This window comes from Antechinus flavipes, chromosome 2 (genome assembly GCF_016432865.1).
Source record: "Antechinus flavipes isolate AdamAnt ecotype Samford, QLD, Australia chromosome 2, AdamAnt_v2, whole genome shotgun sequence".
Classification (NCBI taxonomy): Eukaryota; Metazoa; Chordata; class Mammalia; order Dasyuromorphia; family Dasyuridae; genus Antechinus; species Antechinus flavipes.
The window spans coordinates 618,054,136-618,342,493 of NC_067399.1; the positions used below are offsets into that span (position 1 = coordinate 618,054,136).

The window sequence follows — 288,358 nt, forward strand, 5'->3', positions numbered from 1 at the left end:
TTAATCTGTATTAAATTTAATCTGTATAGTCTGATAAGTAGTATGTTTGTATAGTCTGATAAGTAATATGCTCTATGTTCTTAAAAGTATTTTTTAAATAAAATCTCTTTATACCTAAATCATGTGGAAGAAGCTATTTACATTTAGAGAAAGAACTGGTAAATAGAAGTATGTACAGAATGATTTACATGCATATACATACATATATATTTATATATACATTTACACACATACATATTTGTATGTATTAGTAACCATATCTGGGATAGGGGAGAGAAGGGAATTAAAAGGCAAAAAAATAAAATTACATGATAATTTTAATATATATTTAAGAGGAATTTAAAAGGAATTGTAGTTTCATGTGTAATCATTTTCCTCCCTAAATTCTACTATGTTATGGAAATGCTTGTTTTATTTCTTAATTTAAGAATAAATTTAAAAATATGAATAATCATAGATCCACATGAGTATTATCTGTAATTTTTTCAATTAAAGATTTTTATTTTAAAAATATATTCATGGATAATTTTCAACATTCACACTTACAAAATCTTGTGTTCTGGATTTTTCACTCCCTTCCCCCAACTCCCTCCCTTAGGTGGTGAGTAATCAATATATGTTAAACATGTAAAATTCCTCTATATATATTTCCACAAATATCATGCTGCACAAGAAAAATCATTATCTGTAATTTTTAATGAGTTTTGAATCTTTGCCCCCATACTAGAAGAAATAATGCTGTGAAATTAGACAGTGTTTCTATTGTGACTCCAGGGAGCAAAAATATCAGCTTAGAGTCTTTGGTGAGAAGACACTGGAGCATAAAGTGACTTCTTTAGATTGGGATCTCCTTAAGTGAAGAAACCTGGCTTTCCTCATTGACACATAGTAAATACTTAGCAAGTGTTTCATGTGGATGGTATGTTTAATTTATATTTATATCTTTAAAAATTGTGGTGTGTGTGTGTATAATAGCATAATACAGTATAGGCAGTGTTAGCCTTGAAGTCAAGAATACCTGGACCCTTTTCTCTTGAGTAGTTTGCCATAACAAAACTATCAAGCTGTGCATACCCTTTGATCCAGCAGTGTTTCTCCTGGGTTTATATCCCAAAGAGATACTAAAGGAGGGAAAGGGACCCACATGTGCAAAAATGTTTGTGGCAGCCCTGTTTGTGGTGGCCAGAAACTGGAAACTGAGTGGATGCCCATCAGCTGGGGAATGGTTGAATAAATGATGGCATATAAATATTATGGAATATTATTGTTCTGTAAGAAACGATCAGCAGGATGGATTCAGAGAGGCTTGGAGAGATTTACACGAAGTGGTGCTGAGTGAAATGAGCAGAACCAGGAGAACATTGTAGACAGCAACAAGACTATTTGATGATCAGTTCTGATGGATGTAGTTCTTTTCAACAATGAGATGATTGAGGCCAGTTCCTATGATCTTGTGATGAAGAGAGCCATCTGCATTCAGAGAGAGAACTGTGGGAACTGAGTGTGGATCATAACATTTTCACTCTTTTTGTTGTTATTTATTTGCATTTTGTTTTCTTTCTGATTTTTTTTCCCTTTTTGATCTATTTCTTGTGCAGCATGATAATTGTGGAAATATGTATAGAAGAATTGCGCATGGTTACCATATATTGGATTACTTGCCATCTGGAGGGGTTGGGGAAAAGGAAGGAGAAAAAAAATTTGGAACACAAGATTTTGCAAGGGTGAATGTTGAAAACTATCTATGCATATGTTTTGAAAATTAAAAGCTTTATATTAAAAGAGAATAGTATGGCTGTGACTATAGGTATGTCACTTAATCTTTCCATCTCCCCCAATGACTTGACAATAATTTATAATCAATATAGTTAATAAATTATAGTCAATATAGGTTGTTGATTTGATTCTGCAGAGGAAATTCTCATATGGGGAATTTTTCATGTTGAAGCAATCATGGGTCTGGAATCTTCTGCCTCCAAAATACTCTCATGGTATTTGATGGGAATGAGATTTTGTAAACATATATTGGAATTCCAATATCACGATGATGGTTCCGTCCTTGAATTTCTGTCACTTTATAAAAGCTCTAAAAAGAGTGATCTTAAAATGCTTAATATGATACAAAATACCCTAGAAATCTTATAAATTTTTAAATGATTAAAGGGGTACAAAGTGACTTTTTTTTTCTAAAATGGCTCACAATTAAGAATTTTAGCAATATTCACTTTTCTGATCAAATGTACCAAATGCTTTATTTTCCTGGGTAAAAATACAACAAAAGTTTCTTTGGTCCTAGTGTTTGAATATTGTCATTGGATATGTACAGATGTATATATATATATATATATACACACACACATATACATACATTAGTTCTATATATGTACATATAAAAGTTTTATATGTGTACATGTATGTATAGATGTATATACGTATGTATTGCTATATAAACCCAATTTAGAATTATTAATTTGAAGTTTTTGCACCAAACTATGAAAGTCATTTGAAGCAACTTAGCTGATATCTATTGACCTTGAGTGAAGAGACTTTAGTTCCATTCTTAACTCTTTTATTGAGTTGTAACTTAGTGAATTGTTTGGGTCATTTAGAGAAGAGCTGCCTTTTCTCTATCTTATTGAGATGTAAGGAAGGATAACATTTTGTCTTATAACCACTTAGGCCTCCAAAAAGGAAAGGAAACTATAAGAACAAGTTATCTTTGGTTAAATACCACAACTATTTCTATGTCTGCATGGGTAAAATGAAAGTTATAGTTTAGCATTTATTTGGTAAAACTGATAATCATATCTTCTGAATAATTCATGCTTTGAGCTTTTCCAACTCCTGACCACTGTGTCCCCCTCAAAATAAAATTTATTAAGGTGATTTCTCTATGTCTTTTAGTCTATATAGATATTGATGAAATATAAACTAAATCAAGAAATCATAAAATCTCAGAATCCTATAATTAGAGGTCTCAGAGGCCATCTTGTCTAACTTGGACCCAAACATCTCTTCTACTGCAGAGGTGACAAACAGTCATCCAGCATTTACTTGAAAATATCTCATAAAGGGACAACTAGGTGATGCAGTAGATAGAGCACTTGCCCTAGAATCAAGAGAACCTGAGTTCAGATTTAATCTCAGACAATTACAAGTTGTATTTTCCTGGGCAAGCCATTTAATCCCAATTGATTTAAAAAAGAAAAGAAAAAAAAAGAAATATTTAATAATGGGAAACCCAATATTTTTGAACTCATTCAATATGGAGATGACTCTATTATTTTGTTCTAGACAGAGTACTGTACACTTTATTGGGAGGGGACAGTCATTCCTTCTGAAAATTTATTTTATTGGGAGGCAGTTCAAATTCTGGCTAATTGCAGATAAGACAGAAAAATCACTTTGAACTTCAGTTTCCTCATCTATCAAATGAAGGACACTGGACTATATGATATTTAAGTTTCTTTCTATCTCTAAATCTATGGTTCTTTAAGTATTTCATAAACATGCAAGGCCTATTAGAAGTCAATTTGGAAGATTATAATAAAAATTTGTAACATGATGCTAAGTTAAATGAGATCACAGGCTTTTAGGACTGGAGGAGAAATTCTATGATGTTCAGCCTAATCCTTCCATTTTGTAGAGAAGAAACAGATGCACCAAGAGATGAAATAAATTATTCAAGACTGCAACTAACAAGTGACAGATAATTGGATTTAGATGTTGGTCTTCTATACCCAAACCAAGTGCATTTCCTACCATTCTGTGCTGCCTCCTAATGGAAGTCAACTCAGTAGCAATGGCCTGTTTTACTGATTTGCTACAAATTGTTGCGTTGTGATCCTTTAGGAATGGTCATCCACTAATTTATGAATTAAGGAAGCAACAATATTATGACTTGGCACTGGGAGAGCCAGCTTTGTTGGGCTGGTAGACTTTCTGTATGTACCTTATAGAGATTCCTGCCAAATACAATTTGTAAGCAAGGATAAAAAAATTGGGTTTTGGCTTATTCCTATAATCAGTGTCTCTGGGGGAGATTGAGGCCCTTTAGCTCAAGAGAAAACTGTATTTAAGTCCTTCAGTGGTTTTTCAAGCATCTTAGGTATGAATGAATGCACATATACCCATATTTCAAGGATATAATTACATTAGCATAGAAGGTTCTTCCACAATATAGATTACTGTTCCATATTGTAGTAGACGGGGGCCAATGTGGTGGGTCTCTGAGAGCGGGAAGAGAGGAACTAGGCTATTTAAGGTGAGGTAAACTAGTCTAGAACAAAAGCAGAGGAGAGCAAAACTTTCCTGGCAATCAAAAGTGGGATTAGGTCAATTTGTATTTCTACCTCAGGCCAGATAGCAATAGCCTCAAAAAGATTAAAATAAAAAGTGAGTTTAGTTCAAATAGTGTCTTTAGATCTGGATACTATTCTCAATTGTAGAATAAAATCTGCCAAATCATCTCAATGCCATTTCTAATTTAATGTGGCTTTTTGTGTACTTTTATATGTTTAGGGAAAAACAATTCAACCAACCAAAATTTTACTTTACAGAAGACTTAAGTGCGAACTGAGAGTAAGGGAGATAATTTCAATGAAAGAATTTATTTGTAGTAAGCTTATTGTAATGTGATTATGTATGTGTACATAATTTTTTAAAAAAAATCTATATTTAGACCTAACTTTTAGAAACATATCTGTTGCTTGGGATTGCTGTGGAAGATTCTGAGTCATTTAGAATACTTGGGAAAAGATTCTGGTAAGATCTATGAGATCTTAAGGATTATTGCTATAAATTTTTATTAGTATACTTTTATTTGCATCTCTTTTTATTTCCCATTTCCATGTAGACAGATGATGACTTTACCAAATAGCTAGAAATATCTTTTCCTTGTTTCAGAATCTTAGTTCCATAAAGGACAGGAAAGCATCTTCTGGGAGAATGCTGCCTGCCTGAGTCACTTTAAATTAAATAAATAGTATGGTCTTGATATTATTTGTTCATTTGTTCCACACTACATGGAATTCAACCTGAGATGCTTGGGACTGGAAATAATCTGAGAAACTGTGGATGAGTTCTTTGTCTGTACGAAATTAGAGCTGCTGGGTTGCAAACAAAATATAGAATTTATTTACTATTTTTTGTATTATAAACCACAGCAGAGTAATCACAAAAGTTTCATTTTTGTTTTTGTTTTTGTCTTTTTTTGGGGGGTGGGAAGGTGGGGAGAGAGTTCTGTGCTTGAAAGAAAGAAAAGGAAGACTATTCTTCATATCCATAGAATTTTCTATGCATATATATTTTTACTCACAAATCCTAACTGCCTTTAAAGATACAGGTGTTTGAACCACGATCTCTTTCCAATTTCTTTCTCTCTCTCTCTCTCTCTCTCTCTCTCTCTCTCATTCTCTTTCATCTTTCCTTTCTTTCTCTCATTCTCTTTCTTCTTTTCTCTCTCTCTCTCTCTCATTCTCTTTTCTCTCTCTGTCTTTCATTCTTTCTCTTTCTTTCCTGTCTCTTCCTAAATCTCAGGGACCCAGTTTTACTCAAGCAAAATAGGGAGTTTGTTGGGAAATCACTGTACAATCAACAGCAGGTATCTGAGCAAGCAGTTCTGCCTTGCTAAGCAGTCCAGTGGTTCTGACCTCAATCAAAGCTTGGGAAATAAGTGAACAGACCTGTGGTAAGAGGTGGACCTGAGATGTTTCAAAGCTGAACCGCTCAAGGATCATTGTACCATGCACAGCATGGAATTCTATTTGTATGGCCACATGGAATTTTCATGGGGCCATATTTATGTAGCAGACTCATCTCATGAGCCAAAGGACAATGAGAATTATTATCAAGTGATTATGAGTATCAGAAGAACAGGATATCCATGGCCCTAAAACAGCAGTAGCAGCCACAGATAGTTGCTTTATTTCATCACTGTTCTCAATAAATGACACCAGGCCAAAGATAAGAGTAGCATCTATCAACTTTTTTTGTCCCATTAAAAAAAAGCTATTTTTTTAAAACTTAGAGGATGAACTATAGAAGAATGCTTCATTATAAACAATACCTTTTTTTTTAACCCATATAAATGATTAAACTGTCCTTAATTTCAAGCCTTTAGTCGATAGTTTGCCAGCTACATGGAATTCAACCTGAGATATTTGAGACTGGAAATAATCTGAGAAACTGTGGATGATTTCTTTGTCTGCATGAAATTGGGGCTGCTGGGTTGCAAACAAAATATAGAATTTATTTACTAATTTTTTTTGTATTATAAACCACAGCAGAGTAATCACAAAGTTTCGATTTTGTTTTTGTTTTTGTCTTTTTTGGGAGGTGGGGGGTGGGGAAAGAGTGTGATACATATATGATTGATTGAAATTTAAGGAATACTCTCAACCAAACCCACTTGGGAGTGTCCATGTGACATCCCTGGGCAGAGTTGGAAATCTCCTCATTTTTACAAAGGGAGAGAATAGGGGAGGGTATCTAAACAGACATTCTCCAAATGGAGTATCAGATCTCCCTCTTGGTGACTTCAATCCTGAATGAGAGGATTTCTTGTTGATGAATCCTCTGTTGGCATTAGCAGCAGTAGCAGCAGTGGGGATGGCAGCAGGATGGCAGATGGGAGAGGACGAGGGAAGGAGAGAAAAAGTGGTGGGGGTTGTTTCATGCAATTACTACCCTTCTCATAGATTGAACATTTGGCGTTCATCTAAACAGTAGTAGACTTTTTGAACATTGGGAGGGTAACCCAACTTGGGGAGGACAGAATCATTCAATTTGGGTTGTTCTTAAGAAATCCAGGGTAAAATTTTGCAATAAATGTCATTTTCAAATAAGTATATTCAAGGAAATACCTGAATATTTGTAAAATTATTCTGGGAGAGGGATGTGTTTTATTTTTGGGGGTGGAGGGTGAGAGAAGTGGAGAGGGTTGCTAATAACTTTAATTTTCAAGAGATCCCTTCTGAAGCAAAGTCCTCTAAGTCATCCATGGAAATAATGTCCAAATTTTGAGCTTCACTCATGTCCTTTTCTAAATTCTGTGGAGCTTCTTCTGGGCGACGATTTGGAGAATTATGTACAAGCTCGGAATATGACTGAGGACGTGGGTGTTGAGTATCTCTGAAACTCTGGAGCCAGTGGTCAGCTGATTCCCTGGCTTGAGGTTCTTGCCTTAGAAAAGTGGGTGCTGAGAGCTGTGAGGAGGACCTCAGAGGTGTTAAGGAAGTCACTGGTAGAGGGTGGAGGCCAGGATACACTAAATAAGGAGAATTTAAAATTTCCGAAGAGGGCATTTCTGGGGAGCCCCTTTCAGAAGAAGGGATTGATACTTTGACATACTTGCCTGTCTCTGGGTCATAGAATGTCTTGATTCGTACCTGGAGTGGTAGATCAAACACAAAGTACTCTCCAGAGTGAGGATCCTGGAGGACTTTTTTCTGAGTGGCAGGGTGGGAGGACATAGGGATTACTGACTGAGCACCACTGGGCCTCCTCCTAATAGACTCAGAGAGGGTAGCCACTGAGTGCCGGTGGACAGGAGGTGGAAGGGAACGGACTCGGGGGAAGTTGGATCGTGCAATCTCTGCAGCAGATAAAGGTCTTTTCCAAATCACATCGGCACCCTCCATCTGTGGGTTTTCCTCCTGGATTTCAGACAATTTCTCTTGCTGCAAGTCCATCTTTTTCCTTTTGCTTGCCAATTTCTTTGCTCGTCTTAGAGCTTTTTCGGTTTTTGGCGGGACAGCTGGTGGTTTGTTCATTGGCTTTTCCATGGACTGTGGTAGCTCATAGGGAGCTGTCCAGCTGCTAGTCTCCTCCAACAATGCATCTCGTCTAGACAAAGCCATGGTTTCTTCAGCAGATGAATCAAATTGGGGGTTATCTCCTGTATTTGGTACCAGAGCATGTGTGATGTCTTCCCTTGCTATTTTGGTGCTGGTTCTTTTCTCTGATCCTAAGCTAGTTATGCTGGAACATGTGCTGGGTAAGGGGCTTATTATGGCTGAATTTGACAAATCCCCCTGTGATGTACCTGAATCTGGAGTACCTTGTAGTGCATCATCCAATATGGTGCTGGCTGCAGGGGAATAAACACTGCCGTCTATTATGGAGCTGGCTATCGGTGAGTTCATCATCTCACTAGGAACTATATTTTTCACTAAAGACCCTTCCCTGGGCGTGGACAGTAAGCGGTTTCTAGAGCAATGAATTTTCTCTTCTGAATGGGTGCCACTTAATTGGTTTGCTGGTGGATGATCTCCAGAATCTTCATTTGGCAAAATGATGGTAGGTTTGACTCTGAAGGAAATAGGTTTCTGTTTATTCTTGTAATCATTTTCAAGGTCATTTCCCACAATTTTATTTGATAAATTTTGAGTAGGCCTGACACTATCACTATTTTTTATACATGGGAAGAATGAGGAGTTGCTGTCATGTTCCAAAAGAGTAGCTTCTGACATTGGCTGGACATTTTCCATCTTTACTGATCCAAAAACCTGTCCACTATCACTTATGCTCCTGTAGGGTTTTTTGTAGGCACTAGATTGACTGCTTGATGTTGGGGGATGACTAGTTTTTTGAGCATTTGGTATATCTTGCGATTCCAGCTGGTAAAGGTGAGTGTTCTCACCATGTTCTGTCAATCTGCTCTCTACTTCTTTCTGGCTATTGCTAAGAGCATTTTCTGAGGATGGAGTCCTCAGTAGGGGTAATATGATAGGCTTAATCACTGGAGATGATTTAAAGGTATTGTCTTTGATTGTAAACATAATATGCTTATTTGAATTTGGGGAAGGGGATAATGGAGGATCCTTGCTATCAGGAAGAGAAATATTCTCATTTTCTTCTAAACAAGTATCTCTGCAATCAGCTTCTTCCTTTGACTCCATCATTACTCTATCTCTAGACATGCTTTCACCTTCTCTCTGAGACATTTCCTCTTTGGTACTGTCTTCAACACTAACAAAGCCATTACTTAAAGCATAGTATTGTAAATCATCCTTTCTTAGATCCTTTTCTTTCTTTTCAATTTTCTGACTTTCCTCTAGGCTCCCACTACTTTTTCTGTCTTCCCTTTGGCTTTCTGTAAACCATATTTTCTGCTGATCTTCAAATGAGGCAAAAGATTGGTCTGAAGAACTAGTGCTTATTTTGGACTTGCTTTTGAGGTTTGGCATGAAATCAGATTGGGTATCACTATAGAACACGTCTTCTTCCTCTGGGGAAAGTGGACCTGGTGAGATTTTCTGGTTGAAATTTGCATTATGTGATCCTGCATCTCTCTCATGGTCGGTCTCTTGGGAAATGGATCTTGGTAATCCATTTTCAAGGTGATGAATACTCAGTTTCTCTTCAACTTTTCCTTCTGTTAGATCTCTACTGCAAAGTTTCAAGGAGAGGCGAGGCTTACTTTTTCTTAAATTATGTTCATTTATTTGGTGATGATACTGCTGAGAGTCTATATCGTTGTTCTTAGGATTTTTGATGACTAAGTCATCATTCTTTAAACCATTCTGTTCTGAAGATTCCCCATTGACATAGAAGGAAGGTTCTTCTATAGTCTGAGGTGAGCTAAGAGTTAGGTAATTATCTGTGAAGTCTCCATTAATATCTCCTTTATGGTCCTTCTCCTTGGTATTGACATAGAGTTGGTGGTTCAGTTTATCCTTGGTTGACATGTGGGGGAGAATTTCTTCAGATCCATTGGACATAAAAGTGCCATTGCTTATATTTTCTTGCTTTCCATGATCCCTAGCTTTTGTTTTTTCATCATGGCTTTTTAGGAGAGGGGAGGAACTATAAGTACTCTTGACTCGTTTTCGGACATCTTTGAGATTGAATAACAAACTGGGCACTTTTGATTTATAACTCTCTCGAGACTGATATTCATTAAGTCCCTCTTGTTCATTTGATCCCATTGACTTTTCTGGGGGAGGAAGTGTTGCCAACTCTGACTGATTTTCTATTGAGTCTAGAACATGCTTTGTTGGTATGACAGGTGTCAAAAGCTTACTGATGTTAAAAGGAGGATCGTAGCATTCATTTGAGTTTACTTGTTCTTCTATGATATCACTTTCAGGAAACTCTCCTGTAGGATCTGATTTTTTATACAAAGGTGAGCCTTTCCCATTGGTTTTCTTTTTATCTGAAGGCTCATGTGTTCTCTCTTTTCCTCCTTTGTTGATTTTTGATCTTCTCCATGGAGCTCGTGAAGTTTCCAACTGAACTTTGGTCTCTGAACTGGGAGCCTTCTCCTCCATAGTAAAGCTTTGGGATTCAGGAGCTGATCGAACATTAGACACTTGAGATAGAGAAGTGGATGGAGTCCCTGCCACCAGAGATTTCTCTTCTGGCTTCACATGTACTCTGGTGTGGCTGGGTGATGTTTCATGTCTGCTTGGGTAGATCTCTTTTGGTAGTATGTTTTTCTCATAGTTTGAAGGTGCTTTGGTTTCTGGAATCAGTTCATCAGCTTCCTTCCTTTCAAACAATTTCTTGTGATGTGCATTCCATGACTCAAAGGCACTGTTTTCACTATGAAGAAAATTCCCTTTGCTTGCCCTTTCATTCGCTTTTCCAGTCTTACTCTTTGCTGCCTTTGTTGGTGGAAGATTAGAAGCATCCACAGGGGCTGTTTGAAAATCATCAGTACTACATGTTAGGTCATTCGTACTTGGTGAATTCGGTGTCCCCTGTCTGCCACCAGACCAACTGGTATTTTGATATGTGTTGGAAATTTCAGCAGGTACCTTCCTGACGGTTAAAAAAGCTGAATCCATGCAGAAATTCACACCAACTCCTGGGAGAGGTACACATTTCAGAGGATTTTTTAAAGCAGGCTGTTTGCTGGTGGGAGGCAGACTGTCAGAACTTGGATTTTCTGTCCTATCAAAAGATTTAATTAATGAAGATACTTTGGAGACAGGTTTACTACTCCTCATACCAGAAACTGGGATCTCCAGTTTTCTCCGTGTGGTAACTGGTGGTGGTGAATTGCTTTTGGGGTATCTTTCCTCTCCTTGGACATACTTGGGCAGTTGTTGGAATGTAGATGCCCAACCTGCATTGTTCATTCCCATGTGCTTGTATCCTGTTGCAGAGATTACTTTTCTTTATGGTGTGGCTGCCTGTTCCCTGTTGAAAGCTACCAAAAAACTGCTGGGCAAAATCTGGTGAAATGACAAGATTGGAGTCATTGAAGGATGTGTCCTCTGAAATGCACAAACTTCTAAAAGCCCGGTCAGTGAGATTGCTGACTTCTCTATCTGCATCATCCAAGACACTCCCGATGCTTGAAGAGTCACTGAGTCCATCTGTGTATTTTTTACTCCCTTGCATTGTCTGGACAGGCATGAAGAGGATCCACAAAATTAAATTTTTTTCTATAAATTTCTGCTCAATGATTTTTTTTCACCCGATCTTCTTCCAAAATGTGTTCATTCAGTTCAACCAATGCAACCATAAAATGGGACTTTTTTCCTGTAAAAAAGAATTAGCAGGGATATGAATATAATAATATATAAATAAATCAGTAAGAAAATCACAAGCCAGGTCAGATGGTGACAACTAACATTTATACAAATACTTTAAGTTTTTTTAATTAAAGCTTTTTATTTTCAAAACATATACATTGATAATTTTTTGACACTAATCCTTGAAAATCCTTGTGTTCCCCAAATTTCCCCCTTCCCCTCACACCCTTCCCCAAATGGCAAATAATTCAATATATGTATACATATTTATACAATTATCATGCTGAGCAAGAAAAATCAGATCAAAAAGAAAAAATGAGAAAGAAAACAAAATGCAAGCAAACAACAAAAAGAGTGAAAATGCTAAAACACTTTAAGTTTTGCAAAGAGCTTTGCAATCTTTAGCTCATTTCATCCCAACAATTCTCTTTGCCCCCTGTTCCCCATCTGTCTCAAGACACTTGATTAGAGGAGCTATGAGATAATATCTAACCCCATTTAGGCTCCATTCTGGGTCTCTCTCTCTCCATATGAGAGTAAAGGGTAGAGATAAATAAATCAGACCATCCTTGACCAAACAAGGGATGTCTTCTCAGAAGAATCCTTTGGTCACATAAAATAGTTGTTCATATCTTAGACAACATAAGTGAATTGAGTGAAATGAGAGCTATCTTTAAAACCAGGAAGATCTAGATTCAAGAATCATCTCTAATACACACAGGAGGTAGAATGCTGGTTCTGGAGTCAGGAAGACCTGTGTTCAAATCCAGTCTTAAATACTCAGTAATTATGTGGTCCTGGACAAGGCACTTAAACTTCTGTCTGCCTCGATTTACACAAATACAAAATGAGACTGATAAGAACACCCACCTCAAAGGATTGTTGTGAGGATTAAACATTTGTAAATCACTAAGAACACTAATGGCCTGGTACGTAGTAGGAGTTTAATAAATGCTTGTTTCCTTTTCTTTTTCTGTCTCAGCACACTGGACAACTCTCTAAGACTTTCAGTTTCAGAGAGGGAATTTATTTAAAAGTTGAATGAATCACAGGTATAGTCCTATTCCCTGTTTTAGACAAACTGTACTGAAACAGCCGCAAGAAAATACAAAAAAAAATCTATTGGAAATAAATCTCATAGTACTTTTACTTGAGAATAACTTTATTCTTATATATCTAAAGAAACAAATGGACTCTATCTTTGCATCACAGGCTCATAATCTGTCTACAGAAATACATGATTAACTGGTCTAAATGGACATAATGTCATATATTGAGAAGGAAGCTGGGTTTGTAATTGAAGTTCAAATCTTGACCTTGCTATTTACTATCTTTGGGACTTCAGGCAAGTGACAAAGCTTCTCTGGGCCTTTGTTTCCTTACATGTAAAGTGTTGAGCTTTGACTAAAAGATCTTTAATGATCCTTCCAATCTCATATCTATGATCTTATGATTTGTCAGTTGAGTAAAATAGTTTGTTCAAATAACTAATTTGTCTAAGTTTCCATTTTGCTCGAAATAAATTGACCAAATATTTATTTGATCTGTTTACCCTGAAAATGGCTCAGTTGTCTTGGTGTAATACAGACTATCTCAATTCCCATTGTAGTTGAAATCAAAAGTTCACTGAGGCACAGCAATTGGTCAAAAGTAAAGTATATTTGATTTGAAGATTTTAGTTGAATTTGTTAGCTGTTGAATCCAGTTGAGGCCATATTTTCCCATGTCTCCAAAATTATAGACATAGTTTTCACTCTTGATGAAAACATGAACAGTTGCAGATGCCACGTAAACCTGACTAATGCTGAGGCTAATGGATCGATTATATCCTTCACCCACACTTCTGTACAGTACCTCCAGGCTCAGAAATTGTCCCTTTTTAAAAAGGTTGTCAAATGTAAAAAAAAGAAGCTGAGGAAGTCCAAATCAAATCCAGACAGAACATACATAACCTCAGTCACTGATGCCTTCTTTTGTCCAATGAGGATACCATGTTTTGTGGCTTTATTGAAGGAAATTTAGATTTCAAGTGTGAGTTGTGGGAAGGAGATTGTATTACACCTTTAAACTCATTGTTCTTGGCCCTATGGGTAGTTTATCTCCAAACATTCTTGCTTTAATCATCCATTGCCTGAAATCTTGGTCTCCATTTATTTTAATTTGGGGCACATGCCTCTCTGTTTATTGACTATAACAATATTCATGATTTTCAAATGGCAATTCATAGTTAGCAATGTGACTATCAATTGCAATGAAGGAGAGAACATTTAGCTTTATCACTGTTATTGTGCATATGAGGCTCAAAACTCTGGCTCCAACTATTTCTGGGCTAAATTACACTGATGAAGAAAAGATGATTTGCTTCTTTGCAAGGAAACAAAAGCAATGTATATTTTACCAGTTTAAAAGCCACCAAAGGAAATGATAAGGAGAATCTAGTGTTTTTGAAAAGTTGAATCACCTGTCCATACTGAACAAGTTAAGTGATTCTTAGTGTTATGGATCTTTGTCAGTAATGTCGATATTACCAATAACTTAATTAAATGAGGCACAATTTCCTTCATTATTCCATTACTCAAGTATTTCAAGGGCAATCACTTGCTTCAATGAGGAAAAAGAAAAAAATACCTTTTCCCCCACTCATTAATTTTCTTTTCTTAGTTCTTCATGTCACTAACTTAGAGAAGATCAAGTGTGGTCTATAAATGGTTATGTCATGAAAGTGACTTCCCTACTTCTCTTTGTAATGAAACAGTATAGAACAACTAGATACTTGGAATCCTATTCAGAATAATTTTGCACAATAAAAAGCTGTTATCAAAGAGTCCTTAGGAATCTTACCTGTTATGAATACGAATTCCACAGCATACCTTTCATGTAATTTTGTCTGGTCTTCTGTGTATTTAGAATTTTTTGGAGTACTTATAATGTGTTTCATTACTGTCCATCTATAAAGAATAAAAAAATAATTCAATGGAATTCAGCTGAGCAGAAGGACACTTTTTTCCTACCATATATTTAACCTTTAATATTATTTATCATAATTAAGTTTTGCTAAAACCTCATCAAAGGCAAAACCAAAGAGACATCTTTTCCACACTGAGGATCCATTGAAGGACTTAAGTTTGCTTGGCCTGGAGAAAAGAAGACTGTGGCCAGATGTAGAGAGTGAGATGTGATTTTTGTCTTCAAGTCATATGGAAGAGAATTCCTAGAGATGGAATGGAAGGGACTTGTCCAAGGTAATACCAATAGTAAAACATCAAAAGTGGAATTTGAACCTAGGTATTTTCCTTCATGCTACACTAACTCCTTGTTCAGATTGGCCTCTAAGAATAGAAAGAGCAGCAATGGATAGATTGCCAAGAAATCAATTTAATAGTGACTGAAGGAGAAAAACCTTCACAATTAAGAACTATACCAAGATGGAATGGGCAACTCTGGGAGTAGAAGATTTCCTCTTATGAGAAAGAGATCCTTAAAAAAAAGACTAGATGTTCATTTGCTGGAAAAATGGGAATGAGTATTTTTGTTTGGGGATTGGATGGTCTCTTAGGTCCCTTTCAATGCTGAAGTTTTGTGATTCCTGACTTCCTTCATTTATTCACAATACAATAATAATTCAAAAGACAGTTTGAGGCATTTTGAATTCTTAATGTGAACAGAGCTTCAAATTAAATCAAAACAATCTCCAATTATTTTAGTGAGCAAAATCTGACCCAAGGCAGTTTTCCCATGTGCATAAGCAATGAAGCTTCTTTTCCAGTTAAAGTTAAGGAAAGTCAATGCAGCCAAACCTGAGTCCACTTATAAAGCAATAGCACAGTATTTAATTTATTGTTGGCAGGAGAATCTAGTAACCACTCTGACAGTAAAGGAACCAAAAAACTGCCCAGGAGACTTTCAGAAGTGTTCAGAATGAAGTGTAAACTAATTAAAATAAACCCACTATGCAAATTCTAAACATAAACCATCAAGGGAATGTCTAGATCTCCAAAGCTTTTTGTGGATGGAAGTAACTTGGTAAGAATCTAGCCCAAATTGGTTCTAGATATATGATAAGATAATATGAATAATTTTAATAACTTGTATTTGTGGAACATATTTTACAGAGAACTACAGAGCTTTGTATATTAACCCATTACTATAAACCATACCTGCAATCACACAATCAGATAGCCAAGGAATAATTTTTGCCGCCCTCCCCTCCCCCAGTTTTCTGGCATAAACTGAAGCACACCAGAAGTATATTGTAAGATGATCACAGATTTCATTGGAAAAATTTTATACACACACACACACACACACACACACACACACACAGACATTTATATATACATATATAACCAAGGCACCATTCACTACCTCTAGCATAATGTTGAAAGTTCATTTATTGAAAGCATGTTTATTATCTCTGAATCAATTAATAAGGAAGCATTTATTAAGCAGCACCTATTATGTGCTAATCACCTACAGGAAGCCTAATTTCTAAAAAGGAAAACAAAACCTCCATAGATAAGTATATAAGGAAAAAAATAAATAGATACTTAATGAATATGTAATAAATACAAGGTAGTCAGGGAGGAAAGGCATAGCAGTTGTAGAGTTCAGGAAAGGCTTCAAGTGAAAGGCTTCATATTCGAATTTTGCTTTGAAGAAGGCTTTGTTATGCAAAGGGTCCTGGGAGAGAAACAATATTTAGGTAAAGCACAGACCCTGACCTCATGGATATCTATCTATCTATCTATATACAGATACACACACAAACATGCACAAATAATCTGGACATACAATATTACATGGTAAGTATACTGAGGATTTGCATGTGCTTGAAATAATTGGATTGTGCTAGACAAGATCACCCTGGTTAATTCAGTGGTCTTGATGATCATTCTGAGTTGTGATATAGTAGGTCCAAAATGGTGAGACAGAAAAAGTAAAAGGTATCAAGCTAGGTCTGAATCACAGTTTACCACTCCTGGGTAATCTTGGGAAAGTAATTTAAGTACTCTAGCCTTCAGTTTCCCACTTGCAAAATTAAAGGTCTTCCCTCTCTACAACCCTATGATGACATGATCCAGGATTTGTCAGTCAGGCAATGGTTAGTCAATAAATATTTATTAAGCATTTAGAATGTTTTTAGGCACTGCACCAGGAAAATAAAGAAGGAAAAAAGAGTCTCTGCTCTCCAGAAGCACCCAGTCTAATAAAGGAGACACATTAAAAACAAGTATGTACCAACAAGAAGTATAAAGGATAAATTAGAGATAATCGATAGAAAAAAGGTAGTAGAATGGAAAGGGATTTGGAAGGGCTTCTTGGAGGAGGTAGGATTTTAGCTGGGCTTTGAAGGAAGATGGAGAAATCAGGAAGAGAGGAAGAGAGGAAGAGAGAGATCCAGTCATTGGGGATGGGATACCTCAAAATGTCCAGTGATCACAAACACATCTCAGCTAAATGACAGAAATACTAGCTTTAGGCTCTCTCCACCCAGATATTCTTCTGCAACCTTAAAATAAACATGTTTCCAAACTATTCCTTCCATTGTCTTTGATGAATTGTTAACCCTTATTGATAGCTCAGATGACACCTCCTCCATGAAACCTATCCCGATTACCTAATTACTTTCCCCCAAGTCAGTTCCATTAAGCATTTATTAAGTGCCTACTGTGTGTCAAATATTGTGCTGAGTACCAGGGATAGAAAAAGAACAAAGATAATCCTTGACTCCATATGGAGTTTACAATCTAACACCCTCATATGACACTTTGTTTTGTATGTCTCTCATGCACTTACACAATTTTGTGTAAGTTGTTATCATTGTCTGTTTTATTCTTCTACTAGAGTTAGCTCTGGGAGGGCCCTTAATGTATCTTATGAATCCTCTGTAGCACCTAGCATTGTGTTCTGCACATAGCAGGTGCCTGCTAAATGTTTGTGGTTGAATGAAAATATGACAGTTTTTATTTTGTAAAAATAATTAGGGCTTTCACTTTGATTTGGAGCAAAGACCTATTTTCCAGTTTCCATGACAAATACTACTGGTTTTAATATTTCAAGGATGTGGAAGGTTACTCAGTAAGTGAAAACTCCCTGAAAAATAGACTTAGTCTTATAGTAATCACACGAAGTTCATTGCATTGAGGAGAATTATATCCTTCATTTAAAATCTCAGCTAATTTCAGCTAACTGAAGGAAGGCCTGTTTGAATCATTGAAATTACTGGATCATAGATAGAATAATTAGAAAGGAATATAGTTTTATTACTTTCACAAAACTGGCAAGGAGATATCAGAATATTGATAGGACATGGTACAAAATCAGAATCAGGTTTTAATGAGTAAATCAAAATCAAAATCAGGATATAATTTGGCACAGCTGATGGAATGCTGTTGGGCTTGGATTTAGACATACTTTGGTTAAAATGTTGCCTTTGACTTTTAGTAGTCCTGTGACCTTAGGCAATCTTAATTTCTGTTTACCTTACTTTTCTCAACTTTAAAATGGGGGTAACATTAATCACTTATTTACAGGGTTGTTATGGGGACCAAATGAGATTTTAAAGCAGATAGCACAATGCTTAGCATAGAGTAGGTGCTTTAAAAAATGCTTATTCCCTTTCCCTTATCTGTAAAGTGAGGATAATAGCAACTGCATTATCAGGTTTTTGTGGAAATTTAAATGGGACAACATATATAAAGTGTTTTGCAAAAAGGAAAAATATGTACATATATAATATAATTTATGATATTAGCTGACATATAAGTAGTAGCTATCACCAAATCTTCTTTGAATTACTTGGAAATAAATTTATATTTGTTTTTAGGTCCTTTAAAGGGTTGCTCTTAATAGTTCAATAGTTTTCTCAGTAGTAATATTGGTTACATTATAAAGTTACATGTATCTTTTTTTTCTATAGAGATGAGGTAAGTTACACTCTACTATTTATCAGAATTAGTATAAATTTTATATTGGAAGAGATTAAAATAAAAAAGATAATTCATGTTATTGTAGCATTTGAGTATTTGCTAAGCATTCTTCTAACCAATAACTAGACTGAGGCAGTACAGGTGTAATTCTCTGCACTTCACAGATTTAAATTTGGTGTGGTAAAATGACTACTAAGTGGACGATTCAGGATTTGAATTCCAGACTTCAATCCTCAGACAAATTGAGGATTCTTTCTACCACTCTAGAATTAAAGTTTAGCGTCAATCTGGAAGAGTCAGCTGGTGATGTGATATTATTTTTGTCCCAAGAATTAATTTGCCTTTACCCTTTGATTCACACAATCCACACAAATCTGATTATCCCATGAGATCTACTTAATGTCAATTCACAACAATGTATTTCTTCTATTAGATAATACTGAAAAGCAGCAGAGTGAAGTGAGTAGAGAGCTGGCCCCTGAATCTGTGTTCTAAACCTGTCTCTGAAACATTCTGGTCAGATGATAATAAGGCAAGTCAATTTACCTCTAAGTGCCCCAGGCAATGTTCTAAGACTATATATTGAAGGTATTGTTTTGCTTTGGTAGAAGAAAAAGCAAGTAACAAAGTCAGAAGGTTGTTTTTTGTTTTTTTTGTTTTTTTTGTTTTTGGAGTTTTGCAGTCATTTCAATTTTGAAGTATAATCATTCATTAGTTTAAATAAGACCTTATGCCTTAATTAAAGTTGTAAACACATGGAAATTTTGTTGTTTCTGGGGCCCTGTTAGGATAGTGAAGACTGTAAAATTCAAATATACTTGCAGAAATAAAACCATATCGGTATTTATATATCAACATAAATTAAGCCATCCATTATAGAATATTTTAGGCCAAACAATTGTGTTTTTCTTTAATTAGAAAAAGGAGAAATGCAACAGGATTCAGAAGCATGAATTTCCTAATTATTCCTCTCATTGTGGAATTATCTGTGTTCATTTTTTATGAGTATCCTTGCATACTTCAGTGAATCTGGGATCTCATTTAGGAAGGTATTCCCCCTAACAATGCAGATTATAGCCGACAATGCCTACTCTTTCAGGATAACTCTTGTCCTTGTCTTACCATAATCAAACCCAGAGGGGTTCACTATCATGTATATAGACAAAAAATGTATAGTTTTATATAAACATACATTTATATCTATATATCTGTACTTAATTGTAGCTTTCTTGGGGGAGGAGAAGAAGAAGGGGGAAAAAAATAAAAACTGCATAGCAGAAAACAAAATCTATAAGGAAGCAAAGAAAAGATGGCTAGGTCTGACAACACAATTTGTAGTAATCAGTAGTATTTCTTGAAATATAAATTTATTGTTTTATATTTTGAATTCTCTCTTATTTCTGCTGTGCATCTGGCAATTTTTTCTTTTGTATTTTGTATTTAAGTTTTAAATAAATTAATAAAAAGTCTCGATTTCTTATATTTATCTAACAACTAATAAGTTGCCATACAATTTGAGTAACCAAATTGCATCCCTATTTATGTTCTCTCTATAAATGAAATATGAAATAAAGAAATCATAACTAAATAACAAATACACATTAAGAGAAAGAAACCAGAGTTGTTTTCTTCACATACTAATGACAATTAAAAGCCTGCTCTCATGGGATACTTCATCTTTTTATTTTGTAATGCTCACTACAAATATAAATGAATGGACTATTATGAAGATAGCTACTATTGATAATATTTGTGGCAGAGGATGAGGAAGTAGAGAACTTCATGCAAGCTAATTTAAAGAAACTTCTAAATCAAGTATCCTTGTGTGTGTATGTGTATATATATGTATATATATACAATATTCTATGTATACTATACTATATATGTTATATATTTTTCTTTGATTGTATGTGTATATGTACATACATATACACATATGGTGTATGGTGACTTCAGTATGAAAATGGTGTATGGGGAAAATGGCAAGAACTTTGTTGGAAAATATAGTTTGAGACCAAGAAATGAGAGGCTGAAGATCTGTGGACGGTTCAGAAGATTTGTGTTTATATAGCATGAATTCTTTTTCAAGAAAACATTGGGTGTGGTGAGTACTAAAAATCATCACAAAAATTGAAATTAAATATATTTTAGAAAGAAATCATAGAGGTAGCAGAATCAGTTGCATTGTATCATTAGATCATCCACTGACTATAATAAAAGTCAAAATGAACACCACATTGAGATAAAGGATCACATGAGATGATACTTCATGCTTGATAAGTCTGATCTATTTAAATAAATTGTTAATTTAGAAAAATAAATGTAGGATCTTGATTCTATCATCATGTCTTAAAGGATATAACTATATCGAAAAAAGTCACCATAGGCTATTTGAATTTAAACAACTACAGTTAGCAATCTCCTTGTCAATCAGAGACATCATAGGCAAAGGCAACAGTGATTTAAATTATAGGCACATTTTAAAAGCAATGTGGAGAAGGATGATGGAAAATTATGAACAATATAATATAATATTATAATATGAATAATATAATCATACGACCAATAAGCAGAAAGCTTGATGTGAGCTCCACCTAAACTAGATTATTTAGGGAGTATTTATGGGTAAAACTGAAAGAGGACAAAAAACATTCACAAGACTGAACAGAACTTTTGATATGGTAATTTAGTATTACCTGCAATGATAATGGGATTATAGTATTTGGACTCTACCTTCTTGGTGATTATTATATTATGTGAAGGAGTAGAAATGCACTTAAGAAGAAGGAATGAAACAAACAAACTATGGGCTAAATGCTTTATAAATAGTATCTTATTTGATCCTCAAAACACCAGTGAGAGGTTAGTACTATTTATCCTTATTTTATAGTTGAGGAAACTGTGGCAAACAGAGGGTAAATGCCTTTCTCTGGATCACAGATTTAGTAAGTGTATGAAAAAGGATTTAAATTCAGTTCTTTCTGACTACAGATGCTGTGCTCCACTCACTATGCCATCTACCTCTCTCCAAAAAGGAATTGCATAGAAACTAGTGATGGAGGCAACACCATTTTAAACTCAGTCAGGAAGCAATTCTCAGATTATTTCAAAGAGGGGATAGTTACAAAAGAATGAGAATATCATAGCAATGATTTTCAGAAGATAATTCAGATGACAACAGCAACTACTATTATAGACTCATGGCTCTATTTTCTCATTTCTGTAAAAATATATATGAACTTGGCTTGTGTACGTTCCAAGAGTGAGGTTAATGAATAGATGACATGAGAACAAGCATTATTCCATAGATGATATGCAATGATAAATCTTGTCTGTATTGTTATGCAACCGAATGAGAATGCAAAAATGATAATATCCATTTTTGTTTACTATATATTGATTTTTTCATTTTTTTCAAGACATTTTATTCAATAGTGTGAAATGCAGATTTCACAACTCAGGCAAGATATTTTTCACCAAAACATTAAAATTTCACAATATTGTATGATAGATAATATTGTTCAATAATACACTGATACTGATATCAAGAAAGGGAGAGGTATATTCACTAAAGATGTTCACTAAGATCATGAAGAATGTTTTGTGTAAAATTCAAACAAAACAATTGCTTGTAAAGTACAAGATTCTCCAAGTGTTATTGTTAAGAGATGACATGTTTCTAAATGCTCTGAACTCCAGAATCATATCAAGACTCATAGTAGAGTTGGGGTCATAAAGATCTGAATTCAAATCTAGCTGCAGAAACTCATTAGCTTTAGCATCTCACAGACTTATTTGTCTCATTTGAAAAATGGGAATTATCATAATGTCACAGGATAGGTATAAGGAGCCAGTGAGATAACAAATATGAGCTACTTTGCAAATCTCAAAGTTCTATATAAGTGTTAATTATTGTTATTATTAAACTATACACCAGCACAGAAGACAACAATATCACCAACTGCATTGGTAAAATGAAAGTAGATGATCTCTCTCTCTCTCTTTCTTTCTCTCTCTCTCTCTCTCTCTCTCTTTCTCTCTCTCTCTCTCTCTCTCTCTCTCTCTATATATATATATATATATATATATATATATATATATATAAAATTAAATGATACTATAGTATATTGGCAAGACACTGTTAGATTCATTCATCATTATATACATTTTGAATAGATGAATGATGAGTTAGATTCAGAAATAAGTAAGAAGAAATGAGTAAGAAAAGAGATTAAGGATGAATTATATCTGAATGAATGAATAAAAAATTAAGGATTTGCTTATGTGCTTAGCCCTGGGGATACAAATAAAAAAGCAAAGTCAGTCCCTGCCTGCAGGGTGCTTATATTCTAATAGGAAAATCACATTCTGGTCAGGAAAATTATAGGGCTAGTACATGGTACCATAAAGGAGTAAATTGAAATTCTTTATTTACATTTAGGAGTGGTTAGGAATGGAATAAAAAAGGGTACATATGCAGAGGAGAAGCCATGGTCAAGATGGTGGTCAGAAAGGAGATAATGAGGTGAAACATGGTGGAGACTTTCCTGAAATGTTGTACAGGAGAGGATGTCACTAAAGAAGCATTAGATATCCCAGGATGGAAGTTCCTCGAGGGCATGGTTTCTGATGTGGGCAGTGAAGTGGTTGGCAAGGAAGTTTGGAGAGCTGGCCAGAGAGGAGGAAGTGAACTGGAGAAACTGAATAATCCTTTACTTGATTCCAAATGCCCTAGAGTTATATAGGATTCTCTTGTTAACACCAGGATTTTCTTCGTGGTGCTCTGTTAGTATGAATCATAGAGAGCTGTAATCTTGGGATAATCAAAATGATAAATAACACAAAAGGACCAAAAATAAAATTCCAAATAAAAATAATTTATACGTAAAATCAGACAGCTAGATGTCAGAGTGCAAATTTGAGTTAGAAAGACCTGCTTATGTCTCCCCCATGGACTTCTTGTAAGAATCAAATTAAATAATACATTTAAGATGCTTTGCAAACCTTAAAATGCTCTATTTTTAATATAATCTTGATGCAGGAGAGAGAATGCTAGCTTTGGAAATGAAAGATGCATAGCAAGTACAGATAGGTAAAGGATGATTCATGTAGAAGAAATAGTACAAAAAGACATTATTGAGGACACACAGGAATAGAAAGAGCTTTGTGTTGTGGGGGGGTAGGTCTTCTGGGACAAAATGGGCAAGAAATCCAAGTATGCAGAGGTTGTCTTGTGCATTGGCAGAGAATACCAATGGAACACTATAGTCTTGGGCTGATGAAAATGATAAATGGCCTAAAAGGGCAGTGGAAAGACACATGATGAATGCAAATAGGTTGCCACATGTTACCAAGGATGACTCACACAGGAGAAACAGGACAAAAGAAGTTCTTGAGGACACATAGGAATAGAAAGGGAGATTGGCCAACTATGTAGCAAGACAGACAACAGCCAGACATCATCCTACTTTTGTACCACTAAGATATTAAAAGATTCAGAGGGATGACTCCCAGTTCATTGGGTAAATCTTCTCTGGAGTGTTTATGGGACAAAATGGGCAAAAATTCCAAGAATATAGAAATTGTGATCTGCATTGGCCGAGGCTACTAATGAGATCATTAGTTCATTAGAGTACTAAGTAAAATAAAAATAATTTGTATGTTAAATAAGGCAGTTAGGTGTCATGATGGACAAAAGACCTGATTTAAAATCCTGCCTCAGACACTTATTAGCTGTGTGATTCTGGGGGACTTTGATTCTCTCAGTTTCTGTTTCTTCATTTATAAAAATGGGGATGATTATATCTAGCTTGTGGAGTTGTTATGAGAATCAAATTATAAAATAGATTTAAGATGCTTTGCAAGCCTTAGAGTGCTTTATCAATGTTAGCTATTGTTATTATAGCCTTAGTATAGGAGAGAAAATACTAGGTTTGGAAATGAAATATGTTCAATTTATCCTGTGTATCTCTTCCTGGTGCACAGTTGTTTGTATGTCATGTCTCTCATTTGACTGTGAGCTCCTAAGAAGCGGGGACCATCTTTTCTTTTTTTTGTGATCCCAGCACTTAGCACAGGGCCTGATATAAGTTTGTTTAGTCGTTTTCAGTCATGTGTGACTATTTATATCGCCCATTTGGGATTTTTCTGGCAAAGATACTAGGGTGTTTTGCCATTTCCTTCTTCAGCTCATTTTACAGAAAAGGAAACTGAGGCAAATGTGGGTAAATGTCTTACCCAAGCTCACAGTCTGTGAGTATCTGAGGCAAGATTTAAATTCAGGTCTTCTTGATTCTAGATCCAGCATTCTATGTATTGCATCAACAAGCTGTCTGGCATACAGTAGGTATTTAATAAGTGCTGATTGGCTTATTGACTGAATATAAATTATCCATTTATTTAGCCTGTCTCTGACTCACTTTTCTCATCTGTAAAATGAGGAAGTTGAATTATATATTGACTTCTATGTTGACTTTCAATTCTATATCTGTATTCTATACCTTAAAATCTCTAACATTTTCTTTCCACAGTCATGGTGGATCTTTTACTCTTTCAAAGTAATTCTTCCCATAGCAAATTCTTCTGCTGTCACAGTGAATGGGGATAATGACCTTGGGAGACAACATTTTCATGTATCTATAAGCTCCACACAAACAAGCATACTTCACAGCCAGCTATGATTATATTTGTACCCTTCAGGGTATCAGTTCCAACATAAGAAATCAGGCTGTTGGTGCTAGTGCTGCTCTTGGTAATAATAATAGCTAATATTTATATCATATTTTATGGTTTGCAAAGTGCTTTACAAATATTGTCTCATATTATCCTCCATTTTACAAATGAAGAAACTGAGTCAGAAGATACAATGACTTGCATAGAATCACATGGCTAGTGTTTGAAGTCAGTCTTACTGTCTCTGGGTACAGTAGCTGTCTGGTTCAGAATGTTTTCTGCTGCATTTCCTTTGCCATGAAAACCACAACATATTGCCTGTGATAGTGAAAAATCAAGTCAGTGTATTTCTTGTTTAAGTTAAGTCCCAGTTTAGGGTTTCTAGTGTCCAAATTTCAAAAAATTTGAGCCCAGTCATAAGCTAAACAGAAATAAGTCAAGCCCCCTTAGTAGGAAGAATCTGAAAATTCATTGTTTATCTGGTAGGAAGTTGACTGAAATCTCCAATACTGTGAGAATCTGGGGACGCCTATGAACAAAGCCTCAAAAAGCTTGGAAGAAGGAAGGTTTGGGTTTTCAATGATCCCAGTTCAGTTCTCAAAGGTCTAGAGCTAGTCCAGCACCCTCATTTATCAGGTAAGAAAATGACATCCAAGAACATATTGCAAACATCAGAATCAGAATTTTAACTCCTTCCAGAGCCTGCCCTCCTTTGTTGTACTGAGGTAAGATTCAGGCTCAGAAATTTAGTATTATATTGAAGGATAAGGGACAGTAATTTATCCAGAAAATAAAGGAAAAACTCTTCTTTTGAGTAAGTGAATCATGACTCCCATATTTTCATCTCCTAACAGAATAGTCAGATATATAGCAAAAGTAGCAAGAGATCCATCTTCCTTGTCAGCAAGGGAAATTTCACTCCCCAAACTTCAATATTAGAATTCATGCCTCCTAAAAAGTATGGTAGGTAAGGAAGAGGACTGTCAATGGAGGCAGGAAGACTGGAGTTCAAATTCTGCCATTGTTACCTGCTAGTTATCTTACAAGCTTTCCAGCGCAGCTCTCTAAGATTATAAGGTATAGGTTTGTTCATGGGATCATAGATTTAGGACTGGGAAGGATATTCAAGGCTTTCGAGTCAAACTCTCTTATTTTATAAATGAGGTAATAGAAACTCAGAATGGTAAAGTGATTTACCTAGGACATACCTGTAAGTATGTTTGAGGTGGGATTTGAGTACTGATTTGAAGTCCAGTGCCCAAGCTCTCTATTACAGCATTATTCTTCTCACTGAATCATTCTTTAACTAAGAAAGCTTATATATCAGTGGTTCTTCACATTAATGAGATCACAAATTCAGATTTTAAAAATCACAAATAAGAAAAGGGGTCATTTACTATGACCCATCTTTCTCTAATTCTTTGCCCTCCATACCCACAGGATGCCACAGGGACTGGATTTGGGATCTGAGTTTGACAAAGTTTCTTCCTTGTGGTTTTAACCAAATAACTCTTTTAATTGAACATCTTTCCTCCTCAGTTAAATGAAAACATAAAGAAGAGTCTTTACCAGATGAGGTGACAATTTTTTTAAAGTCATGACCAGAGGGCATTATCTTTTTTTTTTAATTGTCAGAGGGCATTATTACATTAGAATTGATCTCATTATCTTTTTCCAGAGTAGATTCTGAGTGTGAGGGCAATTGACCATTTAACTATCCTACCACATTATATTATATAATTTCTAGACATAGATTCCAATTTGATACCATGTTTTCCTCACATTCTGGATGGGCATTCCTTGAAGAAGAATCCAATCCAAATATGACAGTTGTGTAAATTAAGATGTGGAGATCAGTTATCCAATTCAGTCCATGATTATATATCTCTTTCTTTCAGTGCTTAATTTTCCAGGCCAAATACATGTTGGGTCCAGTGAGTTAGATGGGATTCCAGCCTTGCATTCACCACTGATTGTTATGGAATCTTGGACCAAATCCTCAGCATCTTTGTGCTTCCTTTTTTCTTGCCTTTGAAATGAATTTATGCATTGGCCATCTTTCCCATAAAGACCAGAGTACAGAGTAATGAGCTGAACTAGAAAATAACTTTATGCATCTTAAATGAAAGGTGATAAGAAAACCTGAAGTGAAGATTCCTGCATAACTAAAAAAGTTTATGTTATGTGGTGTTTATTAAGGGAAGATTGGCATTTTGGATTCATATGTATCTCTTTATGTCCTTGGTATATTCTTAGAAAGTTGCATAAATCAAAATTTTGTAAATGGGATCATATTTTAATTTCTTAGCCAAGGTTATAGAAGACTGTGCTCAGCCCTCTCCCTGCCATACTGTGTATGTATTTTATATATGTCTAAATTTATATACACATATTATCTTTTCCTCTAGAATACAAGCTCCCTAAGAGCAGGGACTATTTCCATTTTTTCTTTGTATACCAAGTGTCTAGCACGGTGCCTAGGACATAATATGGGTTTAATAAATGTTTGTTAATTGATTGTTTCTCATGTGAAGCTAGCTATTTTTTAAGGGAACCTACAAAGAATAATTTTGTAAGATAAAAATGACAACTTGCTATTTCAAAAGTTTAGATTTTTATATAGAATTCAATTTAATTTGGATTTTCTTAAAGCAAAATATAAAAAAAAAAGTATGGCTCCTTAATGTCAAAAGTACTGAAAAGGGCAATAGATTTAGTTAGAGCATTATTGTCAAAATCTTACTTAGGTACCATCTGTATGACTTTGGAAAAGTTCCTCATTTGTTAAATGAGAATTTTAGAATAGATTATCTCTAAGATCTCCTTAGATCTAGATCCCATTATGAATAATTGATTTAGTGAATAGAATTTAGGAACTTAAGGCAGGCAGGTGGTACAGTGGTTAGAGTACTGGACTTATGTTCAAATTCAGCCTCAGACACTTATTAATTATGACACTGGGAAAGTACTTAACCTCTGTCTGCCTCAGTTCCCTCATCGTCAAAATAGGGATTATATTAACAATTTTCTCCTAGGGTTGATGTTAGGATCAAATGAATTAAAATATTGCAAATCTTAAAGTATTATACATATATTCCTAGGATCATGAATTTATATAATTTATATGCATATGTATATGTTTATGCTGTTATAATAATTAAAACTTGAGCTTTGTCTCCTTTATAATCTCATGGAATCAACTGGATTCCTAAGTTTTAATTTCTGCTGCAATAAGTATTTATTAATCATTGTGTGCAAAGCCTTGAGAACACAATAGTTTCATTTGAAACAATCAAAGTGGACTGAATCAACCATAGGAATTAAACAATTTTTGGGTGATCAATCAACTAACAACCATCCTATATGACCACAAAAGACCAAACTTTTCCCCAAGTATTGGGTAATAGAGGAATTAGGTAACTGATGAGAGGAAGCTGTCAGTCTTGCACATAAAGGGCTATATTCCATTCTGTAAGTCCTCTCTAAATGAACAGGTGAATAACTCTTTTTCTTGTAGGGATTTCATTGTGCCCAAACCTGGGCAAACTGTCAAGTTGTCCTTATGAGTGATGTCATTGTAATAGTATTCTCCCAGGCCAGTCATTCTTCTTTGAGATTCAGGATGGTTGCACTGATTCCTGACTATAATTCAACATGGCATGTGTCAGTGACACTGTATAGGGCAAGAGTATCTGATCACCTCTCCGGAGCCAAATGAGGACATGTTCTTAAACTTGTGACAGATTATTTCTCCTCAGTCTCTCTTGTTTCATTTTGGGACCCAGGAAGACTTCGTGGCATCCAGTGTGCAACCCCCCCAAATTTAGATTAAACATTATGAAGAGGTATGTGTATACATTTCTGGAAACAGGAGAAATAATTGCTGGTTCCTGCTTTAGCAGAAAGGGAGTCAGATATCTGGCCAAGATAGATAAGAGTCAAATATCCCAATAAGAGACAGAAATTATTTTAAGAAAACAAAAAGGTGATGCCATTTGCTTGAACACAAATAGAACAGCTAATAATAGCTAATAATGATATTCACATGGCATTTTGGGGTTTTCAAAGTGCTTTATAAATATTATCTCATATGATCCTCACAACAACCCTGGGAGAAAGGTGCCATCCTTATTCCCATTTTACAAATGAAAAAACTGAAACTCAGGATAGTTAAATGCCTTCTCCATGGTCATATAACTAGTAAGTGTTTGAAGCAGTATTTGAACTCAGGTTTTCCAGAATTAAGATCTAGCACTCTATTTACTAGTCCAGGCTGCCTTTCCCATAATAACAGATGACCTCAGAGAACCAATATAAACTGCCTGAACATTCCTTTGGGACATGGTTGACAAAATGATTTCCCAAAGGCACAAGAGATTGCCTCATGGGACAATTTGTACCAGAGTACAAAGGATAGTCCTCAACCCTGATCACAATCCTATGCAACATTCAGGAGGAAATTCTGAGTGTGAATGAAATTGGCCCTCCAATTGTAATGTATCAAATTACATTATATGATTTCAAGACTGGTTTCTATGCTCAAATTTTGTGGATCCAGTATTGCTTACCCATTCATTCTTTCCGAGACAAGGAGTGATATTTTTCTGTACAAAAAGGTGTGTTTCTTAAAGTATTAAACTGTCCTTTCCTAGATCTTTGGAACCCAGGAGCTGACCTGTAGCTAAATTAGGATATCTTGTGCAATGTACTTTCATAGTCCCCAAAGGAGATGTTTCTAGGACAGAACTATTCAACTCTTAGTCACTGTGATTCTATCACATGTAGAGAGGAGCCTTTTCCTTTTCATATGTTTAGGTGGTCATTAGGTGCTGGTTTATTCTCTATTTTATCCCATTAGCCACAGCTTTGGTTATAGATATCAGTTTGTTGAAGTGATGAAGGCTTAGAGAAATGAAGAAGGGAAGAGATCCTGGGGTGGGGGATAGTTAGGTTTTGCCTTTTGCTTTGTTATGTTTGCCCTACAAATGTTGCTCTTCATCTAAGATGGCCTTTGCACATAATCTGAACTTGATACATTAGCACTAATATTATATAGGAATGTAGTATATATACTACACTACAGTATATACTATATAAAATATATTAATAATTGTATCCTTATTACCATGTGATTTGTCATTTCTTAAGCCAGATCCTTAATTTCTATCTTCATGTCATAAAGGCTATATATAGTGTTTTGACAGAATGAATGTGACTTCTTAAGTTGCCCAACTTATAACCAGGAAGGAACATAGACATTAGAGAATCTGGCTCAATATTGATGGCAGATCTATACTATACCTTTCCTCCTAAGAGCTCAAACTTCCAAGATAATAGATGCATTCCCATACAGTGCTTACCACATACTTATCAATATGCACTGCTTATCACAATACTTAGCATCTGCTTATCAATATACCTTGCTAATGTATCCTCTGACTTCTTATAGAGAAGGACACTGGAATTAGTACTTGGTATATATATACTTACTAGAAGTGACAAGTATATATTATATATATACATATACATATATCACATATGTGTATATATAATATATACATATAATATATACTTGTCACTTCTAGTAAGTCAATAAGACTGTAGCAGAAACAGTATAAAGCACAAGGACCCAGACTAAATTAACTGGAGTCAAGCATTTCCAAACATGTCATATAACATGTCTTTTCCTCTCCTGTCTTCAGAGAGCCAGTTCTCCAAATAGAGCAGGATGTGAACTCCACTGCTTGCCAACAAAGAGGAGTCTGGTAGAAAATTGTTTTTAGTTTGGGCGTGCTATTGAGAAAAACAATTGTGAGGGAAATTAATGGTAGTAATTCAGTTCTTTAGATGGCCACCCATTTGTACCTCCCTATTTCCTGCCAAAGCTTGCTTATGGGGCTTAGCATGAAGCCTTGCACATAAAAGATACCAAATATTCTTTTGTTGAATGAATAAAGATTATAGATCAGCTGGTGAACATCTAAGGTTTCTTCTGCCTCTAATATTCTGTGTTTATGGTTTGTAGACATTGGAGAAATAATTGAAATCTCTCTCCTACCTATTGTCCTTTGTGTTCATTCAGAATTATAGAAAAGTCATAAATTTAGAAATTCACGAGATTGTCTTGGTGGCGGATCATGGATGGAGTATGTTAGGTTAAGTCCAAAATAAGACACAACTATAATAATTCCACCATACAGGAGGTCTTGGGAGGAAGCTAGGAAGAATTGCTAACTATAGCTGAACCAAGCTGAAAATAGCATTTTTTTATTGACTTGAAAATTTCACTCTTGTACCTGGCTTTGCTCTTCACCTATGTCTGAGGCACAAAAATTAGTCTGAGTTGAGGACTAATTTCTGGAAAGAGAAATTATTTATTTATCCAGCAAGCATTTATCTAATCATCTGCTACTCACAAAGCATTTTATATTGCTCTAGGGAGACAGAACAAAATGACATCAAGGTATCAGGGTAAACATGTAGACACGAGTAAATACGAAAAAATGAAAATAGCAACTGGGGAACCCTGGGTGCTGAGGGGATCAGGAAGGGCCTGATGTAGAAAGTGACTTTTGGGTTGAGACTGGAAGGAAGCTAAAGATTCTAGGAGGTAAAGGAGAAAAATAAAAGGACCAGAATGAAGCATATGAGAAGTAGAATACTGAATATTAAACCTAGAAAGATTGGGTAAAGCCAGATTATTAATGGAAATGAGGAGGTGCTTTCCTGATATGTTATACAACACAACAACAATACAATAACAATACAACACAATCACAAACCTAATCTTCTGTTAGGGAGCAGAATTGCAAATAATGTTCACTTCCCCCAATTAAATTACAACAAATAAATAGATAGTGAAAGGAAGAAACTAAAAAAGATAACTTTTCTCCTCTCTGTTGACTCAGTTAAAGGGACAGAAGATTTGAGTGTGAGGATTATAAGAATGAAAATGACTGAACAAACTGCAAACTAGGACTGCAAATACAGTATAGCATTTCTTGCACGCTGTCATGGTGCTTCCTAACATATTTGTTGAATCAAATGTTTGCATTGGGACTGTATCTAATATTTAATTGTGTGAAAAACAACAACAGACAGATATTCATATAAGATTTTGTTGTTCAGTGGCGCCTAACTATTTGTGATCCCATTTGTGGTTTCCCTGGCAAAAATACTGGAGTCATTTGCCATCTCCTTCCGCAGCTCATTTTACAGATGAGGCAAATAGGATTAAGTGACTTGTTCAGGGTCACCTAGCTAGTAAGTGAATGAAGCTGAATTTGAATTCATGAATATGAATTTTCCTGACTCCAGATCTAATGTTCTATATACTGCACTACCTATCTACCTTTATATGAGTTTTATGAAATTATTTAGACAGATGGTTCTCAGAAAAGTTCTATGCTATCAGTCCCCAATTATCATTCATCTCTTATAGATGAGGAGCTAAAGAAGGTGATTCTGACGTTCCTTAGCTGGTAAGGGTCTATATGAGTTTTTAATCTTCTTGACCCCAAGCCCAATCCTCCATAGGTATACAAGGTATAAACCATAACCTTCTACTGTGTAGAACATTTAAGTACACTCTATAATGTGATGCCTGAGCAGCAGCAATCACATCAGCACATAACTTTCCTTAGGGAAAGGGCTTTTACTATTGAGGCAGCATAAATCTCATATTCCCAGTTTTCATCTCAGATCCTTACTCTTCAGAAGCATATCTAGATTAATAAGCTTTCAAAATCAACATAATTTATGTAAAATTTTTAAAAAATTAAAGCATTTACTGCTGTTATTATATTTGTCTTCATAACTACCCCATGAGGTATTATTTTGTTCATTTTACAGATGAGGATACTGAAGTCCAGGGATTTTAAGTACCTTTCCCAGGGTCACATAGATAAGGAAGAGGAGGGTGAAAGAATAAGCATTTATTAAGTACCTTATGTTCCAGTCACTGTGCTAAGTGCATTACCTCAATTGCTCTTTAACCCTTACAGGTATGTGTTATTATCATATGTGTGTGTGTGTGTGTGTGTGTGTGTGTAACATATATATATATTATATTTGAGGATACTGAGTAGAAATTACTCCATCTCCGTCTCTCACTCCAATACCTAGCTCCATGCTAATTACTATGCTCAGTAGGTGCATGAAATATTTGTCTTTTATGAATTGAGAGTGTAATGAGGTCTTTCCTAAGATTTTCATTCTAATTTTAGGGGAGTTGAAAAGTGCTCTTTTCATCCTTCCATTCCTCCCATTTCCCAGATCAAAAGAGAGAAATTTGCTTGAAAGAAAGAAACAAAAAATACTAGAGAGGAAATTAATTTAATCTGTTTATCCTGCCTGCACTTAGAGCTTTTTCCTTGAACAGCCAGTAATGAAGTTCCTTAAATGTGTCTTTTTTCTTTGCGTTGTTTATAATGATATCTAAGCCTCATCTGGGTTTTGATACTGCCCTATGCTTTAGAACGATCCCAGGGGCTTCTGCCCAGCAGTTTCTTCAGGCAAAAGCTGAGGAGCAGGGTAGATTGAATTGCAACTTGTCACTTCTAGTAAGTCAATAAGACTGTAGCAGGTGACCCCTCCCTTAGCCAGAAAAGGGGAAAGAAGGCTACATATGGTGGTCAACTGGGGCCAGCGTCAGGGGTAAGATTTGACATGGTCATGTGTAAATGAAGATTTTTCTGTTCCAAATTGCTCTTTTTGCTGCTTGTGAAAAGTAAGACTGGTGTTTTAACTACAAAATAAACATAAAAGTGGGGATTGCTTTATTTGCTTGTATATGAAACAAGAAACAGAATCCAAATATTTAAGTCCAATTTGTCTTTGTAAAAACATTAAGCTGAAAAATATTGTCTGCTATGAAAGATTAGAGAATAAGGTTGATGACTTTATGCAACTCTTCCTCACTTAAATCCAGTTCATGCACAAGTCAAGAATTCACCCCATGATGCCATTGATCCTCTTCAAAACAAAGGACAAATAACAACATTACTTTTTTAGAAAGGATTTCATGTTTCCCTCCTCATTATATTTCCTTAGGCTATTATAATCTCCTCAGTTACAGAGAATCATTGTACATCTGAAACATGGAGGATACAAACCATCTTTGTGCCTTAGTTATGCTAAAGGGAGTTCAATGTAGTGGAAAGAATCCTGGATTTATTGTCATGAAGACTTGAATTTATATTCTACCTACAATTTTTATAACTATGCATAAGTCCCTTAACCTCTCTGAGCCTCAGTTTCCACACCTATAAAGTAGGGATAATAATCCCTATTTCAAGTGAGATAATATATTTATTAATAGTAAGTCCTGTCTCAAAGAGCTTACAGTCTGGATGAGAAAATTATTATTACTATTAACAATGACAATAACTAGCATTTATATAGCACTTTGAACTTTGCAAAGTACTTTACAAATATTATTATATTTGATCCTTACAACAATTGTGGGAAGGTAGGTGCTATTATTATTTCTGTTTTAGGGTCACACAGGTATTAAGTATCTGAGATTGGATTGAACTCAGGACTTTCTGATTCCAAGTCCTATTGTCTATCCAATCAGCGTGGTATGGGTGCTATGTTACCTAGAAGCCTAAATATACAAATATGTAAAGACATACATTGGAAAAATAAGCAACAAAACCAGACAGAATATAATAAATGCCAAAATGAGCACCACAGACAGGCAATAAGAGTAAGATGCTTAAAGGAAGGCAGGGTAGAGAGTGATCACCAGGAATAAGAAATGGTACTTACAGGATATTTTCAAAGAGTCTCCTGTTGACCAAGAAGAAAATATGGGGTGAATGAACTCATCGTAGTGGTTCTACACATGCAGCATATCCTCAGAGGTACATATCCCAGCAAACATTTGGAATGACCAAGTATGGCAGGCAACATGAAATGATGGAAAGCACCATTGGCTTTGGGATCAAAAGACTTGGATTCAAATCTTCATTCTTCCACTTATTAAACTTGTGATAGTAGACATGCCATTCACTCTCTTTGTGCCTCAGTTTCTTCTTTTGTAAGGCAAGAACTCTGGACCAGATGGAGTTCAGTGAAGTGTCTAGAATTCTGGGCTCAGAATTAGAAAGGCTTGATTTCAAGTCCCACCTACAACACTTATTACGTATTTAACCCGAGCAAGTCACTTCACTTTTCAAAGCCTCAGTTTTCTCATCTGTAACACTATAAAATGTAGTTATTATTATAATTTTAATTTTTTTCTCTTGAAGATTCCTTTAGGCTCTCAGATCCTTACTTTGGGTGTTGAGGTAAAATGTGATATTTAAAATCACTGAAGGAATTAGTGAAAAAAAAAGTTAGTGACTTCAAATATTTTCTCTATTCTTGAATTCTCCCATTTCACCTACCTACCTGTTTAAGTCTTCTGAACCCTAACCAGTTCCCCTGCTTCCTTTGAAGAGAAAAGTTTTTGGGAGCTGGGAGAGCTTTTTATTTCTGTCTGTGCAATCAGTGCTTGGGACAGTGTCTCTCATACATAGTGTCACTTAATACATTATGTTAAATTGGTTTCATTAGGGTTAAATTGAATCATGGATGGAGAGAGGACTTAATTCTTTTAAGTAAATTTACCATTTCAGTCAAGGGAATCAAAGAAATATAAGGAGAAGAGAATAGTTTTGCACTTTTGATTTCCTATTCCCATAAATTTGACCTACAAAGATCTCAGTGAAGATTTTGTTGGTGTTAAGACTGATTGGTCATAAACATAACAGACAAGTGAATGACTCACTGGAATAGAGAAGCAAAATGCAGCTCACAGACAAACAGAAGCAGGTCTTATAGAAAGGAACTACAGTGGTCATGAAGTGACAGATCTTCATCAGAAGTGACAGATCTGAAATCAAAGTTGGTGTAAGACAATTGCTATTGATGCAGAAAGAAGTTTGGGCACTTTGCATTGTTCACTTACAATGGATTAGATTACCTCAGCTCTAGACCCATGGTTTTACTCTGGTATTCCTTCTACACCATAAATATTATTCCACACTCTAAATGAATTATTGTTTACAAATCAGTATGGCATAGGGTATGGAATCACTGGCCTTAGAATCAGTTAGTCCCAACTTTGAGGACTTGATATTACATCAAGTCCAGCTTCTTGAATTTACAGATAAAAAGGCTGAAATCTGGAAAGATTAAGTAATTTTTGAAGTCACTCTTAAATTTTAATCCAACTCTTTTGGCTCCCCAAGTCAGTCTTTTCTACTATTTTATAGGGAAGCTGACCTGAAGCCCTGCCTTCATCTCTTTCTGACTGTATAGCATCAGGAAAGTAACTTCATCTCTCTGGTCCCAAGTTTCTGCACCTGTACAATGAAGGGTTGTATCAGGTAAGCCTTAGGATTCCTTCCTATACTAACTTTCTTTGATTCTCTGTTGCCCATGAGGCAACGCAGGGACTCAGTTTCAATATCTGAAAGGTTAATGTGAATGATGATCACCAGCTGTTGCCTACATCCATGGAGGAGAGGAACTAGGCTTAAAATAAACTATAAGGGATTTTCATAAGATATAAAGGAAAATATCCTGACTTAGCCCTAAAAAAGTATTCTAAAGCCTTCTTACCTCTCTGAAAGAACAGTTCAGCTGAAAGACAGCATGAGATAATTGGAGAAATAGGGAAAACTTAGCAATAGGCAATCTGGGGCCAAATTAAGGGTACCTTAATATTTCAGTCTTTATCTGTCAAATAGGGATATTAATACATGTCCTGCCCATCTTACAGTGTTTTAGGGGGGAAGTACTTTGTAAGCCTTAAATTAACTGTAAATATGAGAGATTATTATCTCTTTTTCTTCTTATTATTATTATTATTAACAGATTATTAACAGAAGCTGTTTGGAGTAATGGATAGAGTTGTCCTTGGGGCCAGTAATACCTGACTTTAAGAGATGCCTTGGATCCATATATCTGTGTGAGGTAACTCTCCAAAACCTTAAGTTATAAATGAATTGACAGTCTACACTGATTAAGGGATTTTTCATATCAGAACTTCTCCATACAAGTGAAGTCACAGATCTGGACCAAAAAATAAAATTAAAAAACATTACACATTGTTCAACAATGGGTTTGGAGATTTTTGAACTGGAAGATCTAGAGACCATCTAATTTATTCCCCCACTCCACAGATGACTTTATTCAAGGTCAATCCAGAAGGAAACACATATAGGAAAGCTGGGATTAGAATTTTTGTCTTCCAACTCTAAGGTCAGTGTTCTTTTTATTATACCATGGTGTTTCTTACCTCCAATCCATATTGGCTTTCATCTATCCATAGATACTAATAGCTTATTTGCTATTATCTTGAGTCCCTAGTAAATGGTCTGACTTAGAGAAGACATTTATAGGCACTTTGAATACCTGCATGACATTCTGAATCTGAGCAGCTGGTGGGTCAAATTCAGTGGACTTTAAAGTTTTTCAGCCAATTGTTATTTCAGCCAAATGTTATGCTTCCTTGATTCTGTAGGGAATTCTTATCAGCATTTGCATTAAGATAAGACAGAGGAGATAGAAAGAAAAAAAGAATGGATACATTCAGGGAAGGAGATTGCAAAATGGGCTAGCTAGAAGGTATTCCAAAATAAACATGACAGATAGAAGCAGGACTCACTGTAACAGAGGAGCCAGAATACAGCTGACAGGCAGACAGAGGCAGGACTCATAGTAAGGAGCTACTGTAGCCTCGAACTGGCAGATACTGCCATGCTGACTCTACAGATTCATTTGGTCGGCATCCAACATTAACCTCATAAAGCTTCTTCAGAGACTTTTCAAGCAAATTGAAGAGTTTCCTTTTTTTTCTCCTTCATCCTTAAATTTCAAGTTAAGGCTGTGAGATATGATACCTCTGAGCTTAAAGCCCATCTAAAAAAAATTATCTAACAAGTTGTTTTCCATTGCCTTCAAGGCAATGCTTCTGTCTGCCAGAAGGCAAGGAGAAAGGGTAAGTTGGAGAAGGAAGGTAATCAAGGAGACCAGACTTGGTCTGAAACCCATAAAAATGTCTATGGTGTCGGCATTACTGGACATCCTCCTAGGATTTTGGATTTATAAAAGCTATGCTTTTATGCCCAAGTTTAGATAACTGGCAAAGAAGAGAGAAAAAAGAAAAAAAAACATAATTAAGGGACATCTAGTACATCTGTCCAAGCAATAATCTTCAGAAAGGTAAGCCTGGTACTTCAAAAAGGGATTAAAGCTAATTATTCCAATTTAAGTTTATAGGTTTCTAATAAACTTTCCTTCTCTCTCTCTCTCTCTCTCTTCTCTCTCTCTCTCTCTCTCTCTCATTTTCTCTTTTCCCTCTTTTTCATCTAAGGTACAAGTAAAAGGCCATATGTTACAATGAATAGAGCAAGGGCAGACTTGGGTGTGAATCTTGCCTCTAACACATAATGACTGTGTGGCTCTAGGTAAGCCCTTAACCTCTCAGAGCTTTAGGTAAGTCTAAAGCTTCATAAGTTGCTGAAAAGCTACCAACTTTCATGGGTAAAGGAAATTCATTCAGCAGAAGAACCCCATGCAAAGGAAACCACAGGTTCAACAAACAAACAAACAAACAAAAAGTATCTGAGATGCAACAATTGTTACTTCTGATGAGCCTGTGGTTAAAGGCAAACTGTATCTATCACCTTATCATGTCCATAACCTCAGATGTGGAAATACATTTTATGATGGCAAGATTTTTCTAATAAAAGTCTTCATACCTACTCATACAAAGAGGTACTGTTTTGCTCAGCATTACCCTATCAATACAGCACCTATCTCTCAGCCCTCAGGAGCTTTACCAAATGACACAGCCAGCCTGATGCTTCAAACTGAAAAGGAGACCAGTCAACACACTGAGCAGATGGACCCTTTCAACACATAGTCCTTCCATGGGCATGCATGATTCATATATCCTGAGGCATCTGTTTGTCACATCCCTCACCCCAAAATACACACATACACACTTACTCATACACATATACTCACACACACACATTCACACACAAACACTCACACTCACACACACATTTACACACATACATACACACAACACTCACCCTCTACCTTCTTCCTGCTTCTGACACATACCAATTCACCTTGAGACAATCCCTCAGCCTTGATATACCTTACTTCTACACAGGAAATATAATTTCTTTTTGCCTTCCAAAAACCCTATATGGAAAAATTCTGAGGACGTGACATTTGGCACCAGCTCAGTGAACACTGGAGTTCTAAAAACTTGATTTTAATCAGAAAACCTTAACAAACCCCAAACCATGCTCCTTTCGCTACCTACCCTCCTTGATAAGATCAGCCACATGTTAAGCAAAAGGAGTTTGGTCGAGATCTGACGTTCAGCCCTCCATCTAGGCGGACTTTCCTTAAGGCTCTTTGCTCCACTCATGTAACATTGGGGCCGTTGAAATCAAATCCCAAGAGCCAATGAGGAAAACAGCTCAGACCTGGTTCACGGTTGAAGGTTTCAATTTCCAAGATTTCTGGCACACACGATTGGAATATGGCTATTTCAAGACGAGGGGCTTATCTTCCTTTGCAAGGATCTTCATGACTTCCTTATGACCAGGAGTAAAGAAGCAGAGAATTCAAACACATTTCACTGTGTCCTGGTGAAAAGACATTATAGTTGGCCATATTATTCTTTAGGGAACAACTTGATTTCTCTTTGGCCCTTCCTTTCTCTTCAATTATCTGGGCTCACCTCAAGTTTGCATTGTATTAAACTTGCACTGCTTATTATCAAGTGCAAAGTTTAGCACAGGGTTCCCTGGCTACGGTTCCAAACTCAGGCCTAAAGGAGACACTTTGCTTGCTAAAGGTTCCATTTAAAGAGGATGCTTAATTTCTATCATCCCCAAGGCCCAGAAGTAGAATCCCCTTTCTGACTCCTATCACCTAAGAGGTATCTATTTATAAATCATTCTGATAAGCAAAATCTAACTCTCCTTCATACTGTCAGCCCTACAAGGGTGTTTCTCACAGGAATAGTTTTTGTTCATGAGCTCATACAACCCTATGCCTTATAATGGTTCACTGGAGATTCCCTGATTCTATTGGACTAGAAACCATGGAGTTAGCTCAGTATCTCCTCACAATCAAAAGTTCCACCATATGTCCTGAGGTAGGCCTATCATACATAACTTGTATGTAAGTTCATACAACTTAAAAAAAAAAAAAAAAAAAGAAAAACATCTGAAACTTCCCTGTAGCTCTTTGGTATAATAATAGACCAATTTCATAGTGCTCTACTATCTTGTCATTGTTCTTTTGTTCTCTTCATTTTATGGAGCTGATCATTAAAAAAACAGGTTTGATTAATTGTATGTATTTATTTTTAATCGGAGTCCTGCCTATAATAATATTAAAAAACCAGAAAACTATTTTCATTAATGTAAGATTGTTTCTATATCACTCTAAGAACTCTTTTTTTCATTGTTTAAGAAATTTTTATTAAGCAAGAATTTTATAATTTAAATTATGATTCTTTGCTCAGCTATCAATTCCTGTTATCTAAACCAGTGGTTATATTCTGAGCTTTTCCACAATAAAGAGTTAAAAATTAAAGATAGGAATGCTTTAAATTTTTGTACTGTGTCAAGAGCTCTTTGTTCAGCATTTAATCCCCCTCCAACAGGGAAAAAAATGATAATTGCTGATTATCTGTAAAGAATACCAACAAGGAAATGTAGGTAGGGGAATCTCTCCCTGTGAAGATGACAGCACAGGGACAGACTGAAAAGGTTTTAGCAATGGAAACACATTCCCTGCTTTATGTTATTGGCTATAACTCACAAAAGATGATTTTGCTTATTATTATTTTGAGAAGATGATGGTAAATCATATGCTCAATAAAATGATAGCCCAGGAAACCATAGTATTTTCCCTCTTTAGCCTCAAGCTATGAGAGGCAGCCTGGTGTCATGGAAAGAACACTGTTTTAGAGCTCAGAAAACTGTTTCTTATCTTGTTTTACATTATTAGCAGATAAGTCACATAATCTCTTTTGGCCTCATTTGTACAATGAAGGGTTTAGACTAATTGATTTTTCAAGCCCCTTGCAGCTCTAAAATTCTATGATTATATTTCTGTGAGAAGTCAATTGGCATGTTTTGGCCAATTAAAATAACTGGCCACAATTTCAGAGGGGTCTAATGTACGCACCTTTGAGCAGATGCAAATACATACTGAGACACACAGCACCTATCAACACAAAATGCAGTTCTGCACACAATGTCCACTGCACACCGGATCACACTCAGACCTAAATAGTGTGCTCAGGCATTAGATTCATATCTGTCTCGTCAGCTTCCACACAGTGCCACTGAAAAAGTTCAGTCATTCTTCTTGCCTTACCTTGTAGGTTCCACATTTCCAATCAAGGTACAAATCAGGTCTTTGTTCCTTTCCCAGGATCCCAATAAGCTACCGGATTTCACAGCATCTCAGTCACTAGGATAGTAAAACACGGATCTCCTATTATTCAAGGATTCTGGGCTCCCCTCTATAACTCAGTTGCTTGAAAGTAAATCAAAGAAAAGTGAATTGAAAAGTCAAACCTTTGAATTCTCATGGATCTACCAAACTAGATGAAACAAGAAGCAAGCTAGAAATACAAAGTTACTAAAATATACTTAAATAGACAGTAAGCAAGAGGGAAACCAAATAGAGTTCTTGGTGGATAAGAAGCAAACAGTGCACACTGGAACAACCATTTGGTGTCAAGTAACAGACAGATTAAACAAACAGACTCATCAGCTATTTTTACATTCAGATCTGGCTGTGGCAATGGATAACTAGGGGGGTGAAAAATAAGGATGCCTGTTGAGCTGGCCGCTAACCCAGATTCAAAATTCAACCCAAAGCCATCCATGGAACTATGGAACTACCTCGATATAGAATGATATTTCAAGGTGATAAAGAAAAACATTTATTTAAGTCACCATCAAAAAGCAGATTAAGAATGTGCTCCAGGCGACCCATGATGGGGCTGTTGATGTGGAGATTCAGAAATAGCCTATTTCATCATCAACCCTGGACAAATGTATCCTGCATTCCTCGAGTAAGGAGGCCACTCTCTCCCGTCCTCTCAGAGCAAAATAACATGACTAGCTGTAGGGGAGGAGACAAGCCAGCAGGGTTAGGTTTCAGGTTGAGAATTTCAATAAGTTATGAAATAATAAGGGCGATATGTAATGAAGCAAGATAACTTTAAGTTTTAGAAGCACACATATAAACAAGGAAACCGTCTGGGAAACAGAAACAGTAAGTGAAACAACTATTCCAATTGCTGTTCTTTAAATAATTTCCTTGCATAGGACAAGGCTTGAATCTCAGGATCCTCATGAAGAGAACTGGCTTTGGTCCATGGGGCTTGTGAAAAGCACATTGCTTTTCCCAGGAACCTTTCCTCTCAGGTCTTACTAAGATTATAATCTGCACCTCCTCTCACTCCACTCTCCTGCCCCAACCCCATATCTCTTCATACTTTTGAAACTAAGGTACAGAAATGTTTGGTTTTGTAGGGAGGAATCTATCTTCCAGGTTCTATAGTGTTGATGTCCACCTTCCTATTTCTGAATTATGTTGGAGAAGCCTGTGTTGTTGAGGGGTGAGATGGGAATTTGTTCAAACTGTGAAGAAATGAAGTAAGACCAATTATGGATTCATTTGTTGCCTTTACAAATCTGAATACTGAGTGATTAGTCTAAGACTCAGATGTGGTTTTAGGAATCAAACTAAGTCCTTCATTTTTCCTTGCAACATCCCTTTCTCCTTCCTCTCTAAGAGGGAATCCCCCCCCCCCAAAAAAAAAAACAAGCTAAAACTTGAGGACTACTAAGAGAACAAAGTTGAGCCTGGAGTTAGGAGAATGAATGTAGACTATAAGGGGAATAGAGACAGGTCCACTGTTGTTCACTAATTGGGCTTCCTTCTCCCTCTTTCTCTTGCCTTTATTTTCCTTGTAATTCATCAGAAGTGAAGACTGTGACCTCATATTTTGTTTAGGTTACAAGGAAGTATGTTTTTTACATATCTCCTGCTACTGGAAATAATGGAGTTTACATGAAGGTGACAGAATCAGAAAAAAAAGCAGGGAGTTAGGGAAAACACAGGAATAGTTTGGGAGGGAAAAGAATAAGAAGCTAAAGGAAAATTGAAAAGCTAGCACCATAGTAAAAGAAGCCAGAAGGGTAGCAGGATGGATAAAACAAGAATAATGCAAGATAAGGAGAGAGAACAAGACACTAACCTGTCTAGAAGATGCTCACTGAAAAACAGTGTATTCCAACTGTCAGATCTGGGGCAAGAACCAATGAGTACTGAGCACAGCTGACTGAGGTGGGATCAGATTTCTCAACAAGAATTTATCTACCTGCTTCAAGCCAAAGACAGAGAATCTCTGGAGATGATGATCCTTCTCATCGGCAAAATTTCAGTTGGAACTCAGTTCTGGGCAACTTGGTGCTAAAATAATATTCAGAATCTGTCCACCTCAGCCGAGAATGGATAACTCTAGATTCTATATGGGAGCCTGGCTGTGAACGTTTCAAAGGGACTGAGCCATGTGAAGGAACAGCCAGGTCCAGGAACCTCTGAGCTGTATGGAAAGAATGTGGATGAAGACACAATTCTAAATGTAGACTCATCGGCACCATGATAGCCAAGGCTGTCTCTTATCTTTCAAACATCAAGGACTAACTTCACAGCCTGAAAGACCATAACTTATGTCTTGATGTACTGGGCAGATTTTTTTATTAGTCTTTGCCCTACTTGCCAATTACCCCGTGACAGTAAAGATGCCAAAGCTTGATGCTTTAAACAAATACACTTAACATGATCTAGCCATTACTTTCAATTAAGTACAATTTAATTAAAATCATTTATTAACCATGTGCTTTGTGCCGATCACTGTGCTAAGCAAAAGGGATGATACAAAGATATAGTTCTTGCATTCACAGATCTGAGAGTCTCATGGGGATAATAATACCCAAATAGCTATAATTCAAAATATACATGATTGAAAGAAGTACAAACTGTCATGTAAAATTGAAGGAAAGGGGTGGGGTGGATCAGAGAAGACAGTATTTGAAGTAAGTCATGAAAGATGGTTAGATTCAGTGGATAGAATGCTGGATCTTGAGTCTGACTTCTGTCTTAGACACCCAAGATCACACTATGGGTAAGTCATTTAAAATCTCTAATTTCAGTTTCCTCATATGTATAATGAGAATAGTAAGAGCCCCAGACTCACAAGGTTGTTGTGAGACCCAAATAAGATAATATAAAGTGTTTTGCAAAAAAAAAAAAAAAAAAAGTATCATGCATATCTTAGTTATTCCACAGAAACTTCAATAAGCTTGGGATGGATTTTTCTTGTGTAGTAAGAGAACTGTATAAATATGTATACATATATGGTATTTAATATATACTTTAACATATTTAACATGTATGGGACTACCTGCCATCTAGGGTATGGGGTGGAGGGAAGGAGGGGAAAAGTTGGAACAGAACTTTCTGCAAAGGTCATTGTTGAAAAGTTACCCATGCCTATGTTTTGTCAATAAGAAATTATAATAAAAAGATGAAAGAACAACAAAAAAATAAGCTTGGGATAAATTTCTGAAAGGAAATAGTTTTTGTTCCCTTCCTCCCCACTCTATAATGTGAATCTGAACATCTCAGACCTTGGAAGGCAGCAAGTATTGAGTGTGAGAATACTTATTCTCCAGCTGTTATAGATGATCCTCTCTACATGCTCAAAGACAATATGTACAAGTCCCATAAACAGAACTGTTGTACTCCATGTAACACACTGGAATTAAACTTTAACCTTTCTGAACAGCTCTCACCAAGGAAGCAGCATTACTCAGATTTCCTTTCTCCTTGCTCCTTCATGGGGCTTTTCAATCTAGGGGGAGTACAAACTAAACCAAGCCACCTGTTCTTCCTTTCCCTGACCCTAGCCAGAGGAACTAATCTTTGGCCAGGGATGCCTCCTCAGCCAGTGATTTACTCTGGAAGCCAGAACCAATTTAAGTCCTCAGTTGACCTGTCTGTGAAATGGGTTGACAGTTAAGGAGGAAGGGTGATGTGTTAAGAGCATGGGATTGAGAACCAGAAAACCTGAATCTGAATCTGGGCTTTGCTGTTTCTTTTCTTTATGATTTTGACTTGAAAGTCACCCATTTTTTTTCTGGGTCTTTCAGCTCATCCATAAATAAAGTAGAGATAGCATGGTTTGATGGGTAATGAGCTGTTTTCAGAGTCAGGATGCTGTGTTCAAATCTCTTTTTTGTGTGTGTCCCTGTTACCAAGATGTTGATTAATTTTTTCATTAGTTTCTTGTTACTCTCATTTCTCTTCCCAATTTTTCCTTTGCTTTTCTTACTTGATTGTCAAAATCCCTTTTGAGCTCTTCCATGGCCTGAGACTAATTCTTATTTTTCTTGGAGTTTGGATATAGAACCTATAGATAGGTTTGATTTTGTTATCTTTTTCTGTTTTGCTCTTCTCTGCCATCATAGTAACTTTCTATGGGCAGATTTTTTTTCTTGTTGTTTGCTCATTTTCTTAGCCTGTTTTTTTGATTTCTAAGTTTTTGTTAATGTAGTGGTCTGCTTCTAAGATGGAGAGGTTCCTTCTTGTTAAAGAACTTCAATGACTGCTCTGACTTTTGGAAAAATGAGAATATTATTTAATAAGTCCAGTGGAAGGGATTGTCAATTTTACCTAAGTAATAGGCCCTAAGCCATGCAACCTAAGCAGGGAAGGTAGTATATTGCAAAGACCACCAGACTGAACAGTGTAGACCATTTGAGGTCAAATTTGCCATTTTTCAGCTGTGTGATCTTAGGAACAATACTTTCTCTCAATTTCCTCATCTGAAAAATGAGGGAATTAGATGAGCTAGATAAAATTTATATGGCTAATTTTACATAGATTATCTCATGGACACAACAAATTTGTGAAGTAGGTGTTATTTTTTAATTTCTATTTTACTGAGGTGGAAGAAGCTAGGATACAGTGGATATAGTGGGAGGGTTGGAGTTAGAAAGACCTGAATTCAAACCTGGTCTTAGATACATATTAGCTGTGTGATCCTGAGTAAGTCATAGCTCTGTTTGCCTCAATTTCTTCACCTGTAAAATGAGTTGGAGAAAAAATGGCAAATTATTCCAATATTTCTTCCCCCCAAGCCCCCAAATGGGACTATGAGTTGGACATTATTGAAATGACTGAACAACAATAGTGAATCAGTCTCAGAGAGAATTTGACTTGTATCCCTTGTCACACAACCCAACTCATTCTGACTTTCTTCCAGGAATTGTGCCTGAATAAGGATTTAAATACAGGAATTCCTGACTCCTGGTCCAGTACTCTATTTGCTACAATATACTTTCTGTAATCCAGGAGTTCTTAAACTTTTTTTTTTTTTGTATTGGCAGTCTGGGGAAACTTATATACCTTTTATCAAAATGATATTTTTGGCAGTCTGCAGAAGCCTATGTACCTTTTATCAGAATGATGTTTTTAAATGCATAAAATAAAACATGCAAATTTTTACAACAAAAACAAATTTTCCTGAAATACAATTACCCAAATATTGGAAGAATAAAAGTTCCTGGGCCCCATGTTAAGAACTTCTGCCTCTTCCAAAGAGATCTCTAAAGTTTCTTCTAATTTCTAAAGGAGGGGATGAGGGAAAGGAGGGGTAAATTTGGAACTCAAGTTTTTGCGAAGGTCAATGGTAAAAAATTACCCATGCATATGTTTTGTAAATAAAAAACTTTAATAAAAAACAATATCTCCCTTCATTGAGATTACAGTTGAATACTTTAATTTTTCAATTTTTTTTCTACCTATTGACTGATTTCTCAATGTTGGATAAGGCAAGAACCAGTCAGGATGCTTCCAAGGTCTAAGGTCTGTTTCAACTTCTAATCTTACATTAGAAAGACTTTAGCAGTACTTTGTTTCAACTGCATGAGATAGCAAAAAATGTATGGTGTGCCCAATAATGGCAGGATCACAAGAAGAATTTGTTGGGAAAGTAGGGATAAGACTGGGGCAAGATCAAATCAACTGAGCTATGCATGTTTTAAACTTTGTCAGCAGAATGATGATTATTGCAGAGGGAGGTTCCTCATTCTGACTTTCATCCAGGAATTGTGGCTTAATGAACCTGCTAAGGGTGGGGTGTAGTGAATGCAGGGGCCATTTTCTTCTGTTTGTTCAATGTGGTTCTTATCAGAGTTGCCCAATGGGAGCTGAATAATGTTACACATGGCTTTAATAAGGAAGGAATGAATGTATGGGATTGCTCAGCTAAAGATAGCACAGCCTCCTGTTGGAGGTCTATCTAGAGAGTTAGTCCTTTGCTATTTACCAACTGTTAATGAACATTAGTCTTCTGCTTTCTACCAATTGTTAATGGTCCACCCACACTAGTTTGCTGGTACATTCTACTTATTAGAAAGGAGCCTCTTCATGAACTTAGATGGGGCAGCTTAATATGCAAATCATATATGAAGTTATACTGGGATTTTGCAGTAGGTATTTCCTATAGGCTTGGAAAAAGGAACACTATTGCCTCACCCTTTAAAGGCATGGCTGGTTTACTGAAGCAAAGCCACACCTCTGGTAGGAAATAGATTTCATGAGAAAAAAAGGTTTATGGGCATGCCTGGAATAATAGTGCACATGTTTTTAATGCTTTAAGGCTTAGAAAGCACTTTTCTTACTATAACTTTGTAAGGTCATTAGAAAAGGGCTATTATTTCAACAGACTCGGAAGAGGGGAAAAGACCTGCCAAGGGTCATGCAATTAGTAAGTACAGGAACAGGGATTCAGTCTCAGATCTTTTGACTGTAAGACCTTAATAAAGTTTTATCTGATATGAAAAGGGATGTCTTCATTAAATATAAAACTACCCAAAGTATTACTAAAAACCTTCTTTACAATTGGCACTTCAATGCTCTGCTAGTACTAATTATTACTCTATTATTTATACCATACCCTAAGACATCTATGATGTAATCCAGTAATTAAGATGGTTGTTATTTAATATTTATTAAGCACCCACAATGTGCTAGTCACTGATCCACATTAAATGAATCTTTACTCTGAAAAGCTTATCATCTTATCTTAGTGTACCAACTGAGCAGAGTATCTCTAATAAGAGGGTACAATGATAGAGTTTAATGGATATTGGCTTCCCTGTGCAAGACCAGTAAATTAAGCTGATTAAGCTATGATGCAATTTAGTTTTAATATGTCATTTGAATGGACATAAACTCTTCACCCCCAGAAAATATATGAGAAAGCAACTTGCATACTATGGAATTTGTAGGACTATGACAAATAAGTTGAGAAATAGTTTAGTAAAATACCATAATAGAATATTGGACATGAGCTCAGGAATACCTAGGTTCAGTTCTCACACCTGAATCATAAAACATGGATAGAATTTGGGGCCAGCAGTCAAGGAGATTTGAGTTCAAATGTCACCTAGACATTTATTAGTTATATTGCCTGAATGTGTTACACAATCTCCTTGTGCCTCAATTTCCTTATCTGTAAAATGAGGGAATTGGGTTTGGTGGTCTTTAAGACTTTTTTCCTTTTAGCTTTAAATCTATGATTCTTTGATTTTAGCTGTGTCAATAGAGACAAGTTGACTCTAAGATGAAGTTTAGTAGAGGGAGTTCCTCTCACTCAAGAAAACATGGATTATTGATGCATTGACATATTATAAATAAATAAATGACTTTTTGGCTATAATAACTCTTGAAAGCTACTTGCTAAATTATAGAGAGGTTGCATTGGTGTTGGTAGTGACAGTATTCACATCAATGAAACTGCATATACTTTGAGTACTATAAATAAATATAAGGACAAAAACATGATCTAGGAGGAATGAGGTGATTTGATTCAAGAGATAGTGGAAAAGAAGATATCCTGCCATTTCAAAAATATTTCTTGTAATTCCTGTCAAAAAATTCCAAAAGGATACTTTTATGAAAGTGGGATAGTTGTTCATCCTACTTCTGAACTTGCTTGTTTAGTAAGTACAATTGATCTATTCTAGTCTTTACTATTATAGGCTTTGATTAGAATTTTTCTTTCTAACTCATCCAAATTCTCTTCCAGAGAATCAAAAATGCTTTTTGGAGCTACTTATATAGTCTTGAGAAATCAGGATTTGAATTCAGGCACTACAACATCAAATCCAGTGTGTATGTGTGTGTGTGTGTGTGTGTGTGTGTATCTGTGTGTGTATGTACACACATACAATTTATATATATATGTTTGTGTGTGTTTGTAAAATTTATGATTTTACCATTTCTTTTATTCATGTAAACTTTCCCCATATGATAGTCTTCTTGGGGGTAGTATGCTAAAGAACTTGGAAACTGTATAAATGAGTTTTTAATGCCCCTGGAGATATTTGCAAGTACTTTGAATTTGCCAAGTCCTTTAGCTTCTCAGAATATCAGTTTCCATAGCTGTCAAATGGGTATGACAGATAGTCTATCACAGCGGATAGAAAACTGACCTTTGAGTTAGGAAGTCCTAACACAAATCTTGTTCTTGGTACATATTAACTGGATGCAAGGGGAAGCCATTTGAGTTCTCAGTTGCCCATTAAATTTTCTAATATTCCGAGTTTCAGAACAACTCTCTATCTATCTATCTATTGTTCTTGACACATATTAGGGAATTTCCATACTGGGAGTTTTTAATTCCAATAAAAGTGTAGGTCTGGACTAAAAAAATACAATATTTATACTATTTGCCTCATAAGATTGTTATAAGGAAAGTATTTTGCAAAATTTCATATGTTCTGCCAGTATCAATTATTATTTATTTATATTCTAATTTGTTTTATATTTGTAGACATATTTCATTGAATATTATTAGACTATTACCTTCCAGAAATCTGAATGTGTATGTATCCTTCCTGTTTCTTGTATATAAGTCATCATTGGGAAATATAATCTATCTGCTCCCACCTTTTTTGCCTCAATGCCCCTCATGTCATTCATAACTTTGATTCTTCAGAGATTGTGGTGTTTCAAAAATCACAATCATACGGAGTTGTGTGAAATTTTAGCAGTTAAAAAAGTTGTTTTTTGAGTCAAGCTAAATATATGCTGATAAAAGTTTAAAAACTTTCCTTGATGTGAATATTCAGAATCTAGCATTTAGCATATAGTAGATGTTTAATAAATGCTAATTTACTGAAAAGGATCACTGAAGATAGTCATTTCTATGTATTTTTCAAAGAATCTTGCTTGTTTTAAACATATTCATTATTTGTCCTACTAAAACATTTTTTGGTTGATCAACAAACATACAATAGGATTTTATATTTTTTACATTTTTCAGTCTGATTATATAGATGTGATTTGTTGTAGAAAATCATTTGCAAAATTTTCCTTCTCATATTTTTATCAAGGATTCCCTTGATACATATGCAGTACTTATAAAGTTTTTTTTAATAAAAGATAGCTTTTTCATTATTAACACACTCTTCCCATGATCTCTTTTTGATCATAATACTGTTATGTATTTTTTCCTCATGATTTGGTGTCTTTCCTCTTTTGAGAGATCTTTGAAAACAGTCAAGATTATGTTTCCTCCATCAATGATTTTCTTGATGTGCATCTGAAGCAGATGCAAGTTCAAAACTTCTTTCTATTAAAGAGACTCCTGGAGGGGATAGGGTGGTTGGTAGAAGACTTCCAATACATTTATCAGATATTCAGAGAAGGACTTATAGAGAGACAAGGATAAGAATAGCAGAATGAAGATGCATGGTAAGAGTTGTAGTCCTTAATATTTTAGGGGAAATCCACTGTCAAAAAAGCATAGCCATAAAATAATCAAAACAAGTTTTTTTTTTCATAGAACATAACAAATTAAAAAAAATTAAATAAAGAATTTAATGAAAGTTTGAAATTTTAGATTGTTGAGTAAATTAAATAAAATTTAGCCTGAACAAACTATAGAATATAATGATTAATTTATTTTTGTGTCTGCATAAGAGAGGGACAGTGAGCTAGGAAGACCTGAGTCCATACCAGTCTTAGACCTTACTAGTTGTTGTGTGACTCTAGTCAAGTTAGTTCCTTTTCTATAAAATGAGCTGGAAAAGGAAATGGCAAACTGCTCTGGTATTTTTGCCAACAAAACCCCAAATAGGATCACAGCTCAATTGAACAAAGGAAAGAGGGCAGAATACCTATCCAAAGATCCTCAAGCAATCAAGGATTTTGCTATTTGTTTGAAATTGAAAGGAGAAAATCAGTTTTCAGTTTTTCCCATCTCCGTTGTTAAGTAATAAGCATTTATTAAATACCTACTGCATGCCAAGCCCTGTGCTAAGGATTGGGGGATATAAGTGCTTAGAAATAAAGCAAATGACAATTCCTCTTCTCCAGGAGGTTAACATCTGATGAGGGAGACAACATGCAAACAACCATAGACAAATAAGAGATATACAGGATAACCTAAAAAATATCACCTGAGTTTAGAATTAGGTTAAAAACCATCCAAACCTAAATGATAATGATCCATTTTATTTTGTTTTGAAATTTCTGGGAGCTGCAAAATGAGGAACTAGACAAATTCACTTTTTCAATAATTCAAACAACAGCAGCTATTGGATATAAGGCACAATGATAAGTGCTAGAGATATACAAATACCAATGGGAAAAGCCCTCCAAAGAGTTGATCTCCCCTGAGGATGTGGCTTGATTACTTTCCCCCCTCCTTTCTTTGGTATTTTGCCTTGATTCTATAGCAAAGAGTTTTCAGACTTTTCAGAAGGCCTTATATCCTTCTTGACTGACCCACTAGTACTGATTTTTTTTGGGGGGGTGGGTGGGAAGGGCTATTATTACTTAACACTGCCACCTTCTCAGGAAAGGGGAAATGTTTGCATTTTCATAAAGATAGCTAGAATAAGGTGTTAATGGAAACACTCTTCCAGACTTGTTTACCTTTGCTCCAAACCCATCTGTACTTGATAATGTTCCCAATTCTAACTCTAATGTCCTGCTGTCAGAGGATTGAATGAAAGGGTTTTGAGGTCCTTTGATGAGAAGGAGTTATATAAATGTAATATATTATCATTTTACATTTTAAAATGCATTTCTGCCTACTAGTTTCTTAAATAAAAAACTATCTTGTTCTGTTGAAGCCTAGGTTTAGAAATGACACCAAAAATAACCAATCTTTATAAGTGAAGTTTGCATAAGTAGAAAATTCAGAGAAATATAACTACTAAGTAAGGCAGCAGTTCATGAGAGTTGCTTCTGATTCTATGAATCAGAAGATGGTCTTTACAATTCATCAATTAAATGTGTTTTTAATTAGGAGTAAGACCCAAACAACAAGTTTCTGCACCTTCAGAAGCTATTTTAAAAGCATCTAGCTTCATAAAATGATATCTGAGTCCAATGTGACAAGAGATTCTATTCAATGTAGCTCCAATTAAAAAAGATTTAATTCTACAAACTTCATTGTTTCTTAGACTAGGTGCAAAACACTATTCTAAGCTCTGTGGGAAAAAAGATATTGGCCCTTAGGGAGCTTATATTCTATTGGATAAAGAAAAGTCAATGAACAACTGATATTTATTAAATATATATTTTGTTCCAAGTCATATTTTAAGCCTTGGGAATATGAATAAAAATATGAATAAAAAAGAAGATAAAATGCGCCAGGAGCTTATTTTCTTGTTGGATAAGACATGTGTGTAAGAGAGAGATGAAAAGTTTGGAGGAAAAAGTTCCCAAACTAGGATATAGTAGTAAAGTCTGGGGAGTTAAAAGGAGCCTGGAGAGAAGTGAGAGATGGCTGACCTACTCTTTTCTCAAAATGGAGGTTCTGGGAGGAACTGGCTAATAACAGGAATAGGTTGAAGGGTGAAAGAATCTTCCAGGGTGAGAAAACCGCTTTAGGACTATGGCAAAATCCAGAGAGATTGTTGATCTCAAAAGTTTTTGATATACTCTCCCCTCTTCTATCTCCCAACAGATTTAAGAGTATTTCTAGATTCTGAAAAGCAATTTTTTTTTTTACCTATTTTGGCACAGACAAGGTGGTTTTAATAACAGGGAAAGGCAGACTGTGCCAGGAGATGACTTCTAGCTCCAATATTAGCAGTCCCTCCCCTGGTCTCCATGTAATTGCAATCTTGCATTAACTGTTTATGTTGGCATGCAGATAATACAACTCTGATCTCTTTTGTTTAGCGTCCAACAAAGATCTCAAGTTGCTTTGAGATCCTCAATATCAGTATTCCCTAACCCAGATTCAAAACTTTTAAAAGCTTCTGGTTTCCTCTAGTATTCCCAAATTCCCAAATTACAGGCAATTGCTTTACCAGAAAAGTTTCTCATTATCACTTGCAATGTTATTTCCTGGCAGGTGTGATCAATTTAAAGAAATCATAGTTTTGAAAAGAGATGTTTCTTCTTAGGAAAATTTATTAAAAGGAACCAGAAGCCCTAAGATGGTAGATCAGGTATTGTAATATCAAACTTATTAAAAAGATACCAAGAGATCAAATTTATATTTATTTTGGACCTCAGTTTTCAATGGAATTTTACTCTTGTTTTTTTAAAAACCTTGAATTCTTTGCAGATATTATCATGGAAAAAAATATGTAGACTAGTCAAAGAAAGGTATCCCCTAATTTAAAAAAAAAAAAAAACAACTTTGTAGCTTTTTTTTTTTTTTACCATGAATTGACCTTTTAAAAAAAACTCCATCAACATACTTAGTTAATGTTGCATTGCTATAAATCATGGAACACATAGACTTTAAACAATTTAAATTGGGCAGTGAGGTGATTTAGGGCAGTTCCAATGGTCTTGTGATGGAGAGAGCCATTTGCATCGAGAGAGAGAATGGTGGGGACTGAATGTGGATAATAACATAACATTCTCACTCTTTTTGTTGTTGTTTACTTGCTATTTGTTTTCTTTCTCATTTTTTCCTTTTTGATATGATTTTTCTTGTGCAGTATGATAATTGTGGAAATATATATAGAATTGCATAAGTTTAACATATATTGAATTACTTGCCATGTAGGGGAGGGGTTGGGAGAAAGTAAGGGAAAAAAAAATTTGGAACACAAAGTTTTGCAAGGGTGAATTTTGAAAGCTATGCATATGTTTTGAAAATAAAAATCTTATAAAAGAAAAGAAAAGAAAAACAAAACAAAACAAAAATGAATTAAAGTTGGAGATCATCCAAAGAGCAATGGAGAAGTCTTTAGGAGACATGAGTTGCAACATATTACGATAAAAAGATTGCAAAGGAAATTTGATATAAAGGATAACATTTAAAAGTCTAATAAAGAAGAAGTTGGTTTGGTCATGTGCTACCATTACATTGGGTCCATTGGTATCCTATCCATTGGATATCAGGAGAACTTAAGGAAGTACTTCAGCTGTCTTGAATAAACTCCCTAAGGTAAATTTATTGGAGGACATAGACAAAAGTTGCATTGGATGGGCAATCATGGATAGGTTAACCTCTGCATCACTGAAAGAAACATTGAGTGTTACTGAATAGATCATGATTAGAATCATTAACATTAGACCTGGAAGGGACTTAAGAAATAATCTCATCCAACCCTTTCATTTTACAGTGGAGATACTAAAGCCTAGGCTGGATGTCTTCTAAGATCTATCTTCCAGGACCCTTCTAGGATTATCTCTACTGCTCCCTTTTCCATGAAGTTTCCCATGATCTTTATCTCCTTTTAACTTCTCTGCCACAAAATTGTCCACCAAACTAAGCTAAACTGGAAGTTTAAAATCTCAAGTTTCTCATGATTCATTCTCCTAATTTTGTCCCCTTTTACACACATTTTAATTGATGTTATTGTTAATAGTTTGTAAGAAATTTGAATATATGGATACTGTTTTACTTAATTTTGAATCTCCAATGCTTAGTACTCTAATTGTGCATTAGGTTTTTAATACATCTTTGTTGAATTTAATTAAATGCTTTGCCCTAAGCCCCATACAGAACTCTATTCTGACTCTGAGTTTAGTGTTCTTTCAACTGTCAAGGGCTAGCTTTTTAAAAGGCATTAGAGAAAGCTGAATTAGGAGGAGATTGTGATAGTTCAGGCTGAAGAAAATAATACAGGAAAACCACAATAGTGTATATCACTGCCCAGAAGATTCATCTATCATTTAGCTCTGTTTTCTAATAGGGTTCTTTAACATTCGGTGATATACCCTCTGGATCTAGATAGAAGAACAGCTTCTCTCTTCTACTTCTATTCACTCTAAAGGACTTTCCTTTATAGGTTTGTAGAAGACCAATAGTTTCTATTTAGTGATTCTCAATGATGGTCCAAGGGGATCATACAAACTATTCTGCCTAGCACATAGTAAGTGCTTAAAAATGTTTATTGAATGACTGACTAATGGTGCTTTAAGCAGCAAATAATTGTGAAAGATATTATGAGTAATATTTAGAATTACCCTGGAGGTTTGCAACACATTTTTTGAAAGGTGTTGACAGAACAAAAGAGTTGGGAAAGACTATGATAGGCTAATCTCCATCTTATTGATTTGAAAACTCTAGGTGATTATTGCTCATTCACCAGGGTATTAAAAATTTAACTTGAACAACAAACAGGGTGATCACAAAGAAATAGAATACAATCTGTTGTAATGCTGTGACCTTTAATAGTTTCCACGATGGAGAAAAAAGAATGAGTCTTTCCTCATGCATGATACATGAGCAACATGAGGTAAAACCAGAGACTTGAAAGGTAGCCTGAAATGATTAAAAGAAGCCCGGAAGGGTTCAAGTCCTTTTCTTGACAATATGTTGTGTAACCCTGGACAAGTCATTTTCACTGCCCTAGCTGGTGCTGAACTGCATTGACAGAGTTTCTTCATTCATAAGTTCCTTATACCAGTGAAATCACAGATCCAGTTCCCACTCCCAGAATAAATCACCAGCATTTATATAACACTTTTAAGGTTTGCAAAATGCTTAAAATTATTATTTCACTTTTCCCTCACAGCAATGTTGGGATGTAGATGGAGAGAGGTGGAGATATTTAATATAGGATCTCTCGGCTTAAATTCTTGTGGAATCCAACTCCCAAAGAATGGGAGGGGGAGGAGGCAACAGGATGGAGCTAGCCTATGGATGTTTTCTGGGATTCTCTGGGGGCTGAAAGGTAAATTCCACAAGCTCACTAGGAGTTTTTTTTTTTTTTCAAGAGTATAACCGAGTATGGAAACCAGGAATACATAGTGAGAGTGTGATTCTTTGGATAGCTAAGCAGATTTCTCTTCTTGTAGGGCCCTATCTTGTATGAACTGTTGAATTTTAGAGTGAGAATAATGCAATTAGGACAGACTGACTCAAGAATACCAGTGACTTCATAGTTTTTTGGGAATAAAATATATATACTCTTGAAGGGGGCAGCTAGTTGGTGCAGAAGATAGAGCACCAACCCTGAAGTTAGGAGGACCTGAGTTCAAATCTGGCCTCAGATACTTAACACTTCCTAACTGTATGACCCTGGGCAAGTCACTTAACCCCAATTGCCTCAACAAAAGCATAACAATAAAATAAAATATATACTCCTCAGTTTGATTCAAGATACTGCTCTTAATGTGGCTCTTTATTCTATTGTCACTATCTGTGCCATTACTCAAACTCTCTATCTACCCCAAATTTACTGGATCTTCTCTGCAACCTCTTAGAAGTTTTAGCTTCCCTTAAGACCCACTTAGATGCTCTAAGCTAATAAAAGTTGTTCCAGATTATTAAGACCTTTCTATCCAGCTAAATGAAGAAGTCCTGGAAAAGTTCAAAACCCTAAATCACCCTGTTAGAATAAGACAAACAGGAACTGTCCAAAGCTTCTTGCCCACCAATGAGTGGTTAATAATTCCCCAGGAATTTTCCAACTTCTTATTAGCATGAATCAGGTCCAAATTCCTCTATATCATTTCCCCAATGTCTGGCTCCACTTGACCCACATAAAAACCCTGTTTTAAAAAACCCATTACTCTTTACTAATTTGGAATATCTATTTTACCTAGGTCCAATTAGATTCTCTGTGATTACCATTCTTTAAGTACGACCACTAAAACTAGTCTTGTTATATTGTCTTGTTATGTACTTGATGTTTCCTTGTACTGAATAATGGGTATTCCAAACCTTATCAATTGTGTATTGAGACACAAATCTCCCTAGTTTCTAGTATTTTTCATTTCTCCCCACACCTACCCCTTACCCATTAATCTGTTTACATGATTTTTTTCTCTAGTAGAATGTAAACTTCCTGAGGATAGCAACTGTTACATATATTTGTTTTTCCTCTCTGGAATATAAAACAGCAATTTGTATTGAACATATAAATAATAAATGTGTGATAATTCCATAGATTTTATCTAGTGCTTGAGCTCTGGAAGTTAAAAATAGCCAGATGCCCATGTTCATTTTAGTCTCTTCTTATGGATATTTTTCAGCTACTGCAGTTGTGGCTTAGAAATAGTTTTCCTGGTTTTGTTTTTAAGTATTTCTCCCTCTGAATGGTCAGGTAAATGATGGGACAAGCTTATTCATGCTCCTCAGAATCTTTTCTTTATTAGGTTGTATCTTGGTGCACTCACCATTGGCAGAGAGATTTTAGAAGTTGGTACCTTCTCTGTTGTCTCAATGTCCCTTTCCACCCAAGGATTCTGGGAATGGTGATGAGGTCACGTCTGTAAAGTACATTAAGCTCACTCTATGACAGGTGCTCTATCAGGGCATTTATTTGTGCTGCGCCTTCATTCAGGATGGCGGCTGGGGCTGAAATAGGCACAGATCCTTGGAGCTGTTTCCTGGCTGCCTCCACAGACAAGTGGTAAACAGTGTTGGAGGACAGAACCTACAATTAACTGAATTCAACCCCTAAGCAGGCACCCAGTATAAAAAGGAAAGATATTTAAGATGTGGTGGGTTGGAGAAGCTTATAACTATAAGTATTAGTTGGGTTCTTTCTTAGAGAGCTGTTTGAGCTTTTTTATTTTGGGATGATTGGAGTTGCTGAGTGAATTTCCAAGAATTATTATCCTTGCACCCTCTATCCCACTTTTTTTTTTTTTTAATAAAAATGTGTAAGGACAAAATGATTCAATTCTTTACCATCTTACATTTAGGAATCACAATAATTGGTGAAATTAAAGACTTAACAGGAATGTATGGAATGAATGATATCTTCCTGCTTCATTTGGGGACTGAAGGATTTCTGAGATGTGGGAAAAGGTAAAAAAAACCAATCTGTTAGAGGGCTGAGACCCTTTTTGTCTTTCTTGGTACTCCTAGTACTTAGCTGTACCTGACCTATATGTTTAATAAATACTTCTTAACTGGAGGAACTACACTTTTTTTTTTAATAGTACATTTCATTCAAAACAAGGACAAATCCCTAGGAATTGGCACAAACTAATAATAATCTTTTCCCCTTCCTCCTCGGATTCTCAAAACGGAGTTGACTTAAACACTAATCTCCTAATGTTCTATCCTCGGTTTATCAACTAGACACTGTGCTGCCTTGGGACAATTTCAGCAAGATCTTTTCCTGTTCCCTAGCCCAACACAGGGATTAAGCATGTGCAAGGCAAATAGTCTGTTCATTTGGATGACAGAAAGGGTAGGAGTAGAAGCCAAAAGAGGACACTAGTAAAAGTTCACCACCTAACTCAAATGGCAGTTTGGATGAGTAAATTCACTTAATCAAAATGCTGATCTAAGCCAAGAATTGTTTAAGTGCCTATTTTATAATTGTATTGGATTGTATTGGATCCTGGGGATTGCTAAAAAGACAAAACAAAACCAGACCATACTGTTGAGTAACCTTACCAGTTATTCAAGTAACTCATATTCTAGTGGTATGATTCAACCATGTAACCAGATAAATATGAAATATTCCATCTGTCATATTGTACCTCTCTCCCACTCCCCCTTTTTTTGTTAGGACTTAAAGTCCTAACTTCCCCTTTGAAGAATTCACTTTTGAACATTAGAATAGTACTCTAAATTTTAATCCAGAATTGACCTAAGAGGTCATTTAGGTCATACTTCTACTTTTAGAAGGGACCTTATAGACAATCTAACCCCATCCCCATTATTTTACAGATGAAGAAACTGAGGCCCCAGTACCAAGGAATAGAAATGGGATTTGAATCCAAATTTTCTAACTTTAGAACCCATGTCTATACTTCCATCCTAGTCCCAGTTAATTCAACCATTTACTTCTTTTTATAGAAAAGAAAGCTAAGTCCTAAGGAAGGGAATGGATCCACCATATGCTGTAAAATAAGGAAGAGATAGAGTTCTTAATCAGAAACTGTCTTGAGATCCAGACTCAACTCCATCTTCAGATGATAGCTTTGTGATCATGAGGAAGTCACTTGGTAGGTCCATCCTACATATAAAGGCATAGGTTGAGGTGAAAAGGAGAGAGCATGTGCTATATTTTTGAGCAGCTCTAATGGGAAATTTTCCAGTCAAGAATGACTCTGTGAAGAGAAGCAACCCAAGATATAGCAATATCAATACTCTGCCCTTTTATAGGGAGGCAAAATATTGTTGAGCATCAATCAACTATTAACAAATTAGCTATTACCAAATCAAACTTGCTAAAAGGAAGGACACAGGAAAATGCATAATAGGGACTAGAAAAAAATAAAAAAAGCTCCTCTCTTGAAAAGACCGGGAAAGCACCCAATATTTTGAATCACTAACATTCAAGTCCCTTTATAGTTTTTCCTCATGTCCAAAAACTTCTTGCATGCTAAATCCTAATTTGGGGCACAATTTGATAGCATCGGAATAGTAGATCTATCTGAGTCAGAAATCAAACACAATAGCGATTCATTAAATACTTTCTATGTGTAAAGGATTATACTAAGGTCTGGGAATATGAAGCAATTAAAAAACCAAGAACCTGGGTTTATTTTCTTTATATTAACTATATTTTTGTTTGTGTGATCTTGAGGAAGTCATATAATTTTCAGTGTTCTGGACAACCTTTTCAGACTATGAGTTGTGCAGAGCAGGTCTCAATCAGTGGAGGAGGGACTTTCTTTATTGGCAATTCCCTAAACCAATAAAATCACAGATCTAAGCTAAGAAAAATGAATAAACTGCATTTATTTTATGATTTTCCTAAAAAAATATTTGAGAAATTATGTAAAACTGGAAAAAAGATGAAGAAAGGCATCAGAATTATGTAAAAAAAATTTAGTCTTGAAAATAAATTATGGGGATAAAAGCATCCATATTGGAGATGATGGAAGCATTAGTTGATTTTCCTTTGAGAAGTTTCATCTGATCTTTCTGAGTTGAAGGTGTGGGTGGAGTGCTATCTTAGAGAAACTCCCCACCCATGAAATAGCTTGATAAGATCTTTGGTTTTCAGGCCATCCAAACTCCAAATGTGTAAGGATCTAAATAAACTCTCCTTTTCTTTGTCCCAGTCCTAGAAACAAAGGAGCAACTATGGTCTTCCTTCGCATCTAAGTTTTTGGAATAAACTTATTCGTAATAAGTTATTTAGCCAATTTATAGCTATGGAGTTTATGCCAGAGTTCCTAGTTTACTATTTAACCCATTTTTTCCACCTCTCCCTGCATCTCTTGGACCATTTTTTTCCCTTTCAGAAGCAGAGAAGATAACAGAGACTCATACCTGATAACTAGTGTAATTAATATCTGCAGGCAAAGCACCAATCAATGAGAGTAACTTCTCCCTGGGATCTTTGGACACAAGGAAGGTCAGTCAAGCATTCAGGGAACATTTCCTTTATATCCAAACCCTCCAAATTCCTTTGTGGGGCCAGCTTCTCAGTGGAAGTTTTGCTTGACTGTCCATTTCTATGTTTGAGCTGAGATCACAATATATACAATCTGGGTAATTGCAAAGAAAAATAATCCCTCCTCCTTTTAAATCAGGTGTTAAAAGTACTTTCATCAGGGCCCAGTGTTGCTGACAGGAGCAGCCTTCCAGCATTACTTAAACACTTCAAAGGGTAGAGGTAAGCTTTCTTCTGGTAAATTAGGAGTTCCTCACCTCTCTTTTCTTCTATTTTCTTCCTCTTACCCCACAAGCATGACTGTTGCTACGGGTATAGGTCAACCCCAGAGACTGAAAATATTGATGCTTTTGCAACCATCTTGTTGTTAAGACCTTGATGGAGGCTAAAAAAAGCTTGTTTGTCAATTCAAGCTTTTGTATTCTGCATCTCCCAGAGCAGGTTAATTCCCTAAAGTTAGGGCTTTTTTTTTTTTTTTTGTTATTGTTGTTGTTGTTGTTGTTGTTGTTTTGGTCTATGTATCTCCAGCACCTAGCACAACGTGGGCATGTAAGGTCTATTGGATTGAGTTGAATTTTAATTGTAAAGTCAGAAATGACCAAAAACTAAATGGAGATATTAACAGTAGTAAATTCTGGGTCCATTTCCACAAGATAAATGTTTACCAACTGTATATTTCTATTTGGTCCAAAATGATCTAGGGTTTTGGTTTTCTCCACATTACTCAGGGTATGCCTCCAAAGCAGAGATTCTTAACTTTTGATCTCTGTACTTGTTTTAAAACATATTTTGATATCTGCATTTCAGTTTAATATGTTACCTTTGTAATCTTATATATTTTTATTCATTTAGGATTATTTTTCTGAAAAAGGGAATTTTTGGCTTCACTAGACTGACAAACAAATTTATACTCTAAAAGAGTTAAGGACTTTTGGTCTATATCACTGCCAGCAAAACATCCAGGGACCTGGCCCATATTCTCCAATAAATCCCTCCAAATTATCTCCTTAAATGACTTAATCTCTCTTTGCCTCAGTTCCTCAACTATAAAGTAGGGATGATAAGAGTAGCTACCTTGCCAGTTTGTTGTGAGGGTCAAACAAGAAAATAGTTGTAAAGTTTTTAGCATAGTGGCTGGCATATAGTGGGTGCTATATAAAAGCTTATTCATTTTTTGCTTTCACATTTGAGGTTCAAATTAAATTTTAATAAGCATTTATGGTCTACAATAATGTGAAAATCATTATGCTATAAACTGGAGAGATATAAAAGGCAGAAAACAAACATTTATTAAGTGCCTACTATGTGCTAGGCAATGTGCTAATTGCTTTGTGACAGAAATTGTGATTTGCTTAGTGTCATAGAGCTAGTAAATAACTGAGATTAAATTTCTCTCGGGTCTTCTAGATTTTTTTTATCCATGATAAAATCTTTCTGCTGAAGATTAATTAATATCAGTCTTGCTTGAACATTTTTGCTTAGTATGATAGAATACTCTGATCTGAATAAAATGTTTCATCAATTTACAAAGGAAAAGTATCTTATTTGAATGTTTAAAACCCACAATCTCTGCTTATGTGTTCTAGTTCATTCTTTGCCAAAATCTATATTTTGTTTGCATTAAGTCTATGTCTATAGTGGCAATGAATACTTTGTTAGTAAGATCTCCTAGTCTCATCAACTTCTTTAGCAATTCTTTCATAATACTTATTTACCTAAGAGTTGGATGAAGGGAAGAAATAGAAATGGAGACACCATGTATTCATGAACATATGGTGGCTAAGTGGAAGAGAGGGCTAATTTTTTTTTTTTTTACAGTTCTTCATCGTCACTAAGAAACTTCCAGTTGTGAGGAAAGAGACCAAAGGGATATGAACTTAACCTTTTCTATGCACACTCAGTTCTAGCTAAGAATGCACACTCAGCAGCCAATTAAAATAAATACTTTTTATTACTGCATATTAAGCTTCCAAGAAACAGTTAGAGGTTACCTGAGAGTGTTCTCCAATGGGGGTTGGGAGGGAAGCTCCTCCATCATACATGCTTACTAAACCTCCATGTGAGATGGAACCAGTCACAGAGGATTATGCTTACTCTAAGGATTTGGTTCTCATTGGTCAGATCTGTATTACATAAGCACCAAAGCTAGTGCAATTGACATTTTTTTGAAAAAGATTGTTTTCCAGTCTTTCATAAACTACTCTGATCCTAGACACTAAACTATTTGCAATGAAAGAAATTATTTTTCTCTCTGTTTCATTTCTAAGATTCTAAATGAGTGTCAGGAGCAATACTTTGATGAATTAGTGCTCTCATGGTCATCTCTGCTTTTGCTTGGGCTATTACTCCAAATCTACATACTTCTATCTGATAGAAATTTTTCAAATATAAACCTCCTGTATCCTACCTCAGTTTCTTTACTTTTGTAGTGTTCTTTACTTTCTCAAATTATGCTGCATAATTGACACATATACTTTTTTAGACATGACCAGTGTAGACATTTGTTTTGCTTGATTCTACATACATAAAGCAGGAGATTTTCCTCCAAGTACTTTAATGTTTTATGGATACCAGTCCAACTCTTGGGCTGCTCATCTATTCTCCTTCACTTTTGCTATATAACAAATCTATTTACTTTTGAATATATGTTTTTTGATTATGTCTTTCATACCACTTACTATTTTTAGTTCATGACTTAACCTATCATACTCACCATATGTCTCCCCATAGACCTCTTGGGAATAGTATCAGCCCAAATAAGTATGGTGCCATAAAATTTAAAAAGCATTTTCTTTAACAATCTGAACATTATTATTCCCATTTTTAAAAAATGAGGAATCAGGTACAGAGAAGCTAATAAATTTGCCCAAGGTCACATGGCTAGTCAATGTTGAAGTTAAATTATGATCTTGGGACTCCATGTTCAGCTCTTTCCATCATACAGTGCTTTCTGGAAACTTCAATTACCAAGATTAGTGAAAGTTGCAAGATTAAGTGGGGAAGTTGAAGTCAAGTTGGGTATAATTTGGATTACATGAGATAAGGTCAGGATACCAGGTTCAAGATATGCAAGGGAGGTGGTAGTAGATCAGAAATAGAAAGTTCTGGTCATTTGGATCAGAGATCACTTCAAACAAAGACAGTTCAGTACTCTGGACAGGTCTCTGAAAGTTTAGATGATGTGGTAAGTTCTGAGGGTACACTAAAATTGTGTATCTTCATAGTCCTATACCTACTGGATAGCTTTTGATCTCTTTCTAGAACATCATGATTTTTTTATTTTGGTTTATTTTTTTTTAAGTAACCAACCATTGTTTTTTGTATTATGTAAGGTATAACCCCATGAACTGGTGAATCATCTTCATCTTCCCAATAATTTTCAGTGTCTGTGTCACATGGGAACACCAAGTCTTCTGGTCTGATGAAATCTCTAAAAGGACTTTGAATGCTAGGACTTCAGAAAATTGAGATTCCATTTCTCTTCGGCACTGTACACTTCATTCTCTGAAAGGTCTTTTTCCTAATCCAGAAACAGGAATTCAGTTTAGAACAGTTGACACTGACATCCTAGTCAATTCCCAGGACTGAGCATCATATCACAGTTTCACATTTAAGTACTAGAACTGTGAGAGGAGTGTATTGTTTAGTGGTCTAAGCTGAATCTTCACAAATTGAAAATTTGTAAAGTTAAATTCTAGTATAGCATAGTATAATTAATTATAGTCATAGAATCTGGCTTTAACTTTTGGTTTTTCTACTTACTACTTATGTGATCTTGATCAAGTCATTTTAATTCTCTCAGTCTTACTTTCCTTATAAGTTAAATGAGAAGGATTAGATGTGGTGATCTCTAGGGTTCCTATAAAATTAAATCTATTAAGACAGTTTACTGATATAAGATGTGAATTGCTTATCATTTCCACACACAAGTTTCTCCAACTAAAAATGAGTCTGATGAATCTTAATTTTAATTTTCTTACTAGAGATTTGCACTCCTTGACCCAAATGTCCACAATTAGAAAGTACTTAGAATATTATAAAGTTATGTTATATGTATATATAAATATATATTTATAATATAGATAAAGTAATAATATATACACAACATAATGTGAGCTTTTGAGTGCAGTTGCTATCATTATTTTTGTCTTTGTACTCCCAAAACTTAGTATGGTACAAACAGATAGTAGATACTAATAAATGCATTGCATGCAGAGTGAAAACATGCCTCACAATGAAAATTGATGTCCTGCAGTCTTGCCCTTTACCCTGAGATGTCTCCTCCTTCTGTTCCTAAAATATAACTATTTTGTTCCTGAGCAACGTTTTAGGCAAAGAATTTGACTAAAAATAGCAGCTCCCCCTGGCTCTGCTATAGCTACATCTGTCAGCAGCTCTCCTCAGGGTTTTGTAACTCAGCCACAAGTGTAAGCAGCAGGCTGATACTTGTCATGGGAGCTGAGTTTATTGAAAGTTATTTTTTTTAAATAAAAAACTCCACCTTCTTAACAAATTCAGCTACAGGGAATGTGTCTGCTAATAAACTAAACACCAAGATGAGGTGTCTGGGTGGGGAACAAGCTCAGGAGAGTTAAGAAAGATAGAGACCTTTAAGGAAAAAAAAAACTTTAGCAATTGATTTTTACTGAAACCAAATAAAAAGGTTTTCTGATAACCTCTTTTGATATGATCCCATCCCCATGTCCCCAAACTTTGGTGTGGAAAGGGACATTAAACATATTTTATGACTTCACCATAGTCTTAGATGTACCTGCCAGATTCAACTAAGCTCTCTCATTATGTTCCCATTGACCATAAAAGGTAGGATCTCAACTAGCTCAGTCTCAGACAACAAATAGGCTGTGAGCCAAACCTCATCACAGAATACCTGTACTAGAGAGTTCTACTACCCAGCTGCTCTCTGAAGACTTCCCACTTGCTACAGCACATGTATATCAGCAGAACCTCATTCAGGGAATGCAGATAAGACAATTTGAGTCAATAATCATTTATTAAATATCTGATATCAGCAAAATGGTCCTATCTTGAGCCAGAGGGACTTGCTTTCAGGGAAAACAAAACGCTCATTCAGAAAAAGGAAAAGGAGAGGGTCCTGTATAGCTGCAAGTATAGCATGAGTTGGTTTCCAGCATTTCAACCCAGAGCTAGTTTTCCCTGTAGTTTGCTCTCAACGCTACCCAATTAGAAAACCACAATGAACAGAGCCAACAGGAATGTATAGAACAGAACCAGCAAGGATATTGAGCTCATTGGCTTGCTCTTTGAGTGCTTTCTACCTCATGATAGCCAGATGCTCTGCTTTGCCCCACTGATAACTAACTGGTATGAAGTCTGACTCTCAGGAGACCTGTAGTATCTGGCAGGGACAGCTGAAACCACGTGGGTGGTCTGTCCCTTTCCCACTGGCCTGCCTATTGGCTAGTCTCCAAATACAGAAGGGAATACTAAGCCAGGTACTTAACTCATGCTGCTGCTTTCATCACGTATCCACACCTGAACTGTTCTAAAGTTTATTTGTTCTGACTTCCTTTCAAAAATTAAATGAAAATAAAGTGAATTACAATGTTAATTGTAAGTTTAAGTTATTAGAAAAGTCAATAACAGGGAAACTGCCTAGATTTTGGTCAACTATATGAAAACAATGAAATCATTAGGACTTTTAGCCTATGGATCTGTAAATGAAGTGCCTGAATAAGGTTCAGAAGTGAATTTTACCCAAATGGGAGGACTGAACTGGAAGGGAAAGAGTGTCCAATTTCATTTTCTACAACTGCTTTGGGTTCATTTGGGCATTAACTCATGGCTTGATGAATGGAACCTGATCAATGAGGTCAATGTAATTGGATTTGGAGTTATTGGATTTACCTTTATTATTTACTGCTCATATGATCTTGGGCAGTCATTCTTCTCTAGTCCGAACTCCTAACTTTTCTTCCAGACTTTGTCTATGATCAATTCCTTCTGGGGGGACTTTGGTTTGAAAAACTACTTTCCTCACTCTGAAATTAATTAAACCATTTGGCTCCTGATACACCTGCCTCTGCCCTGCTTTGTTTGGTTCTGGCCATTCACAGGTTAGAAACCAGAACGGTCTGGACTACGTTTAAAATTCTCTTGACAGTGTGTATTTTTTTTTTTTGCTTGTATTTGTATTCCTAACACTTAGCTCATTGCCTAGCACATATTAAGTGCTTGATAAATGCTTGTTGACTTCTGTCTTTGGTTTCTAGAGAAACTCTAGGCTTTGCAAATAAGCCTCATTCCCTTAGGACATTAGGTAAGAAAATTCTCAGCTAATCTATCAATGCACATTTATTAATTATCTATTATGTACCAGGCACCATGGTAAGTGCTAGGGATGTAAAAAGAAGTACAAAACAGTCTCTGTCCTCAAGGAGCTCACAGTCCAAAAGGGAAGATAACCAGAGAACAATTATGTATAATAAGCTACATATGGGGAAAATAGAAAATAATTAATAGCAGGATAGCACTAAAATTAAGAGGAGTTTGGAAAGGATTTCTGCAGAACATTGGATTTTAGTTGGGAATTAAAGGAAGCCAGGGAAGTTATTATAATGTCAAAGATGACACTTAGAAAATGATTGTGTAAGTCCATAGTTCTACCCTCTGTCTCTCCCACCAAATCCTATTCTTGCCTTCTTCCTTAAAGGAATAATTACTTTTAAATGATACTACAGGGTGTGGCACAAATTTCTCACGCTGGACAATTTCTTGCCTTGAGATATTCTCCTCTTACCATCTCCCTTCCACATGTCAAATGACCTCTTCATTAACTTAATTTCAAGCTTTCGTGATATTCATGACTGGTTCTTTTGGTTCAATATATTAGCATATTAGTAATTTTGGAACATAAAAGAAACTTTCTAAAATAATAGATTAAAATATCAGCAGCCATTTGTTCACACAGAGAATGAAAGTGCCATTTTATTATGTGTAGTATAAATTAAAGATTTAATTTTCTTTTTAAAGATAGTGCTATCATTTTCACCAGTCAGGTAAAATATTTTAGAAATGCTTTTTTTCTTTTTTCCATTTACAAGCTTGACAAATATTATAATTCACTTGATGAATATCCCATGTGAATATGAGGTGTTTCAGTGGGAGTATTTAACCCACACCATCATACGTACTATCTTCCATAAACCTACCCAAAGAAAGAGAACAACTTTGGTAATTAACCAATAAGGGAGTACCTTATGTGATTTTGTCATGAATGGCATTTTTGAGTGGTTAATCAAGGTTTCTCTGACACATGAATCTTCTCTAATATATATGCAATTTTGTCATGTGCCAAGTTGTCTATGTTCAAATAGCTTGAAAAAAAGAAACTTTTCCTACTCGTTTCTTAATTTTAGTCTAGAAGTTGATATCATGTAGACTTATCCAACCATTTTGGAGAGCAATTTTTTTTTCATCTGAGGTAATTGGGGTTAAGTGACTTGCCCAGGCTCACACAGCTAGGAAGTGTTAAGTGTCTGACACCAGATTTGAACTCAGGTCCTCCTGACTTCAGAGCTGGTGCTCTAACCACTGAACCACCTAGCTGCCCCCAGGAGCAGCCCAAAAGTCTATGCCCAAAGGGCTATTCAACTGTGCCTACCCTTTGATCCAGCAATGTTTCTACTGGGCTTGTATCCTAAAGAGATATTGAAGAAGGGAAAGGGACCTATAAGTGCAAAAATGTTTGTGGCAGCCATTTTTGGAATAACAAAGAACTGAAAACTGAGTGGATGCCCATCAGCTGGGGAATGGCTGAATAAGTTATGGTATATGAATGTAATGGAATATTATTGTTCTATAAGAAATGACCAGCAGGATGATTTCAGAAAATCCTGGAAAGACTTACATCAACTGATGCTTATTGAAATGAATAGAACCAATAAAACATTGCGTACAACAACAAAAAGATTATATGATGAACAACTGTGATGGACTTGGTTCTTTTCAACAAATGAGATGATTCAAGGCAATTCCCATAGACTTGTGATGGAAAGAGCTGACAGGATCGAGAGAGAATTATGGAGACTAAGTGTGAATCAAAGCATAGAATTTTCATCATTTTGTTGTTGTTATTGTTTGCTTGTTTTTTTCTCACTTTTCCCCTTTTGATGTGATTTTTCTCACATAGCATGACAAATGTGAAAATATGTTTAGAAAAATTGCATATACTTAACCTATATCAGATTACTTGCTGTCTAGGGGAGGGGAGAGTGGTAGAGGGAGGGTGAAAAATTTGGAACACAAGGTTCTGCAAGGATGGATGTTGAAAACTATCTTTGTATATATTTTGAAAGATAAAAAGTTATTATATTAAAATATATTTATCACCCAAACAAAAAAAGTTGATATGAAATATTCCTTGAATTTACTAAAAGGAAAACCTGTAGCTCTAAATCAGTCATTCTGCATTTCATTTTAGTAGAAGGAACACTATCTCTAGAGTCAGAGATCCAGGCTTAAATTCAATATCTAACATCTTACAAATGTGATAATGGACAACACTTATCATACCTACTTCTCACTTTCCTAAACTGTGAAATGGTAAGTTTGGATGAAATTGCCTTTGAAGTCCCTTCCAAGTCTGGATCTATGATCTTATAAAATTCCCTAGCTCCATTTCAATTATTTTTAATCAAATTCAATATATTACATATATATGTATATATATTACATATACACATTGCACACATTAACTCTATCTGCTCAAGCAGTGCTCAGTTTCATTGCATGAACTTCCAATATGCCATGAAAATGGCAGTCCAAATAGAAACACTGTTGGGTGTCTCTTGCATCCTTCCTAATGAGGTCTTGAAATACCTATACCATTGAAATTTCCTCTTAGTTGATTTTTACGACTCCAGTACCTTTTTATTCTAATTCATCTTCCACTCAGCTGCCAAAATGATTTTTTAAAATTACGGGTTTTACCATGTCATCCACCCACTCCTCCTCCAACTAAATAAACTCCAGAGATTTCCTCAGTTCAAATCTAAACTCCTAAGTAGGTCACTCCCTTTTTTTTTTTACTCTTCTTTCTTTATATCATCACTCTCAATGGGCCTGCTACATTGTCTTACTTGTTCTGTATATGTTATGCTCAGTTTTATGTCTCTATGCCTTTGTGTTGAGTTCCTCCCGTGCTCCTCTTCCCTCTGACTCTCAGAATCCCTGGTTTGCTTCAATTTTCAGCTCAAAGCTATCTTTTATGGGAGATCTTTTCAGGTGTCCTATTATATTGCTTCTTCCTTCTAAAACAGCCTTGTACTTAATCTTTATATGTTTGACTATAAAGCTCCCCTCTCTTTTGAGACGAAGTCTTCCTAAATTGCTCAAGCTGGAAGAGCTATGAATGGCTCTGATCTTTTTTGGGTGGCACAGGAGCTTTGACCAGCTCCATGTCTAACCTGAGCCTCTCTTCAAGCAATCTGGTAGCTCTTCTCTCTTTGTATTCTAGGCTCAAGATAATCATATTGAGGCCTTACTTAGTGTAGACATTTTATTTTATTTGTACTTTTGCTCAGAACTCCTACCTGACAATATCTACCCTAGCTTGTCTGGTTTTCTATTTATACTTATTTTTACATGTTATTTTACACATTATAATGTAAGATACTTGAGGGCAGGTCTTATTTTTGCTTTTGCTTTGTTTTACTAGCACTTAACCCTGTGCCTGGGATATAGTAAAGTCTTTAGAAACACTTGGAGATCAGGTTGTTTACTTACTCACTGCGTGGAATTCCCTCCATTCCTGATTGTCCTAATGGTATGACTGATTGGGAACTTATCTCTGCCACATGGTTCATTGGAGTCATTGCTTTACATATACTTGAAGTCTCTTATGGGAGCACCTGGGAACTTTTCCAAATAGGAACTCCAAAAATATCTTGCCTTTGTAAACCATGGGCACATGTCGTTTCATAAACATTTCTCATCCCTGAGAGGTTAGACCTTTAGGGAACCAGAAATGCCATCTTCAAATGACTCTACTTCCCACTGCTTTATACTACAGGACATCATGACCATTACCAGAGATGAACATGCAAGATATTTTCCCATGGGCTTCTTGAAGAGCCAGCAAAACTTCAGACCATCTTGATGGACACTCACATCTGTAAGCATTGGGGTCAGCTACCATTCATGAATACAAAGATGCTTACATTCCATATATGACAAATGCTAGTAACAAGTAGCTGTTTCCCTCCCCACCCTACTACTTTTCTCCACTCCATTCTGGGGACACTAATTTAATGCTTGAAATAGTGCTCATAACATTTCAGAATCATGATATTTCAGCATGCTAAGGGACACTTATACGTAGTGCTCAGAGCATTTTCCTAGTCTATTGTGGTTTGGGATTAGGGATTGTGTTTGTCTTGTTTAAGGGTATATTAAAGTATAAGAATCAGAGACAGAAACCCAGACCAGAATCTTTTGTCTTGTCTTATTTTATGTTGTCTTGTCCTATTTTTTCTCTCTTCTCTTCTCCCCTCTCTCCTCTTTTCTTCTTTCTCTTTCATTTAATCCCTGTCTAATTCTGGGACAGTCATTTTTATTAAAGCTTTTTATTTTCAAAACATATGCAAGGATACTTTTTCACCATTGACCCTTGCAAAACCTTATGTTCCAATTTCCCTCCCTTCCCTACACCCCCTCTTCTAGTTGGCAAGTAATTCAATATATGTTAAACATGGTAAAAATATATAAATCCAATATAGGCATATGTATTTATACAATTATCTTGCTTCACAAGAAGAATTAGATCAAAAAGGGAGAAAAAATGAGGAAAAAAAAAAGAAGTGAAAATGCTATGTTGTGATACACACTCAGTTCCCACAGTCCTCTCTCTTGGTGTAAATGGCTCTCTATATCACAAGATCATTGGAACTGATCTGAATCATCTCCTTGTTGGAAAGAGCCACATCCATCAGAATTGGATCAATGTATAGTCTTTTTGTTGCCATGTATAATGATATCCTGGTTCTACTCATTTAGCATCAGTTCATGTAAGTCTCTCCAGACCTCCCTGAAATCATCCTGCTGATCATTTCTCATAGAACAATAATATTCCATAACCTTCATATACCATAACTTATTCAACCATTCTCCAAGTGATGGGCAACCATTCAGTTTCCAGTTTCTTGCCACTACAAAAAGGGCTGCTGGGCAAATCTTTAACCTTCCATTTCCTTATCTATAAGATGAGGAGATATGTACATAACCTACATGGGTGGGTGAAGGTGAGGATGGGTTGGTACTGTTCTTCCCAGTGTTTTGGGGCTTGGATGTTGCTTGTGGTTAGGATACTGATCCTTTTGATAACAACTGTGAAGAACAAAGACTGGAAAGGCAAGATAGAGAAAGATCGAGGAAGGCCTTGGATGCTAAGCTTGGAAATTTGAACTTTACTTGGGAAATGATAAAGAATTAAGAAGAAAATCACAATATCTATGTTTTAAGGTGTTGAGCTAGATTTTCTCTGTTATAACTTCTAGTTGTATATCTATGATCCTTTGAAGTAATTATAAGGGGAGAGAGTAGAAATTTCATTAAAATCTTTTTTTTACCTAAATGGTTGTTTAGCCATGGTATTCCCATACTGTTTTTATATAGTTAATTTTTTGAGCCTGAGTATAGCACTTAACATTTATAGTCATGATAGGACATTTTATTACATATGACCCATTTATATCATCCAATTATGCTATACAACTTGTGCTTTTGTGACTTGGATAAGGATGCCATCTATGCCTTGATTCCAGTAAATTCCAGGATTTTTTAACAGAACAGAACTGTGGAATTCTAATGGAAGTTTCTTTTAATTTTTATATTGATCCACTTTTTAGGTATGCTATGTCAGTGATGAATTCCTCTCAAAGTACTTAATTCAGTCTATTAACATTTATTTACATAACTATCTTTAGCTCAGTATCTACAAAGTGAGCATTATGGTGTTGTCAAATGCCTTGCTGAAAACCCGTAATGCTAAAGATGTTTTTCTATATCAGTCAAAATATAAAATATAAACTGTCAAAAAAAAAAGAAATGAAGTTTGTTTTGTAGAAATTATTTTTGAACCTATGAAGGTTCATCATAATTTCCCCTTCCACACTTTTTTCCCTTTGCAATATTCATTAGCCTATTATGTTATAAAGTTCTTTGATGACCTTGAACCAGAATTTGCCTCATTGCAGTTCCTATTTTAATTTTCTGGAGGCAAAAGCCTATCTATGTCACTTTCCACATGAACATTTTTCAGATACTTGAAGATCCCTGTCATGTCCTTCTTCTGATCCCACCAAATACTCCCTTCTCCAAATTAACCATTCCAAGTTCTTATTACCCTTGAGCTGTCTTCCTTATAATTTCAAGCCAAAGAATCTTAAATTTGCTTTTTCTGAACTCTTTGAAATCTGTGCTTTTAAAGTCTAGGAGAGATGGCAGACTATCCACTGGAGAAGCAACCTTGTTTTATAGTGGAGTCAGGTAAGGTAGTCTGTCCTCCCTTATATTTTCTATTGCCACTAACAATTGCCCAGGTCCTGCAGTTTCTCGAGGTAGGGACACATACCCTGCTGCATGTACACACATGAAAACAGTTGGCCCTTTGCTCTCTCAGAGCCTGTGCTCGCTCACTTCCCCACTTATAGCAACTTGACATGCTAGGCAGTATCAATATCACTGTCAGCTGTATCAGTCCTTTTATCTGGCATGTTAGAGCAGAGGTTGGATGACCCCCTTGATAGGGATACTAGAGAAGGCATTCCAAAACTGGGTCAGAAATTGTGCTAGGAGATCTATTAGGTTCTTCTGAACTGTATAATTTTATGGGATCCCTAAAAACCATAGACACTATATGATTATCACAAGAGATGGGCTGGTCTTGTAGTAAGAACAAGGAACAGATGGACACTCTAAAGGATGCATTCATTTCCATGAAATATTAAAAGACCCAGACAGAGCATGACTTTCAATGCAATGGATAAATTGTTTATAGAGGATTTTTAGAAAGACATGGAAAATCAATTAAAATGACCATTTGTTTAAAGTATTTTATAAGCATTTAAAATGTTCATAAACCCCAAGAGATAGAGCCCTTCCCCATTAGTTATCATACAGGGAGCACTTGCTGGCTTGATCCCCAGAAGTCTGTTATAGAACACAACAGGAAAAGGGGTGCTTCTAATGCCCAGAGATCTAACCTAGTATAGATGGGTCATGTGGTAAAAACAAGGAGTAGATGGACAGTCTGCAAAGGCAAAGCTGGTGTGGCTCCTAGGCTCTCAAGAGCCATAGAAGGATTTGAGCCAGCCTACTTTCCACCCAAAATAACCTATTTGGTAGTCTTTCTCTCCCCATTCCCAGGTCTGGCTTTATTGCTTCTTGCCTAGATTACTGTAAAATGCTATTAATGGGTCTCCCTACCTCAAGTCTTTCTCCCATTCCATTTCATCTTCCATATATAACTTAAATAGACATTTCTTAAGGCTATCATTCATCTACTCAAAAAGCTCCAATGGGTTCCTCTTTCCTCATGGATAAAATACATATTTTTCTTTTAGGGGTTAAAGACCTTCATAGTCTGGCTCCCACCTACCTTGCCTGATAAGATACTTGTATGATACTCTCCACCAATGAAACTGGACTGCTTGCTGCCTGTCCTTGTATGTAATATTCCATCTTTATGCTTGAAATGCTGTGTCTCGCTTCTAAACTCCATCTCTGAAAATCCTTAACTCCTTTCAAGGCTTACCTTGCTTGCTATTTCTAAGAAGATTTTCCTTGGCAACAGTTCTCATGTTCTGTCCCAATCAATTAGCATTTATTTTGTACATATTTTTGTGTTTATCTATCCATGTACTTGTTGTATTTACAAAATAAAATGTGAGTTTCTTGAGGGCAAGAGTTATCTCATTTTTTTTGTCCTTGTTTACCCAATATTTAGCATAGTGCCTAATAAGTAGCAGATGCTCAATAGATACCCATTGAATGAAGTAATAAGAGTGTATTTGATTTGTGTAAAAAGAGATCATGTGGCAAAATGGATAATATTTTGGATTTCATGGACATCTAAGGTGAACTTGTACCTATGACATAAATAGTAGGACCAAAGGGAAGTCATTTAGCCTCTCTGAAACTCAGTTTCTTTCTCTATAAATTAGGAGTGATAATACTTGCATTTATTAAGTGCCTATAATCTTTTGAGCACTTTGCTCATTTCTTAGGGATATAGAACCAAATATCAAACAATCTCTGTCTTTAAGGAGCTTACATTTCATAAATGAGGACCATGTGTCACACAGAAGAGTAATTAAAATATGTTCAAAGATAATTACTGACTGGATCATAGATTTGGGAACGGCCTCTTGTAGGAATTGGTACTTGATCTGAGCCTTGAAGAAAGCAGGGTATTTGAAGAGTGAATATTAATTCAATAATATTAAGTGAATGAATTATCTATGATCTTATCGAGGTGCATATTCCCTTTAATGGTACAAATAATAACCCATCCATGTGTAATTGTGGTCTGTGACCTCCCATAAATCCTCCATAGAGGTTCTATCCAACACATTTGAGGCTTTCTTCTAGACCTTTTAATCTTTCATAAGTCTTAGTGCTCATAGAAACTCCTTGAACACTCAAGATATATATCTGTTACTGGACAGTACTTCTAGATATTAGCAAAAAACTCATTCTTTATCATAAAACTTCAGTACATTTACTAAACACAGAAAAAGACAATTTTATAAAATTAATTTAGAAGATTTTGTGTGTGTGTGGTCTGAATTTGTTTATATTTGAACTGGAATTAAAGAATTACTTTTGTTTATCCAGGAAATCCTTATTACCTATTTTATTATTTATTTCAATTTTGATGATTTATAGATTTGTAGGAATGGACATATATAAATTGTGAATTTATATATAGGTTAGGAAAAATATGCTGTTAATATTTAAGTAACTTATCAGTAATATTAAGGAAAAAAGAGAAATATTCAAATAAGACATAGAAAGTTGTTTTGGAGTTCCTCCGTTCCCCCGCCGCCCCTTCTATCCTACTTACAGCTTGCCTCAGAGGAAGTGGCTAAAGAAAGGGGAAAAGATTTAATTTCTAAGTGAATATCTTCTCAAAACTATGCTCTGGAAAATACAAAGGAAATTAATGAATCGATTTCAATCTTATTATCTACTACAGCTATCAGTTTGGCCTAGTGTCAGCTCTAGCTCATTGCCTTCAGAACTCATCCTTTTTCTTCTTACTCTTGTGTCTTGGTCTTGACTCTCTGCCTGCTATCTGCAGCCTTCAACCATGGTTGGAACATTCTTATTTCAAGCCACCAGAATCTCAAATCAAATGAAGTACTCTTAAATGACAAGGATTCTCTTTCATTCCAAAGAGATTCTTCAGAGTCTCTGTGATTTTGAGTCTCAGCAGAATCAAAGACCAAAAGGATATATGCAATCAGTTATCAAAACTCATTTCTAACTCAGTTTCCCTACCAAAGGGACAACTCTCTTCTGCTTGACCTTCCAGTAATGAGAAACTTCTTTTACCTTCAAAGGAAGTTCATTCTATTTCTTGTAAATATGATAACTCATATTGTATGAAAAATGTTGACACTAGTAAACCATTATTGATTTAAATATTTATTTAAAAATTTTTTTAGCTCTCAATTTTCTCTCTTCCATTTCTCCCCACAGTTTGTGAAGACTAGAAATATATTAGTTACACATATGAAATTACACAAAACAAATTTCCATATTAGCCATGTTGGAAAAAATCAAAAAGAATAAAGAAAGTAGAAAAATCATTCTTCAGTCTACATTCATACTCCAGCAGTTCTTTCTCTGGAGATTGATAGGATTTTTTTTTATCATAAGCCCTTCAAACTGTCTTGAATCATTGTTGCTGAGAATAGATAAGTCATTCACAGTTGATCATCATACTGTATTACTGATATTGTATACAATGTTCTCCTGGTTCTGCTCCTTTCAGTTTGCATCAGTTTAAGTAAGCCTTTCCAAGTTTTTCTGTCATTCTTATAGCACAGCAGTATTTCATTCACAATCATATACCATATCTTGTTTAGCCATTCCCAGTTAATAAGCATTCACTCAATTTCCAATTCTTTGCTATCACAAGAAGATTTGTTATAAAATTTTTATGCACATAAGTTCTTTTCTTTTTCTTTTGATCTCTTCGGGAAAGAGACCTGCTAGTGGTATAGATGGATCAAAGGGTATATATGTTTTATAGCCCTTTTGTCATAGTCCAAATTGCTCTCCAGAGTAGAGGAATCAGTTCATAACTCCACCAACATTGTATCAGTGCCCCATTTTTTTCTCACATCCCTTGCAATATTCATTATTTTTCTTTTCTGTTATGCTGGCCAGTATAATAAGTGTGTGTGGGGGGTAGTAGTGCAGAATTGTTTTAATTTGCATTTTTCTAAACAAATGTGATTTAGAGTATTTTTCATGTGACTGTAATGGTGAACTGAAAAAAAAAAGTTCTTCAAAGCCCATTGCAAGGAACTTCTGGCTCTTTTCCAACATAATATGAACTGCTAGTATATTTCCTTAGAACTGAAACTGATAATAACATCTTTTATCTGTTATCCCAGGATTATTTATGGTTGTAACTCTGTCCTCCATCTCATAAAGTCCTTTATAACTTGGATCCTTCCAACCTTTCTTGGACTTCTTACATCTTGTTAAGTTCCATATACTCTATGATGCTGGGAGCTTAGTCTCCTTATTGTTCTTTATACAAAATAACCCATTAGAACTTTTCACTGGCTATCCTTCAGACCTGGAGTACTCTCCCCAATTATCTTCACCTTCTGATTTTCTTGGTTCTTTCAACTCTTAGCTTAAGTTCCCCTTCTGCAAGAAGACTTTTCCAGTTCTCAATTGCTTTGAGATTATTCCCAATTTATCTAGTTAAGTGATATAGAGGATAGAGTGCAGGCTTGTAGTCAGGAATATTGATCTTCAAGAGTTCAAATCGGGCCTCAGACACTTAATAGCTGAGAGATCCTGGGTAAGTAATTTAAGTCTGCTTGCTTCAGTTTCCTCACCTATAAAAGGAGCTGGAGAAGAAATGGCAAACCACTCTATTATCTTTGCCAAGAAAACTTCAAAAACGGTCACAAAGTCAAATGTAATTGAACAACAAAAATATATTTTTGTACATAATTTACATGTTTTTTCTGCTATTAGAATGGGAACTCTTTGAGTTCTGGGGTGTTTTTTTTTTTTTTTGGCCTTTCTTTGTATCTTAGTGCTTAAGATAGTATCCAATATATAGTAGGTGCTTAAAAAAATACTGGTTGACTTGATTTGACTCAAGTCATGATAGATGCTCTTTCCATTGCACCATCTAGGTGCCCCTAAAGGCAAGTTTGAATTTGGATCTTCATGACTTCTCATACAGCCCTATCCACTACTATCAACTGCCTCTCTATAGTACAAGACTACACCATAATCTACTGTTGAATTAAAGATGAAATCAATGCAAAATCAGATGGGTAGATTCCTATGACATCAATTCATTATTCGTAATTCTTCAGCACAAGCTAAGGTTTCTTTTCTTTCTGTATTGAAAAAAGAAAATCTAGCTTTCCTTAGAGAACAAAAAAATGCTCACTTTAATTCTTTGGAAATCCAATCTTTCCCTAAATATATGAACAATTCTAACATGAGCTGGTATTTGAGTCTTTTTTGCCTTAAAAATGAAAACTGATTGTCTTTGACTGTGTTAACAACATTACTAAAAAATGCATTTAGGACTCCATATGAGAATGATGGGTCAAGAAGACCCTGGCTCAAGTTATGATAGCACCTTTGGCCAATTCTAAACCTCTTCTATAATGCTGGACCATGTAGTTTAACAGTTCTATGGAGACCTTAAGGTTGGCACATATATTAGTCACTGTAATTAAGATCCTGGAGTTAGATTATATGTTATCTGTATGGCAGTTTGTGATGCATTTAATACTCCCTGTTTTGAAATTATTAGCACTAGTGAACATTGGCTGGCCAGAGCCATAAGCAGAATAAGACAGCGTTCTTAATCCCTATCGATGGGACAAATGGGGAGGAGGATGTTTGCAAGATTCCCTTATAAAGACAGAATGCTAAATAAGAGGATTCCAGCTGTGCAGCAGGAAAGTTAAAATGGTTTGTTTGGATCATTAATATTGCAATGAAAACTAATTAAACCTGGAGCTAGAAGGAGGAGTTCATTAGAGATTTGGAGCTGAGGCCTCCTGCTTCAACAGTTTGGGTTAGCACACCACACATATAACTTGGGAAGTTGTCAAATGGGTTTGGGGCTCTTGAGCTTTCTCATTCCTGCATCTGTGGCTTAGGATAAAAACAAAGAACTTAACGAAATAAGGCCAGTAGGTGCCCCCTGACAATTCTGTAGAAAAGCTCATGGATAGCTAGAAATTTTACCATTTACATGGAGTTGGATATGGCAATGCCCTTAGAATCTATCACCTTTTTGAGATCAATGGGCTCTAATAGTAACAGGGAAATAAATGGGATATCAGATTTAGACTGCAAGGGACTTAGTCTTACTTCCCTCATTTTGTGGATCAAATGACTTTGCCCAGAAATGCACACTTACAAAGTGTCTGAAGTCTTCCTGATTCCAGGCCCTTTTCCATGACGCCATGCTAGTTTTCTATCCACTATAGTGTGCTTTCAGAGAAAGTAATAGCAGGGTCCCATGTCTGGTTCTTTTTTCTATGGAGAACTCTTTTAGAGGATGAATGAGATACTTGTGTTGTGGACTCATTCTCTTCAAACCATCTCTTAGACCAAAAAGGCAAGAGGAAAAATGAAACTGAAATTTAATGAGTTGAATTACTTTGGGCCTTATGCTAATGAAATCAAACTCAGTTTTATTCTCCATATGACCCAGCTAATTTTGTTACCTTTCAACACCAGAGATTAAACTCTTCTATAATTCTGATCAAGTCTTCTTAAAAATACAAGACATTGATTATAAGACAAACTAGGTGACAGAATGAAAAATATGTGCAAATCCATTGGTATCTGCCTTATATGGGGACAATGTGTGCTTTGGAGGCAGATTAATGAGAAGAAACAATCAGACTAAATGTTCCTCAGCCACTTGCTCCTTTCTCTAGGATAAAGCAAGGTAAATCAGTCTCATGTCTCCTTTCATCCTGTCCTTGTAAGCCATTAAGGTTGCTGTTTTTCATAGGGCCCAATTTGCTATCAGGAATCTTTCCAGCAAGGCATGGTTATTATAACTTCTTTATGAGAATGTCTCAAGAGAATTCTCTCTTCTCATGTGTTGCATTTGGCAGGAATTTGTGTCCTCATCTCGAGCAACTTTTGATTTTGGTAAAAGCAGCAGGGTGTAGGAAATAGTTGTGGGTTTGGACTTAGAAGACATGAATTTCAGTCTTGTAAGTGTGAGGTTCTTCACCTGTAAAATGGAGACAACCTCTGTCTGATGATATCATTATGATTGTGACTAGAAGGCTAGTTTGGGACGCAGGAACATATGGGTTGGAGTCTTACTCTTGCCACATTCTAGTTCTTTGTTTGTGGGACACATTATGTAGAGCCCCAGGCAACTGTCTCAGACTGCTGTGGAAGAATTGCTTATCTAAATCAGTGAAGGGAGTTTCTATACAAGGACTGAGAGAGAGAGACAGATATATATATCATATATATATGTATATATATATATATATATATATATATATATATATATATATATAGAGAGAGAGAGAGAGAGAGAGAGAGAGAGACAGAAAGACAGAGACAGAGAGAAATAGAGAGAGACAGAGAGAAATAGAGAGAGACAGAGAGAGAGAGACAGAGAGAGACACACTCACAGAGAGAGACAGAGACAGAGAGAAATAGAGAGAGAGACACACACAGAGAGAGACACAGAAACAGAGAGAGAGACAAAGACAGAGGCAGAGAGAGAGAAAGAGAGAGAGAGAGAGAGAGAGAAAGAGAGAGAGAGAGAGAGAAGAGAGAGAGAGAGAGAGAGAGAGAGAAGGAAGAGGAGGAGGAGGAGGAAGAAGAAGAAGAAGAAGAAGAAGAAGAAGAAGAAGAAGAAGAAGGAAAAGAAGAAGAAGAAGAAGAAGAAGAAGAAGAAGAAGAAGAAGAAGGAGAAGAAGAAGAAGGAGAAGAAGGAGAAGAAGGAGAAGAAGAAGAAGAAGAAGAAGAAGAAGAAGGAGAAGAAGGAGAAGAAGAAGGAGAAGAAGGAGAAGAAGGAGAAGAAGAAGAAGAAGAAGAAGAAGAAGAAGGAAAAGAAGAAGAAGGAGAAGGAGAAGGAGGAGAAGGAGAAGAAGAAGAAGAAGAAGAAGAAGAAGAAGAAGAAGAAGAAGAAGAAGAAGAAGAAAAGATAAGGTTAATAATTCTTATGTTACTATCGTCCTCTAGTTATTCCTGAGAATTTTGATACAGATATAGTTATTAAAATATCACTTTTGAGTGGGGTGGAGGAAAGTCATTTTGAGTACTAAAGAAAATGAATTGTATTCTAATGGTCTTGTATTGGAGAGAGCCATCTGCACTCAGAGAGAGGACTGTGGAGACTCTAAGTAGACCACAATATAGGATTTTCACTCTTTTTGTTGTTGTTTGCTTGTATTTTGATTTTTTCTTATGTTTTTCCATTTTGATCTTATTTTTCTTGTGATCTGATAATTGTGGAAATATGTAGAGAGGAATTTTGCACATATTTAACATATGTTGGATTATTGTCCAGGAAAGGGAGTGAGGGGGAGGAAAAAATTTGGAATGCAAGGTTTTTACAAGGGTGAATGTTGAAAATGATCTATGCATATGTTTTGAAAATAAAAAATCTTTAATAATAATAAAAAAATGAACTGTATATCATCTTTGGCACATGTGCCATAAGTCACTGACTCTTGATTGACATAGTGGAGACGGAAGAAAGCTTTGTATGATATATGTAGATAAATAAGGGACTTATGCTTAATTTGCTTGAATTTTATGGGTAATTATTTCAGTTCTGTAACTGTGAATGTATAGAATAAAGAAAGTGCAAAAAGTTTTTCTATAAATAAGAAACAATTACAATAGCCAGTGAATGAAGGAGGGAAGAAAAGCAGTTAGTGAGCTCCAAAGAAGTGAATTATGGGTAAAGCCTTAGGGAATCATGTAGAATCAATAATTTATAAGTTAGTAATCAAATTAGTTTGTTCATTTTAATGGTTGTAGTAAAATAAGATAAATAATTTCAATTTTATTCCCTCCCAAAGACATTTAGATCAAAAATAATACCTAACAATGTCCAGAAGACAATATAGTTAAATATTAAACATTAAACAATATAGTTAAACAAACTATTGATGGTCTGAATTTTCCTATTAAAATAAAGAGTCACAGAATATCTTAAAATTGATGAATAGGTTGCTTACAGGAAAAACACAATTTCAGAATATTTTTAAAAGCATATGTGGCAGTATTGATATTTATTCAATATTCATTTATTAAGTTCTTGCTATGTCCTTGGCAACCTGCTAAGCACTGGAGACCCAAAGATAAAAATAATTTCTGCTTTCAAGGAGCTTACATTTTGCAAGAGGTATATACTATAATCACAAATAAGGCAGTATTCAATATATACAGTGGAGTGGGAAGGGGGAATAACAATTGAGATATAACAAAGGACCTCTTTTAAGTTGCCTAAATTTCTCTGTTTGTCCCTTTCTGTCTTCCCTTTCATTCTAGTGCCATCCCACGTAAGAAAGGAGAAAAAAAGAATTCTGTAAATTTAACCAACACTTCAAAAAAGTCTAGTATGTTAGTCAGTGTTCCACATCCATTGACTTTTAACTTTGTAAATGAGGAGAGATATCTTCTCATATTTTTTTCTTTGGGATCAAGTTTGGTTATTATAATTTTTAAGAATTTCATTTCTCTTTGTTGTTGATATTCTTTTCATTAACATTGTTGTCATTGTATAACTTTTTCCTATTTGTATCACTTTACATCATTCATATGTCTTCCTATGCTTCTTTGTATCCATAATATTTGTCATTATTGTAGCATAGTATTTCTAAAGCAGTACAAAGAGTGCTGATACAAAAGTTCTCTGTATAACAAGATACTTACATTTTGGGGTTACATATACATGGAGTATATGCTTAGCAGTGAGATATCTGGATCAAAGAAAAAAGAGTGTTTAAGTCACTTAGCATAACTCAAAATAATTAGGAAAGATCTCTTGAATAGGCAGGGGAATTTGACCTAAGTTTGAAGCAGTGTAGGGATTCTCAGAAGTAGAGGTGAGGAGGAAGCATATCCAGATAGAGGGAGCAGCCATTGTGAAGTTATGGGGTTGATATAGAATGTCTTGTATGGGCAATAGTAACTGGGTCAATTTGACTTCCAAGTAAAATGTGTGAAGTGGGGAGGGGATAATGTACATTAAGCTAATTAGGGAAACAACACATAAAAGGGAGCAGAAATAAATAATAAATGGTTTAAAGACTAATTTAAAAACAATAGAATATTTAAAATGATATTATATATACAAGTGTATGAAATGAAGCCAAAAGCAAATGAAATGTCTACATTAAAAAAAAAGAGAGAGGGAGAGAGAGAGAGATGTGAAGGAGAATTATCAGATCTGAAGATATCTCAGAGCAAAAAATCTGAACAAATGCTACCAATATATTCATCAAGTGAGGGAAGCCCCAATAAAAAAGGCTGATTTTTTTTCTTAACTTCTCCTTTTGGTTCCCATTTATCTATACTACACTCTACTGCCTTATTACCCAAATATATCCAGGAACTTGAATTTTGTTTCAATCACAGAGAGACTAGGGGTTAACCAGAGATGGATATAAATGTATATGGAAAGAGTGTGATCTCTGATTACATGTTAGGAATTTTCCTAACTGGGGGCCCAGAGTGACTGTGATTGAACTAATAATTTTTTGTTTAGAATAAACTCCCTAAAGATGTAGAGAAGAAAAACATGAAGCTTAGGGACCGTTATATTGCTTCTAGGATTAAAAAGAGATAATTATTACCACAAGTTGTTATACTATCAACAAGGGAATATTATGTAGAGAGATATGGTAATCATTAGATAACTCTAATGAAAAGGATGACTTTTTAAGAAATGCCAGTTACTGAAACATGGCAGCAAATAAATAAGCTTGATAGACAAAGCTTGGGATAAAAAATAAGGTAAATCAGAAACTAATTTCCCTAAGGAAGGTAAATCACTGGTTCAGATGAATTGACAGATAAAAATTGCTAAGCTTTCAAAGAACAAATTGGGGTTGTTTTTAGTTCTTGTTGCCACATTTTAGAACAGCCATTGATAAATTGGAGTTCATCTAAGGGAGAGTGACCAGGATAGTGAAGTACTTATAAGGACAAAGAGATAATGAGATTCTGTGTGAGGATGAGTTGCCAGATCTGGTGATGATTTGTTTGGAGAAAAGAAGACTTTCAGAGATTATTAAGTGCTATTTTAAAGTATTTAGAGGAAAAAAATAAAGTATGTAAAGGGTTGTCAAATAGAAGAGGGAGTATGTTTATGCTTTACTTTGGAGATCAATGGGTATGGAGTGGCAAAGAAGCAGATTTAGGATTGTGGTAAGAAACTTCTTTCCAATTAGAACCATTCCAAAATGGAATGGGATGCCTTAGGAAATAATGGACTTCCCTTCACTAAACATCTTCAAGCCAAGGCTGGTCAATCATTTATTGAGAATGTTGTTCAGGAGATCCTTGGTTAATAGATTGATCTTGTTGACTTTTGAGGATTTTTTTCTTTTATAAAAATCTGTGAGTTCCTCTACTACAATATTATTTCTAAACATAGAGGAAAATGAATTGTGTTATCCAAAACTTTAAATGACACAAATATGGTCTTCACTTAAAAGGCTGACAAATAGCATATTGAAAAATAAAGCTATGGAATAAATTCTTTCATTAATATAGATGCAAAAGTACTAAGTAAAATATTCATAAATAAAATATAATAATACATTTAAAGCAATCATCAGAAGTTAATGACACTGAGAATATAAAATTAGTCCAAAAATTAAAAAATAATGGACATAATATACATTATATCAATGGAAAATATTAAAATCACATTAATAATTGCAGAAAAGACCTTTGATAAAAATCTAACTTTTAAAAAGCACTAAAACAGTAGGAATTGAGGAAATTTAGCTCAGTTTAATAAAAGCCTTCTACCTGAAGCCAAGAGTCAGCATAATTAAAAATGGAGAAATATTCCCACTGAATATATATAAAGGAAGGTTTTTTACTTTCACTGTGATTTGACATTTTAGCAAAAATTCTCACAATGTTCATAGGACAAGAACAAAATATAAGGGATTTAACATTGGATCTGACAAAGTAAAATATTATTATTTGTAAATAAGGTGATTTTTAAATTAGAGAAATCCAGAAGCCACAACAAAACAATTAATTTTGATGATAAATCCAATGTGCTAAAAAGTGCTGTTAGAAATAAAAGTTAACTATTTTGGAACTTAATTTACAATGGGTAATGCTAATAAAGTGTCCATAAAGTTATTGACAAAAATTTAAAAATGGCATAAGTAATGTATGTTATATCAATGGGTTTTTTCAACTACAGTTTGGACTACAAGGTTACTGAGGCTCTCTTGTAGTTGTAAAATTCTGTGATTGTAACAGTGCAAAAATCAATGTTGTTGAATGGGTTGAATCAATATTACAATGGCATCAATCTCCAAATTAATTTATGAATTTAATTCAGTTTGAAAATGTAGTGATAATTAAAATAGAATTCAGTAAAAATTAAATAAGGTCAGATAAAGTGCAGTGGATAGAGTGCTGAGTCGGTAGTCAGGAAAACTCATTTTCCTGAGTTCAAAGCCTGCTTCAGATAGTTAGCTGGGTGACCTTGGGCAAGTCACTTAACCTTGAGGCAAACAAGGTTTTCTCATCTGTAAAATTAATTAAAGAAGGAAATGACAAGCTACTCAAGTGTCTTTACTGGGAAACCCCCAACTAGAGTCACAAAGTGTTGGACATGACAGAAAACAATTAAACAATAATAAGGATTAAAAGGAATTTTAGGAAGAATGTTGATTTAAAAGCATAGATTTGTTCTTCTAGGCTTAAATATTTGTTCTGTAATTGTTATCTAACCCTTCTGGACTAAACATGGGTGTGTATGTATATTCACATATATATATATATAATATGTGTAATGGAACAATGGAATAGTATAGTGATGTCTGAAATAGAATCTATACATAAAATGTGTTTTGATAGATTTATTGAAAATGTAAACTAAGGTAAATGTTTCATTATTTAGTAAACAGTGCCAGGAAAATTGGAGAACAATATGATACCAAATAGGATTGAGGGAACAACTTGTTGTAAATGGGACAGTTAAAATTTTTATATTGAAAATATACAAAGAACCAATACAAAAAAAAATAAAGCCAAATCATTATCCTAGTGGATAATTAAAAAATTTTTTTCAACAGTATTTTATTTTCCCCAGTATATGTTAAGATAGTTTTCAACATTCATTTTTCTAAGATTTTGTGTTACAAATTTTTCTCCCTCTTTCTCTTTCTTCCTCCACCCCAAGACTACAAGGAATCTGATAAAGATTAAATATGTGCACAATTATTTTAAATATTATTTCTATATTTGTCATGCTCTGTAAGAATAGTCCAACCAAAAGGGGAAAAATGAGAAAGAAAAAACAAACAAAGATGAAAATACTATTCTTCAATTTACATTCAGTTTCCATCATTTTCTCTTTGGATGTGGATGGCATTTTCCATTTCAAGTCCATTGGAATTGTCTTAAATTAATACAGGGTTGAGTAGAACCAAGTTGATTATCACATAATCTTGTTGTTACTCTTTACAACATTCTCTTAGTTCTGCTCGTTTCACTCAGTATCAGATCATGTAATTCTTCCCAGGCTTTTCTGAAATTATTTTGCTCATCATTTCTTAAAAAAAATAATATTCCATTATATTAATACACCATAACTTATTCAGCCATTCCTCAACTGATGGGCATCCACTCAATTTCCAGTTCTTTGCCACTATAAAAAGGGTTGTTATAAACATTTTTGCACATGTGGATTTTCTCTATGATCTCTTTGATATTCAGACCCTCAGATTCAGATATCTACTGGAACAAAGAGTATGTGTTGTCTTATAATCCTTTGGGCACAGCTCCAAATTGCTCGTCAGAATGGTTGGATCAGTTCACAACTCCACTAACAATACATTAGTGTCCCAGTTTCCTCACATTCCCTCCAACATTTCATTATTTTTTCTTGTCATCTTAGCCAATCTTAAAGGTGTGTAGGGGTACCTCAGAGTTGTTTTAATTTGCATTTCTCTAATCAATAGTGATTTAGAGTATTTTTTCATATGACTAGAAATGCCTTTATTCTTATTTTTATCTTTATATTTATTTTTTATTCATCAATTGGTGAATGACTTGTATTCTTATAAATTTGACACAGTTCTCTATATAGCTCTCTATATATTTTAGAAATGAGGCCTTTTTTTTTTTCTGCTGAGGCAATTGGGGTTAAATGACTTGCCCAGGATCACATGGCTAGGAAGTGTTAAGTATCTGAGGCCAGATTTGACCTCAGGTCCTCCTGACTTCAGGGCTAGTGCTCTATCCACTGTGTTACCTAGCTGCCCCAGAAATGAGGCCTTTATTAAAGATGTTTAATAAAATTTCCCCAGCTTTCTGCTTCCTTTCTAATCTTGGTTGCATTGGTTTTGTTTGTGCTAAAACTTTTTAATTAAATGAAATCAAATTTATCCATTTGCATTTCATAATGTTCTTTAGTTTTTCTTTGGTCATAAATTCCTCCCTTCTCCAAATACTTGAGAGATTTGATCATGGTATCATCCTTTATGTCTAAATCATGAACATATTTTGACCTTATTTTGGTATAGAGTGGCAGTTTCTGCCATACTGTTTTCCAATTTTCCCAGAAATTTTGGTTAATTAGTGAACTCTTATCCTAGAAGTAAGAGTCTTTGGGTTTATGAAACACTAAATTACTATAGTCTTAACCATTGTCTCTTGTGTACCTAACCTATTTCACTGATTCACTACTTTATTTCTTAGCTAGTACCAAATGATTTTCATGACTTCCACTTTTTAATATAGTTTTAGGTCTAGCAGGGATAGTCCACCTTCCTTTGCATTTTTTCATTTATTTGGTGGATTATTTTTTACACAGATAATTTATAAAAGAATATATGAATTACAAAGGATACATCTAAATTAATGTTCAATCTCTCTAGTATATCAGAGAAAATTAAAACAACACTGAGTTTTCTCCTTAGACTCATTGAATTGATCAAAAAGAAAACAAAACCTAAATACCCTATTCCAAAATGAGAAAGTAATCCTATGAGGTTGTTGAGAAAAATGTCCACTCATACATTACTAGTGGAATTGCAATTTGGTAGAATAATTTTGATGAGCTATTTGGCAGTATGCTGTCAGAAATAATAACATATTTTTGGTCCAGTAATTAACAACATAGTGTTCCAGTGCCTAACATGGTATATTGGGCATAGTAAGTGCTTACCAGATGTTTGTTAAATTGACCTAAAATCATTTGCTTTAGACCTCCTCATTTTACAGATGAGGAAACTAATGCACAGAGAAGTGAAGTATTTCTCTAATGGGAAGGAAGGAAGGAATACATGTTTAATGTGAACACTATTATTAACCTTGCTCATTATCCTGTAATTATTCTGTGGGCACTAATGAATAATTATAATTATTTAATTGCATATTTTATCTATATAGTATATTTGTAATTATCACCATAATAATTAATACTCACTAATTGTTCTGTAACTGAAGGAAGTCTTTTCTGCTTTGAGTTTATAATTTGACTTTTAAAACCCATGAGCCCACGGAGTCTTTTACCCTTATGTTCACTCACAGATACTATAGCTGTGGGCTTCTGGAGTCACAGATTGAATGCATGTTGGAGTTGCAAGGAGACTTAAGAATTATCTCATCATTGTTATAGGGAAGCCAGAACCTGGTTCTTGATTTTTATTGTCAATTATTAATTTCTATCAGCTAAAGAGAGAATCCCTGCCCTTGTCTTTGGACATCTCATAGTGACAAAAATAATTGATAATTTATATAAACACAATTTTGACCCCTGGGCAGAACTCTTTAAATCGAATTTCTGGGACTGATGAAATTATATGAAGTCACTCTAAGTAAGGGGTTAATAATGGAAATTAGAATTATAGAATTAAGATTTTAATCAAGTATCTGTTGGATATAAGCTTTTTCTAGGGAGGATTTTCAGGGGAAAATTTTCTAAGGAAAGACTTCTCTCTGAAGAATATCACCTCTGGTATTGATTTGTTAGCCCATTTCTGGTTCTAATGAAGGCAACAGCTACTAATGTTTCTAATGAAACATTATGTTAAACTTTATGATGCATTTTTATTTTAATATTTATTCCCTCAGAAGATCTGCTCTTTCAGACATCTGGTAGGTTTATGTTGAGATGAATTTGCCTTCCCTGAGAATGTCATGACAAGATTTCAGAAGCCAATAGCCCAGGAGCAATCGGGGTAGCAAAAAAAAAAGATATTTTGGGACCAAAATTTTGTTCCATCCTGGGGCAACTAGGTGGCGGGGTGGATAGAGCACTAGCCCTGAAGTCAGGAGAACCTGAGTTCAAATCTGGTCTCAGACACTTAACACATCCTAGCTGTGTGACTCTGGGCAAGTCACTTCATCCCAATTGCCTCAGAGGAAAAAAAAGTTGCTCTATCCCTTTAAAAAAGAGACAATAAAAATGATGTAATCTATCACTTTATGTTATATCAGAGTCCCTTTGAAAGTCTAGCCTCTGCTTGAAGGCCCTTATGAGAAAAGATTCACTATCTTATTGAGCATACCCACTTTTTCTGTTGGGTAAAAATATTCTGTCTAGCTGAATTCTACTTTCCTGTAACTTCTATTCCATTCCAAGTAAAACAAAACTCACCCATTTGTTCTTCTATATATAACTGACATCATAAGAGTTGAAACACTGAAAATAGCTCTATCTCTTCCTTTATTCATATTTTCTTTAAATTTATTATTCCTAATTTCTATTTCTCACAAAATAAAAGTACCTACATTTTATGGTATTATAAGTTTGGTTATCTGAAATTATAGGTAGAGTTGTTTAATCCTTAGTTGACAAGACTCAGTAGTAATTTTCATAAAAATATGCTGGAGGACTATGACACCATTTTGGTGGATTTAGTTTTTCCTGATCTTTATAATAATTGCAGCTATTTATTTTCTGATTTGTTTCCATTTGAAGTTTAAACCTGTTAAAGGAACTTCATAATTTCCTGGAGAAAATTTAGTCTCCTCTCTTCTTTCTGTTTAAATTATATCTCTAACTTGATTGTATATTCCAAATATGGGAGCATATAAAAGTCCTTATCATCCAGAAGGAAGATCTCTTCAACATGGATTCTGCCTCTGAATAACTTTTATCATAGTATATACTTTTGGTGAGATTATACTTCTCTTTGTCTATTATTTATGTTCAGAGGATCATTTTTTGGCCAAATATTTGAGATTAGAATGTCATTGACTAGGTAATTTCTGCTGTTATATATTTTAGGAAATCTTTTTAATAACAATATTCTATTGGTGGTATATGGTTGCTAGACATGGGATACATAGTTTTCAAAGAATTGAAAATAAATATATCACTGTAATGCATTTTGAGGGATCAGGGACATGCACAGCCTATAACATAAAACTGATGAGGAACTTCAAAGAACAGCTGTCAGAAATGTCATCAGGGATATATTCTAGGAAGAGAAGGTGAGTTGGTCATGTGGCCTGAGTGGGGATGACAGATGATAAGGACCCATGATACATTGGTTTTTCTGCAACAGCAGGAAACCAGCAGTTATCTGGCAGCAGAAAGTAAGAAAGGTTTCCAGTATGCCCCATGGTGAGTGTATGGGAAGATATGACAAAAGTTCCTTAGGTTAGACAGGTATGGATGGAAGAAAACACCACAATGAGATTACAGATTTATTTAAGTATTTGTTGTTCAGTAATTTCAGTCATAATTGATTGTTTGTGACCCCATATGGGATTTTCTTTTTTTTTTTTTTTTTCCTTTTTTTTTTAATTAAATTTTTTTATTTAATAATTACATTATATTTACACTCATTTCTGTTCCGATTTTTTTTCCCCTCCCTCCCTCCACCCCCTCCCCTAGATGGCAAGCAGTCCTTTATATGTTGGATATGTTGCAGTATATCCTAGATACAATATATGTTTGCAGAACCGAACAGTTCTCTTGTTGCATAGGGAGAATTGGATTCAGAAGGTATAAATAATCCGGGAAGAGAAACAAAAATGCAGATAGTTCACATTTGTTTCCCAGTGTTCTTTCTTTGGGTGTAGCTGCTTTTGTCCGTCATTTATCAATTGAAACTCAGGTCTCTTTGTCAAAGAAATCCACTTCCATCAAAATATGTCCTCATACAATATCGTTGTCGAAGTGTATAATGATCTCCTGGTTCTGCTCATTTCACTTAGCATCAGTTCATGTAGGTCTCTCCAAGCCTCTCTGTATTCATCCTGCTGGTCATTTCTTACAGAACAATAATATTCCATAACATTCATATGCCACAATTTACCCAGCCATTCTCCAATTGATGGGCATCCATTCATTTTCCAGTTTCTAGCCACTACAAACAGGGCTGCTACAAACATTTTGGCACATACAGGTCCCTTTCCCTTCTTTAGTATTTCTTTGGGATATAAGCCCAATAGAAACACTGCTTGATCAAAGGATATGCACATTTTGATAATTTTTTGGGCATAATTCCAGATTGCTCTCCAGAATGGTTGGATTCGTTCACAACTCCACCAACAATGCATTAGTGACCCAGTTTTCCCGCATCCCCTCCAACATTCATCATTATTTTTTCCTGTCATCTTAGCCAATCTGACAGGTGTGTAGTGGTATCTCAGAGTTGTCTTAATTTGCATTTCTCTGATCAATAATGATTTGGAACACTCTTTCATATGAGTGGTAATAGTTTCAATCTCATCCTCTGAAAATTGTCTGTTCATATCCTTTGACCATTTATCAATTGGAGAATGGCTTGATTTCTTATAAATTTGAGTCAGTTCTCTATATATTTTGGAAATGAGGCCTTTATCAGAACCTTTAACTGTGAAAATGTTTTCCCAGTTTGTCGCTTCCCTTCTAATCTTGTTTGTATTAGTTTTATTTGTACAAAGGCTTTTTAATTTGATGTAATCGAGATTTTCTATTCTGTGATCAGTAATGGTCTCTAGTTCATCTTTGGTCACAAATTTCTTTCTCCTCCACAAGTCTGAGAGATAAACTATTCTATGTTCCTCTAATTTATTTATAGTCTCGTTCTTTATGCCTAGGTCATAGACCCATTTTGATCTTATCTTGGTATATGGTGTTAAGTGTGGGTCCATGCCTAATTTCTGCCATACTAATTTCCAATTATCCCAGCAGTTTTTATCAAATAATGAATTCTTTTCCCAGAAGTTAGGGGCTTTGGGTTTGTCAAACACTAGATTGCTATAGTTGACTATTCTGTCTTGTGAGCCTAGCCTTTTCCACTGATCCACTAATCTATTTCTTAGCCAATACCAAATGGTTTTGGTGACTGCTGCTTTATAATATAATTTTAGATCAGGTACAGCTAGGCCACCTTCATTTGATTTTTTTTTCATTAATTCCCTTGAGATTCTCGACTTTTTATTGTTCCATATGAATTTTGTTGTTATTTTTTCTAGATCAATAAAATATTTTCTTGGAAGTCTGATTGGTATAGCACTAAATAAATAGATTAGTTTAGGGAGTATTGTCATCTTTATTATGTTCGCTCGGCCGATCCAAGAGCACTTAATATTTTTCCAATTATTTAAGTCTGACTTTATTTGTGTGGAGACTTTTTTATAATTTTGCTCATATAATTCCTGACTTTCCTTTGGTAGATAGATTCCAAATATTTTATGGTATCAACAGTTATTCTGAATGGAATTTCTCTTTGTATCTCTTGCTGTTGGGTTTTGTTGGTGATGTATAAAAATGCTGAGGATTTATGGGGATTTATTTTGTAGCCAGCTACTTTGCTAAAATTATGAATTATTTCCAATAGCTTTTTGGTAGAATCTCTGGGGTTCTCTAGGTATACCATCATATCATCTGCAAAGAGTGATAGTTTGGTTTCCTCATTGCCTACTCTAATTCCTTTTATATCTTTCTCGACTCTTATTGCCGAGGCTAGTGTTTCTAATACGATATTAAATAATAATGGTGATAGTGGGCAGCCTTGCTTCACTCCAGATCTTACTGGGAAAGGTTCCAGTTTTTCCCCATTGCATATGATGCTTACTGATGGTTTTAAATATATGCTCCTGACTATTTTAAGGAAAAGTCCATTTATTCCTATGCTCTCAAGTGTTTTTATTAGGAATGGATGTTGGATTTTATCAAATGCTTTTTCTGCATCTATTGAGATGATCATGTGGTTTTTGTTTGTTTGGTTATTGATATAGTCAATTATGTTAATAGTTTTCCTAATATTGAACCAGCCCTGCATTCCTGGTATAAATCCTACTTGGTCATAGTGTATTATCCTGGTGACAATTTTCTGTAATCTTTTTGCTAATATTTTATTTAAGATTTTAGCATCAATATTCATTAGGGAGATTGGTCTATAATTTTCTTTCTCTGTTTTCAGCCTACCTGGTTTAGGTATCAGTACCATATCTGTGTCATAAAAGGAGTTTGGTAGGACTCCTTCAATCCCTATTTTTTCAAATAGTTTATATAACATTGGAGTTAATTGTTCTTTAAATGTTTGGTAGAATTCACATGTAAATCCATCTGGTCCTGGGGATTTTTTCTTAGGGAGTTGATTGATAGTTTGTTCTATTTCTTTTTCTGAGATGGGACTGTTTAGGATATTTACTTCTTCCTCTGTTAGTTTGGGCAAGCTGTATTTTTGGAGGTATTTTTCTATTTCATTTAAGTTGTCGAATTTATTGGCATAAAGTTGGGCAAAGTAACTCCTAATTATTGCTCTAATTTCCTCTTCGTTAGTGGTGAGTTCTCCCTTTTCATTTTTAAGACTAACAATTTGATTTTCCTCTTTCCTTTTTTAAATCAGATTTACTAAGGGTTTGTCTATTTTGTTGGTTTTTTCATAGAACCAACTCTTAGTTTTATTAATCAATTCAATAGTTTTTTTACTTTCAATTTTATTGATCTCACCTTTTACTTTTAGAATTTCAAGTTTAGTGTTTGACTGGGGGTTTTTAATTTGTTCCTTTTCTAGCATTTTTAATTGCAAACCCAATTCATTGACCTTCTCTTTCTCTATTTTATACAAATAGGCCTCTAGAGATATGAAATTTCCCCTTATTACCGCTTTGGCTGCATCCCATACATTTTGGTATGATGTCTCATTATTATCGTTTTCTTGGGTGAAGTTATTAATTATGTCTATGATTTGCTGTTTTACCCAATCATTCTTTAGTATGAGATTATTTAGTTTCCAATTATTTTTTGGTCTACTTCCCCCTGCTTTTTTGTTGAATGTAATTTTCATTGCATCGTGGTCTGAAAAGGATGCATTTACTATTTCTGCCTTACTACATTTGAGTTTGAGGTTTTTATGTCCTAATATATGGTCAATTTTTGTATAGGTTCCATGAACTGCTGAAAAGAAAGTGTATTCCTTTCTGTCTCCATTACATTTTCTCCAGAGATCTATCATATCTAGCTTTTCTAGTATTCTGTTTACCTCTTTGACTTCTTTCTTATTTATTTTCTGGTTTGATTTATCTAATTCTGAGAGTGCAAGGTTAAGATCTCCCACTATTATAGTTTTACTGTCTATTTCTTCTTGCAGCTCTCTTAGTTTCTCTTTTAAGAATTTAGATGCTACCCCACTTGGTGCATATATGTTTAATATAGATAGTGCTTCATTATCCATGCTACCCTTTAGCAAGATATAGTGTCCTTCCTTATCTCTTTTAATTAGGTCAATTTTTGCTTTAGCTTGATCTGAGATCAGGATGGCTACCCCTGCTTTTTTGACTTCACCTGAAGCATAGTAGATTTTGCTCCAACCTTTTACCTTTAACCTGCATGTATCTCCCCGCTTCAGGTGTGTTTCCTGTAAACAACATATTGTAGGATTCTGGCTTTTAATCCATTCTGCTAACCGCTTTCTCTTTATGGGGGAGTTTACCCCGTTCACATTTATGGTTAGAATGACCAATTCTATATTACTTGCCATCTTGTTAACCCCGGTTTATGCTTTCCTCCCTTCTTTCCCCTTTCCCCCCTTCCAAGTATTAAGCTTGTGAGCACCCCTTGCTTCTCACAGCCCTCCCTTTTTAGTATCCCTCCCCCCTCCTTAGAGTTCCTCCCCCTATCTTACCCCTTTCCCTCCCAGTTCCCGTATTCCCTTCCCCTTAGCTTATTCCTTCCCTTTCCACTTTTCCCTTCTCACTTTTCAATGAGATGGGAGAAGTTTCACCATAGATTGAATATGTCTTAAGATTTTTCACTTAAAGCCAATTCTGAAGGCAGTAAGATACCCACTATATTCATCCCCCTCCATTCTTTCTCTCAGATATAATAGGTTTCCTATGCCTCTTCATGAGATGTACTACCCCCACTTTACCCTTTTTCTGGTACAATGTCCTTTCCACATCAATTTCTAGAACAAGGTATACATGTATTCTTTATACATCTATATAGTCAAAATATAGTTCCCAAGATTAATCTTTACCTTTTTAGATTTCTCTTGAGTTCTATATTTGTAGATCAAACTTTTTGTTAAGTTCTGGTTTTTTCATCAGAAATAGATGAAATTCGCTTACTTCGTTGAATGTCCATCTTCTTCCCTGGAAAAAGATGCTCATTCTCGCTGGGTAAGTTATTTTTGGTTGCATACCAAGTTCCTTAGCCTTTCGGAATATCATATTCCAGGCCCTTCGATCTTTTAATGTGGATGCTGCCAGATCCTGGGTGATCCTTATTGTGGCTCCTTGATACTTGAATTGGGTTTTTCTAGCCGCTTGCAATATTTTTTCTTTCACCTGAGGGTTCTGGCATTTGGCCACTATATTCCTTGGTGTTTTGATTTTAGGATCCCTTTCAGTGGGTGATCGATGAATCCTTTCAATGTTTATTTTTTCCTCTGTTCCTATGACTTCTGGGCAGTTCTCTTTGATAATTTCCTGGAAGACAGTGTCCAGGCTCTTTTTTTCATCATGTTTTTCTGGGAGTCCAATGATTCTCAGATTGTCTCTCCTGGATCTGTTTTCCAGGTCTGTTGTCTTCCCCAGAAGGTATTTCACATTTTTCTCCATTGTTTGATTTTTTTGGATTTGCTTGACTGATTCTTCTTGTCTCCTCGAGTCATTCAATTCCACTTGTTCAATTCTGATTTTCAGTGAAGTATTCTCTTCACTCACTTTTTTAAAATCTTTCTCTAATTGTCCAATTGAGTTCTTTTGTTCTGTGGAATTTTTTTCCATTTCGCCAATTTTGTTTTTTAGAGAGCTGTTTTCTGTTTCCAGTTCACTAATCCTATTTTTCAAGGATTTTACTTCTTTATCCACTCTCTCTTTAACTTTCTCCAGGCTCTTTTCCCATTTTTCTTCTAGCTCCCTTGTGAGAGCCTTTTTAATCACTTCTATGAGGTTCATCTGTGCTGAGGAACAGACAATCTCCTCCTTTGGGGAATCACCTGGGGACTGCCTGTTTTTAGTCTCCTCAGGATTTAGAGTCTGCTCTCTATCTGTATAGAAGCTGTCAAGGGTTAAAGTCCTCTTCAGCTTCTTGCTCATTCTGTCTATTAATCAGAGACAAACTACCAAAGAAAAACAGAAAAAACTGGAGTCTTTCTTTGGGGGGGGGGGGGCTGGGTGTGTTATCGAGCTTCCTCTACAGACTGCAGGTGGCAGCAGTGAGGTAGCAGGACTGTGCTGCGCCTGCGCTCTGAGATCCCAAAGCGTGCTGAGTCACTGAGGGGGGGGAAGGGGGGGGGGCAGGTCCTGAGAGACTCCAGCTGTTTGCAGTTGTATTCTTCAGCCCCGGTGTTTTTAGCTTCTCTGCTGGGCTGTTGACTTGCTGCCGGAGGAAATTATCCAAACCTGTAGCGAAGCTCTCCCCGCAGAAACGGCTACGATCACTCTCCACCCCCTCTCCAGTCTGCTCCCGTGCTCTCACTGCTGCTGCCCGCCGCCTGCGCCCGATCTAAAACCGCCCCAGCCCTCCAGTAAAGACAGACCTTTCTTGGCGGATCTCAAGGATGGCTTCTCTTGGTAACTATTTGTGGGTTTTTTTCAGTCAAGCATTGATTCAGAGGCTTGTAATGAAGTGGGTAGTGAGAGAAAGCGCGGAGCTTATGCAACTGTGAGCCTCCTCTCCGCCATCTTAACCGGAAGTCCCATATGGGATTTTCTTGACAAAGATCGCAGAGTGCTTTGGAAATAGAGGCAAACAAGGTTAAATGACTTGCTCAGGATCATACATCTAATAAGTGTCTGATGCCAGATTTGAACTCAGGAAGATGAGTCTTCCTGACTCCAGACTTAGTGCTTTAACCATTGCCCAATCTGGCTACTTATTTTCTTTCTCAGAGTGGCCCTCTATTTCACACAATTTAGGATTATCAATCACATTACCAAAGTAAGGTATCACCTGGCAAAAAAGTGACATCTGAATCCCAAAGAAACTTCTTAGCAAGATATCTGTCTGGTGACTCTCACGGTCCCTTCTTAATGCTGCCATTTTCTCCAGGATCTCTGATCTCACCTGATCCTGCTAGGGCTAGTCCTATCTTTCACTCATTATTTCATGTGCTTGGTCCCTTTTTTCTATAATTGCTTTTCAGACTTTTTAAGGAAATAAAACACTGAATTTAGTGTTTGAGAAAATAACAACTCCCCTTAAAACTTGGCCTGAGTATCATGGAGAACATCTCATTGGGAATGAAGAACTGGATGTGGTCATTTGCTTTTTAGCACACTAATTAGTCATCTATTAGCAAGAGTCAACAGAGCATTGACTTACCAACAGGGAGTGACTCGGACCCTGGGAAGAATGTGACTCACTATCTCATTAACTCATCACAGCGTCCATATGAGGTTCTAAGTGACAAGCATTATTACCTCGTTTTATGGTGGGGAAAGCTGAGTGAAAAGGGGTCAAGAAGTTTATCCAGTGTCACACAGTGAGTCGGCAGGGAAGCTGACATTATTAATATCTTCAATTAACATAGAGCCCTTCTCTGGAGAAACTCAAAGTACTTTTTCATATCTCTTATCCTTTTCTTTTCCTGGTGAATCATTTTACAATACAACAAAGGTGTATTAAAGAGGTTTCTTATCCATTCTACATTGACCCAATATAGGTTATTTCTTAAAATTATACTCCCAACTATAAAATTTTTAAAGTATTTTTTAATTTTTAATTTAATTTTTTTCTTAACTATATGTAAAAAAATAGTTTACATTTGTTTTTCAAAAATTTGAGTTCCAATTTTTTTCTCTTTTTTCCCTTCCCCTTCCTTGAGAAGATAAGAAATGCCAAAATGTAGTTATGCCAAAAATTATTTAAAGCAAACAGTATATTGGAACCATAGATTTAGAATTGAAAGGGAATCTAGAGTTCATCTGGTTCAGTTCATTTTACAGATGAATTTAATCGCAGAATTGGGATTCTATCTCAGGCCCCTGTCTTCAAATCCACCATTCTTTCAATTGCCCCACATGGTCTTTCCTAGGGCTTGTGGAAAAAATGATTACAGTCTGTAGTCACATTTTTACTGGTAGATTTGAAAGTATGATCTTTATTTTGATGACTATGGATGGTACCACTTTTGCCTCTGTGAGGTATCATTTTCACATGGTAGAGCTGTGGCTGGTTTATTTCATCCCCATTAATGGCACGGAAAACCAGTCCTTATAATTCCCATTAAACATCATCATGAATAATCTGAAACTTGGAACTGAAAATGAACTTCAAAGTCTTTTAGTCCCATCTTCTGAACCGAGGTAGTGGCAAATTAAGTGACTTTCTACATAAAAGCCACATATATGTAGTGCAGGGTCAAAATCTGAATCTAGGTCCTCTGGTTTAAAAAGAAAATCAGTGCTTATTTTCAACTGTAGAATAAACAACTTGTTCAATGACACATGCAGAGTGAAGAAATAAATAGATTGAGACCTGATCTCTCCTGGTTAGTTTATGGAAAGATTCCAAATATTGCTACTACCAAGAGAGGGGTAGGGGTTTCCCAGGACCTATATGGTAAATGAGTTTTAGGGACACATATTCACCTTTGAAAGAGATTGGTAATCAATCGCCATCATTGAAGCCTCTAGGTGATCATGTTAAAGTCCAGAGCCTAGTGACAGAAGCCTGGGAAGAGATTCCTACTGTGTTTGAAATGAGGTGACTAGATTTGAAGCCCAGTTTTGCCACTGATAAGCCATGTTTTCTGGATTAAGTTCAGCCTTCTGGACCTCAGTTTCCTCATTTTTAGAGTGAGGAGGCTTTGATTAGATGGCATCTAAAGTCCCTTGCAGTTCTAAATTTAGGAAGCAAGTTATAATGGCAGAAGCCTCCTTCTTCAGTGTCAAGGGGTCCTAGACTTTTCAGCTATCTAGTTTTCCAAGGGAGCCCATCGTATTGGCTGCCCTATAGCCCGGGGCAAAAGTAGAGCTTTGGAGGATGATGTTGCTGGAAGGAGACAGAGATTCACATCCTTGTTGAGTCTCTATTTATGCTGAGTTAATTGAGCTAAGGAGATACGCCAGAAGAAGAATCCAATGGCTAAGATGATAGGAAAAGATAATAATGAATGCTAGAGGGGATATGGGAAAACTGGGACACATATATGTTGGTGGAATTGTGAACTGATCCAACCTTCTGGAGAGCAATTTCGATTTAATGCTCAAAGGGCTATCAAACTATGCATACTCTTTGATGCAGCAGTGTTTCTACTGGGCTTGTGTCCCAAAAAAATCACAAAAAAGGAAAAGAACTCACACGTGCAAAAAATGTTTATAGCAGCTTTTTTTTTTTTTTTTTGTAGTAGCAAAGGAACTGGAAATTGAGTAGATGCCCATCAGTTAGAGAATGGCTGAACAAGTTATAGTATATGAATGTTATGGAATATTAGAAATGATGAACAGGATGATTTCAGAGAGACCTGAAGAGACATGAACTGATGCTAAATGAAATTGAGTAGAACCAAGAGAACATTGTATATAGCAACAACAAGATTCTGTGAGATCAACTTAATGGATGTGGCTCTTTTCAACAATGAGGTAATTCAGGCCAGTTATAGACTTGTGATGGAGAGAGCTATCTACAGCTAGAAAGAGAACTATGGGGACTGAATATGGATCACAACATAGCATTTGCACATTTTTATTGTTGTTTGCTTGTATTTTGTTTTTATTTTCAATTTTTTCCCTTTTTGATCTAATTTTTCTTGTGCAGTGTGATAATTATGGAAATATGTATAGAAGAATTGCTCATGTTTAACATATTGGATGAATTGCCCTCTAGGGGAAGGGATTAGGAGAAGGGAGGAGAAAATTGGAACACAAGGTTTTGCAAGGGAGAATGTTGAAAACTGTCTATGCATATATTTTGAAAATAAAAAGCTTTAATCACAAAAAGAAGAATAAGAAGGAGGAGAAGGAAAAAGATGAGGAGGAAGAGGAGGAAGAAGAGAAGAAGGAGAAGAATCCTATTATGACACCTTGATGCCAAAGCTTGAAGAACACTGAGCAGAGAAGATGCTCCTATGAGTCCTTTGTTTTTATTTAGGGGTGGCAATCCCTACCTCAGATACCTATTGACTATGTGACCCTGTTCAGGAAATCATCTCTCTGGACCTTAGTTTATCTGTAAAATGAAGGAGTTAGATTTTATGACCTCCACATTTCTTCCTGGTTCTAGATCTTGGATCCTATGATCTCATGATTTCTAAATAATCAAGAGTAAACATTATATCAGGACATTAGTAGCTCTACCTGTAGAAGATAGCAACAAGAATGAATAAATGAATGATCATTTAAACCCTTAACATATGCTAGACACTGTGAAACGTGGTAATATAATTACAGAAAGTAAGATTATCTCTGCCCTTAGAGGACTTATATTCTATAGAAGTCAGTGCAAATAATGACGTGATGACCAGGAAAGAGCTGTTTTGATTAGGAAAGTGAAGTAGGGCAATTAATTTACATATATTTTCTAGAAATGTTGTTGATTCAATAACTAGAGAAATGAGAAGGAGGGGTAGGAATATGTGGATTACATTTATTTTATGGGAGCTAGAGGGTCCCAGTATGAACAGACTTATTCAGTAGAGATATTTAGATGGGGATCTAGCCAAGAGAAGTATGACCCTCCCACCTCCATTAAAAGAATATGAGCAGCCTTCATGCCATGACTAGATCTGACTCAATGGCTGTCACTCACTAGTTATCACTCGGTTTTTTGATCTTCCTCCATAGGAAGATGATACTGTCTGTCCCAAGGTGCCTTTGGTTATCTCTACCTGCTCATAAATATGGGGATTTTCTACAGATAGTATTTATTCCTTTTTAGTCATATTGTTTAAGGTGGAACAAACAGTATCCTTTTTCTGTCTTTCTTTAAAGTTTCTGAGATCACTGAGATGGAGATAGTCCTGTGTGGTCTGTTCCTGCTGCCTTCCTTTCTCCTTCTGCCCCTTCCTCTTCAGTGCCCCAGCCTGCTTCAGCCCCCTTGCTCTAGGCAGGGCTCGGGTTACTGTAAGCACAGCCAAAGAGAGCCCCAAGCCAGCCTTAGTGTACTTGGAATTGTCCTTGGATATAGGAAACCCTCCCAACCTAAATTTAGCCATCTGAACTCACTTTGATCTGGATTTATGTGAAGCCATTTAAATTTCTTCTTTCTGAAAACATTTTCCTATTTTCTCTCTCTCCCTCATCCACTCAGGAACCAGAGAGGGTCTGTTCTTTCATTTTATCCATTTTGAGAACCAGGAGCAATAGCAAACATTTTCAATCTATACTTAGCCATATTCCCTTGTCTGCTGCTTTCTAAGGCAAAGCCTTCAATACCACATTCTGGGGAGTGACAAACGCCTGAATTTGACCCAAAGGATGAGAACAACTTTCTCTCAACCCCCTCCTAGCCCCTGTCCATAACTGAGAGCCATTCTCTCTGTTATGAGTGACTTGCCCAGACCTAGGGAAGGCCATAGTTCCAGTCCTGGATTTCTCACCAATGGACTTTCTGTATTGCCTTGGACAAATGTAGTATCTCCGTGCTTCCAAAGTAAGAAGGAAGAGGAGTACTTTCTTGCTTCCCTGGGGTTCTCTGGGAATGAATTATTTACTATTTGAAGAGCACTTTATAAAGGCTCAATATCATTACACAGGGACCACAGGACTCAAAAGCAACATTGGATGCTTGACAAGGTGGTTATTATTATTAAGCATTTATATAGCACTTTACATTGCACAAAGTGCTTCATAATCATTTATTAGTTAATCTTCACAACACTCTGGTAAGATATGATCATGTGGTCATTATCTCTCTCTTAGAAAAAAGGAAACTGAGGTTAAAAAAAAGTCATATGCTAAGCAACTGATTGCCGAGGTATTTGTTGAAACTGGAAATATCTCTTACTCAGCTTCAGATTTAATACCTGTGCCCTTAACATTGGATTTCTTTTCTGTCCTCACAGATCCCTGAGCGTCTTTCATTTCTCTTAATCAATATACCCATGTTCAATATAACCACCTTCTTTTTTTCTTGCTGTAATTTTTATGTGTTTTATTTTGAAGCACTGGATCTATGAGTAAACTATCATTTTTTGTTTTGTTTTCTTTGTTCTCTATTTGGAGTAAGAAGATCAGGGTTCAAATCTTTGGTCTGTTGCTTATTATATGCTTGACTAAGGGCAAGCCATTTTCCTGTTCAAGATTAAATACTAGGCCCATTCTGCCTTCAGAGAGAATCTGGATGGATCTCTATGACACACTAGTTGTTGGCAGGTGGCCCTCCAGCTTCTCCCTTAGTACAGCAATGCCTTGCTGAACAGTTATATTATCACAACCAACTACAAACAATTAAAACTCCTCAAGGCAGACCAATGCTCTGAGTTGTCCTGAGTGGTCCATTTTTATAGTCAGTTTGGCAGTCTATAAATTACAAGAGAGCAGGGACCTACCTAATCTTAAATTCTATACCTCTCAAAACACCTAGCCCAGTGCTGTGCTCTGCAGTCACATAGATCCTTAATAAATGTCTGCTGAATTGTTGATAACCCTGCACTAGAAATTTTATGTGCTTCTCAAACTGTTTAGGCAGGGGTGAAAGAAACTAAAAACAGTTTCCTTTATAATTCCTTCTGTATTATCAATCATCTATATGATTATATATAATTATACATACATATATGTAATTATATATGTATAATTATGAAATATACTGCAACTATTTCTCTTTTATTTTTGGATATTTAAGTTTTTAATATTTACTTCAAACACACAGGGAAAGGTGGGAATTGAGTGTGGACCACAACATAGCATTTTCACTCCTTCTGTTATTGTTTGCTTACATTTTTATTTTTCTTCTCAGGTTTCTTTTTCTTTCTAGATCTGATTTTTCTTGTTCATTAAGAAAACTATATAGCTATATATGCATATATTGGATTTAACATATATTTTAACATGTGTTGGAATACTTGTAATCTAGGGGAGGGGTGGGGGGAAGGAGGGGAAAATTTGGACAGAAGGTTTTGCAAGGGTCAGTGTTGAAAAATTACCCATGCATTTGCTTTGTAAATAAAAAGCTATAATAAAAATATTTATTTTTAGCATTTTTCTTTTTAAAATTTTTAGTCCCAAATTCTCTCCTTCCCTCCCACCTTCCTCAATCCATTAAGAAGGCAAGAGATACGTCAATTATATATGTGAAATTGTGCAAAACATATTTCTATATTAGCCATTTTTTTTTAAAAGTTAAAAAAAAAAGCAAGTGAGAAAATTACATTTCAATTTGCATTCAGAGTTCATAAGTTCTCTCTCTGGAGGTGGGTAGCATTTTTTCATCATGAATCTAATTGTCTTGGATCACTGTATTGATCAGATTAGCCATGTCTTTCACAGTTGATCATCATTATAATATTGCTGTTACTGAACACAATGATTTCCTGGTCCTTCTCTCTTTATTTTGCATCAATTTATATAAGAATTGCTATGGCATTTTTCTGAAACCACCTTCATAATTTCCCACAGAATAACAGTACTCCATCACAATTACATACTGTAAGTTGTTCATCAATTGGATTCTGGATGATATGGATCAACTTGAATTTCAGTTCTTTGCCACCACAAAAAAGAGTTGCTGTGAATATTTGCGTATGTAAAAATCTTTTCTCCTTTCTTTGATTTTTTGGGTTATAGAGATAGTAGATGTATTGTTGGGTCATAGGGTATACACAATTTTATGGCCTTTGGACTTAGTTCCAAATTATTCTCCAAATGATAGAACCAGTTCATTACCTAGAATTCATTAGTCAATATCTCTTTGCCCTTCATATCCCTGAGGACTTGCCATTTCTGGTAGGTATGAAGTGGTGCTTCAGAACTGCTTTAATTTGCTTTTTCTAATCAATAGTAATATAGAGAATTTTTTCTTATGACTAAAATAATTTTAATTTCTTCTTATGAAAGCTTTCGCTTTATATCTTTTGACCCTATATTGAGAGATGGCTCTTATAAATTTGACCCAGTCCTATACTCAATACATATTTGAGAAAGGAGGTCTTTCTTCAGGAAATTTACTATAATTTTTTATATTACTTCATTGTCTATGTAACCCTTTAGCAAAAGGTAGTTTCTATGATTATCTTTTAGTCATTTTTGTTGTCTGAAGTCATGATTGCTACTCCTGCCTTTTCTTTTAGTTTAGCTAAAGCAAATTATATTCTGCTTCTATCCTTTATTTTAATTTTTTGTTTGTCTTTCTCTTTCAAGTATATTTCTTAGAAACAAAAAAAAAATTTACATTTTGGTTTCTCAATCATTCTACCATGGGCTTCAGTTTTATTGGCAAATTCATTCCATTCACATTCACAGTAATGATTACTTTCTTTCCTCCTCCATCCCATTTTCTTTTGTTTTTCTTCTTTCTCTCTTGTTATCCCATCCCTCCTCAAAAGTCTATTTGGCTTCTAACCACTGCGCCGCCCCTTCCCCCCCCCCCCCCGATTTGTTCTTCCTTTTATCATCTTCCTTTTTCTTATCTATTGCCCTGTCTAGTTCTTTTATGGGCAATTTATATTTCTTTACATCACTGAGTGTGTGTGTGTGTGTGTGTGTGTGTGTGTGTGTATTTTTCCCCTTCATTGGACCAATTTTGATGAGAAAAAAGTTTAAGCATTGACCTTCCCATTTTCCCCTCCACTTGGGCTTTTTTTATGTGAGAAAAATTTCCCCATTCTACCCCTCCCTTCCCCTTTCTCCTGATGTATTCTTCTGTCTCACTTCTTCAGCTTTTTTTTGAGATCATTCTAACATAATTGACTTATACCCATGTCGTATGTCTATGTAAAGTTCTTTTAACTGCCCCAATACTGATAAAGTTCTTAGGAGTTACATATATCATCTTCCCACATAAATAAACAGTTTGACTTTATGGGGACTCATGATTTTTTTTCATATTTCCCTTTTTATGATTTTCTTGAGTATTGTGTCTTTGATTCAATTTCTTCTATTCTGGACTTTTCATTATCAATGTTTGCAAATCCTCCATTTCATTAAATATCCATTTTCCCCCTGAAGGATTATACTCAGTTTTGTGGGGTAGGTTATTCTTGGTGGTAATTCTAATTCCTTTGCCTTCTGGAATATCATATTCCAAATCCTCCACTCTTTTAACTAAACTGCTAACTATTGTGTGATCCTAACTGTGGCTCCACAATATCTGATTTGCAATCTTTTCTCTTTGACCTAGAAGCTCTGGAATTTGGCTATAAAATTCTTGGGAGTTGTCATTTTGATTTTTCTTTCAAGAAGTGAGCAGTGGATTCTTTTAATTTCTGTTTTATTCTCAGGATCTGAGATTGTTGAGGCAGCTTTCCTTGACTGTTTCTTGAATATGATTTTTTTTTTATTATTCATTCATTTCAATTATATCTGACTTTTTGTGACACCATTTGGTATTTTCTTGGCAAGATATTAAAATGGTTTGCCATATTCCTTTCCAGCTCATTTTATAGATGAGGAAACTGATGTAAGAGGGTTAATTGACTTGTCAGATTCACAGAGCTAGTAAGAGTCTGGAATTAGATTTGAATTTAGATTTTCATGACTCTAGGTCTGATGCTCGATCTACTGTACCACCTAGATCTAGGAGATAATGTCTAGGCTTTCTCTGATCATGGCTTTTAGATAACCCAGAAATTCTTAAATTATTTCTTGATTTATTTTCAGTTCAGTTGTTTTTTTCCTGATGAGATGTTTAGCATTTTCTTCTCTTTTTTCATTCTTTTGTCTTGTTTTATTGTTTCTTGACATTTCATGAAACATTGGCTTTTAATTGCCTAAATTTAATTTTAAGGAACTATTTTCTTTAGTGAGTTTTGCATTTCTTTCCATTTGGCCAATTATGGCTTTGAGAAGTTGTCAATTGGTCAATTTGTCTCCACAGCTTCTGCTGAATGCTTTCATTTTCTTTGGCCAGAAAAATTTCTTATTCTGACTTTTTATTTCTGTTGCTCAAAATTTTGATTTGAGATGTTATTTTAAAGTTGTTTGGAGGAGAATATTGAGAGTTAAATTGGGTTGCTTCTAATCTGTCATGTTTAGTCCTTTATCTTTTTATCATTAATAGACATTTTATCATTAATTTTAATTAATTCAGTTGATTAAAGGATGTAAAAAATATCCAATGATGTTTAGTAAGCTGTATATTTGTATGGCCTACTACATTTGTAAAACTTAGTTATATATTTGAGTTGACTCACAAGATGGGGTCAGTATATTTAGACCACAATTCACCTGAAAAAAAGATCAGTTTTGTTTAGTGGACTCTAAAAATAATAGGAGAGACAATGAGACATGGTAGCTAAAAATGTTCATGTAATCTTAGATTGTATTAAATGATGCATAGTATTCAGGGATTAATGGAAGCAATAGTTCCACTGCATGAGGACCATCAAAGCAATTGGTGATGTTTAACCTGGAGAATAGAAGGCTTGGGACATGATAGATGTTTCCAAATATTTGAAGGGTATAAAATTGTTCTGTTTAGCCTTGGAGGAGAAAAGTAGGAGTAAAGAATAGGTAGAAGTTGCAAAGAGGTGGATTTATGCTTGATATGGAAGGCAAAAACACCTTTCAGAACTTCTTACAGGGGGAATTGGGCTGTGTTGTGCTATAATGTCATTTTCCCCTTCAAATCTACAAGAAAATACTGTATACAAAGAAAATATTGTACTGGATACAATATGGATGCCATATTGTTGAGGTCACCATGATTTAGACTAGATAGCCTCTCAAGTCTCTTCCAACTCCAAGATACTATGACTATGACAGGCCAAGAGTGGTTTCTCAAAGTTGTCTGAGATGCAAGAAATTCTAGGTCGTGGGTTTATTTATTTTTTGTTTGATTTGTGGAAGAGAAAATAACTTTAAACTTACAAGTTAGACTAGATGGTCTCTCAGACTACTGTCCAAATGGGAATTTGTGCTTCTGTTAATTAGTATCTGAACGTGAGTTAGAGTGAAGATATTCTCATTTCTAGGCCATCTTAATGCCAATATTAGTATTTTGCTGAGTTTGGGTTCTACCTATCCTGTGCATGGTTCTTTAAAACTTTTATTTATTAATGGATTCTGTCCTTTTGACTCATGATAGCTTGGCAAGTTTATTTTATTTTATTTTTTTATTTTTTATTTTTTTATTAATAACTTTTTATTGATAGAACACATGCCAGGGTAATTTTTTACAGCGTTATCCCTTGCATTCACTTCTGTTCCGATTTTTCCCCTCCCTCCCTCCACCCCTTCCCCCAGATGGCAAGAAGTCCTTTACATGTTGAATGGGTTGCAGTATATTCTAGATATAATATATGTGTGCAGAACCGAACAGTTTTCTTGTTGCACAGGGAGAATTGAATTCAGAAGGTATAAATAACCCGGGAAGAAAAACAAAAATTCAAGCAGTTTATATTCATTTCCCAGTGTTCTTTCTCTGGGTATAGCTGCTTCTGTCCATCTTTGATCAATTAAGGCTCTCTTTATCGAAGAGATCCACTTCCATCAGAATACATGGCAAGTTTTTTTTAAAGAAATTTTATGGACAAGTCAAACCCTTTATTAAAATCAGAGAATTGTTTAATCATGTTTCATCAGCATTTCCCTTGAACCAACTGTCTGGTACTTTCATCAACAAGAGAAGCTAAAGAAAGAGACCTAGCAAGCTCTTGAGCTAATTTACCTCCTTCCAGTTATCAACAAAGTATTCTTTCTTCCTCCATTTCCCTCCACCCACTCACTCTGTAATTTTTTTGATATGACTTCTTTCTTGACTATTTTATTATGTGTCTTTTGAAGGTCATCGATGACCTCTTCATTCACAAATTTGTAGGACTATTATAAGGAAGGATTAGATTTGTTCCATTTGGCTCTAGAGAGCAGATCCAGTATAAATGAGTAGTAGTTGCTAAGAGACAAAATCAGACTTAATATCAGGAAAAAATTTTCTCACAGGTAGAACTGACCAAAAGAACATCTGGAGGTGATGAGCTTTTGAGTAGAGCCTGGAATGACTATCTCCTAGATATGAAGCAGTGAGGCTTCTTAAAGGGGTGAGGCTTGAAACATATGACTATTGTGGCCTTTTTAGCTTTAAGGTTCTTTGATTTTATAACTATCAAATCCAGTGATATTTTCTTATCTTCATCTGCTTTTCTGTGGGATTTAGCACTGTTGACTCATTTCTAGAAATTTTTTTTCTTGCCTTACGTAAGTAACAACACTTTCTCTCTGCCCATTTCTCTAAACACTTTCTCTTTTAATTTTAATTTTTCATTGACTTTTTAAAGGGGTTTATAACACCTTAATTTATGAATATTTTCCTTCCCATACCCAGTGATTGAAAGAATTAAAAAGGAAGAGGGAAGAAATTAATTCAGAAAAACAACAACACATCAATTAAGTCTGATAGCCTGTCCAATGATCTCTACAGGTAATCTTCAAAAGTGGCCTCAGACCTTCAGACACTTACTAGCTGTGGGACTCTGGGCAAGTCACTTAACCCTCATCTGTAAAATGAGCTGAAGAAATAAATAGCAAACCACAGTAGGATCTTTTTTCATCACTGCCAAGGTTCACACAGCTAGTAAGTGTTAAATGTCTGAAGCTAGATTGGAACTCAAGTTCTCTTGACTTCAGGGCTAATACTCTATCCACTGTGCCATCTGGCTGCCCCCACATTAGTATCTTTGCTAAGAAAACCCCAAATGAGATCACAAAGAGTTGGAGATGATTAAGAAAGACTCTTTTCTCTTTACAAAAAAATGGAAGGACATTCATTTTCTCATTTGTATCTAGGGTCTAATGGATACTCTTCCATCTCTTTTATGGGTTCTAATCTTTTCTTGCCCTCAAAATGCAAGCATCCCAATGCTTTATCCTCTGACCTTCTCACTCACCACTCCTTCCTTCAGCAGGCATATCCAATCTCAGAGTTTCAATTAACACCTCTGTACAGTCTTGGCTTCTCTTGTGAACTTAAATACTCTATTTCCAACTGCCTGATTGACATCTCCACATGCATATCCTATTGTCACCTTAAACTCAACATGTCTAAATTCAGACACATTATCTTTCTCCTCAGAGCAGCCCCTTCTTTGGACTTTGCTATTTGCATGCATGATAGCATCCTTTCCCCACTCTCCAAGATTGAAATCCTGGTATCAGCCTTAACTCTATCCTTGATAGTCAACAAATTTCCTCTGCCCCTTCTTTCTACAGCTCATTTCACATAACACTGTCAGAGTAATCTTTCCAAAACACAAATATATGTACTCTACATGTTTTCAAATAGGCTGAATAGTCTGGTTGGCCCTGTTCCTTCCCCCTTTACCTACCTCATTTCAGCAGCTTTTCCTGGGATTCCAAGCTACAATGACTGATTACCCACCATAAGATAAATGGTAGGGACAGATTTTTTGTTGCTCTTAGTTCTTTGCTGACAGAATATAAAAAATTCTTTCCTTCTTTGTTGTGTAAAAATAATATTAGTGTTTTAGAAATGAACTTTTATTTGGAACTAAGATTTCAAAATCTGATGATCTCAATGGGGTAAGCATTCTCTTTGCCAATGCACTATAGTAGACAGTTTTCACGAGTTGTTATACATGGCTCAAGAATTCGTTATAAGATCCTTGCTATGTCTAATATCAAAGGTCTTAGGTAGGTTTCCTTAGAAATGAAGGTTAAAACAGAACAAAATATATAAAATCATAAGAAAAAATGAGTTCCTTGAGCCCAGAGTACTTAGTCAATATCTTGCTTCATATTAGTTTGGCTGGCACATTTTTTTTTTCATCTTGGTTTCATTCAGGCGTTGTCTATAGCTCCCAAATATACCCATCAGTGAAACTTGGCTTCCTCATCTATTATTCTAAATTTATATTTGAACTTAGTTTTACTAGTGACAAAGTCTCAGTGTAGAAACATCCTTTTCTAGAAATTCTTTCTGTATCTTGTCAATGCTCCTAAAAAAAGACTTCTTGTTATTCTTGCTCCAAAGCTCACAGTTCTTTGGAATTTTCCATTGCATTTTATTATTCTGTGTAATGGATGATAATAATGACAATAAAAATAATAATGATGACAATAGATATCTATAACATGACTTATTACATAGGACCATTGTGAGAAAAATACTTGACAAACTTCAACAATTTCTCTAAATGTGAGCCATTATTATTCTAACATTGATGGTTTATGAAGCATTTTGCAGACATTATCTCATCTGATCTTTGAAATAACCTTGGCAGGTAAGTAGTGAAGATATTATCATCCCCATTTTACAGACAGATCAGAACATTCAGAGAGGTGAAATAATTTGCTCACGCCTGCACAAATCGTAAGTGTTGCAGACCCGAGATGCCTCTGGCTCTTGGCTCGCTTGCAGAACAGAAATAACATATGGTTTCCAAAATCAGGAAGTGATCATTGAAGATTGAAGATCCCAGCTCCTCAGATTTTTTTTTTTTTGGATGACTCAAGTATCCTTTTGCCCGTTCGCTCCCCAGAGGAGAAGGAATTAATGGCCTTTGAGAATCCTATTACCATTGGCTAACACTATCAAAAGTACTTTATTCATATTCTCCAATGGAACTTCAATTTCCTGGACCCTCTCCAATGATGCAAATTGCAACCTATACTGTGTTATTTGCATCCATTCCATCCCATAAAAACTCCATATGCTTTATATAGAGAGTAGGCAGACAATATGCACTTAAAGCAGGAGAGTTTACCCATCTACCCATCGCTGTTCACAGGGTCATTGTCAGAGACAAAAGTCTGGGTAGGATGAATCATTGATCTCTCCCTAAGGATAATGCTTTATATTCCTAAGAGAGTGTAGCACCCCCTAGTGGCAGCTAAGTGCTGCTGTGGATATTACACTGGACCTTAAGTCAGAAAAAATTCAGTTCAATCCTAGCTTCAGACACTTAATCACTTAATTTCTCCTGTCTCAGTTTCTTCATCTGTAAAGTGGGGCTAATAATAGCATCTGCCTCTTAGGGTTGTTGTGAAGATAAGATAAAATATTTTAAATACACTTTACAGACCTTAAAGTGCTATGGAGAGGATGAGGATGATGAGGGTGAGGATGATGTCTTCCTTAGGCATTTCTATTTAAATACATGAACTCCCCCATCAGCTAATGCACAGATAATTTCTGCTTGTCCTGCTGGGGACTGAATGGAAATCTGAGCATATAGAGATCTTTTCTGCCTGTTTCTAGCCATTTATGATTGCTGGTTGAGTCCTCCAGAAATGGTGATGATACAGGTTGGAAGAGGAGTCAGATTCTGGCTGAGTCTCTTGGTGAAAACTGTTAAGAAGTAAAGATATAAATACATTCAGAAGTGGAGGTAAGTGGAAGAAAGAAATCTCTTTCCCTTCCTCAACATAATGGTGGGTCTGGGCTCTCTAAGGGCTCCATTTGTCATGTGGCATGTGGTCTCTACTAGTAATTGAGAGGTTCTACTAGGGGTCTCTTGCTTCTCTTTGTGTTTCCTCTCCCTTTGAATTAACCTCATTGACATTAGATGATCCCAGGAGTCACATAAGAGCTGGTTTCTGCAGAGGGGGTATGATGATCAAAAAAAGTACAATTAAGTTTTTGACAAGGAAAGAGAGAGAGAGAAAGGCAAGCTCAAAAAAAGACAACTTCTTTGAGTGTTTGATTGTCTTGTGCTCAAAGTAAAAGATACAATGATAATTGAACCTATGTGTACATTGTGTTACAGGATCATTGTTATAGAGGTGATTTAGGTCAGCCTCCTGGTTGCTTGCTGTTTCTCCTTTGTTCTTAAGGAGAATCAATGATATCAGGGAGTGATGTCTTGATTTGTAAGTGAATTAGATTAAATGAGACAGAGCTATGCAAAGTCACCAGCCTCTCTGATAAGACACAAGTCAGGATGACTGGCAATGGCCTCAGATGCCGAGCGAGATCCGTGGCCTTTTTATTTAAGGTTTTCCCTAGGTTTCAGTTTGTCCAAGGCAACTTCCATGAAGCAACGGAAAGCCAGAGAGTTTAAATAACTTTCCTTTGTTCACATAGCTATTAAGAAAAGGAAGCAGGTTTTGAGGCCAGGTCTCCTGATCCAAAATTCAACGATCTTCCCCACTGTAACACGCCGTCTCTTACGGACACAAAGCACAGAAGGACCGGGAAATGCAGATTCAACGATCGGGGCTCAACTAGGTCAGAGCACAAGGGCTGGTGTCCTCCAGCCCTCCCTGAGGCTCTGAGGTCTTCCGTGACACACAGCCCCTACTGAGGCTGCCCTCCTGCAGAAGCCTGTGGAATCAGACACTCACTGGGAAGCTCGGGGAAAAAGAGATGCATTTGAGGGAGTGTTCACGCCGTCACCTTCCGGAATTAATGACGATGGAGTTCTCACAAGAGCGGTTTTATTTTTACTCGGTGTTCCTGGAGAAAGCCTAATGGCTTCAAGTGCTTTCCCCTGTTCGTTAAATGTAAAAGGGGTGGGGGGGAGAACAGCTCACATAATTATAATCCCATAGCAGGGCAATTGACTTGCCTTTGCCTATTAGGTTCCATTAAAGATGTAATATCTGCTTTGTCTCAGGAGAAATTCCTACTTATTTATGCTCAGTATTAGGGCAAATATTAGTTAGCATCAAAACAGGATGCAGTTAAGTCTAATCTGATGTCACCAGAAGAGCCTGCATTATAAACAAAATAAGTGGCAATTACTTTCAAGCTGAACTAATAATTTTTCTAAGCGACTCCATTCAGTGCACATCAGAAATGTCCATTGAAGTAAGAGGAGTTTCGGGGGAAATGTGCCGGGCTTGCTTTTTAATCACACTTTATCTAAACATACAAATGAATGCTGGGAGGTTTGTGTTTGCTCTCTCCCTCTCCCTGTATAGTCCTTTGGGACAGTAATTAGGAAATACAGTACAATATAGGAAATGAACATTACTGTTTTATGAGTATTTTAAACCAAATGCTTCTGTTACTGTAACTGTGGACCTAGCAACTCTGCCTCTGAAATCTTTCACAACCATTTCTTCTACTACTTACATTTTCTCTATGCTTTTTATAAAAGTGCTCTGTAGAATTTCTTGAAATAGGATTTAGTAAGAGATATTCAAAATGATTTCTCATGATTCACCCTCAAACACTTACGTTTTGGCCAAAGTGGCTTGTTCTCCAGAGGTAATGGTCCATAACCCCTATACTTTTCATAGACTGCACCCCGATCTTTCCTCTGATTCTTAGGATTATCTTCCTTCAAGTATCACTCAAGTACTACCTCCCATGTGAAGCCTTTCCTCGCTCAGTTCACAGGATATGAGATTTTAGAGGCATAAGGGACCCAAGAGGCCACTGAATTGCTAGTTGTTGTCATTTCCAATCTTGTCCAACTCTTCATGACCTCATTTGGGATTTTCTTGGCAGAGACACTGGAGTGATTTGCCATCTTTGTCTCTAACTCAATTTACAGGTGAGGAAACTGAGGCAAACAGGGCTAAGTGATTTGCTCGAGGTCATAACAGCTAAGTAAGTGTCTGAGGCCATATTTGAATTCAGGTCCTCCTGAATCCAGGCTTGGAGCTCTATATCTAGCTGCCCTGAGATGTTAGTGCTTCCCTTTAAATTTTTTTGAATATATTTTGTATGGATTTAATTTTGCACATGTTATGCTCCCCTTCTCCATGGAGATTATTTATCTCTCAGGAGTAGGGAATTTTGTCTTATCTTCAGACCATAATCATATTTGTATCATTTCTGATCCACAGTAGATTTGTAAATGTTTAACTGAATGGACATCTGAGAAAAAAATGGAGGCATTTAATCCACTGAAATTACAAAATAGAAAGTGTTTTACACTACTTGTTTGGTCTAATGGTGAAGAAAAGTTAACCTGATTTTTCAATGATCTCAATTCAATGATTCAATGAATAAAATTACTCAGCATTTAGGATGTGCTGGGTACATCTCTTAGGGACATGGAAAATACAAACAAAACAGCCCCTCCTCTCAAGAAACTTACAGTCTACTGGGAAGATAGAATATGATTAACACAGATAAGTAAATACACAAAATATTAAAAGAGATTTCAAGATGGAGGTGGAGGTGAAGAAGGGCGATAATAATGGTGGGAGAGAGATCAGGAAAAAAGCTTAGGTGTGGAAGCTGGTCACTGAGCTGGCTTTGAAGGAAGTTGTGGATTCCATAATGTAGAAGCGAGAAAAGAGTACATTTAGATTTGGGGAGGCAAAGAAACTAGAGATGTTATGTAGAATAGCAGAGTTAAGATAGAAGGACAGTTTGTTTTTTTTTTGTTTTTTTTTTTTTTTTAATTTTTATTTAATAATTACTTTATATTGACACTCGTTTCTGTTCCAAATTTTTTTTCCCTCCCTGCCTCCACCCCCTTCCCTAGATGGCAAGCAGTCCTTTATATGTTGGATATGTTGCAGTATATCCTAGATACAATATATGTTTGCAGAACCGAACAGTTCTCTTGTTGCATAGGGAGAATTGGATTCAGAAGGTATAAATAACCTGGGAAGAAAAACAAAAATGCAGGTAGTTCACATTCGTTTCCCAGTGTTCTTTCTTTGGGTGTAGCTGCTTTTGTCCATCATTTATCAATTGAAACTCAGGTCTCTTTGTCAAAGAAATCCACTTCCATCAAAATATGTCCTCATACAATATCGTTGTCGAAGTGTATAATGATCTCCTGGTTCTGCTCATTTCACTTAGCATCAGTTCATGTAAGTCTCGCCAGTCCTCTCTGTATTCATCCTGCTAGTCATTTCTTACAGAACAATAATATTCCATAACATTCATATACCACAATTTACCCAGCCATTCTCCAATTGATGGGCATCCATTCATTTTCCAGTTTCTAGCCACTACAAACAGGGCTGCTACAAACATTTTGGCACATACAGGTCCCTTTCCCTTCTTTAGTATTTCTTTGGGATATAAGCCCAATAGAAATACTGCTGGATCAAAGGGTATGCACAATTTGATAATTTTTTGGGCATAATTCCAGATTGCTCTCCAGAATGGTTGGATTCGTTCACAACTCCACCAACAATGCAATAGTGTCCCAGTTTTCCCGCATCCCCTCCAACATTCATCATTATTTTTTCCTGTCATCTTAGCCAATCTGACAGGTGTGTAGTGGTATCTCAGAGTTGTCTTAATTTGCATTTCTCTGATCAATAATGATTTGGAACACTCTTAGAAGGACAGTTTGAATGAAATGGAAAGCATGAAAAGGGTAGTTGTATTGGGGAATGAGCTCAAGCATGATAGCATATTTCAACTCATCATCCTTTCCAGCTCCAAAGTTCATAGGCCCAAAACTTGAAGGGCTCAAAGACCAATCTTCTGTGCAAAGGAATCACACTCAAAGAGAAACCGATCCTTGCAAGCTTGCAAGGACTTAATCTTAGAAATTGGCTTAGAAAACTACAATTAATATTATCCATGTTTAATTTGTTTCTTTGTTTTCTTTGTTAAACATTTTCCAATTACATTTTAATCTGGTTTAGGACACACTTGGGAGTGTTAGGGACTGCAGGGATTCCGACACTAAAATTTTTGTATAACCTCACCCCCTCATTTTACAAATGAGATAATTGAGACAAAAGAAAATTAATTGAGAAATTTAAAAAAATTGAGAAAAAGAAAATTAAATAACCTGACAAAAGTCACAAATTATCAAAGGCAAAATTTGAATCCAGGTTAGCTGACTAGAACTAATGTTCTTTCCACTGTACCATATTACTTTCACCCCCAAAAGTGAAAGTGATCTAGTCTTTTTTATCTTTTTAAAACTGTAGACTTAAAGACAGCTGGGATCAACATACATATATACAGCAGCTCTTTGGTGGGAATGTCAAAATTCCTTTGAAAACTGTTATTTGGATGTCACTTAGGTCAGAAGTGTTAAACTAGAAACTCTGCAGTACCACAAATGTAATTGGGAAATGTTTAACAAAAACAAATAAAAATACAGTACAACATAGATAAAACTAATTTGTGGTTTTCTTTTTGATATTTTAAAACAAAACTTTTAATTTAATTTTTAGCATTTCTCATTCTTTCTCTTTCCTCCTTTCTCTTTCTCCTCTTTCTCTTTCTCACTCCTCTCCTAACCACTAAAAAAGCAAGCAACATGAAACCAATTATAATTTGAAATCATGCAAACCATATTTCCATGTTATCCATATAAAATAAAATAAGAAAGTGATACTTCAATTTGATCTCAGAGATTATCAGTTATTTCTTTGGAAATAAATAGCATTTTTTTTCACCATGAGGTTTTTGAAAATGTCTTGGACCAATGTATTGATCAATTTTACGTTTGATTATTGTACAATTTCTGTTACTATGACCAGTGATATCTTGGCCCTTCTCATTGTACTTTCCATCACTTCATATAGGTCTTTCCACTTTTTTCTGAAACTTCTCTTGTCATTTCTTATAGCATAATAATACTTTATCACAATCATATACTACAACGTTTTAAGCTATTTTCCAATTGGTAAACATCTCCTCAGCCTCCAATTCTTTGCACCACAAAAGAGTGGCAATAAATATTTTTACCTAAAGTTTTTTTTTTTCATTTTTCTTTGATCTCTTTGGGATACATAAATAGTCATGGTCTTGAGGGATCAAAGGTTATCTATAGTTTAATGGTTCTTTAAGCATTGATGCAAATTATTCTTGAGTGGTACCTCCATCAACAATTTTTTAGTTCTTCTATTTTCCTCAATTTCTCCAGCATTTGTCATTTTTGATAAATGGAAGGTATGCTCCAGCGTTGTTTTAATTTTCATTTCTCCAATCAATAATGATTGATAGTATTTTTCCACATGACTATCAATAGGTTTGATTTCTTTATCTGAAAGTTGCCTGTTCATATTTTTTTTACCATTTGTTGAGTGGTTGGCTCTTATTTTTATTAATTTGACTCAGTTCTTTATATATTTGAAAAATGAAGCCTTTATTAGAGAAACTTGGATAAATGTTTTTGGTGTTACTTCATTGTTTATTGTACCTTTTAGCAGGTTACCATAGTAGTTTCTCTGATTATCTCTTTTAATTTGGTCTGCTTTTGCTTTGTCTGAAATCATGATTACTACCTCTATCAAATGAAGCATAATAGATTGTGCTCTAATTCTTTAACATTTTGTCCGACTTTCTGTTTCGTTTGTTTTTTCATAAACAGCATTTTGTTAGATTCAAGTTTATATTCCATTCTGCTATCCACTTCCATTTTATGGTAAGCTTATCCCATTCACATTCACAGTAATAATTATAATGTATTTCTCTCCATTTTATTTTCTTCTGTTTTTTCTCTTTTTATCTTATCCCTCCTCAATAATCTGTTTTGCTTCTGACCATTGCCTCCCTTACTTTTCTTTCTTTTATCACCTTATTATCCATATCTCAGCTCCTTTCCCTCCTATTTTCCTCCTAAGTCAAATAGATTTCTTTACACAATTGAGTGTATATGTATATATGTGTATCCTTCCCACTGAATCAATTCTTATGAGAGGTTGAAGAACTGCCCTACCCCTTCCTTTCCCCCTCTATTGTAAAAGCTCTTCTTTGCATACTTCTTTTATATGAGAAAATTTACCTATTCTGCTTTTCCCTTTTCCCAGAGCATCTCTTTCTCATAACTTCCCACATAATCAATTTACATTCATGCTTTTTTCGACTTAGACTTTTCCTAACTGTCCTAAAAATTATAAAATTCTCAGGAATTTCATGTATCATCTTCCTATCAGGAATACAAACAGTTTAACTTTAAGTCTCTTATGATTACTCTTTCATATTTACCTTTTATGCTTCTCTTGAGCCTTGTGTTTATACATGAAATTTCCTATTCAGCTCTTGATTTTTTTTTTATCAGCAATGCTTGAAACTCCTTTTTTTCCATTAACTATCCATTCCCTAACTCCCACTTTCAACTTTGAATGATTATATTCAGTTGTATTTCAGAATATTCATATTCTGAGACCTCAATTTTATTAATGTGGAAACTGTTAAATCTTGTCTGTTCCTAACAGTGGTTTTACCATATCTAAATTTCTTTTTTCTGACTGCTTGAAATATTTTCTCCTTGATATGGGAACTCTAGAATATGGGTAAAATATTCCTGGTAATTTTCATTTTGGGATCTCTTTCAGGAAGTAATCAGTGGATTCTTTAAATTTCTATTTTACCTTCTAGACTTAATACATTAGGAAAGTTTTCTTGTATAATTTCTTGAAATATGATATCTAGTTTCTTTTTTGATCATAGCTTTCAATTAGTTCAATTATTTTAAATTATCTTTCTTTGATCTATTTTCTGCTTAATTCTAATGAGACATTTCATATATATTTTTCTATTTTTAAATTTCTTTTGCCTTTGTTTTATTGTTTCTTGCTGTCTCGTGTAGTCATTAGCTCCCAGAGGACCAATTCTAATTTGTAAGGAATTATTTTCTTCACTGAGCTTTTTGATCCCTTTTTCCATTGGGTCGATTCTAATTTTTGAGGTCTTATTTTCTTCAGTACTTTTTTGAGCCTCATTTACCAAGTTGTTAAATTCTTTTCCCCCATAATTTTCTTGCATCACTCTCATTTTTTTTCTTATTTTTTCCTCTACCATTCATCTCTTTAATTCTTCTAGGAATTCTTGCTAGTTTGGGGTTCAATTAGCATTTTTGAGGCTTTGTTGGTAGCCGTTTTCTTTTTTTGTAGTTATTGTTTTCTTCTGAGTTTATATCTTGAACTTCCCTATCATTGCAATAGCTTTTTATGGTCAAGTTCTTGTTTTTCTGTTTACTCTTTTTTCCAGCTTCTTTCTTGATTTTAAACTAAGTTAAAACTGAACTTTGTTGACCAGAAGGTGTGAAGGCATTGTCCCAACCTTCAGGTTTTTTCATGCTTCTGTTTTCAGGGCTGGTTCTGAGGATCTTTAAGTTTTGGGGGTTTCTCAGTTGATGTGACCTGGGAGATATGATCACTATTTTCCTGATCTGTGCTCTGCTCTTTGCCTAGAAGCATTCCTGATCCCCTGCAGCCACAAGCATTAATAATCTTCTCTAAACTGGAACTATAGCCAGGGCTTACGATTAAACACAGGCACTTTTTCTATACTGAAACTGTGACCCAGAACACCTCTCTGGGATAAGAGCACCTTAAGGTGCTGGTGCTGCTTCTTCTAAGACCCAGAACTGGTTTAGCCTCTGCATTTGTAGGCTCCAAACAGACCTTCACCCTGTCTCATGAACTCTTCTTGCCTACCTCCTAAATTATTTTAGTATCTCATTGTGACCTTTTGTTATCTGTGTCATGCCAAAATTTGATTTGAAGCATTATTTTAAAGTTGTTTAGGGGGAAGGTTGAGAAAGTTCAAGGAGGAAAGTTGGGAGAATTGCTGCTCATACTCCACTTGTGACTTTCTAAGTCAATATAGGCCAGTAGGAATCCCGTTTCTATTTTAATTTGATACCACTGACTTTGGATATTGAATCTATAGTTTTATTCCAAGAGGTAAAAAGTTCTTCTTTTTTTAAATATATATTTCTTGGATCCCTTTGACAGTCTATTGAATCCTGTGGACCTCTTCTCAGAATAATGTTTTTAACTGCATAAAATAAATATACAGAATTACAAATGAAACTAGTTATAGAAATAAGATATAACTTTTCCCTCTTCAGATAGCTAGGTAGTGCAGAATGTGGATGTAGGAAATCTGAGGTTGAATACAGTCTCAGATACTTATTAACTCTATGACCTTCAGCAAATAATTTTTGGCACACTTCTCTTTGTCTCAATTTCCTTATCTGTAATTAGAAATAATGATAGAATCAATATCACAAGAATTTTTGGAAGGATCAAATTATTAAACATGCAAAACATGTCTTGCAAACCTGAAATCAAGTTATCCAAGTCCAAGGGCCCTTGAAATCTATTCAGGGAGGGTCTGGGAATTTCAAGTTAAGGACCCTTATATTAGATAGTACTCTTGTGGTCTCAGAATGCAAAGGCATCTTCTTAAAATACCTTTAGTTCATACTTGGAACTTATGTATTGGAAAATTCTGTCTCAACAGTTAATAAATATTACTTGTTCTCCTGTTAAACTTTGTGGGGGAATGACTCCATAGCCTTTGAGGAGGGGTTGGTGAGAATTAAAATCCTACTTTTCCTGTGGGTGGAGTCAAATACCTCTCCATGCAGCTGCTCCAATCCCACTCTGCATCAGAAGTATAGGAGCTGTGTATGCTTCCAGTGCAGGGAGATGTCCCCAAGTCTCCCCTGGAACATATTTTTGTGTATGGCTCTCAGCTGCTGCCACATTTGGGTGGCTGGTTAGGGGTGAGCAGCTGCCTTCTTGGAACTAAACATGAATTTAGCTTTGGGAGTGAGATTGGGAGGATCCTCTCTCTTTCACTGTTGCCAGAAAATAAAAAGGCATTTCCTGAGTATGGAGCAGAGGATGGAAAAAAAAAAAAGGACGGGTCTCTCTCTGTCTACTGCTGCATTACCTCTAAATACAGAGGGGACCTTAGCAAGGAAAATGTTTAACAACAAATTCTCTTCCCTTTCCTCTCCACTGCATACTAATGATACTTTGGGATTTAAACCACAGTATTCATATTTTCTCTATCACTTTCTTAAGTTTAGACAATCAACAAAACAATAACAATAAAAAAAAACCATGAAGTTCTGATTTGTGGCAGTTGTCTATTTCTTAGATGTAAATGTTCATACTGAAAAATTTAACAACTAGCTCAAGAATTAATGCTGGCTTTAGCACACTCTAGGACTGAAAGCTCACAATATTCCATGTTCTCCTTTAAGCAGGTGAAGGATAGCCAGCAGTGACTTAACTTAGACCTAGAAAATGCTTTATGTCAAATTTTGAATAAGTTAAAATTTGTAGTTATTTAAGGTGAAGGCCTGGCTCCCCTTCCTTTTTGAGGGTTTTCTTCCTCAAAGGATCAGAGAGCTGGAACGAATTTTAGAGACCATTTCATTTTATGTGTGAAAAAATAGAAACCCAGAGAACTTTCATTACTGGTACAAGCCTGGAAATTATAGAGTCAAGATTAGAATCCCAATCCTTCCTCTGACTCCAAATTCAGAGCTCCTTCCACTGTACTATACTGCCTCTTACTGGGCCTGAGCTCCCAGGACTTTTTACTTGGTGTCTATCCTTCCTATTCCACACTCATGAAAATGTATTTGTTTTGTCTCAATTCCAAAAGGTCTGGCTTGGTGACTCACCTGTTAATCTCTATCTAAATGAACATCATCTCAGTCTTGTGACTTGAGTTTGGGACTGTAATCTTCCTTAGCTTCTTTATATCTAAAACTAAGGGAAGCTGGATTAGATTATGGTTCTTTTTTGTGGTTGTAGGTCCTTTTGTCCTTTTGTCAGTCCAATGAAGTCTATGGGAACTTCCTCAGAGTAATTGTTTTTAAACATAAAATAAAATATATAGGATTATAATGAATTGAGCTACAAATCTCTCTATCTCTTTCTTTTTCTCTGTCTCTTCATGATTCTGTCTCTGTCTCTTCTCTCTTTTCCCTTCCCCTCTTCTCCTGTCCTCTCATCATCATCAAATTCATTATCATCTTCATTATCATCATCTTGTCCTTCTTTTCCTCCTTTTTCTCCTCCTCTTTTTCTTCCTCCTTCTCCTTCACATTCTCTTCATTCTCATCATCCTTGCCCTCTCCTTCCTTCTCCCTATTTCTCTCTTTCCTTATTTATTTAAAAATCAAATTCACAGACCCCTAAGTTAAGAATCTCTAGAGTAGACAACCCCCAATGTCATTTCCAGTTAAAACATTCCATAACCTTAAGATTATATGCAATTAGATGATTGGTCAAAAGATATGAAAAACTTTCCAACAAAAGAATTGTAAACTAGTAACCATATGAAAGAATGCTTTAAGACACTAAAAATAAAAGAATTGCAATTTCATAATAGTACTGAGGTTCCATTATACATACAAAAATTGGCAACACTGAGAAAAGATAAGAATAGTCAATGACTGGAGGGGTTACATTGATAGGTACATGACTGCATTGTTGTAGAACTGTGAATCCTCCACTCTGGAGAGCAATTTGGAATTAAAGAAACAGAGTGATAAAAATATTCATATCCTTTGACTCAGAGATTCCACTGTTGGTCATATGCCCCAAGGAGGTCTTTATATGAGAAACTTCCTATATACTTAAAAATATTTATAGCAGCATTTTTTTCTATGGTAGTAAAGTTTATTGAAACAATGAAGTAAATGTCCATTAATAGGGGAATTAGTCAATTGTGGTATATAAATGTAATAGGAATATTATGTTGTAAGAAATAACTACGATGAATATACAGAATTATAGAAAGTCTTACATGAACTAAAGCAAATTGAAGTAAGCAGAGCCTATATATATATATATATATACACATATATATATTTACATACATATACACACACACATATATATCACAAATACAACTTAAATGTAAAGAACAACTCCCATAAACCATTAAAAATGTTGCAGAAAGAATAAGTGTGGCTTCAAAGAAGATATGAGAAGAACGTTTTGGTTTTTTTTGGTAGAAGTAAGTGAGGCAAGACATCCATGGGGATGAAATATTACATGGATTTTCAAACCTTTTTGCAAATATTGATCAATTTTGCTGATTTTTCTTTCTCTTTTCTTTAAAAAGATGTTTAATTATTTTGAATGACTTCTGGTAAAGGGAAAGAAGATGAGATAAAGGCAATCAAAAAAAACAAGATTTTATTTAAAAACAATTGTATGCCAACTAATTCACACTCATCATCAATTAAATAATGCTCCCAGAGCCTTAATTTTGATTGTGGCAAAATTATGCTTGTCAAATCAACCTTTTAAAGATAATCTTGGTAGTCAGTAGGTACAGGGAGAAATCCTGGGAAGTTCTTTTGGAAGGAAGAGGAAAAGCTCACTTGGGAGTGCAGCCACATAATAGTTTCATAAATTTAATGATTCTTGATAAAGAAGTATTACACTTAGTGGGTCCTAGTTTCTAGAATGCAAAGAGAGTTAGCCCCTCCTAAATCTTAGTGCCCAAGAGAAAGCCTTCGCCATCTTGCCCTAGTTTCGAATTAAGCCCAGTTTTGAATCAAGTAAACCATTACACATCCAGAACTTTGCTTGGAATTTTGAAGGCTGCCCAGAATTATAAAACGATCCTTGCCTTTCAAGGGTTAATACTTCAGTTGGGAAACAAGACCATTGTCAGTTATACTAGCTATAAGTGTTTGCCATCTCAGGGTAGGAACGGAGTGACATTTCAGCACTATTACAGACCTGTGGAGAGAGCTTCTGGATGATGAGGTCCTTAGGTGCCTGCCCGATCATTTTCAAGTGTAGTTGGCCCGGACCCCCGAGGTGCCTGGGCTCTCAGCTGCCTCCAGGTGGGATCGTTGTAACTGTCTGCCCTCAGTACGCAGCTTTCCTCAATCTCTAGGATCTAGAATAGGAAGAGGATTTAGACAAGATCTAATACAATTTTCTAGAATCTTTCCAATTTACAGATGAAGAAAATGAGACTCAGAAAGATTAAGAGATTTGTTCATTTGTCATCGGTTCACTGGTACCTTTGGTTGCCCAGAAGTTAAGTAATGGGTCTGAGATTCCTAATCTAGTTTTCTTTCTTTTACACTGTCCCTTTCACCGACACCCCACAGAAGTGCAGACTTGTAGCTCCCTTTAGGGAAATAAGCTCCAAATATAGGGCATTGTATAGTTAATGCTAAAAAAAAAATCCTAGGAACCACCAATTTTCAAAATATTCAGTATTTAACACAATTCTATTCACAGCTGAAAAAGTCTGAGGCACAATGGGAACTCCAGATCTCTCTTAATTAAAAGGGAGAAAGGTCCTTAAACTTCACTGGTTGTAATGGAAAACACCTGCCTTGACGGGGAGTAAGGAAAGGCATGTTAGCAGGAGGCTTATATGGCCTTCTGCTCCTCCTTTTCCCTCCCTCCCAGCAAGGACTGACCCCCAGGGAAAAGGAACATGGAATGGAGGGCTAACATGCATCTGAGTTGTCCTTGGGCACTCCCTCTCTGGCTGACAGCCTGCGGGTCTTAATATAGTGCTGCTGGGGTCACCGTGGCCGTGCCGCGCCTGGCTCCTTCACCATTTGGTCTAAATGGCTAATCTGTTCTCACTTGAGAGGCAGCTCTGGCTGGACTGAAGGAAAAAGAGGACTTGCCTTACTGGACTGTGCACTTCAGGGAGCACTGCTTTCCTGGTGGACCCTCTTTTCACCAAGCTTCCCCCCCCTCTCTCTCTCTGTGTCTCTCTCTATTCTCTCTCTCATCTATCTCATCTCTGTGTGTGTGTCTCTCTTATCTCTCTCTTTTTCTCTCTTCTCTCTCTTCTTTCTTTCTTTCTCTCTCTCTCTCTCTCTCTCTCTCTCTCTCTCTCTTCTGCCTCTCTCATCTGTTTCATCTCTCTCATTTCTTTTTCTCTGTTTTTCTTTCTCTTCTCTCTCTCACTCTCATCTCTCTCTTTTTCTCTCTTCTCTCTCTCTCTCTCACTTTGTCTCTCATCATTTTCATCTCTCTCTCTGTCTCTTCTGTCTCTCTCATCTGTATCATCTCTCATTTCTTTTTCTCTCTTTTCTCTTTCTTACTCTTTTCTCTCTCACTCTCTCATCTCTCTTCTCCCCCTCTCTCCTCTCTCTCGCTTTCACTTTCTCTGTCTCTCTTATCCTTTTCGCCTCTTTCTTTCTCTCTCTTCTCCCTCTCTCTCATTCTCTTTCTTAATCTCACTCTCTCTCTCTACTTTTTCCATCTCTGTCTCTCTTTTCTCTTCTCTCATCTTTCTCTGTAATCTCTCTCTCTCTCTCTTCTCTCTCTCTCTCTCTCTCTCTCTCTCTCTCTCTCTCTCTCCCCCCTCTGTCTCTTTTCTCTTCTGTGTCTCTCATCTGTCTCATCTCTTTCTCATCTCTTTTTCTTTCTCTCTCTTCTCTCTCTCTTCTCCCTCTTTTTCTCTCTTCTCTCTCTTTTTCTCTCTTCTCCCTCTCTCATTCACACTCTTACTCTCATTCTCTCTTTCTTTCTCTTTCTGCTCTCTCTTTCTATCTCTGTCTCTTTCTTCACTCTCTCCTACATAGCTGGAATCTATTTTCAGAACAAAAACAAAGAGAGGTTTCTCTTGTGCTTCCCAGTTTCACCACAACATCAGCAGGGAACAAGGCATGACTATAGCTTTCTGGGGGTTTCTAGTTGTTTGGAAGCAAAACGATGATTTAATATTGATACCTAAATGTGATTGACAAAAATATTAATGCAAGCTGCACTGATGGAACTGGCATATGCAGAACAAAAGCAATCAATCAACATGCATTAAGCACCCACTGTGTATTAAGCAGTGACCTTACAAGTGCAAAGAATGAAACAATTCCCATTCTAATGGGAGAGACAAATGTACATAAAATATAAAATACAAATGTAAATTTTCTTATGTGCATACATACACACACACACACATATATATGTGTGTGTGTATATATATATATATACATACACACATAGATATGGTGTTTAAGTACAAGGTAGTTTGGAACAAATAGGGAAATCTGGAAATGTAGAAAATTGTAGCCAAGCTGTACCCTTAACAAAGGAAAAGGCAAGAGGTAAAGAGAAAGTGCATTTCAGGCAAGGAGATGACAGCCCCATTCTATGGATCACTGGTCAGACCATATCTGGACTTCTGTTCTGAGTTAAACAGTAAAATGGAATGATTTAAAACCATGTCATATGAGAAAGGCTTAAAAGAATTTAGGCAAAAGAACCCTGCCTCTTTTTTTCTGACTACTTTTAAATTTGCTCTCATAAAATCTAGGACACAGTTCAGGTTGCCCCTTTTTTCACTTTTAAAAATCACATTACAAAATGGAGAGGTAACTTTCTTTTCCCTTCCCCACTAAATTTCCCAATCTTTGTATTCCTGAAACCATTAAAGACACTTAGCTTTCTAATATCTAGTGGGGCAGCTTGGTGGCACATGGATAGCACTTGGCTTGGAATCACGGCCTCAGATATGTATTATCTGTGTGACTCCAGGCAAGTCACTTAAATCCTGTTTCCCTCAGTTTCCTCATCTGTAAGATGAACCAGAGAAAGAAATGGCAAACCAGTTTAGTATCTTTGCCCCAAATAAGATCAAGAAAAGTTGGATATGACTGAAAAACAACATCTAGAGATAAAAAAAAATTATAAAATGATATATATATATATATTTGCATTTTCCTCATAGGACCCATTGATATAAGAACAAAGTAGTGAAATTGAAGATAAAGGACTAAGTTTAAATTCTGGCTCTGCCCCTTTATCTGTGTAACTTTATATAAACCTCCTTCCTTCTTAAGGCCTGGAAATTGAAGTTTGGACTAGATGAAGTTCCCCTCTATTCCCAAATCTCATGAATCTATGAACTCATGTTTACATGAAGATAATAAAACTGGAGGAGGAGAAGCTGTCCTTAACTCTTTGAAGGGTTGTCCTCCATGTACCTCCAGAAGAAAAATAGGATTTCCCTGGAAGTTTTTGTTTGTTTTGATCTAGAGAAATAAAATTTTTCTATGATTTAGCATAGTCTAGCAATTAAATGGGTTGTCAGGTATTGAGTTTCCTGTTCCTAAAAGTGTTTGAGCAGGAGATAGATGACTACTTGTCAGATGTTACAGAAGAGATTTATACACTAAATAATGAGTCAAACTAATTTTCTTTTAAAGTCTCTTCCTGCAGCTAGTTCATTGGTTGAGACTACATACTCAAACACCATTATCCTGCCTATATTAACAGGAAACAGGTTTCCATCACCTGCTTACATTCACTTTAGAGTTTACAAGCTCTCTACTTATATATAAAGTGAAATGTTCCCCCTAACTCTTCTTCCTTCTCCTGGGAATTGTCCACTTCCCTGTTTGGGTATTGTCCAAGGATGCTAAACCTTAACTCTCTACTTCCCTTTACTTGGGAGAGAGATAGAAAAAATCTTCAGATAACAATAATAGCACACCTGCACCCAGAATACATAGGAGACAATTCATCAAAAAGCACTTTTGTTCTCCCCTCATGTCCCTAGAGCTTCACGTTCATCTCGGCTCCATGCCCTCATGTATAGTTCTGTCCATCTGTCTGTGTGTAATCTGTGTTTGCTGCCACTCAGTTTTGTTTAAGATTTGGCTTTGAACCTTTAAAGTTATCATTCTATGCTTATGTGCTATTTTAAGATCCAATTGGAACTATCAGAAAGCAACAATGACATAGCGAGGCCGTCTGGGATGTTTTCCCCATGTTGCATGCAAGGCTGCATAGGAAACATTCCATGGCTCCTGCCTCATTAAGGGAATTTAATCCTCGCTGAAAGGATGATGACAAATATGTAGTCAACAGATTTGAGATTATTTTTTTCTCTCTCTAAATGTAGATAGGTCTCTTACAGAAAGATTTATATATGCCCCCTATTGAACTAGTATTATTGTGCTATTGGGTGTGAAGCTCTAGGAAATCCCTGGATCAAGTTAAGATATTTAAAGTACGATTTAAAGACATGCTGAAAAATACACATTTTTCATAACTTTAAAAAATATACAATCAGAAAGGATTCTGGGAAGATGGTAGAGTAGGTCAGAAAATTCTAAGCTTTCAGATTTCCCTCCCCCCACAAACAAAACAAAATTGTGTCTTAGGTTGAATGCAGTTGGATGAAAAATAAATAAGAGTTGAGGCAGAAGAGTGGTTCCTCCTAGGAGACCTGGAGAATATCTGAAGAAAGACTCCAGGATAAAGATTGGCCAGTGTAGTATAAACACCTCCAGGTTAGCTTTGCTGAAGTAGAGCCCTGCAGCTAACTGGGTTTGGAGGTAGCCTCAGCCCAAACCACAAGAACTTTCAACTTCTGGGGAGTTGGAGGTTTGACTCTGGGAAGATTGAGGGAATCTCTCCTGAGGTTGACACATGACTCTGAGTAAGAAGGATTCAGCTCACCTGGTGAGTGCAGAAAGAATCATAAGGAAAGGTTTGAATCACTTTATGAAAGTAGGAAATGCTACATAGGAAATAGATGATGATCTGTAAACCTGCCCTTTAGCTACATATACTTTAAGTTTGAGCCCACTTTCCCCAGGGAACTGTGTGGGCAAGAAGAGGATGTGTTCCATATTTGGGGGGAGGGATGTTTCTGTAACAACCATCCTAGCTATCTATAATGGATTAGTAAATACCCTTTCTAAAAGTTAATTAAATCTGGCTGATAATCAATGGGGAGGATACTGGTGGGAGCTCCTGAGTACTAGGTCCCTCCAAGAAACTAGCCAACCATTGTGAGTGGGAATTGCACAAATAGCCCTAAAGGGGATGGTACAAATAAATAACATAAAATGCATCAATAATAATATGCAATTTATTATTGGTTCATTTCATGTTATTTTATTCATTTCATTCATTTTTTATGTAAATCTCCCAAAGTAAGGAAGACAAGTTCCTCAACATGGCTGAAATGGAAAAGTGCTTTAAAATAGTACATTCACTGTAATTTTTATACTTAGCCCCTGTAACATTTGATCATTCCTGGGTCAAATAATCGTTACTTCATAACTTTAAGAAGTGATTGAATGAAAAAGCAAATATTTAATTACTTTGTGCCAGGTTCTGTGGCAAGAAAAATGGTAATCTGGAGTTAAAACAGAAGCAAGTACATCAAGAAACTCTGTGTATATGGATTCAGTGAGGGTAACATGTTAGCTTTGATGGGCTGATTCCTAGTGGGATTGCGCTCTTTAGTGGCTTGTTTTACTCTTTATATCTGGTTACTTCTTTTCTGAGTTTTGAAGCTGACATTACCTTCAGGAACAGGATCCCAGATGAGCAGCTCAGTGTTCCCAGGGTTTTTTTTTTTTGAGTAGGGTAATTGCTGATGTCAGTCTGTAAAGGTGTGAAGGTGATGGAATCTAATTTGATTGAAGGTCTACCTAACAGGTGGAATTACAGATTCTTTTGTTGCTCAGTCATTTTTCAATTTTGTCAGACTCTTCATTTGGGGTTTTTCCTAATAAAGATACTGAAGTAGTTTGCCATTTCCTTCTCCAGCTCATTTTACAGATGAGGAAACTAAGGCAAGCAGGGTCATACAACTAGTGTCTGAGACAGGATTTAAATTCATGAAGGTGAGTCTTTCTAACTCTAGGCCCAGCATTTTATATACTATGTCATCTAGTTGCCCAAGATTCTTCCCATAGATTGCTAAACTTCCTTAAAATTAGGACATATCTACAGCCTAGATTTCTGTGGGAAGGGCTGGTTGAGGTACTTTAAGAAAGATAGCTCTAGAGAAGTCCCATGAGAAGCTAGAATCAAGTGATTGAAATGATTGGGAAGCTGCCCAATAAGGACAGATCAATATGATGTTGGAATCTTCCATCTGGACTCCTGGCTTTAAGATTTTGCATTTTAAATTCTGCTAGTTTGTTTGTAATGTTAAAACACCGGAGAGTGAAAAAGATGGAGTTAATGAAGCACATTCCATTTTCCAGATTGGCTAAGCCCAGCTCTTGCCAAGAAATGGAGGGTGGATACCTCTATTTTCTGCAGGCTGTCTGGGGACCATATGCTTCATTTGGCCATGTTTTAAGAAGTAGAATAAGGAATGCTTGGACTATATATTCCAATTCCAAATCTCAGCTCTGCCTTAAACTTCTCAGGAAATTTCCAATGGGATATCAAACATTTTTTTTTCCTATTTTGATTTCCCAGTAAAAGTGTTAAATATGACTAGCCCTTAGATTGACCCATATAACTCTTCCTTAAATAGCTCCTACACTGGACTCACTGTCATTTATCATCACCATTTGTTTATCATTTTGCTGAGAATTTTTAGTTCACATGGATTATTTTCTGAATCAAGTCAGGTCAGCTAAGAAAGTTGAAAATATGACAAAATTTAAAAATTTAAAATATATGTTCCTATATGAGCTAAATAATTTATTGAGCTGTATGACACTTGTTTATGGGGAAAAAAAGAAAAAAAGAAGGAATGTAGACTACAGATGTTGTTATGATTTAATACTGTGAATATTGATTTATATGTTTATATACATACATGATTATATGCATATTTGCATGCACACATACATATTAATACACACTCTTTCTGCCAGGTTTCAATTCATCTGGAATACAATTCTTAATCAGGTCATAATTTTATCATGCAGCATTTCATTTTTAGATATAGTTGACCTGCTGGATGACTTTCTTATTCAAATGTTTTTCGTTTTTATTCTTTTATTTATACTAGCAATTCATCTTGTTCTCCCATGAGCTAACTTGTGTCAGTGGTATTTTCCCCAACTCAACAGCCAGGAATCTGGACCTATTGCTTCCAATATAAAAGGGAGATTAGACTTGGTTCTTTAGTCCTTAAAAACAGACGTAGGAGCAGAGAAAGTTTCAACTCATGTAAGAAAAGGCTTTCCAATAATTACAACTATCTCCCAATGGAATGGGGTTGCCTTGAAGGTTTAGATTTCTTCCTCAGGAGCTATCTTCAAACAAAAGCTGAAGAACCACTTGTTGAAGAGAGGATTTCTGTTCAGGTGATAAAGTGGCTGGGTCTGGATTCAGAAACATCAGAATTTAAATCTTGCCTCAAATATTTATTAGTGGCTGTGTGTTTCTGGCCAAATCACTTAGCCGGTTTGCCTCAGTTTCCTTAACTGCAAAATGGTATTAATAGTAGCACCGACCTCACTGAGTTTTTGAGTTTCTGTGAGGATCAACTGAAATATTTGTAATCTGCTTAGCACAATACCTATTATAGTAAGTGCTATAATACAAATGCCACTTTCATTCCTCTTCTCTTCTTCAGGTATGGCTTGAATTGGATGGCTTTTGAGGTCATTTGTAACTCTGAAATTCTGTGATCATTTCTACTCATGTTTTAGTGAAAAGAGCACTAGCCTGGGAGGCAGAAATCTAATTAGCTATGTAACCTCTAATACATCACTTACCTTTTCCAGAATTTGGATTTCTTGATCCATAAAATTGGAAGTAGACTAGACAACTTTTTTTGAGTATAAGAAACCCCTTTTTAATGACAAACAATCAGTTGAACTCTCATTCTGTTGATTAAGAAACTACATATGGATTTAGGCAGGCACACTGGGCTTGGAGTCAGAAAGTACTTGAGTTCAAATCCAGCCTCAGACACTTACTAGCTATGTGACTCTGGGTAAGTCACTTAATCCTTTTTGCTTCAGTTTTCTCATCTGTAAAAGAACTGGAGAAGGAAATGGCAAACCCCTCCAATATCTTTGCCAAGAAAATGCCAGTGGGGTCACAGAGAGTTAGATATGATTGAAAAATGCCTCAACAACAATAACATATGGATTTACAAAAGCTTTCCAATAGAAACCTCGTAGTTCTTTTTTTTAACCTATTAGTTCGTTTAAATTTTTTAAAAAATATTTTTCTAGTATACGTGTAAAAAATTTGTTAACATTTGTTTTTAAAACTTTGAGTTTCAAATTCTTTCTTTCCCTGCTCCCCTCCAGAGAATGTACATGTGAAATTATCCAGCATAATCACAAGTCACAATTTATTCAGCCATTCCCCAAATGGATGGACAACCCCCTCAATTTCCAATTCTGTGACCTGAAAAAAGCAGCTGCAAATATTTTTGTACATAAAAAATATAAATTGTTTTGCTTTTAAAAAATACTTTTGGGGACACATGGCTAGTAATGGTATTATTAAGTCAAAAGGTATGTATAATTTTTATCATTAGATTGTATGATTTTGTGGACTTTGGACATAAATCATATATTTTGATCATTTATCAATTAGAAAAAGGCTCTTTGTATTTATTTATTTATTTTTGTTGAGACAATTAGGGTCAAGTGACTTGCCCAGAGTCACACAGCTAGGAAGTGTTAAGTATCTGAGATCAGATTTGAACTTAGATCCTCCTGACTTCAGGGCTGATGCTCTATCCACTGAGCCACCTAGCTGCCCCAAAAGGCTCCTTCTAAAATAAATTTGTTCACTTCCGGCCAAGATGGCAAAGAGGAGGCACACAGCTGTGTAAGCTCCGCGTTTTCTCTCACTATCCATTTCATTACAAGCCTCTGAATTAATGCTTGACTGAAAAAAAAAACAAAAAAACAACCCACAAATAGTTACCAAGAGAAGCCATCCTTGAAACGCGTCAAGAAAGGTCTGTTTTTGCTTGAGAGCGGGGATGGTTTTAGATCGGGCTCAGGCTGAGGGCAGCAGCGGCAGCGACAGGAGAAGAGTGGAGAGGGGGTGGGGTGTGATCGCAGCAGTCTCTGGGGGGGAGGGGGAGCTTTGCTACAGGATTGGATACTTTGCCCTGGCAGCAAGTCAGCAGCCCAGCAGAGAAGCTAAAAACACGGGGGGAAGGGGAAAGGGGGGGAGTTGGGGGGGTGAAGAATACAACCCCAAACAGCTGGAGTCTCTCGGGACTGGCCACCCTTCCCCCACAGTATCTCAGCATGCTCTCGGAGTCTCAGAGCGCAGGTGCAGCACAGTCCTGCTAGTGCCTCGCTGCTGCCCCCGCAGTCTGTAGAGGAAGCTCGGTAACACCACCCAGCCCCTCCCCCCAAAAAAACAGACTACATTTAGGATTTTTCCTTTTTTTTCTTTGCTAGTTTGTCTTTGATTCTTTGACAAAATGAGCAAAAAAATAAAGAGGACTTTAACCCTTGACAGCTTCTATACGGATAGAGAGCAGACTCTAAACCCTGAGGAGACTAAAAACAGACTGTCTCCAGGTGAATCTCCAAAGGAGGAGATCATCTGTTCCTCAGCACAGATGAATCTCATAGAAGAAGTCAAAAAGGCTCACAAGGGAGCTAGAAGAAAAATGGAAAAAGGAAAGGGAGGGTTGGCAAGAGAGTCTGGAAAAGTCATCCCACTCATTTAAAGACAGAGTGGATAAAGAAATAAAATCCTTGAAAAATAGAATTAGTGAACTGGAAATAGAAAATAGCTCTCTAAAAAACAAAATTGGCGAAATGGAAAAAAATTTCATAGAACAAAAGAACTCAATTGGACAATTAGAAAAAGATATTTAAAAAAGTGAGTGAAGAAAATATTTCATTGAAAATCAGATTTGAACAAATGGAATTGAATGACTTGAGGAGACAAGAAGAATCAGTCAAGTAAATCCAAAAAAATCAAACAATGGAAAAGAATGTGAAATACCTTCTTGGGAAAACAACAGACCTGGAAAACAGATCCAGGAGAGACAATCTGAGAATCATTGGACTCCCAGAAAAGCATGATGAAAAAAAGAGCCTGGACACTATTTTCCAGGAAATTATCAAAGAGAACTGCCCAGAAGTCATAGGAACAGAGGATAAAATAGACATTGAAAGAATTCATCGATCACCCACTGAAAGGGATCCTCAAATCAAAACATCAAGAAATATAGTGGCCAAATGCCAGAACCCTCAGGTGAAGGAAAAAATATTGCAAGCGGCTAGAAAAACCCAATTCAAGTATCAAGGAGCCACAATAAGGATCACCCAGGATCTAGCAGCATCCACATTAAAGGATTGAAGGGCCTAGAATATGATATTCTGAAAGGCTAAGGAACTTGGTATGCAACCAAAAATAATTTACCCAGCTAGAATGAGCATCTTTTTCCAAGGAAGAAGACGGACATTCAACAAAGTAAGCAAATTTCACCTATTTTTGATGAAAAAGCCAGAACTTAACAAAAAGTTTGATCTACAAATATAGAACTCAAGAGAAATCTAAAAAGGTAAAGATTAATCTTGGGAACTATATTTCGGCTATAAAGATGTATAAAGAATACATGTATACCTTGTTCTAGAAACTAGATGTGGAAAGGACATTGTACCAGAAAAAGGGTAAAGTGGGGGTACTACATCTCATGAAGAGGCAAAGGAAACCTATTATATCTGAGAGAAAGCATGGAGGAGGATGAATATAGTGGGTATCTTTTTGCCTTCAGAATTGGCTTTAAGAGAAAAATTTTAGACATATTTAATTTATGGTGAAACTTCTCCCACCTCATTGAAAAGTGAGAAGGGAAGGAATAAGCTAAGCGGAAGGGAATACGGAAACTGGGAGGGAAAGCGGTAAGATAGGGGGAGGAACTCTAAGGTGAGAGGAAGGATACTAAAAAGGGAGGGCTGTGAGAAGCAAGTGGTGCTCACAAGCTTAATACTAAGAAGGGGGGTAAGGGGGAAAGAAGGAAGAAAAGCATAAGCCGGGGTTAACAAGATGGCAAGTAATACAGAATTGGTCATTTTAACCATAAATGTGAATGGGGTAAACTCCCCCATAAAGAGGAAGCGGTTAGCAGAATGAATTAAAAGCCAGAATCCTACAATATGTTGTTTACAGGAAACACACCTGAAGCGGGGAGATACATGCAGGTTAAAGATAAAAGGTTGGAGCAAAATCTACTATGCGTCAGGTGAAGTCAAAAAAGCAGGGGTAGCGATTCTGATCTCAGATCAAGCTAAAGCAAAAATTGATCTAATTAAAAGAGATAAGGAAGGGAACTATATCTTGCTAAAGGGTAGCATGGATAATGAAGCAATATCAATATTAAACATATATGCACCAAGTGGTGTAGCATCTAAATTCTTAAAAGAGAAATTAAGAGAGCTGCAAGAAGAAATAGACAGTAAAACTATAATAGTGGGAGATCTCAACCGTGCACTCTCAGAATTAGATAAATCAAATCACAAAATAAATAAGAAAGAAGTCAAAGAGGTAAATAGAATGCTAGAAAAATTAGATATGATAGATCTCTGGAGAAAATGTAATGGAGACAGAAAGGAATATACTTTCTTTTCAGCAGTTCATGGAACCTATACAAAAATTGACTATATATTAGGACATAAAAACCTTAAACTCAAATGCAGTAAGGCAGAAATAGTAAATGCATCCTTTTCAAATCACGATGCAATGCAAATTACATTCAACAAAAAGCCAGGGGAAAGTAGACCAAAAAATAATTGGAAACTAAATAATCTCATACTAAAGAATGATTGGGTAAAATAGCAAATCATAGACATCATATGCAATGGGGAAAAACTGGAACCTTTCCCAGTAAGATCTGGAGTCAAGCAAGGTTGCCCACTATCACCATTATTATTTAATATCGTATTAGAAACACTAGCCTCAGCAATAAGAGTCGAGAAAGATATTAAAGGAATTAGAGTAGGCAATGAGGAAATCAAACTATCACTCTTTGCAGATGATATGATGGTATACCTAGAGAACCCCAGAGATTCTACTAAAAAGCTATTAGAAATAATTCATAATTTTAGCAAAGTAGCTATATAAATAAATTAGAGGAACATAGGATAGTTTATCTCTCAGACTTGTGGAGGAGAAAGAAATTTGTGACCAAAGATGAGCTAGAGACCATTACTGATCACAAAATAGAAAATTTTGATTATATCAAATTAAAAAGCCTTTGTACAAACAAAACTAATGCAAACAAGATTAGAAGGGAAGCAACAAACTGGGAAAACATCTTCACAGTTAAAGGTTCCGATAAAGGTTTCATTTCCAAAATATATAGAGAACTGACTCTAATTTATAAGCAATCAAGCCATTTTCCAAATTACCCTGGTATGGATTCTGTCAATATAAAGTTATTATTAAATAAAATAAAATAAAATATTAAAAAAATAAAACAAAATAAATTTTTCAGTTCTTTATGCATTTGAGAAATGAGTTCTTCATCAGAGAGATTTGCTTCAAAATTCTTTTCACAATTATTACTGTTAACTGTATTTCCAACCTGTTTATTCTATTCTATCTCACCTTTCATCCTGCCTCTCCTCAAAAATGTTTTGTTTCTGATCACCTCCCTCTCTTAATATGTCCTCTCTCCGATTACTCTCCCCAAAGTCTTGTTTGACCTTGCCTCTCTACTCTCCTGCAGGGTAAGATAGATTTTTATATTCATTATTGTGTGCATATGTTATTTCTTCTTTTTGCCAATTCTGATGACAATAAAGTTCACTTATTTGACCTTTCTGCCTCCTCTTTCCCTCTAATGAAAAAGCTTTTTTTTGGTCTCTTTTATGGCAAATAATTTATTCCATCCCACCTTTTCTTTTCCCTTTCTCCCAATATGTTTTTCTTTCATTTCTTAATGTGATTTTTTAAAAATAGTATCCCTTCATATTCAATTCACAATTGTGTCCTCTAACTGTTCTCTTACCAGAAAGTTCTTATGAGTTACAAGTATCATTCTCCAGTGTAGGAATGTAAACAGATTAACCTAAGTTAAGTATCTTATGATTTCCCTTTCCTGATTATTCCCTTATGAGTCCCATATTTGAAAATCAAATTTTCTCTTTTTTTTTTTCTTCATGAACACTTGAAAGTCCTCTATTTTGCCCTGATGGATTATGCTCAGTTTTGCTACGTAAGTGCTCCATGGCTCCATTGCTCTCTGGAATATCTTATCCCAAGTCTTCTGATCCTTTAAAGTAGAAGTTACTAAAACTTGTTTTATCCTGATGGTGGCTCCACTATACTTCAATTATTTCTTTCTAGATGCTTGCAATATTTCCTTCTTGACTTGAGAGTTCTTGAATATGACTATAATATTCCTGGGAGTTTTAATCTTAGGATTTCTTTCAAGAAATTCTTGAATATCAGAACAGTTTTCTTTGATAAATTTTTGTAATTTTTTATATTAAAGCTTTTATTTTCAAAACATACATATAGATAATTTTCAACATTCACTCTTGTAAAACCTTGTGTTTCAAAGTTTTTCTCTCCTTTCCCCCCACAACCTTCCCTAGATGGCAAGTAATCCAATATACATTAAACATGTGTAATTCTTCTATACATATTTCTATAATTATCATGCTGCTCAAGAAAAATCAGATCAAAAAGGGAAAATGAAAAACAAAACAAAATGTAAGCAAACAACAACAAAAAGAATGAAAATATTAAATTGTGATCCACACTCAGTCCCCACCATCTTCTCTCTGGGTGCAGATGGCTCTTTTCATCACAAGACCATTGGAACTAGCCTGAATCATCTTTGATAATTTCTTGAAAGATATTGTCTAAGCGCATTCATTAATCATGGTTTTCAGTTAGAGCAATAATTTAAAAACTATTTCTCTTGGAATTATTTTCCCAAGTCAGTAGTTTTTCCAATGAGATATTTCACATTGTTTTCTATTTTTTAATTCTTTTGATTTTGTTTTTATTGTAACTTGATTTCTCATAGAGTCATTAACTTTCATTTGTTCAATTCTAATTGTAAGGACTTATTTTCCTCAGTGAGTTCTTGTATCTTTTTTCCCATTTGTCCAATTTTGGTTTTTAAAGCATTCTTCTCCTCATTAGCTTTCTGTATTTCCTTTTTCATTACTTTCATTTCTCTTGCCAATATTTCCTTTATCTCTCTTATATTGATTTCAAAAATCCCTTTTGAGCTCTTCCATAGCCTGAGCCCAATTTTTTTTTTCTTGGAGGTTTTGAATATAGGAGCTTTGACTTTGTTTTCTTCTTCTGAGTGTGTGTTTTGATCTTTTTTTTTTCTTTTGTCACCACAGTAACTTTCTATGGTCAGAATTTTTTATCTGTTGTTTGCTCATTTCCCCAACCTATTTCTTGACTTTTAACTTTTTCTTAAAGTAGGGTTCTTTTTCAGAGGGCAGAGAGTGCAATGTCCCAAATTTCAGGGGTTTTATACAGCTCCATCTTTTTGTGAGTTATGTTGCTTTAAAATTTATTTAGAGTCATTATTTTAAAATATTTAAAGGCGTTTGGGGAAGAAATCATGCCTTTATTTTACCATCTTGGCTCCTCCCCCAACCCATTAGTTCTTGAAAGAGCTTAATCCACTTTGGTGTTCTGAATGTTGGGAAGTTTTCCTTATATCACATGTGAATTAGCCTCTTTACAACTCCCAACAATTTTTTCTCAGTTTTACTCTCTAGGGCCAAAAAAGAACTAATCTCTCTTCCATAGAAGGCTTTCAAGTACTTAAAGGAAACTAGTATGAGCCTCCTCTCATTTTCAAGCTAGAAAATTCCACCCCTTTTAACCAATCTTCAAATGGTATGAACTTTGTTTGAATAATTTTTGAGACCTCAGGGTTCTCTTCTTAGGGCATTAGAGTTACACTTTAGTCCCATATCTTAACAACTAAGAAAACCTCCTCTTAAACAAATCAAAATAGATCTCATCTTATCATTAGAACTTCCAGACTAGAGAACCAATGAATTCTGAGTGCAGAATGAAGCATAATATTTTTCCACTTTTTTCTTACCATTTTGTTGTTGTCAAAAAATGTTAAAACAGAAATAAGTTTTGCATTACTTTATATCTAAAATGGACATCATATTGCTTGTCTTCTCAGTAGGTAGAGGAAGGGCTAGAGGGAAGGAAAGAAAAAAGGAAAAAGAACCTCTAGATTAGGTTAGCCATTTGTTGAATGGTCCATTGCTAGACCATTGATCATCATAAAAATAAAGACTGTCATGATAGCCACCTGTAATAAAATTATCTCTACAGTTCTTAGATATATAGAATATACTTAGTATTCATAGGCACCATTGACTTTTTCACAGGCACTACTGAGTGTTTATAGGTCCTAAATCAGGTATTCTAAAGTGGAGGAATACATGTAATTCCTGTCTATACATACATATATGATAATAATCACTAACATTGATCTGATGAGCTTTTAGGTTTGCAAAACACTTTACAAATATTATCTCTTATTATCCTCATAACCATGGAAAGTACATGCCATTATTTTTATAAATGAGGAAACTGAAGCAGAGGTTGTGGTTTTTTGTTTTTTTTTTTTTTTTTACAGCTAGTCAGGATCTGAATTATAATTTGAATCGTTGTTGTCCTAGCCCTACATCCAATACTTTATCCACTGTGTCACTTGATTACCTCATTTTGTTTGGGTATATTCGAGACTTCATTGTTTGAAGATGAGAAAGCATCACTCATAAAAACAGACATTCCTATTTATGTTCTCCAGAGGACTGTGTATGAGCCCAGGTATGGGAATAGCACTAAATAGGGCTCTGACCACTGGGGAATATGCTACAAGATGGTAGGTGCTACAAGATACTTAAAAATTAGGCAGTAGCCAGGAGCAAGTGGACATGAAAGAGCAGTAGCTATGGTTGGGACAGAGTAAAAGTGTGGGGCAGGACCATCTATTTGTAGACACGGGTCACAGCTGAACTACGATACTTCAAAACTGGGGTGAGAAAGCACCTTAGAATTCTCTAGTCTAATTTATTTGCTTTTATAAATTAGGAAGCTGAGATCTATAGAGGTTTCATGACTTGTCCAAAGTTATGTAATTAGTGGTGCAGCTGGAATTCATTCTCAGGTCCACTGGCACAAAGTTCTGAGTTCTTTCCATTTAGTCCACTAAGAACTTGTTGATATGTTCATTTCTGAGATTGTGAGTTAATCAACCAATCAACAATGTTTATTAAATGCTAGACAATGTGCTGGTTGCCTAATATGTAAACACAGTGAATGAAATAAACCTTAAATGCAAGGAGCTTATATTCAAAAGTGACTGTGTCTTCCATCTATATGGAAAAACTAGAGAGGTTACAGAAAAATTATTTTATGTCTTTTGGAAATATACGAAATTGTCACCCTTTGGGTATGTGCAGAGATAATGTTTAACTTTTTGATTCACTTTCTTGTCAATTATGTTGCTTTAGGTATTAATAAAATGCTTTGGTATTGAATCCATGTCTCTTGTATGTTTTAGCAGAAAAGTTTACCCAGGATGGGACTTGAGGTATTCAATTATTAGAGGAATAGTGATAGTAACCATTCTGAATCTAGAAGTACAGAGGGGAACAGTATCAAAAGGAAAGGGGAAACTGAGGTAATAATGTGGCTACTCAAAAAGCATGAGGGTTAGTTTTTTATATAAATGAATCAATTAGTATGTACTTATTGAATGAATGAACTAATAATTGAAGGAAAAAACTCCACGAAGTACTTTTGCTTCTACTAGAAATTGTGTCTAAACTATAGTTCTATTTTATTCTATCCCAAATGCCTGTAAGTTGATTGTTTAAAACTTGGAACACTTTTCCCTAAGGGATACAAAACAACAAACTATGTTTGGATTTGAAGACTAAGAAGGGGTGTGTGTGTGTGTGTGTGTGTGTGTGTGTAGTCTAACCTGTTAGTTGTAGGTGACAAGTCACAATCAGTTTACATCTCAGTTTCTCTATCTATAAAATAGGATAACACTCCTTTCACCACTCCCCCTCATAGGATTGTAGTGCAAAGAGCAATTTTGCAAACTGTCAAGTGCCATGTTAATTTAAAAAATTAATCCTTTAAAAAAAAAGATTTTAAAATCTTTTATGGCTTTGCAGTTGGGAACAATAATGTTGCCAGAGCACAATTTTCTATTATGTTATGGGCTCCACAGGTCTTTGGGCTCTCCTAGAACACCAATCACCATTCACAGGTTAGTTTTGTTGGGAAAATGGGATACATGGTATAGAAAGAAGAGACTGTTTTACTTTCACCTTTGCTTACTCTAATCTTTGAGAGAAAATGAGGAAGCAACAGAAATTAAGCTGGCTGAGAGGGCTGGAGAGGAACAAAGAAGACCCAAATAGCTAAAAAAAGCTAGTGTAGAAGAGGAACTGATAAGATTGAGGTTTCGGGCCTGGGGGAAGAAGACAGAAGGAAGTAAAAAAAGTAAAAGACAACAGAGAAGATGAAGAAGTAAATCAAGTCAACAACCATCTGCTAGGTGTTTATTGTGAGAATGAAAATACAAGCAAAATGAAAGAATTCCTGGTTACCTTATAATGATGGGAAATAGCAAAGGGGAGTTGAAAAGTAGGAGGTGGAGAGAAAAAGTCTTAAGAATTGGGAGCAGGCTTGGAAAAGGAATAATCATTGACCTGGTCACTTCTTCAAAATTGAGGCTCTGGGAGGGATCGTTGGGGTTGAGAAAGGATGTGGGGGAAGAAGGAAGTGATTTTTCCAGGGAAAAGACACTGGAGGCATGGTGAAAGTCTGAATGATCAGCTTTGGGACCAGAAAGAAGAGAGATTATGTTGACTTTTGAACTCATGAGGCTGGGAGACCTGCCCCTCTCTTTAGGATGTATATCCTGTGACAAAGTGCCTACACCCTCCTTCTGCCTCAGGCCAGAGTAAAGTGCTCTCCAATTCAAAACACCTCTCAACTCTACTCCTATCCCTCCAAATCCCTTCCTTTCTCTCCCCAAATGGAAGTATAACAAGGTAGATAAACTTTCTTTTCTCTTTCCACCTTTGACTGGAGTAGCTTGTCCAGTCGAGTGAATGGCATGCTAAATAGAGTTAAATTTGGAATTCAGAAAATCTATGTTCAAATCCTATCCAAATGATAAGCAGTTTTATGATCCTGGTGAAGCACCTGAAACTTATGAGTCTCAATATGCTCATTGATTTAACAAAAATGGCATTTACCACAGTATGATTTTGGAAACATCCAATGAGATATTGTATGCAAAATATACTTCATTCCATAAAAACTTACCTAGATATCAGCTAGGAACAATAATAGCAGTAGAGACTGGCTTCATATGCACACATTCTTTTTTTGGCAAATAGATTGTTCTTAAATAGAGACCTTAAGACCCTGTCCTTTCTGTACAGAAACTCAACACTCATCTCAGTTGAATCTGAAGATTCCTATACAAGAGGGCAGATAGAATCTTATTCATTTCCACTCATGGAACAAATGCCAACGCTATCTCCAGTGGATACCAAGGAAAACCCTGAGTTCCCAGCACCTCTCAGGATGTTTCATGCCCCAGTGCAGCTCAACAAGCTGCTCTATCAGCTGCTACTACCCTGTGGAAGCAGCTTCATTAAAGGTAAAAGCAGACGATCATTCATCTGCGTTTTAAATAGGAGACACAAAGGCCGTCTTGAGGTTTGAGCCGCTCGGTGTTCTCTGAAAATAGCTGGGTTCTGTGGCGCCAGCCACTGCTCTCAAAGAATCAAAGAAACTCCATGTGACACAGCAATATCTCCTCGTTAAGTGGAAGAGAGGAGCTGTTGCAAAATCCCCCAACCTTTAGGAAACCTTTAGCTAATTAGGCACAGATTAGTGAGATGCTGGTCTGCCAAGTGGATGTCTTTCCCCATTTCAGAAATACCCATCCTAGGGACTTGAGGACTTATGCCAGCTTTACCAGTAAACACCAACATAAGCCTGTCTATGCTATTTCAGCTCTGAGTAGGGCACTGGCTAAAAAAGATAACTAGTAATTTTGATACCCAGCAAGTACCATAATCTGTGCCTGGGGGATCCCCCTCTCATACCATCTGGTAGCTTTCTATTTGTACTAATTATTATTTTTCATGGAGGTGCTAAACTCAGTTGTTTCTGTGCTGCCACAGGACTACAAGCAAGTGCTTTTAGAATTTTCTAAACTCAGTACTATCTAAATTCAACACCCTGGGACAAAGCTCTGTTTGCCTTGTTTTGGTTCTAGCTCTGACCTGGATATATGGAAAACCAGGTTTCTCTGATAGTATAATGTGGTCAATCATTCAATGATACTTTTTGGCCTCTTCTACAAAGTTGTGATAATGCTTAAGTGAATAGGAAGAAAGCACTTCAAGAGAAATAGAATATAAACTTAATGAGGAAAGGCTTATCATTTTTGTCTTTGCAATCTCAACTAAAAGAGGAAGCTAAAATGACCTAATAATACTGGAAGCAGAGATTTTGGAGGAATTATTGGTCCTTTTAAGAATTCAAAAAGCTTTATCTTAACTTCTGCTCAAAACTATTTCTAGGGTTGAGTGAAAAAAAACTTTTCACTTTCCAAAAGGATGATTGGAAACTTCTTGGGCCTAGACTTTCAAACAATAATATAAAATTTGGCAAAACTGGGATATAACCAAACTTTGATGCAAACTAATTTATTGATTTTTAAATTACCACTTGGTATTCATGTAGAATGAAAATATTGGTTTAGACACTCCATACAACACTGCTGTTGAGTATTGATTATGTTTTTAAAATGCAATTTTTGAGGCATAGAGTAGAACATGATTTGTAAAGGATACCCAGAGAACAAAATGCAAAATTCAAGCAGAGTTATATCTAGAAATAAATAGGTACAAGGGAAAGAATTGAAGGAAAGATCATGAAATCAGAAGTGGGAAAGAACTGAATAATAGACCAGGACCAGAATGGGAGAGAATTCATTAGGATTATAGAAATATCTCAGAATCTGACTTTTGAGGAAATCTAGTCATCATCTTTATTACACTATAATCATGTGAATCATTTGTGGTTAGGCACAGTCATGCCAGAGAAAGTCCATACCTCAAATGTTTTGGTCTATACTCTGTCTTCCCCCTCCAGTTTCTTTATTACTTTTAATTTTTTTTATATTTTTGTATTTTTTTAATTAAAGCTTTTTGATTTTCACAAGATATGCATGGATAATTTTTTAACATTAATCTTTGCAAAATCTTATGTTCTCATTTTTCCTCCCTTAGCCCCATCCCCTTCCCTAGATAGCAGGTAATCCAATATATGTTAAACATGGTAAAATATATGTTAAATCCAATATATGCATGCATATTTATACAATTTCTTGTTGCACAAGAAAAATCAAATCAAAATGGAAAAAATGAGAAAGAAAATAAAATGTAAGCAAACAACAACAAAAAGACTGAAAATGCTATGTTCAATTCTTTATTACATAGAGATTGGGGGAAGAGGGGTGTATATAATATTTCTTGACTTTGGGTTGAGAGATTGTGAGAATATGTACCATTCAAGATAGTAGGTGGAACTTGACTGTTAGGCATATTCTTTGATCCTTGTCAAGGTAGTGGGGACAGTTGCTATGGATAAGTAGTATAGGAATGATGGGTCCTGAGAGCTTGGGTGCCTCAGTTTATGCTCCATATATTGAGTCCTCTTAACTTCTCCATTTATCCCAGCTTTCTTTGAAATCTCCTTTTCCCATCCATCCCATCATAATCTTCCCTTTTCCCCAGAAATGACTCATAGGAAAGTTAGCAATGGTATAATCAAGGTCATGACTGGATTTCCTCAAAAATAAAATTCTGAGATATTCCTATAACCCTTGTGAAAATGTCCCACTTTTGGCTTCATGATCTCTCCTCTAATTCTTTTACTTGTACCAACTTACCTCTAGACATAACTCTGTTTGAGCTCATATCTAACTTTACATTTCGTTTTCTGTGAATTTTGTAGGGTCATTTGCTTATAACATTTGAAACTATTTTTTGAAACATTATCCTTTGCTGGATTTAGGTTTTAGGAGTTGGAAGCTTGAAAGGAATGGTTTTTTGGTAATCAAAGCTTATTCCTCCAATGGGCTTGCTAAGATCTAAGGCAAAGAATGCTATCATCAGAATAGATTTCACATATTAGATGGCTTTCTTTACTAGGCAGTTCACTTTCAGAGGTTATTCTAATTACTGCAAATGGAGATTTATACTTTGGAGAAGAATCTTTGAAGAAGTTACCTATGATGGAGATGTGATTAACTATCGCAATTTAAATTTGCAGAAGCTTTGCCTCCTAAAAGGTTTGCTATGAGGTTTGTGTGTAAGAGGGAGTGTTTGTAGAAATGTACTGCTAAAATGGATGGATGGAGAAAATAAACTTAAGGGCATTCAGAGAAGAATAAGTTAAGGCCAAACAGTAGAAAGCCTTTGCTGACTTTAAGCAAGTGGTTGGAGAAACAGAAAGACATTAGCTTAATTGTCAATGGCCAGCTGCTAAGGAAGGAAGTGATTAGACCTGCTCAATTTCAGTACCTGGGACAAGACTTTTTTTTTTTTTTTTTTCAGTTCTGAGTTCAAATCAGATCTTAACCATTAGAGGACCTTGGAATCCTCAGACTTGGCTCTTTTTCCTTCCTTCCTTGATGGCATCTCTTTGGTCACAATGTCACATGTAACTATCACTTTTTTTTCCTACCATTTTATTCTATGAAATGGGGAAAGAAACCACAGAGAAGCGAAAGGATGGCCTTCAATACAGTTCTATGCAAGATCTTCTAATCTGCAGTTCTTAGCTTTTTGGCTTTAGGGTTACTTCCTTTACACTAAAAATGATGCAAGATGCCAAAGAGCTTATATTTATGTGGATTATATCAATGGGTATTTACCATATTAGAAACAAAAATATTTTAATATTATTAGTAAAGTAGTTTTAACCTCTCAAACCACCTGGAAGCATCTCGTGGACCCTTTACAAGTCCCTGGATCGGATCATATTGAAAGAACTACTGCTTCTTAGAATATTCCATTACTTAGAGAATTTTAGGGATATGATAACATCATCACAAATACTTATCGAATGCCCTCTATGGGCAGGGTACTATATTAAATCCTAGGAATACAAATATGTTTAACAATACATCTCATCTTTAAAAGATGATTAGGTGGTGCAGTAGATAGAACTCCAGACTTGGAATCAGGAAACCTGAGTTCCATTCTGGACTTACTAGATACTTAACTAGCTGTGTGATTCCAGATAAGTTACTTAATTCTGTTTGCTTCAGTTTCCTCATCTATAAAATAATCTGGAGAAGGAAATGACAAACGCTCCAGTATCTTTGCCAAGAAAACCCCAAATAGGGTCATGAAGAGTTAGACACAATTGGGCCACAATAATAACAGCACACCTGTAGAATAATTTTATTATAAAATGTTTTGCCACTAATTTTAAAGGTAAGTAGTAATACAAGCATTATCATTCCCATTTTATAGTTGAATAAACTAAGGTTTCAGGAACCTAAATTACTTGTTCATGATCAGAGAGAATACAAAAGGCAGACCTGACTTTAAGTCTAATGCCATTTATGATACACTACCATCCTGATCTACAGGAACTCATTACTTGGGGAGTTGAGATGATTATATAAAAAAATTGCTAATAGCACAATGTGGTATATGCTAAAGGGAATGAATATAATATGAGCTAAATGATTTATCTACAATATATTTAACTCACAAAAAAGGAGAAGAATTCTGTTTTGCTCAAAGTGGATTAAATAGGCCTGTCTGTTATTTCATCAATTGGCCCCAGCCCCAGCCCATTTTTAGCACCTGTTTGGATCCATTGTTGTGCTCATCAGACACCACATCCTGCACTGTGTCTATTAGCTATTTTTAGAAGGGCCTCCCAAGGAGCCCTTTCTCTGTTGCTATTTTGGGGAAAGTGAAAAGTCAATCAGGGCTGCAAATCTTTAAAGATGTGGTCAACTGAGGTTGTGCTCAGGAATCTAGATGTCCATTAACTCTTCATTTCAGCCCAGAGGTCTTCTTGAGCACCCCCAGCAAAGTGAATGGGCTCCTGCTTCTGATGCTAATTTTCTTCTTAGTTTTTCCTTTGATTAAGTTACTATTTCTTAGGGCGCATTCAAAACTCAGCAAGCCCCTAAAATCATCTTCCTGACAGGAATTTTCTAGAGAAGGCAAAGGTAAATTCGGGAAAAAGGTTCTGGGGGAGATTCCTAGACCATAACACTGCCTGAATTGATACCCTGCTGGCTGGTTTTGAGAAAATGGAAAGAGCGCATCAGGTTCTCACCTGCACTTGCACCTTCAGAAGGATGGAGGTGTGCCTTGAACACGTACCAGATATGAGATTCAGGGCTTGTCACTTAACCTCAAAATAGAATATCTACAAAGAGACAGAAGCCATCATATATGCTCATTGATGCATGATTGAGACAACCTAGGTCTTAAAAGTAGTTCAAAGTAAACATGATTCCTCTCAGCTACAAAGGAAAAAGCAGTTGACAGAGAAGTGGGCTGATCCTTTTGTTTACTCACTGAATTCTAGCTCAAGACCATTAATTCTCTCAAGTATGCAATCAATTAAAAGATATTTCATTATTACTTATTGGACCCTTCAAAGACAAATGGCTAATTTTCTTTTGGTTTCTGATTGTCAGGACAATAACCTGGAACAAAGCTGGAAAATACACACACACACACACACACACACACACACACACACACACACACACCAATAATCATCTCCTGTAGTCCAGTACACCTTTATTACATAAATATGAACATATTTGTAGGGTATGTAGTTTTTCTGTTTTTTAAAAGACTTTTTGTAGGTTTTTTTGAATTTGCAAAAATAAATTAAACAAGAATTTGTCAAATGTTCACTATGTGGTAAGCACACAAAGACAAATATTAAAGTCACTATTTTGAAGGAGCTTATAGATTCTTGAAGGAAATAACACAAATACATAAATGTATGAATATGTTTGCAAGGGTATATGATTTGGGAATTACATTTGATGAGCGCTTAAGTGGACTGTGGAGATCATTTAGTCCAATTTCTTTGCTTAATACAGATCAGGAAACTGAGGCTTAGGGAGTTTGTGATTTACCCAATGTTATGTAGTTAATAAATGGCAAAGTTAAAATATGGCTCACAATCTGTTGAGCTACTCCTCCATGTTTCTCCAACTTCTTTCTCTTACAATTGTTCTCTTTAGAATTAGCTGCCACTAGTTGGTTTTAACTCCATCAGGGTAGATTTTCCAAGATGAATGGGGAAAAGTACATATCTTTATTTTCATTAATCTCTAATTGAAATTTAACATTTTCTTCAGTTCTCGAAAACACATGATTCAGAGAAGATTTCTATTGATTTCATCAGACTGTGAAAAAAATCCAGGACACAAAGAAGATTAAATAGCTTCCATTTAGGAACCAGAGATTCAAGGACTTAATTTGCAGATCAGACATGTCTCAATGTAATAATATGCTTTTTTAAAACAACAATGTACATAGTGAGAATCTAGCATATTAATTTAAAAAATTCTGTCCTTATCTATTCTGACTAGAGAGTTCACTCTAAGTTCCTTGGGAACAATCTAACATGTATTCAGGATCAATTCTACACAGGGCAAATCACTCACTGCTGATACAGAAGTTTATGGGATTTTTTGTTTCTCTTTTTTCTGGATGCTTCCAAAATCAGAGATGCAATTATTTTAGATGTTATAGTTAAGTTGGTAGCCTTGTATCATTGGTCTAATTACGCCTTTTTTTTTTTTGAAATCACATATAAAACAGTAAATGTCTAATTAGAAACTTAATTTCTCTAACCAGTCCTGGAAATTGAGTTCTCCTGCTCTTCAATCTGCAAATTTTGACCTGCCCTTGGAAGTAAAATGTAGAAAAATATATGAACAATATATTTACTTTTTGAAGACTTTTTTCTTGGCTAATAGGGAAAATGGAATAAATTGAGTATATAATGTGTGTGGTTATACTCTCTATAACCTCTACAGATGGACTTATGGTCCAATGGTAACATGAGATCATAGATTCTGTATGGATGATCTTTTCATAATGAAGGGTAGGAGAATAGCAGAAATGTGAGGACTTTCTTCTGTGTTCTGTGATCTATCACTATTCATGGCAAAGAAACTTCCCTTTCTACCATCAGAGAAGAAATGGGGGTTACCTATGTAGGAGAAGAGCTAAAGGTAAGGTTGTCCATAATTAGTTTTAGGCCAAGACTGGAGTAGTCCATTCTAAATTCTTCTTTATTTAGGACTTAAGAAAAGAAGAACCAAACCTCATCAAAGCCTTTTGTTATTTTAAAAAATGGATACTAATTCTTCTGGCACTTACTTCCTCCTTTGTAATACAAAACTTTTGGAAATGTGCAGATGAAGGGCTTTGGATTAGTGACTTCAGATCGCCTGACTATGGAAGTGTCAAGTTTGCAACCTCATGTCCATGATTATATTCAGTTCCTTAAACAGATGTTTCACAAAGAAAGTTTTGAGACTAAGGGTCAGAATCTAGCCTCAGATACTTACTAGCCAAATAACCCTGAACAAGTCATTTAACCCTATTTGCTTCATCTATAAAATGAACTGAAAAAGGAAATGGCAAACATTTTCAGCATCTTTGCCAAGAAAACTCCAAGCAAATCAAGATAGAAGTGAAAAATGACTGGATAACAATCCCCTAACAATTGCTGTGGAAACAAATCACCCAAGAACTTAACATAGACACCCTTTCTATTCACCAGTCCTGAGTATGGATAAGCTAATTCAGATTCTGTCTGTTAGCAAACTCATGGTGAAAACTCTAGGCTCATTACCCTGTTATTAGGCAAAGGTGGGCTGCCTATATTTGCTTGCTCAAAACTCTCTTATTCATCTTACACCACTCAAATGCATTTTAAAATTGCAATATTTCCTAAAGCTTTAGGAGCTGGGGTTGGGGCAGGGAAGGGAAAGATTTTGACAACAAAGCAATAGAAACATTGAGAGAAAAATGGCTTATTGAATCTCTCTTTAGCAAAAGACTCCAAAGCAAGAACGACAAAGAGCAAGAAGAGGATGATAGTGAAAGGCATTTCCTAACCTAATTTTCTGGAGTGTCAGAAAGGAAGTGTGGTGAATCAGTGGAGAGCCAGGGTTTCCTCTGTTAGCAGACCTGTTTTATGTGTGTGGCTTTGCTACAGTGCTAAGATGAGGAATCTCCTACAGTTGTTCAATTAACTCAGCCTCAGAGAACTGACACGTAAGAAGGAATTGACAAATAGTAGCTGAGCAACTGGAAATTCTTTAGCATATTTTTGATTTGTTCCAGATGCCCAATGCCCCTTTAAACACTGCTTCTGATAGCAAAGGGCTGAAGACTCTTTTGCCTGGGAAAATAGTGTCAAAGAACTTCTAATACCACATTCTAGTTCTAACTTTACAGATAATTTCCCAGCTCCCCCTCGGTGTGGACAGACCCTTTAGTGGCTTTCAGTTCATTTCCATTAATAATAATAATAATATATTCTTTATTTATACTCATGTATAAACTCTTAATCTATTATCAGTAGAATATGCTTTGAGAGTCTGATTATATAACAGTAGAGATATTTTCAGAAATCAATCTATATTTTCTTATGTTTAAGATCACACATGGCAAATGTCAGAGTCCTTCATTCTCTGACTATCAGCCTATCCTGACAGCTGACTCTGTCAGACCCCAAGGAGAGAGAGCCTCCCATAAGAATCTGCCAATCACATCTTTTACTGACCTTGTGATGTCATCTCATCCCGTTGAATCTCTTTGTTTTTCTCAACTCTGACCACTCAGCTGTGTCACCAAACACACGAAGAAGGGGAAATACAACCTTAGGTAGAGAAGGAGACTTTAGGAAAATTGACATCCCTCAACAATTCTGTTTCTCCACCCTGATGTCCCACCTGTCAACCATTCATTATCCCTTCATAAAATGGCGATACTACACAAATAGTACATTTCTGACTGTGGTCACAAATAGCAGCAAATAGTGAATACATTTCCTTGTTTTGATGGGCTACATTCAGGAAGCCTGAGAATGAGAGAGATGCTCTTCTGAGAAATATTGTTTATAATTGCTGCCTGCTGATCCTCCACAACCCCGTTATACTACCTTCCTAGCTATTCCAGCAGAGAGCTGAGATGAGGTGGAGAGCTGAAGCTGGGATTATGAAGAAAAGTCAGGATGACCAACCTGCACAGGTAGCAACTATGGCTTTAATTTCATCATAGGATCATAGATTTCAAGCTAGAAAGGACTTTGGAGATTATGGATTCTGATCTCCTCATTGAATGATTTGCTTCAAATCACCAGATAATAAGCAATGTAGCCTATCTTTGAAAACCTGGGCTTGACTGAATCAACCTCTCCCTTCCTCTCTCTCCTTTCTCCTCTTCTTGCCTCCTTCTCTCCCTTTTCCCCTCTCTGCCTCCCTCCCTTCTTCCCTCCCTCTCTTCTTCTCTCCTCTCCTTTCCTGTCTCCTCCCTCCCTTTCTCTCTCTCTCTCTCTCTCTCTCTCTCTCTCTCTCTCTGTCTCTCTCTCTCTCTCTCTCTCTTTCTCTCTCTCTCTCTCTTTCTCTCTCTCTCCCCTATATTTCTCTTTGTCTCTCTCTGTCTCTTTCTGTCTCTCTGTCTTCCCCTTCCCACCCTTCTTCCTCCTCTCCTTCCGTCCCTTCCTTCTCCTCTTTCTTTCATTCTCTGACATTAAATTCTGTCTCTATGTCTATCTGAGTTCACTATACTAACTAGCACTTTCCTCCTCCAAAAAGTATTCTTGCTTATAATCTAATGAGCAAAAATGTAAATCAGTGGGTAGTTTTGATATTGTTGAAATGATTTAAATTAAATTAGTTGGTGATTGAGATTAAAAATGGAGTTTCTTTAAAGTTTATAATAACTACATAGTGCTAAGCAAAAGGCAATCCTGAACTAATGTGAAATGTATAATAGACACATTATGTAATTTGGATGGACTACTGTTTGGTTCCTATCCATCACTGAAAAGAATGGTTGGTCATGATGGGAATTTTCCAAAAAAAAAAAAAAAAAGGCAGACAGGAGGGTTTTACAACTATTGTGTTCAGCTGGAGCTGAAAGTATATCTGGCATGGTGTTGTACCAACATGTCACTACCTTGAATGGGTTCTCTAGGTGCTCACCTGATTCTCTGTATGGAACCATTTCTCCCCCATTCTTCCCTCTGCCCACAATGCATCCAGCTGCATGATTTGGATTTGAATCAATTTCTTTTGAACTCAAGGTCCTTTTGCAGCATGCTCCCTGGATCTGGTATCTCATGGATTTCTGGCATTGATTTTTGGACTGCCTGACCAGTTGTGTGGTAGGTCCCTAGAATAGAGCATTGTGCTTGGATAATGCCAGCTCGGCCCCTATGGGGCTGTTCACTCTTTTTCACCTGTTAATCTCTAGATAATATTTAGCATAATCTGGCTGCCTTCCCACCTTTGTAAGAACTTTGGACCTGAAGGACAGGAGAATTGCCTTTCCTGCCAATTTAGCAAATTTAACTTATGGAGTCATGGTAACTTTGCAACACATTTTTATGGATTTTGCCTTAAGGTTACAAAATAAAGTATACTCATAGATGAGCAAATTTTATTGTTTGTCTGTATTGTATCATACGGCTCCAGACTGACTATTTGAGTTAATTAGATACCAGAGGTGAGGGAGATGTGGTCATGGGAGAGTGAAGAGAGCACTGAACTTGAAGTCAGGAAGACCTCCCTATCCTGCTATATTATCTTGGACAAATTACTTAACTTTTCTGTGACTCAGCTTTCTTATCTGTAAAACAGTAGTAATATCTGTTGTAACTATCTTACAGGATTAATATGAGATGCAAATGAATTGTTTTAAAGTGATTTTAATCTTTAAACTGATATAAAAATTCTAATTGTTATGATTAGCCTGTGAGTATCTAAGAGTTGCATTTATTCAACAGATATTAAGGGTTAAGGCTGCACTTCTAAGTTTTCGTAGGTTTGAAATTAATATTTTTCTTTCTGTCTTTGGAACAAAACTTCTCAGACATAAGTTTCATTAACTTAACTACCAACACCACTAACTCTTCTCTCTCTCTCTCTCTCTCTCTCTTTCTCTCTCTCTTTTCCTTTCTCTCTTTCTTTCACTTTTTCTTCCTCTCTCCCTCCCTCTCTTCCTTCCTTCCCTCCTTTCCTCTCTCTCTCCCTCCTTTCCTCCTTCCCTCCCTCTCTCCTTCCCTCCTTCCCTCCCTTCTTTCCTTCCTTCCTTCCTTCCTTCCTTCCTTTTTTCCTTCCTTCCTTCCTTCCTTCTTTCCTTCCTTCCTTCTTTCCTTCCTTCCTTCTCTCTTTATATAACTCACATCTTCCATATTTGAAGTATTTGGGCTAAAGATCAGGCTGGGATTCTCAGACATGACATCCTATCATAATGCCACTTGATTGTAGCACCCAGATCTAATGGTTCATCTCTTCTTCCCTAATGGAACTAAGTCTATGAATCTGATCTCTAACAATTGAGGATATGAATTCATTCTCCAAGAGAGTCATTCTCTTCCTTAGGTTTTCTTTAATTGATGAGTAATTGTGGGATTAACTTTCAATAAAAAAACATATGATAATGCTAGACCCAGAAACACATAAGGAGTCATTATGAAGATAATCAGTGCTGAAAGAAAGCACATTTGGTGCCCCTCAGAAACATTCAGTGCTTAGGACAGGACGCTGTTAAGAATACTATATTCCCTTTGAAACTGCAAGAAGAATGGAGATAAACAGAAGATAAGTGTCCCAGTTGGGACTTAAGGCAGAAGTTTGACACTAATGATGCATAAATGACTTGCATAAAATTATATTGAGCAAAATCTCAAATGAAAGTGAGCAAACTCATGAAATTACATTAGATAAATTTTCAAACTTTTGTGTACATCTTACGCAAGACTGGATTTACATTTTTGCATTACAGTTCTTTAATGGATCTGAGATTTCATTGTTAATTGAGAAATCCTCCAGGTTCTCCTATTTTCAGATGACATTGTGCCATATATACAGTACTATGAGATTCATATTAAAGGGATATATCCAACAGCCTACATAGAAAAAAACCCTGCTAAATGGATTGAGAATGCCTATTGTTCAGAAGATAAAATAGAGTTAGATGAGTTACCTATTGAGAAAATACATGTGTATATGTATATTGTATATTTTTTGTAATTGACTAATATAAAACAAAAGAGAAATCTATGACCTGACCAAAGGATTCCCAGAACCACAGACTGTTATAATTAGAAAGAAACTCAAAAATCATTTTCACAACAATCCTTTAAAGGAGATGCTGTTTTTAGGACCATTTTATAGATGAGGAAATTGGGGCTAAGAAAAGGTAAGTGACTTGTCTAAAATCATACAGCTACTAAATATCTGAGGTAGGATTTGAATTTAGATCTCCCTGGCTTCTAGTCCAACATTATTTACTATGTCGCCTGCTTTTATGGATTTTATAGCACTATGTACGTGACATTCAAGTTTAAGACTAATTGGGGAGAAGTATGAGTAATAACTTTTAGTTCTCCAAGTTCTTCCATCTCATTGATCTGGGATTTGGCTGCACAGAATTATAATGTCTTATATTTACTTGTATAGCAATGAAGTCTGAATCATTGATTTAAATATGACCAGAATTCTAAGGAACTAGTGAATTTGTTTTGGAATTAGGCTAAAATAATTATCTAAACCCAAACCAAGAAGTACCTACTATTGTGAAGATAAGTGTAATTAATCCATTGATAGAATGTTCTTCAACTTTTTGGATTGAATGGAATTCATTAAAATCTATCAATATCCAAAGAGAATGATTTAGTTCTTTTAATTCTTATCTCCCAACTTATCCTTGTGCCCATAAGTTTTGATAAATTTCTCCAGAAGCATGTCTCCAGCAAATCTGGCTCTTTCATGAAGAGTTTACAGTCAGAGGTAAATTGCAGAAGATGAGAAGGCATGTGACAGTTGTGACCTGCAGGCAACACAAAAGGGATTATTTTCTTCCTAGTTTTCCTGTTTTATACTTTACTTTTTACTTTGTATTTGGTGACCCAGCTACACTGGCTTTCTATTAGTTGGAGTCTCTGCTTCAGAGTTAATATCTGAATGCAATCAATGAAAGTGGAGAAGATTGAGTGGGAGATCCTCTCGGTGTTTATCTTCAGTGTAACAATCGGATGGTCTTTGGGAAAAGACCTAGGGAATGATCCTTTTGAGAATTGCACAAATATAGACATTAGATAGAGAAAAAATGACTTCCTTGCAAGTTCATTAGCCACAAGCTGTTGGTTTGAAAAGGATCAATGTTCAAGTCACTCTTTCAGCCATCGTACTTTTAGGGAAAGAATGGCTCGCTCAATTTTATTATTTTGGGGGGGTGCATATTTGTTTAAGGGGGCTAAACTTTTGCAAAGAGGCAAAGTTTACAAGAAGGAAGTATTTTCTTCCCAAAGGATAGGAACAGTGGCACTTGAGCTCACCTCTAATTACAGCCACTATGACAGTTCGTATGTTGTAGCAATAAAAATAACCATCAACCTTACATAATCATTAAAGTTAAGCAAACAGCCCCTCACTGTATCATAATGTACAGGTAGTTGCTAATAAACCAGGAACAGCATTGGGGCATTCAAGGAACATCTTTCCTATCAAGCACAGTTTCTTAAGCAACTTTAGAGACATATTTTTATTAAGTATATGCAAGGCAGATGATCTTAAACCTCAAGAAGAATACGCATAATAATTGTGTGCTCTTCTAATGCTCTCCAAAGACCTATTGAGAGTCCATTCTGAAAGACGATAATATATCAAAAAGTTCGGCAAACTTCCTCCTAATGAACACATGCCAATTTGAGACCAAGAATTCTGGCCTCCGAGGACAAAATAACCACTGCTCTTAGTCTCTGGGTGTTTTGCTACTTTATTTCAGAGTGATTCAAAATCTAATTAAATTTCTAAACTCTAATGAAATTACGGAAGAAAAAATCATTTAGGATTATATTATACACAATTACTCATGGCTGAAAATTACAGTTACCCTCTTTCACCAGGATTGCATCTCCTGGGGAATCCTTGTTATTTATCCAACATATAAATAGGACACTACTCCCACTATTTACAGGTTGGAGGTAAGAACTGAATTAATTAAACATATATATCGTAAGCAGCAGCAGCTAGATGGTAGAGCATTGCGTAGAAAGAAAAGAAATGTGGATGGAGACCCCATTTCCAAGAAAGGTTGAGAATGGGAAAAGCCTGGGGAAATACAGACAATGGCTTCTTGCAACTGGCCATTTTGTTTGATTAGAGTTCTGGATTTCAGAAGTGTAGATTCTGAAGGAGGTATGATAGAGTGGCAAAATAGTGTTAATGAAACAAGACTAGAGTCAGGGATGAACATTGTATGGATTTTCCTTCTTGGTTCCATTTGTTCTCCTGCATTTACTCTGTAAGTCAAAAACATTGAGTTTCCTGCTGTTCTTCATACATAATACTCCATCTCTTGGTTCCATCTCTTTTCACTGGTTGTCCACCATACCAGGAACACATTCCCTTTTTGTCTCCACCTTTGAGCTTCCCCTCCTTCAAGGCTCAACTTGATTCCTACTTGGTACAAGAAGCTTTTCCTTATTCCTGATGCCTTCCATTTTAAACTGCCTCCATTTTACTCCATACATATCATGTATGTACATAATTGTTTGAATATTGTTTCCTCTCATCAATCATATATTGCATGTGCTATAGTAGTCAGTGAAGTCTGGATCACTGATTTAAATATGACCAGAAATCTAGGGAGCTGGTAAATTTGCCTTGGAATTAAGAATAATTATCTAAGCCCAAACCAAGAAGTGCAAATTGCAGTGTGGATAAGAATATAGGTCCATTGATAAACTGTTCAACAGCCTTTTGGAGTTAGTGGAATTCATAGGAATACATCAATATCCAAGTTGAGTGATTTTTTTTTTTTTAGTTTTTATGTCTTTACTCACTCTTTCCCCCAAATTTTGATGGATTTCTCCAAATAGGTAGGTTCAGTGACTTTCGTGGAGGGTTTACAGGCAGAGCTGAGTTACTATGGATAATTTTAATGAAAGAGGGGGTGAAAAAGGAAAAATTAGGGTGTAGGCTGATCAGACAACTAAATAATACTAAGAGAGCCAGACTTACATGATAGTGCCCATGTAAACTTTCCTTGAAAGAACTGCTAGTGAACTACGTGAATTGTTCTTAATCTCCACCTTCCCATTATTCCTTCTGGCTCTCTGACAATAGAAGTAGGAAAAAAAATCCCTTAGAAGTCACCAAAAGGTTAGGAGGCAGAAGGATTATGTGAAGATTTCACAGAAGGCCAAAGATAATTCCATGCTGTTAGGTCAATAAGCAGAATTTCCAGAGAAAGGACACAGTTGTTCAATCCCTATTTTTGAGGTCTGGGACTGTGTTATTGACTTATCATCGTGGCTGACATTAGTAATTGCTTGATAATGACTTGTCCTGAAAAATATTCCTTGTTTAAAATTGCTATTATACTCCTTATATCTGAGGAACGTACAAGTCATTTGAGATTGGGTTGGGATCTAAAGGACATGAATCTTTTAAATTTTTTCCTCTGGGTAGGGAATTTCATCAAAATAGTACCTCATTATTATTATTTATTATTATTATTTTATATTTATATTTATTATTATTAATTTTGGGTAGTGAGTATTCTACAGCACTATGAGAAGAGACAAGATTGTCATCTTCCAGCATCTTCCATTTGATTTCTGTTTCTCCCTCGGTCACACCAGGACATGCATGCCCCAATGGGCTGGAGAGAATGCTCTGTTAATAGATATTGTTGAGTTCAGGATTTTTAAAAGTCTGAATCTGAAGATTACATCAGAGAATTGCAGACTCTGACAGACCCCACCAAGCTAGAAAAGCATTGAGTGATTGTTGGAATCCTTACAAACTGCTAACTAATTAGAGTTGATCTAATCTTACAAGAAGATTTTGTCCAGAACCTGAAACAAGGTACTAAGTAGAACTAATTAGTACAATGCTTGTGTTTACACCTTTGCGTTCACACCTCCCTTAAAGCTCTTTGGGCCAGAGAGCACTATGGGAGAAAACCCATAATCCCATTCTCTCAGAAGATTCACATATAAGGCCAATGAAGAGAGAGCTATTCCAGAATATATTTTCCACTTGGCTGGGTGGTCGCAGAAGAGAGTTCAGCTGGACTGGAGAGGAGCAACTCTGGTGCAGACAGAGAGCACTTTGACAGATTTCAGTGGAATTACGCCAGAAGCCCTTTCTCCGAGGCAAGGCAGAATATTTTCCACTTGGCTGGCTGGTGGCAGAAGAAGAGTTTTCAGAGGAAGAAGCTACGAGTCGAGAGTTCAGTGGACAACCAGATTCATCTTCATCTGTGGAGCTGGCTGGAGGCTGAAGAAAGCAGAGGCAGAGGCTGAAGGACAAAACCTTTGGATTTGGCAACATTCGGAGGGAGCTTTTGGAACCAAGCAGAGAGATAGACCTCTAAGCTAACCGGGGTATATTGGAGATAATAAAAGATCTGAACTTTTATCACCTGGCTGCATTTGGGAAGAAGATCACCACAAGTGATAGTCTCACTGTGTATCTATCATTCAAGAACCATTCTTGATGTTGTATGACCCAGTAGAGGGCATTTTAGACTTAGACTTAAATCTTAGCTTAGATCTTTATCAGCTGCATGATTTTTAGCTATTGCTTCATTTCTGTGTCTCAATTTTCTTATCAGTGAAATGGGATAATAATAGCACATAGCTCATAGACTTGTTTTGAAGATCAAATGATATGTCAGAGAAGTGTTCTATAAAACTTAGATATTATTAGATAATTTTAGAGAAGTCCATTACCAAAAAAGAGGATGTCCCAAAGTCTCCATGCAGAGAGCTGTAAGAAGAAGATGTCTTATATTTTTCAAGAGGTAATGATATTTTCTGAAACATAACAGTGCACAAAGGCTTGGGTGTCACACGGGTTGTGATCTGTATTGATTGGAGAATTAAACAAAAGAAATCACAGGTTTCTGAGGACTGAAGGATGCTGGAACTTCAGGGAACAATTTTTCTTTGGAATGAGTCCAACCCAACATGAATCATTGAGGCACAGTCTCTTAACATAGGAAAATGGGCACCAACATCTTCATGGTCACCCAGCCTCATAATCTCATGCTCTCCTTTATTCCTCACTCTCATTCATTTCACATATCCAATCCATGTTCAAATTCTGTCAAATCTTTTTACTACTTGTACATCTGCCATCTTAGTTTAGCCCAACAGTCTTTTGTTTAGAGTCCTTGCTTACAGTCCTTTAAAAAATTATTATTAAAGGCTTTTATTTACAAAACATATGTGTGGGTAATTTTTCAACACTGACCTTGCAAAGCCTTCTATTCCAAATTATCCCCTCCTACCCTGTACCCCCTTCCCTAGATGACAGGTAGTTTAATACATGTTAAATATGTTAAAATATGTTAAATCCAATATGTGTATGTATGTATATATATACAAACACACATACATACACACACACACACACACACACACACACACACACATATATATACAGTTATCTTGTTGCACAAGAAAAATTGGATCAAGAAGGAAAAAAAAAACAGGAAAGAAAACAAAATAACAACAGAGAGACTTGCATTCTACACTCTCTTCCCATGGTTCTCTCTCTGGGTTAGATGGCTTTCTTCATTACTGCACAAGTAGTTTTTATCATCTCATTGTTGAAGAGAGCCACGTTCATCAGAATTGATTATTGTATAATTTTCTTGTTGCCGTGTATAAATGGTCTCCTGGTTCTGGGCTTGTTTCACTTAGCACCAGTTCATGTAATCTCTCCAGGACTCTCTAAAACCATTCTGCTGATTGTTTCCTACAGAACAATAATATAATATAGCATTCATATACCACAGTTTATTCAGCCATTCTCCAACTGATGGGCATCCATTCAGTTTCCGGTTTCTTGCCACTACAAAAAGGGCTGCCACAAACATTTTTGCACATTTGGGTCCCTTTCCCTCCTTTAAGATCTCTTTGGGATACAAGCCCAGTAGAAACACTGCTGGGTCAAAGGGTATGCACAGTTTGATAACTTCTTGAACATAGTTCCAAATCTCTCTCTAGAATGGTTGGATCTGTTCACAGTTCCACCAACAATGTATCAGTGTCCCAGTTTTCCTGCATCCTTTCCAACATTCACCACTATCTTTTCCTGTCACCTTAGCCAATCTGACAGGTGTGTAGTGGTATCTCAAAGTTGTCTTAATTTTCATTTCTCTGACCAATAGTGATTTCCTTGTCTATGGCCTTATTCCACTCCAATCTATCCACCATTCAGCTGATAAAGTGATTTTACCACAGTGTAGATATCACTGTATCACTCTCACAAACAAAAAAGTGGCTATCCATTATCTCCAGGTTCATGTATAAAGTCATCTCCTTAGTAATAAATGCTTTTACACAAAATGGCATTTTTGTGCTACTTTTTCCTGCTCTTGCTACTTTTTGTACTCTGTAATTCAACTATATTGATATGCTTTCTATTCTTCACCCCTGATGCTGTATCTTCCATTTCCATGCATGTGTACTAGGTGTTCTTTATGCTTGACATTTTCTCCTAATTTCTTGGCTTCCTTCATAGGTCAGCTCGAATGCCAATGTCTTTAGGATGCCTTTTTCAGTTTCCTTAGCTGCTAGAGCTGTTCCCTCTTAGACTAAATTCTATCTAGTCTGTGTATATATACATATATATATATATATATACATATATATATATGATGTATCTAGATGCTTTTATGTTTATCTTTCCCATTTGAATGTGAGTTCTTTGTTTCCTTTTGTTTCCTTGTATCTAAAAATTTGTCACCATGTCTGTTTCATATTAAGTTCTTAATAAATGTTTATTGATTGACTGACTCAGGGAACCTGCAAGTGTGAGCAGGAACAAATAACCAGTAACCTTTGGCTCTAGTATGTATCTCTCAGTTTAGTTAGTAAGCCCACATTGTTGAATAGTAATATTAAGCTCAAAAAAAAAAAGGAAAAATGGAGACTTTGTCTCCAGGTAATAGAGTCTGATGTCAGTTCAGGACATCAGAGACGAGATAATTTTACTAGCAAAGGTAAAACCAGTGATTACAGTCTGGCTAAGAGATTTGCTTTTGGCAAGCCAGCCAGGATTAGAGGGTTGGCTAGGTTCAAGAAAAACAAAAAGCTTCCAGGAGCTAGACATGGGTAAGAATTACAAGCTGCCTGATAGAATAGATATCTTCGGAGGCTACATGAGAAATAGTCTTTCCTGTGAAGAAAACTGAGAGAAATGATCCGTTTTTTCTCTCAATTCCATGATAGGGAAAGCTAAAGATGAAACAGACAATTATAAACTGGGACAGAGGACCTTATACTTAGAAAACAGCTTTGCTAGGAGTGAAAAAGAAGCAAAGAACATATATGGGGATATTTCTGGAAACCCATACTAAGAACTGAGGTTAGGTAAAGCAGATTATGGAGGCTAAGACATTGAACACCTTTATAAACTGAATTTTTAAGCTAGATGTTTGGGCTTGGGATAACACAATTTCAGTCATTTTATGTGAAGAGAAAGGAAAGGGAACATGTATTTATTAAGTGGCAAGTGTATTCCAGATATTGTGCCAAATAAGGTGCAAATATTATCTTTTTGGTTCTGGAGAGATGTGACTAGTCAGCAACTTGTATGAAAAAACATCTGGAGTCTTAGAGTTTACACGGTCTTTATGGCTTGCCAGTATGACATAAAAGTCAGAGATGCTAAGATCCCAGGCTACTTTATCACCATTATAGTATATAGAAGAAAGTGATAATCTTTTTAGACTATGTCTTGATCTGATTACATTTGCAGTTCATACCAAAGAGTGTTGTGTATCTAGAGACTGGATGACCTTTATCCATATCCATTCTCTGATACATATCAAACTTAATCTTTTTTTTTTTTTTTGACTTAGAACTTTTAGCCATTCCCTCTTTTTTATTGAAGCTTTTTATTTACAAAGCATATGCATGGGTAATTTTTCCAACATTGATTCTTGCAAAACCTTTTGTTCCAAATTTTCCCCTCCTTCCTCCCCCCTTCCCCTATCTGGCAGGTAGTCCAATACATGTTAAATATGTTGAAATATATGTTAGATCCAATATATGTATACATATTTATACAGTTATCTTGTTGCACAAGAAAAATCACATCAAGAAGGAAGAAAAAGAAAAACTGAAAGAGAAAACAAAATGCAAGCAAATAACAGCAGAGAGAATGAAAATGCTATGTTGTGTTCCACATTCTGTTCCCAGGGTATAGATGGCTCTCTTCATCACTGAGCAAATGGAACTGGTTTGAATCAACTCAATATTGAAGAGAGCCATGTCCATCTGAATTGATCTTCTTATAGCCCTGTTGCCAGGTATAATGATCTCCTGGTTCTGCTCACTTCACTTAGTATCATCAGTTCATGTCTTTCCAAACCTCTCTGAAATCATCCTGTTGGTCGTTTCTTACAGAACAATAATATTCCATAACAATTACAAGCTGCCTAATAGGATAGATACCTTCAGAGGCTACATGAGCAATAGTCTTTCCTGTGAAGAAAACAGAGAAATGATCCTTTTTTTCTCTCAGTTCCATGATAGGGAAATCTAAAGGCAATTATAAACTGGGACAGAGGACCTTATACTTAGAAAATATACCTTATACCATAATTTATTCAGCCATTCTCCAACTGATAGGCATCCACTCAGGTTCCGGTTTCTTGCCACTACAAAGAGAGCTGACACAAACATTTTTGCACATGTGGGTCCCTTTCCCTCCTTTAAGATCTCTTTGGGATATAAGCCCTAGTAGAAACACTGCTGGATCAACTTTATAACTTCTTGAACATAGTTCCAAATCTCTCTCTAGAATGGTTGGATCTGTTCATAGTTCCACCATCAATGTATCAATGTACCAGTTTTCCCACATCCCCTTCAATATTCATCATTATCTTTTCTTGTCATCTTAGCCAATCTGAACGGTATATAGTGGTATCTCAGAGTTGTCTTAATTTGCATTTCTCTGATCAATAGTGATTTGGAGCACCTTTTCATGTGGCTACAAATAGTTTCAATTTCTTTATCTGAAAATTGTTTGTTCATATCCTTTGACCATTTATCAATTGGAGAATGGCTTGAATTATCATAAATTTGAGTCAATTCTCTATATATTTTAGAAATGAGGCCTTTATCAGATCCTTTGGATATAAAAATGTTTTCTCAGTTTATTGCTTCCCTTCTAATCTTGTCTGCATTAGTTTTGTTTATACAAAAACTTTTTAACTTAATGTAATCAAAATTATCTATTTGATTAATATAATCAAAATATCATTATTGATCTCTAGTTCTTCTTTGGTCACAAATTCCTTCCTTCTCCACAAATCTAAGAGATAAACTAACCTATATTATTCTAATTTGTTTATATTATTCTTTATGTCTATATATGAACCCATTTTAATCTTATCTTGGTATATGGTATTAGGTATGGGTCTATGCCTACTTTCTGCCATACTAGTTTCCAATTTTCCCAGCAGTTTTTATCCCCAAAGCTAGGGCCTTTGGGTTTGTTAAATACTAGATTGTTATAGTCATTGGTTATTTTGTTCTGTAAACCTAAACTATTCCACTGATCACCTTCTCTATTTCTTAGTCAGCACCAAATGGTTTTGATGCCTGCTGCTTTGTAATAGAGTTTTAGATCTGGTATAGTTAAGCCACCTTCATTTGCTTTTCTCTTCATTAATTCCTTTGAAATTCTGGACCTTTTGTTCTTCCAGATTAATTTTGTTATTATTTTTTCTAGTTCAGTAAGATAGCTTCTTGGGAGTTTGATTGGTATAGTACTAAACAAATAGATTAATTTAGGTAGTATCATCATCTTTATTATATTTGCTCAACTTATCCATGAGCATTTGACATTTTTCCAATTGGTTAGACCTGACTTTATTTGTGTGGAAAGTGTTTTGTAGTTTTGTTTATTTAATTCCTGACTTTCCCTTGGCAAATAAATTCCCAAATATTTTGTATTATAGACAGTTATTTTAAATGGAATTTCTCTTTGTATCTCTTGCTGTTGGATTTTGTAAGTGATGTATAAGAATGCTGATGATTTATGTGGATTTATTTTGCATCCTGCAACTTTGCTAAAGTTGTGGATTATTTCTAATAGCTTTTTAGTTGAATAGCAATGGCGATAGTGGGCAACCTTGTTTTATCCCTGATCTTATTGGGAATAGTTCTAGTTTATCCCCATTACATATGAGGCTTACTGATGATTTAAAATAGATGTTATTGACTATTTTAAGGGAAAGTCCATTTATTTGTATACTCGCTAGTATTTTTAATAGGAATGGGTGTTGGATTTTATCAAATGTTTTATTAGGTGTGAGTCTATGCCTACTTTCTGTCATTCTAATATGTATGATATATGATATGATATAATTATATATATTAAAATGACATAATTAATATATCATATCATGCTAGATATATGTGAACTAGAGAACCATCATCTCATCAGTTCCACTGGGTTAATACCTTGTTTCAAGCATACTTCTCTCAGAGTTCCCCAGTATCTGGGTCCTCTACAAATATACATAACATATTTTGTAAATTATACAATTTTCTGTTAATGCCAACAACACTGTTATTTTGTCCTCTTCTGAATATTACATTTTATAAGGGATATTGACAAAGTAGAATGAAGGCAATTGGATGAGAACAATGAAGATAGTGAAGAGATTTGAAATGATGCCATGTGGAAAGTGGTTGAATGAAAAAAAAAAAAAACATTTCCTCGACTTAAAGAAGAACTGTATTTTAAGAATACTTTGAAGAAACAAACAATTTTTCCCTTGTATTTCTGATATTAGGAAATCATGATAATATTTTTCAACATGTGAAAAGTTGATGGAAGAAGAATGAAATTCATTCTTCATTACCCTAGCAGGAACAGTGAAGACCACCATATAAGGAAACAAAGTTTAACTAAAGAGTAGGAAAAAATACCATAAACTTTTTAATACTTAAAGCCAAACCAAAATTGAATAGGCTGACTTGGGTAGAGAAAGCTGTAATGTGTTTACTTTTTACTAGAGCAAAACTAAATGAATGCTTGAAATGAACATAGCATATGTTGATTTTCATTCAATCTCCCTAATTCTTTTTTTCTGGTTGCAGATGGCATTTTCTATCCATTGCCTTGGATCATTGCACCACTGAGAAGAACCAAGTCTTTCAGAGTTTATTATCGCATATTCTTGCTGTTACTGCATACAATGTAATCCTGATTCTGCTTGTTACACTCAGCATCAGTTCATATTCTAGACTATTTTCATCAGATGCAAGAAGAGGTGATTTTCATTTTGTGATGGTAAAGTAAGATCCATTCAACACAAAGAATGCCACCTAGGAGGCACATATTTAGATCTGCATATATTTAACCTAATCTGAATTGTCTTGATCCCCATCTTTATTACTGAACAATAGAAATTGATCAAAGGAATAATTTTAGGATCCTAAAAGAACCTTAAAGAGCTTCTCAACATACAAAAAGGGTAAAATTCTTCACTATACTATTTAAATATTAATAATTAAATATTAAATATTAATATTGTATTTTGTTGTATTTTCACTGCCTTAAAAATCAGTCTTCCATTATTCTATTAGTAGATGCAGCATGGCTTAATACTAGAGATAGAGCATTGGACCTGAAGTCAGGAAGAACTATGTTCAAATTCTATTTTTGGTACCAACTATTTATGGGGCTTTGGGAAATCACTTTATCTCTCTAAGCTTCAGTTTCCTCATCTGTAAAATAGGGATAATAATACCTGTATCTCTTCATGAGTTCTCTATGAGGCTCAAGTGATATCCTATACATTTGTTTAGCTAAGCATTTAACAAACTTTAAAATCCAATACTAAGATTACATGTTGTTATGCAGAAATTTTATCATACCCTGTATAATCACTGTCAAAGCAAGAAAGACTTCAGACACTCTCCTTTTGACATTTTGACTGGAGTTCCCAACTAATTGCACTCTTGACAACTGCCTTTGACAATAACCCTTCTATCCGTTGGATATCTATTGGAAACTGAAGGGGAAAATACTGATCACCTGTAGCTGGAGGAGTCTTGCCCAAACTAGATAAGACATAAAAGAATTATATAGGAGATTAGGTTGAAAAATTTCATATCTACAAACTTATAATCAGGAAACATGAACTTAAATAATAATTCCTCACATATGATATTTTCTCCACCATTGTTTCTGCACCAGAAATCTTTCATGCTTGGAATAAACTATGTCCTTATTTTCATTATCACAAAGTTTTAAAATGTAGCATAAGTGTCATTGGAACATTAGGTTGCACCACAGTGCACTGAGTGCTAGATCCAAAGACATTTTTGAGAGTTCAATTCTGCTCTTAGACACTTACTAGCTGGATGGCCCTGGACCCTAGTTCACTTGTTTGCCTCAGTTTCCTCATTTGTAAATGAGCTGGAGAAGGAAATGGCAAATCAGTACCTTTGCTCAAATGCAGATTAGGCTGCATGATGTTAATGATTTGAAAGATATTTATAGCTCTTAGTCATGGACTTCTGAAATGTGTAAAAGCTAAATGTATTGGGGCCATCTACTTATAAAAAACAGTATCTAGAAAATACTGTGACCCAAATGGAGTCACAGATTTGTGGGAAACACCTGAAACAGCTCATCAATAATAATAACAAAACATGTGCTATTATCTTTAGCTTGAAACCTTTCCTGACCCTGTTCACTGCTAGTGATCTTCTATTCAACTTTGTATTTAACTACTAATATATGTATATACATATACATTTATGTATAGACATATTATATACATATATACACACATATATACACATACAGTATACATATATATGTGTATACACATCTAGATGTTTGTATTCATTTATTTTATAGTTATGCTCTATATATTAACACGTATTTGTCTCTATCATTAGAGAGTATCTGCTATATAGTAGACACTTAAATACTTGTTGACCGATTGGCACTAGCTACGTGACATTGAATAAATTCTTTAGCCATTCTTAGCCTCCATATTCTTATGTGCAAAATAAAATCACAATACTCTTAGTGTCTCATCGACTAACTGCCTACTATGTGTCAGGCTGTGTTAAATGCTGAGTGTTCACATATGATGAAGAAGAGAGATAAGTAGCTATGCGAGCAATTTGTTCAAAATGATCTTAATATAATTAAATTTTGGACAATAGGCTGTAGCTGCATTCAAGATGAAGTTTGCCTAAATTTCAGGAGAGCCCTTGACAAACTGAATCAAACTGAGTAAGATGACTAGGATGAGGGAGTATTGAAGAATTGGATAAAGACATATTGAAAGAACTGGGGAATCTTTAGCTTGAAGAAGGAAAGATCTCTGGCAAGGTGGTGTTGGAAAGGTGGGTTTGTTTATTATATTGGGCCAGGTATAGATTAGCCTCAAATTCAAGTTTACCATCTGGAAAGAACGGATCAACAAAGTAAATAATTTAAAAACAAAACAGATAAAACTCCTCGGACTGAAGAAAAATGAACCTCAATGATCTGGTCTTTGCTGGATAGAACATATCTACTCCACAGCCAGAAATACCCTCATAGGAATAAACAGTTCATCAAATCTGAAGAGATACCTTCTCTTCTAGATACTGTTTTTTATAAGCAGCTGGTCCCAATACATTCAATTTTTTCACATTCCAGAAGTCTGTGACTAAGAGCTATAAATGTCTTTTAAATAATTAACACCATGCAGCCTAATCAGTTACTAAAGGCACATGGTCTGGGCCAGACAAAAAGGGCTTTAGACTGTTAGGATAGCTCTCTTCAAGAATTTAGAGTTAACATTTGGAAAGGAAGTTAGACTTCTACTGTCTGACTTGTGGTTAGTGGTACTGACAGAACAAATGGCAAAACTAAGCAGCACTAGGAGCGAAAGGTAACTAATACCAAAAGGCTTTATATAAGATAGGTTCCTGTTTATGGAGAGACAAAATGGGAATGTCGGCTTATTATAAGGTGGTGAGTTCCCTTTCACTGGAGTATCTCAAGTGGAGGCTGGATGACCACTTGGCAGGGATCTTGGAGAGAGGATTCCATTTTAGATTTGAGTTGGAATAGATGGCCTCTGGAATCTGGTGTCAATTCTACAGCTGAGAGTCTTTAAAGGGATTGAGAACTAGCACATTATAAGAAGGGTCTAGTGCCAGAAGCTAGAATCTGGTACAAATATTAAAAAAAAAAACAATAAAAGCTGAGTGGGCTGGCTCTCTATCAGGGAAGAGGATATCAACCATGTCAAGTCATGATATAGTTAAGTAATGGTCCAGGAAATAGCTTGGCCCAATCCTATACCTTTCTTGATCTATGCCTTTTCTATATGACTGTTCTATGAAAGATGTGTTTTTTCTTCCTTCCCTCCTTCTGTCCCTCCCTCCTTCCTTTCCTTTCTCTCTCCTTCCCTTCCTTTCCTTCCTTTCTTCCTTCTTACCTTCCTTCCTTCCGTCCTCTAATTTCTTGATTTATTCTTACCTCTTTCAGATTCCCATGTGCATATACACTTTTCTTTTACTAGAACATAAGCTCCTTGATGGAAGAAACTATCTTTCTGTCTCCTTGAATTTTTACCCCTAGTTCTTGGCACATAAATAAACATTTAATAAAATACTTGTTGACTTGACTTATCTTATGGATTCCTGGGATGGTGGAGGAAGGTATGGTTGGAGGAGAAGGACACACTGCCAAGATAGACTACTGCCAAGATCAGAAGGATCCAAGTTCAAAAGATAATTGAAATGGAACATGTATAAATGAAATGTGCCTGTGAGATGAGGTGGATAAAAATAATAATAACCAGTCATTATATATTTCCTTAACATTTATGAAACATTTGTTTCATTTGAACATACATTTGTTCCCATACATTTGTTCATTTGAACCTTATAATAACCCTAAGAGGCAGAAATGAAGGATTAAAGGTCTGGAGGGATGAGGAAACACCCTTTATCAGTGCAGTAAAACCTCTTCTGTGAAGTTTTAGTCTACCCATCAAACATAAACTTCTAAAGAGCACAAGTCTTTCTTTCTAGTGCCCAGTACAGTGCCTGGCACAGAATAGATTGTTTTTGTTTATCCTTCATTTTTTGAAGAGGCCCAATAACTTCATGGGGTAATATACTGATTTGCATATGAATTGGATTTAAGTGGAGCAGAGTTGCACAAAATCATCAGCTTTTATTTAATAAATAAATACATACATACATGGTACATAATCTATATCTACACATACATATTATATATATATTCACACATATTTTATAAACACACAAATTGGTAGGAGAGTTGAATTCTCTGGAAAGATATCTCTTATTAATTGGTGCATGTGTTTATAAAATATATGTGTGGATATATACACACAAAATAATATGTATGGGTTGATATATGTATGTATGTTCATATGTACATAAATGTATGTATTTGTGGATATAAATATCAACTTTTGTTAATATCTATATATTGTAGTACTTATGTAGTTTGCAAAGCATAGCCCAAAAGTCCAGCAATTTCACTTATCTAAATAAAGTAAAGGGAGGAAAAGAGACAGAGAAACACACAGAGACAGAGAGAGAGAGAGAAAGAGACAGAGGGACAGAGAACACAAAAAGACAGAGAGATGTACACAGATAGAGACAGACAGACAGACAGATAGAGAAACTGTGTTTCAGACTATAACATTAGTGGTTTATATTCCAGCCAATGTTTTATTTCCCAAGGGCTGATTACCTAATATACAGATTCTCTTAAAGCCATTGCATTTCCCCCTTCATACTGCCTGTCTTCCTGGCACTTGTTTGCTGAAAGACCCCTTTCTACTGGAAGGTGAGGAAGACAGACAAAAAACAATCCATTCTGTTTATTTACAATGTTGGGTACAGGTTTTGTAGGGAGGAAACTAGAGCTTTTGAGAATGGTGGTGTCTATAGTTAATCTCAATTATCTTTCTCTATTTCTTCTTTCTACAAATACAAAGGGTATATTTTGTAATTATAAAATATGAAGACAGTTTAAGAGTTACTTCTTATATCAGGTTGACTGTTATGGATAAAACTGAAGTTAGAATACTTTGATAACTAATCATAGATAATTTGAATACTAATTCTTTTTATTTTTTTAATCCTTGGATATAAAGCTAATACAGAAAAAAGAGGGACTTTGAAGCCTTGAAGTTTTATACTAGTCATCAGCCCTAGTCAGAATTCCCCATATAAGTACCAACCTTCCAATTAATTTTGAGTTTTATAAAAATGGCGTATAGGACACTTTGCTTTGGAGTTAAAAACAAGTTTTTTGAAATGACTGAACTTTATCTTTTTAAGCCCTTGAGAAATGAGTGTTAAAGAGGAACTTCTTTTTTAAAATATAGATAAGAACAGCAAAGAATGTCCAGTGACTTTCTGAAAAACATACAACTAGTGTATATATGAAGAAATGTGGATTTATACCCAGGATATGTACTTGTGAACTACACCTAGGATTTTATTTTTCAGAATAACTTTTTTCTGAGCTTACTCCAAAGATAGGTTCTAATTGGCCTTGTTTTTAGATAATCCTTGTTTAAGAAACACCTTGGCCAATTTCATCTATGTTAAGGTGTTTTGTTTAGGATGGTTGTGTAATCACTCATATGAAAGAATGTTCCAAATCATTATTGATCAGAGAAATGCAAATTAAGACAACTCTGAGATACCACTACACACCTGTCAGATTGGCTAAGATGACAGGAAAAAATAATGATGAATGTTGGAGGGGATGCGGGAAAACTGGGACACTGATGCATTGTTGGTGGAGTTGTGAACTGACCCAACCCTTCTGGAGAGCAATCTGGAATTATGTCCCAAAAGTTATCAAACTGTGCATACCCTTTGATCCAGCAGTGCTACTACTGGGCTTATACCCCAAAGAGATACTAAAGAAGGGAAAGGGACCTGTATGTGCCAAAATGTTTGTAGCAGCCCTGTTTGTAGTGGCTAGAAACTGGAAAATGAATGGATGCCCATCAATTGGAGAATGGTTGAGTAAATTGTGGTATATGAATGTTATGGAATATTATTGTTCTGTAAGGAATGACCAGCGGGATGAATACAGAGAGGACTGGCAAGACTTACATGAACTGATGCTAAGTGAAATGTAGAACCAGGAGATCATTATACACTTCGACGATACTGTATGAGGACATATTTTGATGGAAGGTGATTTCTTTGACAAAGAGACCTAACTGAGTTTCAATTGATAAATGATGGACAAAAGCAGCTACACCCAAAGAAAGAACACTGGGAAACAAATGTGAACTATCTGCATTTTTGTTTTTCTTCCCGGGTTATTTATACCTTCTGAATCCAATTCTCCCTATGCAACAAGAGAACTGTTCGGTTCTGCAAACATATATTGTATCTAGGATATACTGCAACATACCCAACATATAAAGGACTGCTTGCCATCTAGGGGAGGGGGTGGAGGGAGGGAGGGGAAAAAAATCAGAACAGAAACGAGTGCAAGGGATAATGTTGTAAAAAAAAATTACCCTGGCATGGATTCTGTCAATATAAAGTAATTATTAAATAAAAATTAAAAAAAAAAAAGGATGGTTGTGTAATGGACTGACTACTTCCTCTTAGATCCTGAAGAATTATTTATCCCTTTCTCCATGTGTCATTTTGGGGGAAAAAATGAAGACAAGTTACTTTGGGCTTTCAATGGTTTCATTATCTTACAAATTGATTGCCTTAATAACAAAATTTGTGTTAGTATCTTAATGACAAACATCAATTAGAATTATGTACATGTGTATGTATGTGTGTGTGTGCTTATATATGGGTACATATACATTCATGGCCATATTTAAACCAATTTAGTAATGAGATATTACTCCAGGGTCAGATATAAAGTTGAAACATTTGGATATATGTACATATATAAAATCTACACTACACTATACATGCCTATACATTATATATGTACATATATGTACACATCTTTTTATTTACATCATTTACACACACATGTGTGAATATATATATTATATATGTTTTATATCCATATATACATACATGTATAGAAGTCACACACATAGTCAGAGACCTTTGTGAACATCCAATCCATACTATTAATTTTATAGATGAAGACAATGAGACCTAGAATGATTATTATAAAACTATCTAGTTAACTAGTATAACTAGAACTAAAATCTCCTAATTCAGTGTTGTTTCCTATACCACACAGACTGTAGTTACTATTGAGATTCATGGTTAATATTGCACCAAGAGTAAACTTTCCTGTGTTTACTCTGAGGTATATATACAAATCATTTTTCCCTAGACAACCTTATTTCAAAGTTCAGAAATGCCCATAATTACTATATAACTTTCTGGTCAATGATTTTTTTTTTATGACAACATACCTTGAGGACCATCCCCCATATCGCAGAGAGATTGTGCAAAGGAGTACCCACATGGAAGAGATTGCTTGATTTCTCTATTATAGCACTTTTCTTTCCATCTTAAAAGAAATTTCTTTCCTACTTTAACAATCTTTTAATATTCTTTGCTTCTCCTTCTAGCCACTGTCCTATATCTTTTGCCTTTCATTGTCAAACTCCTTGGACAAGTAGTTCACAACTCTTGTGACAGCTATGGATATTGTCTTTACAACAGTTTCATTTGCCATATTCAAAACCCTCATATATTAGATTGGGTATATTGCATCATTTCCTAGGGGTCCATTGTTATTCATTCATTTCTGTTACATCTGACTCTTTGTAAGCCCATTTGAAACTGGAGTAATTTGCCATTTCTCTACTCTAGATGTCCCAGAAATAGACTGTGGTGGGGCTGTTTCCTATGTAGTCTTTATTCACAAGCTTTGGCAATAACCCAAAGGAAGAGAGAAAAACTGAGAAAGGAGGAAAATGAAAAAGAATCAGGATATCACATTCTCCTTGAATATCTACAAGTTAGGGTTGCAACATATATCTACCTATTGTGCCTTCTGCTTTGCTCTCTGTTCTTCTCATAAGGCTCAGGAGAGAATTATTTCCCCATTTGCAAGACATCCTTTGACTCATTATAAAATGCTTATAGATTGTAAAGGGCCTCTTTCCACGACCACAGGGACCCACTAGGTAACTGTTTCTTTCTGTAATAAATATTTCTAAACTGATTGACTGATTGACAAGATGGCCATCATCAAGGGAAGTGAGATTTCCAGATGAATTTCATTAAGATTGTAATGACAAATTTGGGGATGAAAGACTGTGGCTCAGTGATAAAAGAAGATCCTGACTTTCAGGACTCCTGCCCACATTTATCTCTTTGCTTCCCACTTACTCACTATGTGTTGGGCACGGATCTACTCCCTCCTAACTGTGTCAAGAGACCTCATTAATATCAGTAAAGTGCTGGGAGTCTTACAGGCCGGAATCATCCTCTATGTGCAAGGCATCCAGATGAATTACTTTTGGTTTGAATATAGAGTAAAAGTCCTTCAGGGAAGATATTTGTTTTCTCCAAATGAGTTTTTGTCCACCCTAAATTTACCTTATTTGTGTTCCCCTATGTTATGGTACTTTTATGAAATATAAGATTCCAGGGTACACTGAGGATTGATTATGTTTTTTGGTTCTATATGACATCATAAAAATTAGTCTAAGAATAAGTATCTAAAATCAGTAATAAAAAAGATGAACTATTTTTTGTCTACATCTGTTTACAAAATGTATTTATTCATGGCCTACATTTTACAGTTCTGGGCAATATTATCTAAGACATTATTGTCTCTAATCTTTCATCTCTCTTTGACCTCCATGTAGTTGCTAGACTATAGAAATTCAGCAGTGCTTGTTGACGTCAAAGAATCTGAAATTTACCTGCCTCTTGATCTGTCTTTATAGTGTCTGAATATATCCTTTTCACTCAACACCCTATAAAGTAGAATTCCTTTGATTTTACTCACCATTGACATTTTTTTCTATGTTCAAAAATGTTTAAATGGGTACTTGCCCCGGGATGAATACTTGATCCTTTTCTCTTTCAATATTCTTCCCCTTACTAGTCTCATTCAGTCCTATGTTTTCAGCAATTTGTGTTGCCATGATGTCTAAATCTGGTTCTGAATTTCAGAGTCCTTAGATTCCTATATTCCAAGCTTCTAGGAAAAATGAATTCTAAGGCTCCTTCATCAAGGATCAATACCGAGGGAACAAAGAGATACCCTCAGAACTATCCTTTGTAGGATTTCACATCCTAAGACTGTTAGAGAGATGAATGTTTTCATTCTTTGTATTTATATTCTTAGTACTTAGCATAATCTCTGGCACATAGATTGATTGATTGATTAATGATTTATTGGAATTAAGCTTATTGTGATTCTCCACTCCTAAATCAATATTTATTACCTCAGATCTCATAGAACTTTGTTTTGTGATTTTTTTTATGAGTTTGTTGTATCATGAATGTTATTTAAGTTTATACCTTTGTATTTTGTTTCTAAGGACCTGACTTCATGGAGCAGTGTCTTGATTTTCAGATGAATTAGATTTAAATGAGCCAATTGCCCAAAGTCATTAGCCTCATTCTCTTTTCCAGAGTCAGTAAAATCTAGTGATAAGACAAAACCCAGGATGATGATGATGGTCTGGGATGCAGTGGATGATCTTAATGTCTGACCAAGCTCTAAGTGTTCCATAGACAGTATTTCAGTCACCTTCATGTCCACTGGGGAAAGTCTTCACATGCTTGGGCTAGACAGCTCCCTAACTCAGTATAAAATAATAATACAGGAAGGCTCTGCTTGACAAAGTTGTTGTGAGGCTCAAGGAAGATGAAATACATTAAAAAATAAAAGCTTAATATTGGCCTCCAGGCTGCTCTATTGGGATGCTAGATGAGGCAGTGGATAGGGCACTGGGCTTGGAATTGAGAAGATTCATCTTCATTAATTCAAATTCTGGCCTTAGACACTTGCTATATGATCCAGATCAAGTCCATTCCCTTTATAAAAAGAGCTGGAAGAATAAATGGCAGAGAGAAAATTTGTTGTAAGCAAAAGCAGGAGTATATAATACAGGGATCCTATCTTGACTATGGGTTCCCCCATTCTAATTATCTGAGTTCAGAAGAACTACAGAGTTATAAAGTATGGAATATGAGAGTTAAATGGAATTCTCGAACTTCTCTTAGGGAAAGCTTTTCCTTGTACTCAGAAAAGGTACTTGATGAATTCCACTGCTTTGGACTTTGCTAGCTGAAAAATGACAAATGAGATTCTTCTCTATGTCCCACTTTCAGAATTTCTTAAAACTTTTGAAAATGATTCTGTTGGAGAAAGCAATCCCTTTTCCTGTGTGACACTATGATCAATAATATTTTTGGTCCTATGTCAGTGCTGAAAGCATTGATATTTCATGGATAGATGGATAACTTGATGGAACATGTTGAGCTCCAAGGAAAAAAAAATGGAAGCTTGAACTGAGTCATACAATTCTTTGCGTATATAGAATGCCATTTCTTCTAAGATTATAAAGTTATTTTGAAAAAAAAATTAAATCCATTATTATGCCCAAAGGGATATCAAATTGTACATACCCTTTGATCCAGCGGTGTCTCTCTTGGGTCTGTATCCCAAAGAGATCATAAAAAAGGGAAAAGGATCTACATGTTCAAAAATGTTTGTAGCAGCCCTTTTTGAATGAATGTCCAATAATTGGGGAATGGTCAAATAAGTTATGATATATGAATGTAATGGAATATTATTGTTCTGTAAGAAATTATCAGAAAGGCTAATTTCAGAAAGGCCTGGAAAGACTTATACGAACTGATTCTAAGTGAAGTCAGTAGAAAAAGAGAACATTGTACACAGCAACAAGAGTATGTAATCAATTCTTTTCAACAATGAGGCAATTCAGTCCAGTTCCAATAAACTTGTGATGGAGAGAGCCATCTGCATTCAGAAGGAGGACTATGGGGCCTGAATGTGGATCACAAAATAGTATTTTCATCTTTTTTGTTGTTTTCTTCCTTTTTTCTTTTTTTTCCCCATTTTGATCTGATTTTTCTTAGGCAGAATGAAAACTGTGGAAATTTGTATAGAAGAATTGTACATGTTTAATATATATTGGCTTGCTGCCTAGGGGAAAGGTGGGGGGAAGGAAGGGAGAAAAAAATTAACACAAGGTTTTTGCAAGGGTGAATGTTGAAAACTATCTTTGCCTATAATTTTAAAGTAAAAAAGCTATTATTTAAAACAAAAAAGAAAAAAAACCAAAATCCATGTTATCTAATGAGACTCTGAATTGTAGGGAACCTCACTTTGGACTTGGAGTCAAGAGTCTTAGATTCAAATCTTTTCTCTGATACATATTACCTATGTGACCCATGAACAAATAATTTAACTTATCTAAGCTTCAGAGAAGAAAACTTTTAAAAAAATTTATTGCTGAGGCAATTGGGGTCAAGTAACTTGCCCAAGGTCACACAGTTAGGAAGTATTAAGTGTATCAGATCAGATTTGAACTCAGGTCCTCCTGACTTCAGGGCTGGTGCTCTATCCACTGCACCACCTAGCTGCCTCAAAGAAAACATTTCTATAAACATAGGTTATTATTGTCTCATTTACCTTAATAATAATCCTTTCTATAAATTTGGATGGAGCTATTACACCCCCTTTTTCATATATTGATTATATTTACATTTTCCCAACATTTTCTGCATGTTTGGTTTAAGTAATAATAATAGCTGGCTTTTATAAACTACTTTAAAGTTTACAAAGCACTTATTTTATTTGATTATCACAATTAAAGGGAGTGTGCTATTATTATCCCCATTTTACATATGAGGAAACTGAGGCTGAGAGAAGTAAAATGACTTGCACAGAATCACTCATTAAGTATCTGGGAAAAGGAGCAGGACTCAAAGTCCCATGACCTATTTCCAGTGTCACCTAATTGACTATGCTTTAATCACTGATGTCAAAGCTGGAAGTCATTAAAAAAAAATCAGTGTCTATCTCTCTAGCTTCTAGGAAAGCCATGTCGTGATGTTTATAATCTCTTCCTTGGAAAGGCTACCCATTACAAAGAGAGGACCCCAGAGAGAGCGAGCATCTCCCTCCCAGGATGTGGCTGCTTTTTGTTTCCGTCCCCAATCACGTGATGTGGTTTGGCCCCAGCTCTTTTTGATGACAGTTTGTGCAATCTTGCATTAACTCAGTGGCAGTGGGTGAGCCACCCAGCCCAGCTGGGCAACCGGGATGGCCTTGGGTTCTGGAATCCTGAAGATTCTTCTTTTCTTAAGTAAGTAGCAGCAGTAATAGCGTCGCTTGCCCCTTCTGCAGAAGGTTATTTCCAAGAAGCCAGTTTGATTCTTGCTGTTTTGCTTCAGATTAATTCTTCCACAGTCCCACTTCTTCCTGTTTTCAGAAAAAGGCTCTTGATGTAACTCAACTAAGGTCTAACTGTGTTAATTTGCTCAAGAAAAGGCAGGTGAGCCTGGGTTTGGGAGTGGGACTCTTCATAGGATGAAGGGAGGGTTGGATGCTTGTTCTCATTTATGATTCCTGAAGTTTTCAATTGACATATAAATTCATTACATCCTGTTTTTTTTTCCTGTTGTTCTTCAAATTTAGCTTGAGCTGCCAAATACAGAATTCAAGGTTGTTATGAGGTTCAGTTTGCACACTTATGAAGTCTGGGGAGCTGTGCAATGTCCTTAGTTGCCCACTTTTCATAAACTAGTCCTAGTTTGCATGGAGTATTTACCAAGAAATGTGAAAACTAGGCTTATTGAAACATTTGTTTAAAATAGAATTATAGATTATTAGGTTAGAGAAGGGCCCAGTGGAAGAGTTTTAGCAAGGAAAGTAACTGAGGCTTTACCCCTGGTTAGGATATTTAGAGGTTACAAAAATTTAACCCATGCACTTCTGCAGAGTAGAAGCTTCTATTCTCCCTTCTCCTTCCCTCCCTTCTTTCTCCCTCCCTCTTTTACTCTCTTTTTCCTTTCCTCCTTCCCTCCCTCTCTTCTCCTTCCCTTCTTCCCTTCCTTTCTTTCTCTCTTCCTCCTTCCCTTCCTCTCTTTTTCCCTTCCTACTTTCCTCCCTCCCTTCTCCTCTCTTCTTCCCTTCCTCTCTTCTTCCCTCCCTCTTTTCCTTCTTCCTCCTCCCTCCCTTCTTCCTTCTTTCTCTTCCTTTCTTCTTTCCTTCTGTCCTTCCTTCATTTCCTCTTTCCTTCTTCCCTTCCTCCCTTTTTCTTTCCTTTCCTCCCTCTCTTCCTTCCTTTCTTCCTTCCTTCCTTCCCTTTTCTACTTCATTTCTTTCCCTTTCTTTCATTCTGTTTTTTTTCCATTTCTTTGTTTGCTTGTTCGTTTCTTCCTTTCCTAAATCTCTCTCTCTCTCACTGAGGCTAAAAAATGACCACTCATAAGTTTGGTTGCAATACTGATTAGCACTGGAACTTTTGCCTTCCTTCTTCCAAACTGAATAAGTTTACTCCTCCTCAGGCAGTATAGTGGTCTTCTACTTTCAGGAGCTCACCATATTGATTTTGGACTTGGTGTAAACACCTGATTGACATAGCCCATTGAAACTCGGGATACTTGAATTTGAATTCAGTCTCAATTTTCCAATTACTGGGGATGACAGACATGCACAAGGACATGAAAGCTCTACTTCTTTCCATTTAACCAAGCTGCCTCCAACGCTCTGGAGGAAGGGTACTATTTCAGTTGTAGGTGAGAAAGCAGGGGGAAAATATCTTCTTACTCAATGTTAGCACCATAGAACCAATCCCTGACCACTCTATCCCTAGTTAATAGCTTTGGGTCTAAGATCCTGCTAGTGCTTGCCTGGTTCAAATCCTTACAGTACTTCTTGTTAGCTATGTGGTAAGTTAGGTAAGTCACGTTACTTCTCTAGACCTCAGGACCAGAGAAGAGAAGATATATAGATTTTTGTTGGGTATGGAGAGAACAAATGGCAACCTGTTTGCTCCTAGCCTCTGATCCATAAAGAAATCTGTAATTGATCCTGCCCCTTACTATCCCCACCCAAAGGCTTTTCTTTGCCTCTATTCTTTCCAGGGAGGAAAAAAAATAAACAGAAGATCTGTTAGGAAGTTGTTGTTGTTGTTGTTGTTGTTGTTGTTAACAATGAAAAGATGGAAGCAGAAAAAAGGAGAATTAAATTCATTTTTATGTTAAAAGCCAAAAATCATCACTTTTATTCTTCGGTTATTAGTCTTGCAAATAAAGAGATTTACTGACAGTTCCTTCCCCTTATAAGCACAGAAGAAATACTTATTTTAGCCTTTTGTAATCTTATGAACACAACAAATCTTACTGTCCCCAAGTTTCCTCTTCTCTTAGTAAATGTTCTTTTCACCCTTCTTACCTCTTCCTCACTTTTCCTTTCAACTCAACATCTGAAGGTTTTTAACATTTTCAGGGAAAAACAAAACAACAACCCAACAACAAAATCAAGAACCAAAGAAAAAAATAAAAAGCAGTTCTTAATTTTGAGAAAAGTTTGTGTCCCAGTTATTGGGGAGTCTGAAAGCTGAATTTAGCTATTTGTTCTAGGCCAGGAAAGAACCCTCTGAGTGAGCTCAGATATATGTTTCTGAAGTCATGACTTATTGAACAGAATATAAGCAGATAGAGCATAAAATCTCAGACTTTCTAGCAGTAAGTACCCATTTTGTGTGCATATACTCTTGTTTTCATTGGAAGAAATTCTGCTGGAGTCAAGAGGTGGGAGAAGAGAAGGATTTGCAGAGGTGTAAGGAAAATGGGACCAGCTCAGCTTTGTACCAATTTTAAATGGTGCTGGCAGTATTTGTGACCCTTCAATATTATAAAAAAATAATCAATACATTTTGTAAAACACCTACTGTGTTCCAAACAGAATGCTAGGTGATGGGTTTACAAACACAAAGAATGAAGCATTGACTCATAATGATCTCACATTCTAATGGGGGAGACAACAAATACTTAGAACAAAACAACATAAAGAATAAATATTGTCCCAAAAATCTTAGTGCAAATTTTTTCAAGAGAGACTTTGTAAAGTTGATAAAACGTTTTGCACCTAGTTAACAATAATAATTAAGTAAAATGAGAAAATACCATATGACCAGCTTGGAGTGAGCCCCTATTCCCTCCTACCATTTTAACTCAGAGTATACTTTTTATCCTTTGTCTTGGGCACAACAATTGTAGACATGACTGGGTGATCAGGATCAGTGAGTACCTTTGGGGAGTTCTATCATGCCCAATATTTTTCTATATTTCATCTGACTTTTTGGTGATCAGTTTATAGTGTCTGTCATACAAATCTGATCCAGAAAGCTGAAGCAAATGAAGAGGCAAAGCTTTTATAACTTAAAAACTCTGCCTATATAACATCCAAGGACTGTCACATTCTTTGAAAGGCATATACACTAGTCTCATTCCCTCTTACTAGTGGGAAGAGATTTTGGTTGTGGAATAAAGGTACATATTGGTGTACACAGTACTATTGATGTGATCTTGGTAAATTACATAATGTGTCTGAGATGGAACTTCCTCATATGAAAAATGAGAGAGCTGGACTGAGTTGACTTCTGAACTTCCTCCTGGCTTCAGATCTCTAGCCATCACTTGATAACATCAAGCCATACTTGGTAACTTTAATTTCTGCAAAAAATAGATTCTGTCATGTTAAAGAAACCAGGATAATTATAACATACAGATCCCCAATTAAAAAACCTCTTGTACCTGAACACATGGTCCAACAGATATTTCTTCAATGATTCCCAAATTCAATCACATCTGCTTTGATGATTAAAGCCACAAAAAATATTTTCTCTTTTGCCCAGACTCCCAGAATCCACACTAGACAGAATTGCTATACCTTTGATTAAATTTTGGTTCATTCAAATGGCTTACTTATGGTTCCCAGAAAGACAAGCCTGATTTCACTTTTCTAGATTGTCTAATAAAATATATGGAGAACACAGACACTTTCCAGATAGGAATCCCAAATACTTAAAAGGTCATCACTAGAAACAAGAGAGAGAAGTGGTTTGCTTAGTGGCATAAATTCACTAGTGGCAAATACAAATACAAATATTATTTGTAAATTCCTCATGTAAATTCCTCAAATGAGGGCACCAAGGTAGGAACCAGTAAAGTGACTTGCCCAGGGTCATCTCTAGAGTAAGTATCTGTGGCCAGATTTGAAGTCAGATCTTCCTGACTCCAGCCAGACTCAGGCCAATCCACCTCACTATTTAGTTGTACTAGTTGGGGATTTAAGTACAAAGAACAAAACAATCTTTACTTTAAAAAACAACAACAACTTATTTTCTAATGATCAAACTCCTTTATTAATTGCTTCCGACTTATATTTTGTCTACACAAATGCATGTTTTCAAACTAATTTTTAGTCTTTGGGACTTTCATTCTTTTTTGTTGTTCTATACTTGTCTTCCCCACAAGCTATAAGTAAGGATAAATAACTTTGAAGGCAGTTACTTCTATAATGGAGAATTACACAAAAACTTACAGATGTCTAAGCTGATTCTTAGAAACCTTATAGGAATTTCTGGAAGCTTGGGGATGCATGGTCAAGGTAGGGTCTGAATCTTTCAATCCTTCAGGTGAGATGATTAAATGGAAATTTTTAAAAATGCTCTCAATAAGGTCATGTGATGCAGTGGTCAGAATTCTGGACCTGAAATTTGGGGACCAGAATCCAAACTCCAAACATCTGTGACTTTGGGCAAATCATTTAGTTGTAAAATGGAAGTTAGTAACTTCCAAAGACCTCTTGCTTAAAATCTATATTCTTAAAACAATTGCACTTCAAAGGATTTGTTACAGGATGGTTTCACACTATTCTTAAAACTTTCCATCATCCTTAGTACCCGAAGAGCTTATCCAGCTTTTAATAAAACCCTGGAGAGCTGTTCAGTGTTTTCCTCCAAGGCTTTGTACGACAATTCCCCTTTCTCCTTCTACTTAAAGACTGAAGAAAGGTGAGAGTGAATGTTTACTTTTCACTCAATCCTGAGGAAAGATCTTCTAATTCCGAGCAGTCAGTATTCTACCCTCCATCCTTTTAGAAGTCAAGTGATTACCCTCCTGGAAGTCTCCGTGGACTTCAATGCAAAATCTCCCAGAGGCTAAAGAAGGGTATGAATATTGTATGAATAACAATAACCATTCTACTTAGCATTTATGTAACACTTTCTCTTTCCACAGTGCTTTACAATCATTATTAAATTATTCCGCAAAACTCCTCTCTCCCTCTTCCCACACACAAGAAGGTTACTATTATTATTTCTGTTAGGAGAAGAACTACTTTGGGGATTTAACTTAAAGGTTGAAATGCACTTTAATCCAAGGATATATAGGATGTAAATTAGTTAGACTGCAGAAGGATGACAATGAACCATACAATCCTATGATCCAAGATAATTCCAATAGACTTGGGATACCATCCACATCCAGAGAAAGAGCTATGGAGACTGAATGTAGATTGGAGTTTACTCTTTTCACTTAATCCCCCCTTTCCTCCCTCACCCCCCGCCCCCGGTTCTGATTTTTCTTTCACAACATGACCAAAATAGAAAAAATTAAGCATGATTGTATAATCTATATTATATTGCTTATTGTTTTGGGGAGAGAGGACATAAGGGAAGGAAGGAGGGAAAATGGAAATCAAAATCTTAAAAAGATGAATGTTAAAAATTATCTTTACATGTAATTGGGAGAAAAATAAAATGCTATTAAGTAAAAAAAAAAAGAAGTTAGAATTATAATTAGAATGGGGTGATAGGGTTTTGTTTTAGGGTGCTTCCTGTCCTCACTTTCTTACCAGGTCTTGGCTTTCTAATCCTTGCCTTCCATCCTATTTCTGTATCATTCCTCTCTTAAGACTCTCCTTCCCTCCTTCCTCCTTCTCCTCTTCCCTCCTATTTTCTCTCCACTTCTTCTTCCTCCCCAGAGTATAGGACTGTTAACTGTGTTATGGGGGTTGATACTAGATAATTTGAGAGATAAGCCACCCCTTTTTCCAGCATGATCAGACCCAGAGTTGATTGTCCTTTATATAGGAGCTTCCCTCTGGGTGAAAGGAGTTCTTTGCTTGGTTCAGATCTGGTGCTTCTTTCTTTCTTTTCTTTTCTTTTCTTTTCTTTTTTTTTTTTTTAATTTACAAGATATATTCATGGGTAATTTTACAACATTGGCAATTGCCAAACCTTTTGTTCCAACTTTTCCCCTCCTTCCCCCAACCCCCTCCCCCAGATGGCAGTTTGACCAATATATGTTAAATATCTTAAAGTATAAATTAAATACAATATATGCATACATGTCCAGTTATTTTGCTGTGCAGAAAGAATCAGACTTTGAAATAGTGTACTATTAGCCTGTGAAGGAAAGCAAAAATGCAGGCGGACAAAAATAGAGGGATTGGGAATTCTATGTAGTGGTTGATAGTCATCTCCCAGAGTTCTTTCATTGGGTGTAGCTGGTTTAGTTCATTTCTGTTCTATTGGAATTGATTTGGTTCATCTCATTGTTGAAGAAAGCCACGTCCATCAGAATTGATCATCATATAGTATTGTTGTTGAAGTATATAATGCTTTCCTGGTCCTGCTCATTTCACTCAGCATCAGTTCATGTAAGTCTCTCCAGGCCTTTCTGAAATCATCTTGTTGGTCATTTCTTACAGAACAATAATATTCCATAATATTTATATACCACAATTTATTCAGCCATTCTCCAACTGATGGGCATCCACTCAGTTTCCAGTTTCTGGCCACTACAAAGAGATCTGCCACAAACATTCTTGAATATATAGGTCCCATTCCCTCCTTTAAGATCTCTTTGGGATATAAGCCCAGGAGTAACACTGCTGGATCAAAGAGTATGTACAATTTGATAACCTTTTGAGCATAGTTCCAAATTGCTCTCCAGAATGGTTAAATGTATTCACAATTTCACCAACAATCTATCAGTGTCCCTGTTTTCCCACATCCCCTCCAACATTCCACATTATCTTTCCCTGTCATTCTAGCCAATCTGACAGGTGTGTAGTGGTATCTCAGAGTTGTCTTAATTTGCATTTCTCTAATTAATAATGACTTGGAGCATATTTTCATATGGCCAGAAATAGTTTCAATTTCTTCATCTGAGAATTGTCTGTTCATATCCTTTGACCATTTATCAATTGGAGAATGGCTTGATTTCTTATAAGTTAGAGTCAATTCTCTATATATTTTGGAAATGAGGCCTTTATCAGAACCTTTGACTGTAAAAATGTTTTCCCAGTTTATTGGTTCCCTTCTAATCTTGTCTGCATTCGTTTTGTTTGTACAAAAACTTTTCAATTTGATATAATCAAAATTTTCTATTTTGTGATCAATAATGATCTTTAGTTCTCTGGTGCTTTTTTCTAAGAGAAACAGGGAAAAAGTTGGGAAACTCTACAAGGACTAAGCCTTTTGGCTTTTTATCTGGTGCTCTGAATTTGGTTGCTCTGTCGAGATGTTGCTCTCTTTGATGAGGGCTCCAGCTCCAGATCACTTATTTTGTTCAACATGTAGATAGCAAAGCTTCAGTTTTCAAACAGAAAGGTTACCTATTCTCAACATGGTAGGTCCTTTCAAACTAGAATTGTTGGATGCTTACTTCTATTAAAGTTCTATTACAGGACTTGTGGCCTTCCCTGTTACTTGCATTGTAAATCATGACCCTTTTCCCAAATACACATGTAAATGGCCACAGGCATAATCAAAAATGTCATAAAATCGCCCTTAATTTATGGGAAACAATGTCTTGTCCTCCAGGACTTCTTAAACTTTTTTTCCTTAAAACCCCTTAAAATTTCTCCAAGAAATTTTTTTACATGATCCCAACTATATAGGGATATTAAATAGGAATACAAATCAAACATTGATAATAAATCATAAATTCAGAACTCTATAATGAGACCTCATATGGGATCATAACCACAGTTTAAGAAGCTGGGTTGTAGTGGATAGAATATTGGGTTCTGAATCAAGAGTTCACTGGTTCAAATCCCAAGTCATCTATTTTCTCCCTGTGCAACCTCTGGCAAATTAATCATCTTTTCTAAGCTTCATTTATTATCTGTGAAATAAAGAGTTTTGGCTAGATAGTCTCTGAAATCCCTTTCAATTTTATGATCACTATAAATGAGGGAGATCAAATTCTACAAGAATCTCCAGTATAGAAGGAGCCATTTAAATCTCTTTGGCAAGAAAACCCACAATTGTCTAAATGGTTATCCACAAATCCATCTAGATTGACCCTTCCCTTCTTATATCATTCATCCACTATGAAGGTGACTTAGACTTAGAACTCATTCCATTGAGAGTCCCCATTTGGATTGGCTGCTACAGAAACACCACAGAGTTCTCATCATACTGATTCATTAGGCTGAAAAATATATTGATCCGCTTGCATTATGTGAGCTTTTGAGCATCTTAATATTGTCGTGTAACTCTTTAAGAATTAATTAATAAAGATTTCTCAGGCAGAAAGAGTGAATAGAAGTTCTGATACAATGTGATTGCCAACTATTGTACTTTTCTAAATATTAAATTCTTTACAGAATGAAATTGTTTCCTAAATTTTGGAATAATATTGGTAATGATGATGGTGATAGACTAATACAGGATACCCTAAGAACTCTGAAATTTTAAATTTTATTAATTTAAGTACTAACACTTTTAGTACTTAAATAGTATTAATTGCTTTAATTTATATATTTAATTTAATTTATAACTTACTACTTATTTAAGTGCTTATTGTTTAAAGAGTAATACTGTTAAAGTTTTAAGTGTCAATACTTCAAAATTACTACTTAGAACATTAATACTATCTAAGCTTTAAGTTTCAATGAGTTTTAATACTATTTAGTACTTAAATTTTATTGATTAAAGAGTATTGTTTTCATTTAAAATAGAATTTATTAAAATTTTTAAGTACTTAGATACATAATATTATCAAAATATCAAGCTTTATTGCTTAAACTTGCATTAAGACTTGTGGGACACCCAGCCCAATACTTAGAATTTCACAAAGTATTTTGTATACATTATCTTGTTTAATCTTCACCTCTCCAAAGAGATAAGTATTAGAGGTATTATTCTTTGTTATTACACCCATTTTATGTATAGGAAACTGAGACTTTGAGAGATGAAGGTAATTCATAGCCTCAGACTTCCCCAATCTGGATTTTCAATGTTCTTAAACTTCAGAGCCCGCCTGAATTTCCAGAGGGACATTGCATACTGAAGAATCCCTGTTATTTGCACCACTCTTTAAGGAAAAAATTTAAGGAACTTCTTACTCTTTTATGTTCAGTGCAACCTGTTAGTGTAAGAGAGGGACTGACTGTTGCCCTTGTTTGACAGAAGAGGATGAGGAACTCAGAGAAATGAAGCAAGATCAGAGGATCACAAGTGAATTTAAAAAAGGAAGTGATACTGGCTATCACCAAGTTCAGTCCTTTACAGATACATTTACAGTACATTTACATTTTACAGATAAGGAAACTGAGGCCCAGAGAGGTAGGTCATATGAGTAGCAAATAACAGCCAGGATTGTACTCAAGCTCTTTTACTCCATATTTAGTGCTCTTTCCCTCCCTCTATTATGCAACTGGAAACATAAATACAAGTAAAAACTTGAATTTTTTTCTTATCCCCTTTCCCTCTTTGTGTGAAGTCATGTTTGCTTTTTAGGGCCCAAATCAAAAAAATGATTGCATTACATTTGTCCTAAAACACCCTGACTGACTGGTTCATGGATTTCATTCTGCCATGTTCTCTTTGGTTTGCAAGCACTGTGAATTTTTCAGCCTGACTCTGGAATTTTTTCTTCCTAATTTTAAACTCTCCTTTTCTTTGTTTAGCATAGGCTTCCATTCTTCCTTGTCACATTGTGTCTCCCTAGTCAATTTAAGAGTCTTCTCCTTGATAGGTCCTGCCACCTAAAGTAAACTACTTGCTTTGCAGTTGCTTGTAAAGTTCATCCAAACCCTTATTCATCCCGAGGCACCCACCATGATTCATTAGAACCGAGGTACCTACTATACCCTCTTATTTCTTTTTTAAACTATGGCTAATGAAGAAGGAGGCTACAAAAGAATCTGTAATGTTGGAGATCAGGTAGGAGAAAGAGACAGAACTTTGTTTGTTTTAAGATCTTCCTGTTTGGTCCATGATTAAAGAGATGGAATTCCTAATAACCTCAAGGCTAACTTTCAGAGTTAAACCAAGCAGTGGAGACTCCAAATGGATCACGTCTCTCAACCCTGCCAGGGTATACATGTTTGTGTGTGTGTGTGTGTGTGTGTGTGTATACATATATTTATACCCTCTACCATTAGCTACATGATAGAAAAGTTGAAACTTGGCTTGGTCTCTATTTAGCTTCCAAAGAGATATTTTTGAATTTGCCTCTCTGGGCTGGGTCTGATCTAAATGGCCCATTTTGATCAAGATTTTTTTTTTCCCAAAAGAGTCAATTGAAATTCAGATTTCTACCACCTGCAGGCTTCTGATGGAGTCAAATCAAAATATATTATTTGACTTTTATATACATTTTGAATTATTTGCATACATTATCTTTCCTCCAGTAAAACATCAACTCTTTGAAGGCAAGGTCTGTCTCATGTTTATATTTATATCTCCAATGCCTTTTGAAATGACTGACACATGAGAGGTACTTAATAAATGCTTTAATTGCTTACTACCAGGGACCTTAGTCAAATCCCTTAACTTATTTCTCTGAGCCTCATTTTTTTTCCATTAGTAAATTTAGGGAGTTGGACCAGATAGTCTCTAAAGCTCCTTCCAGTTGTAGGTCTGTGATTCTTTGGATTATGGCAATGGCCAAGAGTTCTGACTTAGGATACAGTGTTATGGTGAACATAACAATCCAATGTGCTCCAGACCCCTAGGGATGCTTATCTTACACACTTCGGACTGAAATCTCAGGCCGTCATTCCAAGGGCTCCAGAGTTAGTGGCATAAGGCACACATAATACCTTGAACAATCCCTTTTGCCACATTAGCTCCTTGGCAGATATTGATAGGTTATGTACCAACACATTTTCAAAGTATTGTGGATGATAAAATAGACTTTCCCATTGTTGGCCTAGATAGATAGCCTAGGAGAGAATACTGGAAAGGGTGAGATTTCTAGCCCCCTTTTTTTCTTTTTCTTTTTCTCTTTTTATTAAAGCTTTTTATTTTCAAAACACACACATGGATAATTTTTCAATATTATCTCTTGCAAAACCCTGTGTTCTAAATTTCTCCCCTTTCCCCATCTCCTCCCCCTAGATGGCAAGTAATATAATATATGTTAAACATGTTAAAATAGATGTTAAATTTTATATATGTATATATGGTCATACAATTATTTTGCTGCATAAGAAAAATCAGATCAAAAAGGAAAAAAATCAAAAAGAAGACAAAATGCAAACAAACAACAACAAAAAGAGTGAAAATGCTATGTTGTGATCCACACTCAATCCCCACAGTCCTCTCTTTGGGTGTAGATGGCTCTCTTCATCACAAGATCATTAGAACTGGCCTGCATCATCACATTGTTGAAGAGAGCCTTATCCATCAGAATTGATCATTGTGTAATCTTGTTGCTGTGTATAATAATCTCCTGCTCCTGCTCATTTCACTCAGCATCAATTCATGTGAGTCTCTCCAGGCCTTTCTAAAGTCATCCTACTGATTGTTTTTTTTTTTTTTAAACAGAACAGTAATATTCCATTGCATTCATTTACACCATAACTTATTCAACCATTCTTTTATTTTTCTTAGTGACTAATAACTTTAGAAAATACTTCTTCCACTAGGTTTGCTTTTCCAGCGCTGCTATAGAAAATACTTCTTCTCTCTTCCCAGGCTTAAGTTTCTAGATGTTCTCGGTGAAGGTTGGATGACCAGGAAGTTGGTAATTATTGTTGATTTTGGGCTAAGAATTTTTTTCTCCCTGAGGCAATTGGAGTTAAGTGACTTGCCCAGGGTCATACAGTTAGAAAGTATTAAGTGTCTGAGACTGGATTTGAACTCAGGTCTTTCTGACCTTCTGGGTCATGCTCTATCCACTGTGCCATCTAGCTGCTCCTGGGCTAAGACTCTTCTGTCCAATATGTCAGAACACTGAAATAGCCTTTGGAGCTCATGTTTTGCCTACTTCAGTATGCTTATATGTTCAATGTGATGGAATATAAATCCTTTGAAGAAAAGGACCCTTCATGTTTGTATCTGTATCCTTTTCATACTATAGAATAACTTAAATGCTTTTAAAATAATTAAATTTTAAGTTTTATAAATTTTAAATATTAAAAATTGAATTTCAGTTAAATGAAACTAAATAGAGATTCTAAAAAACTCAGAGAAGAGAACTAGATAAATTTCTATTTGACACTTAAAACTCTTCACAGAACTATTCCCTTTCTATCTTTCCAGGGTTCTTACACATTATTGCCCTTCACATATTTTATGGTCTATTCATACTAGCCTTTTTGCTTTTCCTCACACAATGCTCTATCTCTTTCTTCCATGCTTTTTCACAGGCTGTACCCCATCCCAGGAATGCCTTCTATGCCTTTCATCTTCTAGAATTCCTGGCTTCTTTCAGGACTCATCTGAAGTGTTTTCTTTTGTATGAGATCTTTCCCTGTCCATTCCAACTACAGTGCCTTCCATTTTGTCTCATATATCTTATATATGTAAGTATGTATGTGTGTATGTATATATTCATCTCTATTCTCTATATATGTATATTTGTATACAAATTTACATATATAAAAATATATTTCTAGCATTTTCATTAGAATATAAGTTTCTCGAGGGCAGGAGTTGTCAAAGTTTTCACTTTGTTTTGGACTTTAGGGCTTAAGACAGTACCTGGAACATAATACAAGCTTAACAAATACTTGGTCATGGATTTATTGATTCGTTGACATACTGGACACAACAAATTTTTGTCACAATCTAATAATAAAGTAGCTTTTCAAAATTTTGGATAAGAACAGTTGATAAAATCTGTTCTAATCTTTTCCCTTTCTCAGACCTATACAGCTACAGTGAATTTGGTCTTTGCAAGAAGATATGGGTTTAAATCCTACCTATAATCTATTAGTTGTATAGTCTTGAGCAAATCACTTAGCTTAGAAAAAGTACAAGGAATTATGTTGCAAGTTGCAAAGTAACAAATTTAAGCTTGATTTGAGGAGGAATGTTTTTTGGTGGGGGACAGGGGAGGCAATTGGGGTTAAGTGACTAACCCAGGGTCACATGGCTAGTAAATGTCTGAGGCTGGATTTGAACTCAGGTTTTCCTGATTAAAGGTCTAGTTGTTCTCTCCATTGTACCATCTAGCTGCTGGGAGTAAAAAAAAACATTTTAACAATTAGAGCTCTCCCGAAGGGAAATGGGCTGCCACAGGAAACCTCCTTATTGAGGTATTTGAAGCAAAACCTGGATAATCATTTGCTAGATATATTATATAAGAGATCTCTTGATCCTTATTCACGAGTGGATTGGACTAGACATCCTTTAAGGACCTTTCTAAAACTGAGATTCTGTGATTCTCTACCTCAGAGAGCAAGGTACCTCAGTAGATGAGAGTACAGGGCTTAGATTCAGGAAGCCCCAACTTCACATCTGCCTTTGGATATTTAGTAGCTGTATGACTCTAAGTCATTTAATTCTTATTTGTTTTATTTTCCTCATCAAGAAAATGGAACATCTACTATCCAGGATTGTAATGAGGATAAAATAAAATAATATTTGTAAAGTTTTTTGTAAATATAAATGTTTGCCATCATTATTTTTCACTTTTGTTAAGCTAGGGACCTCTTCAACAATCTGATGAAGCCAATGGATCTCTTCTCAGGAAAGTAACAGTTATGTACAATAATACAAGAATATAGCAATATTAAAAGTTAACAAAATGTTTTAAAAGCAAGTTGATTGTTCCCAGGTATTAACCTGGCACTAGCCTCTTTTAACACTTACTCATAGGCTTATTATTAGGATCAAGTGAGATAATGTATATAATAATAATAACTATTATTTATAAGAACGTTCAAAATTTGCAAAGCACTTGATATATGTTATCTCATTTGATGTCCTTGAACAATCTTGTGAAAGAAATATGCTTATTATCCTCATTTTAAAGAAGAAGAAGAAGAAGAAGATGATGATGATGATGATGATGATGATGATGATGAAGAAAAGAAGAAATTTCTGAACACGGTTAACACAATATCCTATTGCCTTGAAATTCTGAAATTTAAACTAGCTCTTTGTAGTCATGTGAGCTAAGGAGAAAAGTCAATGAGTAGCACTTCTTGGGGCCCTTTGGCCCACTTGGCTGTGTGGTCATTACAGATGGAAACAATATAAAGAGAAAAGCAGTCCTCAACCAGTGAGAGAATACCATGAAAACCAGACAGGCTTTGGATGGGAGAACGTTTTCATTATTAATAAGATCCTGCAGAGTTCTCCAGCCCTTCACTTAGGAAGTAGAGATGCATTTCTTATTTCAAAAACTCTGCAGGATTGGCCAGCCATGTTGGTGCCAGGGAATTACATGCCATAGACACCTCTTTACTTGCTCTGTGATTTTCTTTTAAAATTGTTTTTAGCTGCTGGCAAATTCAAACTTGGAAAAGGAACAAATGCCCTTATGAAAAGATGCCTAAAATAGCATACATAAATGGGAGAGGTCTCAAAGAAGGCAAAAAACCCCACCTCTTTGACCTTCCTCTTTCAACTTCTCCTTACTGAAGTGTCTTATCTGACTATTCTGTAAGAGGATGACTGAGCTCCCCTATTAGGAACTAGTTTATTTATCCTTTCATATCTATTCTTCGCTCTTCTGGCAGGATCTGAGTTTTACTGAGTTTTCAGTCCCCTTCAACTAGCTGTATCAGCGTTCTCTTAATGGTAACACTAGAGACTCGAGGACTAAGGAGAGTAATTGGTGAAAGATTTTCATTTCATTTCCAGTATTTTGGCCTTTCCTTCTCGAATTACTGATTAATGATGCTACTAATCTACTATTAGTAGATAATAGTGGGATTGAAGTTGGAGGACCTGAGTACAAATTTGGTCTGCAACCTTTCCATATTATTGGAGGGATTTTCTAAGAATCATTCATTTTCTCACCAGTTAAAATAAGGGAGTTGGATTAGATAACATGTTAAAGGTTATTCCAACTCTAAATATATAATTCCATCCCACTCCTGCTCAAAAAGTTTCAATGTCTTCCTGTTGTTTTTTGGATATAATATCTTCCTCAAAAATAGAGGATAGCTAGAGGAAGATATATGTTGGCATTTAAAAGCCTTCACAGCCTCCTCATCTGTCTTTACAGGCATTGTCACATTGCTCCTTTTGCATAGCAAGCATTCCAGTCTTTGCTTTGTTGTCCCACATTAACTATATTTTCTTCTTATATTTAGTTTCCTCAAAAGTCCAACTCAATTTCTACATTTTCCAGGAGGATTTCCCCAATCCTCCCAACTACTAGTAACTTTCCTCAAAAATTTTCCTTCCATTGCTTTGTATATATTTATATATTGGGTGTCCCAAAAGTCTCAGTATATCTTGTTTTTATTGTTGTCTGTTCTTTATTCTCAAAGAGGACCATGACATCAGGGAAGTGAGTCATGACTTGCAAGTAAATTGCATTTAAGTGAGGATGAGCTGTACAAAGTCACCAGCCTCACTTTCTCCTTCAAAGCCATCTGGGCACAGTGGCCAGATATAGCTCAGGAAAACTGGAGATGGCCCTGGATTCAATGGAAGACCTGATCTTTTTAAGTTAAGGTCTTTAACAGATTTCAGTTTCACCAAGGCCCATTTAGTGATAAAGACTAGGGAAGGATTGAGGCAAAGAATGATCTGTTTTATTTAGTCAAAAAGAAAAAAAAAGAAAAAAAAACCCAACCTGGAAGGAGAAAATCCTCAGAGTTTTTGGCCAATACAGAAATAACTGCTATTTACCTTCATTCCGAGTCAATAAGGGTCCAAAATAATGACCAACTGAGGCTTGGCCTGGGACCTATGGTTTTCCTTGAGAGAATATAAACTTTTCAAAGGCACAGCTTCTTTTTTCGTCTTTTTATTCCTAGCACCTACCAAAAATTCCTGATATGTAACATGCACTTAATAAATGCTTGTGATTGATTAAATGATTAATCCTCTAAACTGTAGGTAAATGAGAATACGAGATTAAAAACATTTAAGTGACTACTCTGTGCTAAGCACTGTCTTATGTCATAGACTTTGATAAGGTTTTATTTATTAATTTATTGAGTGTCTACTGTGACCAAAGCCTAGTAAAAAATTCTAGTAATTTTAAGATGTGATCCCTATTTCTAAGAAACCTACTCTAGTAAGGGCAACTTGGGTCTTGTGTGATTAGTCATACAGAATCATAGAAATGAAGTTAGAAAGGACCAGAGAGGCCATCTAGTCCAATCCCTTTATTGGACAGATGAGGAAACTGAGTAATGAAAACAGGGACAGGTAAAACGTCTGTGCACTTAAGTTTGAGAGAAGGATTTGGGAAATAAGGGATAGTGGCAAGAACAGTGGAGCTCACAAGAGGAGTGGGTTGAATCTTACTTCTGTCATTTACTACCTTTGTGCTCCTGGGCAAGTGATCTTACCCTCCCTGAGCCTCAGATTCCTCACTGGGAAAAGAGAACAATGTCTTTGTGGCTTCAAAGGTCCTTTCCAGTTCTAACCCTGTGGTACTATGCTTTTTTGATAGAACAGCAAAAACAAAGTTAGAATGTGTCTCTCAGATTGCTGTCTTCAATAGGATTTCTTTGGATTAATTCAGATTAAAAAATAGATAAATAAACTCAAAGAACTCTTTTTTTAGAGCCAAGAGTTTGGGGTCTTTAGTTTTTTTTTCTATCATTGATGTTGGTGTGTCCTATGAACCCACACAAATAAAGTGAATATTTCAAACAAAATCAAATATAAGTAATCACTTCAATTCCTTAGTTTTAATCTATTTGACTGACTAATACTATGAATTTGTGTACTGTGGTATACATGAAGTTGAAGGCCATATATAATGCTTTAAGCCCTCAATTCATTGTCTCATCTGACATCCTTAACCTCATATTCTGGATTTCCTACCATTAAACTCTCCACTCTCATCAGGCTATTTCCTGTATTGTTTATTTATACTGCCTCACACACACTATGGCCATTAGTACATCAGTGCTTTCTTGTGTGTTGCTGTGTCTAGAAATTCTCCCATCCTCCATTTCAACCTATTCAAAACCTATACACAAATCTCCATAAAGCATTCCCTCACTATTCTGATCTAAATGATCTTTCCTTTCTCCAAAGGCCTGAGGCAGAGTTACACCATCGAAAATGTGATTTTTTTTTACTTCCTTCTATTATTCTCTAGTTATGCCTTATCTCCCCAAACAAGTTGTAATTTCCTTAATAGCAAAAACCTCATTTTCTAATTTTTTCTATTTTTTACATGATCTAATCTAATGTGAACAAATGGTAATTACTTAATAATTAAATAAATGCTGGCTTGACTACTATGGAAAAATGTAGGGAGAAGAATTCTGGATTTGGAGTTGGAAGTCTTGGATTTGAATTCCACCTTCATTTTACTATCTGTGTAATTTTGGGCATATCACTTAAAATTCTCTGGGCTTCAATTTCTTCATCTGTAAAAAAAGGGGGTTTCCATCTCCAACTCTATTATCCTATGACTATAACAAAAAGAAATACTAATTGTAGTCCTTGGACTAATCCTGGATTCTCAAAACTTTTTTATTTGAAATTTAGATGTTGGAAATGCTTGTAATCTAATATTTAGAATTGACTTTCTTAAGTGTTTTCTTTTAAGTTCATCCTGGCTGCATGTAAATTGGCAAATACTCAGTTATAGACCTATAAAAACAATAGTTTTTAGCTAGGATATTTATAGAAATATATTTCTGTGGATACATCCTTCTTTATGTATCTGAATCTCATTCTGATTTCAACCAAACAGGGATAAACAAAGGGTAGGCATCAGATACTAAACTAAGCATATGTTCACCATATATGTGGGGAAATTTTCAAACATGAATGATTCCCATTTATCATCAAGTGTTGCTGTCAAATGAATTGACATTGCAACATTGTAACCCACTTCTTTCTTCCTTTGATATTGTTTACTCATGTCTGACTGTGTGGTCCCATTTGGGGTTTTCTTAGCAAAGATCTTGGAGTGATTTACCATTTCTTTCTCCAGCTGATTTTGCAGATGAGAAAATTGAGGCAAATAGGGTTAAGTGATTTGCCCAGAGTCATATAGCTAATAAATGACTGGCATTCGATTTGAACACAGGAGGACCTGAGCTATTAGGTAGGTATCATTTGTTATTGAATTATAATAGAAGCCAATTGGGTATATTGGAAAAAATGCTGGATTTGGGATCAGAGACTCTGAATCCAAATTCTGCCATTATTATTTATTAATTGCATAACCTTGGACAAATCACCTAGATATTTTCAATTTCCTCATCTGCGAAATGAGGTTAGATTAAATCATAAACTCTTAACATATGATAAATTTCAGGACATCCATGAAATTGGATGGGGAACAACATTGCATTTCTATTTTCACTAACCTCTAACTGAAATTTAGTCTTTCCTTCAATTATGAATGTAGGCAACAGATTACAAAGGCATTGGCAAGGTTTGGTGAATTTCTCACGATAGAAGTTGCAGCTATTTTCTTATCACATTTCCGTTGCTGTACTTTCTTGAAATTTTTTTTTGTGGTCATTACTACTTAGAAATTGTTATACTTATTGTTTTGACTAGATAACATATGCTCACAATCTTCTTCTTTATATTTATAATCTGTATGTCAGTCATTGATTTTTTTTCATGCTAATATATATGTTATATAATATTATTATTTGTATATTTGTGGTTGTATATTTGGATATATATATATATATATATATATATACAAATAAAGTAATAACATATGTATAAAATGCATTTAAAGATAGTCTGATAAAGCATCTGTAGGTTTCAGCATTTTGTCAAAGACTTTTTAGTGTCACAGAACCCTTTGGAATAGATGTTCTCTGAAGTCCTTTCCATCTCTAATTCTATGATTTTAATTTCTGAATAGAATATCTTTGTCTCTCTAATTCACACTTCTTTTTTCTATTACTGAGAAAGGATTCCTTCCAACATTAGTGAATTGTGGTCAAAAGTTCCTATGTACATTCTCAGACTACTCTTCACTCCACATGCACAAAGCATTGTTTGCACCAGGGTTTTTTTGGACACCTCACCAGGTTTTCTTGATAGGGGTCTAAAAAGACAAGATGAATTGTAAAAGAGAGTAAAAATAAAATTTAAATTGCACTGGGGAGAAAGAGGTAAAAGTATAGGGGAAATTAGGAAAGACATTAAATAGAGGATGATACCTGAGGTGAGCCTTTAAAAAAATTAATTATTCTAAGAGGCAAGTGTGTGTGTGTGTGTGTGTGTGTGTGTGTGTGTGTGTGTCTGCATGCATGTATGTGTTTGTATAAATGTAGTGAGTTGGTAGTCCAGTGAATTCCATATATGGAACATTGCTTATTAGTGGACTAAAGGCTTCCTATCTATGTGAAATTGCTAAGAAACATTGGATATAATATAAAGTATGCAATATGAAGTAAGTCAGTAATATGGAAACCATACATGGAGAGTTTTAAATACTAGGAAAAGAAATTTGAATTTTTAGCTTCTTTCCTTTCCCTTCAGAAAAAAAAATCCATAATAACATCTTGAACAACCAACAGGGTTGAATTCAGCCATTTGTCATACAAATTGGCATTTCATTCTCTCCTTCTTCCAGATAATAATTCTCATTCTTCTCTCATTAAATAGCCAATTAAATAAGTAAGAAAAGTCTTCAGCTTTGCCAGATCAATAAATTATTTTACATTACTTAGTTCAGTTCCACCCCAAACTCAGTAGATCTAAAACAAACAAACAAACAACAAAACCTGTCATCTTTTCCCTGAAACCTATTCCTTTTGCTTACTTCCCTGTTTCTAATTGCCTCTTTAGGCACCCTCTTTAGGGAATCCATCTTGATAGCCTCAAACTCAACTTTGACTCTACCCCTTTCTTTCTCCCCCTCATTAAGTTAGTCATCATGTAGTATTAATTTGTCTTTGCCATAATTCTTGAATCCTTTTCTCTTTAGTGTTTTTATGGTCACATTATAAAATCATAAATTTAGTACTGAACTTAAAGTTCATCCAATCTAACCTCCTTATTTTACAGATATGGAAACAGAGACCAACAGAGATGAAATGCAGAATTATATAACTAGTAAATGGCTGAAACACAATTGGAATGCAGGTCTTCCTTTCTCCAAGTCTACCATGTTTTCATTGCAACACCTGTCTACTTTACCTACAATGTCTTGCTCATTCCATAAATATTGAATGAAAGAAGAAAGAGGGAATGAACATGAATATTATTATGTCCATTTTACATTTGAGTAAACTACAGCTCAGAGAGTTAGGATCATAAAACATTATAAGTTTTGGACTTGGAATCACCCTCACATCTTCTGCACCAATGCCAAAATTCGGCAACATTTATAAGGACTTTAACTCCTGAACTGTTTGGGGGACAGCATGTTGTATGTTCTGCTGACCAATTTGTTAGTGCCTATACATTTTGCTACTACTTTGCAGTGCCAGGGGAAATAAGTGCCTTGGGTTATATAGCACAGAAGGGACTCCCACACAACTAATGAATCCAAATAGAATGACCTGAGGTTGTGAGGATGGCTCTAGTATCTGTATAATTGATTGTTATCCAGAGTCTCATTACAACTCCAGGGGTCAGATTTTCTGAACCCAGGTTTTTAAAAAGAAGGTTATGAGGAGAGTTGCGTTTGGGGATTTCCCTCCCAGTGGAGGACAAAGGATGTCTTAATGGATGGTGTTACTGGGCTAATGGTGGAATTACAAGAATGAGCAATATCTCTATGTACAATTGAACAAGTAGTAATGAAAATACTTTCCCCCAACATAAGAAGAAAGCCACTGCTTTTTTGAATCAGACCCATGATATAGAGCCTAAAATATCTTTCTAATGTCCCCTTTCCTTTTATCAGTTTATCAATTTCCTCATCTGTAAAATGAAAGGACTGAAATGAGTGGCCTTTGAAATCCTTTCCAGTTTTAAATATATGAATCAGTGACTAAGTCAATGATTCCCAATTTTTTTGGTCTCAGGTTTCAAAAGAGTTTTTTTTTAATTGGGTTACATGTATTAATATTTTCTTATTTAAACTGAAGCACATTAGTATTATTATGAAATACTTTTGACTTTACAGATTCCCTGAAAGAATCACAGGTATCCCCCTGGTCTAGACTTTGAGAAACGCTGATCTAAGTTTTATTGTGAAAGGTTATGATTCTCTGCCATCATTCAATCAATCAACCGAACTTGTATTTCCAGTGCCAAGTATAGTACCTGGCACAGAGAAGTTGCTGAATAAATACTTGTTGATTGACTGAAACAATTACTGTATTCAATCGAGCACCTACTATGTGCTAGGTATGTGGAAGACACAAAAGTAGCAAAGGATGCTGCTGTCTCTACTTTCTAGAACTCTACCATCCAGCTAGAGAAATAAGACATGAAATAATCAGGGCACAATAGTACATACCTTCCACCCCCTTGCATTCATAGAAGTCAGTCTTAGTACCTGAAACATAACTCTTGTCTCAGTTCTATCTTAGTAATTTTTCTTCCTTCGTGTTTTAGCTCGGAAATGTCATTTCCATCTAGGTTTGTCTCCATTCTTCCCACAATGTTATTTTTTCTCTCTTCAAATTTCTTAGTAGTGTACAATTAATTGTGCACGTTTTTGAAGAAAGGAACTATCTTTTTTTAAAAATTCCTTTCGCATTTCCAGGACCAAACCCAAGGCTTTGCATGGTGGCTAGCTGGTTTGTTTTGTTTATTTTTTGGAGGCAATTTGCCCAGTTAAACAACTAATAAGTATCTGAGGTTGGATTTAATCTCAAGCCCTTTCGACTCCATGGCCAATGCTCAATCTACTATTACTCTCTCACTTCTGAGGAAGTGTTTAATAAATATTCCTTACATTGTTCTTTAGGAGGCAGTAGCATGTGGTAGTATATGTTATACTGCTAGATGCTATTGCCTCCTATTAAGAGACATAAGATCATAGGTTTGAGAGCTGGAAAGAACCTCAGAGATCTGTTAGTCTCCTCTTTCATCTTATAAGGGAAGAAACAGGAGTTTAGGGCAGTGGGATGACTTGTGAGAAGTCACACACTTAATTTGGAAAGCACAGGGATTAGGATTGAGCTTTAGGAAGGCTGACATATTGTATAGTTCATTAAGGGTCTTCTGGAATTTTGCTTGGATATTACGCTAATCAGAATTCTTAAGTCTTTCAAAGTTAAAGTCTACAATGTTGTAGCTATTGACATAATTATTTTCCTGTTCCCTTAATTGCATCATTTCATACAAATCTTCCTAGGTTTATTTCAAATCATTTCTTTCATCAATTCTAATGACAGTATTGTATTCCATTATCTTCATATATCAAAATTTGTGGAATATCATGGTGGCCGGAAAAGAAAAAAAGAAAAATAGGAAAGCCTTAGGCTATTGAATTAATGGTTATAATGGAGAAATTATGCAAGCAAAGAACCCATTCCCAGTGGATTAATTAATAAAATGTCAAAACAACCAGTTGAAAGGAAAGAAAAATTTATTTAACCAGCAAGTTGTTTGGGCTATAGGATGTCTGACATGCATCTTGAAGGAATTTTAAAATGAATTGATTCACTGGGCTTCTTGTTTTTCTTTTATGAGAATACTTCAATTTGAATTAGCCATATAATATACAATCTTCTCCACTGCGTAAATAGTGAAACCTATTTATAACATTAACATCCAAAATGGAGAATCAAGGGAAACAAGAAACAAGACTAATATCCATAAAACCAGCTCACCATATTGTATCAGATGTTTATAATAAATATGGGTAGGATTGGGTTTAAGGTGGTTTGCCCTAGAATCTGTCCAAAACTGTATTCTAAAAATCCATGAGACAATTAGATTAAATTACTATCTTCTTTTGCAGATTTTGGTGGAGTTCAGGTGCTGGCAAAAGGAAAATCTACTGGTGTGGAAATAGGTAGGTCCCTGACCCAGGCGGTTTTGTTATCAGTGGAAAACAAGAATAGGAAAAATTAAAGTAAACAAACACTGAAATCATTGTGAAACAAACACAGTTGAGTGATTTGGGGCTTATTTCTCTCCAACAAGACACAAAATGTGATCTGAAATATATGTAGAAAAGTTTTAGGGAAATGTTATTGGGAATGATACTAGAAATTCCAGGCATTGATACTACTTAGATAAAGTTAAAGCAAAGAAGGGGAAAGTTGTTTCTGAGAAGGTATTACTGTGTCTGCCTTATCCTATCTTCTTTAGCAGTGAGTCAAAATGTGAGCTCTTTGGGGGCAGGAAATAGCTCTTTTCTTTGTACCCTTAACCATCCAATAAGGCTTTTATTTTTTTGCTTAATATGCATGCTTAATTGAATTGAATCTATGCCTTTGTTTACCCTTTTCCATGTCCATATTTATAGATTGGCTTCTTACATCTCTACTTATTGAACCCTTCCCTCCCTTGAGGATCTTGTCTAGATGTCACTTCCTCCTTAAAGTCTTCCTGTATGTCCCCTGCTCTCATCTGAAAGTGATTCCCTCCTTCTTCAGATTTTTAATAACCCTCTATCTGAACCTCTCCTTTGAACATGATTATTTGTATACAAGTCTCATCTCCCTTACTAAATTGTAAGCTTTTGTTTTTAAACTTTGTATTCCCAGGGCCTAATAATGCTTTGTAGGTAGTAGGTATAAAATATATGTTTATTTTGAATTTGAGAGGAGATCTTTTTTACTTTAACATCTTTTAAAAGCACCATGTACCATTCTATCCCTTATTCTTAGTGGAACAGATTTTTTTTCCCCATCTAGCACTGGGCCTAGAGTGAATGCAGATGAAGGGAATGCAGAAAATAAGGGATATATGTAGAAAAGTACTAAATAATAATTACAAGTTATAAGGATACCAAAGAACCAAGGGAAAATAACCAACCTGCTTCTAAGTTTGCTTGAAAAGACTAAAAGGAATAATAAAAATTAGTTAACATCTATATGATGTCTTAATATAGTTTCTCAATTTGATCTCCCCGACGATTCTATAAAGTAGATTTTATTCTACAGATGGGGGAAAACTGAGGCTGAGACACATTAGGTCATTAGCCAAGAGTCACACAGCTAGTAAGCATTAAAGTCAAAATCTGAACTGAAGCGTTTCTGATTCCAAGAATAACATTCTATCTACTACACTAGCTACCTCCTTGCCTTCTCATGATAGAAAGAAAAGATGCACAAGGGGGAGGAATGATAAATGGGACAGTAGTCCAATTCCACTGGTATTCTCCTAATATTAGAGGGAGTAAGCAATACACATTCTGCCAAGGGAGACAACTTGTTTGTGCATATATAAATAAAAACGTATATGTAAATTATATATTATATATGTTGTATGCAAGCATATATGCACATGCATATATTTGTATATGTAAATTATATATTGTATTTTTATAGATTTTCAATTAAAATATGCACAGATAGATATATATGGGTATATCTTTATGTATATAGATGTGTATCAAAATCTACATCTACATAAATATATACATAATTTCCATGAACAGAATTGTAGTCCATGAGAATTAGAATTGCTTTAACTTTTGCCCTTGTATTCTTATTACTAAGTGGAGTGGCTGTCATATAGTGGACACATATCAATTGAAAAATTATTAGGGTATATTGGGGCTAGACTATGGAGGGTTTTGAAGATGCCATATTAAGGACTTTAAGGTTAAAATTTAAAGACTAAGATTTTTAACAGTTTAGTTTAAAGACTAAGGTTTAAAGACTTACTCTTTAACTGATGGGGACCACTAAAGAATTTTGGGCAAGTGTTAATGTGTTAATAGCAATTCTGAGCAATCTTTTTATTTTCTATTTTCAGAAATCAAATATGCCATCATTGGAATTACACTGGGAATCATTATCTCAGCTGGTTTTCTAGCACTGAAGATCTGTATGATCCGAAAACATATGTTTGATAATGATTCCTCAGGTAGGAAAAATACAGGCTTTTGTTTTACTCAAGGGGGAGTTTCTCTGTTGCATCCCTACAGAGAACCACTGTAGGTTCTATAACTATATTTATAAGAAGAGAATATGGGAACCGTTTGGTTTTAGGGAAATATTTTCCTCCAAGGTTCCTTTTAAAGAGGCTTTCCCAATTTCAAAAACATTTTGGTGCAATGTCTCCCAAAGTCTTCTGGGGACACAATATTGTTCTCTTCAGGGTTGAATCTTGAGTGAAAATCAGAATATTTCTTCTTTGAGATCCAACCCCTACATGAAGCATGGCATTGTTTTAGAATATCCATGTCAAGGATCCAATCCATTCTTCTTAAATAAATAAAGCTCCAGTGGTGTAGAATTCACTACCTTATAAGACAGTTTACTTTTCCCTCCATTTATAATTATTCAGTCATTTTCCTTATTTTGAGTGGAAATCGGTCTTCCTAATAATTTCCCCCAGTGGTTCTAGTTCTATTTGCAGAGATCAAACAGATTAAAGTTAATATCTTTTCCACATGACAGTCTTTCAAACACTAGAAGATAGATATCCTCCCCCTCTTCCCAAATGTTTTCCTTTTTTAGGTTAAACATTCCCATGCCATATTCTAATCATCCTCATATAATAAAGTTTAAAAGTTGCCAGCACTCTCCTTGTCATCTACCCATCACCATCAAGTGGCAACCTTTTCTCCCTACTTTTACCCAGTCACAGACCACCTCTGCACCCCTAAGGCTACTTGATTGCACATATAATTTGAATGAAATAAGACTCAGATACTCAATTCTTTCCTATGAGACATGGAACCAAGAAAGCTTATCTGCCCTGAAGATCTTTCCCCACTCCCACAATTGGACCTAATGATTAATCTAAGGACTAGTAAGCCTTACAGTCTGCTCTGTCACTGACCCCTAAGATCTTCGAAGATTTACCACCTTCCTTTATGCCCTACAGACTCCTTCTCCAGTCTTTGGACTTATTCGAGCAATTTGAAGACCCCTGATCCTTAATCATCTGCTCTTTGTATAACTTTTAGAAACTTGAGACTTTTCTATCTACCTTTTTTATTATGCTTAATCCCTTAAACTGTGAAATCCTTGATAGTAGAAATTTTCTAGCTTTTTCTATTTGTACCCTAGAATTTGGTGTTTGGCAGATACTAAGCATTTAATCAATGATCTTTCATCCTTTCATTCATTAATCCACTCATTCCCCTGGATGTGCTTCATCTTATCAATGCCCTTCTTAAAATGAATATCCTAAATTAAGTACCATACACTAAAATCACTCTTACAGCATCATCCATTCCATTTCACAGATCCTTTACAGCAAGTACACTCAGTATAAAAGGTGGAGAAGGTAGACTTTGGATGTGATTCCTTGCCTCAGGTTCTTTTAATCTTGAATGGATATCAGTGGAACATATGCTACCATATCTGTTTGCTTTGCTTTTGTTATATGGCTGACAAAACTTTGTTATTTGTATATCTCTGTGGTGATTTATTTTTCTTAAGGTTTGACTATTATTTAAAATAATTTAAATTTTTTTGTCATTTTGATTTTGAAAAACACCAAAAAAATATGTGGAGACATTATCACATATAAAGAACAGAAAAGACTGATTGTAGATGAAATCATGAGTCTCTATTAAGTATAGTTTGTTTTTATAAACTAATAAATTTAACATATTTGTTTTAAAACTATTTTATATCCTCTTTTTGCCTCCCTCTGAATTTCCTTCTCTTTTCCTCTGTACACTTTAAAAATATTTCAATAATATTCTTTTTCTCTCTCCCTCCCTACCTCTTCCCTTTCCTTCCTTGCTTTTTTGCTTTGCTCCTTCTTTTCTCTCTTCCCTCCTCCTCCGCTTGTTCTTGTTCTTCCTTATTCTTCTTTCTTCTTCTTTATCTTCTTGTTCTTGTTATTCTCCTCTTCTTCCTTCTCCTCCTCCTCCTTGTCCTCTTTGTCTTCCTCGTCCTTCTTGTCCTCCTCCCCCTTCTCCTTCTTTTCTTTCTCTTCCTCTTCCTTCTCCTCCTTCTCTTTCTCCTTCCCCTCTTCTTCCTCCTTCTTCTCCTCCTTGTTCTTGTTATTATACTTGTTTTTCTTGTTCTTGTTTTTCTTGGTCTTATTTTTCTTGTTCTTCTTTCTTATTCTCTTTCTTCTCTTTTTTCCTCCTCAGCTTCTTGATAATTTTTACTCTATTTGATGTAGACAACTCATTGTTGATATCACCAGCCTATTTAAACTCAGCATGTATTACCCCATCGCCTTTTGGGCCACCCACAATTACAGCTATGCAGAAGTGGTATTCAGTGATCTATAGCTATGTAACAACATCAGAAGCATAGGATTCATTGAAAAGGCTGTGGGATTTTCAGTCCATTTTCCTTTCCTTCTATTTATTTTTGGGTTTGGTTCAGTGCCAAATCTTCAGAATCTGCTTTACATATAAGCTCTTTGAGGGCAGGGACTGCTTTTGCTTTTTTTTTTTTTTTTTTTTAATTTTGTAGCCACAGTGTCTATCACATGGTAGCAATAGGCACTAGACCTGTGGTTTCATTGCTATAGCATCTCATAGTCATAACCTTAGTATGACACAATGGGATATTAAATTACTTTCCCAGGGCCAGTACATGATAGAGGAGTAACTTAAATTTAGGACTAGAGACTGGCTCTCTGTCCATTTTATCACTCTCCTTGGCACATAGTAAACATTGAATAAATGCTTTTTAACTAATTGATGGATGGACTAGTCCATGGGCTATTCAGCCAACTTCAGGTCTTAGTCTAGATCAGTTCTTAACCCTTTCTTTGTGTGTCTTGGATCATTTTAGCAGTGTGTTAAGTCCTATAGACTCCTTTTCAGAGTAGTATTTTTTAAATGCATTAAATAAAATAGATATGATTACAAAGAAAACCAGTTATATTGAAATTCAGTAATCAAAGTATTTTTAAAAGTAGTTCAACAGGGAAAAACATGAAAAAGAAAAATACAACCCCCCCAATTTAAAAAAAAGTGAAAATCAAAGCATTATAGAAATATTTTTTAACAAGATTGTACATGTATAACTTATGTCAGATTGCTTGGCATTTTGGGGAAAGGGAAGGGAGAGAGGGAGAAAAATTTGGAACTCAAAATCTTACAAAAATGAATGTTGAAAATATCTTTACATGTAGTTGGCAAAAATACTATTAAGTGGGTAAAAAAAGAGTTCAACAGACTCCAAGTTAAGAAATTCTTTACCTGATTAATATTTTCTTGGTGATTTGTTAGATGAAGTTCTTTTGAGTGGTTGTGAATCTTATTTCAGCATTTCTTTATTTTATGTTACAAATAGGAATACTGGGAATACTTTAAAGAGACACTCTCTCTTTAATTTGTATTCTGTACTGGACATGCTTTATTACAGAGACAAATACTTTTGGCATGCAAGTTTTTCTCTTCTTTTTCTTTCTCATTTGTATTTATCAGAATATAGTTGAATAGAGTTATTTCTTTATTACATTTATCAAGGAATCCCGAATGGCCTTAACCTATGCTCAGGAGGGAAGAACCTTGCGGAATAGAGTGGAAAAGACTACATTTTTCTCCACTAAATTAAATGCTTTAAAGCAAGAGCAACAATGAGCATTATTAGTTTATATATATCCTACATCTTTCAAACAATTGTGTTAAGGTCTGTGTCCACTGTAAAACACTATTTGCAAAAGCCTTTTTGCTCTCATCATCAAGGATACCCTTGATATATGATCATTCTCAGAAACCTTTTAGAAGGGCAAGAAAATAAACACAAAATAGTAATTCTTGATGTATCCCAAATTCCTCTTTCAATATTGAGAACATTTATGGTTCAGTGTTTTTTCTTCCTTTCAGGTATCTGATGAAGGTGCCCTCTAAATGTGAAAATCTGTTAATACCTTGAGCACAGACCTCTTCAGTATATGCTTTGTTTGGTCTAAATGCGCTTCCCATCATTCTTTTCTCTATTGCCTCTTCTCACTCAATAGCACATGAAAGACTCTAACATTAAAATCAAAACATTAGTGGCCCAGGTGTCCAATAAGGGAGAAAAAATTAGCTGTAAAATATTGATAATTTTTTCATCTTTTTTGGGGTGGAGATGTTTGTTGTTCTTTATTCAGTTTCATCTTTAATTGCTTTTGGATAATCTTGCTTAAATGTACACTTTCTGCAAATCTACTTTTTATTCTCCATTGCTTTCCACTGGGCAAGTCACTCATCTCTTAATACCTCCCTCAGGCAATTTGGCAAGAATCTACATTGCAGAGAAGATGCTAGTCTGTATTAGCAAAGAAAAGTTCAATAGGAGCTTTCTGTACTGAGGAAGTAACAGTATCAGTCAAAAATTTTGTTTCTCTAAATAAGTAGCATGTAAATATTATACATACTTTCTATATGTACATATATATAAATGCATACACATACACATATATACATTACATATATGTACAAAAGATATATACATGTATAATACATGTGTATAGCTGTAGATAAATATGCATTATATATATGAAAATATTTGGAAGGAGGAGGTATTTTACCTCTTGCTTTAACATATTTTCTTATATAGGAAAATATATCAGGGAGAATCTAAAGTTAGTTTCACAAAAAGGAAATCAAAAGAGCTTAGAAGTTACCTCAGTCAGCAAATATTTTATATTCTTGATAAGTGGAAAGATACTATGGCCAAAAACAAAACTGGCCAAAACCAAAACTGATTTAGAATATAACCATATATATATATATATATACACCTTCAGAAGAGGGGTGATAGGAAATCACAAGACAGAATTGTCTCATAAATCAGTAAGAAGCAATGGAGAGAAAAAATAGATTGTTATGTATGTATCTATATCTGTCTTTTTTGTCTTTGTCTGTGCTTGTGTCCATTTGTGCCTATGTCCATGTCCATGTCTATATCTCCATCTATATCTTTGTCCATGTCTGTCACTATGATTTCTTCAATGAACGAATCTTTAGTATGGAAACTCTCTTTACTAATACAGATCAATATCTGCTCTGTAATTGATAATTTTAGAGGATTTTCTAAGGCACTGAGAGATTAATTAGCTCACTTGTAGTCATATAACTGGTCTATATTGGAGACAGAACTTGAATTCCCATCTTTCTAATTCCAAAGCTAGTGGGCTCTATATTCATTGTCATTCTGCCTCTCTGGCTCTATAAATAGTCATATAGTACTATATTTCATCTGGTGCATGTAAAATGTTATGTCTTATAATCCCAGGTACTTCTAAGTAGGTTTATACTTTCACAGGATAAGAAAACATTGATTTTTACTCCTTTTTAAAGAATTTCAATCAATATTGCAATCTATGAAACTCTCCTTCTATTGTATTCAATTACATAATGATGTATCTTTTAAAAATGTAATCATGAACATGTTGATGAAAGATGTTCACATCTCTGGAAAACGAGACTATTGCATATAAAAAGCAAAGAGGAGGAGACAGATACCTGAGCAGACCTAGGATGCTCTGCTACCTTGATGCATCTGCTTGATCAATTTGCACATCTAAATTCATGTGGAACATAATTTGTCATAGTTGCACAGGTAATTAACTATTAATTTTGCATCCACATAAGTAAGGGGAGAGCAAAACAGCCTCTTCATCACACACAAGCCAAATTAGCTATTTTAAATGAAAGAAGGGAGGGAAAAATTGGAAAGGAAAATAGAAAGAAAACAAATAGTATGACCTTGGCTTTTTAAAATTCCAAAATATCATTAGTCAGCAAGGCTATGGAATTTAGATCCTGAAATTAGTCATTACCAAATCCAACAGGCAGGAGATAGCAAGCCACCTTAAAGTCAGAATTCTTCATTCCTTTTATAGTTTCTTTTGCCTCTACACTTGCTTCCTCTTCTTCCCCATCCCAACAATCCTTTTCAAAGTAGTTCCAGAATTCTCCAAATCCATATCGAGTCCCATAATATTTTCTGTTCCCATAATGGTGAGTACTGGTCCCAAGAGACACGGGGGCTCAGCAGACTGAGAATGCATTGTAATACAGATTGTAGATGTTGCTTATCTAATGCCTTATAATCCTCTTTTTAGACACATCTATCCGAAGAAAGAGCAACACAAGGTAAGGATTGCTTTTAGGTTATGGCAATTAATTTATTTTCCTCATCCTTGTATTTGAGGCCAAAAGAATTACAGATTAAATTCTCCTGGGATAAGGAGGTTGTCCTCTGTAGGAAAACAACTGGTACAACAATAAATTGTTGACCGTGCAATAAATTGATTTTATAAATTGTAAAACATTACAATGGGATTCTATCATGTAATTAATACTGGCAGACATATGAAACAAAAAAAAATCTGGAAAGACTTTTAGGAATGCATTTATATTCCCAGCACTAAGTATGGGGCCTGGGACATTGGCAGTTAATAAATGTATGGATGAATATATGAATATAATATAAAGTAAAAAAAAAATCAGGGTTGGCAGGAGAAAGTACATACTAACAACAACCTTATAAAGGAAAATTTTTTAAAATTAAAAAACAAATATGGAAAAAATGGGAATAATTGAAAAATCATAATTTCATTGTATATTTTAAAAATAATTCGAGTGTAAATAATGTCAATGTTACAAACAAGGAGATGAGATTTGATGGAGAGGAGAGGCACTCAGTGCATTTGGCCTATCTAAGGAATTAGGAATCCCTTAGCTATTGATCTGATGTGAAATTGGACCTGAATGCATCAAGATAAAGGGAAATGTATAATTGGTACTGTGGTGCCTCAGTTCAGAGTGTGCCTTTAATACTTACTCTTTCTCTCACCTTGCAAAAGTCATAGCATTCTGGGGCTTCAGTTTCCTCATTATATGAGAGGGTTGGACTAGATGGCCTTTATATCTCTTCCAGATCTAAGATAAAAATATCTAACATTCATATGGTAATTGAAGCATTTACTTTGTTATCTCATTTGAATGTGAGAAATAGATAATATTATTCCCATTTTATAGGTGGAAAACTAAGGACAACACAGATTAAGTGACTTGGTCAGGTCATATGGCTAGACAGAATTCAAACTTTGGTCTTCTCTACTTAAAATCCATCACTCTGACCATAGCCCAACTACCTGCCTGTAATCTCAAGCCCTTCCACTAATGTTCTATTCAATGCTCATGTTAGTTGAGATACTGATATATTCTGGGTTGTCAAAAATTTTGGGCATTAGGTATTCCCTAACATACTGGGAAGGCTTTAAATATTGGCTCAGTGACCAGTATCACCTGCCATCTAAGGAACAGCCCAGCTAAGTTTGAAGAGGCTCAGCTCCAGACTGGTTGTAAGGTGGATGCTACAGAAAGTCTCAAAAGTCATAAGAAAGTTGCCTTCTGTTTTGGGAAAAGGAGGACCCACACTGATGAAATAATTTACTTGAATCATTGAAAATTTATGTCCCAGACTTTTCTCTCTAGACTCTTTCAATCTCTCTGTATGAGTAGAATTAGTTGTTATCCCTTGAGCAAGTAGAACAGAAGAGGGGAGCTGTTTAGGATAAGCTAAGATAGATTCAGGAACCAAGATCTCCTTACTCCAGTCTAACCAGAGCAATAAAGACATTTCATCAAAGATGGTGTAATCAGATACTTGCAAGGTGTATGGCTGCACAGGACACATCACTGGTAAGGAGTCCCTCCTTAATGTCTCTCCATTGTCCATCACCTTGTCTGGGAAGATTCCTCTATTTCTTTTGCAAGACATAGTGAACTGGTTACTAGATCTGGAATCCAGAAGACCTGGGTTAAAATCCTATATCAAATACTGTGTCACCCTGAAGAAATTTGTTTCTCTAAATTGCAAAATGAAGGGGTCGAAATTGATGATCTCTAAAATTCATTATCTTATATCAATCCTCAATGCTCATCTTTCTAGACACAAAATAAATGTTTATTGACTAAAGTTTTATATTTTATAACTAAACATAAGGAAAGTAATTCTTAAGAGAATTCTTGTCTTGGGTTGAGTATAGTCTTGGTAACTTCTGAGTTTCTTTCTAGCTCTCAGTCGAAGAGTCCAAATCATCCCTTCATTGTTCAGTTCTGTAATTCGGGGCTAGGAAATGGGCAAAGAGCCAATTTTGGCAGTATCTCATGGAATTTTCAGAGGTTTCAGAAATCCATAGCTGCATCTCCACTTTCCAGTATAAATGCAATGGATATTCCTACCACCACACTCTCTCTTTCATTTCACCTAATTTCCTCCTGGAATACTGTGGCAATATTGCAGGAAGCAAAACTTCCGTAGACATGAAGAACCAATATTCATGGCCATATTCCTGTCTGACTCTGAGCAAAAACTCCATGGCTCCCCGGTGGCAAACCCAGGAAAGTATCTTTCCACGCTGCAGGTGGCACCTGCTGCCTTACAATGTTGCTCAGTGCGTTCTATTGGCTCCATGATAGTTCTTGGGAATTCTTTCATTGGCTTCTCTTCCTGAACTAATTTTTGGTTCTAAGGGTCTGGGGCGTCTTTATCAGATAAGCAGAACGGTAACTGGCAATTTTAGCACCTGGGGCAAAGTGCCCTGAAACCAGTTTTATAATTCATGTTCTCAAAATAATACAAGAGGTGACTAAGGAAATTCAGTCAATGAGCAGAGTTTTGTGGTGACAACAATGCCAGGCCTTAGGGGGAGATATCCCAGGGCTCTGTGAGACTAATTGAGGGGAAGAAGCAGAGTGAGGGAGCCTGGGGAAGAACTCATCTAGACCATGACTGTACGGAGGAGAAAGTACATTGTTTGGAGGCTTCTGACTTTACTTTTTCTTGGTCATTAGCTGCAAAGCTCAGTTATATCTATATTGCTGATGGCTCAAAAGTGCTTCAAAACGTAGCCACAATAAACTTTTAAAATGCTAATTCTTTAATGTTTTTGCACCTTCTAAATTGTGGTGCCTTGAGGAAAAGCTCTGATTATCCCATCCTAGCTTTTCTTCAGCTAGTGAGTACCCATGTGTATAATACAATATATGTGCATATGTACACAGTATACATATGTATGCATCTATGCATGCTCATATGTAATCACACACATATATATACATATTTGTGTGTATATATAGAGAGAGACAGAGAGACAGAGAGATAGAGAGAAAGAGAGAAACAGAGAGAGAGAGAGAGAGAGAGAAAGAGAGAGAGAGACAGAGAGAAAGAGAAAGAGAGAAACAGAGAAAGAGAGAGAGAGAGACAGAGAGAAAGAGAAAGAGAGACGGAGAAAAAGAGAGAGAGAAAGAGTGATAGAGAGAGAGAAAGAGTGACAGAGAGAGAGAGAGAAAGAGAGAGGAGACAGAGACTCAGACAAACAGAGAGACATACAGAGATGGGTGTGGAAACAGAGAGAAAGAGAGAGGAGTGGGAGATAGAAAAAGAGAAAGGGAGGGACAGAGAGACAGAAAGACAGAGAGAGAGAGAGAGAGAGAGAGAGAGAGAGAGAGAGAGAGAGAGAGGGAAAGGGAGAAATCATTTTAGGAAATATGCATACATATATAACGTGTGTGTATTTATATATACATACATATACATATATATGCATGGATGTGTTTGTGCCTGTGCATAAACATACATATATATTTATTTCTTATGTCTTTCAAGTGATTCCCCAACTCTAACCCCCAGCCACAGAAAAAATCGTAATCTTCTTTGGGAATATACACATATGTGCTTACAAACTTTTGGCACAGTGGATAGAGCTGGTCCTGAAGTTAGGAGGACTTCTCTTCTTGTATTCAGATGTGGCTTCAGACACGTACCAAGTGACCTTCAGCAAGTCACTTCTTCCTAATTGCCTCAGTTCCTCATCTGCAAAATGATCTGCAGAAGGAAATGGCAAACAACTCCAGTATCTTTGCCAAGAAAACCCCCAAATGGGGTCATGAAGAGTGAGGCAGGATTGAAAACGACTTCACAAGTATAATAATATATATGTTTGTTTGTTTGTTTTTTCTGAAGACTCTCTGAAGTGCTCTCTGCTGGGTGGATCAGTGGGGGTTAAATGTGTGAAGTCACTTGATAGAACAGTGACAAACCCTTCATTTTCCTCATTTAACATGGGAAGTGAGAGAGGAGACATCACGCTCCTTTAGAGGACAGTCATTAAGTCCACCTCATTTCTGATTCTTTGTCCACATGAGTTCAATAATGACATTTCTATTTGTCAACAGAAATCCGTGACAGAAGAGAAGTTCTCAGGAATGAATTTAGGAGATTGTTTGGGTAACTCTAACTCCAGGAGGCTTTTCTCTTCACACACCTGAATGACGCAGAGAGGGCAGGAGGTGGGGGGCGGGTTTCTCACAGTTCCTGGGAGGGCAGTAGGGGATTCTTCCTGTAGTATTTTGTGTCCTAGGTTCAGGTTCTGGTGTTCCTTCTCTTCTGCTCCCTTTCCAGCGGCACAACACCCCTCCTCCTCATTTCCTGGCCAGCCACTGGTTGACATTCTCCAGGCACTGGGCTATAGCTTCCAGGGGGTTAACACAACATCAAAAGGGTCCCCACCATCTGACGGAATACCTCACATGCTACCTCAGGCAAATGTTAACATGAGACCGATGTCTTTTACAGATTCTGACAGAGGAACGCCATCATCCCGCTCTTACATTCTGGGAATATTTCCCCTGGTCATTAGGCTATGTTTGGCTAAGTATCACTTCAGGGACATGACGGCTGGAATAAAAAAAAAACACTGACTTTTAGTCAGAAGACATGAGTTAAAATCTCACTTCATATGACCACAAGCAAATCACTTAACTTTTCTGTTCATAATTTCCCTCATTTATAAAATGAGAGAGCTGACCTTAATGGCTTCTAGTGTCTCATCCAGTTCTAAATCTATGATTATGTCATTTACTTCATGGCTACAGGGCACATGGCTCTGGGCTGCTCCTCTAGACATCCTGCCACTTAAAACGTACACATCTTGTATGTACATAATTGTTTGGATGTTGCCTTCTTTATTAGACTGAGCTCCCAGGGAGAGCCCATGTTTTGCCCATTTTTATTTTGGTTTCTCCAGTATTTGGCATACAGTGGGTACTTAATAAATGCTGTTGATGATGATGATGGAAGATCTCATTCTGACATTGTACTGAAAATTGGTTGTCCCTTCCCTCAGGTTGCTAAGAATGTTGAGAGAATTGGATTGACCCCAGAGGGATGGAAGGCTTCTTCTCCAAAATTCAGTTCGACAAATATTTGCCAAGAGTCTATGGGACATGTTAATACGTTAGATTTGGTTTTGTTGATGTCCTTCTTTCTTAAAGAGGATCAAAATGATATCCTTATGTTAGAGTCCAGGTAGTGTGTCCGACTGTGGCTGATTAGACCAGTACGAGCTTGGGACACTCTACCACAGGTCAGGGACAAATAGTCCCTATGAACATTTGGGGTGGATTCTACAACTTTGCGCACCTTGTGTTTCTTCTGAGCTAATTCAATTCTGCTTTGTTCATAGAGCACAGCACCTTTTCTGATGAAGGAGCATCATGTTAGGCAGTGTCTCCTCTGTCATATAATCATTTTAAAATTCTTAAGGGATACCTTCAGAGTGTTCTTATGTCACTTTTTCTGACCATCTTATGAGTGGTTTGCCCTGTGTGAGTTCTCCATAAAATAGACATTTTGGCAAGCATACATTTGGTATTTGAACAACATGGCCAGCCCAATGGAGTTGCACTCTCTGCAGCTTAATTCAAGAAAGGACCTTAACTCCAGTGCTTTTAAATTTTAACTTTGTAAGATAGGCAGCTTGGGCATTGCTTCTAGTTTCATGCTTCCACAAATTAGTTGTGTCATTGGAAGCAACTCATGGGGGCTTCCATTTCCTCATCTGAAAAAGGAGGGGGCTTCCAGTTCAATATCTTCTATGAGTATCTTGCTCTTCCTATTTTGCAGATGAGGAAAACTAAATCAGCAAAGGTTGAATGAGTTGCTCAGTCAAGGTCAACTGGAAAAATTAAGGTAGACCCAAATATTAACGCAGATCTCCTAATCATCAGTTCAATGCTTCCTGTAGGGAAAGTTTTAGGGGAATATCTTCTTCCTCAGTGTCTACTCAAATACATTAGAGTTGAAAGCCAGGTCTTGAAACTTTCACACCATATTCTTTGACTTGCAGTGTTCATCTTATAGATAAGATAAACAGCACCCATTATATTCCCTCTTTATTCCTTTCCTGCTCTAGTACATTGGCAAAAGGGTTATAGCAGAGCTCAGTTCAACAACCATTGTTTATTAAGCATGTATCAAGTGCAAAGCTCTGAGTTGGCATTAATAAGACAACGATGAAGTCAGACATAATCCCCCACCTCAGGGAGTTTTCACAAACTTTCCAACTTCAGATGAGATAATGAGTCTAAAACACTTTACAAACTTTGATCTAGGGAGATGTAAGTAACTGCTACTACAACTGTGACTACTGCTGATCTCATCGTTGCACCTTCAGATATTACTCATTACTACAATATTTCATGACCAATCAGTACAATCTTCATCTGAATTTTTCAAAAGGATCTGGCAGAACACTCAACTTTTCTCCTCCAATTACCTCCCCAGTGAATCAGAATAGTTAGCAAAGTGGAAAGGTTCCAGCTTAAAACCTAATTCATTGGAAATGCATGTTCATATCAAAACAGAACACCAAGAGAAGGGAAATTCCTCACACCCACCCAGAAGTGCAGACAGGCAGTCGCCTGCATGCAGGAGTAAGCTAGTAAATGTTAAACAAGTGGCTTTCTTGGTGGGGGGGAAACATGATAGACCCATTTTTCAGTTGAATTTGCATTAACTAGATTTTTCTCCATCACATTTTTGAGTCTAAATCATCAGAAAAATAATGTCAACCCCTAGTATTAATATTTGCTGATTTCTGAGGTATAAATGCTCACACTGAAAATTGAAGAATAGGTTCTTGAGTCTATCGTGTCTCCAGCACAGCCTAGTTTGATTTTAGAGATTCGGGGCATTTCCTTTTTTGTTCCAACCATTAATCCTTCTATCTTCATTACACCTTTATAGTTTCTTTGAGAATAGGGACTATTCCCTCCATCTTGGCTTGGATCTTAGAGTCTTAAACTTGGCTTTGGGTCTTAGGATCCTCTCTTAAAATACAAATACCCCTGAAGAGATCATACTTGAATCTTTTATATACACAAGCTTTAGTTATCGTTTATTTTCAAATAGCACTTCAGTGATTAAAAGTGGCTTTTTCTATATTGGCTCATATAAAATACACCCCATTCCTGCTATAGGCAGGGCAAGTGCTATTGTTGACATTTTACAGATGAGAACCTGAAAGCCTGAGGGGTTAGTAATCGGAACAGGAAATTAGGAAAGCAAGATCCAATTGAAATACCCACCTCATTTTTAGGTCATAGCTTTTTGCATCACACCTTTTACAAGAAATCTTCCCTAGTTCTGCTTAATCTCACTACCTTCTCTCTAAAATTATCTCCAGCTCGCTCTGTATGTAGCCTGTTTGTACTTAACTCTTTGCATGCTGTCTCCTTTATTAGATAGTGAGCTATTTAAGATCAGGGAACATTTTTTCTTGCCTTTTTTGCACTATAGAACTTAGCACAATGCCCAGCACATAGTAGGTGTTTAATAAGTGTTTTTTTTGACTGACTGACACCAGAGTTCCCTCTATTATTTATTAAGCTTAGAAGTGATTAGCAGATATGAAATGCAAATTAACAATCTGGGGAAAAGGGATAGATACTTGTTGTAGGGAGGTCCTGAGACAGGAGAAAGGTAAAATACTAGGAAAGGAGAGGGAGCCAGTTCTCCTAGGAGAAGGAAAACGTTAAAATACTTGACCCAGAAGGAAGATGAATGATTTACTAATGATTACTAGTGATTCAGTAGAGCTGCTTGATTCTGACTTGCACGTGAGAAGAGAACACTTGGATACCTTCTGAGAGATAAGATTTAAAAAGATAACAATAAGGGGAGGCAATGGAGTGCATGTTACAATGAAAGGAGGTCTGGTTATAAAGTCAGGAGGTTTGGGTTCCAATCCTGTTGTTAGAATTCATTTTCTATGCAATTCATGGAACTCTGGGACTCATTTTCCTCATCTGTAAAATGAAGGGATTCAGTTAAATGAATCAGTTACACTCATTCTAGATCTAAAGCTAAGCTTCTAGCAAATGAGATAATGTATGCACGCTATTCTGAAAATATCTGTCAATATCAGCTTTTTTCATCACATTACCACTCTGTTATTCTCTATCTCTCTATTAGAAATGAGTAAGTGCCCATTTCCTGATGATTATCTTATTCAGAAGTTTATTCATATAAAATTATCTTTTAAATTTTATTCAACACATTTATTTTTGCTTTTAAAAACACATATATGCACATATTTCATATTAAACTAAATACAAAATATGAAAGAACAGAATAAAAAAAAGACAGAAAAGGAAAATAAAAAACAAAACAAAACATTGTCATGTGCTCAGATGAATATCAAAGAGGATTCAAAATATATAACAATAAATTTCCCATTCAAGAAACCATATATAATAATAGAAGATATTCGACACATTTATTAAGCATTTACTTCATTGGGCACTATATAAATATTAATTGGTAGTAACACATTTGCATATGATATAATCACTAAAATGCTGATTAAAATTTCTTGTTGTTAAGGTATAAAAGTATCTGATAACAATTTCATCAAATGTTAGCATGGTTTGAGTTTGTCAAATTATTTTTAGAAGACAATGATGAAAGATCTTATTAAATACACACATGGAATATTAGAAGACAGAAGCATGCTCTCATTTTACCCTCTCATTTTACAGAAAAACAAATGGAGGCCATACAGGGTCACACAGTTAGTTAAGATTTTTAAGAGTTCATATTTTTATAGGTTTAAACTACACTTCCTAGGTTCACTATTTGATAAAGTGAATTAGATGAGGAAATTAATAAGATGACCAGCAATTCAAACTGAGACTTGACCTTTCCCATCTCTCTCTAAAGACCAGGACTTCAATACATAAAGATAGCCAGATTATTCTGATTATTTTTCAGCTCCAAGGACATTAACAATATGCTAAAGTCAATGTTACTTGTATTTTAAAAATTATTTTGTGATTAACAACCAGAGTTCCAAGACAAAGATAGTTTCCTTCTACTGAGAACTTTTCATCATGACATGTACGTACCAAATTTCTCTCCCCACATTTTGGGTTCACTTGTTAAAAAAATTCTCTGCAGAGATTACTCCAGAATAATAATTGCTTTTCAGAATTCTTGTAACTATTTACATTTTTTTAAAGGATGTACAGAATAAATATCCTTGAACTAGGAGTTAGAAAATTAAGATTGTTTAATGTTATGGAGGAGATGAATAAATGAAAGAAAACAATATTCTTTAAATACTTACCATGAGCTACCCTAATGTCCAAAGTGCTGTAGAATGCAAGTTAAAAAAGCAAAGTAAAGCCCCTGACTTCAAGGAACTTACTTTTTTTTAAAAGGCAAAGTAATACCCTGAGGAGAGGGATGCCTGGGAAGGAGCACTTTGGTTGAATATTACAAGGATGGTGAATGAGTCCTTAGGGGATTAGATTGAGATGTGGGAGCTACTTCTTGAAGTCATATTTCTAAAGTCTTGAGAATTATCTGGTGATACAATCATAGAAGACAGACAAAAATACAATGAATGAAGCTCTGGTCTTAGAATAAAAAGGAGCTGGATTTGAGCTCTGTTTTTTATCCTCCTTATGTATATGACCATAAATGAGACACCAAGTCTTTTGAGCCATAAATCTATAAATGTTTATTAGATTAAATTAAATCTCAGTTTCTTTTTATGATTTTTTTGAACTTGAGTTTCTTTATCTTGAAAATGGAAAATAATAATGACTACATTATCTACTTCATGGTATCATTATGAAGATCAAAATAGATAATGTAAGGGAAGTGTTTTGAAACTTTAAAGCATAATACGTAAATGCTTACCACAACTATGAGAATTTATAAGAATTTTGTGAGCAATGATGTTAGGAGATAGTAAATTTAGTTTCAAAAACTGTAAGACATTCTCATGAAATCATAAGTCTTGGACCTTTCCCATCTCTCTAACCTCCTTTCATCTCCCAATAAATAGGACTAAGTGTTCTTAGTTTGATTTTTGCCAAAAACTAAAAAATGAGCCATGAACATATCATAAACAATATATTTTATAGAAATAGAGCAGCTATTTCAAAGGCAAAATATGGTAAAAGAAAGTGGAAGTCAAATTGTTGCATCAATCATTTTAAATCAAGAAGCATTTATTAAGCACCCAGTATGTGCCCAGATGGAGCAGCTAGGTGGTATAATGGATAGAGCACTGGGCTTGAAATCAAGAATACTCATCTTCATAAATTCAAATTTAGTTTTAGATACTTACTAGTTGTGTGAACCTGGACAAGCCATTTAATCCTCAGTTCCTCATCTGTAAAAATGCTAGGAGAAAGAAATGGTAAACCACTCCAATATCTTTGCCAACAAAAACCCAAATGGGGTCAAAAAGTTGGATGTGACTGAAAAAAAATGACTGAACAATAATATTACAGGAATTGCACTAAGTGCTGGAAATACAGAAAGAGGCAAAAAATACTAATTTCAAGGAGCTCAAAATCTATGGGAGAGACAACAAAGACATCTATTCAAACAAAATATATAAGATAAATAGGAAATAACAGGAAAGACACTAGAATTAAGAGGAATTGGGTAAGACTTCTTGCAGATATGATTTTAATTGAGACATAAAGGAAGCCAGTAGGAAGGGTTGTTTCAGGACGTACAGTGGATAAATCCATCTATACAAATGTCCACTTTGAAGGTCATTGCTCCCCTGTAGTGGTTGTCTCCCAAATCCTACATTTTTTTCTTTTCCTTTTTTTTTTTTAAAGGATGTTGTTTGTATATTATTGTTGGATAAATGGTCTCCGGGTCTGTCTTCTAGGTCTTCAGTTCTGAGTCTATAAATTCTGGCAGACCTTGAACAAGAACCCAGATGAACTAATTTTTCATAAAATTTTGTATGTGAGAGGGAAAGAGGGGGAAACAATAATAGTCAAAGAATAAAGGTTGTTTTTTTCTGCTTAACCTCAAATGACAGAAATGGGAGCACAAAGAAGAGACATTTTTGGACTAATGTAAAGAAAAAGCTTCCAAATCACTCAAATTGTCCAAAGTAAGGATAGGGGGCTTCAGAATACATTGGGTTTTATATTAATAAAGACATTCAGACAGAGGATAGATGGGTTGTTTGGAAAAATGTTGGCGAGGGAATGCCTTTTCAGATAAAGGTTAAATTACATGACCTTTTAGATCCTTTCTAACTTCAGCATTCAATGAGTCTAAGAAAATCCTAGACAAACAAGAAAACAGAGATTTCATTGTGGCAAAGAAAGTGCACTGGAGAAAACATACTCTAAAACCAGTGCAAAAATTATGTGAGTTCAAAGTAATTACAAAAACATAAAAACAGGCAGATGATCAGTTTTAGTCAGAAAAGACTTCAGAGATAATTTTATAGTTGAGACCCAGCCCTGAAATGAGGAGGACCAGAGTTCAAATCTGACCTTAGACACTTAACACTTCCTAGCTGTGTGACCCTGGACAAGTCACTTAATCCCAATTGTCTCAGCAAAAATAAATGAATGAATAGATAAATAAATTTAAGTCATTTTGATTCCAGGTCACTGCCCAAGGTGAGATTCAAACCCCGGACTTCTGGCTTCTTATCCTGTGCTTAATTCCCATTGATGTACCAGAATAGACATGTTTTCTCAGTGTCTGTTTTTCTGCTCCATCCCTTTCATCTTCTAATGGGTTGTCATCAGAAATGTTTATCTTTCCATGATGAATGTTTTTTAAAAGGACAGTTCAAATGTCATTGCAACAAAACTGATTACCATCCAGTCTCTGATTAACAAAGAAATTTTTGAGCTCTAGCCTGACATCCACTTATTTCAAGTCATAGTTGACCTAACAAGAAAAGAATTTGTCCTGTCCCTTAGAGTTTGTCCTAATTGATGGCTCTCTCCTTTCAGGAGAAAGCTTGGCAGCTGGAAAGCTAGAACAGCAGACTCCAGAGATTTCTTTTGCAGTTAAAATGTCTGAGTATCAACTTGGATTCCTTCCTGACTTCCCCAGTATCTGATAAGTCTTTGCTTCCTCTGGTATCTCCTCTGCTCTTCCTAGGAGGCTAATAGGATTTATTATTGTCTAACTCAAAGAGTCACATTTAAACTACTTTACAAGTGAAGAGTCCACGTCTACTAGTTTTCCTAGATTTATCAGGATATTTTCATTTTATCAGGATATTTATCAGGATTTATCTGCAGAAAACAGAAGAGAAAAAGAAAATTATGTGGGTAATGGCTGAAGAAGGTAGGAAAGAGAAGAGATTAAAGGGAAGAAGATACAATACTTCAGTTGTAGCCATTAGAAAGAAATCATCAATAACAGAGAAAAACAGAAACATGTATTATAGAAAGTATTTCAAGGAACACATGTTTCTTTGTCTAAGCACATGTTTTAGAAGAATTTTGGAATAATTCTTTTTCTAGTCATCCTATTTGTTTTTTTAAGCATTCTTAATTTTTTCTGTGTGTCATGGATTCTTTTGAAAATCTGGTGAAACCAAGGGGCCTCTTTTCAGAATGATGCTTTTATGTACAGAAAAGAAAAAAAATAGATTTCAAAGGAAACTAATTTCATAAATATATATAGCTATTAAAATATTCTTAAAAAGATAGGTTCATGAACTACCAGGTTAAGAAACCCTGATGTAGAATAAAAAGAAAAGCATATTATCACTGACATTCCTGGACCAACACTCTTTTTTAGAAAAGTAAGAATAATAAAATTTACCGTGTTTTCCTCAACTGAAAAGTAGACAGAATAATGGCTAACATTCTGGACTTAAGAGTCAGACAGACTTGATTTTGACTCTTGTCTTATGCCTTTATTAGTTGTGTTACTATGGGCAAATCATTTAGCATTTCTGAATTTTAATAATTCTGTGAAACAGGAGATGATAATAATAATGCTTATTTCATAGGATTGAGTATAAAATAAGATAGTTTATGTAAAATGCCTTCCAAAATTTAACGTACCATATAAAATAAATTATGAGAATCATCATTATTAATAACAAAATGCTTTGAAATCACTGGATCAAACAAAAAGAGGAATGCTACTTTTAATTTGCACATTGTGTTGTGTTAATTTAAGAAGAGTTTTTGTGGAAAAACTGAGTCATGAGTCAGATGGTATCTAAGAAGAAACAATTAAGATTCTAAAATGATCAAGTTAAAATATTCTTATTAAAAATGATAACAACAAATAATACATAGTGGTGAAGTAATTGCATTAATACAATAAATGTTCATTTGAGTGTTTGAGTGAATGGATGAATGAATGAAATTAAAGCCACAAAGTTCTCTTTCATAACTACTAATGTCTGAAATGATCTTGAGGGGAAAGGAAGCATAATTCAAGGTACCAGCAACTGACACTAGATGGAGTAAAGTTGAATGAAAGATCAATAGGAAAGAAAGTTCATCAGAAAAAGCCAGAAGCAAGCAATGGAATTTTGTAGATTGGCCAAACTCTTAATGCATTTCCTATACTTAATACATTACTCAATGAATGTTCAAATTCCAATTCTTATTTCTTTTCCTTTGCAGATCCAACTTGAATTCCTCTGACAGGTGAGTCTTAAGGACATCAGTTGAGATAAAGCAGTGATGTATTTCAAGCAAGCAAGAGTTATCCCAAGAATAAATGATGATTCCAGCCACATCATGAACTACTTTCAGTCTCCGTGTAAATTCCTAATAGTTTTGACCATTTTGCTGAAAACTGTTTTTGGTCCAAGATGCTGCTAGAATAAGGAGTCAAAAGCTTCCTGGATTATTTTAGGAAGTTTATGATGCTTCCCTATTTGATTAGCTAAGTGGCAATGTGGATAGAGTATCCAGCCTAAAGTCACTGCAGGGCATGCAATAATACCCTGTGATCATTTCAGGGGATAATTAATATTTAAGGTTTTTGTTTTTGTTTTTGTTTCTTTTTTTTGCTGAGGCAGTTGGGGTTAAGTGACTTGCCCAGGGTCACACAACTAGGAAGTGTTAAGTATCTGAGACTTAAGTTTCTATTCAATTAATAAAATTTATTAAGCACCTACTATTTGCCTACACTATACTAATTGTTGGGTATACAAAAGGAGGCAAAAATAGTTGCTGCCCCCAAGGAGTCAAAAAATTCATTTTACTTGCAGATGGTCAACACTACTGTTAGGTAAAAATCAGATTGTAAGACTCTTGAAAGCGAGCACTGAATTCTTCTTCTTCTTCCTTTATCTTTTGTGTCAACCATGGGAGTGAATAGGCGCTTAACAAGTACTGAATTAAAAGTCAGCCTCGCAAGAGGGTGGCGGGTATGCTAACTGGATTGGCCATTATCTCACTCACTGATTGTCATTCCATGTCTCTTTCTTATTGGTTACAGGCTTATTGATATTGGGAATCCCTTAGTAATAATGAATAATGAGGGGTATTCGGTATGCACGCTGCTGTGCAGCCCCCGAGCCTGCAGTCCAGTAAAATCAAAGGGAATTTGGCCTGAACAAAACCTACCACCTTCAGACCTATCAGCAAAGAGACCACATCTCTTTAACTCACGGCTGATTCCAGAATTCTTCCCTTGCCTTTTCAGCTGCAGAATTTTAGCTCCCCTTTTTATTCCTGCAAAAATCTGTTTACAGAGATGAATCCTCCCTACTCCCCGTCCCTCCTTCTGCCCCACCAGCCAAAGAATTATGAAGCAAAAATTCCCTAAATACTTTTCTTCTTTTCCAGAGATGCTCAAGTGATTGAACTCTAACCGGCTGCTGGTTTCCGATGGTGTGCGATTGACTTGGACAACACATGCTACGACCATCCTCAGGGGTGCTGCTGAATCCGTACAGAAGTTTAACATTCAAGGCTGTTAATTCAAGGGATCAAAGACAACCTGTTTACTGATGGAGACAAATGAAGAGAGGAAGAGATTCCTAAGTGCATCTGTTCTTAAAAAGAGGAAGTACTTTCTTTTCTAGATGAGGATGATGGCTCACTTTTAGCAGGGCAAGAGGTTGAATTGTTCTGTTATTAATGGGGATGGATTTACACTGACCTGTGCACATAATATTCAGTTCCCTTTCTAACCACCAGCTTACATTTGCTAGGTGGATCATGGGACTACAGACCATTGCTATGAAACATTAAAAAAAAAAAATCAACCAGTTCTCTCAAGTATAAAGCTGCGAGCTGAACTTCATTAGCACTATGGGTCTAAACTAATAGCATTCCCATTTGCCTCATCAGCCACCTTCCTCATTCCTGCAGCCTTCTGGATGCTGTACATATATTTCATGGGACCACTGGATTATTAACCTAGATGTGCAAGGGACTTCTAAGGCCATATAGTCTAATTTCCTCAATTTGCAGATGAGGTAACAGGCACAGAGAAGTTAATGGGCTTACCTAAGTCCACACAAATAGTATTAGGGATGAGATTTGAACCCGGGTTCATTGAATCCAGAGTTACTCCTCTTTTTTACTATACAGCATCACTGGCCACTTCCAATAGCATTATAATTCTCACAAAATTCCAGAGATATAACTAGGGTGAGATGCACAGGGGTTGTGCCTTAGGGAAATATGTTTAGAGGACACTGCAATATCTTTTAGTCCTTTAGCATAACTGAAACAACAGGGCTAGTTAGATTAACTAGCTAGTTAGATTAATAACTAAACTAAGTAAGTAAGCTAGTAAGATTAATAAGTGAATATATTAAGTGATTAAATGAAAAACTCTCAGAAGGTGAGAGGGGAGAGCAGGTGAGCTTCTGCTTATTACCTATACCTACTTCCTCATGCCTTAACTACAGGATATCCAGTTCTCTTCTTCATCCTGCTCATCTGAAGCCTTGCTCCACACAGTTTATCCAAAGCACAGTTTGTGAAACTAATCCTTATTTCAAACAATTCTAGTTCTGGCTCTTTTTGCAGCCTGCTGGATACTATGTCTGTATTTCAGGCATATTCAGAGTTCCTAACCTTGAAGAACATGGAGACTAAAACAGAATGGAATGTAATTGGTATTGAACCTAAAAGTTTGCCCATTATTATTATTATTATTCTTTTAATTTTTTGCTGAGGCAGTTGGGATTAAGTGACTTGCTCAGGGTCACTGAGCGAGGAAGTGTTAAATGTCTGAGGCTGGATTTGAACTCAAGTCCTCCTGACTTCAGGAATGGCGCTGCATCCATTGTGCCGTCTAGCTACCCCACTTGACCATTATTTTTTTTTATTAAAAGTTTTAATCTTTCAAAACATATGCATGGACAATTCTTCAACATTAGCCCTTGAAAGACCTTGTGTTCCAATTTTCCCTCCCTCCCCCCACGCCCTCCCCTAGATGGCAGATAAAGTCCAATATATGTTAAACATGGTAGAAATATATTTGACCATTATTTTAAGAAAAAAGGAGAAATAGAGGAAGGTGGCAAGGCCTTAGAAGTGGGGTAAATTTTACCCAGAAAAGTACTGGGAAAATGAATGGAGGAGAAATGTAGTATCCCAGAATTAGAGTTGAAGAAGGTATAATAAATTAATTAGTCCTGCTCATTTTACAGATAAGGAAAGAGGGCCCAAGAGAAAAGAAATGACTTGCCAAGGATGATACATACAGTAGGATCATAGCATTATAGATAGAGATGGAATGGATTTTAGAGGCAATTTAACAAAACCAGGATGCAAACCCAGCACCACAGACTTCAAATCTGATATTCTTTCCTCTACCCTGTGACCCAGCAATGATAAGAAAAAGATATAAGAAGAGTCTTTTCAATCTTCTTTCAAAAATGGCAAAAGGCTCCATCCCAACATGCATGGGCTTAAGTGTAGAATGTGGAAAGAAAAAGAAGAGCTTGAAGAACCAGTCCGAACCCAAGGTTATTGACTGTTTGTCCACAGTCTTCCCATTGTAAAATGTCTCCTGCCAGAATTTCTTTCCTCTTCCCATTACATTAACTCTGGTGTGTTTAACAACTTACAAATCTCCTACTTACCGGACCAGCCTGAGAAATCTGGAGACTTCAACACGGACAAAGCCATCCTCCACGGGGCGTTCCTGCCTCTGTGAGCCTACGTCCTCCTCGTGAAGGATGAAAGATGAGCTATATTTCAAGGCAAAGTGTTCTATGATAATAATTCTCTGAGATTCCCAAGGTGTCTTTTATCTGACTTGATAACGATGTAATTCGGCAGCAGCCTTTGTTAACGCATCACCTAAAGCGGTAATGTGATACTTATAAGTAATTTTCTCCATGTAAGATAAAATAAACCATCTTGTAAGATATCTGTTAATTGATTTGCTTCCTTTAGCAGCATTTTAATTAAGATCTCTGGGTTGTGAGCAAGAGATGTACACTTTTAAAGGAGGACACATGTTCACTGTTTTTGGAAATGAATTAAAAAAAATCTACATATATCAGAAACTGTCAGGTGACTTGGTTTTAGCACAAACGAAGAGCAGAATTACCCAAACTACATTTATCCAATCACTTTGTTCTTGGTGGCGAAGGGTGAAGAACTTTTCTCTCCTATGTGGTTTTTCTTTTGGGAGATGAGATAGGAGAATGTTTCAAAGGATGCTAAGATCATAAAGTGAAAGGTAAATCAGTAAAAATACACTATGTAAACAATATTTTTGAACTAAATTTGTATTTCATTGGTACAAAACCTCCCAATAAGGGAGTTGTCAATACAAATTTGATATTTGATCTACTGCCTTTATACTTTTAAGAATTAACTGGAGACAATGAATTGACTAAAGCCACACAGCTGAAATATATTAGAGTCTTGTACCTTCTGGTAGGGACAAAGGAGTCTCCTCCATAACTACCACCAAGCTCAGAAATTGAACTCTTTGCCTAATGAAAGATTTATTTTTTAATGAAATGCAGTGTCCCAAAAGACAGTACAGTTTTAAGCTTTAAAGGTGTTCTCGGCCTCTCTTATGTCTCTTGCTTGACACAAAGATGGACTTTAGAAGTCTGGTGGAAAAGACAAAAGATTCAACTTTAAAGAATCTTAAAATCAGACAAAGATATTTAATGTACAGGCCCAAGGGGCATGTCTGATTCAATTAACCAATCACAAAATATTTCTTATATCAATTATCTTCACCAAAGGCTAAGCCCCTATAATGCCCTTTAATTGATTAAGGAACTAATTCACACTTTGCTTCAGGGTTGTTGAAAAATTTAATAACTCTTTTACACTGAAATGATCAGAATGATTGTGTCTTTTTTAATTGATCTGATTTACACTTAATTGGCTTTATTCTGTAACTGCCTAAGTCATAGTCCCTTGGTTCCAAATTTTATTCAGAAACTTAGCTGGCCTGAAATGAGCAAAATTAAGTTCAGTTCTTTTACTGATCACTATCTTATTCTTGACCCAAGGAGATCTATTATCCTTGAGGGTTGCCAGTGAACACCATGGAGTCTGGTACACCATCATGTTGTTCTTCAAGGATGTCTACTTTGTTATCAAAGGAAGTCTGGTTTACTATTTCTCATCTTGCAGATGGATTTTAAAAAACAATCCCAAAACACATTTCTTGGTTGTAGGAGGCGAAGATTTGTTGCTAGCCTCTCATTCCCAATTTCCAACCAATAATATTGTGCCCCATGCTTCTGATGGATGTTGAGCTCATCACCAATTCCCCACCTACAAAATCTTGTTCTATATTCTATAATCCCCAAAACTGTCTCCTGAAAGCTATCTCCCTCATTCTGGGATCTTAGCTTCTCTGATTAAGCTTAGATTCTACTTATTGATAAATTCACACTTTACTAACAAACAGATTATGCTTGGAAATTTGTAATTAGGTTTACTTTATTTGACTGTAACAACACTTTGTAATTATATTCTGAACCATCTATGACTGTTTCATCTGAATTGTGGAGAGGCTCACCCTCCATTTACAATAAAAAAAAAAGAAAGCATGTAGTTGTGGACAGGAGACTGTTGAGCCAGCTTTTGGGACATGATGACTATGTGACCGTAAGCAATGCAGGTAACCTTTAGTGCCATAGGCTACTTTAGATTGAAAACTGTAAAATGGGTACCTTCTGTATTGGTGGAGGAATTTTCCTTCTTTTTGTTTTTAACCAATTAAATCATAGTTCTGGTATAAAAGATGAGAATGGATAACATTTATATAATACTTACTGTGTGCCATGTACTGTGCTAAGTGCTTTTATAATTATTACTTTATGTAATTCTCACAATAATGAAAGGTAGATATTATTGTACCCATTTTGCAGAATGACTGAGGCAAATAGCTAAGGTGACTTACCCAGGGTCACACAGATGGTAAGTGAATGACTCTGGAATTGGATGTAGGTATTCCTGACTTCAGGGCCAGCACTCTATCCACTATATCAATAATAATAATGATAATTGTTAAAATTTATATAGCACTTTATGGCTGGTAAAGACTGTCTCAGAAAGTCATTATTCCCATTTTACACATAGCCCAACACTGAATTTCCAATCTCAGCACTACAATCTGCATTTAAGATTTCATTTCTAAGTTCTCCAACCACTGGCTATAAAGCTGTACACACTAATGAAAAAATTACTTCAGCTCTTATTATTTCCCTGACAATCTCCTTTGATTCAAAGCTATCTATTTTTTTTATAGCTTTTTATTTACAAGATTATATGCATGGGTAATTTTTCAGCATTGACCCTTGCAAAACCTTTTGTTCCAATTTTTTCCCTCCTTCCCCCGACCCCCACCCCCGATGGCAGGTAGACCAATACATGTTAAATATGTTAAAGTATATGTTAAATACAATACATGTATACATGTCCATACAATTATTTTGCTGTACAAGAAGAATCGGACTTTGAAATAATGTACAATTGACCTGTGAAGGAAATAAAAAATAAAGCTATCTATTTTTTAAGGACCTCTAGGGAAGGTCTCCTTTTCAAGAATTTATAACTGTCTTAAATTTAATGTCAAACTATTTTGGCCACTTAAGATAAAATTAGTATTTGCTGATTGAGAAAACACACAGTGATAAAATGGTGCTATGAATTTAATAATTAATTTTAAATGAATATGTATTTTGTTTATTACAATAGTGTTATGTACATTTGAACAATGTATGAGAAAATGTGTATTAAATCTGTTTCTTTAGTTCACAGAAGACATGTTTGAGGACATGTTTAGAAGGCTAATTATATTGATTTATGTTGCTTTTGTCATGCAAGAGACAGAGACAGATATGGAAAAACTGGGACACTAATATATTGTTGGTGGAGTTGTGAACTCATCCAACCATTCTGGAGAACAATATGGAACTATGCCCAAAGTGCTATCAAACTGAGCATACCCTTTGATCCAGCAGTCTCACTTCTAGGCCTGTATCCCAAAGAGATCATAAAGAAGAGAAAGGAACCCACATGTGCAAAAATGTTTCTGGCAGCCCTTTTTATAGTGGCAAAGAATAGTAAGGGAGAGTTCATTAATGGTAGAAGTTGTTCTTTAATCCAGGTTTGTATCAGCAAAGAGAATTGGAAAAATGAGACAATGGTGGGAATATTCAAAGTCTTATTTTAGTGCTTTGAGCCTGAAATATTTTAGTGATGATGATGATGATGTTAGCTAACCTTTATATTGCATTTTAAAGTTTACAAAACTTTTTTACATACATTATCTCATCTGATCCTCCCAGAAATCCTATACTTCAGGTATTCCAGGGATTATCATTTCTTCTTTATAGATGAGCAAACTGAGTCTCAGAGAGTTTAAATGATATGCCCTTAGTCACACAGCACATCACTGAGGTTAAAAGCATTTTCATGGATTATTCAGATGACTGTCTAGTTCTCCCCCTTCACTTTGTTCATATAGACCTAGAGAAATTAAATTATTATTGCTCATTTGTCATACCTTGATGATATCTTTCTAAAAAATTTCTCTTTACTGAAGAATGATTAATTTGCCTGACGAATCAAAGATTATGACAAATGACATAGAAAGAGATAATAGATTAGTCAGCAGGAGGAACTTGAAAACAAGGAACAGCTGCTATTGGGTCTGAAGGTCTTAGCATGACATTCTGTCTTGTTCGGTGCATGGGGTATTTTACAGAGACTCTAGCATTTTCTTCAAGTCTGTGGAATGGAACAGGGGCAGAGATGTTGGAGGGCATTACTCAGCTCCTTCTAATCACAGCTCTAAGTGTCATTCTGGTCCCTAGAATCAAGTAGGAGTGGAAGAAAGTGAACAACAGGGAATAGTAAAAGGATGCTCCTAAGGAGGGATCCATTAGCAGAGGGAGGAAATTGGGGAAGAATTGGGGAAGAGCTCAGCCAAGGTAACCATAAGACCCCAGGAGCCCACCCCCAATGGGCAGCCAACAGTGGTCATCTTCCTGGGTCACATCTGTAACTAAAATGTAACCCAGTCGCAAAAATGGGCCACTAGCCTGGGAGAAGGACTGGCTGTAATAGAGGAGGGTAGTATAAAAATAACAGTTAAATTTTTTAGAGTGCTTACTATTAGGCAGTATGCTAAATACTTTACAATTATTACTTCATTTGATTCTCATAATAACCCTGTGAAGTAAGTGTTGTTTTTATACCCATTTTGCATATGAGGAAACTGAGGCAAAAGAAAAAAAACTACAGGACTTGCCCAGGATCATATAGCTAATAATCATCTGAGGCCAGGTTTGAACTTAAGCAGTATTTTATTTGCTTCCACCTCAGTAAGAGAGGGGAATACACAGTGGCTACAGAAGGATTTAGAAAAGACTTATAAGACACTAGGAAGACAGATCATCAGGGTGGAAATGAATGCCTGTAAATTTTGATACTCTGGGTCACAGCTTCAGTTGCCCTGACTTAGTTATGGCTTTGCTTCCAGTACTGGGTTTTGGCTAGCATCTAAGACAGAATCATGCTATGTGGTGGTGGGCTCTTTATAGCAAATTTCAACTACATTAATATTTTTCAATTTTTTTCTTTCCCTTGTGGCCATTGTACATTTTCTATTCAGATTGTCATAGATCCTCAAAATTAATTATCCTCCTTGGGCTGAAAAGCCACTTCTGGATAGAAGATGCTAGAATAAAGACCATGGATATGGGATAAAACAAAATGGATTTTTATTTTTTAACATTTTTCTGAATTGTTGCTGACTATGTGTGTGGAAATTATAAGATGTGAGAAGCCTAAGGGAAGGAGTTTTGAGAGATATTATTGCAGAGCATTCCTCAGTGGGCCCTTGGATTAATTTATCATTTTTAAGGAAAAACATTCTGCTTTCTTTCCATTGGGAAACTCATTTGTTAAAAGAACAATATAACTAGAAGCTAATTGTTGATACCCACAGTTAGTGGTTCACCTCAGGTAGTCATTTTCAAGAGGAAGGATTATAAACCTGCCTATTACCATCCTTCAACTTACTTCATTTCATCTTGCCAGAAGGAGTGAGTGTGGTCTAGTGGTTAGACATCTCAAAACTTTGGTCATATTCCTGTCTCTTCTGTCTTTGCGGCTTTACTTCCTTCATGTCTCACTGACAGAGTCAGAAATATATAATACACTTAGTGCAATTGTTCTAAGTAATCCAGATGAGAGAGGAAAACAATGCATTATTTCTGTATGTATCAAGTCATGTTCTTGTAAAAGAAGTGGCTTTTCCTTGGAGTTTCTGCCTTAAAAAGAGTATTTTTACTTTCCAATGTATTTACTTTCCTTCTCCAGCTCATTTTACAGATGAGGAAACTGAGGCAAACCAAAATAAGTCACTTGCCCAGGGTCACTTAGTAAGTGTCTGAAGCCAGATTTGAACTCAGAAAGATGAGTCTTCTTGACTGTAGCCCATAACTCTATCCCTTGCATCACTTAGCTTCCCTTCATAGTTATCATTTATGCTTGGAGAGATTCTATTTTAAACTATCCTCTAATAAAATTGAGGTTTCAATCACACTTCAGAAATAGACATTAATTCACTTGGGCTGTCTACAATGATCCAAAAAAATCAGCAGATAATTGTCAAATCTCCATTTTGTTTTGTAACGTGTAGACACTATCGCCCACAGGGAAACATCATTTTTTAATAAAGCTAAGCAGATGTTTCTAATTAGTAGGATGCTTACATATCATTGTGTAACAAGCATTTGTATTAGCTTAATGGTAATTACTAATATATATTTATACATATACAGAGATTTACATAAGCATAACATTGGCAGAAACATTTAGCTCTGCAAAATTATGGATGTCTCTGTGCCAGCAAAGAAATGTCAGGAATTAAAATAAGCATCAAGATGACTCGAGGTCATCATTTTGCTTTGATTCTCTCTCTCTCTTTTTTTTTTTTTGCCTTAATTCTCTAGTATGGTTTAGTGGAGAAAGTATTGGATCTGAAGTTAGAAGATTTGCCTCAATTCCAACTCTATCATTTATTAGTCCTTGACTTTGACCCAGTTGTTCAATCTTGTTGGATTTTGATTTCCTCAGTTCACCTCAACCAAAAGCCATCATTCAACTAGACAATACACATTTAAGTACCTACTATGTGCCAGGCACTGTGCTAAGAACTGGGAATGCTAGTAGGAGAGGCAATACCTGCCCTCAAGGTGTTTATACACAGAAGGAAACTGAGGGCAGGGGGGACATGTCGGAGAAGTCCTGAGGAGTTTACAGGTTTTGTGCTGGGCTGTAGAGGTACAAAGTCCGTTAGCCAGCCAGCTTTTATTAAGTTCTAATCATGTTCCAGGCACTGTGCCCCATCCTTGGGATACAAAGAAAGTCAGAAATACAGTCTGCCCTGCCCTCGAGGAGCTCACAATCTAATGGGGAGATACCATGCCAACAATGACGTTCATTCAAAATATTTACATTGTAGATGGGGGAGGCACTTGGGTAGATTGAGCTAAGCTCTAAAGTAAATTGGGAAAATCAAAAAGTAGAGTCAAGAGGAAGAGAGTCAGCATTCCAGACTTGGGGGACAGCCAGTACAAAGATGGGAGAGAGAGCATCAGGATGAGGAACACAGGATGGGGGCTAATGTTGCTGAATTGCAGTATAATAGGGAGTACAAGATATAAGGGGAATAAAAAGGTAGAAAGAGGCTTTGCTCTCAAGGACTTCTCATTCCTAGAGAAGATATAGCATTTATACAGATAAATAAATGCAAAGTAATTTTTTTGCAAGGCAATTGGGGCTAAATGACTTGCCCAGGGTCACACAGCTAGGAAGTATTAAGTGTCTGAGATCAGATTTTTAACTCAGGTCCTCCTGACTTCAGGGCTGGTGCTCTATCCACTGCTGCCCCCCTAAAGTAATTTTCATGAGCTGAGGGATGGCAAGCACTAATAATTGGGCCACTTAATTTCCTGATCTGCAAAATGAGGAGATTTAAAAGATGATCTACAAGTTTCCTTCCAGCTCTGAATCCATGATCCCATGAGCTGGATAGCTCAGGATAATGTGTTCATGTGGTCTGAATTTCATGGATAATTGGCTCAATCCTGTATGTCACTTTTCATGAGTTCATACAGCCTATGAGTCAGGATGTTAAATATGGTCCTGGTTTTATGGACTTTTCAGAGTTGAAAGCTGGAGTTATTTCTTATAGGAGGAATGCACAGTTGGAGCAATGCTAACAGATCACAAGGGAGAGAACTGCTCCCATACTTTATCCCAAACATGTGTTTCAATTGTTGGTATTTGCAGCTGAGAAGCCAAATGTTGTGATTACCCATAACCAGGAAAAATCACTCACTTTCAATGAAAAGTCTCCTGCCCTCAAATTAGACCACATAATAGTGTGTATATTTTAGAATATGGACCACATGCTATTTTTTAAAAAGAGATAGTCATCTTGCCTCCATTTCCTTGCAAAGCCATTGAGCCTGGTCAAGTCAAATATGAGTACGACTTGTACACACAGAGCTAGAGTTTACATTACAGCTCAGTGGTGACTGTTAGTCACTCAGCAGCCAGAGCTGGGGTCTGCCGTTCAGCCAAGTCAAACATCATGTGTGTACTGATAACCACGTGGGAAATAGCTGGGCTCGGAAATAGCTTGGTCATTCTTGCCCATTATTTTCTTTCCTGACCAAATCAGTGTGTACCATCATGGCAGCCCCTGAGAGGCTATGGAAGTAAGATCAGTGCTGTAGGTATAAGTTATGTTCACACCTCCCATGACTCCTACTGGGAATGGTGAATAGTTTGGAAGGACTATGGGGAATGTGAAGGAGTCATGGAGAGATGTCCTATGTAGCAAAGGCCACTGTCTATGAGCTCCAGAAGACCAGGCTTCAAATCTTGCCTTTGATACTTTTGCAAGGTTGAAATAAGACATTTTTAAAAACTCTATTTCCTCATCTTTAAAATGGGTACCATGTTTGCATGATGTCCATTACTGAGCTTTTAAACTTCTGATCATTAGATAAATGTGAGTTATTAGTAGTGTGAAATAAAGTTTGGATGAAATGAAGTAGTAGAGGTCTTTGAATGCTAAACTAAATTGTTTGAATTCTGTTTAGTAGGCAGTGAGTAGCAGGTAAAGGGTCTGAAAATTTTGTATTACGAATATTCATAGCACTTTTGCAATTAGTTGGATTGAATTTAACAATCATTAATCACCTACTGTGTTCAAGGCATTATGTTAGGTTCTGGGAATTCAAAGACAAAAAATGTTTCCCAAGGAGATAAATAGAGAAGTGTATTGTACTGGATACACAGCAGGGATATAAATATAATATAAAGTAGAGAGTGATATGAACAAAGGAGTGCCCGGAAAAAATTAGGTATTTTATATATGATGTTGATGTTTTTCACAGCTTTGTGATGGAAGGGATGGCAGCATCTGAGTTGACCCTTGAAGGAAGCTAAGGATACTAAAAAGAAATAGGCAAGAAAGATGTATATTCTAGGTATGCAGGACAACCTGGACAACATCATGGAGATGGGAAATGGAATGCTGAGTTCTGGGAAAAGCAAGCCAGCTATTTGGCTAAAATACTGAGATTATGAAGAAAACCAGTGGAAATTCAGGAAAGAAAAATGGGAGCCTGATTCTGAAGGACTTTAAATGCTAAGCTGAGGAATCTGCGTTGTATCTCCATACTCCCAGCTTCCAATTCTTTGCCATCACAAAAAGAGCTGCTATAAATATTTTTAGCTAGGTGGTGTAGTGGTGAGTCTAAAGTTAGGAAGATATCTTCCTGAGTTCAAATGGGACCCCAGACACTTAGTAGCTGTGTGACCTTGGACAAGTCACGTATCCCTATTTGCCTCAGTTTCCTCACCTATAAAATGAGTTGGAGAAAGAAATGAGATACCACTCCAGTATCTTTGCCAAGAAGATATCAAATGGTATCACAAAGAATCAGACATTATTGAAACAAACAACAAGAAGAACAACAATTTTTGTGCAGATGGGTCTGTTTCCTCCTTCTTTGATCTCCTTAGAGTATAGCCCTCATAGAGTTATTATTGGGTCAAAGGGTATACTACACAGTTTAATAGCTTTTTGGGCATAGTTCCAAACTGTTCTCCAGAATGGTTGGAGTGGTTCATAGTTTCACCAGCAGTACATTATTGTTCCTTTTTTCCTATAGCTTCTTCATTATTTTTCTTTTTCCTTTATCATCTTAGCCAAATCTGATAGATGTAAAATGATAACTCACAGTAGTCTTAATTTACACTTCTCTATGTAATGATTTAGAAAATCTTAATATGACTATTGATAGTTTCGATTTCTTCATCTGAAAATTATTTATTCATGGTTTTTGACTACTTAGCCATTGGGGATGACTTTTATTTTTGAAAACATAACTGATTTCTCTAGAAATGAGACCTTTATTGGAGAAACTTACTGCAAAGATTTTTCACATTTTGCTGCTTCTCTTTGAATTTTTGCTGTATTGGTTTTGTTTGTATAAAAACTTCATATTTTATGTAGTTTGAATTATCCATTTTACCTCTTGTGAACCTTGCTTTTGTTTGGTCATTAACTTTTGTTCTATAAATATGAAAATTTGAGAGGGAAAAGGACCCACATGTGCAAAAATGTTTGTAGCAATCATTCTATAGTGACAAGAAATTGGAAATTGAGTGGAAGCCCATCAACTGAGAAATGGCTGAATGAATAAATTATGGTACATGAATGTAATGGAATATTATTATTCTATAAGAAATGATGAGCAGGCTGATTTCAGAAAAGACTGGAGAGAGTTACAGGAACTGATGCTGAGTGAAATGAGCAGAGTCAAGAGAATATTATTCACAGTGATAATATGATTAGGTGATGATCAAATGTGATGAATGTTGATTTTCGTATTGAAAGTGTGATTTAAGGAAATTCCAATAGAATTGGAATGGAAAATGCCATCTAGAGAGAGAACTATGAAGCCTGAATATGGATCAAAGCATAGTATTTTGATTTTTTGTTGTTTGTTTTTCAATGTTTTTTTTCTCTTTTGGTCTGATTTACTTTGTTCAACATGACAAATATAAAAATATTTAAAAAGAATCTCATGTATTTAAGCTATATGTGATTACTTTCTGTCTTGGGGAAGGAGGAGGTAAGGAGGTGAAAAATTTTTTAATTTTCTTTTTTGGAAGACAAATTTTGAAACAAAGTCTTACAAAAATGAATATTGAAAACTCTTTACATGTATTTTAAAAATAAAATACTATTGAAAATTAAAACAAAATAAAATGTGGTAGAGCAAAAAAATTAAATATGGAACTTTGGAAGAGGGATAACTATGTTTAGGGCATGACAATGATTTCTTTTTCATTAAATTTGGGAGGTCTCTCAAACCATCAAGGTATTGATATTTAAAATAAAGTTGGTGATATGATTTAGGAAAAAGATTACACTACATGTAAAGATCTAGAAATCCTCTACTTTGTATGATTATTGAACTCATAAAAGGAGAAAGAGAGAGAGAGAGAGAGAGAGAGAGAGAGAGAGAGAGAGAGAGAGAAGGAGGTAGAAAAAGAGGGAGGGAAGGAGGAAGAAGAAGTGAAGGCAGGGGCAGGAAGGGAGGGATAAAGAGAAGAGGGAAAGGGAGGGGAGAGGAGAAGGAGAAGGAGAAGGAGAAGAAATAATAGGGCAGAGATTTAGAGGTCATCCATATTTAGTTTGAACATGAATGATGATCCTCCAGGGAAAACAGAAGAAATAGTCAGATGATGATGATGAGAATCAGAGAAGAATACTATCACGAAGACTGGAGGATAAAGTATCCAGGAAGTGGAGTGGCGGTAGAAATGTCAAAATTACAGACAGATCAGGAAATGTGATAAAGTCATCAAACCTACCAATTAAAGATCATTGTTGACCTTTGAGGGAGTAGTTTTGAGTGAGTTATAGGGTAGAAAATAAACTACAAAATAGTTGAGAAATAAATGGGCAGTGAAAAGTAGAGGCAAATAGAAGAGATGGCACGTTATAGGAATTTTTAAAAGGAAGAAGAATTATAGGGAAAGAAGCATCAAGAATGCTGGGATTGGGGCCATAGGACTTTGGCTGAAGTCCTATCCCTGAAACTTGGTACCAGTGTGACCTTAGAAATGTCCCTTAACCTTTTATGGGATTCTGTTTCCTTATCTAGAAAATCAGGACACTGTTGCAAATGATCTCTAAACTTCCCCGCCCTCGCCCCCCATGTCCCCGACAGTTCTAAAGCTTAGATCTTGTTATAATTATTTGGAGGGATGATAGGTTTAAAGGAAGGTATTTCTTTTATGGATGAAAAGGCTTGAGTATGTTTGTAGGTGACACACAAGAGTCAATAAATGAGGAAAGACTAAAGATAAGGATGTGTGGGGATGACTACTGATAGAAGAGCCAAAGTGGGGGTGATGCTCCAGCTGGAGGAGCAGGAAGAAGTGGAGTGGTATGAAGCTGTGGTGAGAAAGAACAGGTTTAGAAAAGGGAAAGATGGAAGGATAAGTAGTGGTATTCAGGGAGAGGGATTTCTGAGCTCTGGTTTGTTGATGGAGAATAGGTGTCGATGCTGGTGTTGACTTGGGGCAGAAGAGTAATAGAGTGGGTGCTGATATGGTAGAGAGTGTTAGAGAGTCTCCAAATCCTGAGAGGGACTAGTTTGACAGCTGCCTCTTCTCACTCATCAAGTCACAGTGGCTAATGTTGGATAAGTGATAATGAACTCTGTGGCCATGCTCTCCTACCATAACTTTTTCTTTTTCTTCCATTCCACATTTCATAGTAAATTCAAGCAACATGGATTTACTCCAACAGGCTTAAACCTTAAAAAAAGATTGTTGGAATTTAGACTTATGTCTATGTCTTCCTGGAGAGTCTTCAAGGACTGGGGTAAGCCAGGGATCTAAATTTGCTCCAGGAAGCCCTTTTGGGCAGGGAGTTTCTAGCAGTCCTTTCTTTTTTTATGTGATCTGCTACTTTCACTGCATTTTAATTCCCAAATGCAGCAAGCAATGAAAAATTTTAATAAAGCAATATTCTAGTCCTACTTAGAAAGTATCTTAGAAAGAGGTGTCAAAGGCTTGGCTTTGTGAGTTGGACACTTCCCTGTGAGCTTTGCCCACAAGATTGGAGCCAAAGGAAGAATATTTTCTCTCTTCAACTTCCTTTCACTAAAGGATTTGGAACTGGGAAGACAATATGCAAGTATTTACATCTGTAATGGAGTCTGGCACATGTTCAAGCACCTCTGAGGCTAATTCCTATTTGGAAGAAATCAGGGACTCTGATTCTCAGAGAGATAGGATGAGATGTAGAATAATTCCAATAACATGTAAAGACAGTTTTCAACATTCATTTTTGTAAGATTTTGAGTTCCAAATTGTTTTCTCCACCCCCCTCCAAGATAGCAAGCAATCTGACATAGGTTACACATGTACAATCATTTTAAACATATTTCCATATTAATCATATTGTGAAAGAAAAATCAGAGCAAAAAGGAAAAACACAAGAAAGAAAAAGCAAACAAAAAAGATGAAAATAGTATGGTCTACATTCAGTCTCCATAGTTCTCCCTCTGGATGTTGTTGATATTTTCTGTCTCAAGTCTTTTGGAATTTTCTTGAATCACTGCATTGCTGAGAAGAGCCAAGTCCATCATAACTGATCATCACATAATCTTGCTGTTACTGTATACAATGTTTTCTGGTTCTTTTCATTTCACTCTGCATCAGTTCATGGAAGTCTCTCCAGGACTCTCTGAAATCATCCTGCTGGTCGTTTCTTACAGAACAATAATCCATAATATTCATATACCACAATTTATTCAGCCATTCTCTAATTGATAGGCATCTATTCAGTTTCTAGCTCCTTGCCACTACAAAATGGGCTGCCATAAACATTTTTGCACAAATGGGTCCTTTTCTCCCTTTTATGTTCTCTTTGGATTACAGATCCCATAATGAATGTCATGGATTAATAGCCAACACTGAAATAACATTTTAAGGCTTGCCAAGCACTTTCCAAATACTGCCTCATTGTAACTTTTTAACAACCTTGGGGAGTGGATGTTATTATCCCCATTTTACTGATGAGAAAACTGAGGCAAACAGATTAAGGAACCTGCCTAGAGTGACATTTCTGGTTCTGGTCTGAAGTCAGATGGAGTCTAAGAGGGGTTCTCTGTGCACTATGGTGCCACCTAGTGTCTCTTAAAAGAAGCACCTTGGAGAGACATTGGGACCAGGCGTGGACATTCTGTAACTGGTTCCAGGCTACTCACCATGTGATGGACAGAAGCTTCTTTGATTGACTGTAGTTGTAAATCCAGAAATCCAGATGCCTTCAAAAGGCAGATAGTCTTGCTTCTCTTGGGGACCTTTGTTCTTGTTTTGATGGCAGTATCCAATGAAGGACAATGATATAAAGAGAGTGGTCTTAATCCCACCACCATTCATGGGTCTTGGTTCTTTGCCTTTATTTGTCCCTTCATTTCACATGAAGGGTTCAAAAATTGTGGCCTTGTGAATTTAGCAAAAATCATCTTAGTTTTCAGCAGCCAGAAATCCAGGAGTCTAACCCATTTGGGGATGTAAAAGCCATTCCAGCAGCATTATTCTTTGTAGAAATTGTGTTAACTCTAAGTCTGTCCTTCTCAAAGACTGGGTGCTGCAGGTAGGGTTTCTTAAACTCTTTCTACTTATAACTCCTTTTTACTTGAGAAATCAATAACCCTGAATATATAGGTATATAAAATTGGTATATAAATCAATTTGTATTTTACAGTAAATTTATCAATTTACTGATAATAAATCTGTGACCCTACATTCAGTTATGCATCCCATATGGGGTTGTGACCCACAATTTAAGAAACTTTGGTATAGGGAACAATATGCTCCCAGGGAATTGGGGGAAAATGTTTCTACTTTTGTCCTTGTCATACCTTTGATGTAAATATCCCTTTTTTGGATAAAAGGTAATTGAAATTATGTGGTTAAATAGAACCAGTCACTGGTCACAGGGTGCTAACAGTGGGGGGAACACAATCAATGAAGGCTCAAATCAATAGCATTAGAAAAGAAATACCCCGAATCTTCAGAGTATCTCTAGAACCTTGAGAGGAAGATGTAGCAGCATGACTGAGAGAGAAAGCCCAAACCATGTACTTACTACATAACCAAGTAATCTCAGAAAAAAGGTAGGAGAGGGAGACAGAAAAGGCTTCCTGTAAAAGGTGTGATTTGAACATAGTACATTTGACTACTGTAAGTATTTAATAATTAAAAATATATAATTAGAATATAATAAAATGTTATTTGACATCAAAACTATACTGATCTCTCTTTGATGATTCAGAAGGTACTTCAAAATCCTTATAGTTTCATTTTTATTTTTATAGCATCACAAGGACTTATAAATCACAAAAGAAAAACTGGATTCAGACAAGACAAATATATTGGTTGTAAATTGAATGAAATATTGACAAATATAAAAGTATGGAAAAAGAATTTTAGAAAAGCTGGCAATAATTAAATGAAATTAAAAATCTTGACAAAATAATGAATGTTCCAAATAACATTTAAATGATGTTCTCTCATTACTGACAACAACATCAAAAAAGTAGGAAAGTTAATAGGAGAAAGAGAAGAGGTGGAGAGGAGATTGGAGTCAATTGCAGAGGAGGATCAGGATGATGAACAAGGAACAAGAAAAGAAGAAGAAAGAAGAGAAAAGAAGAGATCAGTACTTGAAGTAATTATAATACGGATCTTAATATTGATAGATACATAAAATAAGATCTCTTTGAAAGGAATACACACACACAGAGTAACTGATTATAGGTTTCACTAACATTTTAAACAAGCAGGAATTGGGGAAAAGTTGCAGCTTATATTCAGACCAACAGTACAGTTCATTAGACTATAATATACTTGCTATATTAGTCATAACTAATTTAATCCAACTTATTCATCTATAAATAGTAGCTATTATACATAGAGAATTTTCCAAATGCATGATTTAACTATACATAAACTGCTATTTATATTTTCTACATGAATTTTAAACAGGGAGATTATTTTCTTCTCTTTCCTCCATTTTAGAAGGCAATTTAGAACTATGCCCAAAAGTCAACCGAATTGTGCAGACATTTTGATTTAGCAATACTACTACCAGGTCTATATTCCAAAGAGATCATTAAAAGGGAAACAGGACCCATATGTACAACTATTTATAGCATTTCTTTTGTGGTTCCAAAGAATTGGAAATTAAGGAGATGCCTATCAAATAGGGAATAATCGAACAAACTATTTTACATGAATATTTGGAATACTGTTGAGCAATAAAAAATGATGAGCAGGAAAATTTCAGAAAAATCCTGAAAGGACTTATGTGAACTGATATAAAGCGAAATGAACAGAACCAGGAGAACATTGTACAATGTAACAGCAATATTGTGTGATGATTAAGTATATGATTCAGTTCTTCTCATTAATCCAATGATCCAAGACAATGGGCAATGCTTTCCACATCCAGAGAAAGAACCAATGGACTCTAAATGTGGGTCAAAGCATGCTTTCTTCATTTTATTTTTGTGTGTGCTTTTTTCCTTTTGGTCTGTTTCTCTTTCACAACTCTAATTAATATGGAACTATGTCTTCCGTGATTGCATATATATCAACTATATCAAATCGTTGCTCAAAATCACAGTGTAGCTATTTATCTGTAACTCATGGCATTAGAGTTGAGTGGGGTACATCTGAGACTATCCTTCTTGACTTCAAGATGAGATAGATTTCTATCCACTATGAGAAGATGATGCAATTTAAATATAACTGTGCACAAAGTTTCATATATGAAAATCTCAATGAAAATAATGGAGACATTGCAAATTTAACACATTCAAAACACAATTTATGATCTTTCTTCCAAAATTCTTTCAAGTATTCCTATTTCTGCTGAGCGACCCACCACATTCTAGGAGTGTTCCAGGTTCATGACTATGGCACTATCTTCCATTCTTCACCCTTTTTATTCTGTGTATATATTAATTTGCCAAATCTTGCCATTTCTGTCTCCAAAAGAAGCTCTTTGTATGTAGCTATTTAACAAGTAATTATATACTTGATTGTACTAATTGTACTAATAATTATTATATACTTGATAAAATATTTCCCAAATAGATATTTTATTTTATTTTTTAATAAATTTTTATTGACAGAACCCATGCCAGGGTAATTTTTTACAGCATTATCCCTTGCATTCACTTCTGTTCCGATTTTTCCCCTTGCTCCCTCCATCCCCTCCCCCAGATGGCAAGCAGTCCTTTACATGTTGAATAGGTTACAGTATATTCTAGATACAATATATGTGTACAGAACCGAACAGTTCTCTTGTTGCACAGGGAGAATTGAATTCAGAAGGTATAAATAACCCGGGAAGAAAAACAGAAATGCAAGCAATTTATATTCATTTCCCAGTGTTCTTTCTTTGGGTGTAGCTGTTTCTGTCCTTGATCAATTGAAACTGAATTAGCTCTCTTTATCGAAGAGATCCACTTCCATCAGAATACATCCTCAAACAGTATCATTGTTGAGGTATATAATGATCTCCTGGTTCTGCTCATTTCACTTAGCATAAGTTCATGTAAGTCTCGCCAGTCCTCTCTGTATTCATCCTGCTGGTCATTTCTTACAGAACAATAATATTCCATAACATTCATATACCACAATGTACTCAACCATTCTCCAATTGATGAGCATCCATTCATTTTCCAGCTTCTAGCCACTACAAATGATGATGATAGTAACTGGCATTTATAAAGCTCTTTACAATTTGCAAAGTATTTTATATCTATTATCTCATTTGAGCCACCCAAGTTTCTGAGTCCAGCTGACACTGAGATTGGGAACTTGGGGGAATGGAAGAAGGGTAGTGGTCTTGACAGTAATAGGAAAGGTTGAAAAGGGGGTAGGTTTGGGTGGAAGGCAGAAATAAACAAAATAGATTAAAATCCATTTATATCTGTTCATCCTAAGTCACTAGGGACTTAGTGTCCCATCCCAAATAGTAATGGGTGGGGAAGCATTTTACTCTACTCTATAGAACCAGGGATGGAAGACCTTTTGCATCTGCTAGGTAATCTGGGAACAAAGTACGGATTTACTAGGAGTAGATGGGAGAGAGGATTTTTTTCAATAACATCTTTGAAGCTGTTGTTTCAAGTATTTAGGTTCAGATTAAATTATAATAAGTCCAGTTCACCAAACCAGAGAAGTGGAAGCTGGAAATTTGTACAGCTTGAGGCTCAATATTGTAGTATTCAATAATAATGGGTCAAGTGGGGATGATTTGTCATTTTGGGGATTGGTATTGTTTGTCCTTCTTTCTCAAAGAAGACCAGGGAGTGTAGCCATGTGAAGCAAGTGAGATGGATTCAAGTGAGGAAGAGCTCTGAAAATTTACTAGTCCCATTTTCTTTTCCAGAGCCATCTAGATCCAGTGACTAGAGATAGAACAGAACTACCGATGCAGCTTTGTTAAGCTCAAGTCTTTCACAGGTCTCAGATGGATGGAGGCAATGCCCAATCAGTGATTAAAGCTAAGTAAGAAAGATCTCTTGTTTGGCTGCCATAGAGATGATAGAATGCTCTTACCTTCTGATAGATTGATCCTGCATCCCTTACACTGAGCTCAGTCTTTCAGATGACCAGGTCTCAGATTATAAAGACCATTGTTCTAGAAACTAGAAAGGTTCTCTTTCAGTGGGTATTCAGGTTCCTAGGGAAATAGAAATCCTGGTTTAGAGACATTCAGTAGAATTAAGCTCCTTAAAGCCAGGTCTTATTTTTCATTTTGGTTTTTGCATATCCAGTGCCTGACAGTGTTTTTGCACCTAACTGGTGATTGATGAGTTTTTTTTTTTTTTTAATTGAGTTAATGTTTATAGGACTAAAACTTTCTTTTGTCACTGGTTTAGAAACTGACATGTTTAAAGGAAGGGGAATGGACCATATGACTCTATCAATACCTCCTCCATGCTTTTGAATTAATGGCACATTCTGACCGTCAGAGGATACTTCTAGACAGACCTGTTCAAGAAGGCTGCTCTTTATCCTTAAGAATTGAATAAACACCGACCTCCTCTTTTCCGTAAACATTTCCACAGCTCCTTTTTCCCTCTTGGTAATTGAACTAGAATGAATACTTACTTGTTTCAGATTACACAGGCAGAAAACAATACGGCTCACTTGCTGCCCACTCACTGGTGCTGTGTGCTTTTTGGATGGAACACTGTTCTGTCTCCTTGCAGCCATTTCCCCAGACTATGAGCTCATCCCATCTCATCATTCAAAGACAGAGTGGGAGTGGGGAAGAACCCAGGGAAAGAAATGAAAATCTCCTTCTAAACTACAATTTCTAAAAACAGAATGAAGGGAGCTAAGATGGGACTTTCAGGGAGGTTGATTGGTAAAGGTCCTCGGCTCTACCATAAAGTGACTGATACATTTCATTCATGAAAACCCACACACTGTTGTCTAGAGAAGCGGGATGGGAAAAAGCTAATTTAAATCTAACTCAGATATACTCTAGCACAACAGTTTTCGTTGATGGTAAAAACGAATCATCCTAGTTCTGTTAAGGAGTTATACTATGTAATACTTTGTTTACTCTGGATTCTCCGTGGGTACAAATAAATTCCTGGGAGCAAAGGAAGCACTTTTGGAAGATGCATCAATTCATTTTGACCCTTAGAGGATCATGGTATGCACAGAACTAAATAATTTACTGAGAAATGCACTAGTGAAGAAATGAAGGCAATTTCCAAAGGGACTTGACATGGGACATGTGTAGTTCTATCATATTTCTCCAGCTGAATTTCACATTACTTTGCTCCATATACTCTCACTTGTAGCGAAACCTGGTGGCTAGCTCTTCTCTGACTGTAACATTTTGTCTTCATCTCTCACCTCTGTACATTTGCTCAAACTACTTCCCCTCCTGTATCCTATATCCCTTTTCACAGGACCACAAGATGTGAACATTGGACTTGACCTTAGCATCCATCTAGTCCAACCTGTACTTGAAAGGAATCCCCACTACGACAAACCTAACAAGTTGGGTACCAAGCCTCTGCTCAAAAAACCTCCAGGGAGGGAATTTACTACTTTTCTAGTCAACTAATTCCATTCTGAGGCATTTCCATAGTTAGGAGATTTTTCCTGATCTCAAATCTAAATTTATCTTTTTGCAACATCTACCACATGTCCTTCATCTCTGTCTTGGAAACCTTATCTTTGATCCACAAGAAAAATCAAATATTAAGTACCTACTATGTGCAGCCAGGAGGGGCAGTAGGTGGCGCCATAGTAGTTCAAATCTAGCCTCAGACACTTTACTAGCTACATGATTCTGGGCAAGTTACTCAACCCAGTTTGCCTCAGTTTTCTTATCTGTAAAATAAGTTGAAGAAGAAAATGACAAGCCACTCTAATTATCTTTGCCAAGAAAAACACAAATGGAGTTATGAAGAGTCGGGTGTGACTGAGAAATGACTGAACAACCACCATGTGCTAGTCATTTTGCTAAGCACTTTACAGAAGTATCCCATTTGATCTTTATGACCATCCTGAGATGTGGGTACTATTGTTATTCCCATTTTACAGTTGGGGAATCTGAGGCAGAAGTTAGTGCTCACCTCAAGCCTGACTTCCTTCACAAAGCTTTTCCTGATCCATTTGTTATTTTTCTCTTGCTTCTTATATTATCTTGTTCTGCTCCCTAGTAGAATGTGTACATGTTTTATCCCCTAGCAGAGTGTAAGGTCCTTGATGTGTAGGACTTATTTACTTGAGGTGAGTTCAAATTTATGCTCAGCCACTTACTGTGTGATTTGAGACAAATCATCTGTTTGCCTTTGTGTCTTAAAATGAGGATAACAGTAGGACCCGAGGCTCTAAGTTTTTGTAAGGAGATAATGAAATAATAGTTGTAAAAAGCATTCAGCACAGTACTTAGCACATAGTAGGCACCATAAAAAAGCTTATTTTCCTCCTCATCTTTTTGTATTTATGTGTTCTCAAAGCCGTGTAATGTGGTAGTTTAATAAACATTTGTTAAATTGCATTAAATTATGGGTTGGCAATACGATATTTTAGCTGTGGGGAAACTGAGGCAGGAGATGATTTGGTCCCTTTTATAAGTAAATCCATGGTACAGTCAGAAATAGCACCTTGTATAAGTGGTCTTCTCAGAGTTTTCTGCCTACAGGGATAGCAAATGAAAATACATAGGTCATTTCTCAAAGCTGAGATCACTTTCTAAAGAAATATGATCTTGGAAAAGCAGCAGTTCACTGAATCCAAAAAATTATTTGAATTTGCTTATTTACAAAAGTGCAGGAACCTCAGCCTGGAGAAATGGCTGTGGCTGAGAGACAGTAGTATTTCCAGAGACATTCCTAAGAGCCAAGTCAAAGGATTCCTCCCCTCCCTCTTTGACCATGCCATGTTGCTCAGCATCATTGGTATATATGCCCAGAATTTCTGGGTGGCCAGCTTGAAAAGATCCTCACACTCAAGGGAGACTGGAAAATAGTTCTTTTTATTTTCTTTTCAAGTGAATTGGAGGAATCTGGTGGTGCAGTAGATAGAGCACTGGACCTGGAATCAGGAAGAATTGCGTGCATATTTGATCTCAGACTAGCTGTGTGACTACAAATCACAAGTTGTGTTTGACTCACTTTACTTATTTATAAAATGGGGATAAAATTAGTATCTACTTCCAAGGGTTATTATGAGGTTCAAATGAGAGACACTAATCATAAAGTACTTAGGATAATGCCTGACACATAGTAAAGTGCTATGTAAATGTTAATTAAATTATTAGTATTATTTGCTCATGTTTATAAAACACTTTTTTCACATTATGATGATCAACCCTGGTCTGAAAGAAGAGAAATATTAGAACACTTCCCAAAATCCCTTTTTGAAAAACTCTATTTCATGGATTTGGGAAATATGAACAAAGTGCTATGTGATATTTGCGAGGAAAAGTCACTATCTAGAAGGAAATCAGGAAACTTTTGATGGAACAGGTAGCATTCATTAATCTTGAAAATTATCCTTTATAATTGAACACTCAGAAAGTGATATTTCAGGTTTAGGCAGTCAGTATTTCCTAACACTCTGTCCTTAGACATCCCTATAAGCATAGAACTCAGAACCTCAAAAGTTTTAAAGGGGGAAAGAGGGAGGAGACTTAGAGAATATGAGCCCATGTTGGACTGATCACTTTATCCTTAAGCACAAGATGAGGCAGACTCTGGATCTGGCACAAAGCTCCACTTCAGTTCCCAAGGCTGAAACTGTGAGTAAACAGTGGGACAAACTCTGAAGAATTATTATAGATCCAGAGATAACCAAAATCTCAACCCCCAAAAAGAAAGAAGCTCCATAGAAACTGCAAAGCTAAAAATGGATTTTCTACAAGGACTATATAAACAAATGCAAAGAATAAAGGAAATGAAAATTAAATGAAATCAAAGCCCTCAAGGAAAGAATTTGATTAAATAGTTTAGAACAGAGAGTGGTAAATCTTACCTTAGTAATGGACTCTTTGAAAATTAGAACAGAACAAATTGAAAGCAATTATTCCCTGAGAAAATAAGATCTTATTAAAGCAAAATCAAAAAGATTGAAAGAAAATCTTTAAATAGTTATTATAAATTTAAGAATCGACGTTCTCTATAAAAACACAATTTTAAAAATTATATATTTCAAAAATAACAAACAAAACTGTCCAGATCTATTAGAACCAGAGGGCAAAATGGAAATGAAAATAATCTACCAATCGTCTCCTTAAAGAACTTCCTTCTCACCACTATCCCCTCAAATTAACTCCTGAAAAGTCATGACCAATACCCAGAGTTTTCATATTGAAGAGAAAATACCAACCAGAAAGAAACAATTCACTACAAAGTTAGGAACAAACAAACCCTTAAGGCTCTATTGTAAATAAAAGGAAATCTTAAAATACAAGATTCTAGAAAGGCAGAAGATAACAGCTTATAACCAAGAATAATTAATTCTGAAATTTTGAGCATCACACTACAGGGGGGAAATGTGATTTAATGGAATAGAGGATTTTGTTTTTTATAATTTAATTTTATGTTTTTATAGTAATCAAAATTTACTTTTCTTATTCTGTCCTCCCAATTGAGAAGCAGCAGCAACAAAATGTTCTCTCATAAATATTCATAGTCAAGCAAAGAAAATTCCTTCATTGGACATATACTAAAATGCAAGTCTCTGCATTTTAAATCTATTTTTTCTACTTTGGGAGGTGGGTAGCATGTTTTGTTTTCAGGCTTTTTTTAGTTATGACTGGTCATGATTAGAGTTATAATGTCTAAGTTATGTAACTTAAGACATAAAGTTTTAAAGTTATTTTTCTTTATAATATTATTTATTTTTGCTAAGTTATTTCAGTTTATGTTTGATACTTTGTGACCCCATCTGGGGTTTTCTTGGCAGAGATAACTGGAGTGGTTTGCCATTTTCTTCTCCAGCTCTTTTTACATTTGAGGAAACTAAGACAAATAAGGTTAAGTGACTCCCCAGGGTCACACAAGTAGCAAATGTTTGAGGTCAGATTTGAATTCAGGAAGATGAATCTTCCTGATTCCAGACCTAGAGCTCTATCCACTGCTCTACCTGGCTGCCCAGATAAATTGTTTTCCTGGTCCCGTTCATTTTATTTTGCATTAGTTCATAATACCTTTTCACTTTATAGAATGTAGTAATTTTAAGCATTGCACTGAAAAGGGAGAGAAGAGAAGAAAACTGGAAGTTAAGAGCATTTCTATTAATAGAGAAGTGATTGAATAAATTATGATAGATAATAGTGATAAAATATTGCTGAACTTTTGGAAATGACAGGGGTAGCTGGGTGGCACAGGGTCTGGAATCAGAAAGACTCACCTGTGTGAATTCAAATCTTGCCTCAGACACTTACTATCTCTGTAACCCTGGGCAAGTCACTTAACCTTATTTGTCTTAGTTTTGTCATCTGTTAAATGAGGAGATGAAGGAAATGGCACAGTACTCCAGTACCTTTGCTTAGAAAACCCCAATTGGGGTCACAAAGAATCAGATAGAACTGAAACTAATGAACAGCAAAAAGAAATAATGAAAGAGATGATTTCAGAAAACTCTGGAATGATACAGAATGAAATGAACAAAACCAGGAAAACAATAACAAAATTATAAAGAAAAAAAGATAAATTCAATAATGGGCAATGGAAAGATTTATTAAAATTAATTAGAAACCGAATAATCTAACCCTAAGAAATAAATGGGTCAAAGAACAAATCATAGAAACTACAAAATTCCACTAAAGAAAATAACAATGATGAGACAATATGCCAAAATTTATGAGAGGCAGCCAAAAAGGACTTAGAGAAAATTTTAAGCATTATCTGTAATGGGCAAAAGTTAAAAATCTTCCTAATATAATCAAGAGTGAAGCAAGGATATCCATTATCATCTCTATCATTCAATATTGTACCAAAAGAAATGCTATCTATGACAATAAAAGGAAAAAAATTGAAGAATCAGAATAGGCAATAGGAAACAAAATATCATTTTTTGCAGATGATATGATGCTATACTTAGAGAATCCAAGCAAGTCAACTAAAAAAATCACTTGAAATAATTAATAACTTTAGCAAAGTTTTAGGATATAAAACAAATCCGTTAACATTTTTATATATTACCAACAAAATTCAGCATCAAAAGATAGAAGAAGAAATTCCCTTTTAAATAATTGTAGACAATATAAAACATTTAGGAGTCCACTTGCTAAGACAAACCCTAGAACCCTATGAACACACCTAGAAAATACTTTTCACATGAATAAAATAAGATATAAACAATTGGAAAAATGTTAATTGCTCAAGGTAAGCTAAACAAATATGACAAAAATGTGTGAATTCTACCTAAATTCTTTCTATTCATTGTCATACCAATCAAACTATAAAAAATTATTTTATAGAGCTAGGAAAAATAAAAATAAAATTCATCTGGAAGGACAAAAAGATCAAGGATCTCAAGGGAATCAGTGAAAAACATGTGAAGGAAGGTAGACTAGCTATACCAATTCTCAAACTGTATTATAAGGCAGTAATTATCAAAATGCTCTAATGCTGGCTAAAAAAAGATGGTGGATCAGTGGAATAGATTAGATACAAAATACATTATAGTAAGTGACCCATGGTAATTTGGTATTCAATCAACCCAAACATCCAAAGTTTTGGAACAAAAACTCATTATTTCACAAAAACTGCTGAGGAAACTGGAAAACAGTATGGAAAAAACTAGATATGGACCAACATTTTATACTGTAATGTTCTGGTTAGCTTTCTGGAGGTCTTTGGACCAGCCTTCTTTTCAGCAGAGTAATCACCACGAGAATAGCCAGAGATAAAATCCAAATTCTTCATTATCTCCTTCACAGTCTGTCTCCTTCACTTGGGGCTTGGCTAACTTTCTAGAGGGCCTTCAGATGGGACTTGGTTTCGATGGAGAAATGATGGAGAGCCACCAGGAGCCTGATCAAAGATGGAATGTCTCTTGTCCAGTCCTTGTTGGCTCTTATATACTCTATTATAAATACATCATCATAGGTGTCAATCTTGTAGAATAGTTGTCAATCTTTTGGAACTATATTAAATATAAAGAACTATATATATATAAGAACTATATTATATATATATGAACTATATTAAATACTGAACTAGAGAACTATTAAACGCCATGCTAAACTAGATAAACATTGTCTTATCAATTCCACTGAGTTAATATCTTCTTTCAAGTATACTTCTCTAGAGTTCTGCCCTTTACATTATACTATATACCAAAATAAGGTCAAAATGGGTACACACTTTACACATAAAATATGATATCATGAGCAAATTAGGAGAGTATGGGAGAGTTTATATATAAGATATATAGATAATAGAAAAAAATTATGACCAAATGGGAAAGAGAGCATTACAAAATATAAAATAGGTAATATTGATTATATAAAATTTAAAAGCTTTTGCACAAGCTTTTTGAAGTTACATAATCAATGCAACTAAAATAACAAGAAAAGTAGAAAACTGAAAAAAAAATTTGCAACAGTTGTCTCTGATAAAAGTCTCATTTCTCAAATATATAGAAAACGGAGTCTAATTTATAAAAATACAAGTCATTTCCCAGTTGATAAATGGTCAAAGGATAGGAACAGGAGTTTTAAAAGAAATAAAACCTAACTATAGTCATATGAATAAATGTTTTTAAATCACTATTGATTAGAGAAATACAAATTACAACAACTCTGAGGTACCACCTTACACGAATCAGGTTGCCTAAAATGGCAAAAAAATGATGAATTTTGAAGGGGGTGTGGGAAAACTGGGTTACTAATGTATTGTTGGTGGAGTTATGAACTAACTCAAACATTCTGGAGAGCTATTTGGAACTATACCTCAAAGGATAAAAACTATACATTAGGACCCTGTACCTTTAAATAAAAACCCATAAAAACCCCTTGTTTGGTTTTATATCCAATTCACTTTTTATGTTCTACTTTTTATATTGAAATGTTTGTTTGGGGTAACTAATAAGCTGAGAATAAAAATGTAAAAAAAAAAGATTAAAAACAATAAAATAACTGATATCTGTGTGATGTTTAAGATTTGCCAGGTGTTTTGTATATATCATCTCACTTGATCCAATTTGATATCACAGAATCACAGGCTGTCTGAGCTAGTTCACCTAAAAATCAACCTTTGCTTAAAGATCTCTTTTGCTATATTCAAACAGAACTGTCATTCAGTTTCCCCATAAGAACCTTCCTATTATCTTCCTGGTCAAGCTCTTCCTCTTTTGAGTAACTCTAATTGTCAGCAGGCTTTTCTTGATAACAGTCAGAATCCACCCCTCTTCGATGTTTGACCCTTGTTATTAGTTCTGTCTTCTGAGATCATAGAGATCCATTTGAATCTTGCTTCTCTGTGACAGCCTGAAGAATTCTGTTCCCATTGGGTGCCTAAGTGAATCCCAAGCTGGACACAGACTGAGACAAAATATAGCATCTCTATTCCCTGTTGTAGCAGTGGGGAAATTATTTCCTGTCATTTTTTTTTCCCACAAAACAAAATGGGAGTGGGGGCGTGTGATTTGTCTTGGAAGAAAAGATAAGGCTAAAGGAAGTTAGCTTCAGGCATTCCTGATGAATTAGAGGCCTCCAAGGCAACTTGAGAAATGATTCTGGATTGTAGTCAAGAGTCCTGGGAAAGTGCTGAGTGAAGCGGTTTTTTTTTCCTTTCCCAGTTTAAAGTACAAACATTCCTGGCTTTGGAAATGAAGCAGGGATGTTTCTGGCAAGTCAGGACCAATAGCTAGAAAACAGCTGAAATATATTGGGACAGGACGGCCTTTGCAATGACAGTCCTGCTCTCCCACTTCCCCAACTCTCCAAGGTTCCCCTTGAGTTGATGTACTTCTGTAGAAATAACTAGTAGTCTATGAGCTAGTTTCCTCAGGGAAAAAAATCCCCTATATAGGAAGTGTCTCAGGCAGGTCAGGTAGTATAGTGGATAAATTTTCAGACCTGTCAATCAGGAAGACTTGAGTTAAAATCCAGCCTCAAACACCCAAATTTCTGAGTGGCCTAGGGCACATTATTTAATTATTGCCTGCCTCAGTTTCCCCAACTGTCAAATAGGAATAATAGTACTTAACCTCAGAGGGCTATTATGGGGATGGAATGAGATAATATTTGTAAAGTGCTTAGCACTCTGGCTGACAAATAGAAGATTAATAAATGGTTATTTCCTTTTTCTTCCCTTCCTCCTAAGAAATATCTCATTGGTGACAAATGGGTTAAAGAATGTTTTGTGAAAATAGTATGCTCTTCAGTTTGGAACTATGCTCAGAAAGTTATCAAATTGTGTATACCCTTTGACCTAGCAGTGTTTCTACTGAGCTTCTATCCCAAAGAGATATTAAAGAAATATATAGAAAAATGTTTGTGGCCGCCCTTTTTGTAGTGGCCAGAACCTGGAAATTGAGTGGATGCCCATCAATTGGAGAATGGCTGAATAAATTGTGATATATGAATGTTATGGAATATTATTGTTCTATAAGAAATGACCAACAGGATGATTTCAGAGAGACCTGGAGAGACTTAAACGAACTGATGCTAAGTGAAATGAGCAGAACCAGGAGATCATTGGACATGGCAACAAGAAGACTATACGACAATATCCAACGATCAATTCTGATGGACGTGGCTCTCTTCAACAATGAGATGATTCAAAGCAGTTCCACTTGTGTAGTGATGAAGAGAGCCATCTACACCCAGAGAGAGAACTATGGGAACAGAGTGTGGAACACAACGTAGCATTTCCACTCTTTTCCTTGTTTGCTTGCATTTTGTTTTCTTTCTCAGTTTTTTTTTCTTCCTTCTTGATCTGATTTTTCTTGTGCAGCAAGATAACTGCATAAATATGCATATATATACATATATGTGATTTAACATGTATTTCAACATATTTAATGTGTATTGGATTACCTGCTAGCTAGGGATGAGGGTGGGGGGAAGGAGGGGAAAATTTGGAACAGAAAGTTTTGCAGGGGTCAATGTTGAAAAAATACCCATGCATATGTTTTGTAAATAAAAAGCTTTAATTTGAAAAAAAGAGAAAGAAAATAGCCTGCTCTTCTTCTGGTTTATAAATAGAAAGTACTTTTTACTAAATGTTAAGGCATTTTCTTAATGCATTTTCACCTTGAGATGAGGTAGGTTAATAGTATCTCTTCAACTCATAACAAGGGGATCCGATCAAAGGTTTGACGTCAAAGATCAAGATGATATCAAGTTGTCCGACGCCCTGAGACCAGAGGCCCTATTCAGCCTTTACAGGTTAGATGACAGTTAAGGGTCAATGTTCTTTTCCCCAATAGACTTCCTCAAAAAGGTATTTTTGGCCATAGGTAAAAGACCAATAAAGTAAATCCAGATCTTACAGGCCAAGGCAAGGTTAAGCAGAGTGTCCGGAGCTACTTTAACTTGACATACAATATCTCAGTTTTCTGATTGCTGTGATCTGCCTGCAGAGATCCTTGCTGCCTCTGGCCCACGCCACCATGGCCATTACAATTAGACATTAGTTTGTTTAAGACTTAGAGAAAAGCCACTTTATTGGAGAGATGCTTTATCTCTCCATGAATGAAGACTTCACCAGAAGAGAAAGTAGGAAAAGGGTTGTACTCCATATATATACACTTACACACAAATATATATGTATGTGTATATATATATATTTATGCCTATAACTATATGTTATATATACATATATATGTTTGTGTATATATATATATATGCTTATATATACACACATACATATGTATGTATATATTATGTGCTTGTATGTATCAATAAAGTCATTGATTAAGCACTCACTATGGACCATGCATTGTCCTAGGCACTAGAAATACAAATACACATGTTAATGGGACATTGCCGACTCTCAAGGAGTAGCAGGGGAAAAATGTGGGCCTATAGAAACCTATACAAATGAATAAAGAAAATAAAGATGCATAAATGAATAAACAGTTAAATACAAAGTAATTTGAGAAGAAGCACATTAGGAATTAAGAGAATCCAGACAGATTTAATGTGCAATGTGGTGCTCAAACTATATCCTAAATAAATCCATATCATGTCATGATTCCTCAAAATTATGGTGAGGAAGCCATTTATTCCAGGCTTGGGGAATGACAATGTAAAGGAAGGGAGAAAGGAAATAGAACAGAATGAAGGCTATTTTACTTGGATTGCAGAGTGTGGGAAGGGGAATAAAGTCCAACAAGGCTGGAAAGATGGAAACAGGGTCACATTAAAAGCCAAACAGAGAAATTTATATTTGATTCTAGGGGAACATGCCAAAGCTGATCAAACCTGCATTATTAAAACAATAAACTTATTAAAATCAATGTTATTTTTATTATAACTTTTTATTGACATACATATGCATGAGTAATTTTTTACAGCATTATCCCTTGCACTCACTTCTGTTCCGACTTTTCCCCTTCCTCCCTCCACCCTCTCCCCTAGATGGCAAGCAGTCTCATACATGTTAAATATGTTATAGTATATCCTAGATACAATATATGTGTGCAGAACCGAACAGTTTTCTTGTTGCACAGGAAGAATTGGAATCAGGAGGTAAAAATAACCTGGGAAGAAAAACAAAAATGCAAGTAGTCCACATTCATTTCCCAATGTTCCTTCTCTGGGTGTAGCTGATTCTGTCCATCACCGATCAATTGGAACTGAGTTAGATCTTCTCTTTGTCAAAGAAATCCACTTCCATCAGAATACATCCTTATACAGTATTGTTGTTGAAGTGTATAATGATCTCCTGGTTCTGCTCATTTCACTCAGCATCAATCATGTAAGTCTCTCCAAGCCTCTCTATATTCATCCTGATGGTCATTTCTTACAGAACAATAATATTCCATAACATTCATATACTACAATTTACATAACTATTTTCCAATTGATGGGCATCCATTCATTTTCCAGTTTTTAGCCACTACAAAGAGGGCTGCCACAAACATTCTTGCACATACAGGTCCCTTTCCCTTCTTTAGTATCTCTTTGGGGTATAAGCCCAGTAGTAACACTGCTGGATCAAAGGGTAGGTACATTTGATTATTTTTGGGGCATAGTTCCAAATTGCTCTCCAGAATGGTTTGATTCGTTCACAACTACACCAACAATGCATCAGTGTCCCAGTTTTCCCGCATCTCCTCCAATATTCATCATTATTTTTTCCTCCATCTTAGCCAATCTGACAGGTGGTATCTCAGAGTTGTCTTAATTTGCATTTCTCTGATCGATAGTGATTTGGAGCACCTTTTCATATGACTAGAAATAGTTTCAATTCCTTCATTTGAAAATTGTTTGTTCATATCCTTTGACCATTTATCAATTGGACAATGGCTTGTAAAATCAATATTCTTTACTTGAATCCTCAATAGGTATGGTGAGTTTATATCTTGATTTCAATCACAAAGAGGGCCCTTTTAATGAGACATATTCTTTTTGACAAAAATTTTTTATTTGGAAAGTATTGCTGGTTGTTGGCTTTGTCAGATTATTTAAATGCTCTATTCAAGGACACATTATGATGTACTCAGAAACATTATATGTTTAGAAATCAAGATTAAGATCTTCCAATAATTTAAGCACAAAAGTCTAGGTCTCTGCAAGAATGATTCTTCATTTTCTAATCAGAAATACATGTACCTCCTTTTATTAAGTCACTTTAAGATTTTATGTCCTTAAAAAAATTGATTGAAATAAATTGAGTTAAGAATCTAGACTAAGTTCTTAACCAGAGTGAAAAGAACCCAAATCTTTTCCTTTCTTTCTTTTTTGGATTAAATTTGGAATTTCATTGATATAAGGAACTGTCTGCCATTTATATTCATAGAAGTTGCCTGGGGCATTGAGAGGTCAAATTACTTACTTATCCAGTATCTCACAACTAGTATTTGTCAAAGGCAAGATTTAAATTCATTGTTTCCTGATTAGTTGGAGGACTTTACCCATGATTACAAGTTGCCTCAGTATAGTATATTAAATAGCAATTAAAAACCAAGTGTCCCTCTTATTAGAGTAATTATTTAAAGGAATTTGGAGCGGTTTGGGGGAGATCTGGTGAGTTCCTAGGAATGACTGAAATCTTTCCTGTTCAAAAGTTTTAACAGTCCCAAATCACTCTCAAGATTGAAAAAAATGCTTGTCTTTTCACCTACAAATCCCAAGACAAGCTATTTTTCAAATATTAGATTATTATTTTTATACTAGTTTTTATTGATATCTTTTGTATTTCTAAATATGGTTGTCCTTCCAGAATAGTTTTTATTGAATAGGTTTTAGACTTTTGGACTCAAAATAGGACTGCTTTTCCCCTCAGTGCAACATTGTTTTGAGGTACTTTCAGTTCCGAGATGCTATGATTCTAAAATCATATTCTGTTTACATCTTGAATTGTGATTTTTAATCTTTTTATTCTATATTAATAATTCACATTTATATAGCACTTAAAGATTTATAAAGCACTTTCCTGACAACAATTTTCTATAGATATTGTTAATGAAATAACCATAATTTGGAATAATGTATATAAGAGAGAAAAGGGGGAAGTCCTTAGGAAGTTAGCTTTTGCTAGTGAAAAGTCTGATAACAAAATTGTGAAAAAATACTTTCCTTTCAAGTACACAATCATATAAATGGAAGTTAACAAAGTGTCATTGAGAATTATACTTTATAGCTGATATTAAGGAATAGGAATCATTACAAAGTACTCGCTGTTTATAGGCAAAGGGATTTTAAGATATTTAAAAAATGCTTCAGTTTTATTTTTTTAAAAATATTTCACTATATCTGTGTTTCCATTGCTCAAGGTATTCCAACTACCAGTTTGGGCTTCAGCCTGACCAAGTTTCGCATGTCATGTGAGTCTTAATCATGTCCTCCCACAAATCCTCCAGGGATCAGCTACCCTTTTCAAGCTGTCCATCTGTTTTCCTTCTATGTCATCATTATATGACTAGTCCACTTCTCTTGGTTGTATGCTTTCCAGGGATGTCTCCATAGATGATGAGGTTGACACAAGCATTGCCAGAGCAAACTCAGCGTTTGGGAGGCTCTGAAAGAAAATGTGGGAGAGAAGAAGCATTAGGTTAGATTAGACCAAACTGAAGGTCTTCAGAGCCATTATGCACATTTCCCTGTTGTATTCCTGTGAAACCGAAATCAGAACTTCATCCATTTGAGTTTTCTCAGATTTTGAAGATCCCTTAGCAAGACAAGGTGCTGGACACTGAGGTCTTCTCTTGAGCTGAACTGCGAAGCATCCAAACTCTACTGCAGAGAGCACAGCTCTGATAAGGTAGCTATAAAGCTATAAACTTATCTAAGACTGTTTTATGGAGAACTCACACAGAGTAATTCGCATGGAGGTCATAAGTGATAAAAGAATACTGAATTGATTGTGAGATGTGGAAAATGGTGAATCAGGGCCATGACATGACATGTCAAAAAAGACATTGTGCTCTGAGCAAAGCAGAATGGCAGTAGTGAAAAAGGAAATTTGAGGTGCACAAGACATCTCCATCGCAAATATCTGGACTGTTTGTGCCCAACTTGTGGTAGAGCTTTCTGAGCTCATATTGAACTAAATAGCTAGAGCTAGATTCCCTGTACATTGCCTCCAACATCATGATGTCATTGATTTTCTTCTAGTATGAAGGACAAATAACATGACTGGTCCATCTTCTTTTCTACTTAGATATTTACTGGATGAAATCTTCTGTTCCAGTCCTTGGGATATGATGCAGTCAAACAGTTGTCTCTCCAGGGACTGGAGTTAAAGATATTTTAAGGATGTCTGTGTAAATGTGAGTTACAGAGTCTTTCAACTGTCTGGGTTTTTAATTCTGAATTTGGTTAATGCCAAAATTATTAAAACCCATTGTTTATTTATAAATAAACCTCTAACAATTTCTGTCATTTAGGTTCAGAACATATTCATAAACCTGAAGGTAAAGTGTTTCTCTAAGTTGCTAAAATACATGAAAATCATCTCCCCCAAACACCTTCAAAATATCCTATGCATTTTACTTATCAGCAGAGTTTCTAATGAAGAATTTATCAACTTAAAATAACTTAATTTTTACACAAAATTAAAATAATACATATTACCTGGTTTCCCAGACTTAATAAGGTTAGTATCATCAGATTAGATATAGAAATTGGAGATCACTAAGGACAGGTACACTAGCAATCTAATTGAACACATGGAATACCAGCAGGAAAAAGACAATTACAAAGCAACATATGAATTAATGCAAATGAAAACATTAAAAATGGAGGCAGTAGGAAGAATTGACCAATGAGAAGAAGGAATTTCAAAAGTGATATGATCTTCCAAGGAGAAGCTTCCTAGAAAAAAAAAGAGTAATCTTCCAGGATGAATTAGAGTTTAAAACTAGGAAGAAACCTTAAATCAGAGAATTTAATGAAGAGCCAAAGTGAATTTTGAGTCAGAGTTTTTGAAATAGAATTGTGAGTAGCAAAGGGCAGGTCCAAGCACCTGAAGATAAGATAAAGTCCTTTGATTGGATGTAAAAGGGAATGGAAAACCTGTGATAGAATAATCCTCTTTTTTTTTTTTTTTTTTTTTGTCTCTGGAAATTATCTTTATTATTATTAGAATTCAAAACTACTTGTGATATTATAAAATTATAGGCTTGGATAGTTATTCTATTGCACATTAATAGACCTCTTAGTAAATATCTGTTGATTGGATTTTAAATCATTTAATCATCAAAAGCTAATTTGGATAATCGGTATAGCTTGTAGTCTAGAAATGAAGTGTGACCATTTATAGGGCAAAGCTTCTTTATTTATACCTAAGGGTGAAAAACTTGGTTGAATTATCTTTTTTTCCTCTGTCTGTGACCTTTAAAACCTGAGAATTATGAGAACACACTTCTATTTCCTCCCTATGTTAGAATATAAGCATTTTACCATAATTTAGCCCTGTTCCTATCATTCAAAAAATTCATTATTTTAGATTTTTTTTTATCTACTATGTTCGCATTTCAGAGATTTTATAAACTAAGCTCTGCTATTCTTATAAAAAAAAGTTAAAGTTTTCTTTTCTTCTTCTTTTTTTTTTTTTTTTTAAATTAAAGAGCCATTCCTCTCTAATGCCATAAGAGTTTACTTAGTTTTGCAGTATGGGTTATTGTTGATTATAAGCCTGTTTTGTTTACTTTTTGCTTTGTTGTATACCAACATTTCCTTTTCTTTAAAATAGTTTTAGAATAGTCTTTTGTGATCCTGACTGTTAGTTCCTTGGTAAATGAGTTATTTTGTCCCAGAAACTTTGTTTTTTGAATACAGTATTCTTGAATACAACTCAAGAAAATCTGAAAAAAGACCCCAGACCAGGGATTAACCTTTGTGAAGGGCAAACACCTCCTATAAGCTTCACAGAAACACCAAGTGGGGGACTTCCGGTTAAGATGGCGGAGAGGAGGCTCACAGTTGCATAAGCTCCGCGCTTTCTCTCACTATCCACTTCATTACAAGCCTCTGAATCAATGCTTGACTGAAAAAAAACCCACAAATAGTTACCAAGAGAAGCCATCTTTGAGATCCGCCAAGAAAGGTCTGTCTTTACTGGAGGGCTGGGGTGGTTTTAGATCGGGCGCAGGCGGCGGGCAGCGGCAGTGAGGGCACAGGAGCAGACTGGAGAGGGGGTGGAGAGTGATCGTAGCCGTTTCTGCGGGGAGAGCTTCGCTACAGGTTTGGATACTTTCCTCCGGCAGCAAGTCAACAGCCCAGCAGAGAAGCTAAAAACACCGGGGCTGAGGAATACAACCCCAAACAGCTGGAGTCTCTCAGGACCTGGCCGCCCCCCCCTTCCCCCCCCTCAGTGACTCAGCACGCTCTGGGATCTCAGAGGGCAGGCGCAGCACAGTCCTGCTAGTGCCTCACTGCTGCCCCCTGCAGTCTGTAGAGGAAGCTCGATAACACACCCAGCCCCCCCCCCAAAGAAAGACTCCAGTTTTTTCTGTTTTTCTTTGGTAGTTTGTCCCTGATTAATAGACAGAATGAGCAAGAAGCTGAAGAGGACTTTAACCCTTGACAGCTTCTACACAGATAGAGAGCAGACTCTAAATCCTGAGGAGACTAAAAACAGGCAGTCCCCAGGTGATTCCCCAAAGGAAGAGATTGTCTGTTCCTCAGCACAGATGAACCTCATAGAAGTGATTAAAAAGGCTCTCACAAGGGAGCTAGAAGAAAAATGGGGAAAGCAGAGTGAGGCTTGGGAAAAGGAGAGGGAGGCTTGGCAAAAGAGCCTGGAGAAAGTTAAAGAGAGAGTGGATAAAGAAGTAAAATCCTTGAAAAATAGGATTAGTGAACTGGAAACAGAAAACAGCTCTCTAAAAAACAAAATTGGCGAAATGGAAAAAAATTCCACAGAACAAAAGAACTCAATGGGACAATTAGAGAAAGATTTTAAAAAGTGAGTGAAGAGAATACTTCACTGAAAATCAGAATTGAACAAGTGGAATTGAATGACTCGAGGAGACAAGAAGAATCAGTCAAGCAAATCCAAAAAAATCAAACAATGGAGAAAAATGTGAAATACCTTCTGGGGAAGACAACAGACCTGGAAAACAGATCCAGGAGAGACAATCTGAGAATCATTGGACTCCCAGAAAAACATGATGAAAAAAAGAGCCTGGACACTGTCTTCCAGGAAATTATCAAAGAGAACTGCCCAGAAGTCATAGGAACAGAGGAAAAAATAAACATTGAAAGGATTCATCGATCACCCACTGAAAGGGATCCTAAAATCAAAACACCAAGGAATATAGTGGCCAAATGCCAGAACCCTCAGATGAAAGAAAAAATATTGCAAGCGGCTAGAAAAACCCAATTCAAGTATCAAGGAGCCACAATAAGGATCACCCAGGATCTGGCAGCATCCACATTAAAAGATCGAAGGGCCTGGAATATGATATTCCGAAAGGCTAAGGAACTTGGTATGCAACCAAAAATAACTTACCCAGCGAGAATGAGCATCTTTTTCCAGGGAAGAAGATGGACATTCAACGAAGTAAGCGAATTTCATCTATTTCTGATGAAAAAACCAGAACTTAACAAAAAGTTTGATCTACAAATATAGAACTCAAGAGAAATCTAAAAAGGTAAAGATTAATCTTGGGAACTATACTTTGACTATATAGATGTATAAAGAATACATGTATACCTTGTTCTAGAAATTGATATGGAAAGGACATTGTACCAGAAAAAGGGTAAAGTGGGGGTAGTACATCTCATGAAGAGGCATAGGAAACCTATTATATCTGAGAGAAAGAATGGAGGGGGATGAATATAGTGGGTGTCTTACTGCCTTCAGAATTGGCTTTAAGTGAAAAATCTTAAGACATATTCAATCTATGGTGAAACTTCTCCCATCTCATTGAAAAGTGAGAAGGGAAAAGTGGAAGGGAAGGAATAAGCTAAGCGGAAGGGAATACGGGAACTGGGAGGGAAAGGGGTAAGATAGGGGGAGGAACTCTAAGGCGGGGGGAGGGACACTAAAAAGGGAGGGCTGTGAGAAGCAAGGGGTGCTCACAAGCTTAATACTTGGAAGGGGGGGAAAGGGGAAAGAAGGGAGGAAAGCATAAACCGGGGTTAACAAGATGGCAAGTAATACAGAATTGGTCATTCTAACCATAAACGTGAATGGGGTAAACTCCCCCATAAAGAGGAAGCGGTTAGCAGAATGGATTAAAAGCCAGAATCCTACAATATGTTGTTTACAGGAAACACATCTGAAGCGGGGAGATACATGCAGGTTAAAGGTAAAAGGTTGGAGCAAAATCTACTATGCTTCAGGTGAAGTCAAAAAAGCAGGGGTAGCCATCCTGATCTCAGATCAAGCTAAAGCAAAAATTGACCTAATTAAAAGAGATAAGGAAGGACACTATATCTTGCTAAAGGGTAGCATGGATAATGAAGCACTATCTATATTAAACATATATGCACCAAGTGGGGTAGCATCTAAATTCTTAAAAGAGAAACTAAGAGAGCTGCAAGAAGAAATAGACAGTAAAACTATAATAGTAGGAGATCTTAACCTTGCACTCTCAGAATTAGATAAATCAAACCACAAAATAAATAAGAAAGAAGTCAAAGAGGTAAATAGAATACTAGAAAAGTTAGATATGATAGATCTCTGGAGAAAATGTAATGGAGACAGAAAGGAATACACTTTCTTTTCAGCAGTTCATGGAACCTATACAAAAATTGACCATATATTAGGACATAAAAACCTCAAACTCAAATGTAGTAAGGCAGAAATAGTAAATGCATCCTTTTCAGACCACGATGCAATGAAAATTACATTCAACAAAAAAGCAGGGGGAAGTAGACCAAAAAATAATTGGAAACTAAATAATCTCATACTAAAGAATGATTGGGTGAAACAGCAAATCATAGACATAATTAATAACTTCACCCAAGAAAACGATAATAATGAGACATCATACCAAAATGTATGGGATGCAGCCAAAGCGGTAATAAGGGGAAATTTCATATCTCTAGAGGCCTATTTGTATAAAATAGAGAAAGAGAAGGTCAATGAATTGGGTTTGCAATTAAAAATGCTAGAAAAGGAACAAATTAAAAACCCCCAGTCAAACACTAAACTTGAAATTCTAAAAGTAAAAGGTGAGATCAATAAAATTGAAAGTAAAAAAACTATTGAATTGATTAATAAAACTAAGAGTTGGTTCTATGAAAAAACCAACAAAATAGACAAACCCTTAGTAAATCTGATTAAAAAAAGGAAAGAGGAAAATCAAATTGTTAGTCTTAAAAATGAAAAGGGAGAACTCACCACTAACGAAGAGGAAATTAGAGCAATAATTAGGAGTTACTTTGCCCAACTTTATGTCAATAAATTCGACAACTTAAATGAAATAGAAAAATACCTCCAAAAATACAGCTTGCCCAAACTAACAGAGGAAGAAGTAAATATCCTAAACAGTCCCATCTCAGAAAAAGAAATAGAACAAACTATCAATCAACTCCCTAAGAAAAAATCCCCAGGACCAGATGGATTTACATGTGAATTCTACCAAACATTTAAAGAACAATTAACTCCAATGTTATATAAACTATTTGAAAAAATAGGGATTGAAGGAGTCCTACCAAACTCCTTTTATGACACAGATATGGTACTGATACCTAAACCAGGTAGGCTGAAAACAGAGAAAGAAAATTATAGACCAATCTCCCTAATGAATATTGATGCTAAAATCTTAAATAAAATATTAGCAAAAAGATTACAGAAAATTGTCACCAGGATAATACACTATGACCAAGTAGGATTTATACCAGGAATGCAGGGCTGGTTCAATATTAGGAAAACTATTAGCATAATTGACTATATCAATAACCAAACAAACAAAAACCACATGATCATCTCAATAGATGCAGAAAAAGCATTTGATAAAATCCAACATCCATTCCTAATAAAAACACTTGAGAGCATAGGAATAAATGGACTTTTCCTTAAAATAGTCAGGAGCATATATTTAAAACCATCAGTAAGCATCATATGCAATGGGGAAAAACTGGAACCTTTCCCAGTAAGATCTGGAGTGAAGCAAGGCTGCCCACTATCACCATTATTATTTAATATCGTATTAGAAACACTAGCCTCGGCAATAAGAGTCGAGAAAGATATAAAAGGAATTAGAGTAGGCAATGAGGAAACCAAACTATCACTCTTTGCAGATGATATGATGGTATACCTAGAGAACCCCAGAGATTCTACCAAAAAGCTATTGGAAATAATTCATAATTTTAGCAAAGTAGCTGGCTACAAAATAAATCCCCATAAATCCTCAGCATTTTTATACATCACCAACAAAACCCAACAGCAAGAGATACAAAGAGAAATTCCATTCAGAATAACTGTTGATACCATAAAATATTTGGGAATCTATCTACCAAAGGAAAGTCAGGAATTATATGAGCAAAATTATAAAAAAGTCTCCACACAAATAAAGTCAGACTTAAATAATTGGAAAAATATTAAGTGCTCTTGGATCGGCCGAGCGAACATAATAAAGATGACAATACTCCCTAAACTAATCTATTTATTTAGTGCTATACCAATCAGACTTCCAAGAAAATATTTTATTGATCTAGAAAAAATAACAACAAAATTCATATGGAACAATAAAAAGTCGAGAATCTCAAGGGAATTAATGAAAAAAAAATCAAATGAAGGTGGCCTAGCTGTACCTGATCTAAAATTATATTATAAAGCAGCAGTCACCAAAACCATTTGGTATTGGCTAAGAAATAGATTAGTGGATCAGTGGAAAAGGCTAGGCTCACAAGACAGAATAGTCAATTATAGCAATCTAGTGTTTGACAAACCCAAAGCCCCTAACTTCTGGGAAAAGAATTCATTATTTGATAAAAACTGCTGGGATAATTGGAAATTAGTATGGCAGAAATTAGGCATGGACCCACACTTAACACCATATACCAAGATAAGATCAAAATGGGTCTATGACCTAGGCATAAAGAACGAGACTATAAATAAATTAGAGGAACATAGAATAGTTTATCTCTCAGACTTGTGGAGGAGAAAGAAATTTGTGACCAAAGATGAACTAGAGACCATTACTGATCACAGAATAGAAAATTTCGATTACATCAAATTAAAAAGCTTTTGTACAAATAAAACTAATGCAAACAAGATTAGAAGGGAAGCAACAAACTGGGAAAACATTTTCACAGTTAAAGGTTCTGATAAAGGCCTCATTTCCAAAATATATAGAGAACTGACTCAAATTTATAAGAAATCAAGCCATTCTCCAATTGATAAATGGTCAAAGGATATGAACAGACAATTTTCAGAGGATGAGATTGAAACTATTACCACTCATATGAAAGAGTGTTCCAAATCATTATTGATCAGAGAAATGCAAATTAAGACAACTCTGAGATACCACTACACACCTGTCAGATTGGCTAAGATGACAGGAAAAAATAATGATGAATGTTGGAGGGGATGCGGGAAAACGGGGACACTAATGCATTGTTGGTGGAGTTGTGAACGAATCCAACCATTCTGGAGAGCAATCTGGAATTATGCCCAAAAAATTATCAAATTGTGCATACCCTTTGATCCAGCAGTGTTTCTATTGGGCTTATATCCCAAAGAAATACTAAAGAAGGGAAAGGGACCTGTATGTGCCAAAATGTTTGTAGCAGCCCTGTTTGTAGTGGCTAGAAACTGGAAAATGAATGGATGCCCATCAATTGGAGAATGGCTGGGTAAATTGTGGTATATGAATGTTATGGAATATTATTGTTCTGTAAGAAATGACCAGCAGGATGAATACAGAGAGGACTGGCGAGACTTACATGAACTGATGCTAAGTGAAATGAGCAGAACCAGGAGATCATTATACACTTCGACAACGATATTGTATGAGGACATATTTTGATGGAAGTGGATTTCTTTGACAAAGAGACCTGAGTTTCAATTGATAAATGACGGACAAAAGCAGCTACACCCAAAGAAAGAACACTGGGAAACGAATGTAAACTATCTGCATTTTTGTTTTTCTTCCCGGATTATTTATACCTTCTGAATCCAATTCTCCCTACGCAACAAGAGAACTGTTCGGTTCTGCAAACATATATTGTATCTAGGATATACTGCAACATATCCAACATATAAAGGACTGCTTGCCATCTAGGGGAGGGGGTGGAGGGAGGGAGGGGGAAAAAAATCGGAACAGAAACGAGTGTCAATATAATGTAATTATTAAATAAAAAAAAAAAAAAAAGAAAAAAGAAACACCAAGTGGGGATTCCTGGGGCCAGTTGGACTTAACTGGAGCCTCAGCAGGAGCCACAGAAACTTTTACCTTCCAGACAATGTGCAGAGTAGAGGGTCTAAGTCTCGTAACACTGAGGGATCCTGAGCTGATTAGGAACACTAAGTCCAACATACTGTAGGGACGCAGCCTTGGGCAAGAAAAAGCCAGCAACCTGGTGAGTGCAGAGCCAATGGGGCAGGGACACTGCTGGCTGCTGGCACTTGCAGGAGGGGGGAGTTTGGGGTTTGGGGTTCCAGGTCAAAGGGGAGAACTGAAGTGAAGCTAGAAGCACTATTCCCCACTCCAAGATTAGAGATGTTTACACTCATGCTTCTAATTAAAAAAAATAAACAAGCAAAAAAGAAAGAACCCAACCATAGAAATTTACTATGATAATAGGAAAGATCGGGGTTCATCTCCAGAGAAGGACCCTGAAGTAAAAAAGCTTCTTCTACTCCAAAAAGTAATGTTAAATGGCTCCCTGCCCAGAGAGAATTTATGTGTGTGTCTGTGTGTGTGTCTATTAAATATGTCTGTGCTTAACTATAACCTGCTTGGGGGAAGTGGGGTGATTTGGTTTAAGGAAGCAAAGAAAAGATGGTTCCATGAATATAATTTCTTCTACCATTATATATCCTTTCTTAAAGTGGAAATTTATTGTAATATATTTTGAATCCTCCTTGATGTTCTGTGGGTTCATGATAATGATCAGTCTTGTTTTGTGTTGTTTTCCTTTTCTGTCTTTTTTTCATTCTTTTTTTTTTAAATAAACAAAAAAATTATTGCTCCATATGGACTATTTATTTTTTTTTTATTTGTTCATGATTTTAGAGGAGTCTGATGATTCTCAAATTGTCTCTTAACTTATTTTCAGGTTAACTGTTTTCTAATAGTGTATTTGTAACATTTCTTCTCTCCCCAAATTTTTCAGCCTTTTGATTACATTCTAATATTTCTTATTGTTTCACTGAATCATTAATTCTCTTTTCTCTAATGTCAGTGAATCCACAATTTGGGTTATGATTTCTATCTTCTCTTCTAAGCTACTTATTCTCTTTCTTCCCTCCCCAGTTCTAATTTGATTGTTTTCTCTTTTTAAAATTTTTAAACTTATTTTAAATATAAGTAGAAAAAAAAACATTGTCATATACACAGAAGGACATGAGGATGTAACAAAAAGCAAAAACCTCCATTTTGAGAATACCTGTATAATAAAATACTACACATTGTTTTCAAAACTTTCCAGCTTTTCTTTGCTTCTTTATGGATTTTGTTTTGTTCTCAGTTGTATACTTTTTGCTTTGCCCTTCCCCTCCAACAAAGAAGGCTACAATTAAGCATGGGTATCTACCCTATTTTTATCTGTCTATATATCTGCATGAATACACATATAGATATGCATATATATATATATGTTACATATATATGTATATAAAATCTATACACATACATATGAAAATATATACTTATATACCTATAGGTATGACTGTACTATGCTTATTACCACTTACTATTTCTCTGACGGTGGATAGAATTTCTTTTGTAAGTCCAAATATTTCCATATTTTTCTAAATCAATCAGCTCATTGTTTCCTACACTAACAGCAATATTTCAAGTCAATCATGTTCTCTCTGAGAGGTTGTCTATAAAAGTATTTTTCTTCAATTTTCTACATTCCTTCTATTCTTGGAGGCATATGTTTTATTTATACTAAAAAAATTTAATATAAGACAGTCCAAATTGTCCATTTTGCACTTTAATAATATTCTCACCTTATAAGATGGTTTAAAGCCTGATGTTACTAAACATGTTTCCCTTACATCATTTTCCTCACTGGTTTCTTCTAAGTTACTGATCTTATATTCTTCTAAATAAACTGTATTATTATTTTTTTCTAACTCAGTAATATAATTTTTATTAATTTAATTGGGATGGCAGTATATAAATATATTAGGTAAAATTTTCATTTAAAAATTATATTGGCTCTATTTACCCATGGACAGTAAGTATTATTTAAATTAGTTAAATATAATTTTATTTGCATAAAAAGTGTATTATGTTTATGTTCATATTCTGGTATCTATTTTGATAAGTATACTTTCAAGTATCTTCATACTGTCTAGTTATTTTAAATGGTCTAAAATAATATTAAATCATATGGCTGAGAGTATAGTTTCTCTGTTTTCTCTTTTTTTTATTAAATCTATTTTAGTTTTAACTTTGGTTGAAGTTAGATTACTATCCCTAATTTTTTATATAATAAATTTCATTCTTGATCTTTATTTTGTTTTTGTATATCTCTTATTTTATAGCATTTCCTGAAAGCAATATAAGGTTGAATTCAAATTTTTAATTTGCAGTTTCCATTTTATGGGTAAATTCATCCCGTTCACATTCTAAGCTATACTTGTATATTTTCCTTTTTCCTTTCCATCACTATTCTTCTCATTTTATTCCAATCACTATTCTCCTTTACTTCTAGCTCCTTCCAGCAGTAGCAAATGAGAGAAACAGATGTCACCATTGAATCTTTATTCTTGGCTCAAATGTTAGCCCAGTATATCCCATGGAAATCCAACCTGGATTCAACAGGAAAGCCTATAGTCTTTAGCCTGGGGCCTATCTCTCATTGCTAATATGATTCTTACCTTAGTCATTATGGCCCTGAATCCCCTCTGGAGGAAGCATGACAATGTCTTCACATGTCTGCCAGCCAATAAAACTTTTTAAAAAGACTCCAAAAATATTGATTGTGTATTTTGGAGACTGAACTGGCTTTAGGCATCTTAGAAAGTCCTTGGCTGCATCTGCCTCCTTTCTATCTCTTTGATCTCATAACATTAACTTTTGGAAAGCAAACTTTTCAGAACTAGATTTAACCCTTTAACTGCTTTCCTTTTGTATCAACACATAACTCTTTGTAGCTCTTATATGGGCAGTGACCTACCAAGGAGCCCACACTGGTCTCTGTTGCAGTTCTTAGAGGATATTGAAAATAATGCTGGCTTCTAGCCTCATTTATGGCCAGAACTGGTTGACCTTGAGAAACCTTATTATAGTACTCCAAGGAGGTAATGGCTACTTGAAATGATGTGATAGCTGTGTGAGCACAAAAAGAGTTAGATATGAAGACTTCAGCAAGGCTTGGTGCATTTGATGAGGTGAGCACAGGAGAAAGACAACTTCAACAAAAATGAAGGTCATATCAGAGTCCTAACATGTGTAATTGATGCTAATAAAAAGCATGTGGGGAAGAGCTCAAAATGATTAATTCAAATGAGATTTATATAACCTATTATTTTAGTTACCCATCAATCACTGGATAATATCCAATTACTTAAGCAAAATGATATACTCACTAAATTGGGAATTAGATGATCTGGGTTCAAGTCTTAGGTTTGCCTTAAAATTTGTCATCTTAGATAAATTACTTAGTATTTTTTGGCCTTCATTCTTTTATTTGTAAATGGGGGATTTTGATACATGTCGTTCCTATCTTAAAGGAATGTTATGAAAAATCAATATGAAAGTCCATGAATTAATTAGGATATACTCTGGAAAAGGGAGAACAAGTTCATTTTCTCTTTCCTTTCCTCCTTCCTTCCTTCTTCCCTCATTCTTTCCCTTTCTTCCTTCCTTCCCTCCATCCTTCCATCCATTCTTTCATTCTTCCTTCCTTCCTTTTCTTCCTTCCATCCATCCTCCCATCCATCCTTCCTTCCTTTCCATCCTTCCATCCATCCTTCCTTTCATCTTTCCTTTCTTTCCTACTTTCCATCTTTCCTTCCTTCTTTCCATCTTTCCTTGCCTCCTTCTTTCCTTCCTTCTATCCTTCCTTCCTTCCTTTCATCCTTCCGTCCATCCTTCCTTTCATCCTTCCATCCATCCTTCCTTTCATCCTTCCATCCCTCATTCCTTTCATCCTTCCATCCATCCTTTCTTTCATCCTTCCTTCCCTCCTTTTCTTCTTTCTGTTTCCTTTTGTTATTCATATATTTATTCATTTCTACCAATACATTACCCATTTATTTCCATATTTGTATATTATACATGTATATAGTTGCATTTATTCGTTTGTTTTATCTATTCCTCCAACTACTAGATTTATTCATTTGTGCATTCAGCTTCCATTTATTTATCCATTCATTTATTTTCTTATCCATTCATTCATTCTTTTTTTGTCTTTCAAGTCATGAGTCACTTTTGCATTGTAATTGTGGGATCATATGATATGCTTTAGTGGTGTGTATCTTCTTCATGAATGCAAGCCTGAAATAAAGTTGGTAGATGCTTTTCCCTTGTTGCCGAGGGAACTTGTTGCTGCTTCTGCTGTTGCCATGTCTGCTTTTCACCTGAGATCCCAGAACCATCCCGTGTCACTGACGAGGTCACAGAACTCCTCAGGGGCCTTGGTGACCATTTGGATGCTAACAGCTGTTCAGACTGAAGCAAGATCTGAGAGCTGCTGCCTGCGTCCATCTTTGTGAGTCAACATATTTGAAGCAGAGGCAAACCCATCGCCAACTACAAGAACACTGAGAACCCACTTAGAACAGGGAAGAAGGGAATTGGGTGGTTTTAAGGACCTTGCCAAGGGTTGTTTAGTTTACTAATCATGAAACGCCATTATGTTGACACTGGGAATGAGAAGGATCTGCCCTATAGCAAGGCTCCATGCCAACCTGCCGAGGAATTGGATGATGTGAACTGGGTACCTTTTTGGGAGCAGGCAGGTAAGGAGATATGGACCTGAGCTTAGACCCAAGCAAAGTTTGCTTTCCTAGGATGTCAAGGACGAAAGAAAGACATTGGATTCTACCCATGTTGAAAGGTTCTATGACATGAACATGATTGTTCTTTTAGGAGAGCAATTTTCATAATATTGGCTGGGTAGCACCCGTGATGCATTCTTTCTACACAGATAAGAATTTCCTCAGCTGAAATTTTTCATTGTGATAAATGCTAGTAACCCTGGTCAAAGATATGGGAGGGGAGAGGACATATGAGGCTTAGAGGACAACAATAACAGCAACAACAGTAATAATGTGAAATAAGATCCATAACTCCAATATCAGTAATAATTATTGATAAACAACCCATGTTTAAATAATATTTTAAGGTTGGAAAAGAGCTTTATATATTATCATTTGATTTTCACCATAATCCTGTGAGGTAGGTGCAATTATTTTCCTCTTTTTTCAGACCAGGAAGTAGAGGTTTAGAAAGGAAAAGCCAATTTTCCAAAATTACTCAGGAAGCAAAAGTAAGGAGAATTTGAATCCCTTGAGTGTTGTCTAGTGAGATAATTCACTGATGACACCAGAATCAGTATTGAGTTCCTACTACTACTATCACCGCTACCACAACCACTACCACTAGTACTATTATGACTACCACTATCACTACTACTAACCACTACTTATGGCTCTACTACTACTACTACTACTACTACTATCACTACTACTACTATACTACTAGTACTGTTACTTTTACTGCTATTCTACTACTACTACTGCTACTAATAATATTACTATTCTTATTACCACTACTACTACTACTATTACTATCATTACTACTGCACCACTACTTATGACTCCACTACTACTGCTGCTGCTATTCTACTACTACTCTACTACTATTACTGCTACTATTAATGTCACTATTATTATTACTACTACTGCTACTGCTGCTACTACTACTACTAGTATTACTATTACTACTACTGTTACTACTTCTACTACTACTCTATTACTACTATTGCTACTATTACTACTATCATTACTACTACTACTATTACTACTGCTGCTGCTACTGCTGCTATTACTACTACTAATATACTGCTATTGCTATTACTACTACTAATACTCTACTATGGCTATTCTACTACTCTACTACTACTATTACTACTCCAATTACTACTACTGATAATACTACTACTATTACTATTACTACTACTGCTGCTACCATTACTATTACTACTACTACTACTAGTATTACTAGTATTACTATTACCACTACTATTGCTATTACTACTGCTCCTGCTGCTGCTGCTACTACTACTACTGTCACTATTACCGCACCACTACTTATGATTTCATTGCTACTATTACTACTGCTATTACTTCTTCTACTACTCTACTGCTATTAATGTTACTATTACAACTACTACTACTATAACTATTACTATTACTACTACTGTCACTACTACTGCACCACTACTTATGACTTCACTACTACTACTGCTATTACTTCTACTACTACTCTACTACTATTACTGCTGGCACTATTACTATTGCTACTACTGCTGCTTTTACTTCTGTTACTCTACTACTACTGCTGCTACTATTACTACTACTGTGGCTGGTGCTGCTGCTATTACTACTATGACTACTACATTACTATTACTATTACTATTATTGCTACTTCTACTACTACTACTAGTATTACTACTATTAATATTGCTAGTGTTACTATTACTACTGCTGCTGCTATTAGTATTACCACTACCACCAGTATTATTATTACTATTACCATCACAACAACTACTATTATTACTATTATTACTACTGATTACAATAAATATACGTAAATACACATATAGAAACAGACATATAGAGAAAGAAAGGGCTGAGAGAAGAAAGATTAAAGAAGAGAGACAGAGAGAGTGAGAGAACTTTAAAGTTTTCTAAGCTGAATATGTCCCTCACAACGACCCTGTGAAGTAAGCACACTTATTCTTATTTTACAGATGAGGAAACTGACTCCCAGAGAAGCTAAATGACTTGCCTAGAGTTATACAACTAGTTAAGTATCTGAGGGAGAATTTGGCCTGACTCTAGATCTAGTACTCCTATGAACTATTCCACTCACCAACCAATAAGAATAACAACAAAAGCAATAATAGCTCACATTTATGCACTCTTAATGTTTGAAAAAAGCTTTATAAGTATCTCCTTGAATCTTCATGACAACTCTGGGAGATAGGCATTATCTCCTCATTTTCTAGTTGAGGTCCAGTGGTAAGACAGATCAGGATGACTGGAGATGGCCCTGAATGCAATGAAAAACCTTGGCCTTTTTAAGCTAAAGTCTTCAACAGTTTGGTCTCAGTTTGACAGAGGCAACATCCATTCAGTGATTAGGGGTAGGTAAGAAATGAGGCAGAGAATGACTTCTTTTCCCTAGTCAAAAAAGAGTTAAATCAATATTGGAGGGAAAGGCCCTCAGAGTTTCTGGCAACAATTGCTATTTACATTTACTCTGAGGCAATCTGGGCCAAAACAAAGACTAAGTGAGTTTGGCCTGGGCTCTTTTGTTGACCCATAAATGAGAGCCAAAGTGATTTAGGTTTAAAGTGTGTTCTTTAGGAAAGAAATATAGCCTGTGAACCCCAAGATGTCAAGGGAAGGAGGGATAAAGAAAGGAAGAAGGAAGGAATCAATCAATTGATTGATCAATCTACTCGGTCCTCAGTGGGGCGGCTCTTACAGAGGCTGTTTGTTCTGTGTTCCCAAAAATGGCCATGACATCAGGGAGGGGATGCCATGATGTGCAAGTGATCTGGAATTGAGGGAAGGAGGGCTGGGCAAAGCCACCACCTCACTGGCCCCTCCAGAGCCATCTGGGTCCAGTGGCCAGATACAGATCAGGACAACTGGAGATGGCTCTGGATGCAGATGGCTTTAGAAGAGAAAGTGACTTTGTACAGTCTTCCTCACTCCAATCCAGATCACTTGCATGTCATGGTATCACCTCCCTGATGTCAAGGTCCTCCTCAAGAACTAATAACCAAACAACACAATGAAGAGCATTTAAGAGATGGAGATGGAGAGCAGTTAAGAGATTTGCTTAGAATTATTGGGTGTCTAAGGCTGAATTTGAACTCAGGACTTTTAGAGTCCAGACCTAGGGTTTTGTAGCATCTGGCTTCCTCGCTCTTACCTCTAGGTTCAAACATGGAACCTTACGTTGGTTACCTTTCCTAGCTTCCAGTTTCCTTTCTACATAACCCCCACGAAGGGGCCCAACCATACTGAGGTCCTTGCTGTTTCTCCCTGTTTCCCATGCCTTGGGGACTCTAAGCTTCCTGCCTTAGGTTCTCTGGATCCCATCCCGGAGGAGACCCCCTGCAGCAGCCAGTGCTCTTCCCTAGGAGTCTGCTTCCTCCCACTCCATTCCCTCTTGGCTGTAATCATCCCCAGAGAAGGCTGCTCCCTGTCAGAAGGGGAGCTCTTGCCAGGAAAGAGCCACTTTGTCCTTTTCCACTGTATTCTCAGAGCTCAGCCTCTGACATTCAGTAAGCACCTAATGAAGGTGAGCTGGCTGGTTGCACAAAAGGTAACGGGTGACAGTTTAATTTTATTTTCTAGGAGATGTGAAGGAAGAAGAACCTGCCCCTGTCCCCGGACCTTCAGTAAGCAGAGCTCAAGATGCTGGCGTGGAGTTCAAGGTTCACAGTCAGCAGGGGAGGAGTCGAACCCCCTCGGTTTACCAGTCTTGTTCACAGTATTACTCTTGCTTCTCTTCAATAACCAACCCCGAGGAGAACAAGTCCCAGCCAAACACGTACGCCTTTTACACCCGGGTGCAAACGGTCCAGGGCGTGGCTGTGGCCTGGGAGACAGAATCTGGGTTTGAGCCGGTTGGTATTAGGCCTCGAGTAAGGGAGGCCGAATTCACAGAGAGGCAGAGGAGGGATGGCTCTCCCCTGGAAAGCGTTTCTACTAGCGACCTGGTCAGTGAGATTGATTCTTGGGAGGGAGAAGCCGCTCAGGACTGGGAAGAGCCTGAGATGCCAGTGCCAGATGGTACCCAGGAGATCAGGGAGACGCCTGACTGGCTGATCACCACCAACTATGGCCTCCGCTGCCTGGCCTGTTGCAGGATCTTCCCCAATTTGGAAGGCCTCCTACACCACGCCCAGCATGGGATCAAGGAGGGCTTCAGCTGCCATATTTTCTACCGGGAAATGCTTCAGAGAAGACAATCCCAGAGTCAGCTGCAGGACCAACCGCCAGAGGACCAGGATCAGGGCCAGTCCCATAGTAGTGAGCCTAGCAGGTGCCATATAGCGCTGTTTTAGTCTCGGAGAGACAAGCAGTAAGCCGAGGTCATGTGTCTGGGGACCTGGGACTTTTCCCATCATAACACACGCTGGACTGAGACCAGTTTTCCAATGACTCTCTTGATTAATCATAATCATCTCCTGAACTGATAGCATAGGGACCAATAAGGAGAATGAAGAGGAAAGTGGAAAGAAGATAATAAAGGGGGGAATGAAAATATGAAAAGAGGGACAAAGGGGAAGGGAAGGAAGAAACCATCTCAAAGATCTTGGGAATTCTAGAGAAAGAAGCCCTCTTAATAGCTCTCTGAGAAGGAAGAACAGGGTTCAGGAAAATCAGGTTCAAAAAGGCAGCCAGCTGAGAGGAAGATACTTTGAATCTCATTGTGAGGGGGCACAGGACTTCCAGTACATTGCTGGTGTTAACACAAAGCTAACATTGTTTCTCTCCTTTCTCTCCCCTACTTTCTCCTCCCTCCCTCCCTCCCTCCTTTCCTTCCTTCCTCCTCCTTTCTCCCTCCCTCCTTTCCTTCCTTCCTTCCTTCCTTGCTCCCTTCCTTTTTCCCTCCCTTCCTCCCTCCGTCCCTTCCTTTTTCCCTCCTTCCCTTCCTCCCTCCCTCCTTTTTCCCTCCTTTCCTGCCTTCCTTCCTCCCTTCTTTCTTCCCTCCCTCTGCCCATCTTCCTTCCCTCCTTACCTTCTTTCCTCCTTCCTTCCTCCTTCCTTCCCTCCTTCCCTCCCTCCTTCCCTTGCTTCCTCCATCCATCCCTTTTTCTTTCCTTCCCTCCCTCCTTCCCTTCCTTTCTTCTTCCCTCCCTCCTTTCCTTTCTTTCTCCCTCCCTCCTTTCCTTTCTTTCTCCCTCCCTCCTTTCCTTTCTTTCTTTCTTGCTTCCTTCTTTCCTTCCTTTCTTCCTCCCTTCCTTTCTCCCTCCCTCCCTTCCTTCCTTTTATGCCTAATACAAGGGTAAGTTTCAGGAAAAGGGAAAAATAATACAGGCTGTTAAAAAGCTTACATTATCTAGGTGATACCTTATGATCCTTGGTCAATAAATTTAAATATATATATATATATGTAATACACAATTATATGCACATGTAACATATTCCTATATAGAGCGCACACGTTTATGTATATGAACATAAAAAACACATATATGTGAGTGTATGTGTGTGTTGGTAGTTTGGGAGGAGAACAGCATTAAGGACTTAGAGAGAATCAATTCAAGCTTCTTGCAGAAGACAACAGGAGCTAGAGTCTCAAAGGGTATTAAAGTTTGAAGAGTGGTAGGAGAAAAAAGGAGGAAAAAAATGAGCCCACAATCCTACCAAGCATGATCTTAAGGAACAATGATGTGCTCTCTTTCAGAGAGTTTACTAAGTTAGTCTAAAGGAAGGAAGAGGACAGGGAGAAAAAAAGGAACCACATAAGGAAAATGAGTTAGCTTAACAGGGAAATAAAAAAGAGAAAATTGCAGCTTTAAGAGTCATGACAACGTGCTGGGGGAAGCAAAGCAAGAAATCACTGTACACTGAAATCTTCCAGGGTTTAACCCTTAAATTGATATTGTAGGTTAAAAAAGTTATATGGGAAAGACCTTTTCTTTCCTGAATTCAACATTAATGAGAGATCAAAAAGAAATGATCTGCGTACATAGAGGTAAGGGAAGAAAACCTCTTTGTGTTAATCACTATAAATGAGCAAAACATCAATATCTGTAAGAGGCAGTAAGACACAGTTTTTTATACCTGACTGTCAGTTCCTTCATTCCTTAGGATCAATATTTCATGTGCCTTGAACTAGGATCTCTTCAGAATCAAAAAACTGGATCCAATTAGATTAGGTCAACCTTTTGGGGGACTCAGATGATTTTGCTTTGGCAAAAGATCCAACTGACCACATATCTTCCTCTCCTTCTCCTTCTCTTTCCATCATGACAACCAAAGAAAACCTCAAGAAAACCAAATCTTACCAGGACTTGAATGGTAAGAGATGGCGATAAAATAACATCTTTCCTTTTTTAATAACCTGATGCTGGCGATAAAATAACATCTTTCCTTTTTTTAATAACCTGATGTCACCAAATATTAATACGACAAGAAATCCTACTTGTGGATTTCTAAATGGCTATATACAGAACTCTGTAGACAGCAATTTAAAATGCCATATGTCTTATTAGAATTTGCTCATATCATTTCAGGGGTCGGGCCTGAATGAGAGGTACCCACAAAGAATATATTTATGCAATAGCAGAAAAGTCTGATTTCCAGAGTCTTGAAATATTAAAGCTGTTTTACATATGTCATTGTTGTCTTATAGCTTATCAGCAACAGCAGCAAATGAGAAGTATCAAAGGAAGTCCTGTGCCATCTCCAAGGGAATGGATCAATACAGAGATCAAGAGCAGAGCTAAGAAAAGTGGAATAAACAAAAAGATCAAGAGAAGGTAAAAAAGAGGGTAAAAAAGATGAATTTGTGAAAGCTGCCAGAGGAGAGGAAAGGACACAAGGCATAAAGACAATAAGAAGGGGGATCTGAAAAACTTTGAATCTATAGTCAGTCTGGAACATGATCATGAGTTGAATGAAATGGTAGGAAATTTCTTGTATGTGAGAATGTTACTTTTAAAAAGGTGATCATATATGATGGTCTTTTAATTATGAATAATCAGTTTCTGAGTTGCAATCTTCAAACCCTTTAGTGATCAACCAATCAATCAACAAGCTTCTATCAATTGCCTACTATACACTAGACATTGTTCTGGGTGGTAGTGATATGACAAAATATGAAGCAGTGTCTATTTTTGAGAAGCTTACATGCAATGGAGACAAAGATATAACTATATATATGCATATATATATTTAAATATATTTATACATATATGCTGAATAAATACAAGATAATAAAATACAACATAGTTATGGAAGGGGAAGATTGGGAAAAGAGAGAAAAAAGTGGTATTTCAGCTGAATTTGAATTCTAAGCATAGAGATAGGAGAGGGAATGTTATAGGATGGGAGAAATGACTGTTTTGAAAAGAAAAGTAATACATAATGGAAAAGAGGAACAGAAAGACGGCCAATTTGAACTGGAGAAAAGGATTAATACATAAGGAGGATGTGAACAAAAGTTGAGGTTGGTCATAAAGGACTTTAAAATCAGAACAGATAAATTTATATCTTATTCTAGAAGCAATTAAAAACCATAGTTTATGGAGTAGAATCTGTGAAAAAAAAAAGGGAGGATTAACGGTATGAAGGAAATTTCTTTTTCTTTTCTTCCTCCTTCTCCTCCCTCCTCCTCCTCTTCCTGCTCCTCCTCCTCCCCGTCGCCTCCTCCTTGTCTTCTTCCTCCCTGTCTTCTTCCTCCTCCTCTATACATGCATGGTTGAAGATTATTTCTTTTTTTCCCCTACTTTAAAAATATTTATTTTGTTTTTTTTATTTATGGCACAAAATAAGCATTTTTATAACATAGTATATAATAAAAAAAGGTTGCATATGAAACTGCAATTCTATTTCTTCTCTCCCCTTCCACTTTAGGGATGGCTATTATTAGACACAAATATATGTGTGTTTATACATTTATTTAAATACATACACATATATAAACACATACACACACATGTAAAATCATTCTATCTATACTTCTATTTATCAGTTCTTTTTCCGGATGCAGATAATATTGTCTTTTTTTGTATATCCTTTGTGATTAATTTAGATATTTATATTGGTCAAAATGACTTAGTTGCTCTAAGTCATTCTTAAAATATATTGCTCTTACCGTACATAATGTTTTCCATTCTGCTAATTTCACTCTTCATTATTTTGTGCAAGGTGTATATTTGTCTTTTTTAAATTTTTTTTTATTTCTTCTGTTTATATATATACATTGTATATATATGTATATATATATATATACATTAATTTAGATTTATTTCTTTATGAATGTTGTTGGGAAAGATAAATCAGAACAAAAAGGAAAAACCATGAGAGAGAAAAAAAAGAAAAAAATAGAAAAAAAATGAATATAGCATTGTTGATTTATATTTATTCTCCATAGTTCTCTCTCTGGATTGCAGATGGTGTTTTCTATCCAAAGTTTATTGGAATTGCCTTGGATCATTGAACTGCTGAGAAGTCTTTCGTAGTTGATCATCACACAATCTTGATGTTACTGTGCACAATGTATTCCTGATTCTGTTTATTTCACTCAGCATCAGTTTGTGTAAATCTTTCCAGGTCTTTCTAAAATCAGCTTGTTTTTCATTTTTTATTGAACAATAATATTCCATTATCTTCATGTACCATATTCAGACATTCCCCAATTGATGGGCATCTATTCATTTTCCAATTTCTTGCCACCATAAAAAGAGCTGCTACAAACATTTTTGCACATGTGGATCCTTTGATAATTTCCTTGGGATACAGACGCTGCTGGATCAAAGAGTATGTAGAGTTTAATAGCCTTTTAGTCATATTTCCAAATCATCCTCCAGAATGGTTGGATCATTTCACAGCTCCACCGACAATGCATTAGTGTTCCAATTTTTCCCCTCCAACATTTACCATTGTCTTTTCCTCTCATCTTAACCAATCTGTGAAGTGAGAGGTGATAACCTCAGAGTAGTCTTAATTTGCATTTTTCTAATCAACAGTGATTTAGAACATTTTTTTATGTCTTTAATTTCATCATCTGAAAATTATCTGTTCATATTCTTTGACCTTTTATCAATTGGTGAATGACTTATAATCTTATAAATTTGACATAGTTCTTAATATATTTTAGAAAGGAGGCCTTTATAAGAAACACTAGGTATAAAAATTTTCCCCAGCTTTGTACTTCCCTTTTAATGTTGTTTATGATGGTTTTGTTTGTGAAAAAACCTTTCTAATTTAATGTAATTAAAGTTGTCCATTTTGCATTTCATAATATTCTCCAATTCTTTGTTTATAAATTCCTCCCTTCTCCAAAGATGACTGATAGATAAACTATCCCTTGGTCTCCTAATTTGTTTATAGTATTATCCTTTATGCCCAAATCATGGACTCATTTTCACTTTATTTTGGTATGATGTGAGAAATGTGAGTTTGTGCCAAATTTCTGACATGTTATACTTTCCAGTTTTCCCAGCAAGTTTTGTGAAATATAGTGAGTTTCTTATCCCCAAAGCTGGAGTTTTGGGGTTTATCAAAAACTAGATTATTATAGTCATTGATTAATTGTGTCATGTGTATTTAACCTATTCCACCGATCTACCACTATATTACTTAGCCAGTACTAAATGTTTTTATGACTATTGCTTTATAATGTAATTTCAGGTCTAGTACTGCTAAGGCCACTGTTCTTTATATTTTTTCCTCATTAATTTACTTGATATTCTTGACCTTTTGTTCTTCTAGATGAATTTTGTTATTTTTTCTAGCTCTATAAAATGATTTTTTGGCAGTTTGATAGGTATACCACTATACAAATAGACCAAGTTAGGTAAAATTGTCATTTTTATTATAACCTACCCATGAACAATTGACGTTTTCCCAATTGTTTAGATCTGACTTTATTTGTATGAAAAGTGCTTTGTGATTGTGTTCATATATTTCCTGGGTTTGTCTTAGCAGATAGACACTCAAATATTTTATTGTGCCTACGGTTATTTTAAATGGAATTTCTCTATCTCTTGCTGCTGGGCTTGGTTAGTACAACATAGAAATGCTGATAATTTGTGTGGATTTATTTTATATCCGCAACTTTGCTAAAGCTGTTAACTGTTTCAAGTAGGTTTTTGGATGATACTTTAGGATTCTCTAAGTATATCATCATATCATTTGCAAAGAGTGATAGTTTTATCTTCTCGTTACCTAGTCTAATTCCTTTAATTATTTTTTTTCTTATTGTTAAAGCCAACATTTCTAGTAAAACATAGAATAATAGGGGGATTAACAAACATTCTTGTTTCATCCCTGATCTTATTGGGAATGCATCCAGCTTCTCTTCATTACAAATAATGATGGTTTTAGATAGATACTTATAATTTTAAAGAAAGCTCCCTTTATTCCTATGCTTTTTAGTATTTCTAATAGGAACGTGTGCTGCATTTTGTCAAAAACTTTTTCTGCATCTATTGAGATTATCATATGATTTCTGTTCATTTTGTTATTGATATGATCAATTGTGGAAATAGTTTTCCTGATATTGAACTAATCCTGCATTCCTGGTATAAATCTCACTTTATCATAATGTATTACCCTGATGATAAATTGTTATAATCTCTTTGCTAATATTTTATTTAAGATTTTTGCATGAATATTCATTGGGGGGATTGGTCTATAATTTTCTTTCTCTGTTTTGGTTCTTCCTGGTTTAGGTATCAGTACCATATCAGTACCACATCAGTACCATAGAAGAAATTTGGCAGGACACCTTTTGTTATTTTTTCAAATAGTTTACACAATATTGGAATTAAATGTTTTTCAAATGTTTAGTAAGATTCACTTGGAAATTCATCTGGCCCTGTTAATTTTTTTCTTAGGGAATTCACTGATGGCTTGTTAAATTTCTTTTTCCAAAATGTGATTATTTAAGAAATCTTAGAAATTTATATTTTTGTAAATATTCATCCATTTTAATTAGATTGTCAGATTGGCTGGCATACAGTTGAGTAAAATAGCTCCTAATTATTGCTTTAATTTCTTCTTCATCATTGGTAAGTTCACCTTTTTCTTTTTATATGCTGATAATTTGATCCTCTCCCCTTTCTAATCAAATTACCTAAAGGTTATCTATTTTGTTAATTTTTTTCATAAAACCAATTCTTAATTTTTAGTAATTAGCTCAATAGTTTTCTTAATTTCAATTTTATTAATCTGGCCTTTGGGTTTCAGTATTTCTAATTGGGTATTTAATTGTGGTTTTAAAATTTATTCTTTTTTCTACCTTTTTTAGTTGTATGCTCAATTTATTGATCAACTCTTTTTCTATTTAATTCATATAACTATTTAGAGGTTTAAAATGTCTCCTAAGAACTGTTTTGGCTGCATCCCACAGGTTGTGGTAAGTTGTCTCATTGTCATTCTTTTGGATGAAACGATTATTTCTATGATTTGTTGTTTTACCCACTCATTGTTTGGAATTAGATTATTTAATTTTTAACTGGAAATTTCTTTTTATGGTTATTTATCTAATTGAGAGGGGGAGGTTGATGTCTCCCACTAACATAGTTTTGCTGTCTATTTCTGCCTATATCTGGCTTAACTTCTTTTCTAAGAATTTGAATGCTCTACTACTTAGTGCATATGCATTTGTTATCAATACTATGTCATTGTTTATAATACTCTTTAACAAGATGTAGTCTCCTTATTGCTTTTAATTAGATCTATTTATACTTTTGCTTTGTTTGAGATCAGAATTGCTACTCCTGCTTTTTTTGTTTGTTCTGTTACTTTTATTCTGTATGTATCTCTGTTTCAAATGTGTTTCTTGTAAACAACATGTTGTAAGATTAAAATCCTCTGCTATTAATTTCCATTTTTTGGGAGGATTCATTCCATTTACATTCAAAATTACGATTACCAACTCTGCATTTCCTTTCATTCTATTTCTCCCCTGTATATAGTTTTGTTCTCTTTTTTCCCCCTGTCTCTCCTCAGTAATCTTTTGTTTCTAATCCACACTGCCCTCAACCTGCCCTTTCTTCTCTTCCTTCTTTCTCTTACTTTTTTTGCCTTCCCTTCAGTCTAGCCTTTCCCTTTTCTTTCCTCTTTTTCCTCCTACTTCCTTAAAGGGTAAGATAAATATTTATGTTTAAGCCAAAACTGATGAGATTACAGACAATGCTCACTCTCCTCCCTTTTTTCCCTCTATTGTAATAGGTCTTTTGTGCCTCTTGATATTATCTAATTTGTCCCATTTTATCTCCCTTTTCTTTTTTTCCCCCAATACAATCTTTTTTCCACCCCTTAATGTCTTTCTTTTATTTCATCACATCAGGGTCCATTTAAAAAATATAAACATATACATACATACACATACATATATACATATTTATACATAGACACACACACACACTCACACACACACATATATATATATATATATATTTTTTTTTCTCTTCATTACCTTTCTAAGCTTCTCTTGAATCTTGTGTTTGAAGATCACATTTTTTGTTTAGTTTTAGTTCTTTCAATAAAATGATTAAATGTCTTACTTCATTGAAGATCCATCTCTTCCCCATTGGGTAGCTAATTATTGGTCGTAACCCCAGGTCCATATTCCTTTGGAATATGATATTCTAAGCTCTTTGATCCTTTATTGTAGAAGCTGCCAAATCCTGGGTAACTCTGGTTGTTGTTCTTTGATACTTGAATTGCTTTTGTCTGGCAGCTTGCAGTATTTTTTCCCTTGACACTATAGTTCTAGAGCTTTGCAACAATGTTTCTTGGGGTCTTTTTGGAGGCAATTGATGATTCTTTCAATGAGCATTTCTCCTTCTGTTTCTAGAATATCAGGGCATTTTTCCTTGACGATCTCTTAAAAAATGTTATCTAGCTTTTTTTTTTTTTGGCCATGGCTTTCACATAGACTGATAATTTTAAAATTGTCTCTTCTGTATCTATTTTCCAGGTTGGCTGTTTTTATTTCAGTGAGGTATTTCACATTTTCTTCCTTTTGTTCATTCTTTTTAGTGTATTTGACTGATTCCTGATATCTCATAGTTATTAGCTTCCATTTGCCTGGTTCTAGTTTTTAATGTGTTAAAACTTGTAAATTCTTCTTGAGTTAGCCTTTGTATCTCTTTTTCCATTTATTTAATTCTACTTTTCAAGGTGTTGTATTCTTCAGTGGATTTTTTTTTTTTTTTTTTGCATTTGACCAATTATTTTTTTAAGGAATTGTTTACTTCAAATCTTCCCTTTCTTTTCAAAGCTATTGACTCTCTCCTGCCTACCTCCTGTCTCTTCTACCTCTTTTATTTACCTTTTAAAATTTTTTTATGAGTACTTCCAAGAAGCCTCTTTGGGCTTGAGACCAATTCACATTTCTCTTTGAGATTTACTCTGTGGATATTTTGTCTTTTCTGAGTTGGTGTTTTGCTCTTCCCTGTCACTATAGTAGCTTTCTATAGTTGATTCTTTTCTGTCTCTTGCTCATTTTCTTTCCATCTCTTTATCCCTACTTTTATTTCTTTTAATGGGGTACAGGAGGCACTGTTCCAGGTTTCCAGTGCAGCTGTGAGCCTTGGATTTGAACACAAGTATCCTTTGTGTTTAGTGTTGTATTCACAGCCCTATTTGCTCTCTTCAGGAAAGTTTGATTTGCCTTCTAAGCTTACTAGAGGCTGCCCTATTGGTCTGCTCTGATACTCAGTCAGAACCCAGGATCTGTTGTTGATCCTCTGGGCTTAAGACCCTGTCATTGACTTTCCCAGACACCATCTGAGCCAGGCTGAACACTCCTTTCAGCCAGTGAGACTGATCTTTTTTGAAGTCCTTGCAATGTGTTTTTGAGCTGGAGAGTAGTTTCTTTCTGTCAGACTGTTCAGAAGTTTGGTTTCATGTGGTTTTCAAAGGAAACTGGGAGAGCTGGAGCAGCTTCCTGGATTTACTCTGCCATCTTGACTCTTCCCCTGGAACTCCTATGTTTTTGTAAAATCAATGAGCTCCAAGAGGTTATTATACTGTGCATATCCTTTGAGCTAGCAGTGTTACTACTGGGCTTATATCCCAAAGAGATCTTAAAGGAAGGAAAGGGACCCACAATGTGCAAAAATGTTTGTGGCAGTCCTTTTGTAGTGGCAAGGAACTGGATACTAAGTGGATGCTCATCAATTGGAGAATTACTGAATAAATTATGGTGTATGAATGCTATGGAATATTATTGTTCTACAAGAAATGATAAGCAGGATGATTTCAGAGAGGCCTGCAGTGACTTACATGAACTGATGCTGAGTGAAGTGAGCAGAACCAGGAAATCATTATACATGGCAAAAATAAGTTCATCAACTTTGATGAACGTGATTCTTTCTAACAATGAGATGATTCAGGATAGTAACAATGATTTTGTGATGGAGAGAGCTATCTACATCCAGAGAAAGGATTATGGGAACTGAGTGTGGACCATAACAAAGCATTTCACTCTTTTTGTTGTGATTTGCTTGAATTTTATTTCTTTTATTTTTTTTAACTCTCTGACCTGATTTTTCTTGTGCAACAAGATAATTGTATAAATATCTATGCCTATTTTGCATTTACATATATTTTTGTCATGTTTAAAAAATATAAAAAATAAAATCAAATAACATCAATGAGCTCATCATTTCTTTCAGCATAATAGCATTTCACCACTATCATACACCACAACTTTTTCAGAAATTCCCTGACAGGAATCTCTGCAAATTGCTCAGTTCTTTGCCACTACAAGGAGAGCTGCTATAAATATTTTAGAACATATTGGTTCTTTTCCTTTTCCCCTAATAATCTTTGGAAAAAGATCTAGTAGTGATATTGATCATTTCTATTCAGATAAGTCATAATACATATATATATACATAATACATATTACATATACATATATATGTAATACTTATATATAAATATGTGTGTATGTATGAATGAATGTATGTATAAAAATAATATTAGACTTATGACTTATAAGGGAGACCAACTTTTAAAGGCCCTAAGTTGATAGTAATTGTGTCCTTTGAAGAATAGTTATGAAATATATGATTAATTTGTACTTATGTCCCCATTTAGAAAGCAAAAATTATAAAAATGGATAGGGAAGCTAAGAAAATTTACTCTCCTATGTAAACAAATCTGTTCCTTGCTCTTATATTAGAAGCAAAAAGACTCCAGAACAAAGATGTTTATTAGAAATAAGATTAGAGGGGCAGCTAGATGGCATAGTGGAGAGTGCTGGCTCTGGGAGGACCTGAGTTCAAATACAACTTTAAGACATTTAATACTTACTTTTTGGGCACATCACATAACCTCAATTTCCTCATAAAAAATGATATAGGATTAGATATGTTAAATGTAGTCTCTGTTCCTTGCAAATGATGCCCCATTTCACAATTTCATATCTTTGCACTTGGTCATCCCCATTCCTATAATGCATACTTTTTTTTTTTTTTTTTACCTCTTTACCTCTGCCTTAGAATCCTTTTCTTATTTACCATTATCTATCTTCTGAAAACAAGTCTTTCCTGATTCATCCTCAAAAATGTCAGTGTCCTCCCACCCAAATGAACTACTTATATTATTAACTTTATATTTTTGCTATATGTATGTATGTATTTCCATGCTTGTTGTGTCTCCCATTACAATGAAAGCTTACCGAGAATAAGGTCTCTTTTTGGAACTTATTTCTAGGGCCTACTACACAGCAGGCACTTAATAGGTGTTTGTTCATTAAATGATTGAGAAAAAGTCTGAACTCTCAAAGACTATATAATATGAAGTATAAGTTTGGCAGATTTTGTTAAGCTAGAAAGCTCCCTACTCATAGAGTTGCTATAGGAAAACATATTATACTGTTTAAGAACTATGTAAATGTAAATAACTGTCAATTGCTTAGGTCTGGCTTGGGCTATGGGATTGATTAAATATCCTTAAATGTGTTTTTGGAGTTATATAGAAGAGAGAGGTGTATGTTTTCCTCCCCTAAAATTCCTTAGGCGGGACTAACTTTTGACAAAATGACTAAAGTTGGCAGCTTGTGCTCTTCCTTTTTTTTTTCTGTGTATTTCCTTCTAACACCTTGACTTATTCTCCTCCAGTCATTAGTGCCAAAATTAAATACCCAGTTCTATATAGCACCCTGGTTATCTTGGCAAAAAGGAAAGTCTTTGATTGATTCACTAACCATTTTATTTTAAAACATATTAATGTCTCTTTGCTCTCATCCCATCAATATTTACATTTACAAGGATAAGAACCCAAAGGAATGACTCTTAAGCAGTTTCCAAAAATCTTATCTTTTTTGGAGAGTAAGATCTTCCTCTAACATTCCTTAAATCATATCATATCACTGAACAATTTCCTTACATGGGACTTTTGTTTGTATGTGACATTTGTTTCCTGTATCTTGATCCAATACAAGTTAGGAAGAGAAGCTGATAAAGCAAGTGTGTTGATCTTATAGCCTTCTCTATAACAGTATC

At 35.7% G+C, this 288,358-nt stretch overlaps 2 protein-coding genes and 2 long non-coding RNA genes across 5 annotated transcripts; 2 read left to right on the forward strand and 2 right to left on the reverse strand.

The window, feature by feature from the left end:
* Nucleotides 1-5,902: 5,902 nt before the first annotated feature.
* C2H10orf71 (chromosome 2 C10orf71 homolog) lies at nt 5,903-41,803 on the reverse strand. The gene is given in 6 exon segments (XM_051981882.1): nt 5,903-11,078; nt 11,080-11,490; nt 14,325-14,431; nt 39,417-39,744; nt 41,492-41,587; nt 41,695-41,803. Coding segments are annotated over 2 exon segments (4,404 nt in total). The 5' UTR covers nt 11,365-11,490; nt 14,325-14,431; nt 39,417-39,744; nt 41,492-41,587; nt 41,695-41,803; the 3' UTR covers nt 5,903-6,959.
* A 414-nt stretch (nt 41,804-42,217) lies between these two features.
* Nucleotides 42,218-169,267, forward strand: LOC127551808 (uncharacterized). Of its 2 annotated transcripts, XR_007951174.1 has the most exons (5): nt 42,218-42,400; nt 71,048-71,149; nt 104,452-104,574; nt 165,739-166,115; nt 169,142-169,267. It is a non-coding gene; the product is annotated as an uncharacterized LOC127551808 (long non-coding RNA). The 2 variants fall into 2 exon arrangements; XR_007951173.1 differs by lacking the exon at nt 71,048-71,149 and having other exon boundaries at nt 42,225-42,400.
* Nucleotides 114,862-125,004, reverse strand: LOC127551813 (uncharacterized). The gene is made up of 3 exons (XR_007951179.1): nt 124,620-125,004; nt 124,330-124,492; nt 114,862-115,510 (listed from the first exon to the last, which is right to left on the reverse strand). It is a non-coding gene; the product is annotated as an uncharacterized LOC127551813 (long non-coding RNA).
* An 8,589-nt stretch (nt 169,268-177,856) lies between the features above and the next one.
* On the forward strand, nt 177,857-226,444 carry TMEM273 (transmembrane protein 273). The gene is made up of 6 exons (XM_051981899.1): nt 177,857-177,944; nt 200,878-200,931; nt 202,845-202,955; nt 209,070-209,100; nt 222,727-222,750; nt 223,900-226,444. Exons 1-6 carry the CDS (start codon nt 177,902-177,904, stop codon nt 223,922-223,924), a joined length of 288 nt encoding a protein of 95 aa, XP_051837859.1. The 5' UTR covers nt 177,857-177,901; the 3' UTR covers nt 223,925-226,444.
* Nucleotides 226,445-288,358: the final 61,914 nt, after the last annotated feature.

Bases quoted from the DNA above. Each gene is read 5' to 3' on its own strand.
- TMEM273 (XM_051981899.1), top strand. From the start codon at position 177,902: ATGGCCTTGGGTTCTGGAATCCTGAAGATTCTTCTTTTCTTAA. The intron at 200,932-202,844 runs GTAGGTCCCTGA...TTCTATTTTCAG, and splicing joins ATCTACTGGTGTGGAAATAG to AAATCAAATATGCCATCATT. The intron at 222,751-223,899 runs GTGAGTCTTAAG...CTTCTTTTCCAG, and splicing joins AACTTGAATTCCTCTGACAG to AGATGCTCAAGTGATTGAAC.